The sequence below is a fragment of the Thamnophis elegans genome, chromosome 7 (genome assembly GCF_009769535.1).
Source record: "Thamnophis elegans isolate rThaEle1 chromosome 7, rThaEle1.pri, whole genome shotgun sequence".
Lineage (NCBI taxonomy): Eukaryota > Metazoa > Chordata > Lepidosauria > Squamata > Colubridae > Thamnophis > Thamnophis elegans.
Window position 1 is genome coordinate 70827676 of NC_045547.1, and position 288358 is coordinate 71116033.

The 288358-nt window shown below is 40.3% G+C and overlaps 7 protein-coding genes across 20 annotated transcripts in view; 1 reads left to right on the forward strand and 6 right to left on the reverse strand.

The window, feature by feature from the left end:
- Positions 1 to 589: 589 nt before the first annotated feature.
- KIF21A (kinesin family member 21A) lies at positions 590 to 94310 on the reverse strand. Of its 7 annotated transcripts, XM_032220957.1 has the most exons (37): positions 94117 to 94310; positions 93617 to 93715; positions 67201 to 67423; positions 66469 to 66651; positions 65441 to 65590; positions 64013 to 64147; positions 61724 to 61891; positions 60371 to 60486; positions 57241 to 57436; positions 55053 to 55242; positions 53668 to 53731; positions 52601 to 52804; positions 47487 to 47525; positions 41868 to 41955; positions 41366 to 41480; positions 39980 to 40168; positions 37338 to 37537; positions 32975 to 33082; positions 32234 to 32302; positions 31946 to 32145; positions 29844 to 29997; positions 29404 to 29601; positions 28267 to 28368; positions 26428 to 26593; positions 21799 to 21859; positions 20170 to 20224; positions 18688 to 18905; positions 16628 to 16741; positions 15899 to 16027; positions 14490 to 14528; positions 11153 to 11286; positions 10066 to 10246; positions 8409 to 8573; positions 6123 to 6240; positions 5268 to 5438; positions 3766 to 3965; positions 590 to 2036 (listed from the first exon to the last, which is right to left on the reverse strand). In XM_032220957.1, the coding sequence occupies exons 2-37, from the start codon at positions 93658 to 93660 to the stop codon at positions 1943 to 1945; spliced, it is 4980 nt and encodes a 1659-aa protein (XP_032076848.1). In that variant the 5' UTR covers positions 93661 to 93715; positions 94117 to 94310; the 3' UTR covers positions 590 to 1942. The 7 variants fall into 7 exon arrangements, with proteins under 7 accessions (XP_032076848.1, XP_032076847.1, XP_032076849.1 ...); XM_032220956.1 differs by having other exon boundaries at positions 93617 to 94310; XM_032220958.1 differs by lacking the exon at positions 47487 to 47525 and having other exon boundaries at positions 93617 to 94310.
- Positions 94311 to 102106: 7796 nt separating this feature from the next.
- Positions 102107 to 137508, reverse strand: ARFGAP3 (ADP ribosylation factor GTPase activating protein 3). Of its 5 annotated transcripts, none has more exons than XM_032220851.1 (17): positions 137270 to 137508; positions 132760 to 132878; positions 130209 to 130281; positions 127714 to 127845; positions 126066 to 126149; positions 122856 to 122937; positions 122343 to 122399; positions 121596 to 121640; positions 118830 to 118876; positions 117304 to 117434; positions 112863 to 112988; positions 110755 to 110877; positions 108920 to 109060; positions 107162 to 107285; positions 106276 to 106366; positions 103718 to 103839; positions 102107 to 102807 (listed from the first exon to the last, which is right to left on the reverse strand). In XM_032220851.1, exons 1-17 carry the CDS (start codon positions 137336 to 137338, stop codon positions 102790 to 102792), a joined length of 1584 nt encoding a protein of 527 aa, XP_032076742.1. In that variant the 5' UTR covers positions 137339 to 137508; the 3' UTR covers positions 102107 to 102789. The 5 variants fall into 5 exon arrangements, with proteins under 5 accessions (XP_032076742.1, XP_032076740.1, XP_032076744.1 ...); XM_032220849.1 differs by having other exon boundaries at positions 122343 to 122402; XM_032220853.1 differs by lacking the exon at positions 121596 to 121640.
- Positions 137509 to 140645: 3137 nt separating this feature from the next.
- On the reverse strand, positions 140646 to 203507 carry PACSIN2 (protein kinase C and casein kinase substrate in neurons 2). 3 transcript variants are annotated; one of them, XM_032220884.1, is made up of 11 exons: positions 203371 to 203507; positions 172227 to 172332; positions 170642 to 170798; positions 168353 to 168588; positions 166633 to 166788; positions 163835 to 164010; positions 161110 to 161230; positions 154740 to 154861; positions 150296 to 150412; positions 149545 to 149741; positions 140646 to 142683 (listed from the first exon to the last, which is right to left on the reverse strand). In XM_032220884.1, the coding sequence occupies exons 2-11, from the start codon at positions 172278 to 172280 to the stop codon at positions 142571 to 142573; spliced, it is 1449 nt and encodes a 482-aa protein (XP_032076775.1). In that variant the 5' UTR covers positions 172281 to 172332; positions 203371 to 203507; the 3' UTR covers positions 140646 to 142570. The 3 variants fall into 3 exon arrangements, with proteins under 3 accessions (XP_032076775.1, XP_032076777.1, XP_032076776.1); XM_032220886.1 differs by lacking the exon at positions 172227 to 172332; XM_032220885.1 differs by lacking the exon at positions 150296 to 150412.
- A 2847-nt stretch (positions 203508 to 206354) lies between these two features.
- On the reverse strand, positions 206355 to 225167 carry TTLL1 (tubulin tyrosine ligase like 1). Of its 2 annotated transcripts, XM_032221734.1 has the most exons (11): positions 225088 to 225167; positions 222396 to 222498; positions 221420 to 221536; positions 218064 to 218272; positions 214992 to 215172; positions 213057 to 213191; positions 212451 to 212559; positions 210971 to 211114; positions 209830 to 209916; positions 208508 to 208671; positions 206355 to 206939 (listed from the first exon to the last, which is right to left on the reverse strand). In XM_032221734.1, exons 3-11 carry the CDS (start codon positions 221530 to 221532, stop codon positions 206816 to 206818), a joined length of 1266 nt encoding a protein of 421 aa, XP_032077625.1. In that variant the 5' UTR covers positions 221533 to 221536; positions 222396 to 222498; positions 225088 to 225167; the 3' UTR covers positions 206355 to 206815. The 2 variants fall into 2 exon arrangements, with proteins under 2 accessions (XP_032077625.1, XP_032077626.1); XM_032221735.1 differs by lacking the exon at positions 222396 to 222498 and having other exon boundaries at positions 225088 to 225166.
- An 18658-nt stretch (positions 225168 to 243825) lies between these two features.
- Positions 243826 to 250995, reverse strand: MCAT (malonyl-CoA-acyl carrier protein transacylase). Its single transcript, XM_032221378.1, has 4 exons — positions 250418 to 250995; positions 248295 to 248382; positions 245609 to 245826; positions 243826 to 245002 (listed from the first exon to the last, which is right to left on the reverse strand). The coding sequence occupies exons 1-4, from the start codon at positions 250910 to 250912 to the stop codon at positions 244580 to 244582; spliced, it is 1224 nt and encodes a 407-aa protein (XP_032077269.1). The 5' UTR covers positions 250913 to 250995; the 3' UTR covers positions 243826 to 244579.
- TSPO (translocator protein) lies at positions 249182 to 269243 on the forward strand. Its single transcript, XM_032221379.1, has 4 exons — positions 249182 to 249354; positions 264700 to 264892; positions 267232 to 267370; positions 268922 to 269243. Exons 2-4 carry the CDS (start codon positions 264708 to 264710, stop codon positions 269099 to 269101), a joined length of 504 nt encoding a protein of 167 aa, XP_032077270.1. The 5' UTR covers positions 249182 to 249354; positions 264700 to 264707; the 3' UTR covers positions 269102 to 269243.
- A 1970-nt stretch (positions 269244 to 271213) lies between these two features.
- TTLL12 (tubulin tyrosine ligase like 12) overlaps positions 271214 to 288358 on the reverse strand; it is a 31599-nt gene continuing 14454 nt past the window's right edge. Inside the window, exons 4-14 of the mRNA XM_032221561.1 lie at positions 287438 to 287597; positions 284926 to 285059; positions 283349 to 283425; positions 280622 to 280738; positions 280322 to 280516; positions 278655 to 278766; positions 276865 to 277016; positions 276684 to 276765; positions 275491 to 275559; positions 273202 to 273340; positions 271214 to 271903 (exon numbers count right to left, since the gene is read on the reverse strand). Of these exons, the coding sequence (XP_032077452.1) occupies positions 271752 to 271903; positions 273202 to 273340; positions 275491 to 275559; positions 276684 to 276765; positions 276865 to 277016; positions 278655 to 278766; positions 280322 to 280516; positions 280622 to 280738; positions 283349 to 283425; positions 284926 to 285059; positions 287438 to 287597 (1389 nt within the window). The 3' untranslated portion in view covers positions 271214 to 271751. The remainder of the gene's footprint in view (positions 271904 to 273201; positions 273341 to 275490; positions 275560 to 276683; positions 276766 to 276864; positions 277017 to 278654; positions 278767 to 280321; positions 280517 to 280621; positions 280739 to 283348; positions 283426 to 284925; positions 285060 to 287437; positions 287598 to 288358) is intronic.

Below are 288358 nucleotides of genomic sequence, written 5' to 3' on the forward strand. Positions count from 1 at the left end.
CTGCAATTGATAAGTTAGTTAACTAATAAATTAGAGCCTCAGTGGCGCAGTGGTTAGAGTGCAGTACTGCAGGCTACTTCTGTTGACTGCTGGCTGACTGCAATTTGGCAATTGAAATCCCACCAGGCTCAAGGTTGACTCAGCTTTCCATCTTTCCAAGGTCGGTAAAATGAGGAGCCAGATTGTTGGGGGGCAACATGCAGACTCTGTTAAACCACTTAGAGAGGCCTGTAAAAGCAAAGAGGAGCAATATTGCAGTGCTAAGTGCTGTTGCTAACTGGTTGTTAAGTGAATCTGGCTTCCCCATTGTTTTCTTTTTCTCAGAAGGTCGCAAAAGGGGATCACATGACCCTGGGACACAACAAAGGTCATAAATATGAACCCGTTGCCAAGCATCTGGATTTTGATCACATGATCATGGGGATGCTGCAACGGCCGTTAAGTGTGAAAAACAGTCATAAGTCACATTGTTTCAGTGCCTTTGAACGGCCACTAAATGATCTCTTGTAAGTCAAGGACTATTTGTATGTAAAAGTATCTCTTTTGGGAGGAGGGGAGTACAATAAACAAAAACCAATGACAAATAGTGTGCATTCCGTTATGTGGTGTTTTTTAATTTAAGCAATGGACTATCTCAAGCTATACATTTATAAGCTCATCTTCTCCATCATTATACCCAATAAAACAGTAAAACATTTTACTTGAAAATTATTCTAAACTTTTAAAAATAGCTGAATTTACAAATTAAATCCCGAACATTTGGATAAATTATACATATCTTCCAATCTGCACTCACTACAGCATTTTTAAAATTCACTCAGGAACCCAGTGTCTCTCTTTATAACTCACCTATTTACAGTCTCTCTTGATACCGTTGTTACAATTCTCTTACGTAGCTTTCAAGGTTCACAGACATATTTCAAATGTATTTAGCAGCATTATCAAATTAGATTAAAAAGAAAGGAAACCTTTAGAACATGAGATGAAAAGCACTCCATGTGGAAAAAAAACCAAAAACAAGGTCTTTCTCTATGAATACTGCGGTAGGCCGAAGCCCTAATAAAATGTTAATTAGATAGCATTTTAGTTTTTAGTCCTGAGCACAGAGTAGACATAAGCTGCGCTACTTTGGTCAATAAAAGTACAGGGTTATGTAACATTCATTGTTAGCAGATTATAGGATGCTTCCAGAGTTTTATTATGCAACTTTCTCCTGCCTCAACAATTTACCAAGATGAAATCCAGACACTGGATTCCTAGATTTTGAATTTCCAGTCATCCCACATTTTCCCACCATGACTGCCATCTTTTTCTTTTGAATGGAAAATAAAGTTAAGGAAGATTTATTAGTTGCACGATTTCTTTTGACTTATGTCAGTTTGGAAACAGTGACCGTCAAAAGCAAGTAATCTCTTCCAGTTTATTGACACTCCAGTCTCAATATTTCATACAGCAGCAAAATTCAAGTAAACGTTATTAGGAGCCCCCTCCATTCCCTTCTGTTAAAGGCTTTGGAAATGAGATAAAATATACCGGTATATTTTTGGATAACTGTGAAGTTTCATTCCACAGAAGGGTCAATGTGAGGTACAATGTAGGACAACTTCACATTCCAGGTTACAGTTTTTCAGACCACCATTCAAGGTCACAGATATCCAGTTTGATTTTGCCAAGTCTTATTGGTACACACACATTAAGCCATTATAGGTTAGAACAAGCAATCACACAACCCCAGACAAAGATATATAAAACCAACATTTGGAACGCAGTATACATAAGGCAGCTCTTAAGGGCAGCAGTTTTTAGCAGAATACGAATGCCTAAGAGTAGAACAATTAACAATTCTTTCAGGTACTACCATTTGCCTATAAATGCAGAGCAACTTCAGTGAGGGCAAAGCTTATCATCAGAGCTTGAGATGTTCTAGTGATGCAACTCTTTTTCAGTTACTGGCAATATCTTCACTTGTATCACCTGGATCAGAGAGCTGTCCATCTAGACTGCTGGGAACTTTCCAGATTTTCACCGTTCGATCACTGTAAAACATGATTAACATTTAAAGGGGATGAAAACGAAACATGAATGAACTGTTCAATTAAATGAAGCTGACCTCTGATTGGGAGAGATTATTGTTCTTTATAAAGTAATTACTCATACAGTACAACTCTTCTCCATTGGAATAACTTTTTCCTTAATGAGATGTTTTTATAGAGAAGGAACCATCTTAGCAAGTGTCAATTTATAAATGGGCACAAATGGGAGTGAATACTGTTTTGGCTTCCATGGTTTGTTTTCCAAAAGTGGAGGATTATTAAGCCATATTAGTGTTGTGGCCCGCCAGCAGAGCTGGCAGCAGATTCAAACAGTGAGGAGGTTGGGGAGGAACACGTACCAGTCCTGGAGTCTGGGGAAGACTGTGATGAGGGCTCTGTGTTGGAGGCAGAGATGGGGCCACAGCCGTATGCCAGTTACCAGCTGCCTTTAGAGGCAGACATCAGTGAGGCAGATGAACAGCTGGAGCCTGTTCCCAGTGTGCGCATGCACAGAATTGCCAGACAAAGGCAACAGCTAAAGAACAGGGGTCGACTTGGGAGTAAGGCCACAGGTGGACGATGAATGGCCCTCCCAGAGGAAATAAAAGAGGAGCGAAAGGGGAGTGGAGTTTGCAGGAGACAATTAGTTCACTTAATTGGTTTGTGACTCTCTGAGACTCCTTGCCAAGTTTTGCAGATATCGGCCTGTCAGCTCTCCAAGCCAGATAAGGTCTGTGACTGTAAATCCTCCCTTGAAATACTTTGCTGAATGTGAATGAGCAAGATTCACAGTAAATGAATAAAAGGGTTTTTTATTGGGACAAGGAGTTTGCTTCATGCTCTTGGGAAGCCAAGGTCAGAACATCAAATATGCAGACAAATTTCTAAATTTTGGATTTATTGAAAAAGCTGTAAGACCCATACTGAGTAAGTATGTTTATATTTTGTATAATTATCTGTATCGTCACTTCATACAGGAGTGTATATAATCAGAATACTAGGCAATTTATTATGCTTATTATTTTATTTCTTTGTTAAAATGTATTGTAAAAAAAGGCTCATGCTTCACCTCAATGATAATACTTTGAATTAATTCCAGAAATAAAGCATAGGTAGTCTTCAACTTACAACTATAATTGGGACCACGATTTCCACTGCTAATTGATGTGACTGTCAAGGCCACCACAATCCCTTTGATCTGAGTTTCCATCAATGAACTTCTTGCTAGCTTCCCATAATCTAAGTCAGCTGGCAAGAAGTTGCAGGTCCCAGGCCGGTAGGTAGGTAAAAGACTGCTACTGAGTGATGAAAGGAAGTGAGGGGAATCAGGAGGGTGCATGAGGGTATAAAGGTGCACAACAGGCAGGGATCAGAAAGGGTGCAAATGGAGTAGCTAGGGAAAGTGCAGAGATGCGGGAGACTTACCTCAGCAATTTGCAACCTCCCCTGCTGTCTTCCCCACTGACTTTCTGGGAAAGACGAAAGGGAAGGTTACGAATGGCGATTGTGGGTATTTGGGGTGCTCAGCAACCAGTCATTAGGGGCAAATGGATTGCCAAGCATCCACATCACAATCCTGTAACTATGGGGATGCTAGAATGGCTGTAACTCCAAGAACAAGTTGTAACCCCCATTCATTCAACGCCATTGTAATTTGAACAGTTGCTGAATGAATGGCCATAAGTTGAGGTCTACCCATATAACTACAGAACATAAAAAAAAAATAACTCACTCAGATGCAGTAAAAATCTGGCTGGAATTGGAGCAGATGGCATTAATAGGACTATCGTGTCCTTTTAGTTCACTGATTGGGGCAAATGTGTCTCCATTCCAGAGCTTCAGAATGCCTCCTCGGCAGCCGCTCAACAGCACGGAGGAATCAGGAACAACACCAAGAGCGCAAACCCAATCCTTGTGAGCATTAGGAACTTGCTGAAAAGAAAACCACAAGTTGAGGCAGAAAAATGTCAATACCTGTAACTAGGGACAAAACCGTTTCAGAAAATATGAACTGGACGATAATTAGATGTGTAAATCAAAATAATGTGCATTCTATTACAGATATTCCTCAATATATGAGCACAACTGAGACCAGAACTTCTGTTGTTAAACAACGCAGTTGTTAAGTAAGTTGTGCACAATTTTATGACCCTTTTTACCATGGTTGTTATGCTAATCACCACAGTCAATTGAATCATGTGGTCATTAAGTGAACCTGGTTTCCCCCATTGACTTCCCCAGTGTTCAAGTCTATCAAGATCCTTCTGAATCTTGAGCCTATCTTTTAAACTGTTGACTATTCCCCCCAAGTTGGTGTTGTCTGCAGATTTGATGAATTTCTCTTCTATCCCTTTATCTTCACTTTCTAGTTATCTCAACCTTCCTAATGCCGCGACCCTTTAATACAGTTCCTCATGTTGTGGTGACCCCCAACCATAAAATTATTTTATGTTTTCCGTATTTTTTTTGAAAATATGCGTTTCCCAATGGTCTTAGGCAACCCTTGTGAAAGGGTCGTTCGACCCCCAAAGGTGTCCTGACCCACAGGTTGAGAACCACTGATCTAGATCATTTATGAACCTTGGGTTACCCACCTGCATGCATGCTTCCTCCTTGCAGAGGTGGTTCCACTGAGGGCTACATGTTGAATGTAGCTGGTCAACCAATAATGGTCTGGTGGTAGTGGTGGCTTCCAGATCCCATTGCAACTGGTACAGTGCAACGGGGCCGGGCATCCATCACATGCATGCACGCAACATGTGCGCATGTGTACTTACCATCCACGATGCTCCAGCTGCACGGCAGAGCATTGCACAGGCACCGTACCCTCCATGCGCGTAAGCCCCGATTGGCTCAAATACAGGTAAGGAGGGCAGGCGGGCCCTCCGGAGCACCGTATTGGAATAGTACCTGGTACACCCAGCAGGCACCGGTATGCCCATACTGGGGCGTACTGGTCGTATCCCACCACTATCTGGTGGATAGTACTGTCTATCCCACATTGTTTTGTGTTACCAAGAAATAGGTTGTGGTCTACTTTGTCAAATGTCTTACTAAAGCATACATAAACTATATTCATACCTAAACTACTAATGAAGTTATTTTGTCAAAGAATGCAATAAGGTGTGTCTGGCATGATCTTTTTTTGACAAACCCATGTTTAGTTATAATTTTTCTAATAACAATTGTGACAATAGTTCTTATATCATAATGCCTTTTGTGTTTTAATATTACCTGAATTAGATCTTTTTGAGCCAAGTCCCATTTTTTAATTCCATTATCTCTGGATCCACTAAAAAGGTTGTCACCCATAATAGTAAGTGCTTCAATGCCATCATAATGAGGAGGTTCAAAGTTGTGTGTAGGGCTTACAGTTCCAAGAGCTCCTTCAGTTATATCGAACATCTGGAATAGAAGAAAACACTTTTATATCTGCAGAATTGTTTTGGCTAGCAATTAAGCAAACATGTATGAGGAAATGCATCCCTCCACACATTGCGTTTTCACTCTCCCCGACCCCCCAAAACACTCTGCAGGCCAAAAACGGGCACATTTTTGGCAAAAACAGGGTGCGCAGGGCACTGCAGAGTGCTTCTAGAGGCCTGGGAGAGCAAAAACGTGACATGCAGTGACACACGGAGGTCAAAATTTTTTTTTTTCTTGTTTTCCTCCTGTAAATTTAGGTGCATCTTACAGTCCGAAAAATATGGTGTGTGTGCGTGTGTGTGTGGATAGATTGATGGATGGATACACACACACACACACACACACACACGCAATGGATTGCTATATAAATTTGAAGAATGAATGAATGAGAGAATCTATCTGAAGATTTTTCAATGCAAATAAGGAATTCCTACTTTTCATTCATAAATGTTCTCAGAAAATGTCAGCTTGGCCAACCTTTCAACTGTAAAAGACAGATTAATAATACATTCCACTCCACTGAATTCCATAAACTGGTGTTTAAATAGTTTCATACAGGACTGAAGTGTCTCTACAAAACTTGTAAGGAGAGAAATAAGAGAAAGTTCATTCCTGAAGTTTACTTTCATACTGATTGTTGTTAAAAAATGCATGAGAGATTACCTTTATATAATGGTCCTTGGAGCCAGTAATGATGAGATCTTGTCCATTAGAAATGCGATCTACTGTGAGACACATAACTGGGCCCAAGTGACCAGTTAGTTTTCCTGTAGACTGAAATCTAGAAGAATAGCAAAAGATAATACTTCAGAGACTTAAAGTAGCTTAATTATTTCAAAATCAAACAAATTACCTGAACTAATTTCTTTTTCAAACTATACTAATATTAGGCCGGTGTAAATCATCGAACAAGTGTAACATCATCTGGATCGACAGTATTTGTTGAAGATGAGTACACTTCTCATGACCTGCTTTGAGAAATTCCTGGCCTTCCCCTGAGTATCTGCAGGCACCAAATATATTTCCACAAGAATAGCTGGTAAAGCTTTTTATATATTTACTTGGAGGTAAAGCTGGGTTCCTACCAGTTCGCACCTATTCAGTAGAACCCGTTCAAATCTACCGAACTGGTTAGAAGAGGTTCCACCAGTGGACCCGGAAAGCAGGCCACACCTACAGAAGAGGTTCTAAACTTTTTTGAAATCACCACTGGTCCTTGGATATGATTATTCTACATTATCATGCTCATATTTATAAAACTTAGTGCCTCTGTGAAAGGTAAGGATGACTACTGCATTTGTAGTGCAATCAGAACATTCCGTGTGTTGAAGTTGTTTTAACGCAAACCAAAGATGCCTTTTAAAAAACAAGTTTACATAATATTCTTATGCATGCCAGTGCTGTGTGTGAGGTAATTTAAGGTGGTTCTGACAAGTGTTGCCGGCATCTTCATATCCGGTCACATGGGCGGCAAGCCACTCCCATCCGGTCACATGGGCAGCAAGCCACTCCCACAAAGGAGGCCACACCCACAGAGTAGGTTCAAACAATTTTTGAAACCCACCACTGAGGTAAAGGTACAGTTGGTAGACTTGGCCCACCTCAGCAGATACTTTTTGGGTATCACTATGAAGGAATGGTGGTTTTGAGAAAAAAACCAAGCATTTTAACTCATGTATATAGTGTCTACACAAACTCTATTTTAAAGGACTGTTCTTTACTTCAGAAAGTTGTTTCTTAGATTTATTTTTCGAAAATCCACTTCTGTACTTTATTTGTGTGAAAAAAATGGAAACGGAATTGTCTTTCTAAAATAAATTCCCTTAGATTTATTTTTGAAAAATTCACTTCTGTACTTTATTCATGTGAAAAAAAATGGAAAAGGAATTTGTCTTTCTAAAATAAATTTAAATATTCTGTTTTTTACATAATTTTATCAGACTATGCATCTTTCTTGGCTTTGAATTTTCCCCTTTGTAAAAGGACACACTTTTCTCTTTGTAAAGAAAAAGAAAGGACAAACCATACCCTTACATATAGTCACCATACTCGTACATTGTCACTATAGTCATACATTGCGCATGCATTTGCAATTTAGTGCTTGTGCTGTGAGAAGAAATGATGATATATCAGGGTATCTACTACAAATATTTAATGAACCCTGATAGTGACTAGTCCTTGCTAGTTTTTTTGGCCTGCCGGTGGCCAGTGGAGTTGGTAGAGGAGTTGGACAGTGTGGAGGTTGGGAAGGAACATGGGCCAGTCCTGGGGGCTGAGGAAAGCTCAGATGAGGGCTCTGCGTCAGAGGCAGAGAGGGAGCTAGACAGCAGTGAGGCAGAAGAACAGCTGGAGCCTGTTCCCAATGTGTGCATAAGCAGAGCTGCCAGAAGACAAGAACTACTAAGAAGGTAGGGTCAACTTAAGAGTAAAGCCACAACTTGGAGGTGATTATCCCCTCCTCAGAGGAAACAAAAGAGGAACAAATGGGGAGTGGGATTTTGCAGGAAACCATTCATTCGGTCTGGAAAGTTCTGTTTGGGATTATAAGAGAGCAAAAGTTTTGCTTTGCCCTGTGTTTGGAAACTAGTTATCTGGCAGTGCTCTAAATGAGATAAGGTTCGTGTTGATAAACATTCCTCTGAAAGACTGTATGCTAAAGCAGTGTTTCTCAACCTTGTCAACTTGAAGATGTCTGGACTTCAAGTTGACAAGGTTGAGAAACACTGTGCTAAAGCCTTGCTGACTGTGAATGAAAGAGATTCACAGTCATGTAAATAAAAGAGGTTTTGTCGGGACCGAGACTTTGCTTCTTGCTTTCTAAGGAAACCTGGGTCAGAACACTGGCTTCCAAACTGAAAAAAATCGAGTGCAGATTACAATTGCCAATTCATTTGGGCACCAAGAACTGCAATGCTCCAGCATGGTCAGTAAATAATTTGGAAACATTACCTCTTCAGGTCCCACATTCTGACCACGTTTCCTGCAGCTGCATATAGAAAAGTGCCTGTTGGATTTAAGGCAATCTGATTGATCTGGTTCTCACCAGCTGGAATTGTAACAGTTCTATTGGTATTTCCAGAGCAAGCATCCCCTGGCATTGTCTGGCCTGAAGATCTTCATTTTATAAGGGAAAAAAACAAAACAAGACAAGATTGGATTAGATTTTTTTTTTAAAAGAAAAGAATGAGTTCTAATGTTATCTGTCCATTGCTGAACACAATAAAACGATGGGTAGATGCACATTGTTTCAAAATGGAAGGCTTACAATTTATTTATTTAATTAACACATTTATGTAGCTGCCTATGTCACTAAAAGTGACTTTGGAAAGTATACAAGCAATAATGAAAGCAATATCACAACTACCCCAGAAGTGTTCTGTGTGAGATTTGGGTGCATTCTCCCATGATCTTATTTTATATTTTATATTAATTGTTTTAAGGATTATTTAAGATTTGTTTTATTGCATGCCACCTAGTGCACCAATGAGAGAGCAGCTATATACATTTGATTAAAAAATATGAAAAATAAAATATATTTATCACACATCTTGCTAACGTTGAGTGTTCTAATCAGGCAGGCATTGAGGCCCAATTTAATGTGAATGGATTCTCTTTTCCCTTTGAGATAAGGTAAAGGTTCCCCTTGCACATATGTGCTAGTTGTTTCTGACTCTAGGAGGTGGTGCTCATCTCCGTTTCAAAGCCGAAGAGCCAGCACTGTCCAAAGACATCTCCGTGGTCATGTGACTGGCATGACTAAATGCTGAAGGCACATGGAATGCTGTTACCTTCCCAACAAAGGTGGTTCCTATTTTTCTACTTGCATTTTTACATGCTTTCGAACTGCTAGGTTGGCAGAAGCTGGGACAAGTAATGGGAGCTCACTCCATTACGCGGCACTAGGGATTCGAACCGCCGATCTTTCTGATCAACAAGCTCAGTGTCTTAGCCACTGAGCCACCGCGTTCCTTTGAGATAGAAGAGGACTAATTTAGTGGTTTCCGCCATGATCTGTGATGCCCTGAACTCTCTAGTTTAAAAGATGAGCAATGTTTCAGGCAGAACCAAGACCAGCTCCCTTGGCTTTGAGAAGACTTTCAAAATGTACTTGAATTCAGAGGCTGATGCAGTATAAGGAAAATCAGAAGACAAAATTACACGCTTCTCTTTTTACAACTTAAATCAATTTGTCACCTTTGTTTAAAGTGGTTGATTTAGAGCTCCTTGCCAATAAAAATTTGGTTTTGTTTTCTCATACTGCATCATGGCTTTATTTTTCCTTAGACTGCATATACCTTACAAGTAATTTTTCAATTTGCCAGCTTAGCGGGATTTACCCAAAGGTTAAAGAAAACAAAATAGTTATTTTGGAGCCTGTATATTCTGCATAATTATAATTGCCTTGGCACTTACTGCAAAATCTATTAATGTTGTGTCAGGTTTCCGAAAAATGCTCTCATTAACTTATGAGATCCAAACCTGGCCAAAGGTATGTGTGGAATGTGCTCCCCCCCCCTTCCGCCCATGGCAACTCAATAACAGGCGTGGAAGTGCTTTGCAAGTTGGTAGTAAGATTATGGTTTTGCTTTTTAGAGTCTCAACTTACGTCAGTGTTCGGATACATTTAGCAGAATCGCGGATGTCCCACACCTTAATATAAGATGTTGAGACTGTGAACACCAAACTAGTATAATTACAGTATTTTACAGATACAACATTGTTAGGGTGACCACTCAGAGACATGATTTCCTGTCCGGTAACCAAATTCCATACTTTACAAGTGCGATCTAAAAAGAAAGAAAAACAACAACAAATAAAACATGCTAGATTATTTTGCACAATATAGGCATTCATGCCTTCGGTTTATTTGTTGCTTCATAATGAATTGCTAGTTTCACAAATTGCATAAATATAGGTAAAAGATGCAAATCAATGTCTAAAAATTATCAACAATTATTATACTAACAAGTTGCTCAAAGAGTCAACTAATACTAAGCAAAGGAACAGACACATAGGCAGCAAAAATTCTATGTAAAGAAACATTGAGAGCAGGCAATAATATTTTCAATTTTAAAAAAAACAGAAAGCAGAATACTTTCCTTGGCTACAGTAGTGATATAGTGATATTCTTACAAAGCAAATCTGTATTCCATATCTTATAACTTATTGTTAGGTTATTGTAGCGTGGTGCATGTGAAATTCCTTTTGAAATAAATAGAAACTTCAGTGGCTGTAAAATATAATTATACGATGTTGCAATTAAAATATCCTTTTGACATGGCTTTGCGTGCCACTTTAGGCGACACTTGCCATTGGTTGGCTATCACGGGTATAGAGTTTATAGATACAGTCCTCTAAAAGTTTTATTATCCCTGCTATTGTTATCTTGTCCTGCCAAAAACTTAGGCCGATATTTTGATGATGCTTCCCATTATACCTCGCAGCTATTTTTTTCCCAGCCAAATTTCACATTGCTCCAAATTGAATCAGTTTGCCCTTGAATCTTGAGTTGCGAACTTTCGTGCCTCCTTGATTTGACTTTCAAATCTTCCATTAAAATGTAATAAATGGATTCACACAGGCTTAAAATGTAACCTGTTATTCTTAGAACATTTCATGATCCATTGGTAACCCCATCAATATTGAAAGCAGGCTTCAGAAAGCTACATAAGCCCCATGGAAAGCCATCAAACCTTTTGATCCAGTGAAGAGAAGATCATCGGTAGAATCAACACAAAGCACAGCCTTCATGTGACCTTCAGCAATATAGATACACTGAACTGGGGAGGGTCGGATACATTTTGAAGTAACTGGGTTGATTATGCCTCTAAATGGTAAAAAGAAGCATATATTAGTCATGGTGTCAAGTAATTTTTAATCTGATTTTACTATTCCAGCCACCTAGCCCTGCATTAGCGGAAATCTTTCAGAAAGATTTAGATTAAGAATACGAGCCATGGTGGCCCAGTGGTTACAATGCAGTACTGCACGCTATTTCTGCTGGCTGTCTGCAATTTGGCAGTTCAAAAGCACCACCAGGCTCAAGGTTGACTCAGCCCTCCATTCTTCTGACGTTGGTAAAATGAGGACCCAGATTGTTGGGGGCAATAGGCTGACTCTGTAAACCGCTTAGAGAGGGCTGTAAAGCACTGGGAAGCGGTATATAAGTCTAAGTGCTATTGCTATCTATGAATTTATACTCTGCTGTGGCTATGTAACAGGCCATGCTCTTTGATCAAGTGAATGTTTCCCAACCCGTGCTTCTTGGCCAAGAGAACAGCAATGGAAAAGATTAGCTTGATCATGGACCAAAGAGTTCTGAGCAGCACACATATTTACAGATACTATCTTCCAGCACCACGGACAGGTCCAATTACTGTCCTTAGTTAATTGCTGTTGCTTCATTAAAGAGACAGATTAAAAATATATATATGGCCAAATCAGAGTTTGAATTGCACCAAACAAGGCAGCATACTTTCTATATCCAGTCTATTTACTTATCGAAATCCATATTCTACGCTAAGGAAAATTAAATTATTCCCCAAAAACATTTACTAGCATTTTTAATTATTTAAAATAATGAAGAGGAGAGGGCAAACATATTACTTCCTCATGGTGCCCTTTATCTAATCATAGCTTTTATTATGTGTGAGTACACATATGGTCATACATACATTTACACATACTTTGCCAGTTTCATTCATGATTGTACACACATATTTGGTAATGATACTAACAAAATAATCTGCAAAGCTCCTGAATGATCTTTGGATGATTTCCCAAACAATTGATGAAATATTTTAATTTCTTCCATTGAGTTTACAGGCAGAAGGTTCTTGGAACAAAACTTTATTGGAAAGAGGCATGATTTAAAAGATTCTTCAACTTCCTATAGCCTTACAAACACTCAACTCTGACCCAGAAATCCAGAAAACGGCAATGGAAGCGCAGCAAGGGAATTTCGAAGAAAATTACTCTATAAGCTCCTGGATCAAAGAAGCTTTTTCAGCAGAGCGATACCACATCTACACTTGCACGAACCTCATAACAAAGGAAGCAGCATTAGGTTCGGTTAGTACTTGGATTAAAGAGTGTGAAGAAATCCCAGGGCTCTAGTTTAGTGTAGAAAGCTGAAGGCAATGGCAAACCACTTCTCCACTGACACTAAGAAAATACCATGGACTTTTTCCATGTCAAATTTGACTCAAGGAGATCAGAGGTTTATAAACCTCTGTAGACAAGGAGACAACATTTAAAGGTTGGATTCAGGGAAAATGAGTAAGTTTAATGATGTATCAGATACATACTTCTAATCTCATATCGATCAGCAAATCACTATCCCTGAGATTATATTAAAGCAGAGCCAATACTACATTTTCAAGATGTGAAATCTGAAATCTAAATTATAAAGCGAAGAAGTACAGAAGTCGACATTCCTATACTCTGTAGACCCGCTAAGAATATAACTATAGGAGATCTGAAAGAACTTATTTATTAAAATGCTAATGTATAATATATAGATAATAAAAGAAAAGAGTTATGTAGATTAAATTAAGTCTTAGGAAATATGAAAAATCTTTCTGCTGTATAAGTTATAGATTAGAAGACTGGAATATAATTGAAGCATGTATAGTTTTATACCTGCTTAAGGAATGTAACTATAATTGTTGTACCAAGAAAAAGGCAATAAAGACCATAGGAAAAAACTTAAAGTGTTAATAAGAGCCTTCAAGCTCTTCTATTTCTAAAAAAAAAATGGATGTTTAAATAATAAATGGTTTAGACTTTTTGTATCTTTCAAATATAGGCGCTTTATGTGTGAATAAAAATTTGCAGGCTATATATATATGTATGTATGTATATATATATGTATGTATGTGTGTGTGTATGTATGTATATATATATATATATAATGTGCCTGCAAATTTTTATTTACACACAAAACATATATCTGATGTATATATATATATGATGTGTGTATATATATTTATTTTAAGATAACTAGAAAGTGAAGAGTGAAAACAGGCATTAAAGACAGAATGAAGTCAGTCAGTAAAAGTTGGATTGCAAGCAAGGAAGATAGAAACTATTTAAGAAAAAAACTTTTATGTTGTATCAGAAATCTCCAATAAAATAAAAACAAGCTTAACTGATACTCATTCCATTTTTTTAAAAAAGGAATTAAATGTGCCAGGAATTTGTCCAAATGGGCTAAAGATATATAGAAATAGAGGTCTATGTACCAAAAGATGCAGACACACTCAGTAACAATAAATGAAGAAACAATTAGAATACGTTCTAAGTATTCAATAGTGTTCTATTACCTGAAAAATATTACTTGTTACTTCATTCTATAAATGAAAGCACAATTTAAATACCGGGCAGTTAAAGAAAATCCTTATACATAATTTATAATTTGCAACATGTTGATTCAGAAATTCCTTGATTTTTAGTTATATCCTAGTCTCCTGTATTGAGAATTGGTTGCAGGGATTATTTTTGTCCTAAGCTGAAGGTTTGAGATTAACAAATGCTTGTGTGATTATTGATAATTTCTATTCCCTTTACTTTGATGGGCACAGATTTCCCTTAGAGATGGACTGCTTTTATAGCACCTTTAAGATTTAAGAACGGTTGTGAATGTATGTGAATCTAAAATGAAAATGTGTCTTTCCTACCTAGTTTATTACAGCCTGTCACTTTCAACAAAGCAAATTGAGAGTGTTTGCCATGGGTTTATTAAAAGATGAAGAGAAAGACATAAGGAAAAACAGGCACACCACCCGGACACGATTTCCAAAGAGAAATTAGTGCACATGCTAGAGATATATTGTTTTAAAAACCAAACAGAATAAGAATGCTTCAGAAAAAAAATGATCCAAGAGACATATGAACATTTTGAGGAGCATGGGATTTTTTTTTTTTTAATCATGCAAAAATGTTTAGTTAGTTAATTTAGGAACTGCAAGTAAAAAATATTAAGCGTAACACTAAGAGTCCAGAAGATGGAAAGGAGGAATACAAAAGTACCTGTGTACCTCCGACAGAGAAGAATCACTTTCATCAGACCTACAATAAACAGTAGTAAGATTATGAAGAAAGATTATAGAAATCATCAGAATAAAGAAAGGAGGGTGGGGGAAACAGCATTGTTACGAAAAGGTAGAAAAAACAACGTGTAAACTAACACCTAAACAGGCCTAGCCAGGTTTGATAACGATGGAAGAATATGCAGAAAACTCTTTTTCACCGGGGAAAATGGAGCTTCTATCAAACAGATTTTCTACAAACCATCTCCAGCTTCCTTGATTCTTTCTTTTAAAAAGCTGGGGGACAGAACTTTTGATAAAATGACTGAATTTAATAGGTAGCTTTCTGCCTTTTTGTTCATTTATACATGCATCGGGCGGGGATTGACAAGGATCAGTTTTGCAATTGCAGTCAAAATCGTAATTGCTGTTAAGAAATTAACCCTTTGTGCTTTCTTCTTTTGAACTGAGGCAGTTATATGCTTGTAATCCTTTAAAAATAGCCCAATGTTAAAGAATATATCAATATATTTTTAACAGTTGAAGATACTTGCATTCCTCAACACAATCGATCAGTTGATGTCGGAGTAACGATTATGAAAGCTCAAAACAGATCAATAGTTCTTGTATACCCTTATGTCCAATTGCAATAATTAACACTATATAGAGAATAGCTATTTCTTTTCGCTAGTATAAAATCATTCCAAGCATAGGCTAAAAGATCTCAGTGGATTATAACAACTGTTAGAAACATGTATAGCGAATCACAGATTTGGGAGGGGGGGAGACATTAATTAAAGATAAAGCATAGGAAGACCAGACAAGAAATAAAGGAAAAAAATACTACTGCTAAAAACATAAAAATTAAACACTATATTAGCTGCAAAAGTGCAGCACGCTTGCAATAAAGAATCTGGATGAATTCAAATGACTACCACTGGAAAAAAAAAATACTGCACAAAGCAAGTACTGAAATTTCCTCTAGTTGATATTTCTAGTTCTTTCTTTACCCTCAAAGTGTGGTTTCTGAAAGTGCAGATTGCATTATATTGCAATGCAATAATTATATGAATGCTGGCCTCTGCATCATTCAACAGTACAGAAACTCACAGAGTATTCCCATGCCTGAAAAACGTTTAAATGAAAAAACTGGCTCTTTGGAGATCACAGGAAAAAATATTTTCACACAGGCATAAGTATAAATTTATGTATATTTCAGCAGGAAATGTTTAGGTAATTAGGAATGTTTTATAATATTTTAAAGAGCGTGGAAGCAACAAATGAGCTTTTTTTTTTTTTTAGCTCTTAGCATGAGATGGCCATAGCCAAAGCATTCTGAAGCTCTGTTGAAGGCTCACATGCGCTTTGGGTACCATCACTGCTGTGGGGAGGTGGATCCTTGTGACTTACTTATCCTTCTGAACTGATGGGCTTCCCTGAGAAACAGTAAGACGGTTAAAAACATTCAGTTCATTACGGGGCCGGCTTGGTGGGGAAGGAGGAGGTGAGAGACTAGCCTCTGAAGTTCCAGAATCTGAGCTACAAGAAAAAAATTAAACATTAAAAACCAATTGCAAATAATAAATAAAATAAATAAAAAATAAAAGCAAATGAAATAAAGAGCTTAAAACAGTGTTTCTCAACCTTGGCAACTTGAAGATGTCTGGACTTCAACTCCCAGAATTCCCCTGGCTGGGGAATTCTGGGAGTTGAAGTCCAGACATCTTCAAGTTGCCAAGGTTGAGAAACACTGGCTTAAAATTAAGAATGTATGCCAGGGACTAGGTCACTGATGCCTTTCATTTAGTAATGTTTACTGCAAGCTCCTCTGGTAGAACGTAAAGATTATAAAACAAACCACCACAAGATGGCAGTATAACAACTTAAAACGAAGCCTATGCATAGGGGAAAAATGTAAATAAGAGAGCTTTACAATGGAAAACATTGGTTCAAGATTGAGAACCCTCAATAAGAAGTAGTCAACATTAATGAAGTTTACACACCACTTTTCGGTGGGCCATTAAGCGAGGTGCAGAAGGAGAGTTACCAAGTCAGCTTTCTTCAACAAAGCAAAATCACTCTCAATTTCTCAACGACACTAAAGTCAATAAAATCAACCTTTAAAGTAAAGCATCTTACTGTTTTTGTTCTTTTGACTTTGTCTTATCTACAGATTTATCATAGTTTTTTCTCTTTGATCCAGGTGAAGGTTCTGGTATTTTTTTGTCTGTTGGAGATGATAATTGTTTGGACCTATCAGAAAAAGAAAAAGAAAACTTGGGTAGACAATCGTAATTCAGTGGCTGCTATTATCAGTAAGAGTTTTGCTGAAGTTAGTTGACAAAGCGTCACCGGATTTGTAAAAAAATATTTTCAGTAATTGCAAGATACGTATTTTTTTATATACTACCGTATTTCCCTGAAAAGAAAACCCAGTCTTATTTTCTTTTGACCCCCGAAAAATAGCTAGGGCTTCTTTTCGGGGGGGTCTAATTATTGACTCACCTCATGGCAGTGGTACTAACAGCCCCGCCCACTTCTTCTGCGGCCACTTGCCGCCATTCACATGCACCACCCCCAACCTCTGTTTTGCCGTCAGAGCCTTCCAGAAAGTCCTCTGCAGCTGAGAAATGGGCTCTGGATTGATGCATGCAGTGCCCCCTGGCTTCCGTTTTGCCTTCAGAGGCCTTCCAAAAAGCCCCTGCAGTCGATAACAGAGCTCCGGCTTCTTTTTGGGGTGGGTTATATTTTGGGGGAAACACGGTATTATAAGACACTCAGAATGGGATAGGCAGCTTAACTCAACTGTAAGCAGGTAGATAAGTATAAACAGTTTCCAAGGGTGAATGTACTTGAATGCAAACACCTAGGTTATTCTTAAAGGTATCATATCAAGGCAGTGGGTAAATTTAACGTTTTTTGCCACCGGTTTGTGGGCGTGGCTTGTTGGTGGTGGGGGTCATGTGACTGGGTGGGCGTGGCCAACTGTTTTCATTTTATAAAGCATTTTTTTCCTGCTGGTTTGGGCGAATAGGCAGGAAAAAACGCTTTAAAAAGTGGAGGGCGGGGGTGGGAGCTTCCGAGGATTGTGTGTCTCACAGCTGAGCCGTCAGCAGCTCTTTTTTTCGCTTTTTAAAGCATTTTTTTTCCTGCCTATTTGCCCAAACTGGCAGGGAAAAAATGCTTTAAAAGCAGAAAAAGAGCTTCCGACGATCGCGCTGCTCCCAGCTGAGCCGCGCGATCGTCGGTAGCTTTGTTTTTTACTACTGGTTCGCAGAACCAACGACAATTGTCCCTATGGGTTTGGCTGAACCAGGCCGATTTCACCCCTGTATCAAGGATTTTTGGATCAGGGTTTCCAAAACAGTGAGATGTACTTTCTTTGGAGAAGCACAGACAGAGTCCAGGACAGGTACGAAGAACCTTTTAGTTGTACGTTGTTATAATAAATCCGACTTTCCCCAAGTTTCATTGTGTTGCTTTCATTGTTCATTTGTGTTCATTCTGGCATTTGGATTTTTTTAGGAGAGGTGTGAAAATTAAGATTACGCTCAAGAGAGGTAAGATAGCAAAAAAGTTTAGGGACCCGTGCTGGAGATGGATTTGGATTTCTTAATCCACATGGGCCGTTACTACACGGGCTGCAACTTATAGGAGTTGTAGTTCCAATATATTAATCAGGGCTGCAAGTTAAGAGTAGCTCCTTCAAAGAAATTTCGAGAGGAACCCTTTTATAGAGAGGATTCTCGCTATGCAAAAAAAAAACCAGGTATCCTTTACCAATATTGTTAACCATCGTTGAACTTTATATACTGTGTTTCCCCCAAAATAAGACCCTGTCTTATTTATCTTTGCCACCAAAAAGGCACCAAGTCTTATTTTCGGGGAATATCATCCACAGCCCATTCCTGGCTGGCCCCACCCAGATGGTCCCTCTCCCAGGAGTCCCCATGTGGCCTGTTTTGAATGCAGGTATGTGCAGGAGTGTGTGGAAGCTTGGGGAGGGCGAAAAATGGGCCTACCAGACGTTCGGAAAGAGGGCCTCCAGAACCCGGGGAAGGCAAAAACACACACACCGTGGTGTAGGCCAACTAGGGCACGTCCCATTATGGCCATGCCCACACAACAACTAGGCAGAGAACCCCTTGCTTAAAATTTTAACGAGCCAACAGGGAATTGGTGCACTGTACATATCTTACATGCTGGCAGCCTTAGAAGACAAGGGTGACTGCAACAGAAGGGCCTCTCTGTCTCTGGCAGAAGGTTCTTTCGTGTCCGAATCCATGCCACTTTCTTGAGCTTCTGCAACCAATGTAAGGGGACTCGACACAGCCGACTCTCCAGCACTGACATCTGATGTTAAATCACCACTATCAGCATAAAGCAGTTCCATCTGGGTTGTTGTCCGACGGCGTGCCTGAAACAGATTGGAAAAGAAAGAACAATACAGTGTTGGCGAACCTTTTCGGGACCAAGTGCCGAAATGGGAGCGTGCACACGCCGGAAACCAGAAGATCAGCCGCCCGGTGCACATGCACGTACGGTGCATTTGCTCTTCTGGTTTCCGGAATGCGCATGTGCACCGGCTACCTAGTCCTCCGGTTCCTGGTGAGCATGCACGCGTGAAGACCAGCTGGCCGGTGCACCAGAACCCGAAAGAGCAAAGGGCGACAGCTCACATGCCCAAAGAGATGGCTCTGTGTGCCACTTCTGGTACGTCTGCCATAGATTCGCCCTCATGGCAGTAACACAATCTATTCTTTTTCAGGACTTACAGAATGGTCTGAAATGAAGATAGAATAATATCATTTACTTGGTCCTAAAATAAAATTATTCCTACTTATCTATGCTGACAAAAGCAGCTACTGTCTGTAACTAGTACAATTATGTAACTAGTTCCATTCATGTTTTGCTGATCGCTAGTAGGGATAATGGGCTATAATTCTGCGAAGGTAAGGTTATTCTTACATTCTTCTGATCCCAATGTCAACCTAGAAAGCACAAAGACAAAAACACTCTCATTTTCTTCCAAGTTTTAGTCAATCAATGAAAAAACTAGAAAAACCTGGAAGAAAACTTGTAAGAAAAAACTAGAAAAACTTGCCATCAAAAAGAGATCATCTCTCCCCTTCTAGCATTCTGAATCTGAGCAGTTTCAAAGGCTGGAAATGAGCTGAAGGCACCCTGTTTGTACAGAATGATGGCACTGCTATCTCAAATTTTGCCATACTATTGACTGCAGCAGGAGCCAGAAACTAATTGATCTTGATGGACTTTTAAAAACTTAAGCAAAATTGATTCTGGATATGATCGGGAAATCCCTAAAGCATAGCCTAGATGGGAAACACCCCCGCCCCTCCAAGTGGTCGGATTCACTTACCTTCCCTCCCGGTTCGCAAATGTAAGTGCACATGCTGCATCTGCGCATGTGCACCGCCTTCTGCACATGCGCAATGCTCATGCATTACGTAGGGGCGGGTGGGCGAGGCCACCTGCAGCCGCTGCTACCGGTTCGCCTGAACCGGAGAGAACCAGCTGAATACCACCTCTGACACCCCTCCCCCCAGCCAAATATAGTATCAAGCCATTTCTCTATTGTTGCCAAAAACCAGGTTTTGACATTACAAGTTTAATTTAATATGAGTTCTTTAACCTTTATCATGCTATTGGTCATAGCTTACCTTATTTTTAGGCTTGACTTCACTACAAAGTTTCATAAGATCTGAAGATAAAGAACTGCAAATAAAAACATACATTTAGTGCTAAGATCTCATGATACCCCACCTCCTATTATAAATTTGAAACTTATGTAGCCATTCATCTTTTGTGCCATACCATAACTTTGGATGGTCCACAATAATAACAATAATAATATAGAAACAATAAAAAATACCATTCAAAAAGCCAATTCACATTGTCCTAAAGCAACACTCTCCAGCCTCGTTCAATCCCAATGCACTGTGGGAAAAGCCCACTTTTAAAATCTTCTGGAAGGCTGGATGTCAGATCTGACATATATGCTCATCCTTCGACTATTATCCCATAAACATGTTCTTACTCTAATATAGTTTTTCTTCCCGTCATTACTTGTGTGATAGGATATACAGATATTCAACACATGAAAGGCTCCCCCCACAAAAGTTATGACTGAATGTGTGTTATGATTCAAAATGTTGTATTTATCTACATTTTTGTAATAGCACTTAAGCTCATATACCGCTTCAAAGTGCTTTACAGTTCTCTCTAAGCAGTTTATAGAGTCAGCATATTGTCCCCAACCATCTGGGTCCCCACACGGACTAACAAGGAGAAAATTAGCCCTAAGTGCCAATTCTGGATTTATAATTTGTTTTCATCCAGATATCTGAGTGACTGAGATGTATCCAGATCTCACATGTATTGATATACATACAGGAGTGAGATTCAGCCGGTTCAAACTGGTTTGGGAGAATCAGATGCTAATTTTACATCTGGTTCGCTGAACCGCTAGTTGCAAGGACTGGCTGGCCCCTCCCATCCCACCCCCACTCTCCCAGGAGTCTCCCCATTTTGGATGCCAGGTAAGTGTAGGGCCCGCGCAGAGGCTCTGGGAGCGCGAAAAATGGGCCTCCCGGAAGTTCAGAAACGGGCCTGTTTCTGGCCTCTGGGGGGCCTCCAGAACCCAGGAGAGGCTGTTTTCGCCCTCCCAAGGCTCAAGGAAGCTTCCGGAGCCTGGGGAGGGTGAAAATTTCCCCTCCCCCACCACCATGGTGCAGCAGGCTGAGTAGGCCACGCCCACCCAGCAACCGGGCAGAGAAACAGTTGCTAAAATCTTTGAATCCCATCCCTGTTTACATACATACATATATGCATATGTGTATGTGTGACAATGTGTATATAAAAGTAGATCCTCAAGAACTCAAGTAAGCTATATGTAAATGAAGACTCAATCATCCAGACCAAAAATATCTATTTTTCATTTTGGGGAGAAACCCCCTGCAATCTGTATAGCAAGAGTTGGTTCAGTCCAAAGACTCTCTGACTCCCTGTCTACCCAAATGTTCATTTTGACTGAAGAAGTTACTTGGATGAATAAGGAAACACCTCCATTTCAAGAACATTTGGTCCGGTTGCCATGATTTTTAGATACAAACTAAGCCATGTTCTTACATTTAAAGAAAAAGTTCATGGAAATGTATGGGCTAACAATCTATAACAACAGCTTTGTTGTTCCCCTTTGCTTACTATTTATTTTCTATAGAATCTGTTCAAGAACATACTGAGAAAGGTTATATTAAAAATACAATGAGCATAGTTTCCACTGATCTCACCTTCCTTCAGCCCCGGGGCTATTCAAAGGAGCATCTTCATCAGTACTGTCTTCCACATTTTCTAAAAAAATTTCAAAATCATTATGTTTGTTAGTCAATTTCAAATCAACAAAAAATATATATGTTGTAAGGACTTTTCATGCTATCTAAAGATCAGAGGGAGAAAAATTAGTATTGTATAATATTCTAATAATGCTTTTTACTTAAAATAACATTTAATTGAACTGACCCAGTTTTCCATAATACCCATAAACAGAAGCCCTTATATTCACTTTTTAAAGTTTTCTCAATCAGTAGGGAATAGCTTATATTTTGTCACTATCTATCATCCATATGCAGAAGAAAATTGTAAAGACACCATCAAGAAAGTGGAGATCACACATAACAGTGGCATAGCGTCCCAGCACTTACTCCACCATATACTTACTGCTTAGAATAATTATTCTGATTTGCATTAATAAAACATAAACTCATAAAATTGTGGCTATAACAATTTGCTTAAGAGAAACACTTGCTTGAGAGCTCCGTGGAACGAATGCCAAATAGGGCTCCCGTTTTATTGCAGGACATAAATTCAACATTAATATTCACAAGAACATTAGTAGCTGGAAGGAAACCATTTCAAGATATTGAAACAGTAATTTCTGTCATCCAACATTTATTTTCATCTAGTGCCAGCTGAAGCTGTGTAAAAACCTTTCTGAAGATCACTATGTGAATCAAGGACCAAAAGAAAACTTTAAAAACATTAACAGTAGTAGTTGTTCAAAACTCTAAGTAGATATCAAATAGAGATTAAAAAACAATTTGAGATCAAAATACCAAAAGGGAGGACAAAAAACCCATCTGACACCTCTATTTCACAGTTGGGATAGCCTGTTTTGAAGGAGGCTTCCTGTAGTTTAGAAATAACCTATTCCAAAATCAAAAGTAAACTTCCAAAGTTATGCCAATGAATCAAGTGAAATCGTGCCACCTTCAATTCTGCTTGAGAGTTAGCAAACAGACTATTTAATTTAACCAAAAGGACAAAGACATAATTTGGGGTGAAATATAATTTGCCAGAATGCTTCATTCTCAACCGCATAGACCTATCTAAAGATATTGTTGTGTAAGAACAATATAAACGGTATATAATAACAGTATTATAAACAGTATAATTTTGTAATGAAGGAAAGAAAATCAGGAAAAGAGCTATACATTTATCTATAAGTTGATTTTGGATATTGGCTTCCAAAGTATATATCTGAAGGGAATGCTAGTTGTATATAAATTGTCTGCTTTAGCTCCCTGAGGGAAGTAAATGAAGGCTATGGAGAGGACTTTGAAATCCAATTTGATCATGTGAATAATTTTAGGGATCAAAAATTATACAAACTAATGATTTAACAGACTAATGAGGGGAAGGTCTGTTCATTAAAGCAGAATGTTAAATCCGTATAAAGTTTTGCGTATCTACACTGTACACATGTATAAAATGGGAATGGAATCTAACTATATATTTTTCGTATTGTATAAAAATGGCATGTATAAAATGGCAAATGGAATTTTATGGAACACATGGAAGCAAGCAGTATAAGCAGATGTGGTCTACCCTTATGAAGTCTGCTAAACAATACTCTTTTTTAACTGGAAAAGATGGGCCTGGAAGGAAAAGCCACTGTTATGTCCATTTATTCATGTGAAACAGTGCTAAATATTGGTGATTATGAATGTGTCATATCTTCCATGAAAATAGCTTGAAAGTCCATAAAATGGCATTTATATGAAACATTTCACATTTGAAACTTTAAGTCAAGGTAGGAAAATTGATGGGGGGGAGAGAGAGAGAGAGGGAGGGAGGGAGGGAGGGAGGGAGGGAGGGAGGGAGGGAGAGGGGGGGCACCCAAATATAAGCTGATTCCACAGGGAGCAGCAAACAGGAGAAGAGATCAAACAGAGGAAATTTCACGACAGGACAAAACCTTGCATGGGATGTACCATCAAGAGATACGTTGAGGTGGCAGACTGGGAAATTCTAAGTGGTTGGAAAGGGCCGTACTAAAGGACAGCATTGTGCCATTGAACCCCAGATCCACAGCAGCAGGAGTCTAGATAGGACCCAAGGTGCAGACTATGCAGAGAGATCTCCAAGACAGTCCAACACATCACACAGTGGCAGGGTGTAAGATGCAAGCAAGAATCAGCAGTCACTGAATGGCATAAACATGTTGCTGGCATCGTGTAAAGGAGCATCTGCATAGAATATGGACTAAACCCTCCCAAGTCTAGCTGCAAGATTCCACAGAAGGTAGTGGAGAAGAACAGGATCCTGTGGGACTTCCAGATCCGGACAGAAAGGCAGGTACTGGCCAATCAACCAGACACTATGGTAGTAAACAAGGACTAAAAGACAGTGGTAATGATAGATGTAGCACTGCTACATCAGGAAGGAGGAGTATGAGAAGCTGGAGGAGTAACAAGACCTGAAGGAGGAACCAGAGAAGAACTGGAAAGTAAAAGCCAAGGGGGTCCCAATGGTGGTAGGAGAACTTGGAACTGTGATTCCTAAGCTGGGAAAGTGGCACCAATAGATCCCAGGAACAACAGAGCTCTCCAGAAGAGTGCAATAGTTGGAACAGTTAAGGTACTATTCTACTGCAGGAATCTTCAAACTCCCAGGCCTCTGGTAGAGGGCTTGAGATTGAGGAAGACACGTATCTTCCTCATCGGGGGGAAGGAAATTTTGTTTTTGCCTTCTTGACTCCTGATGACTCCTTGCACTTTCCTTGGCAAGATTTCAGAAATCCTTCCTTCCTAGGACTGAGAGAGTGTAACTGACCCAAGATCACCCGAGTGGCTTGGTGTCTAAGGTGGGATTAGAACTCATGGTCTCCTGGTTTCTAATTCCTGCTTTAAATACTACACCAAGTTGGCTCTCTATATAATATAACAGCTAGTACAATTCAGTTATAGCAACTAGTAACTGGGCAACAGCTCCTCGTCGCCAGTTTTAAGTAGGCAGACGCTGAGGTAACGTTTTAACCAGTCCTTTATTGAACGACAACAGCAACTGAGCTTCAGAACGCGCGCAGAAGGACAGCACCCGCCTGACAGCTTTTTTATACTGATGGCTGTCAGGTGGGGAGCCAATCGGGCGACAGCTTTTCTCCCGCCAACCGGCAGCCGCACCAGAGCCAATCAGATCTTCTCTGGCTAGGCTGCGGCTGTGCCGGCCGGACGCAACACTTATATGTACTGACATCACACATCAGAGGTGGTATTCAGCAGATTCTGACCAGTTCTGGAGAACCGGTAGCTGAAATGTTGAGTAGTTTGGAGAATCGGTAAATACCACCTCTGACTGGCCACGGCCCCATCTATTCTCTGCCTCCCGAGTCCCAGCTGATCGGGAGGGAATGGAGATTTTGCAATAACCTTCCCCTGCCACGCCCACCAAGTCAAGCCCACAGAACTGGCAGTAAAAAAATTTTGAATCCCACCACTGCCACACATATAATAAAGTCTCTCATTTCAATTCAAATTCATTCTTGGCGCATTAACACAATGGCATGTACTACCACTGACTCTGATTATCTACGCAATGTGCATTGAAATAGCCATCATGTTTGTAACAAAACTTTTTAAGCTAAGCATTCAGTTCGCCATAAAGAAGAAAAAGGAGCTACTAAAATGTGTTAAAATTATGTTTTTAACTAAAAAAAATTGTTACACATATTATAGTAAGAACACAGCTGTATCAGGAACAGCCTAGTAGCTACAGCATCCAAATGAACAAAAACATAAGCTTTTAAGTACATTCACAATGGTTGCGTTCATGCCTCTTTCGGTTATCATCCAACTAGTAATTTTTGGTAACAAAAAGAAACTTCTAAATAAAAACAACTCCGTAAGCGTATAACAATAAGCATTATCTGCATGGGTGTCTGCAAGAGGGAAGCAAGGGGGAAACAAATAAATTATAATTTGCTGCGTGATGACATCATGACACCAATGTACACTTCCCAGCTAGTACATGCAAACTTTATGGACATTCACACTCGATGATGTGCCAGTTAGTGTACACATATAATTATTAGTATCTCATGCAGCTATGCAGGACAGAAAGAGCTACACATACTTACCCAATGGTATGCTATCTAGGTCTGTGTAAAACAACAGTAAGGAGGAAACAAAAATCAACACGCCAATCAAAACCCATAAATTAGCAGAATGGCAAATCAAAGTGCCCTACATTGCATTATAAATGGATTAAGACTACCGGAACTATCAGAATAGATGCCATAGATGACACAAAACTAGCTTTTCTAGAACTAAATTTAAATGCTGAGAATTTTATTTTAAGCTAAGTTCAATTTAACTCTGTAGATAAAGTTACTTGGTAATTGAATTCATGGTCTAAGACCAATTAATTAGATTTCACCACCACCCCGGTATTTCCTTGGTGAAGAACAGATTATTTGCAGTAAGAACCAAACCCCTTTAACATGCACTAACTTTGAGTCATATTTTATCGTATAATTTAAGTACAGCATCTATTCGTAAAACACTAAGGAAAAGACATTCCATACACCATGCTTCATAATTCAGCAGGCAATATAATTACGTTTTGTAGAACATTCAAGTTACCTTGTAATGCGTGGCCCAGTAAAGCATCTAGTTCAGGATTTAATTCTGCTTTCTCTTTCAACATGTGAAATAAGAGTTGGTTTTGGGTAGTAGTGGTGATTTCCGTTTGCTTAAGGCGTCCTTCAAGAACTTTGATCTGCGCCTCTTTTTGAGCTGCTTGGAGACCCTAGTGAAGATTTTTAAAAACTGCCTTATTCTACTTCTTTTTGAAAAGCCTCAATATGGGCAGCTACTTTACATAACAAATAGCAATAGCACTTAAGACTTATACAGTATATCGCTTCTTAATGCTTTCACAGCCCTCTCTGAGCGGTTTACAGAGTCAGCATATTGTCCCCAACAATCTGGGTTCTCATTTTACTGATCTCGGAAGGATGGAAGGCTGAGTCAAGATTGAGCCATTCAGAATTGAACTGCTGGCAGTCAGCAGAATTAACCTACAGCACTGCATTTTAACCACTGTGCCACCATGGCAAATGAATGCATTTTGTTACCGTGTTTCCACGAAAATACGACCTGTCCCGAAATTAATGCCTTGCCACATTTTTCGCATGGGCAAAAATATAAGCCCACCCCCGAAAATAACCCCCCTGGACAACCACCCCTTGCCCGGCCAGGCAGAACACTGCTCACCGACCTAGCAGTATCCCAAAGGCGTCAAGCCGCGGGAGCCGGGAGAGGGGGGAAGGCGCTCATGTTGCTTGCCGCCTTCAGGATACGGCTAGGTTGGGGAGTGGTGTTCTGCCTGGCGGGAGGGGGGAGTTGCCAGGTGGCTGCTCCCTTGCGAGCAGGCTCCCAAAGAGCCGGGCACAGCCTCAGGGGCAAGCAGCCATGAGATGACCATGTTCACGAGCAGCCGCCCAGCAAATCCCCTCTCCAGCCGGGCAGAGCACATGCACTGACCTAGGGGGTATCACTAAGGCGCCAAGCCACAGGGCTCTCTGCCCGCTGCCCAGTTCCCGCAGCTTGGCACATTCGGGATACCCCTAGGTCAGTGCATGGAGCTCTGTCCAGCTGGAGAGGGGGGTTGTGTGAGTGCCTGTTCTGCCCCAGCCTCACCAAGCCCTTGCACAGCTCTCCCAGGGCACCACCGCCGCTGCCCGCCGCCGCCACGCTCCGAGCATAACTTTCAAACTCCAAAACTCCCCTGCTGAGTCTTCCAGCATTGGCCGCTCTAGGAGTGCTCTCTAAGGTGGGCCAGCTGCTGGAGAACACTCCTAGAGCGGCCAATGCTGGAAGACTCAGCAGCAGAGTTTTGGAGTTTGGAAGTTATGCTCGGAGTGTGGTGGTGGCGGGCAGCGCGGCAATGCCCTGGGAGAGCTGGGGGCGGAACAGGCGCTCACGCAACCCCCCCTATCCAGCCGGGCAGAGCTCCATGCACTGACCTAGGGGGTGTCCCAAATGTGCCAAGCCGCGGGAGCTGGGCAGCGGGCAGAGAGCCACGTGGCTTGGCGCCTTAGTGATACCCCCTAGGTCAGTGAACGGCACTTTGCCTGGCTGGAAAGGGGCGGCTGCTCGTGAGCGTGGTTACCTCATGGCTGCCTCGCCTCTGAGGCTGTGCCCGGCTCTTCGGGAGTCTGCTCGCAACGGAACAGCTGCCCAGCAACCCCAAAACAATAAGCCCTCCCTGATAATAAGCCCAAGGCATTTCGTGGGGCAAAAGAAAATAAGACTCTGTCATATTTTCAGGGAAACATGGTAGGTATGGGAGCCCACCTAAAAGCCAGTAAAATAATCACTGAATGCTGAATGTGAAATAAATATATCCACTGCCTCGTAGTCAAACAATAGTTTCACTATCATTAATTCCAGAAAAATTCACTCTTCACTGTTAATTACCTTATTAATGCCCATAGTAAGGAAATGATCAAGTAAATAACGAGCTTCAGTCAGAGTACAGGCGTTAATAACAGCTGTAACATCTAAAGTGTCTCCTTCCTCCTGTACCAAAAACAGAAAATAGTCAGAAATTAATCCACAGGCAATACAACGTATGTGCTAGTCATTCCCACTCTAGAGAGCGGTGCTCATCTCAATTTCAAAGCCAAAGAGCCAGCACTGTCCAAAGACGTCTCCGTGGTCATGTGGCTGGCATAACTAAGTGCTAAAGGCACACAGAACACTGTTACCTTCCCACCAAAGGTGGTCCCTATTTTTCTACTTGCATTTTTACATGCTTTCAAACTGCTGGGTTGGCAGAAGCTGGGACTAGTAATGGGAGCTCACGCCATTACATGGCGCTAGGGATTTGAACTGCCAGCCTTCTGTAGACAAGCTCAGTGTCTTAGCCACTGAGCCACCCTGTCCCTACATGCAATATAGAGACCTAAATTAGACACTTTTGAAATTGGAATTTTATTTTATTAATAAAAAAATTGTCAGAGACAATAAAGTTGAAGTTGTATTAATCAAAGGAGTAGTTGTAATTCCAACACAAGCAATTATGTATACTTTTGCACAAGATATGAGAATATTCACAATATATTATAAATATGTATATTGAAGTTTAATATCTAATGAAGCAAAATTGCTCTTGTAAGCAAGAAATGTTTTCAAGGAAAGATATAAAAATGTTACCAATGGAACTAAAATCATACTTCTATCTATATGTGAAATATAAATCAAATCATTTTTAATTTCAGTCATAAACCAGCATAAATTACAATCAGGAAAAACTATACCTGTTTTAATAAAATCCAGGTAGTCCTCAATTTACAATCCAAAATTGAGATCAGAATTTCTATTAAACTTTAATATTGTGAAGATCAATACCAACACCTTAAATGATCTCTACCAATCCAGATTGTTCTGTTTAGTCATCACATAATCCCTATATTTTACATGAGGTAGCAGCTTAAAATATTTTAAAAATCAGCCCTACATAAAGTTAATTTCACAGGAAGTAAAAGGATCAAAAAGATATTACAGTATCTATTGAAACTTAATACTTTTTAAAAATAGGTGGGGGTGGCTTACCTTAGCTTCTTCCATTTGCATGATATTTGCTTGGCAGTCAGAAATACTATCGTTGATGTAATCTATATTGGCCATTAGCGACTCCATCTCTTCATTGATATTATGGATGGTTTTATCAGTATCTGGGATACCCTCTTTGATTATTCTCTCCCTTCTTCTGGAAACCTTTTCTTTCCTTTTGGTAAGTTCTTCACGTTGCTAAAATTCAAAAGTGTACAGAATATATCAGCTGGGAAATGCAGCTAATCCAATATTTTATGGTGAAAAAGAAAGTACATTAAATATGTTCACTGTATTTTTGAGAGAAAGAAACAAACATGCAGCATCTAGAATGCAAAAGTGGTTCATCTTTAAAATCTTTAGAGTTTGCATCACATTTATATTTATATTACTAGGGGGACAATGCAAAAAAAAGGAAACTTGTCTGCAAAATTCTGTACCTTCAATAATCTATTCATATCGCTTTCCATATTAGATATGGTCATCTTCTGCATAATAATCTCTGTTAATCTCCGTTCAAGTAACTGCCATTTCATTCTTGCATTCTTGGAAGTGTAAACTCTTGAAGTCATAGCTTTCCTTTGATATTTGCTCCTATAAACAATTCAGAAATGTATACGTTTAAATGATATAGCGTTAACAGTTGGGTTACATTTTGAGCCAGTAGCAGTAAGAGAAATCACCAGTTTTAACATTTAAACCTTTGGCAAGGAGGAAAGTAGTATTAATTTTCAAAAAATATAAAGATTGATTCGAGATACGTGCTCACTACCATTGCATCAGCTTTTTCGTTTTACAAAAGTTTAAATCAAATAGTTCCCAACATTCCAAAATTATATCTCTAGCAGAAATGTATTATCATCAGATATGAAACCTGGAGATGTTCAATAATTTAAAAAATAGATTTTATTTGCATTTATATATGAAAACTGGAGAGGTTCAATAATTAAAAAGATATTGTTTTTCCTATTCGCATTTATATGCAAGCAATAAATAAGCCAAGTTTAGTGTGTGTAAAAGATGGTCAGAACTGATATGTGATACATTTGTGAAAAATAATGCTACCCTGTTTCCCTGAAAATAAGACCTCCCCAGATAATAAGCCCAATCAGGCTTTTGAGCACATGCACTAAAATAAACCCTCCCCTGAAAATAAGCCCTCCCTGAAAATATTGCAACACAGAAGCAGCCATGAGGTGACCAAGCTCACCACCTCCTGCACCTCAAAAATAATAAGACCTCCCGGAAAATAAGCCCAAGTGCTTATTTCGAGGGTCAAAAGAAAATAAGACCCTATCTTACTTTCAGGGAAACACGGTATATATATTTGTCTATATTTACATGTACAGTAATTTATACAGATATGTAAAAATAAATTATGAAACCTCAATAAATGTTGGGGTTTCTAATGCCTAAGCTTGGAATAAAAAGTCTCCTCAAACAATCATTGCTAGTTTTCACTTGCTCTTCTATTATTAATTCATCCGCTATTTACAAGCATCAACCAGCTAGGGCAGAAAATAAAAAGTTTTCAGAGGATGTTTTCCAGCAGATGGAAAGCTCTTACAATATAAAGGACACCTGCTTTCCATGCAGAAGATCAAAGGTCCAATCTTACGTTTCTCCCAGTAGAAACAGAACTCTTGTCTGTTATCCGGAAGAACTGATGTCCATAATGAAGACAATATGAAGCTGGAGAAACAACCATTTCTGTTTGCAGCTTCCTGCCTCCTCCACTATAAACCCTTGAGAACTGCCTACACTAGGAAGAAAATGGAATAATCTAACAGATCTACCCTGTTCTAGTTTATCCCCATGGTTTAAGTATCTGAGAAAGGTGAGGAATGAGAGTCCTTTGGATCCTCAGGTCGTTCCAGATTGTCCTTCCCCCCCCCCCAAAAAAAAACCTTCACGTTTTTCTCAATATCAATTTCTGTTGTTGGGATCAATAAGCTTCTGAAGCCTAGAATTGGAGAGAGAAAAATCCGGAGGATTTATCTTGAGAAAGAGGCCTGAGTAATCTTATAGTCCAGGGTGTCAAACTCCCAGGCTGCGGGCCGGATGTGTCACGTGCTGGCCATGCCCATACCCGGTTTAGCGAAGGGGGGAAAAGTCCTGTTATGTCACATGATAATGCCATGACGTGAGTTTGACACCCCTGTTATAGCAATAGCAATAGCAGTTAGACTTATATACCGCTTCACAGGGCTTTCAGCCCTCTCTAAGCGGTTTACAAAGTCGGCATATCGCCCCGAACAATCTGGGTCCTCATTTCACCCACCTCGGAAGGATGGAAGGCTGAGTCAACCCTGAGCCGGTGAGATTTGAACCGCCGAGCTGCAGAACTAGCCGTCAGCTGAAGTGGCTGCAGTACTGCACCCTAACCACTGCGCCACCTCTAATGCTTTAGTCTCTAAAGCATTGTCCAACCCATCATAGAGTAAGAATGTTCTTATTAAATTGTGCTGTTCATCTGACAGGCAAAAGTACCAGAGTATTTACTCATTTTAATATATACAAAATAGCATTTGCATAGCATTACTTGGTTCCATTGGTTGCTGGCAATGCCTGGACTCTTGCTACTGGTATTCTCATCTTCTGTTGCGGGATCCCTTTTGACCCATCACTGTCTACTGAGGATGAAGCTTCTTGATTTGAGTGCTCAGGTAGACTCAGCTTCCGACTCACTCTCCCGGACACTTTATCAGATATAGGTTTGGCTTGTCTACGAAGAGCTGTAACCTAAAATAGACAGCCATTTTAATGACTTAAAAGCTAGATAATATATCATAATTTACATATAAATGGCAGAACTGAAATAATCTGGTACCTCTTCAGTTCTGCGGCGTAAAATAATTTCCTGATTCCTCTTTTGGGATTCCAGAAGTTTTAGCTGATGCTGTAAAGAAGAACAATCATAATAAACCAAAAGTGCAATTCTTTCAATGTTATAATCACAATAGAAAATATTTCAATATGGGATAGGATGGGCAATTTCTGAGGAACCAAGGTTCACAACTCACCTTTCCTGTCTTTTGGGGTCAGAGAAGCACTATGGCATCATTAGAAGGAAATAATCCAAAAACTTTGCTACCTCTCAACTGTTTTCATTTCCCCCTTCTTTCTCTTTTCTTTTTCACTCTGTTTTAGTTGGTATTAGTCTTAAAATTCTTGTGTTTACAATTTTCAATAAAATTATATTTAAAAAAAAATAAAAATAGGTGGGACCATCTGTCTACCTTACATTTATATTCAGTGCCACCTGCACTAAACATGGTTTGTCCCCCTCACTTTCAATTCCAGATCACTTACAATTTTTTAAAACAATAGTCCCAAGAAAAAAAATCTTGGGAAACCAAACCATGGCTCATTCGTTGCCCAATTCCACAAAACTCCTATTTAGAGAATCAAACCAGTTTTTTCTTTATTCTCAAGATGTAAACCAAATTCCCCACAGCTGTGACACTAAATCCTAATACTACGGCTTGCTCCATTTCAATTGAAACTTTAAATATATTTACTTTTATCTCACGAGAATGCAATAGATACATTTTGCCAATTGATTAGTCACCTCTCGTTTCCTCTGTTCTTTTTTAAGCTGTGCAATCTCTTTGTTTCTCCTAGATTCATTCATCCTGGCTTTCTCTTGTTCTTCTTTCATTTGTTTCATCAAACGAACCTGTATAAAACATTATTTAAGCATCTTTAAAATATTTTCTCATCACAAAACACAGTGAAAATCCTTTGCATTACATCTTTTTGCTGTAAATAACAACTACGTATTATTCACGGTGCTAGACAGCTTATAATAACCTCCGGGCAGTTTCTGAGGATTACAATAGGCAGGACAAAAAATTACTGAGCAGAAATCAGCTTGGTCACTGCTTATCACATTGTAAGTTACTGAAGTAGGTGAATCTCTGTGCGATTTACACAGGGAATAGAGCAAAGACCTCTGTTGTGGCCCTGCAGGAGCCGTTGGAGCTGCCACCAGACTCTGACAGCGAGGGGCCCTATGAGTCGGCTCTGGAGGACCCTGGACAGGGTTCCGACTCCGAGCAGGGCGCAGGGGGACTGGTTGGCCACCAGGTGGCGCCTGAGCCTTGGATCAGTGGGGAAGAGACAAGGGAGAGTGATCCAGAAGCCAGCAGTGAGTTGTTCCTGGATGCCCGGAATTGAAGAGCTAATAGACATCAGGAACAGTTACGCAAGTACCGGAGGTAATTGCACTCAGCTGGTGGTCATTAGGCTCCTCTCTAGACTATAAAAAGATTGTTGTGCACACGCCCCTCTTGCAGAAGTCAACGCATTGACTAAGGATAACTTTTGTAACTAACTTGGCAGGCTGGATTGCTGCCAAGGTTTGTCTGAGTTGCTGCTAAGGTCCTTATCCGTTTTTTATGCTTGGCTTTCAGCCACCGAGGTTTTGGTTTCTTGCTATTAAAGTACATTCCAGTTAAGCTTGTCTCAGCTTTCGTTACTGGACAGAGGAGGGGGTCAGAACAGATCTCTATAGCATCAGCACCGAAAAATTTGTATTGAAGAAGAAATATACAAGGGAACTCCAAAAGGTGCTTTTTCAGGAGGCAACTGGACTTTGGTTTTTTCTTTTGAAGACATTTTGCTTCTCATCCAAGAAGCTTCTTCAGTAATAGCTGAAGCATAGCCGTACAATTTTGGATGAACACCCACTAATTATACAATTTGGGATGAACATCCTTTGAATGGCGTGGGAGTGGAAATGGATTTCTAGAGGAAAAAATTGCAGACCATGGGAACCATTTGCACTACTCAGGTGACCCTGAGGACACAGATAAATTTCCAAGTGCTTGAATGACCTTCTAAAAGGATGCGAATCACCAGCTGTCTGCAAGGAATATAAATCCTTCCATTCCCCACTATCCTGTCAGAGCCAAAGAAGCTTCTTGGACGAGGCTAGACTACTGAGGCTAGACTTCCGGAGGCCAAACCCCCACCGTAGGGAGGAGGAACCGACCAGATGGTTCCGCCCCAAGCGACTGATGGACCCTGTTAGGTTCCAGACGGAGCTTGGGGTTATTCCAGATACTCTCGCCCACAGTTCGGTGGAGACCCTTGTCGCTGCCTGGCACTCGGCAGCTTCAGGGTCTCTAAACCGGATTGCGCCACTACGGCCCCTCCGGGTCAGCGGCCCCCGGAGGCCTCCTTGGTTCACCGAGGAGCTCCGGGAGATAAAGCGCCGGAGGAGACGCCTAGAGCACTTGTGGAGATCAGACAGGTCCGAATTGAACCGGGCACGTGTAACAGCATGCACCAAGGAGTATACTCGAGCTTTAAGATCGGCAAAAAGAACACACATTGCCTCCTTGGTAGCGTCCGCCGAGTCCCACCCAGCCGCCCTGTTTAGGATAACCCGCTCCCTCCTAAATAGGAGGGAGACGGGGGACCCCTTACAGGGTAAGGCTGAGGAGTATGTTCAGTTCTTGGCGGACAAAGTTGCCCGGTTTCGAGCTGACCTGGACTCCACTCTTGCAGAGCCAGCTGAGACACAGGGGAAAGACTTGGCAAACCATCTCTGGGTTGAGTTTCAGGAAGTTGCCTCTGGGGATGTGGACAAGGCTATGCGAGCTGTGAGTACCTCCACTTGTGTACTGGACCCGTGTCCCTCCTGGCTGGTTGCCAACAGCAGTGAGGTGACACGAGGCTGGATCCAAGCGGTTGTTGTTGCATCTCTTCGGGAGGGGCACTTCCCCACCGAGCTTAAGGCAGCGGTGGTGAGACCCCTTCTGAAGAAACCGTCTTTGGATCCAGCTATTCTTAATAACTACCGTCCAGTCTCCAACCTTCCCTTTGTGGGGAAGGTTGTTGAGAAAGTGGTTGCTCTCCAGCTTCAGCGTACCTTGGAGGAAGCAAACTATCTTGACCCCTTCCAGTCCGGCTTCAGACCAGGTTACAGCACAGAAACCGCTTTGGTCGCATTGACCGATGATCTCTGGAGAGCTAGGGATGGAGGCTTTGCGTCCATCCTAGTTCTCCTTGACCTCTCAGCGGCTTTCGATACCATCGACCATGGTATCCTTCTGCGACGACTGCGGGAGGTGGGAGTGGGCGGCACTGTCTTGCAGTGGTTCTCCTCCTACCTCTCGGACAGGTCGCAGTCGGTGTTGGTGGGTGGGCAGAGATCGTCCCCGAGGCCCCTAACATATGGGGTGCCACAGGGGTCGGTCTTGTCCCCCCTCCTATTTAACATATACATGAAACCGCTGGGCGAGATCATTCGGAGGCACGGGATAAAGTATCACCAATATGCGGACGATACACAATTGTATCTGTCCGCCCCGTGCCAACTCAATGAAGCGGTGGACGTGATGAACCAGGGTCTGGAAGCTGTTAAAGACTGGATGAGAGCAAACAAACTGGTGCTCAACCCAGACAAGACCGAGTGGCTGTTGTGTTTTCCTCCCAATAATTTGACCACCGTACCATCAATCAGGCTGGGGGGACAAATTTTACACCCCTCAGACAGGGCCCGCAACTTGGGAGTCCTCCTGGATCCACAGCTGAGTTTTGATCACCATCTATCAGCTGTGACCAGGGGGGCATTTGCCCAGGTTCGCCTGGTGCGCCAGTTGCGGCCCTACCTGAATCGGGAGGCTCTCACGACAGTCACTCGAGCCCTTGTGATCTCTAAGCTGGAATACTGCAATGTGCTCTACATGGGGCTGCCCTTGAAGAGCACCCGGAGACTTCAGCTAGTACAGAACGCGGCCGCGCGAGTGATCGTGGGCGCACCTCGGTTCGCCCACATAACACCTATCCTCCGCGAGCTGCGCTGGCTGCCTGTGGATCTCCGGGTGCAATTCAAGGTCTTACTTACCACCCATAAAGCGCTCCATGGTAGTGGATCTGACTATCTGAGAGACCGCCTTCTGCCAATAACCTCCCTGCGTCCCATCAGATCGCATAGAGCGGGCCTCCTCCGTATTCCATCCGCCAGTCAGTGCCGACTGGCGACCACCCGGAGGAGAGCCTTCTCAGTTGCTGCTCCGACGCTATGGAACAATCTCCCCGTGGAGATTCGTACCCTGACCACAGTCCAGGCCTTCCGTACAGCACTCAAGATCTGGCTAGCCCGTCAGGCCTGGGGATAAATTTTATTGCCCCTCCCGAATGCTGAGTGAATGTTGTGTTTTAGTACTTTTTAGTTATCTCACATTTTTTTTTTCTCTGTAATTTGTCTTTCACCCCCTTTCCCTTACTATTGTAAGCCGCCCTGAGTCCCCTCAGGGAAAAGGGCGGCCTATAAATGCTAAATAAATACGAAATACGAAAATACGAGAAGTGAAACATCTTCAAAAGAAAAAAAAACACCTTTGGGACAACCATGATCGGGAAGACTGAGAATCTTTTTCCACACTTTAAGACAGGGACAGTTGTGAAACCGCCATAACATATGAATGGAAATGCAGGTTACAAACATTATTAAGTGGCCTTTTTCATTTATGAGCAATGGGTACAATTCAGGGGTGGGTTTCTCGCCCCGTTCCAACCGATTCGGTTGGAACGGGGCCAGCGGTGTCCTTGTGCAGGCACGCGGTGCACGCATGCGTACTAGAGTCTGCGCGACGCTCCAGCTGCTCCTGGAGGATCGCGCAGGCGCTGTATGCGTCCTGCGCATGCGTAGAAGCGCAGAACTCGTCAAAACCGGGTAAGGACCGCGGGCGGGCGCGCCCTTCGCCGTTCCCAGAAGTTACTTACTTCCGGGTTCGCCGACCAACCGGTTCGCAGGGACCGCCGCGAACCGGTTGAAACCCACCCCTGGTACAATTGCAGCCTTGATCAAATCATTCAAATAGTTTCAAGCAGCAAAATGAAAAAGAGTAACCCAGCTGGAGTAACACAGCTGATCATTCATGCACACACTATTAAAGAGTTTGTGAGGTGAGGTGGAATACCTTTGTTTTCTTCATTTCTGTCACATCCTGTTGCAATTTTTTCAGTTGCTTTTCATACTGTGACTGATTCTTAAGTAATCGTGCATGCTCCTTCTGGGCTGCCTGAAGCCTCTGCAGTTCTTTATTCATGGACTGAAGCTTCTTTTCATATTCACTTTTAATCTTTTTTGCTTTTTCTTCTGAGCAGGTCTCCACTGAACCTAACAATGTTAATAGATTTCTCAGCACATCAATTATGATCACACACATTCTAGGCTTAAATTAAGTCCCAATGCTAAGTTGGGCCACTTTTCAATTTTTGCTAGAAAACTATGCCCCTACTTACCATATTTTTTGGACTATAAGACACACTGGTGTATAAGATGCACTAAGATTTTGAAGAGGTAAGTAAGAAAAAAAAGTTTTTGTCCTCCCTGGCCCCCAGCAGCACTCACTCTGCAGGCTTCAGCAGGGCTGGGGGAAGGCAAAAACGCCCCCGTTTTTTTCAAAAAACGAGCAGAAAACAAGACTTTTTTTGCAAAACCAAGGGCATTTTTGCCTTCCCCCAGCCCTGCTGAAGCCTGAAGAGTGCTGCTGGAGGCTGGGGGAAGGCAAAAACGCCTCCATTTTTGCGGAAAAGGGTCTGGTTTTCATCCATTTTTCGCAAAAATGGGATTTGTGGGTGGGGCTTCAGGAGGCCACAAATTGCTGTATTCGGTGTATAAGACGCACCAACATTTCCACGCACTTTTTTTGGGGGGGAGGTGCGTTTTATACCCCGAAAAATATGGTACTTTCTTTACTAGATTTTTTTTATAAGGGGGGGAGGAAAAGCAAGAGACCTTTGTACCTCTTGTATCATGGGCCTCCATTTTGATAAACCATTTGGCTGACATAGTAGGAGAAGAGCATGAGAATTTTTTTCTCATCTGTCCCCAGTATTATGTTGATCATTGCAACAAGGCTTTCAGCTAGAGCTCATAAGAAGAATCTTTACATTATTAACAATTATTTAGCTGGCCAAGTAATTTGAGCCCAATGCAACATAAGAGAAAGCACATCATTATTCACCAACTCTAAAAAGCAACTCTTGATCCAGGAACAGAATAATAAATAATGCACATTTAACAAATTTAAAGGAATATCACATGCCACCTGTGCCACAAACATGGAGCAGTTTTACTATTGCTGCTATTGACAAAGGGAAATTTAAGAGTTGGTGTGTTGCCACTAAAAAAAGAATGTCTTTCTGCAAAATCTTGGTAAAATATTTCAGATGCACAGCAACAATGATTGTGCAAAACAACTGGTTAGGAAAAATCATGCAAGTTAGGAGTTGGTTTTCAGTACTGGCTGCCTTTTTAAAATATTCCAAATTTCTATCTGCCCATGAAAACTTGGGGAGGCAATGATAGCAATAGCAATAGCAATAGCACTTAGACGTACATACCGCTTTACAGCCCTCTCTAAGTGGTTTACAGAATCAGCCTGTTGCCCCCAACAACTTGGGTCCTCATTTTACCCACCTCAGAAGGATGGAAGGCTGAGTCAACCTTGAGCCTGGTGGGATCTGAACTACCAAACTGCAGGCAGCCAACAGGCAGTAGAAATAGCCTGCAGTACTGCACTCTAACCACTGCACCACCAAGGCTAAATGATGGATCATTAGGGGGTGAAAACCCAAATGTTGCTTGTTATTTGTCTGTTGGTTACAGACAAAATGGTTACTGGATCTCTGGCATATTATATATTGATTATGACTGTAATTATTCCTAATTATTTAGGTTGTGGGTTTTTAAATTTTTATTTAATGTTACCGACCTACAATAGCAAGATGAGTGGCCATATCAATTGTTGAAGGAATAAGCAAACTTCCAGCTTTTGCTACAGGTTTTCCTCCCTAAAGTAGAATGTCTCTTGTTGCTCAGATGTGCAAAAGGAGGTGGTAATCCCTCCCAATGATTGCAGCTCATCATGAATACTTATCCCACTCCTGTAGAGAAGTACAGAAATGGCCCTGAATCTATCTACTGCATGAGCACCAACTAAGCATGGGAAAGCAGGAAAGAGTGAGAAAGAAACCCAAGATTGCACCACCTCAATTCTATTTGGTACCAGCTGATAACCCGGCATTGCCCGGGTATGTACTTGTCCCAATCCTGTATTAGAGGGAGCTCCCTTGTGGTGTACTGTGAAGGTGTTACCATGGCAACTCCACTGTGCTGTACAGTAGAAGCCATTTTAAGGCACAACAGGCTGAATCTGAACCGAACTTGAATCCAAAATGCACACTATCATTGTCAAAGGTACTGTGACTTGACACTATAAATATAATTCAGTTCTTTCATTTCAGCGGCCCAGGCATTCCAGAGTTATGCAGGAACATACACACATGGATACACACACACAGCCATTTATATATATATAGATAGGAGTGAGAGAGAGAGATCATTTATATAAGGCTTTCAAGACTCTGTTATTAACAACAAAATCAGTTCCAGTAGTTTTTAGAATGTCTGTTTCATGAGCTGGTCTCCACAAATATGACAACCACATTGGATATTTTTATGTAGACCTCTTATGTTGCTGCTTTCACCAACAATAAACTTTAAAAAATTAATACTCTCCTAATCCAATTATTTGGTGAGTGGAAATTGTCTTACCCATATTCTGAAGCACCTGGTCTCTTTCAAGCTGTGTATCTCGAATTTTATGCTGCAACATCATTAGCTTTTCTTCATACTGCCTTTTCAAAGTCTGAAGCCTTCGTTGGCTATTTTCTAGTTCGTCAATGAGCTTCTGTTTTATGGCAATTTCACATGTAATATTTGCTAAATCTGCCTGATAATTCACTATAATTAAGGAAATTATTAATTATTATTAAGGTCATAAGTAGCTAAGTATAAATAAATAAAAGAATTGTACATAAAAATGGATAACGAATAAGGAGATTATGAACGCACGATAGAAATGTATAGAAGGAAAAACACTAACTGCAAAGAAACCGATTCGGAACTGTTGTATGATATACGATGGAACTTATTGTTCCTATGTTGTTTTTAAGTCATGTGTTTGTTTCTGTTAATGTGCTTATGTGTTTAAAATAAAAATTAATACAGAAAAAAAGGAAATTAAAAGCAATAAAAAGATGTGAGGCATTATGGTACTCAAAAGCTAGCTATTTAAGTAGAACCTTGATCTGAAATTCAGATTTGTTTGGTGCCCCAAACTGTTGGTATATCTACATTAAATATTTCGAATATATTTACATTACCTTCTTTTTCCTCAATAAGACTATCCACATTATAGTCTTTTAATAGAAGAACTGATGGCTCTTGCATTAAAGCTTGATTTCTAGTAATAGCCCTTGTTACTTATTCATTAGCAAAATTTATTTTTAGTATACATTTTTAATAATAAAGCTACAATTAAAGTTCATGCTCACAACTAAGAAATCTTCATCTGGGGGCACAACTTATGAATGACCTACTGCTTAAAAATAAGCCAATCGTTTTAAACTTGAATGTTCGTTCTTTTCAAAATACATTAATTTTTTTATATTCGTATTATAAATCTGAAATCCAAAAGTAAACTGATGGTTAATAAAAGCAGAAAACCTACCATGTTTTCCTGAAAATAACACAGGATCTTATTTTCTTTTGACCCCCGAAATAAGCGGTTGGACTTATTTTTAGGGAGGTCTTATTATTTTTGAGGTGCAGGAGGCGATGAGCGGGATCATGTCGTGGCTGCTGCTGTGTTGCAATATTTTTGGGGAGGGCTTATTTTAACACATGCGCTAAAAACCCGATTGGGCTTATTATCCAGGGAGGTCTTATTTTCAGGGAAACATGATATTTAAAAAACTTCCAATGTCTCATTGAAATCTTTATAACCATAGGGATTTATTGGTCATAATATATCATCTAATCATGAACTCTTCATGAAATACATATTAAGTGTGATCTCTTAATTTTGCTTGTCTTAATTTTAAAATACCTATTTAGGCCAAAGGAGATAACAACACATTAAGTAGCTCTCTGGCTTACCTTTTTCATCAGAATCAGAATCTGATTCATCTGAACTTTCAACCACCTCCAAATCTTCATCATCATCATCTTCTTCTTCGTCATCCTCATTATCGCTATGTTCATGCCCATCTTCCTATAAGAATAAAAAAGAACCAAAAACAGGAACTCCTTCACTGTTTCCTCATTTTAAGTATAATTTTAATTTAATCCCAGAACAAATTATATGCACAGATTATATGCCCTAACCCTAACCTTCACTGTTTCATCATTTTAAGTATAACTTTAATTTGATCCCAGAACAATATAATAGCCCAGCCTCTCAATATTAAACTAAAGTATGAAGAAAATAATACGTCTCACAGTCCTTTATTTACATGTATGTCCTTTCTCTTACTCATTTCTGTTAAAAACATGATTACAAGATAGAAATTGTATTTTCTTTGTCTGCTTTAATACAGGCTCCTAGAGACAACAAGCCTCATTATTAATACATGACAAGATGTATTACCACAATACTTACTGCTTCTAGGTCATTGTTTTCTCTTTCAGAAATGCCCTTTTCATCTTTTTTCTCCTGCTCATTATCTGTGTTTTCTTCTTTAATAGAACTGTGAGGGGAAAAAATCAAACGGGAGGGGGCATATAACAATTGGAGGCATATGTTTCCTCCCCACCCTTTAAGTCAAATAACTTTGCTAAAGAATAACAATTTAAACATTGCACCAACATTTTGCAAGATCAAAAATCATAAAAAATGAACACCAGACTCAACTTTGCATTCCATGCACAACACAGTATTCTGGGTGGGGGGATTCAGAAAGAAAGTTAGCACAGTAACCCAGAAACGAGAGATGGGACTGCATAGCCAAACCTTTATAGAAATATAGATAAAGATCCATTAGAAAGTCTGCAGAGTGAGTCTGCCTACAATTGCATGCCAGAGCAGTGTAAGGTAAGCTGGGTGTAAAGCTAGAACCACAGGGGGGAAAAAAACCCAGAAGAAACCCATATATTTATGTACATATAATAATCATGTACGATCATAATGTTAACAGCTTAAAAAGCAGAAGAAAAAAATGCACAAAAATCTGAAACTGCCTCCAAGACCAAACCTAAGTTTGAAAGAAAGTAATTGCAAAGTAAGTGAAAATAAAAAAAGTAAAAGAATGCAGGGATTGCAGTTACTGTAATGCATGAAAAAAACCTTAATAAATCCCACTGTGTTAAATGGAGTTCAACTCCTAGAAATGAAATTTAAAACTGCACCCTTAATATCCCTCAATAATGGATCTGCATTTTTTAAAAAAAACACTATGTTTTAGATAAGCTGCCTGAAATACATTCCCTGTTATGATTTCCCATCTCTGAAAGTGTTGTAGTGCTCCTTGAAATTAGAATGACTGTAATAAAAGATTGCCCATGTATTTAAATGTATTATATACTTGATATGGCTGTGCATAAGTTTGTTTTATCAATTTGTTTCAAAATACATTTAGTTGAATCTACATTCAAATAAGACTTTTCATATGAAATCATTCGCCTCCGACTAGATTTGATCATTCAGTAAAAACTTTGTGCTGTGCAACATATTTTCTAAAAACCAGTCTCAAAAATCAATCAATCCAACCATGTTAGATTAATCCAAATTGAACTGGACAGATGGACCAAATCAATTGTGCACATTTTCATCTGCCTAGCATAGTATGCAGCTGGATATGAAATGCTTATCCTTTGTTCCTTGCAAAATAGCTTACTAATGCAAAAGTATGACTGTTTCTTTTATTTCAACCTTTGTCTTATTCCAACTAATACCTCCAGCAAAGAAAATCTTAGGGATCAGATGAAAATTATCCAATTATCCATTGTATTCAGTGATGGCTTCTTCAAGAACAGATTGATGAATATACTATTCAAAGTAGGTGTTCTGACCTAGCTTTCACAAAATCATGAAGCAGACTCCTTATTCCGACAAAACCCCTTTTTATTAAGCTAATGTGAATTCCTCTCATTCACATCCAGCAAAGTTCCATCAAACAGTCTTTCAAGGGTGAATTTACAACTACAGACCTTATCAGGCTTGAGAAGCTGCCAGGCTGATATCTTCCAAACGCAACGCTGTACAAGAAAATACTTTGCAAGGAGTCTCTGAGAGTCATGAACAAATCTTCACACTAGTTAAACGAAAAAATTGTCTCCTGCAAACTCCACTCCCTTTCGGACTTTATTCCCTATGGGAGGGTCCATTCACCACCCACCTGTGCCTTTACTCCCAAGTCGGCCATTGTTCCTTAACTATTCCCTTCTCCTGGCAGCTCTGTGCATGTGCACATTGGGAACAGACTCCAACTGTTCTTCTCCCTCATTGCGCTCCAACTCCGAAGGCAGCTAGTAACTGTCGGACAGCCTTGGCCCCATCTTTGCCTCTGATGCAGAGCACTCGTCAGAGCCTTCCTCAGACTCCAGGACTGGTCCATACTCCTCCCCACCTCCTCACTGTCTGAGTCTGCCACCAGCGCCGCTGAAGGGCCACAATAGTAGGCAGCACCACCATCTCCCACAAGATGCTTTAACTACTGCATGGGCCAAACATGTGTCACCTCCTAGGAGGCTTTAACAAATCATAAAGGACAAGAATCTAAAACATAGGAGCTGCAGACACAGCTTCAAAGACCTTTGATCATCTGGACCAATAAGTTCAATTTCTTTCCAGATAACCAAGCAAATCAATCCTTCAGGCAACTCCTCAGGATCTATACAAACAGAATTCCAAGCAACTTTATTCAGCAGATGTTTAGAATAATTCCCACAGCAAACCTTTAAATGTTGCCATGGACTATCCTTACCTGTAAGAAGGGGATACAATAACATACCTTTGCCTGCATGAAATAGGAATCCACTTGCTGATGAAAGCTGCATATTACAATGCAATGAATGGTGACAATGAAAGAAAAATAGGGTTTAATGGGAAATTGTGCCATTTTGAACAAAGGGAATCCAGAGGAAAACCTATTCTGTTGGGTGTCATGAATGGATATGTAGAAAAAACATAGAACATAGAATAATAAGAGTTGGAAGAGACCTTGGAGGTCTTCTGGTGGAACCCGCTGCTCAAGCAGGGGACCCCACACCATTTCAGACAAATGGTTGTCCACTTTCCTTTTGAAAGCCTCCAGTAATGGAGTACCCACAACGTCTGAATACAAGCTAGTCCTTTGGTTGATTGCTCTCACCGTTAGGAAATTTCTCCTTAGTTCTAGCTTGTTTCCAACTATTGTTTCTTGTCTTGTCTTTTGATGCTTTGGAAAATAGATTGACCCATCGACTTTGTAGGAGCTTCTCAAATATTGGGACAGTACAATCATGTCCTACTAGTACTTCATTAGACTAGACCAGGCCTGTCAAACTGGTGGCCCATGGGCCAGATACAGCATGTGCAGGCCACACCCACCCAGCTCCACAAAAGCAAAAAAGACACAATATAGCCTGAGATGCAAGTGGGTTTGACACCCCTGGACTAAACAAACCTAATTCCAGCAACTGTTTTAGCTTCCAGCTCCCTAATCCTTTTTGTTGTTCTCCTCTGCACTCTTTCCAGAGCCTCAACATCTGTTTTTATATTGTGGTGACCAGAACTGGATGCAGTATTTCAAGCGTGGTCTTGCCAATGCCTTCTAACCACTGTGCCACCACAGCTCCTGAATGAAAGTGCATGACTTGATTTAATTGCTTATGATGAAAGAATAAGAGAGCTGGCAATAGCTACAAGAGACTTTGAATATGGACGAACCATTATTTGATAGTGTCAACAGTAATCCTGAGAAAAATGGACATGAGAGAGAAAAGAATATATGTAAAAGAAACTATAGAAAACTTAGAATGATAGCAGGAAGTTTATAGTATGAGTCCTGTATTATTAAATCAGTGTTGGATGGGGATATGATATTATATTGTTGGTGGAAAACCTGAATTACTGCAGACAAGAGAAGAAAGATAATATGACAAATGAGTTTACAAACAAAAAAAAATGAATTATGATGCTTTACATAAATGAAAAACTAGACTAAATGGATGAGTTGTACAGCTTTGTAGAATGTTTACTAAAGATGGGGAAAGGGCTAAACAAATTTGAAGATATGCAGATATTTCTAGAACAACAGCGAGCAGTATGTGGTCTGTTGCAAGGAATGTTTGTCAAAAGAAGAACGATGTACAACAGGAATGTGCATGAGCCATATGAAAGAGCCATGCTGAAGTGGTTTAATCAGACAGAGAATTTTCTTCTACTAGATACAGAGAATAAATGAGGACACAATTGCAAAATAGATGAAAAAACATTGAATGGGTCAAGAGAAAGGAGGAGACTGAGAAGGTGTATAGAGGTCAAACCAAATTTTGAAAAATAATTCCACAGTCCAAGACAGCAGTTGGAAAATAGATGTAACACAGGTCGTATCCTAAATACTATCCAGACCTCTATACAAATATGAAATTTAGAAGATAAAATCTTCTCAACCAAGAAAATAGGTAATTCATGTTTCTTGCTGTCTCCCCTTCCCTTGGTCTTTCAAGTTTTTATGCTTTTATACCTAGGTAACACACAGAAATTCATTACCACTAGCTACTAGTTTCTTGCTTCAAAAAGTAGGAAGTTTTAGAATGGTAGAATAGAAGAAAGTTGATACAACACTGCTCTTTGTAAGATTTCTTCCTGGGTTCTCAGTTTATTACTGAAATAACAGAAAATAAGCAAAATTATGGGGGCAAAATTATTGTGATTTGTGATCTCAAAGTGATTCTACCCTATAGTCCAAATCCCATGATATTCTTAGGAGTCCAAGAGTAGATTGATAAGAAAACAGGGGACTGCAATGAGTAAGAAGTCGCATCCTGTTGTGTGAATACAGTTCAACTTGTTATATTCTGGATCCAAGCCAATTTTACTTGTAGTTTAGAAATGTCTATGGAGATTCTCAGTCATCCAGGTCATGGTTATCCCAAAGGTGCTTTTTCAAGAGGCAACTGGACTTTCTGATTTTTTTCTTTGAAGACATTTCCCTTCTCATCCATGAAGCTTCTTCAGCTCTGACTGGATGGAAGGGAATGGAAGGATTTATACTCTTTGCAGACAGCTAGTCACTTGCATTCTTTTAACAAGTTTATTAAGGCCAGGCCATAATGATTTGCTAAAAGAATGCATATGACCAGCTGTCTGCAAGGAGTATAAATCCTTCCATTTCCCTCCATTCAGTCAGAGCTGAAGAAGCTTCTTGGATGGGAAGGAAAATGTCTTCAAAGAAAAAACGAAGTCTAGTTGCCTCTTGAAAAAGCACCTTTGGGACTATAGAAAGTTAAGTTCTCATGTAAATGAAAACATAGGATTCCAACTTAATCTAGGTCATACTGAAAATGGTTATTTGCTAAGGAACTTAAATATTTATGAAAGAGTACTTCATTTTTAAATTTTAACTTCAGGATTTCATTTGTGGTAAGCCCTCAAGCAAAAAAAAATCTGTTAACGACAGTCACATTATGTTATAGCATTATGTTTGCAATCTGCTGCACCTATTGAAATGGGTTTTAGTTTACACCCAGCCTGCTAACTGCTCTGGTTAACTTTAATCCCAGATGTACACTTATTTTGGGGGAGGGGGGGTGGAAGTAGTAATTTAATAACAAGGAAAAGGATTAGTCCAGCAAAAAAAATTCATATGATGAAACTTCTTTGCTAGATCTATGTAGAATTATATACCTTTTTTCATCTCCATAAGATACACCTGATCATAAGACGCAACCAGGTTTAGAGGAGGAAAACAAGAAAAAAAAATTCTGAACGGAGCCTGTGAGGACCCCAAATAGGTGTCCTCTCGTGTGCCAGCACTGCCTATTGACTCCTGCACTGCAGAAAAGAGACAGAAGAGGCGGGCAATCACAAAGACAGAAGAAGCGGGGTTTAGCACTGTAAAAGAACCCCACCGCCACCGCGGCCCAGCTATTCATCAATGGACGGCCAAAAAAGAAGTGCGTCTTATTGGGGTGGGGGTGGGGAGTGTGTCTTATGGAGCGAAAAATATGGTATGGTTACATGTGATCCAAACATTAGTTTTCAAATGACAATCAAAAACCTGGGAAACATTCCAACCTTCGTTCTTCTTGACTGCTTTCCTCAAGTTTCTGCAGCCTTCAAAAGCACCAGGTACAGTATTGGAAGACCAAGCCAATGAAGGACAAACCAGACAGTGAAAGCGAGAGCAACAAGAAGGTAAAAAAAAAAAAATGACATATGAGGTCATGGAGTTCAATGTATTTTTTTTTAAGATGATAAAAAGAACCATAAATAGTAAGAAAAGAAAAGGCAATTCATTCATTACAAAATAATAGCAGCCATGCTGGGAGTAATGAGAATTGCACTTCAATACATCTGCACTTCAACGTCCATCCTGGGAAGATCTCCCACACTTTTATCACTGCAGTTGTATGGAAGCAGATAAGCTTTCTAACGTGTCAAATTCAGTTCAATCACTTTTAATTTATTCAAGCTTAAATTAACTCCCACTTATTTTCCATGTAAGTTTGTAGTTAGTTTTTTTTTTCAAAATTAAAAGAACAGGAAGCAACTCATTTTCTAAGATCATATCTTTTGCAAATAGCTTTATCCAGGTTATGCTTTTGAATGTTACTTCAATATTCTGGTGTGTACTTTCTCTACATTTTTGCAAGCATCTAAAAAAAAAGTAGATTACAATTCCTGAACTGGATTGGAAATGCAGAGAAGATGAATATGTTTCTTTCCTGTTCCTACTCTTTCTAACCATTTGTTTTCCACAGATCAGCAAATAATTTTAACAAGAGTCAGGGCCTTTTTTAAAACCTTATCATCAGGCTGCATGGACATACTACTAAAATGATGGCTTACCGTTTTAGCAGTACAAGAAACACCCTATTAGAAGACAGGTGTTAAGAGAAAAGTTGTAAAATTTGTTTTTAACGTGCTCTGAATGCAATGTTTCCTTTTGCTCCTTGCAGAAATGCTTACTTAATTATATAATTCCATTATATTAATAAAGAAGAAACAAAAGTATATCTAGGAGAAAATCTCCAGAAAAGCTTGAGCCTCTAAACCAGGAGTGTCACACTGAAGGCCCGGGGGGCGGCTCTGGCCCGCAGGGGCTTAGATATGGCCCATGGGGCTGCCTTGGAAATAGCGAAGGACCAGCCCGCAGTGCCTCTGCCAGCAAAAATGGAGTTCTGTTTTCATTGGCAGAGGGTTGCAGAAGGCTGTCGCAGCAGAAAATGGAGCTAAGAAGCCTGTTTCCGCTGGTAGAGCGCTCGGGCCACTACAGGCACCCCCCCTGACACAAATGACATCATACTGACCACACCCACCCTGGCCATGTCTCCCTACCCCCAGGTCAAACAGAACCCTAATATAGCCCTCAATGAAATAGTTTGACACCTCTGCTCTAAATGAAACACAACATATTTTTAAAATATATTCCATAAGAAAATCAACTGTTTATATTTTGCCATAGTAAAATGTTTTATAATTCAGTATGTCAATTATTCCTTGTCTGAAAGAAAAATTTCAGAAGAAAAAAAGAAAAGAGAGAGAGAGAGAGAGAAATGAGGAATGATTAGAAATGATTGCAGAATATGGTTTATGCTGAAATATGGCACTGAGATGAAGATGTTACTGAAATACACAGTAGGGCAACTCCCAAATTATGTTAACTTAGTGGAATAAGAATTTGGTAACTAATTTGCCAAATCCATAAACCATACATTTTAATATATAAGATAATTATTTCACTGAAGAAACATAAAAGCCTTGTTTTATTTGTGGGTAAATATTGCTTAAAAGCCTTTTGCTTTTCATCACCTACTCCAGTTTGGCTGATCTTAAGAATCTATGACACACGTGTCAAACTCACCGTGTCACATTGCTGTCATGTGATGTTTCGTGATGTGAGTTCTAGTCCCACCTTAGGCATAGAGCCAGCTGGGTGTCCTTTGACTAATCCCTTTGTCACAGCCTTAGGAAGGAGGCTATGGCAAACCATATCTGAAAAACCTTGCTGAGAAAACTGCATGGTCTTGAGAATCAAAAATAACCAGACACAACTAAATGGAAGAGAATCAGAGTCAATTACATTTACTGTAAATGGAAGGATGACCATAAGACCAGAGAAAAAGTGACTGGCATCTTAAAGTACTATATGCCCTTGAATTTTCCAAAAATTGCTATCAAAATTGGAAGTACTAAATATATAATTAGACAGAAGGGATGCAAAAAACTAATTACAGGAAGTTTCAGAGGAATAGAATATTCCCATTTTGGGAACAGTTGGTTTCAGAGAACAGTGCTAGATGGTAATCCTATTAATTTATTATCATGACAGTTGCATTTAGCTATGGTTTCCTCCTAGCTACTTGCATATCTAGGCAAAATCCCCCCAAAATGTGTTAGCTTAATTTTTATGAAAACAATCTGGAAGTAGAGCATAGTTTAGCTTCTCACTGGAAGTGTTCCCCACTAGGTGGAAAGAAAGGATAGCTCCAGATGCTGAGATGGCAGCAGAAGTATAGTCTTAAATTATCAGAAGAACTATGGGGAATGAGTAATGGGAAGAGATAGGACAGAGGTGTAATGGTTGAGACAAATATTATCTAGACCAGTGATGGCTAACCTTTTCCGGGCCAAGTGCCCAAAGTGCATGTGTGTGAATACGTGTGTGTGTACCCAAATCCCCAAAATGCAATGTGCATGCGGTCCCCCACATGCGCCCCACCCTGTGCATGCATGTACGGGCCCCCTCACATGCACCCATATGCACACCATGCATTCGCAGCAGAGAACTGAAAACTATTTCGCGGGGGGCATGTGCACATGCATAGTGGAGCTGAGCTGGGGCGACGGTACCCCCAGAGAGGGTGCTGCGTGCCATCTCTGGCACTCATGGCATAGGTTCGCCATCACGGCTCTAGAGAACTCCAGCTACTGAAGATGTATGGTTTTGATAACTAAAGGTGTGAGCTCATAAGCCTGAATTGTATTGGCACTGTTTATCCTTCTGAATATTCATTAGTTTGAAGGCAAACCTGGAGGAGACGGCCAAAGAGTTTTGGGGCATGGTCCAGAGAAGTGTTCTGAAAATTCAAAGAGCATCATAAGATGTAGTCTACACTGTGCAGATGATTCCCCAAAGAATGAAAGAGGATTAAAGGTTTTATCCACTTAGAAATAAGCAAGCAGGCAGCCTGACTGGCAGACAGCAAATTGCCATCAATATATTCAAGGACCTTTTAAAATTCTAAATAAGGAAGTTGATAGAATCAAGATATAGAGGAACGGACAGATGCATTATGCTAACATTATACAGCACATAAATATCTGGGTAAAAAACAGGCTATAAAATATTAACCAGAAAAAAAATGCATCCATTATTGACTCAGAATGGGGAGAATACATAATATATTCTGTAATAGTCATGTTACAGAATATAGCTGGAATATCAAAACTAAAGGCTAAACAAATATTTGTTTTTAACATCTCATTGTTTGAATAAAGGGGGAAAAATCTGCAACAGTGTTCTGTGTTGAGCTTCTACCAAATCCTGAGAGCCCAGAGAAAGTCCGAGTCACATTTAATTAACTATGGGTGTAAATAAAATTAAATCAAGTTTAGTGTTTGTCCTAGGGCCACTTTTGAAAAAGAAGCCTCTTCAAGTATAATTCAAAAGCTAAGAGTGGCTCTCAGTTTATAAGGAAAAATTATGTACTCTTGATAAATCTGTATTTATGTATACCATATTTTATGGAGTATAAGACGCACCAGAGTATAAGACACACAAAGATTTTGAAGAGACAAATTTTTTAAAAAAGTTTTTGCACTCTGCAGACCTTCCCAAAACGGCCTGTTTTTCGTGAAAACAGGCTAGTTTTTTGTAAAAAAAAGGGCATGAATAGCCTTTAGGAGGCTTACAGAGTGCTCCTGGGGGGGCAAAAACAAGCACAAAACGGTCTGTTTATCGTGAAAATGGGCCCATTTTTTGTCAAAAAAAGGGCATGCATCGCCTTTAGGAGGCTTATAGTGTGTTCTTGGGGGGCCCAAAACAAGCAAAAAAACCGGCCCATTTTTCACTCATTTTTGCCATCCCCAGCCCCCAGGAGCACTCTGGAAGTCTCCCAAAGGCTATGCATGGCCATTTTGATGAAGGGGCGGGGTTTTGGGAGGCCAAAAATGCTGTATTCAGTATATAAGACGCACCCTTGATTATATAATTATTCAGTATAAGATCATTTGTTTTTAAGATGTTATGGAATGGCAAAATAATAAAAACATAAAGTAGTATGAAATGAAGACAGCAAGACAGATGTAAGCTGAATATGAAAATAAAAATAAAAATATCCCTCTCTCAACATTAAAGAAAACTCTTAATAGGTACCCAAATCAGTATGTAAATCTAGCATGCAAGTTATGTTGTGATTCCATGAGAAATTACAGTACTCCATGATAAAGGTAAAAATTCTCTTCGCACATATGTGCTAGTCATTCCCAACTCTAGGTGGCGGTGGCCATCTCCGTTTCAAAGTCGAACAGCCAGCACTGTCCGAAGACATTTCCATGATCATGTAATTGGCATGACACAACGCCGAAGGCACGTGGAGCGCTGTTACCTTCCCACCAAAGGTGGTTCCTATTTTTCTACTTGCACTTTTATGTGCTTTCGAACTGCTAGGTTGGCAGAAGCTGGATCAAATAACTGGAGCTAACTCCATTACGCGGTGCTAGGGATTTGAACCACCAAACTACCGACCTTTCTAATCGACAAGCTTAGTGTCTTCGCCACTGAGCCACCCTTTACTCCATGATGTACTTAACAACTATTAACCGAATTACCCCAACTGCCTGGGTTCACAAGACTCAACCATAAACTAACTATACTGCATGGGTTCCCATGATACATTTCACTACAAACCAGGTAAGCATCCTATGCAAATTTAGCCTGTGCAGTGTTATGTATTTTATTTTCAAATTTAAATTGAAAGGAGTTGTCCTGATTTAAATGTAACTTCAAGAATGTTATTCGCCATTGTCTTATAAATAAGAATTGTGCACCAGACTCATTGTATTACTCATCATAAAGTAAAGCCCTTGCTTGTTTGCAAGATGGATGGCAGGATCCATATATTCAATAATCCAAGTAAAGATGACAGCTAGTTAAGAAACACTCAATGTTCAGCTTTGACTTCTACCTCTTTTTCTTCTTCTTTTCTTTCTTCTTCAGTTTTTCTAAATCTTTTTTAGCCATATCCAGGATTTCAATCGTCTCCTTATCAGAGGGAAGCATCGAAGCAGAAAATGCTGAGGTTCCACCATAGAATGTTGACCTTGTTGAAGCTCTTGACAAGTTGCGCCGAAGGTTTTCATTCACTGCTTCGCTTTCGAGTAGCTTAGCTCTTGAAGAAGAAAAATATATTGAGAAGGCGGCAGAAGAAAAACTCAAATATAAAACTAACTAACTAAGAATGCAATGGCTTATTCAAAATTCTAAGCAATTTGTTCACATAAATGCAAAAAGCGGCACACGGAATTGCAAACAATAGCCACAATAATATTTTCATCATTATATAACATTTTTAACAAAGCAGTTTTCTTTTTCATACCATATTCTTGTAAGAATATGGACAAGCCAATTGTATAGTGTTTGTAAACTTTTTGTTCATCAGGATGAGAAAATTAGGTTAGTGGATAAAGTTTTTTAGAAGAGTAAACCATAATGCAAAACTATTTTTTCCCTGGATTACTGACTGCAATCTTGGCATGTTGCACTTCCCTGTTTATTCCTGATTTGATTTTGCACTCCGAGAAAGAGAAGCAAATCAGAAATAATTCAGCAACATGACTAATGTATTGAACTTATAAAAGCTGGCTCAAACAAGCAATGGCTTGGTGAGATATGAGAATTCCAGTAATTTATTTTATTTTATTTTAATTTAGTTATATGGAAGAGATGGAAAAATTGAATCAACTACTGTTTAATGTTACAATATATACTACATCTTACTAACATCTTACTAACCACAGATTGTTAAATAAATCAGCCTACTTCATAAACAAGAGTTGAGACTGCCACAATTTGTCTGGGTTCAAATATTATGCCCTCCCAATGAAAAAGAAGCCATACTGGCTGTGAACTCTGGAACTTGTCATCCAGGAGCTGGAGTCATTGAAGACACTGTCTCGAGAATAAAAATTAGCTACAATCCTTTATATTCTAATCATACACAACCAAGCCAAAATTATAACAATAGCAGAATACCTGAGATCCTCAATTTCCTTGATGTAGTTATGAATCATATTACTGATTTCTTCATTACCCTCTCCTGTAAGAACAAGATTGAGTTAAATTGAATATTAGATGGACACAAACTACATGGTTTTTAAATGTACTGTACTTGCACAAGGATATCAAAACATTTAAATAAACCAGTCTGAAGTTTCACAGAATCACTGGGTTTGAAGGGACCTTGGAGGTCTTCCAGTTCAACCCCAGCTCAAGGCAGCATCCTTACGCCATCCCAGTCAAATGGTTGTCCAATCTATTTTTGAAAACCTCCAGTGACTGAGCACCCACAATTCTGGGAAGAAAATTATTCCTTTGATTAATTATTCTCATTGTCAGAAAATACTTCTTACTTCTAGGTTGGATCTCTCTTTAGCAAGCTTCCACCCATTACTTCCTCTGGTGCTTTGGAAAATAAGTCACTCTCCCCTTCACTGTGACAGCCCCTCAAGTACTGGAAGACAATTATCACATACCCCTTAATCCTTCTGTTTGATATTTGATAAATAACTCCCTCAACTATCCATCATATAATTTAGCCACCAGGGTCCTTATCATTTCTGTTGCTCTTCTCTGTACCCTTTCTAGGGTCTCAACATACCACAATAACCAGAATTGGATGTGGCATTCCAAGTGTGGCCTCACCAGTGCAGTATAAAGTAGTTGTGAAGGTTCCAAATAGCATCCAAAAGTAAATCAGAGTCCAAGGCAAAGTATTGGTTAAAGTTTCAATTTATTAAAGAGAGCCACGTCGGCACATCTGTGGAAACCCGAATCTGAAAGCTTCCCTGTTTTTCCCACCTAGTTGAAAGTTCAAGATCTTGCCCCCACACCCACAAGTCCATCACATGGCCCAGTCTCCCACTGCCATGCTGGCAGTTACACCCATCCAGTTCCGGCCACGTGCAGAGGTGCAAAGACAAAGGATGACCTTGGCTTTCTAGAAAGGAATTTTGTTTTGGCTAGATAGTATGTGGCTCCTTACAATCCCCCCTCCCATTTTTCCACAATAGAAAATGCATAGCAGAATAATAGAAAGTGTGGCAGGCCAAAGACCCAAAAGAAAAGATGGCTGCAGGCCTGACAGTAGTATTATCACTTGACATGATCTATCCCTCTGTAGATGCAGACCAGGTCAGCATTGGCTCTTTTGGTAGCTGCAACATACTGCTGGCTCATACTTAGTTAAGGGTCCACTAGGACATTTAGTTCCCTATCACAGTTACTAGGTCTTGAGCCAGGTACCGCCTATTCTGTACCTGTGCATTTGGATCTATTTTTTTTCCTTTTTCTAGCAAACCGCCAGAACTTCTTACAGACCTTAATTCGTACAGCAATTTAAATGATAAAGTACACATTACCTGCTCTTGCAAGGACCTGGTTGGCCTGATCACTGGCAAGCTGTGTGATTCGAGCGCTCAAAGCCTCTATAGTCTCTTGCATTGCCTTTATCCTAACTCGCAGATTGTTGTTCTCTGTTTGCAGCATGGCGTTTTCATGAAACATGTCGTTAATACTTTCCGCACCTTCCTCATCAATGATCTTTTTACCCTTTAAAAAAAAAAAGAAAGAAAGCAATGTCTTTGCCCTAATCTTAACAAATCTTCTAATCTTTTGAAAAACAGGAACACTGTCAATGTGGCATCTTAGCTAGTTCTGAACACTGAATTATAGTTTGTCTGGAATAAAATTATATTGAAGTGTTTCATATATGCTTCAAATGCGCTCAAATACCCTTACGTGATATGGAAAGATCTCACTTAACAATAGTAATTGGTATCGGAATTTCCATTCACTAAGCTATGCAAGTATAAAGCACAACATCGTATGACTGCATTGCTTAGCAAATGGCAATTTTGGCCGTCCTGTTTCCATCCTTGAGTAAGAATTTTGGGTTGTTAAGTGAGGATCTCACATGACTACAATATGCAATTTCCTGCCAAGCAAGTTGCAATACGTCACATGACAATGTGTCGATGCGAGTTTGACACCCATTTTAGATGATACTATTCTAAAGAGAAAAGAACATGTATATTTCAGGATTGAAATGTGGAATCTTTGTTGCTCTTTGGATTTGACTGTTTGCGAAGTCTACAACTAACCAACCAACCAAGTTCAAAGTACACCAAGGATTCCACAGATTATATTAACTTTGACTGGATATATTCAAAAATTAAATCACAAGTGTCTTAATCTTGAAAGCTTTCAAGATTCATCACTACAGCCAGTGGTGGGCTGCTGGGGGTTCACAGAGGTTTGGGAGAACCTCTAGCTACGTTTCTGTGCAGTTCGGAGAACCCCCAAATCCCACTCCTGGCTTGCCCCACCCACCCCGTTCCTCCCCCCACCCCCCGAGACCCCATGTGGCCCGTTTTGGATGCAGCTTGGGCACGTGTGAAGGCTCGGGGAGGGCAAAAAACAGGCCTACCGGAAGTTCAGGAAGCCTGGGTAGGCCGGAGCCTGGGGAGGCTGTTTTCACCCTCCCGGAGGCTTGAGGAAAAATACCCCCCCCCCTTGGTGCAGGCGGCCGACTAGGCCACTCCCACCATGGCCACGCCCACCCAGCAACGGGGCAGAGAACCTGTCGATTTCCGGATGCGCTTCAAGGTGCTGTTAATCACCCATAAAGCCCTACATGGTAGTGGATCTGGATACTTGAGAGACCGCCTTCTGCCAATCACCTCCCTGCGACCAATAAGATCACACAGATTGGGCCTCCTCCGTATTCCATCGGCCAGCCAGTGTCGGCTGGCAACTACAAGGAGGAGGGCCTTCTCAGTAGTCGCCCCGACCCTTTGGAACGAACTCCCCGTGGAGATTCGTACCCTCACCACCGTCCAGGCCTTCCGCATAGCCTTGAAGAACTGGCTAGCCCGTCAGGCCTGGGGATGAAGATAGTTGCCCCTCCCGAATGATGAATGCATGTTGGTTACTGTTTTTATTATATGTGTCTTTGTTATTGTCTGCATTTCCCCTTCCCTGATTTTATGTGAGCCGCCCTGAGTCCCCTCAGGGAAAAGGGCGGCCTACAAATGTCAATAAAATCTCAAAAATCTCAAATCTCAAAATCTTGCTAAAAATTTTGAAGCCCACCCCTGGCTACAGCCTAGTGTTTTTCAGCCCTGGCAACTTTAAAATATGTCATTTAAAAATTTAAAAAATGTCAACCAAAATGTCAAGCAAATGCAAGCAAACAGCCTCTAAACAAAGAAGCTGCTAAACATGGACTATCTCTGCTTTTTTTCCCACTAGCTGTGAATTGTAAACGTTTTTTCCTTCCTTGCAACCTGGGCCTTTTAACAGATAGGAACACGGACAAATTAGAATTATAAAGAAGATGACCCTGGATTCAAAGGTAAAAGGTGCAATAGAATGTACTGGGTAAACCTGTCTGCCAGTCTTAAAGCAACTCACTCTGGCACTTGAGGCAGAGGGAGGGGGACAAGTCAGGCGTTTCAAAGGGCAATTATTCATATTGCATTACAGCAAAGGTAATTATAATAAACTTGCTTTAAAAAAAAAAAGGGAACAGATCCCAATAAAAATTACCGTTTTATATTCCATGAGTTCCAACTGCAATCGAGTTATCTCACTCCGCAGAGCATTGATCTGCTGACTAGCCCTGTCCTGATTAACCATCACTTTATTCTTGATATTTCTTGCTCGGTTGGCATACTTTAAGGTGTTCAACGTTTCCATGAAGTCTCTGTCGGAAGGGCTTATACAAGCTATCATGACTGTTTGGCTGGAGGTGAAAAAGAGCAGCCATTCATCATTTCGAAACAACTGTTAAAGTAATTAAAAACACATTGCTTGGCAAGCATTAATAAACAAAAGCTTAATTACAAGACCTTGACAGGAGAGATCAAATCTTGACTGAAATCTCTGCCATTTTGTAACTAGGCTACCGTACAAAGTGATAATAATTACATATTTCAGAATTGATGACAAATCAGGAATAACACATTCCAGTAAGTTTAGATTTCATATATAAACAAAATCATGGATGCATTTTCTCAACAAAATGTAAAAAGTATTTGAGTGCCAAAAGCCAAGGTGTAGAATTTCTAGAGAATTCCCCTTTCCAGAATTTTGTTATTTGTTGGCATTTTAAATAGCCATGTTAAAAGGGCAGAATAACCGATTTACGTTCACATGCAGAGATGTAGTGCTCATAAAAACACAATTATCAGCTGGATAGCCTCACAGCTAGAACGGCCAATATTACATTCACTCAAATAGTTCAAAGGTAATTTTTGTGCAAGAAACTTAGAACACAGAACATAGAATAGACCTTGGAAGTCTTTTAGCCCAACCCCCTGCCCTAATAAAGCAGGAATCTCTATACTATTCCAGACAAATAGCAGTCTAGTCTCTTCTTGGAAACTTCCCATGATGGTGCGCCACAATTCCAGGAGAACCCTTCCCCTAAGTCACGGGTATCAAACTCGATTTCGTTGAGGGCCGTTTCTGAGTTGTGTTTGGCCTTGGGGGCCTGGGTAGGCATGGCCAGCATTATGTCACTTGTGTCAGGGATGAGCCCGAGCACTCTGCCAGTGAAAACGGGTTCCCAAGCTCCGTTTCCGCTGCGATGGCCTCCTGCAAACATCTGCCAGTGAAAACCCCCCTTCGCTAAACCAGGGGTGGGAGCGGCTAGCATGCGACTCATGTGGCCCGCGGGCCGCCAGTTTGACACCCGAGCTCCGGTTTCACTGGCAGAGGCACGATGGCCAGTCCTTCGCTATTTCCAGGGTGGCTGCACAGACCAGCCCTAAGCACCCAGTGGGCTGGATCCAGCCCTTGGGCCTTGAGTTTGAAACCCTTGCCCTAGGTGTTCTCACTGTCAGAAAATTTCTCCTTAGTTCTAGGTTGGCTCTCTCTTCAATGTTTTTCTCTCCATTTCTTCTCGTCCTTACCTCTGGGGCTTTATAGCAACAGTCTCCAGCCTTTCTGGTTTCATGGACCGGCAGGGTCTGGTTTCATATGTGCTACCTAATCCTGCACATACACAAATAAAGTTTTGTGTGTTTGCCTGCTGCTTGTACAGGCTGGTTCCCAACAGGCCGTGGACTGGTACCGGTGCACGGACCGGGGATGGAGACCCCTTCTTTAGAGAATAGGTCAACCCTCTCTTTTCTATAACCCAAGTACTGGAAGACAGTTACCATGTCCCTCTAGTCTTTCTCTTTGTTAGACTAGACATGCTTAGTTCCCTCAATGGTTCATCGCACAGTTTAACCTTCAGAGCCCTTATCATGCTTGTTGCTCTTCTCTATACTCTTTCTAGGGTCTCAATATGCTTTTGGTATCATGGTGACCAGAACTGTGGTATTCCAGGTGTGGTCTCACCAGTGCAGCATAATCATATGATGTTGAAACTATTGATGCAATATCGAACTGCAATTGCTTTTTTCACAACAGCAGCACACTGCTGGCTTATACTTAAGTGGTGATTCACTAAGACGCCTAGATATATCTGACTGTTGCTACTGTTGAGCAGGTAGCACATATTTTATACCTGTAAATTTGGTATTCCCTGCCTATGTGTAAAGCCTTACATTTCTCACCACTGAATTTCATTCTGTTGGATGGGGCCCAGTGTTCAAGTCTGTCAAGATCCTTCTGAATCTTGAGTGTATCTTCTAAAGTGTTGGCTGTTCCCCGCAGCTTGGCGTCAGCTGCAAATTTGACAAGTTATCCTTCTATCCCCTCATCTAGCTCATTTATGTTGAAGAGTACTCGGCCCAAGACAGAATCTTCAGGTACCCCACTGCATGTTTCCCTCCAGGTAGATGTAGTTCCATTGAAGACTATAGGTTGATTGCTGTTGAGCAGCAGAGGAAACATTATTATATTAAAATCAAATAACCAATGGTGAGATGAATTTGCATGTGATAACCTGTAATTATTGAATGTTAACTTAAATGCAATTGCTAATTAGTGAAAATTCACATTGATAATTATATGTGGAAATTAATACCCTATGTCCTTAATCACAATATGACTCAAGCTTTTTATTTTTCTATTTTACATTTCCTCTTGCTATTATAACACTAAAAAAATACAATTAGGAGAATGGTCAGAAGGGATTTTTCTAAAATAAAAAGCAGGACAGTTGAAATAAAAAGCAGGACAGTTGAACTCTGGGAACAGTAATAGAAAACAAGGTGTTGTAAGAGATTGAGAAAGACAAATCTTAATGTTTTTCTGGCCCTACTTTAATTTTCAAATGTAATGGAATTAAACATTAGGCATCTGCCCATCTATCTACCTTTGCCCATGTTAAATAAAAATGCTAAGGTATTGGAAGCTTTCAAAAAGAAACTGGACAATGATTTGTCTGAAATGGCATAGAGTCTCTTGCTTGAGCAGGGGGTTCAACTAGAAGACCTCCAAGGTCCCTTCCAACTCTATTATTCTATGTTCATTGGAAGATGTAATTTTTTTTTAAAAGAAAATAATTTATTTGTGTTCTATAAAACCAGATTTATTTCTGCTTATTCTTAAAAATAAATGGCCATATAATGTATGATTTGCAAGGTCATAAAAACAATTCTGCCATTTAACATTTCTTTAAAGTACAAAAAATATTTAAATGCAGATATACAACAGCAAGTCAACCAAAGTTTTTCATTCTTGCTTTCAAACAAGATATATTTAATTAAATACTTGCTCATACCTATTCCCTCCAAGGGAATCTTGCAACAGTCGTGTTAATTTTGAATCTCTGTATGGTACATGAGTCACCCTCTTGCTCTTATCTCCCAGTGCACTTATTACATTGCCCAATGCCAGCTGAAAATATAAAAATCACATTGGTCAGGTCAAAATAAACAAATGAAATCAAAGCATCACTGACAAAAATCAAGTAGCTCAAGAACTGGGGGGGGGGGGTGTCTCTTCCCATACACAACAGCTCTGCAAATTTCAGAGCAGCCTATTTTGTTTCATGGGCAGGAAGCTTTCTGTGAATTGAATACTTTAGTTTCAGCTGATCCTGCATTCTGTTTACTGTTTAAAGGAGAAAGGCAGCATGACAAATCGACAAGATCCTTCAATAAAGTGCTTCAGGGTTTTTTAAAAAATAGGAAATAGCAATAGCACTTAGATCTATATACCTCTTCACAGTGCTTTACAGCCCTCTCTAAGCGGTTTACAGAGTCAGCATATATTGTTCCCAACAATCTGGGTCCTCATTTTACCCACCTCGGAAGGATGGAAGGCTGAGTCAACCTTGAGCCGGTGAGAATCAAACTCTGGCGGTGAGCAGTGAGTTAGCCTGCAATACCACATTCTAACCACTGTACCATCATGGCTCTAAGTTCTAGATCTGCTGTTCTGACCCAGCTCCCCAAACACGGCAAACCCTCTGTATTTAAATCAATGATTTATTGATTCATTAGGCGCGCCAGCAACTCCGGCAAAGTGTTTCTCTCTCAACACAGGCTAACAAGTCTGTCCAGCAGGGAGATGAATAGTTGTCTGCCATGCCTACTCATCTCCGCTCCCTGCCTTTTACCCCCAGAGTTAGGGTTGGGCTTTGCTAGAAGAGGTGGCTCTTCCATACCAAGGATCAGCCCATAGGTTTCCACTGCTCTCCTCTCCTCTGCCTTCTGTGCATCTGTGCATCAGGCACTGGGCCCAACTGTTCCTCCTCTTCCTCATCAGCCACCTACAGACCTGAGGGCTGTTGAATCTCCATCTGAGGGCTGACAGATGTCCCAGTCTCTGCCCCCTCCCTCTCTCTCCCTCCCTCCCTCCCCCCCCCCCCTCTCTCTGACAGCTCCATTTCCTCTACCCCTTTGGAGATCTCAGGTTGCCTTGATGCTGGCCCTGATTCACACGCCTTCTCCTCCTCTGATTCGGCTGTTGGAGGGGCCAGTGGCCCATAGGCCACAACACCTGCCTTAGGCATTAAAGCCAGCAGGGTGACTTTAGCAAAAAAAAAAGTCTCATTCTCTATATTAAAGATTTCTGCATCATCTTATGTGAATGTGATTACTGACAAGGCAGAACAGGAATTTAAACTTACAAGTCCACAATTGATAGATATGCCTTCTTTGGCTCGCTCTCCAGTTGCCCCTGTACGTTTTAATCGTTCTGATCCCGCCAGATCCACAAAATGAAACTTAGCGGTAAGAGTTTCAAACTCATTCAGCTGAGGGTTCTCCATTATTATTCTGTTGTCTGTCACATTGTCCTACAATAAGAAACAGAAACATTTATACTGAGGAAAAAAAAGAATTATATCAAATTATAGTAAAACCATGCTGTACAAAGTACCAACAGAGAGATCACATAAGTATACGTCATTTTTTTTAAAAAAATCACAGATGATTATATTTCTGCATGTGGAGTGATAATCTTTAAGACAACAAAAGACAAAAAGCAGCTGAAAAGGTGCTTTTGGAATACTTCAAATCAGTGGTGGGTTCCTACCAGTTCGGATCGGTTCTGCTGAACCGGTAGTAGCTTGGCGGCCTGGGTCACTGGAACCGGCAGTGACCCAGGCCTGCCATACCCCTGAACCAGCTTACGGTGCCGCCATCTCTACCTAAGAGCCGAGGTGGCGCAGTGGTTAGGGTGCAGTACTGCAGGCCACTTCAGCTGACTGTTATTTGCAGTTCAGCGGTTCTAATCTCACGGGCTCAAGGTTGACTCAGCCTTCCATCCTTCCGAGGGGGGTGAAATGAGGACCCAGACTGTAGGGGCGATATGCTGACTCTGTAAACCGCTTAGAGAGGTCTGAAAGCCCTATGAAGCGGTATATAAGTCTAACTACTATTGCTATTTTGCTTCTGCGTATGTGCAGAGCAATTTTAGTTGTACTGCGAATGCGCACACAGCGCACATCAAGGGTACTCTCATGCACAGCGCGTCCCTGAGCAAACCGGTATTAGTCTCTGCCAGAACCCAACCCTGCTTTAAATAACCCATACATGGGCTTTGTCAGAGACAAAGTCATAGTATGATAGGGCTGAAATAGACCCTTATTCAAGGCAGGAAACTTTATACCATTCTGGACAATGGTTTGAGTCTATTCTTGAAAACCTCCAGCAATGGAGCAGCCACAAATCCATGGGGCAATTTGTCCCATTGATTAATTGTTCTTACTGTGGGGAAATGTCTCCTTAATTTCAGATTGGATCTCTCTTTAACAGGCTTCAGCCATTGCTTCTCATCCTGCCTTTAAAGGATGAGGTGCTTTGAAGAACAGTTCAATCCACTCTTCTCTGTCACTACCCCTCTAATACTGGAAAACAGCTATCGTGAACTAGGCTACACATACCTAGTTCCCTTAACTATTCATCACACAGTTTAATCTCTAGACCCTATTATCTTTGTTTTACTTTATTTATATTTATTTAAATTCCCTTGTTCTAAACCAGTGTTTGTCAACCTTGGCAACTTGAAGATGTCCGGACTTCAACTCCCAGAATTCCCCAGCCAGCGAATTCACTGGCTGGGGAATTCTGGGAGTTGAAGTCCGGACATCTTCAAGTTGCCAAGGTTGACAAACACTGTTCTAAACCTTCCATCTTCGTCAGAAAGCTCCTTTTTTGCTCCTCTCTCTTTCTATAATCTCAGCATCCTTTTTGTAACGTGGTGACCAGAACTGGACACAGTGATTGGTTGCATGTGATTGGAAGAAAAGAAATAAAAATGTTTCATCTTGGTGTTTTTTTTAAATGATTGTAAGCTAGAGCCACCTCTGTACGAGATAGAAAGTGTAATAAAATAAAATAATTCCAAGCAAGTTTCTTATTAAATATGTGCTATACAATGAATAACTCTCTTATTCATTAAATTTGGATGCCAAGATATTCCTAGAATTAAGACTCCACTAAAGCAGACGTAAAGTGAGATTTGGACATTAAGTGTGAAACCTACTGGGTCAGGCTGGGCAGCCTCTTAGAGCCCCTTTACTTCTATATTAAAGCCACATAGGCAGAGTTTCAACTTGCAAAAGAACAGGAAGCCAGTGCCTAACCACAAGATGTCCCTATGTTAAAAGTCCAAGGTTCAATTAAAGTTTGTTAATGACACGTACTCCATAAACAAAACAGGAAGTAAGACCCCATCTCCTTATAAGGTTTTCTTCTCAAGGTAACCACTAAGAAATGTATTAAGTATTTCCGTGTTGCAATGCTTTTAAGAATGTATAAGAATGCGTGCTTCGATAATGAAGGTTGTTCAGAACTTGCAATGCTAAGCCATGGGCTAGCTTTCTGCACCTGGCTGCCAAATAAACTTTTCCTGTATCCTGAGAAGTCGAAAGCCTGTCATTTTCTGCAACAACAACACTTCCTTAGATACCTACAGCATCAAGTGGCGGACAAACTCTAGTCTGGCATAAGTGGATAGTGAAAATGGCATGTGAACGTGAGCTCTGGACATTCATCTGTGTGCTGGCAGTAGTTCGAGATAAAGCCCCCAGCTTCAAGCACTGCATCATCTGTAACAAACAGGCAGGAAAAGAGTCACTGATTAACATTTTTAAAGGTATAAGCACCCATCAGAACCAATTAGGTTTAGCAAGGTGAAATTGTTAAAAACTTACTATTTTTATGTTGATTTTTCCAGATTCTTAGGAACAATGTTTTTAATTTCGCATCCTTCCAAACCATTGCTATTTCCCATAATTTACTAAAGTAGGGATATCAAACTTATGGCCCGCAGGCCAGATGTATCACAAGCTGGCCATGCGCACGCCTGGTTTAGCAAAGGGGGGGAGGAGTCCTGATATGTCACGTGATGCTGCCACGACAGCATGAGTTTGATATCCCTGTGCTAAAGCAAACCTTAGATAACTCCTTGAAATGATGTAATGGAAATTGTTGTAACCTATTTGTCAGGCCTGCCGCCATCTTTTCTTTTGGATCTTTGGCCTGCCACACTTTCTATTAGTTTACTTTTGGATGCTATTTGGAACCCTGACATTATTCACTTGCTTCCATTCTATTCCCAAACTTTCAGAAGGTCCATGCCTGCAAAGTGAAAAGTAGTGTGACCTTTCCTATATTCTCAGCAGATATCGAAAGAACCGTATAATTAATTATCAGGGATCTATAAAGAAGGCTCCCCCACCAAAAAATGCATCACAGAACATACTGGAAATCTCAGGAGTGCAAAAATAGATCAGTTTCCAGTGAATAGAAGGCTACCTTATGTTGTTATAGTAACTCCAAGTATGCTAACAATGTCCCCTTGTAGTGCCTCTCTCTCACTCTCTGTTCCCTGTAACTGTGCTTTGAATATTTAATGTAACTTCAGCAACAGCCTGGGAACCAGAAAAGAGCTAAAGTAAATAAGGGTACAATCCGCCTCAGTCCTCACATGCTCAGAAGAGATTGTCACAGCAAGCTATCATCGTATTTTACTTTGTTCTGCATTTCTCCATAGCAGCAGAAATAACAGAACTTGGGTTTGGTACTTCTGGAGTAAAATTGGAAAAAGCTAATTAATGTATCCAAAACAGAAGAGAATATATACTTGAAAAACACATATATTACTAAGACTGCTTTGGGCTGCAGACCAATATAACTAAGTGCTGGACTTAGGGCTAAAAGTTATGAAACTCCCTTGGTGACGTTAAGCCAATTCTCACTCTAAAGTGAGTACATAAGGATAAAAATGAAAGCAATCTTGTGTGCTTGACTTAATTTTCTGGAGGGAAAAATAATGAAATATAAATAAATTAAATATTTTGGTTGTTTTCAAGAAATAGTGTTATTTTGCACAAGGGCACCTCTGATTCTGCGTTCACAGTCCGTGTTGTGACTCCCACTGTATATATTCCTCCTGCTGAATCTTCATGGATTTTGATATTTGACTTTTTGTTCTTTGAATCAATATCACGTGTTGAATCGAACAGGTCAAGTACTTCTTCATTGTAAAGCTAAATCAATAGGGGGAAATGATGTCAGTAAGAGTAAAAAGCTGTTTAACAGAATTCAACAATTAACAAACTAAATGCATCATTCATAATATGCCTCCTAAGAAGATTACTCTGTGAAGTATAGGTTAGCCTAAGAAAGGTATTGCTTTTAATATTTAATTATATAATTATATTTAATTTGAATTAATTGAAATGACAGAAAAGCCTTATTGTTATGCAAAAAATACCCTTTAAGTTAAAGAAGACTAAGAATGATTTAGAGAAAAGTTTTAAAATTCAAAGACAAGGGCCTTGGTATCAAACTATGTAAACTAACCATCAAACTCAGTTTGTGTTGCATGTATACATGTTCAGATACACACACACACACTCCAATTGCTACTTTGACAAAAAAAGTGAGAATCCTATGTCTGAAGCTGTATAAGTTTAGACAACTGTAATTTGAACTTTCTGCATATCAATTCTGAACTCTATATTTAGAGGCATTTAAAAAGGAAACACCCTTCAAAACTGCACGTGTTCAAGACAAGACAAATCTTGTTTTATTTCTTTGGCCTATAAAGAGAGGAGACATCTTACTGATCAATATTGCAAAGGTTTTTCTTGGCTTTAAATTATACTTTACTAAACTTATATGATTTATTGGAATGGGAAGTTTGGACACTGTGTAATTTGTGTTTACTGCAGTATAATTTTAGACTGTTCCAGAAGGCAGAGATTCCCAATATGAACCAAATTTCAATGCCCTTCCTATTTTCCCAACTAAAATAAATAAAAGTATTAATCTAATTTATTTCCTTACACACACGGCAACAGGGAGCTCTGTGATAATGATTACAAACAAATACTTAAGTATCGATTCTATTATAAAGAATTACCTCTAAGAATTGAGCATTGACTTTAAATTCTGGAGGTGGAAGCCCTTGCTGAATAGCTGAACGCTTTTTCTCTTCAATGCACTTGTACAGATGTTTTACAGCTCGCGATATAATACCCTGTTCCTCTTCCATTATATTGACATCAAATCCTGTGCCCATTGTATAAGTCTTACCAGCTCCTGTCTAAAGTTAAAAAGACTAAACATTATAATTATGGAAGCACAACCGAGGCCAGAATTTCAACATTAAAAACATAAATGCTATTAAAAATTATGGGTTAAACAAAGTTTTACTGTAAGTAACATAACTGAAATATTTTATATGTGTAAACTTTGAGAAACTTTTTTTTCAAGATGCAGAAATACAATAGAAATAGCTGTGGATTTTCAAGAAGCAAAAATGATAGATACATATAAACACACAAATGTATATACCTCTATCTATCTATCTATCTATCTATCTATCTATCTATCTATCTATCTATCTATCTATCTATCTACATCTATCCATACACACACGTACATGTATGTGTATGTATATATGTGTGTTGTGTGTGTGTAGATATGTGTGTGTGTATGTACACACACACACATATTTTCTGTATATTGTTAACTTCTTATAAATTAAAATCTGTAATTCTAACCTCTAGAAAAATCTGAATATGTCTGAATGTACCCTTTCCCCCCTTTTTAATGCACAGAACATTTTATCAGAAAATTACTCAATTCTTACCTGGCCATAAGCAAATACAGTAGCATTATATCCTTCAAAGCAGCCTTCAATCAGTTTTTCTATGCATTGTAAGTAGATGTCCTCTTGCTGGGATTCAATATCAAATACATAATCGAAAGTGAAGGCCTTATCTTTTCCTAGAAACACCTGAGGTTCACCAGGTGTGACCAATGTGCAAATGTGACATCCTTCTATCTTCTCTTTGGCTAACTGAGGCCTGATTCTGTTTGTTGGGAGGAAAGATAAAAACAAAAAATATATCTGCATTAAACTACATATTAAAAAAACCTTTTATAATTGATTATTAAAATGTCAAACTTGGTAGGAAACACATGAATATTCATTGCTTCTTTGCAGCAAATAAAAGGAAGCCTGGGACATTCTGAATTGGTAATTACTTTTCGCAGGGGAGTTAGAAACAAAACAATGCTGCATTATGCAATGTAAAACATTATATATAGAAGGGCAATATTATGACCTTTATACAAACATTGTTTAAAAAAACCTCAAAAAGTATTAAGGAGTCTTTTAATATCTTCTTGTCAAGGAACACTGCATCTCCATTCATTCTCGTTAAAAGTACACACACAATCTTCTGGTACCATACATGCAGATGGTACAGCTCTAACAGAGTCAATTATTTACTACTAGCTGCTAATCCGGTGTTGCCTGGGTATTTATTTATAGGGGGAAAATGTCCGGACCAAACGTAATTTCTAATGTTGGATTTTCCCCCTTACCCCTTGTGGAGTACCATGAAACTTTTGCCATGGTAATTCTACTGTGCTGTACAGTAGAAGCCATTTTATGGCAATACAGTAGAAGCCATTTGACACACAACAGGCTGTATCTTAACATAACACATACCCCCGAGGGGTGTTAGGGGGGCCTTACCACAACAGTATTTGTTTCCAGAGAGTAAGTCATCTGTGTACCAAGTTTGGTTGAAATTGCTCAAGGCATTCCAGAGTTATGCTGGAAAACACACACACAAACACAAGAAGTGTGTGTGTGTGTGTAGATTAAAATTATGTAGGTAAAAAAGCAATGCAACTCTAGGCTGCATTAACAGGGGGATAGAATCAAGGTCATGTGTTACTACCATTTTATAATACTTTGATAAGATCTAGTTTTGGTCGCCACAACATAAAAAACTTGTTGAGATTATGGAAAGTTCCAAAAAGAACAACAAAGATGATTAGGGGGCTGGAGGCTAAAAGATATGAAGAATGGTTGCAGGAATTGGGTATGTCTAGTCCAGCAATGGCGAACCTTTTTTGGCTCACGTGCCATAAGCGTGGGGACCTCAGGGGGGTTGTGTGCAGGCGTGCCACACCCATAATCCAATGCGCAATCCCCAGCATGCATGCGCCCATGACAGGCGCTCCCCCCATTTTTTGCATGATTTTTTCACCCTCCCCAGGCTCCAGAGGCTTTATAGGAGCCTGGGGAGGGCGAAAACAGCCCCCTGCCCCTCCCGGAGGCCCTCTGGAGGCTTCAGGAGCTTCCCTGAAGCCTCCAGAGTGCAAAAAAACCGGCCCTACAGGCAAACCGGAAGTTCGGCAACGGACTTCTGGTTTGCTCGTAGGGCTGGTTTAAGCTCTCCGGAGTCTTCAGGGACCTTCAGGCGGCTTCCCTGAAGGCTCAGGAGGACTAAAAACAGCCCTTCAAGCAAACCGGAAGTCACTTCCAGTTTGTCCGTTAGGTCGCTTTAATTATTTCTGAATCAGGAATTAGATATTTGAAACTTCAAGCAAGTATTTTTCTGATGGTTAGTAAAAATATATATATAAATACGCTATGTTAACTTGAACAAAGCCAACTGATTAAAAGCTACAAACTCAATGGCAAAAAAAACCCCCTTATACTCCCTACATGACAAAACAAACAATAGTTGTAAGTAATGTATAATTCCTATTGCCAATTAATCCCTTTTAGGTGACTCAAGCAAAGCAAATGTCTGCATTTGTCCCAAACATAAACGAGAAAACTGGAAAAATCATTTATGTCAATTCTTGAACAATTTTTTCAAATCACAAAAAATACTGACAACCTGCCCATTAAAAAAACAAATTTAAATTATGGAAGCCAAATATAAACATGAGGATAATCTTAAAGCTGCAAGTGACATCTCTATTCTACAAATCTCTTCCACGAAACATAGTCACTATTTGTACTACCAGCAAGCTGGGAGTGTTTTCTTTAAAAACTGTTCTAAGAAAAATCCCATATCCTGTTACACAGCTACATATTTGGTGTGGTAGACACTTGTCATATAGACAACAAAGTTTGGCTTCTGGAAGCAGAAGCTGTCTGTATTACACTCCTACCAGGCCCAAGGTAAATATAAGCTGACTTCTGACATCCCTCCTTTACTTAGAATAACATTCTGACTATGAATAGCTACCACCTCATTTAAGAGAGTTAACCCAGTCGTCACTTAGGCGCTATTTGAAATGTGACAGATTACTTTATTTGCTGTAAGAACATACACTACAAATTTAAAGCTGTACATTCTATTATATCTAAATGTGTCACTCATGAAAATAATGTTTAAATGATCCAAGGGAGAAAAGGATATATAAAAACACAATGCTAGGTTTCAAACTGTGATATCTGCTGATGTTATTTTATTTAGTTTGTCAAACATAGCAATAGCAATAGCAGTTAGACTTATATACCGCTTCATAGGGCTTTCAGGCCTCTCTAAGCGGTTTACAGAGTCAGCATATCGCCCCCACAATCTGGGTCCTCATTTTACCCACCTCGGAAGGATGGAAGGCTGAGTCAACCCTGAGCCAGTGAGATTTGAACCGCTGAACTGCTGAACTAGCAGTCAGCTGAAGTGGCCTGCAGTACGGCACTCTACCCACTGCGCCACCTCGGCTCCCACCATGTAAAAGATAACAGGTATAAGTATAAACCTAAATATGAACACAGTAAATGGACATGAATAAATGGAGACAGTAGGACAGGGATGGTAGGCACCCTGGTGTGCTTATGCACACTCCTTACAGACCTCTTTGCAATGGGATGAGGTCAACAGTAGACAGTCTTAGGTTAAAATTATGGGGGTTTGGGGATGTAACAACAGAGTTAAGTAGTGCATTCCAGGCATTGATAGACTCTGTTGCTGAAGTCGTATTTTCTGCAATGCGTTTGGAGCGGTTTACCTTGTTTATTGTTTGCTTGTGTATTATTGTGGTTGAAGCTGAAGTAGTCATTTGTCTTGTTGAAATGCTAAAGAATATAATAAGTGATTGCCAATAGAAGCAAAATAATTTTGTGGTGTAGAGCAGGAGTCCCCAACCCCTGGGCTGCGGCCCACTTACATAAGTTCATGCACAAAGCTCCCTTTGCGCAAACGGTGGGCGAACACACCCATCACTTGTGCAAATGGACCTGCACATACTCATGAATTTGCCTGCCACATGCACACAACTTTCCCCACTCGCCAGGCCACCAAGCTGGAAAGGTTGGAGACCACTGGTATAGAGGAGATCTCAAATTATACTATTAAAATTTAATTTTTGAGGGAAGTGAAAAGCATTTTTCTAGAAACATTCAACCAAGTTTTGACCAATAAGCAGATACGTTATTTATTTATTCACATTTATTTATCAATTTTTATGTACCCATGTCATTACCCAGGTGACTCTGGAATACAGAATATAGAACATTAAAAATAACAGGGATTTTTAACCTCAACACCACAGTGATTTGCTAAGAAGTGCAACAAAAAAGGTGATAAAATCCACCATTTAACTACATTACTTAGCAATGGAAGATCTGGTCCCAAGTTGTTGGTCAAGGACTATGTGTATCTAACATCCTGCACTGGACCACGGTGGCGGATTATAGCCTGACTTTTAGAGAACAAACTTCACCCTTCAGGGGATTTATTTGGGCTTATATAGAAAATGATAAATGCTCTAATGCACACCAAAGCCAATGATTTCAATAATTTAACCAAAGGCTAGGCCATCTAGTATACAACTATAATTTAAACAAAGTCAAGGAGAAGTAAGAAAAGAAGAATTTATAAACTAACCCGTCTAAATGGCAAATAAGAGAGAGATAAATAATGATGGCAATGTAATTTAATTAAGAAAAAATATGGCTGTGAAATAATTGGATTTGTCTGGCAACAATTCACTTATGTTACTCTGATGGCTTGGCCTTAACAAGATTTATTCTCTTTCTTTTGGATCTCTAACTGGGATGGGTTTTTCTACCCATTAATTGTGTTCATAACATTCATATTTATTCCACTGCACCAGTTCTCTGGATGAATGTATTATTCTCTTTTACAGCTTGGAGTTCATTGTTTTTTTGGATCTCGGATTTTCATTACTAGACACTTGCTAACATTACTTGAAAAATAATGAAACTATGATTTTTCTATTATCGTCTTCCCACGTAATTCCTTGGCTATTTTATCCCAGTCCACCAGCTCAATACAGATGGCATCCACTTAAGTCTGACAAGATCTTTTGTTTGTTTGCCAAAGGGGAAAAAAAAGAGAAGAAATGGGAAATTATGTGGCTTGGCTTTCAACTAAATAGATCTCTTTTTTCAAAAAGCCACCCAACATTTTCTTCGAAACCCCAAAATGCATTAAATGCAAAAGCTTTGTTTAATATTTCTAAGTGAATATCTATCACTCTATTATCTACCATGTTTCCCAAAAAATAAGACAGGGTTTTATTTTCTTTTGTCCCCCGTAATAAGCGCTTGGCCTTATTTTCAGGGAGGTCTTATTATTTTTGGGGTGCAGGAAGTGGCGAGCATGGTCACCTCAGAGATGCTTCTGTGTTGCAATATTTTTGAGGAGGGCTTATTTTCAGGGAAAGGCTTATTTTAGCGCATGCGCTCAAAAACCCGATTGGGCTTATTATCCAGGAAGGTCTTATTTTCAGGGAAACAGGGTAATTCTTTTATTTTTGCTTATATGAACGTATTTTATAATAATATTAATATAACACACAGACCGTTGTGTGTGTTTTTCCCATAGAGCATGCTTTATGTTATTTCCCTTTTCTGTAAGAGTTATCGTGAAAACCACATACAAGTTTGGCCAACATCAACTCATGTTTCTCAATATTGGCTCTAGATTTCAGTAGACATTAAATGAGGTTTTATTTATTTAGCATAGGGCATTAAATGTGGCATTTCCCTTCTATAAAACCTAAAGGGATGCGGTGGCTCAGTAGCTAAGGTGCTGAGCTTGTCGATCAGAAAGGTCAGCAGTTCGAATCCCTAGCGCTGCATAACAGAGTAAGCTCCTGTTACTTGTCCCAGTTTCTGCCAACCTAGCAGTTGGAAAGCATGTAAAAAGTGCAAGTAGAAAAATAGGGGCCACCTTTGGTGGGAAGGTAACAGCGTTCCATGCGCCTTTGGCATTTAGTCATGCCGACCACATGGTCAGGGAGACATCTTTGGACAGCGCTGGCTCTTTGGCTTGGAAATGGAGATGAGCACTGCCCCCCTAGAGTCGGGAACGACTAGCACATATGTGCAAGGGGGACATTTTTCTTTATACAACCCCATTATTTCAGTTGACACCAGTGCTTTTTAAAACTTAAAAAGTGGCATTTAACACACAGCAGATCAGGAATGGGAAACTCCAGTCACTCAGTTCTTCATCATTCTTCACCATATACCTCCCACGCAGGTGGGAGTTATAGTGCCAAATAGGATGGTCTTCTGACCTTTCACCCAATTTATCCTATCAAAAAAAAATTCTCCACCTTTGCTTTGCTTCAGGGCTTCCGTTTCATAACTAGATGAGTCTGAGTCACTTGAAAAACCTGTATTAATGCTTCAGTGTTAACAGGAACATTAGAACACATCAATTAGACCGCATCAGCTAATATCCAAGTTTGTGCATCAATTTATGAAGCTTATTTGATAATTTAGAAATCTATGTCTCTCATGTTTTGTCTTTAAAAAAAAAAATCACTGATCTACCAGCTCCCTTTAAGGCCTCGTATCAATCTAGGAAACTGGTGCAAAGATTCATTTTTTAACTCCTAGGAGCTTGGCCTTGGGAGGTGCCCCAAGTTCTTTCAAGTTAGAACAGAAGCCAACAATCTCTGTTCCATTCTCCTCCTTGCTTTTACAATTGCTTACAAAAACTGATAGGCCAGAAATTAGTTTCGAATAAATCCTGCAAAAGAAGATAAACCCATGCTATTGTTGTTTTAAAGGAAATCTTACCATAAACATTCTGAAAACTTTTTATTTGCCTTTAGAACTTTCTGTTTACCCACGCCTTAAGTGGTAGAGAGGTAGATCCTGAGGGCTTGATTGTCTTTTAACAGCTGTTCTTTTTTGGGGTGTTTGAGGCAGTAGTGCAATTCAGCCAGTTCTATTCGGTTCGGGCGAACCAGTAGAGATGGTGGCGGGAGGGGTGTTTGGAAACCAATACAGGTTTATGACTGTTGCACAGTCCCATAGTCACCATTCGTTGACTTTCCCAGCCAGCTTCCAATAAGTCAATGGGGGAGGCTAACAGGAAGCCACAGGTTGTGGTCATGCGATATTAAAATATTTAAACCCACATGGTTTCCTTAATGACTGCGGCAGATCTGACACTGTAAGTCAGGCACAGTCATGCATTTTACTTTACGACCGTGTCACTTAGTGACAGAGTTGCTGATTACAATTATGGTCTGTAAATGAGGATTATCTGTATAATTTTGAAGTACTTAGAAGCACGCTGGTTGGTTAGTCCTTCATTTTATATTTCAGTCTCAATTTACCTTACAAGTAATAGATCCAAAAATCCTACTTTGAATGCATAGATTAGCATTCTAGGATGTTGGTTTGTTTCTGTGATAAATATATATATCAAAAATGACCCTTTGGGCTATTCTGAACTACAAAAGTTTATGCCAGGCTGTCCTATCCAACAAATAAAGATACTGTGTAAATGTTATCAATTATTATATCTCATGCTACTGAGAAATACTTTTGCATAATTTCTGGGAACAATTATTTGCTTACACATACACACACACACACACTGCTCTGACAGTCTCACCCTACTCCAGTTCATCATTCAAAGTGGTGACACTGATCTCATCTATCTAATGTTTTACTGCTGCTCCTTGGGGGCAGTGAAAAGTCCATTCCAGGCTGATACTAATAAAGACAAAAATAATTTTATTGGGTCAAAAGCAAGTAGGTTTATAACTTTTAGAAAAGAGAGAGAAGGGTTCAAAATGAAAATCTTTCACATTTTCTGCCAGCAGAAAATTACTAAATGCAAATTACTTTTGGTCACTACATATTAATCTCCATAGAAATAAAAGAAATGGGAAAGAAAGAATGCCCCTTAACATAAACACAGAAGTTTGACTAATACAATAATACAATAATAATACAATAGCAGAGTTGGAAGGGACCTTGGAGGTCTTCTAGTCCAACCGCCTGCCTAGGCAGGAAACCCTATACCAATGATGGCTAACCTTTTTGCCATCGTGTGCCAAAAGTGGGGGGAGTGCAGGGGTTTGTGCATGCACGTGCCCACAACCATGATTCTATGCACCCAAATCCTGCACATGTGTACGCGCCCCTCACGCTCCCCCCACTTTTGGCATGCGATGGCACGGTGGACCTGTTTTTTGCTTTCCCCAGGATCCAGAGCATTTCTAGGAGCCTGGGGAGGGCAAAAACGGCCTCCCCCCACCCCCCGAGGCCAGAAACAGCTCATTTGTCGACTTCCGGTGGACCCAGCAGGCTAGAAAATCAGTAGGTACACACCGGAGCTCAGTGTCCACCGAGATGGCTCCATGTGCCACCTATGGCACACGTGCCATAGGTTCGCCATTACGGCCCTATATCATTTCAGACAAATGGCTATCCAACATCTTTTATTTTATCAATTAAATCAATTGACTTTAATTCTAACCTGTTCTCATATTTCTCAGTCATTTCAGTACTAGTATCAACAACACATATTTTTTTAGTCTTGTTCCACCCACAAATTGGTTAATACTTTCAACTCAGTGATCTTTAGCTTTAGCTCACATATTTGTATGATGCATGTATGAATAAGCTTACAAGAAAACAGGGAAGGAGAAAAAGAACAACATGGGAAGAAAAAGCTGCAAGACATATTCACTTCGTGTATTTTTAACAATGAGCCATTGAAGTCATTTGAATGTTTATTTTATTAATGTTATTTCTATTCCTCCTTTACTACTTTTACAAATTATTCAAGGTGGCAAACATGTTCAATACACCTTCTCCTATTGTCCCTACTACAACAACCCTGTGAGGTAGGCTTTCATGACTAAGACAGGACTAGAATTCCCGGTCTCTCACTTTCTAGTCTGGTGCCTTAACCACTAGACGAAACTAGCTAAAATGTTTTGCAAAAGTTTTTAAAAAAGGGATGGTAAGAAACAATGAGGCTATGGTTTTCCCAGTTGCACTATATGGCTGTGAAAGTTGGACCATAAGGCTGAGCGCCAAAGAATTGAGGCCTTTGAACTATGGTGCAGGAGAAGATTCCTACGAGTCCCTTGGACTGCAAGGCAATCAAACCGGTCAGTCCTAGAGATCAACTCTGACCACTCTTTAGAAGACCAGATCCTGAAGATGAAATGCAAATACTTTGGCCACCTAATGAGAAGGACTCACTGGAGAAGCCTAATGCTGGGAAAGACTGAGGGCAAAAGAAGAATGGGACAAGAGAGAATGAGGTGGCTGGATGGAGTCATTGAAGCAGTAGGCGTGAGCTTAAATGGACTCCTGAGGATGGTGGAGGACAGGAAGGCCTGGAGGAATGTTGTCCATAGGGTCGCGATGGGTCGGACACAACTTTGCAACTAACAACAAAAAAGAATTACAGGTGTCTCACTTTCTACCCTGGTGCCTTAACCACTAGATGAATGGCTAAAATGTTTTGCAAAAGTTTTAAAAACAGTAATGGTAAGTATCTCCAATATATTTTGGCATTTTGAATACAAGAAACTTTTTAGCACTGGACCTGACTCTTACAAAGCTACTTTATACCACTGATTTAAACTATGGTCATCTTTTCTGATTAGCACCAACTTTATCTATAAAATATTTAGACTGTTTTTCAGCAAAACTCAACTCAAATTGGCTTACCAACAAAAAAGCCATATATAATGATAAATGACGAAACAATGCACTCGTTGCGGGGGAAAAAATCAACTAATAGATTTTCAGTTGAAAAGATAACAAGACTCAATGTCAAATGTGACTGATCTTTAGAAGCTATCCATTACAGCTCTTAGCCATTGTAAGAATTGCATTTTAGCATCAACTACAGTCATCCCAGGCATAAGGCAACTATATTTTAATTGCCAATTATAGGAGCAATGTCTGAGATACTGTATGTATGCTATCCTGTGCTATTGTCATGATACTAAAAAAAGATGGTGGCTGTAACCTCGGGGCAGTTTATCAAAAACTCATAGAATATAATATGCAGTGACTATAATGAATGTACAGTGGACATTAAATGACTACACCACCGTGTTAAAATGCCAGGTTTTTTAGTTGTAAAAAAACCCAGATAAATCACTTCAGAATTTTTTCCACCTTTTGTATAAAACATAAGCTATACAATTCAATTGAGAAAACAAACTGAAATGTTTTGGGGGTGGGAAATAACAATAAAAGGTTGAAAAAAAGTAAAAGTTTCATGAAATGAGTTTCTTTTATAGTTATTATTTATTTAATGTACAAACAAGGAACTTTCATTATTCCAAACTAGCACAATTTCTTACATTGCAGAGTTAAGACTGTCTACTGTATATGTGAAATTTTATGCTGAAGTATAACATGTAAGTTGATATTTTTAAGATCTATGTGCTATAAAGCTATAATAACCACCATATTAAGACCTCAGAAACTGGTTTATGAGCTTACAACAACACTGTCTATCATTTAGACACTATTGTAATGATGTTGTTTACACACTGAATTACTGCATTTATCAATAAGATATTATAATTCGGTATCTTGGAATCATTTACAGTACCGTGAAACTTGGCCAAGAATGTCAAGACACATGTAGTTCCATTAAATCAATACAATGTCATGGAGATGAAGTGCCACAGGCATTTGAGAAGTTTGAATAGATGAAATCAGGGCAAGGCATAATAAGTGAATTAGGAAATAGCTTTTTTTCCAATTCCTTCCACACTAAAAATATGTTACCATATTTTTTGGAATATAAGACACACCTTTTTCCCTCAAAAAAGAGGGTGAAAATCTGGCTGCGTCTTATACACTGAATACAGCATTTTTGGCCTCCTGAAACTCTGCCTCCTTTGCAAAAATGGCCGTACATAGCCTTTAGGAGGCTCCAGAGTGTCCCTGGGGGCTGGCAGGGGCAAAAATCAGAGAAAAACAGGCTGTTTTTTTGCTCATTTTTGCCTCCTCAGCCGCCAGGAGCATTCCATAAGCTTCCTAAAGGCTAAGCATGCCCTTTTTTTGACAAAAAATGGGCCTGTTTTCGCAAAAAAAAAGAGTCCTTTTTGCTTGTCTCCCCCCCCCTCCCCGGAGCACTCTACAAGTCTCCTAAAGGCTATGCATGCCCTTTTTTGTCAAAAAAACATTTTTGGGAGATCTACAGAGTGCAAAAACTTTTTTTAAAATTTGCCTCTTCAAAATCTTGGTGCGTCTTATACTCCAGTGCGCATTATACTCCGAAAAATACGGTATGCCCCTTAACTTTTAGACTCCATAAGCTAGTTCTCCTTCAAGGAATCAGCCCTTTGAGCAGCATTCTCTCAGACAGGTTTTGAATACCCGGCTTTTTCCTCAGTTTCTAGTCCAGAGTGGAGTGTGAGCTTCCTGTGAGAGGTTTGGTAAGTTTTTAGTGGATGCTAAAAACTTATCCACCAGAATGATCTTTATTTTTCCTTTTCTCTTTGTGCTTGTTATTTGTTACTTGTGTTTATAATGTTGCACACCAACCAGAATTGTTAACAAGGTGGGTGGCTTTCCTCCCCCTTCCTCTCAATTGTACCCAATTCTCAAATATTGCCTAAACAAGTCCCTGAAGTTTTCTTGGCAAAGTTTTTCAGGAATTGTTTGCCATTGCCTCCCCCGTAGGGCTGAAAGTAAGTGACTAGTCCAAGGTCACCCAGCTGGCTTTGTATCTAAGGCAGGAGTAGAATAGTTTCTACACCAGGGGCCGGCAACCTTAAACACTCAAACAACCACAAAGGTCCTAACTGAAAGCCCCCCTTTTAATTCTGGAGCCGACCGGAAGGAAGTCCAGTTCCCCCACCACTGAGTCTCCTCCTAGCGTGGCGTTCTTTTTCTTCTGTCGACCAGAAGTCCGGTTCCCCCACTGTAGAGTCTCCTCCTAGTGCACTGTACTTTTTCCTCTACCTATCCTAACCCAAAGCCCTATAAATTGTGGATCCGACTGGCAACAGGGAGCCGCAGCAGAGGGATGAAAGAGCCACATGCGGCTCCAGAACTGCAGGTTGCTGACCCCTGTTCTAGACTAATGCCTTAACTACTACACCAAACTGGTTCTATTGGTGGTTTTACAAACAAACAAACAAACACTATTGAAGCTGTGCATACAGTTTTAATTTTTGAGAAAGGGGTACGGGCCCTCTTTGGTATGTGTCAATTTACCGAATAACTGTCGTCAGAATATAATCAAAGCAAAGTATTCTGATAAACATGTACAATCTGCTCCCTCTCAAATCCATCCTCCATGATATTTTCTACTATTCCTGCTTATCTTTATCCTTTTTGTCGACAGATGGGATACTGTACTCCCAATTACATATTTAAGCTTTCTAAAGAGTCATTCTTGGAAATACGGTTAATGCCAGAGAATATCAGTCTGCTTTGCTGAGAGTCAGCTTCCATTTTGGAAACCAAAGAAATTGTCTAGGATCAAACTTCCCAAGCACCACATGTAAACTGGCACAACAATGACTGCCTTTAAGCCAATATTGATCTATAATTTCTTAAGGGTGAATCTTAACAGATGAAACAACTACAGGTAATTTGTTTCAACTTTCCTAACAATGGATGGAAAGCAATCAAGGAGAGAAACAACCTGAATTAAAGAGAAATTTCCTAATGGTGAGAACAATTAACCAGTGGAACTTGTGGGTGCCTAATCACTGGAGGCTTTTAATAAATTGGACAACCACTGGTCTGAAATGGTATAGGGTCTCTTGCTCGAGAAAGGGGTTGGATTAGAAGACCTCCAAAGTCCCTTCCAACAATGTTATTCCATGTTGTATGTTCTAAACCCGTGGAGAAACTAAATGTGGCATAGAAAAACAAGAATACAATTTTCAGTGGAAAGCCATACATAGACTTATGGCTCATTCCCCCACCCCCTTTTTGTTTAAAAACTGCAGAGATAGAAACGTGTTTGAATTACAGAATGAATGTAATATAGACAGGTCATTTCACAGATCCAGGCTATGAATATTGGTTTCTCTTGTGTCAAGAAAGGAAATTATATCCCACATAGCATTGAAGGGTTTTTCCAATCAAGCTCATTAAAAAAAAACTTTTATTGATCAATTTTTGTTTCTCTTAGCATCTATCTGGACCAAGCAAAGGTCTTATTCTCACACTCACATAGGAAATGCTAAGGTCCACCCATATAAGAATTTTAGACTTCATTCAATTCCCTACTGCCATTTTTTTAGTCCCATAAGGTAAGAGTAAAGGTTCCCCTCGCACATATGTGCTAGTCGTTCCTGACTCTAGGAGGTGGTGCTCATCTCCGTTGGAAAGCCAAAGACCCAGCGCTGTCCGAAGACATCTCTGTGGTCATGTGGCTGGCATGACTAAACACTGAAGACGCACGGAACGTTGCTACCTTCCCACCACGGTGGTCCCTGTTTTTCTACTTGCATTTTTACATACTTTAGAACTGCTAGGTTGGGAGAAGTTGGGACAAGTAACGGGGGCTCACTCAGTTACATAGCACTAGGGATTCGAATCGCCAAACTGCCAACAAGCTTTCTGATCGACAAGCTCAGCCACCGAGCCACCATGTCTTAGTCCCATGCCTCCTATCAAATGAGTTTGGAGTAGACCAGTTCTAGGTGTTCAACTACCGTATCAGCTTAAACTAACTTTTGCCTCTGGATATTTACCATATGTAACGTTACGAAGCAATTCCTCTCCCAACAAAACTTCAATTACACGTAAGCTGCATCACTGCAAGTTTACTAACCAAAATTTCTGGATATCAGAGAAGACTAATTTGTCTTTCTGAGAACCTGATTATTATGAGTTCTAAAAAGATCACAATGCAATTTCTATTCATGCTAGGGAGTGATCTCGCCTTTCCTCTTACATGCAATTATGAAATTGCAGAAGAACCTTTATTCTGGCTCATTAATTGCCATGTTATCAGCATTACTTGAGGGGGAATACTGGGACACTACCAGGTGTGCCAACGCCCAAGGGTATGAAGCAGGTGAGACTAAAACAATTGGTTATATGTGCCTATAGTCTCCATTCTGTTATAATGTGTATAATGTGCTTATCAGATTAAGGGTGGAGAAGGGCAAAGGAGGCTTGTGTGATTGGCCTATTGGCAGGGAGCCAGCCTCTACAATGCCAGTTTGTGAATGGTAATCCAGTAAGTGCTAGCAGCATTCATATTTATATATAATTTTTATTTTAACCATATGTTATATTTTGTTTTCTTGTGGCTCATCACAGTAACACAACTGTAATTTTATCACTGCAATCTCCACTACCTGGAATGTTCTGTAAGACTGTCGCTTTTAAAATGTTGATCTTAAAGAGAAAAATATTTTTTAAATTAAAAATATAAATTAAAAATATAATCTAAGAAAAGAAAATGACATCTTATATTGTAAACTTATCGATAGTCGCTAGTTCACTAATGAATTCCCTGGTATAACATGAATACAAATTTTGTTGTAAGATGTTTAACAGTTAAATATGTTCCTATAAAAGTGTGTGTGTGTGTGTGTGTTTACTATTTCCCAGGGGGCAAAGGGGCAACAAAGTTTGGAAAGTCTAGTAGCAGGGAGAAGGTTAAGACAGGCCCACCCTAGCAATTCACAGATTATATCTATATCAGTGCTGGCGAACCTTTTCGGCATCAAGTGCCGAAACGGAAGCGTGCTGGAAACCAGAAAACAGCCACCTGGTGCACATCTTCCTGTTTCCAGCGTGCGCATGCGCACCAGCCACCTGGTCTTCTGATTTCTGGTAAGCATCTGTGTGCAATGACCAGTTGGCTGGGGTGCATGTTCTTGCTGGGAAGATGGTGTTCTGGTTTCCAGCGCATGCATGCGCACCGGCCAGCTGGTCTTTGCATGCACGTGAGTTCCAGAAACCAGACGACCAGGTGGCCAGTGCACATGCACACACCAGAAACCAGAAGAGCAGTAACCCAGCATGCACATGTGCACCGGGCTGCTCCTCTTTCAGTTTCCAGTGCTCCCATATGTGTGAAGACCAGCTGGCCGGCGGGCGGGAACTCGGAAGAGCAACGGGTGACGACTTGCATGCACAGAGAGATGGCTCTCCATGCCACTTCCAGCATGATCTATATAGTTATGCAGCAGATAGTTGTGTTAACTTAGGAAGATTACGTCTATGAATGAACAACAATAAACTACTAAGAAGTAACTCTGTATCATATTCTTGTGGCCTGAAAGCGTATCATATGGGTCAGTGAGTCATTCCAGCATCGAAAATCTGATGTCCCTTCTTTCAAACACATTAATTGGTGAATCCAATATACCCTAAATACGATTTTTTGATGAATCAACCTTTAATTGCGGTTCTGTCAAAATCAGTTAAACATTTTAAAGGATAGAAATCCATTGATGGAACTTTATGGGAGATTCCACGTTTGAAATATTCTAGAAATGTTAGCTTTAGAAATATTCTTGACCTTTTGACAAAGACCTATGTTTTTATTCTATCATGGTTAACTCATTTATTTACTGTATTAACATTGCATGATCAAATTTAATTCTCAAATATCAATTATTTATAAATGATTTTAAAAATGAGCACTTTATATTCTCCTTCTATCTTCCCCTCTTACAGATCTGGCAGTAGAAGTTCGTAACTATGAGATTATCCATGTTTAAATTCTCATGACACATTCTTCTATGAAAGACAGCAGTAAACAGAAAATAGGACTTCATTTTCATGTCTGTCATTTTGTGTAAAAGTGATGTTAATAGCACATACAAATGACAACAATATAGGACCAGGAAAATATATGTCTCTTAATTCTATTTCCTATTAGGAAATTAGACTGCATATTATCTTTAATCTGTAATGCTTTAAACTTGTTCTATAACAAAGTAGAATTACAAGTTTGCCTGCAGTCATGTTGCAAAGCGTGGGAATAGTATGCAAAACAATACAGCGAACCCTTTTTACCTAACAATCTAGTACTACCCAGGCTTAGTTTCACCATCAGCTGTTAATACGACAGAGATAAAAGTCACAAGATGTTTAAAAATGTTTAGTAGAGTCTAGAAAGTCAAGGGCACTAACCATGAAAACAACAGCAGTCTTTAGATTTTGATCTTTTCTGTCCCAAATTTTTTTTTTGATTAGTATAATATGCTATCGAGCAAGGGTTTAAAATAAGCACTCCAGAATTAAGAAATTAATTCAGCTCTAATTTGGTTTTAGCACATTGGGCAAAGAGTAAAGTACCCAACATATTACTTTCAACTCAATAACAGCCACAGAGTCCATTTCTTCTTGGAATGGGACAACTCGTCACAGCCAATTTGCCACGGGACAACTCATTGCGGGACAATTCAATTCAATTATTTAAAATAACTTTTAAAATACTTTTAATTTTTGTCATTCACATTTCATTTTGTCTCTCCTTTCTTTAATTATTCTATTCCATTATTCCTTTGATATTAGTGTAACTCTTGTCCCATGGCGATGCTTCATCACTGGAGGTTTTAAAGAAGAGACTAGGCAGTCACTTGTCTGAAACAGTATAGGGTGACCTACTTGAGCAGGGGGCTGGAGTAGAAGACTTCCAAGGTCCCTTCCAGCTCTATTCTGGTTAATTGATTGATTGACTTGGCCATGGCGAGTTGTCCCTTGGAGAATTGGCCGCAGTGAGTCGGCCACACCAAATTGGCTGTGTCAACTTGGCTGTGGCGAGTCGTGGTAGACTTTTCCTTCTTGGTGTGTAACATTTGAAATGAACAAAAAATGGGTAGGGACTATATTCTTTCATCATGATTATGCTTTCTGCATGTTGATTCTCCTTGTGCCTCCCTGGCAAATATCACAGCTCTATTTTAATGCCCTCCAGATGTCTAAATTGGAGTTTATGAAAATTATACCCCAATATAGTGTTGGGACTCTAAGATGGGAAAGACGGAAATTATGTTTTTGTCTGAACAGTTCTAGACCAAGAATCCTTACATGATTACATATTAACTGTGAAATACTACAAAAAAATTGCTTAGTCTGTTCAAATACTGTCATTGCCATAGTGTCATTCTTGAAATCTTGATTCCGCAATTATTCATAAAATAGTAACTCGGTTTCATTCAACAGATCTGTATCAACGTCTGGAAGAAGACTAATGTTCAAGGATCAATCATGATTGTTTTAAGTACCTGATTTTAAAAGGACATGTTTTAATAAATATATTAATTAGTCAACTAATCATCTTTTCATTAAACAATATCACTTGTATACAAAAGTATACACAGATATACATCAACCAACACACTTTTAATCAGGGTAGATAAAAACAGGTTTTTTTTTAAAAAAATAGATTTTTTAAATTTGAATCCTATTTTTTATTTTTTATCACATTTATTTTAATAAAATGCTTTGGAGTAAAAATCTATCTAAAGATAGCTTTCTATTTAAGATGTATTAATAATTCAGTTTATTCAGCATGAAATGGAGCTTAGTTATGTAGCATGAGAGGCTGTATATTCTGCAATATTGGGACTGTCGGTGAGTCAACAGCAGGTCAGAGGAAGAGCCGCTGCGGGACAGAGATAACAGTTGCTCTTCAAAAACTATAATTTAAATTGAGTTGATTTAAATCAAATCAATTAATGTCACTATATATTTCTCCGTAAATACATTGTACATATAAGGGAGAATCACATTTCCTTGTTTCACTTCCTTTGGGATGTTGAGTCAGTTGCTAAACGTTCCATTTCTTTACATGCATGATTTGTAGGCAGGTTTGTCTACAATTCTGGACTTTTCTGGGAAAAGGGACATTCACTTTAAAGAATCTGGGACAGTTCATGCCCATGTTCTCCAAGCACACTTTGCCATCAAGTGTTGGCATCAAGGCCTATGAGCAATCTACCTACAGTGCAGCCTTTGTAAGATATAAAGTTTCCTTTAACTCAGGGAGGCATTCCTAAAATGTTTTCTAATTATTCTGTTCAGCCAACTCCAATTTAATACAGGCAGTCCTCAACATACAACCACAATTCAGCCCAGTATTTATATTGCTAAGTGAGAAATTTGTTAAGTGAGTTTTGCCCCATTTTATGACTTTTCTTGCCAAGGTTGTTAAGTAAACCACTGCAGTTGTTAAATTAGTAATACACTTGTTAAGTGACTCCGATTTCCCCATTGGTTTTGCGTTTCAGAAGGTTGCAAAAGGTGATCTCATGAACCCTGCAACACCGCAACCATCATAAATGTGAGTCAATTGTCAAGCAACTGAAAGTAAATCACATGACCACGGGGATGCTGCAGACAATAAGTGTGAAAAATGGTCATAACTCACTTTTTTCAGTGCCATTGTAACTTCAAACCAGTGGTGGGTTCTGGACCCGTTCCAACCGGTACGGTAGGAAGGGGCCAGGCTTCATCCACATGGACACGGGCAGCACGCGCATGCGTCTTACCACCTCCGTGACACTCCAGCTGCTCAGCAGAGCATCGTGCAGGCACTGTACATGCCGTGCACATGCGTCAAAGACTTAAAAGACTGGTAAGGAGCTCGGACGGGCGGGCCCACCAGAGCACTGTACCGCAATGGTGTCCGGTGCTCCGGCCAGGCTCCGATATGCCCATATCAGGGTGTATCACCTGCAACCCACCACTGCTCCAAATGGTCACTAAGCAAACTGCTGTAAGTCGAGGACAACCTGTAGTTAGAATGCTTCTACCCATGAATGGTAGGCCAGCCCTTTGCCCTCTAGGGCAATAGCTCCCAACCTTTTGGGCACCAAGGACCAGTTTGTGGAGAGGTTTTTCCGAGGATCGGAGGGATTGTGTGTTTCACATGCTGCCTGCATCCCGCAAATGGAGCTTTGTTTGTTTGCGCAGACCAATTTCTGGCATGCCACGGACCGGTGTGGTCCATGCACCAGGGATTGGAGACCCCTCTTCTAGGGTACCAGAGTTCTTCCTATATCTGCAGTTATAAGTATTCCTTGCTTACTGATTGACTTGTGCAGTGATCATTTGATATTACAACAAGAAAGGCCCTTGTTGCTCTCTGAGTTTGATTGTTTTCTTGCAGACATTTCAAAGGTGGGTTACTACCGGTTTGCACTGGTTCGGGCGAACCGGTAGTGGAACTGGCCATGCCCCAGAACTGGTCGCACATGCCGTTGCCATATTTTTTACGTCTTTTTTAATGTTCTGTATCTGTACATGCGCAGAACAATTATTTGGCAACTGCGTACATGCGCGCAGCGAACCAGCAGTAATGCCACGAGCAACCACTCCTGAGATATTTCATTACCCAAATTAGATAACATCATCAGTGTTAGTCTGTATTATCTAGTTTGGGTAATGAAACATCTGCAAGAAAACCACCAAGCTCAGAGAGCATCAAGGACCCCTCACTTTGAACTTGAGCTACAAATATTCTCCTTTATCGAAGTTACAACAGTTTTTTTTAAAATTGCAATGAATCCTCGCATTTACAGTTGTCACAGCATCCTCCAGTTACATTTGTGCACTTCTCAACCAGCTTGTAACAAGCAATGTTAGTGGAGAAGGCAGAAGTAAAATCTTAAATTGCAATCATTTTTTGGGGGGCTTAGTAATTGTGGTTTCCTTAATGATCCAAGGGCAAGATGCATAGATGGTAAACCCATTGCAGTCATGTGATTTTCCTTTTAGCAACAGTGCCATTTAACAATCAAGTTGTTGGTCCCAATTATGGTCACTGATCAAGGACTATTTGTATAGCTTTTCATGATATTTATTCCCATTTATTAATCTAGTCAAAACAAGGAAAGGAAAAGACAATTAAACTTCAAAAATCCTCGAAACAAATGTAAAGGAAGAGGAAATGAACAGAAATTGTGGCAAAAAGTTCCACCCAAGATCATAATTACAGTGCTCTTTTAATATTAAATTACTGAGTCATTCAATTTCTACTGAAAAAAATTACATTGTCTTTAAATAAATTACATTGACGTTTTCATTCTCTAATATAACTTGGTTTGTTGTGACAAGAGTTTAAATAAGGCTGGGAGAAACCTGGTTTTCTACTTCTATGAATCAATGAAACAGTAACAATAACCTATTATTCTACAATATATACTAATCAGCTGAAAAATGCTCAGTGTGTGTCACATGAGTAGACCCTTCATTTATACTGTAAACTATATATACTATATGGTGTTTATAGTGTAGGTACAAGATAACAATGGTAAAGGCTGAAGTGGTAGAAAAATTGATTTTAATCAAACACTCATGTTTGCCTGCATAACATTAAAAACTAGAGTGGGATAATCCAAATTACGATTTGTGTCCTAATGTCAAAAAACTATTAGTAAATGCAATAAAATGCCCTTCTTTGTAAGTTAAAATTCAAGTAGTATTACAAATATGGACTAATTATCAAATAATATGTATTTCTTTTTCTTAAAACGTTTGTTGCAAAAATTAAACTAGCAACTTTTCACTCATGTGAGTGAAATCCTCATTATTACTGAATGTCTAAATCTTTATTGTAGAATTTACAATATATTGTTGGGTGACTGAAGCCTAAATCCTACACAAAGTTACCAAGATACAGACAGATACAGACAGAGATATATAATCTTTTATATCTGCTAGAAACTTGTCATAATAAAAAGTAAGTGGAACTTAGGAACTTGTCTGGATGCCAACACTTGCATCTTTACAAAAGGTGATTGAAAAATTACTGAATTATCTGCAGCCCACTTATAATTGCAATATATAAAAAGCAAAATTAATTTTTAAAACTATGAAGTTTTAAAAATAATTATCAGTTAATAGATAATATTATAATTATCAGTTAGGAAATGAATTCAAATTGTAACAAAGCAATGTAATGCAAACTATAGGATAAGAGTAGGAAGCAGATAAATAATAAATGGAAATTGTATGAATGTTGAGAAATCATTTCATACACAAATGGATGAAAATGTGATTAATGTGATAAGTAGTCAGAAAGATGGGCAGTATAAATATCCCAAAACAAATGAAATATTTGAACTGGAAAAAAAAACTGAAAACAATTACAATGTTAACAAAAGTCTCTTGTTTCATAAAGGACACATGATACCAGATGTAGCTTTTTTGTAATCAAACTCACAAAAGTGACCTTGTCTATCATTTTTTCAGTTAGAAAAATGAAATGTTTTGATATGTAGGAGTGTGGCACTAAATATAAAGCTAAATATTTCATCTTAGAGTTTATTCAACATGCAGATGCACTTCTACTTATTTCCCCTTCCCCGAGATCTCTTTTCATTGGACAAAAGAGGAAGCCATTAATAAAGCATTTCATTGATTCATTGATAAGACTGGTCAGTTATAAAATTCTTCAAATTTTTTTTCTGTATTAATAAAGAGTACTAAGAAGAATAAATAAAATAATAAAGAATAAAAAACTGTATTAATAAAGAGCTATCTGGAAGAAATACCAGCAGTACCTTTGAGTCAGTGGTGGGATTCAATTTTTTTTACTACCAGTTCTGTGGGCATGACTTGGTGGGCTTTGCTGGGAAAGGATACTATAAAATCCCCATTCCCTCCCGATCAGCTGGGACTCGGGAGGCAGAGAATAGATGGGGGCGGGGCCAGTCATAGGTGGTATTTACCGGTTCTCTGAACTACTTAAAATTTCCACTACTGGTTTTCCAGAACTGGTCAGAACCTTCTGAACACCACCTCTGCTTTGAGTATAATTGTAGTTCTATTTGTTTCTCCATATTTGCAAGTATTTAAATGTCAGTAAATATTTTCCCAAAACGCTGACTGTCACACTTGCTATGCTATCTTGGCATATTGTACATAATGATGAGCTAATGTACCAGATATTCCTGTTGAAGAAATTGTGAAAACTCCAATAAGCCTTTAGCAAATACTCTGCGCACCCAATGTCCAAATAACAGAAATTGACTTGTCTTTGCATAATTAAGAAATTTGAAATTATCATTTGTTTCAGCTAAAATATTTACCATTTCCTCCCTGCTTAATTAAATGTTGATTTCAGGTGCTCTTTTTAGTTACCTTTAGTAAAGAAGTTATTTTGGTATAATAACTGTTAGTTTGAAGTGAAAATAAAAATAATTATAAAGAAAGTTGCAGAGCCATTTTAAAAAAATATGAATGTTATGCCCCCTTCCTCTTTATGTACATACAAAGCAAGTTTTCGTACTAACACAGTCATACATGTGTGATGTGTAAATTTAACATTGAAACATTTTAGGCAACCCATTGTACTCCCTCATTTGTTCATTATCACCCTTAACACCCTTAAAAATGAAGTTGCAAAGTTTCAAAACTTATTGCAGTATAGACCAGAAGCTGTTTTTTAAATTTTATTGATTTACTTCCACATCCAAAGAATCAGACCCATCTAATGAATTTATTTGGATCATAGCCTAGATACTGCTCCAATTCTAGCAGCAAGAAACGAAAGGTCATTAAAAGTAGCTTATGTCATGGACTTATCACAGTTACCCTGCTACAGCCCCATTTTACATTAAGAATGCTGGATTCTGCTGGTTAATAATTGCAATATAGGCTTTCATATTTGAAGAATGCTGGATTATTATTTTGGTCTTATTTCTTACAATAGTCATGTGCATCAGAATTAGCCAGTAGGGGGGAAAAAATCTAAGCAAATGATAGATATAACCCCTTTTAAACCAAAAGGCATTGGTTGTTACATCAGCCTTAAAAAAATTATGTGTCTTCTACATGAAGTTCCCATTGACATCCCATTGTTTTAGAAGGCTGTGATGTGGCTGCAATGATTAAAGATCCTTCGTAGTGAGAGGAATGGGGGAGACAAGTAAAAATAAATAAATAAAAGCACAGCAATTAAAGTATCGAAGTGGGCAAGAGACTATGGGTAGAGGATTTCTTTTTCCTTCTGGCTTGCTTTTCACTCCACTCCTCTTTTTTTTTTAAAGCATGGCAATTAAAGAATAATGCGGGCAAGAGAGGATGGAAGGATGATTCCTGCTCATGGTTGATATGTTGAACTATCTGCCCCTATCCCTCCCTCTTTAAAAAAAGAGCCGAGGTGGCGCAGTGGTTAGGGTGCAGTACTGCAGGCCACTTCAGCTGACTGCTAGTTCCGCAGTTCTGCGGTTCAAATCTCACCGGCTCAGGGTTGACTCAGCCTTCCATCCTTCGAGGTGGGTAAAATGAGGACCCGGATTGTTGTTGGGGGCAATATGCTGACTCTGTAAACCACTTAGAGAGGGCTGAAAGCCCTATGAAGCAGTATATAAGTCTAATTGCTATTGCTATTTATTCTCTTTCTTTTTTCTTTCTCTTCCTGTAGGCAGATGATAGGATTAGAAGTCAGACAGGAAAGAAAGAAAAAAACTTTTTAATATAGGGTGATATGATTAAAAGCTAGAGTAAGAGATTGAAAAAAAGGGAATGTTAATGTATTGCATTTTTAGTTGATAAAATGGAAGTAATAAATGAGAAATAGGTGGAATAATAATGATAGATTGTAACTTAATATAGATGTGTATTATTAATGGGAATTTCACAAGTTGATTGAATGTAATAATGATTCTCAATTTGATTAGTTTTCTTTGCGTTGAATGTTTGGCACCCGGATGCCACACTGTTCACGCATTGATTTGATATTTTTATTTTAAAATAATAATAATTTTTTTTTAAAAAAAGATCCTACTTAGAACTGTATGTAGGTTTTGCCCATTTTTGTCTGCTTTTGCTGCTTTATTATATCGCTTTGTCATATTTTTTTCCTGGATTTTTATTTTGTGAATTATTAAAGCTGCTGGAAGTCAATGGTACACAAATTTTATTATTATTAACAACATGCATGCTTGATTATAGACAAAAAAGCAAAAAAAGTCTTCTGGAATGAACAAACTGGTTACACGCTTCAATGAATGCTAGTCATATCAAATGTAAAAGAAATACTCTGCAATATTTCATATACATGAACACTGATGTACTGTTTCTTACAGCCTCCACACTTGAGCTTTGGCAGTGACAATATAATCCTCTTTGGAACATTTCAAATGCAATCACTCTAAGGATAAAAATCTATCATCCCGTATCAAGATTATGTATTTCCTTTAGCATCCTACCTAGTTACAGAATGAGTAATATCTTTTGTGGGCCCTCAGATAAATGCACGTGAGCTCAGTGCCAAGATAAACGTGACACTGTCACATCACTTTGGGAAAAAATAAAGGCTTAAGCATTCTCCGAGTTTCATTTCACAGTTCACTGGGCGTTGCCCTTTCATGCAGAAGAAATGCTGCCAAACTCCTTTGCAATAAAAGCATTATCAAAAGTCAGTAGTGTTATCATGATAATTCTGCAACATCCATCACACCCCACTTTTAGGCAATCCTATGGATGTTTGGAGATGATACCACAATGAAAATTAAATCTGTGACTTGGAGCAGGATGACTCTATTGTGGTAACAAATCCACCCCAACAACTCATTTTAACTCATGTTTTGATTATTATTCCACATGATAAAAATATAGATAGAAGGGTTGTGTCGTAAACAATTTATTACTTCTACACAGATTACACTAAAACTACAAGTGCTTAAGATGTATGTACTGTAATGCAAAAAGGAATGAATCAGGTCAGGCAATGCTATGCAAGCATTTGGGAACAACACCGTGGCTATAAAAATGGCATGGCACTACAAAAGTCTTGATAAAAAAACATTTGCTGCAATGCCCTGAAAACTTTTTGCATTCAATATATTTATTCTGCTCTCAGTTCATTTACTTGTCCTCCTCAACTAATATTTTCATATATAGAATGAAGCAGAATGATATGTTTGGGCTAATATCCATCCAACCTCAAATCTTGCAAATCTGAAATAAAAAAAATGGTGTAATACAGAGGTGTCAAACTCAAGGGTGCTTAGATCTAGCACATGGGGCTGCCCTGGAAACAGAGAAGGATCGGCTCGTGGTGCCTTTTCCAGCAAAAATGTAGCTCAGGAGGGCCACATTCAGCCCTTGCGAGCTCCATTTTCGCTGGCAGAGGATTGCAGGAGGCTGTCGCAGCCGAAAACAGAACTCTGGAGCCCATTTTCACTGGCAGAGCGCTCAGGCCACCACAGAAGCCCCCCCGCCCCGATATGAGTGATGTCGAGCTGGCCACGCCCACTCCGGCCCCGCTGAGTTCAAACACAACCCTGATGCAGCCCTCAATGAAATTGAGTTTGACACCCCTGGTGTAATACCTCCCTTCAGAAATAAACCACTCAACTTGAATGCATCTGACAACCACCAAGGGAGGGAATAAATCTGAACCTTGTGCCCTATTGAATTTCCTAACAGGTACCAGTCAACATTATATCCAGATGTAATTGAAGAACCTACAATTAAATATTCCACCATTTCACTTGTTAAAAATCAAACAATGAGTTCTTAGCAAAAAAAAGAGAGAGCTGTTTAGTTTTTGGAATGTAGGTACCGTAATTGTTGGCATAAGTCTACTTGATGGGCAAGCTTTACTATAAACACGCCATTAATTTTTAGTGCAGATGAATGATGTTGCAATTTTCCATCATGAATAAAAATACTCACATGCTCCTCCCTGGTGTTTTTTGCAACTACAACTACCAATCCAGTTAAAGCCAATTTACTAGCACAGGCCTGTAAGAACAATCACATCACTAGAGCTTCAAAGTCCCTTGAATGCAATTCAGTGCAGTGTACAATATACACTGTACATGATGAGAGCAACATGGAGTGGAACAGTGAGTGTTAGAATACCCCTTTGTTTGCATTTCTGCAGACAAGGCCCCAAATTTAAGTTCCTCCCTTTTCCCTAGCGGCACACACCTCCCTGTGGAGCAAACCTAAAGTACCCCTCCCCAAATTCCTTCAGACACAGCAAATACACTTTCTAACCCCAAATGCACAATTGATAAAGGAAACTAAACGCCTTCATAGTAAGGTTACAGACCTGGCTTATAAATATCCAGACAATCACTAGAAGGCAGGAAAAACAGACTCCAATTTTCTACAGTCCTCTCCAAAATGTCTGGATTTTTTTTTAACAGCCTTGATAACTACCTTAATCTTAATAATAAGCATAATAATTCTTTATTGCCAGTGCACCTAGAAGAAAAGCCACAATTTGGAGAAATGGGGGCAGCTTTCCTTGAGATACAAGCCCTTCCTTGCAGCATCCTAGTTCTCGGTTGTTGTTGTTGTTATTGTTTTTTTAACCAAGGGCGCGACTTCCACGACTTTGGATTGAAATGTTTTCAACTCTCCTCAGGTCGTCTTGCAAAATGGTCTCTTCTTCTTCTTACCTATCTTCCCTTGCCAGGCCGTTAGGTAAGCCAAGGAGCATCTCGCCAGACAAAGGTAAAACTTCATGGGCACCAGCATGGAAAATTCAACACCTTAAACCAGAGTTCTCCACCTCCCTTGCAGGCCTGCCTCCCCCAAAAGCCCAACTCCCACTTTGCCCACCCGGGACCCCAATTCAGCTTTTACATACATAACATACATGCATACATACAAATACATACATACAAATACATACATACATGCAGTATATCACAGGAGTACACTCCCTCACATTTTGTAAATACTGAAGTATATCTTTTCATGTGACAACACTTGAAGAAATGACACTTGGCTACAATGTAAAGTAGTGAGTATACAAGTTGTATAACAATGTAAATGTGCTGTCCCCTGACAATAATGCAACACACAGCCCTTAATGTCTAAACTGCTGGCAAGGTATACTTAAAATATTTACAAACTGTGAGGGGGTGCACTCACTTCTGTGACATACTCTACATACATACATCATACATATATCATATATACATACATACATGTGTATGCACACACACACACACCTTATTTTTTGCAAACTCCCGCTGCTAAGACCCTTTGCAAGGTAAAAAACCCGAGAGGACCCGAGCCCTTCCAGCCCGCGCGCGGCTCTCACCTGACGGCGACACGGACGGAGCTCTCGTCTGGGCCGGCCGACATGGTTCAAAAAGGCTGAAGCAAGCAAAGGCTCGGAGGGGCATTCAGTCCAAACAGGCTTTGTAGGGGTGGATGGGTGGGGGGGAAAAAAGACCCGTAAATCCAATGTCTTGTAACGTGCACACACACCCGCCCCCCAAAAAAGACCGCCCCGCGCGCCTCTAAAAAAGAAGAAGCGCTTTTAAGGAGGGGGGTTTGGTTTTTGCTGCTACTGCAGCAGCGACGGTGGCGGCTGCCTCCGCTTCACCGCCTCCTCCTCCTCCCCTGCTGCCACCGCCACCACCTTCGGCTCTCTCCAGCCATTTTAGGTGAATGAATAGGTGCAGCGGCGGCCGCGAGAGCTTCTCGTACTCCGCCCACTCCGGCGCTTTGCAGCGCTTGGACTAGGAGGCGAGCAGCCGGGTTTTCTGCAAAGCCGCCGCCGCCGAGGAGGAGGAGGAGGAGGAGGAGGATGCGCACCGGGGACGGGAGCAGCCGCAGCGCCAGGGAACTGCGAGCGGCCGGCGGCTCTCGCTCTGCTTCCCTCCAGCAGCCGCAGTGCGAAACGAGGCCCCTCCTCTTGCCGCCTCGGTCTGTTCGCTTTGCGGCGCCCCGGCGAGCTTTGCCATCACCGTCGACGCCGCCGCCGCTTGCTCCTCCTGGCAGGGCGGAGTCCCGCGCTGCCCTTTCCGCGCCGGCGCTGCGGGCGGAGTCGCGGCCGAGCTGGCAGGTTCGGCTGGAGCGGCTCTCTTGATTTTGGGGGCGCGGTGCGGCCTCCTCCTCTTTGTGGCGAGGTTGCTGCTGATTTCTAACCCTTTCCCCCCCACTCTCTTTTTTTCCCCCATTGGAGACCACGACCTCATTTACTACTGTAGTAGTACTTGTTGCAACAGGTGGCAGCACCTACCTGAGGTTGGTTTGTCTAGGAAACAAAAACTAAAGGGAGCCACAGCTGGCTAAGAGTAGAAGGGAAAAACCACAGGGAGTCAAACAACATAGCAATAGCAATAGCAGTTAGACTTATATACTGTTTCATAGGACTTTCAGCCCTCTAAGCTGTTTACAGAGTCAGCATATTGCCCCCAACAACAATCCGGGTCCTCATTTTACCCACCTCGGAAGGATGGAAGGCTGAGTCAACCCTGAGCCGGTGAGATTTGAACAGCCAAACTGCAGAACTGCAGTCAGCTGAAGTAGCCTGCAGTGCTGCATTTAACCACTGCGCCACCTAGGTAAGGCCACACTTGGAATTCTACATCCAGTTTTAGTCACCAGGATGTAAAAAAGATGTGGAGACTCTAGAAAGAGTGCAGAGAAGAGCAACAAAGATGATTAGGGGACTGGAGGCTAAAACATATGAAGAACGGCTGCAGGAACTGGGTATGTCTAGTTTAATGAAAAGAAGGACTAGGGGAGACATGATAGCAGTCTTCCAATATCTCACGGGTTGCCACAAAGAAGAGGGAGACAAGCTATTTTCCAAGGCACCTGAGCGTAGGACAAGAAGCAATGGGTGGAAACTAATCAAGGAGAGATGCAACTTAGAACGAAGGCAAAATTTCCTGACAATGAGGACAATTAATCGGTGGAACTACTTGCCTTCAGTGAATGCTCCAACACTGTTTTAAAGAAAAGATTGGATAACCATTTGCCTGAAGTGGTGTAGAGTTTCCTGCCTAAGCAGGTGGTTGCATTAGAACAGTGTTTTTCAACCACTGTGCCGCGGCACACTAGTGTGCCGTGACATAGTATAAGGTGTGCCGTGGGAGAATTACTTTATATATAGTCAATATAGGCACAGAGTTAAAAAAAAATTTAAATTTTCTAATAGTGGTGTGCCTCGTGATTTTTTTCATGAAAAAAGTGTGCCTTTGCACAAAAAAGGTTGAAAAACACTGCATTAGAAGACCTCCAATGTCCCTTCCCACTCTGTTAGTCTATTCTAATATCCTGGAAGAAATGAACAAGTGACTTCGCTAATGTTACTAAGAAAGCTGCATGTGTTCACAATGAGTAGGCTCGGGGATGTATGTCCTTTTACGGGTAGTCCTCGACTTGCAACACTTCATATGTTCGGAGTTACAATGTATTGATGAAAGAAATGTCCTTCTGGGTTCGGCTGCAAGTGAGGAAAAAGACACTGGAGACATGGAGGCTGCTTGGAAAGATGGTTTATTGCTGGACAGGATCACATGGCTTGAGCCCTGAACAGAAAAGGTGATCACATGCTTCAATGTTGGTGGAGAAAAGAGAAGGACGGACTGAGATGCGGACTGAGAGTCCCTGGTTTTATGCCCTCTCTGGCCTTTGATCTTGATCATGTATTCTGATTGGTTGTCAGATTCCCATGGGGCCATCTCTCTAGGCTGCGTTTTGAATCCAGGTTTGGTTGAGCTCTCAGATACCATGTGGCGAGTTGGGAATTAATGTCTTAATCCCATCCCCCTGGAGCTGAAGTGGAGAACTATTTATTATGTAAAGAGACTAGCTTGGCTTTCTTAATGGCCCATTGACAAAAAGGGGAGGGGGAGGCAGGAAGCTGCAGGAAGTTTCTCTTTAAACTGTTTCTCCCTTTCACATCCAGGGAAATATAATATTCTGCCTTTTCAACATTTCCTAGGATATTTCATTTCTCTGAGAGTGGGCTGGGTGATAACTTTCCACAGTATGACCATTTTTCACACTCATGACTGCCTGAAGCGTTCCCCATAGTAATGTGATGCTTGGCAATTGGTTCATACTTATGACGGTTGCAGTGTCCTAGAGTCATGTAGTCTCCTTTTGTGACCTGGCAATGGGGAAACCAAATTTACTAATTTAAGAACTGCAGCGATTCACTTAACAAATGTGGTGAGAAAAGTTGTTTAAATGGGACAAAACTCACTTAACAAATTTCAGGTTTCAGGTTTCGTTTTATTTATATGCCGCCCTATTCCCAGCGGGACTCAGGGCGGCTCACAAACCCAAGAGGGGAAGGGAAACACAAGAACTACAAATACAAGCATTTAAAATAACCAACAGACACACAATCGAGAGGGGAAGGGAACTCATCAACCCCAGGCCTGCCGACACAGCCAGGTTTTAACGGCTTTTCAGAAGGCCTGGAGAGAGGTGAGGGTCCGAATCTCGGCGGGGAGTTCATTCCAAAGGGCCGGCGCTGCCACAGAGAAGGCCCTCCCCCGGGTAGTAGCCAGATGGCATTGGCTGGTAGACAGAACCCGGAGGAGGCCAACCCTGTGTGATCTAATGGGTCTTTGGGAGGTAATTGGCAGAAGGCGGTCTCTCAAGTACCCAGGTCCAATACCATGAAGGGCTTTATAAGTGACGACTAGTACCTTGAAGCGTATCCGGAGACCAATCGGTAACCAGTGCAGCTCATGGAGGATAGGTGTAACGTGGGTGTACCGAGGTGCACCCACAATCGCTGACGCGGCTGCATTCTGGACGAGCTGAAGTCTCCAAATGTTCTTCAAGGGCTGCCCCATGTAGAGCGCATTGCAGTAGTCCAGTCTTGAGGTCTCACTTAACAATATAAATTTTGGGCTCAGTTGTGGCCGTATGTTGAGGACCTGTACTTCTCTGTACAACAGAGAAGTACAGCAGATCAAATATCTGGCTTTTTTATTACTCTATCTTGTTTGTTTTTAAATTGGACTATGTTCACAACAGTCATTCAAGCTTTCATGTATTATGATCTTGTCAATTGCAGCTTCTTCCCCCACCCCCATCCAGAGACTCAACTGCCCTAGATTACTTCCTGATTCCAGGCATCAGCTTTAATTGAGCCCTTCACATCTATAATGACTTATCACACATTCCCAGAGAGAAATGGAAAAACTACCTGAAAAACTAGCTTCTTCAGCTGAAGAAGCGAAAGTTCTTCAAAGAAAAACCAGAAAATCCAGTTGCCTCTTGAAAAAGAAGCTTTGGGGCAACTGTGACCTGGATGACTGAGAATCTCCATAGACAATGAAAGAAAAGATAATTCAGAGCAAATGCTCTTGAAATCAGACAACTTGATTAAATTAATTTAAAATGTATGCATATTTAGTTGGAAGTCTGTTTACCTCATGAGACCTAGTAACCTTCTGTTAGGTCATTCCTACAAGAACCACTCTAAGGGAATACTTTCAATTAATGGAGATGGCCCAGAATATGATGGTTGATAGTGTCAAAACACATTGAAATGCCAAGGATCAATAGTGTCACACTCATTCACACCAACCAGGAGACAAAAGCAACTTCACTGATCTGACTTTGCTAATTTGTGACAGATTTTAAATCTCTTTGAGCCAATACTGGTTTTGTGGTGTTCAGGTCTAAAAGGATTATGTTGAGTCACTGAATGTTTATGGTTAGTATGACTAATTTACATGGCATAAAAATGCTGTTTTGGTAATTAATAAGCAGGACAGATTTTTTTTAATTCCTTTGCTATTTTGATCCCCTTCTACTCTTTCCATACTGACAGTTCCATTCTTTCCACTGATAATTCCATGTCGGTTCCCAAAGATTTCCTCAAATTGATTATATTCCACTGGATCCTCCTGACAAAGTGATTTTAAATATTCTGGCAATTTCAACTAGAGAAGCTATCTATCACAGCCTCACTGTAACCTGTATAAACAGACGTTCACAAGTAGCATTCATGAGAAAGTATCATGCTTACAACCATCTTCCTGAATTTGGTATCCTCCAAATATTTTGTAATTATAACTCCCAAGTTTATAACTGTAAACAAAACAGGTCCAGGGGTGGATCGCCTGCAACTACAATTAGTTGTTTCTGAGAAAAAGAAAAAGCTCTTTGCCCTTTGCAAAAAAGCAGCAACACATCTAGGTCAGCAAAATTCTACAAATAGAAAGTAAAAGCTTTTTGAGAGAACCTACGAAATGTTTGGTATAATCTCTGCCATGTGAAAGGAAGTATAAATTCAGTTGCATTGCATCTGGAAAGCAGCTTAAATGTGCAAACTGGTTTAAGATCACATTTTCCACTTTTTAAAAATGAAGCATTATAGCAAATTGCCAGCGCCTCAGTCCTTCTCACTCAAGTGATAAAAACCAGTAAGATAAATATTAAAGGTGCTCAAGAAGTAATGTTATTAACAATTAATCAGAGGAATAGTTTGGCCTTCAGAAGGTGTGGGTGCTCTGTTACAGGTTTTCAAGAAGAGATTGGACAGCTATTTGAGATGAAATAAGGTGGTCTACTTGAGCAGGGGATTGGACTAGAGGACCTCCAAGGTCCCTTCCAATTCTGTTATTTGATTTAAAGATCTCTTCCCTAGTGAGTGAATGAGTATGAGTGAGTGCCCTTGTGTAAATACACAACCTCATTGAGAATTGTAGTTCAAGGCCTGGGTTCCTGTTTTACAATGTAAATGAGTACCAAAAAATAAAATTGCAGCACTAGATATATCAAATCACCTCAGTGTGCATTTTTTTTGATGAACCACATCAAATTTATATTTCATAGATTTAAAAAAATAAGTGGGTACCATTTTTTTTTAGAAGTGGTGTGTCTCAATAGAAACCCCTCCCCAAAGATGCCTGATTACATTAGTCTTATAAAATCAAGATTTTTTTCCCCCAGGCATATTTTCATTATGATTTAGAATGGATCTGTTTTGTTGCTGCTTTAGTGTCATTTAATGCTTTACTTATTGCCATTATTATTGGTATTGGTATTTTATTATTTGTATGCCGCCCTTCTCCGGGAGGACTCAGGGCGGCGAACAATTCAAAGGGGAAAAAAAGGGGGAACATAAAAGACAAAATACAATAATAAAAGTAGACAACAGTCGCACAACCATACATGTCGAGAAGGGAGGGAACTCATCACCCCCAGGCCTGCCGGCAAAGCCAGGTTTTGACGGCTTTTTGGAAGGCCTGGAGAGAGGTTATTACTGGTTCTGATTTTTATTTCACCTATTTAACTATGATTGTCTTTGGACTGCATTCTTTGTTATTTACTTTTTATGGTAGATCCAGAATGTCCCATGTATTCATTGTATGCCTACATATTCCCCCTCCATTATTTGTCCTAACCAGAAATTTGAAAAAATTAAGATGATTCCAATAGCAAAAGAAAATAGGGTGTTCAACTAGAGGAATTTAAAAGGAATGGCAGACACAAATATATATGCAGGAGTGGGCTGCTGTGGGTTCACACAGGTTCAAGCAATCCTCTAACTAGGATTCTGCTCAGTTTGGCGAACCCCCAAATGCCACCCCTGGCTGGTCATGCCTACCCCATCCATCCCACACCGCCTGTCCCAGGAGTCTCCACATGGCCAGTCCATCATGCCAGGTTAAGTGTAGGGCCTGCACGAAAGCTCGGCAAGAGGGAGAAACAGGCCTATTAGAAGTTCCGGAAGTCCAGAAACAGGGCTGTTTCTGGCCTCTGGAGCTCCGGGGGGGGGGGGGAGCAGTTTTCACCCTCCCAGAGGCTCAAGTAAAGTCTCCAGAGGCTGGGGAGGGTGAAAAATGCCCCCCCCCCCCCCCGGTGCAGGAGGCTGACTAGGCCACGCCCACCATGGCCATGCCCACCCAGCAATGGGGAAGCAAACCTGTTCCTGCAATTTTTGAAGCCCACCCCTGCATATATATATGTATATTTTCATTTTAAGCATATTGCCCCCAGATTCCAGAGCAAATCATAAAGATACCTGCAGATTTCTCACCATCCACAGATTACCCAAAGTCCTCATTCTTTGCATGGAGCTTTTTGTACAATCTCCAACACAGAATATACAGTATATGAATAGCAGGTTTTTTTAGTAAGCCTGTTGCAATTCAAGTAATTAAAAACTATTAATGATTAAACAGGGCTTCATGTGCATCAACCTTGACCTTGACGTTCCTGTTTTAATATATATTGTAATTATAATTTATTGAATTACATTTTATTTAAATCTAAAATGAGAATGACACTTCACAGTGTCTCTGAAGATTTACTCAATAAGGTCAGAGGGACGTATCTGGAAGCTATAATTTTCAACATATGTCAAATTATACCATATGACGACTGTAGCAGCATATTTTTCCCTAATGGCAAATGAATGCATAGGGCAGAGGGTAAAACATTATTACTTTTATAGAGAAGTTCAATGTTAAAGAGGGTGCAGATTGCCATAATTTCTATTTTTAACCATATACACGAGAACCATCAGTAGCTGGAAGGTATTGCCATGTATTTCCAAATAATGAAAAACCAACTTATGTTTGCATAACAGTGTGTTACCTTTTTAAGTGTAGCCTGAAAGAGTATAAAATTGGTTTAGGAATATAAATTGAAATATGTGATTTCTGGTAATCTTTAATGGACTTTTACTGATCAAAACTGAAACAATGAGGTTTTAAAGATTTGTTTATAGATAAGAGATGAGCTATTGGTAGACTATTCACTGTATTTTAAAAGAAAGTGATGTTACTAAAGTTGTTGTTTATACTTGTGATGAAGAGGGAAGTCATTTCTTTATACATTTCTTTTTCTTTGTTTTCTATTCTTCCTTTCTGCATTGTGTTTTCTTTTTATTCTTTGTATTAGCTTTGATCTTTGCAATTGTAATTTTTAATAAAACTACTATTAAAAGAGAGAAAGATGAGTTGAAGATCCTGGGGCACAAATGGTTTTCCAGTGCCTTTTTTCTAGGATGTTTTCTTATCTTCAAGTCTATTTTCTGGTGGTTTCCCATCCAAAGATTAATCAGGTTTAATCTTGCAGCCATATTTGAAACAATATGAATTATGTTCTAAATAAGAAATAGGCAAAAAAAAAAATCTTCTGTATTTCTTCTACAGAATTGGCAAGTCAAATTCACAAAAATTGATACCTTATCAAATTTAAGAATTGATCAAAATCCAAGACACAAGTTGTAAAATCAAAATTTATTTTGATTTTTACATTGAAATGCCTGCTGTTCAAGGAAAAAAAATAAAATTTCTGACTCCATATTAAACATTTTAAATTCATTGTTTTAAATAACTGAGGTTCCTGGTTGTCTAAAACACAGCCACAGCCGGAAAAGTTTTTTTATGCACAGACAAAAGGTAAGAACTCTTTGTTATTTAAACATTCTATCAGTCTATGTCAGAGGTGTCAAACTTGCAGCCCGCAGGCCGGATATGTCATGCAGTGGCCACGCCCACCCATTTTAGCGAAGGGGTGAAAAGTCGTGATACATCACATGACGAGATGATGTGAGTTTGACACCCCTGGTCTATGTGATTAGATTCAGAGAGCATGTCTCCTTATTACTTTACATATACCTACAATTTATTCTTTATTTCAGACACCATATTGATTGCAATTAAGCACTTATGGAACCAAATTAAATGTGATGAATAAATATGTCAAACTTATGCTATATTAAATAAAGGAGATGTGTCTCATCTTCAGGAAACAAACTTAAATGGAAAACTAATTCAACAAAACCTATTCCAATTTTCTATTGCATCTACTTTCAGTTATCTGTTATGTGCACATCTATTTACTATTTATTATTTACTGAACACAATCTGACACAAAATTATAGACCTTATTTTTGTGCTGAAGAGACCCCACCATTATCTCTCACATAAGAATTTGCATATCTTATAGGCTTCTGCATTCCTTAAACCTTCTTATTTTTTTATATTTGTATCTTTCAACAATTACCTGTATCCCCATAGAGTGAAATATCTTAGTAGGATTAATGTCCCCCCCCCTGCCCCTAAAATAGGCACTTTTCAAGGAATTAACCGCCACTCTCCTTTTCAGAGAGACAATGAAAAGTAATTTTAAATGACCACTTATCCTCAGATTTATAAAATTGAATTAATTCTTAGCCTAGTAGTATTCTGGGAAAGTAAATAGGATTCCATATTGCTTTTTGCTCTGTTTTAGAAGCAAATTCAATGTAGCCAATTAACTTGTAGTACAATAAGGCGGGGAGGGGAGAGAAAAAGACAACAGAAATAATAAATGAATATTATGAGGAGCCAAAAAAAAAAAAAAGACTCCCATTAAAAATATACAAGTGCCAGAAATTAGGATTATATATTTTGCAGATTAAAGGGAACTTCATGTTCGTCTGCAATATAATTATTGGTAGGCATAGAAATGTTTTTTTTAAATCTTCTAGATATCCAGTCACATAAACCATAATGGTTAAGAACCATAGCGATCCTAGGGAAAGATAAAAAGAAATGAACAGGTTACATTTCTCATAAGCAAACTTGCCATATTTACATACTGAGTTTTCGTTAACTTTGCCACAAAATGAGATCTCAACTGATGTTATTTTGTATCCCTAAATTCCGAATTTACAAAACAATTTTTCAATCCTTGGAAAATTAAGGTATATTTGTTTCTGAAAACTCTACAGGCATAATTATTGGTTACCATATTTTTCGAACTATAAGACGCAACGGACTATAAGATGCGGCTAGATTTAGAGGAAAAAAAAGAAGAAAAAATAGTTTTCGGCCTCCACGCGTCGCGTTTTCACCCTCCCTGGCCCCCAGAAACATTTGGCAGGCCGAAAACAGGCCCATTTTTAGCCTGAACTTTCTGTCCATCCCATTTTTGCCAAAAACAGGCACATTTTGGCCTTCAGAGTACTTCTGGGGACCAAGGGTAAAAACATGACGTGCAGAAGGTTAGGGAGCCAAAAACGAGCCTGTTTTTGCCAAAAATGGGCCATATGGAGAGCTCAGGAGCCCGAAAACAGGCCCGTATCCAGTCTATAAGATGCACCAAAATTTGTACCCACTTTTTTTTTGGGGGGGGGGCATCTTATACTCTGAAAAAGATGGTAATTAGCTTGGTTCATAGGCAACTTAATGAAGTAACCTGAAAAAGTGTAAGAACATTTTGTGTTCATTTATTTCACAAGTGTGAAATAATCACAACAAAAAGAGTCTTTCCTTATTTTTTTTAGCTACGCAACAATCCTTCTGTGGCTCTGCATATATTCTCATTGTCAGGTTCACAGTTCTTCATCCCTTCATACCAAATGACAGGACTAAACAGTGAGGAAGATAGCATATGGGACCATTTCATTTGGGAAATATTCCAAATTCGTAAGTTTATTAACCTGAATGGAGGTCATGACTCCGTTTGCCAGGACGGAAAGCTTTCCGGCCACAGACTTCACTCCTTGTTTAAACTGAGTCATATCAGGAGCAGCAGGCAAGACATTTGAAATATTGTAATTGCCTAAAAGACAGAGAGAGATTTAAAAAAAGAAAGGTTTTGGCACGTAGCTCCAAAAAAAACCATTTGAAAGAAATAAACTCAACATGACAAATTGAATAAAGTTGATTCGTATCTAAAAGATTGTTTTATCTTTGAACAAATAGCCAGCTTCTTATGTAGTTTTTGGTCAGTACTCCTTCCACACAATAAAGCCTTTCCTTTTAAACAACCGAAGATAATATAAAATCAGAGAAATAAAGCTTGTAATAAGTCCCACAAACTGAAACATGGGGAGCAAGAGAGAGACTTTGCCTACATCGTTCCCAGGCTACAGGATGGATTCCTTCAAAGTGATCACTTTCTCTACCTTTAGATAACCCATAAAGCTTACCCCTCTTTAGCTGGGCTTTTAATGGTTAACATTTTCCTTATTTGTGTTCCAAATAATTTGCTACTGCTTTTTCTAAATTTTGCATATCTGTGCTTTAAATTCAAAGCCACCTTTGTAGTTTTCTTTGCAAAAATGGGGAAGTGGTGTATCACTTTCTTCAAAGATACTGCAACGTTCTGACTTCTCAGTGCAGTTTGCAAGTAGCCCTTGAGTAATGCCCATTCAGTCAGCAACTGTTCAAAATTACGATTGTGCTAAACAGGGAGGATTTAAGACCTGTCCATTTCTGGCTATTGCAATTACCCCACAGATTCAGGCGCTCGGATGCTTGTGATTATGATGTAATGAGCCATGATCATGTGTTTGCAATTTACAATCTTTGCATCTCAGCATTTCCTGCTGACCTCCACAAGGAAAGTCAATGGGGAAGCCAGTAGGATGTCAAAAAATGAGCCCAGCCACTTTTTTGTCTGCCTATGATCCATAGCAACTGCCCGTAATCCTAACTGCCTTCTGCAAACCCACCTGCGCTCCCTAGGCCCTGCCTGCAGCAATTGCCTCTCTATGCACCTTCCTACAGCAACTCTGCATTCTCTTCTTGCACACTCATCCCTGCTCTTTTGTGGCATCTACCCCTGCCCACAGCACCCACACACTTCCCTGCTGGCCTGGGACTTCCCTATCTTTCTGCTTCATCATCTGTGAGATCTCGGGGTTACAACAGCCATCAAGACAGCCCGAATCGCCTTTGCTGAGCAGTGCAGTCACATGACATCTCTCTTTAATGACCATTTTGCTTAGTGATGGCAATTCCAGTCCTAATCGCTGTTGTAACCCAGGGACTATCTGTACAGCCCTGAAATGTCCAGATGATTTCCCCATTCAAGTACTAATCAGATATTTTCTGCCTCCTAATCAGAAGTAAATAAATAATAAAATAAAGAGGGAGGCTATTTCATTGGAAAGTACGTTTCAGAGTTTAGAGCAGCGTTCCCCAAAGTTTGTGACATGGCATCCAGAGATGAGGGGGAATAACCCAGGCTGCACAGGAAACCCAGTTTCAAAGTTACAGCCACCGTACAGTTCGGGAGAGAAAGAAATAAAGAGTGAAATCTGATCACAGGAAGGAAAGAAAGAATGAGTGGAGGTGGCAGCCCAAAGAGCTCGCAAACAAAGAGGCAGCAAGGTAACATGAGCAACACAAAGCAACATTCTCTATTACCTTGCCATCCCACCCTCTCTTTGCAAGCTGACAGTCTAAAGGGCTTTTATTTGGCATTTTATTCAGTCAAATAGTATACACTACAGTTCCTCTTCCCATTTTCCCCACAACCAGAACTTTGTGAGATGGGCTGGGTTGGGTTGAGAGAGTGAGCTTTGTGGCTGAGGTTGGATATGAACCCGAATCTATTCAGTGCCAGTTCAATACCTTAATTGCAACCCCATATTGGGTTTTTGTATAAAAGTAAAGGCTCCCCTCACACATATGTGCTAGCCATTCCTGACTCTAGGGGGCAGTGTTCATCTCCATTTCAAACCCGAAGAGCCAGCGCTGTCCGAAGACGTCTCCGTAGTCATTTGGCCGGCCTGACCCAACGCCAAAGGGGCATGGAACGCTGTTGCCTTCCCACCAAAGGTGGTTCCTATTTTTTCTACTTGCATTTTTTATGTGCTTTCAAACTGCTAGATTGGCAGAAGCTGGGACAAGTAACGGGAGCTCACCTTGTTATGCAGCAGTAGGGATTCAAACCGCCGAAATGTTAACCTTTCAATCGACAACCTCAGCGCTTTAGCCACTGAGCCACCATGTCCATGTATATGAACACCACTAATTTAAATTCTTTTAAGTGACAATGGTGGAATGCTGCCTTGCCACTTGACTTGTGTATAGGCACAAAAGTCTTCACAGAAGTACTAAGTACTAACACCCTTAAACAAATTTATCCAGAAATGCACTGTACCTTATTTATTTCCAAATAAATACTTAGTACATTATAGTTAATAAGAATAGCAGGTTGCTTTATAAAACTGGCAATATCTGAAACTCAAGCTTTTTCCTTCCATACCTGATGGCTGTTTCTTTTGTTCTTCAAACAAATCCGCTGAGCTTATGGCAGCATTCCCAGAAAGCCTTTCTAACCGAACTCTAGCTTCATACTATAGAGAGTGAAGGAGATTTCAGTCAAAAAGAATATGTCCATCTTTCCCATCTAGAGAGTGATTTCCAAAATGTCAATCAAATCAAGCATGCAGATGTCTAATTCTCCAACATTCATAAAAAAATAGAAAAATATAGTCCATTATAGTAACCTACAAAACCTACAGGAGCTATCCACAAGGAGTATTAATCCTTCCATTCCCGACCATCCAGTCAGAGCTGAAGAAGCTTCTTGGATGAGAAGCGAAATGTCTTCAAAGAAAAACTAGAAAGTCCGGTTGCCTCTTGAAAAAAGCACCTTTGGGACTACAAAATTAATCCGTATATTGCAAAATTTAGATAACCACAAAACAGATGTAAAATAAATCCTACTCCTCTGAACAGACTTCTTTTTGGTTCTATATCTAATGAAACAATACTTACATGGGCTGCATTGAAATATTTATAGCACTGAACTTTTTCCCTGAATAAATTAATCCTTCCAAATACAGTTTAAATTCCTTATTCTGTCAAGTTGACATTGAAATCATTTTCCCCTGGATCCTTCCTCTTGATTTTTCTTACTGTTTTTCCCCTTGAAAAATTTAGATAGTAACTGAAGAAAATATAAAACATAATGATGTTTGTGTAATTCCATGGTAATGCTCAGTAAATCTCAGGAGGTCTCTAACCTTAGGAGTAGAGATGGGAAGGCCCATTCCATATCTTTTCTTATTCGGCCAATTGTATTGCAATGGGATGACATTCTGAAACCATAACCGGTGAATAATTTCAGAATGTTTGGCTATACTTACTTCAGCATGGTCTTGCTTTCCAAAATACATATCTGATGAAATAGCTTTTGCGTTGCCAAATTTCTTTTGTGCTTCATCTGTGCTTGCAGAGTTTTCATGCTCTAGTTTCCTACGAGACGATGACCTGCAAAATGTTTTAACATGGTTATATCTCAGATCAAGGTGGATCAAAATCGATGATTTTTTTAAAAAAATAAAATAAAAAATCAGATGTTTTAAATTTGATTTTTTTAAAAATCAATTTTATTTTAATAAAATGCCTTTGGAGTAAAAAAAATCTATGTAGTTTTCTATTTAAGATACATTAATAATTTAGCTTATTCAGCATGAAATGGAGCTTGGTTATGTAGCATGAGAGGCTGTTTGTTCTGCAATATTGGGACTGTCAGTGAGTCAACAGCAGGTCAGAGGAGGAGCTGCTGCGGGACAGATGACAGCTGCTCCTCAAAAATTATGATTTAAATAGAGTTGATTTAAATCAAGACTTTTTATTAGTGTTTTAAATCGTGATTTCAATTGACTTGATTTAAATCAAATCCACCCTGTCTCAGATCAACAAAGAAATTTGTATTTTACAAATATCCTTAATACAGGTAGACTTCAACTTATAATGGCTCATTTAGAAACTATTTGAAGTTAGGATGGACTTCCTAAAAGGGACTATGATCTGGTTCTGAAGGCCACCCCTTACAGTCATGTGACTGCATTTTGGGTGCTAAACAGCTGGCCTGAATTAATGGCTCTTTCCAGTATCCCATAATCACATGACTGTGATTTATATTTTGTCTGAAAACTGGCGTTTGCTCCTCTGGTTTGCTCCTCACAGCAAACCATGGTTTCACTTAATGAGCATGCCAAAAAACGGTTATAAAATCAGATAAGTCGTTCAGGTGACCTGTTTTACAACCATCATGACTTAGGACTTAATGGGCAAACTCTATTATGGCTGTAAATAGAGGACTACATTAATTGTGAATGCTATCTTCAGTGTGACAGATTCATAAAGAAAACTACTTGTTATCTAATTTTTATATTACTAATGATTATATACAAAAATTACAATTGTAAAAATTTTATGTTCAGATTGTCCTCCTCACTATGGAATCATTTATGATCAGTAATGAAAACTGAAAATAAGTGTGCAGTATTTATTATTTAAGGAATTTGGAGCTTTATATTCCCTTGATGTTCTTTCACAATCATGAATATAATCCGGTAAAACTGGAAAGCAAGGCATTTTCAATTCTGCTATAAAATCTACCCTCTGGATCAGGGATCTCTAACCTTGCCAACTTTTAAGACCTGTGGATTTCAACTCCCAGAATTCTGGAAATTGGAGTCCACAAGTCTTAAAGTTGCCAAGGTTGGAGACCCCTGCTCTGGATTGTGCATGCATTCCACTGGCCACTTCCTCATTAGAATGTTTTCCAGAGATTTCCGATTCCTATCTGCTTTGTCAAAGTATTTTGTCATATACTCATGCAATTTTCTGAAGCCACCAGAAAGCCAAATGTTTTTAGACTCTTGACTCTAAATCCTACACCCCCATTCTCATTTGCAGAGACACTAATATAACATTCAGATTTCAAATAGGTAGGTTTCTTTGTTATGTAAATTTTCATCCAAATTCTGGAATTTGAATATTCAAATTCACTCTTATTTTGCAAAGATGATTTAAAAGTGGCAGGTCAGCAAGCAAAGTAATTGACTTCATGTTTATGTTATTATAAGTGTTGATGTTTTGTAAAGAAAAGTTACCTCTCTGAATAGCTTGTAGGCTTGGAAGACAAAATCATATCAATGTCCCTGCTGGTGCTGCTTTCTTTCTTCCAGAAAGAATCAGAATTGTCATCCCATTTAGGAAAAGCACTACTTCTCAAGTCAGGTGTATCAAAATATCTGAACAATCAGGGAAAACATTTCATTGACATTTGAAGTCTACGGGAGTAAAATAGGTTATCTTTGAATCCATTCCTCTATAAGGGCATGGACTGTTGTTTTACTAGAAAGCACTGTGCTTTTAATTAGCATCCAAAGGCCTGCTTGAACAATCTAGTTTTCTCCTATTTGCTTACCCCAATTAGCTCATTATTTCTTGCCTGTACCTTAAATACTTGCCCAATACATGCATGTAGCTAATCCCCATTTCATATGTAACCTTACTGTAAGCTGCCCAGAGTCGCTGGTTGAGAAATTGAATGAATGACTTTCTCTCTGCAATTATTTCCTGATCTTAGATTCCCAAAGCAATCTAAGAGCTGCGGTGGCACAGTGGTTAGAATACAGTACTGCAGGCTACTTCTGCTGACTGCGGGCTGCCTGCAATTTGGCAGATCGTATCTCACCAGCCTCAAGGTTGACTCAGCCTTCCATCCTTCTGAGGTGGGTAAAATGAGGACCCAGATTGCTGGGGACAAAATGTTGACTCTGTAAACTGCTTAGAGAGGGCTGTAAAAGCAGTATGAAGTGGTATATAAGTCTAAGTGCTATTGCTATTGCTAAGCAACCCCAGAAGGGAGAGAGGTTGAAGGACTATAAAACTTGGCTAACAACAGCAGTCCTTTGTGGGAGATTTGCCATGGTATGCCCTCCTTGTTGCTCTCCACTGCAGCAGGTAAATGGAAATTTCCTCTATAAGGTTCTAAAATTATTCATTTTTTTATTTCTTTTATTCTGTCATTCTTTTGTTTCTGTCATTCAATCATCTTTGGTAGATTTGCAGCCATTTGAGCTGATAACACTTGCCTCATTGATGTAATGTATGCTTAAAATTTGGTCTCATTTATACTTTGTTCATAGTGCAATAAAAAGAAATAAACATAACTAAAAACAAAATTTTCTTTTTCTGCACATTTAGGACTCCATAGTGTTACTTGGCATATATGGACAACCCACCATTCCTAGCAGCCTTCCTGCTAACTACTGCAACCGCAGTATCCTTTCTGGAGACATTTTTGGGGAAAATTTAAGAGCCAAAGTGGATGTGTGGAGTAAGCTTCACAATGCTTTAAGACAAAAAAAAAACTAATTTTCCTGCTTGGGCATATTTCAGTGAATACCTTAAACCTTGAAGAACTTAAACGATTCCTTTTGCGCTTTAGTATTCAGCCAGTGGTGTGGGGAAAAAATTGCCATCACTTACACCAGAAAACACCGTCTCCTAAATTCTCCAATCCTACGTAACAAATCTACTCTAAGGAAGATGGAGCTAGGACCATTTAAGTGATTTTATGCCCAGCAGCTGAGTAACAGATCAGCGAAGTGTCAAATACACTAAGCATTTCCAGGACACCTAGGAAAAAGGACACACAACTTTTGAGTCAAGCTTGCACCTTGGTGCTATTCTACTATTTGTTTTTCCTCAAAGTGTTCATCTTCCCAATCTAGGCTAAAATCCTGAGATTTCCTGGTGGTCTTCCACCCCGGCTCTTAAACAGGGTTGACCTTTTAAATATTAGAGCCCAGGCAGTATTGCTGTTATTTGCTGAAACTCTGTATCATTAGAAAAGAAAATCTTTATTTATCTACCTTAAAATGCGGTAATGGATGCACATGTATGTTAACAATTATTTTCAAGATTTTTAAATGATTACCTTGAATTGGTACAAGCAAAATAGAAATCATCTTCATCGTTATACTTTTTTCTCGATTTTGAACTTGTTGGTGTTTCTTGCTGTATGATCTGCATATCTGAACTTACCGAATGGGAAATACCACTGGAGGGAGAAATTTAAATTTAAAATGTTATCTTTAAAAAGAGGAAAAACAAATTCAGATTCTGTTGGAATCCATCATTGGGGGTGTGTGCAGGGCAGTTTCGGCTGCCTGGAGCACACACACACACAGGGATGGAGAAACATCGTACCAGGAACTTTCCGGCCTAACGGTCAGGACTCACTATGCAAGCTCATGTAACATGAACTATGTGGGCAAGCTACGCCCACACCTGCCCCTTCTCCCCCCTCTCCCCACCCCATGCCATGCTGTAACTTTCTATTTGCTGGTTTGTAGAATGCTGTAACTTTCTATTGGTTTATTTGTAGAATGCTGTGACTTTGTATTAGTTTATTTGTACCATGTGTGATTATATATGCTTTTTGATACGCTCCTTTTGATGACGCTGTAACTAACTTTCTTAATAAAAGAGGCCCTCGAAGTACATTCGCGGCCCCTCATCCCGAGGAGTTCAGGCTGGTGTTTTCCTTTCCATTCGGCCGAGAAACATGAGCGGCCCGCCAGTGTGGTGACGCCGCAGATTCAAAAGATGCTTGATGCGCTATAATGGCAGCCAACAGAGTCCAGAACAACAAAGGAAATTTTGCAGCACAAATTCTATTTCAGACCTACTGCAATCTGCAGTATGACCCACAGAACTCCCACTGTGGTTGCTGCAGTGTGAAAAATAGTGTAAACCTAAAAATCAAGGTTAAAAAAAAAACCTATGAAAAAATATTCAACCTATTGCCCTGATGTATGATGTGCCCCTCCTATTTCTTTGGCCTTATTGTATATTGTGTCCTTTAATCACAAAAAGATTGCCAGAAAGTCCTATCTTACTCTGTGACACTAATCTTAAAGCATCCTTAAAAGTACTTTTTAAAGTTTTCCCAAGAACGTGTTGCTTGGGGCACTGTTCTAAACCTTTGATGCCTGACAAGAAGTTTAGACAGAGGGGGAGCACCCAACTCACCCTGAAGGAGTGGTGAAGGTGCTGGACTTGGAGCAAGAAGATCCAAGTACTGTACCAGTGCCCCTCTCAGCAAGGGAGCCGAGGTGGCACAGTGGTTAGGGTGCAGTACTGCAGGCCACTTCAGCTGACTGTTATCTGCAGTTCAGCGGTTCTAATCTCACCGGCTCAAGGTTGACTCAGCCTTCCATCCTTCCGAGGTGGGTGAAATGAGGACCCAGACTGTGGGGGCAATATGCTGACTCTGTAAACCGCTTAGAGAGGGCTGAAAGCCATATGAAGCGTTATATAAGTCTAACTGCTATTGCTATTGCTAAGGGAGGCTTCCTAAGGGACTCTAGGCCAGCACCTTTCCTCTCATCCCAAGAGCCAGGAGTAAAGGTGTTAAGCCAGGTGTGAAGAGACACAGATTCTAGACCTCCTTCAGCCATGAAAGCTCCCTGGGGGATTTTGGCCCAGCATAGAGTAATACTAGTTTATTTGTTTGTTTATTTAACATATGGGGATGCTACATTAGCCAGGAGACTACAATGCTAATACAGAGTAGTACAGCAGTGTCAAATTGGATTTTTCTGAGGGCCGGATAAGCATTGTAGTCTCTGTGGACCGGCTGAGGGGTGGAGACTGGACAGACGCCTCCTGCAGCACTCTGTTGACCAAAATGGGGCACGGGGACATGCATGAGTCCCCTTGGGCCCTGTTTTTTGTCTGGATGTCCTCCTGCATCCCCCGGCTGGCCAAAGTTCGTCGCGGGGGCTGTAGCCAGTCCCTTGGGATCATGTGATCACCTTTTGCGACCTTCTGACAAACAAAGACAATGGGAAATCCAGATTCACTTAACAACCGTTAATAATTTAACAACTGCAGTGATTCACTTAATAATTGTGGAAAGGTGTAAAACAGGGCAAAATTTACGTAACGATGTCTCACTTCACAGCAAAAATTTTGTGCCTCAATTGTGGCAATAAATCGAGGATTACCTGTGTTAACAGATGTCCAATGAAAAGTGCATACCTTCTACTATTACTGAATCCCATGCCAAGTCTTTCTATCTCTGTTTTCTTTTTACCAGGCACATTTAATTTTTCATCCTTCATCTGAATTTCAAGATCTTTGTAGGCCAGTCGTAAAGATGATACCCTAAAAAAGAAAAGCCCACATATAACTTATTTATCTTGCCAGAAATTTTTCTTCATAATAGTACAAAGTAATATTTTTCAATGCATAAACAGAAGTACAGGACTTAATTGAATAAAATTCCTTTCCCTATACTTCTAAAATCATAGAGTTCTACCTTTATAAGGTAAAGGTTCCCCTCGTACATATGTGCTAGTCATACCCTACTCTAGGGGGCAGTGCTCATCTCAGCGTTTCAAAGCCGACGAGCCAGTGCTGTCCAAAGACGTCTCCGTGGTCCTGTGGCCGGCATGACTAAATGCCGAAAGCTCACGGAACACTGTTACCTTCCCACTTCCTAATTTTTCTACTTGCATTTTTACATGCTTTCGAACTGCTAGGTTGGCAGAAGGTGGGACAAATAATGAGAGCTCACTCCGTTATGCGATGCTAGGGTTCGAACTGCCAAACTGCCAACCTTTCTGATCAACAAGCTCAGCGTCTTAGCCACTGAGCCACCCCCATCCTTTACCTACCTTTATAGGAGGATTCAAATTTAATCAGACTTTGTAATGAGCATTGTGTATTATTTTGCTTCTAATGGATTAGTGGTAAAGGAATAATAAAGAGCATAACAATGGAAAAACCTAATTGAAAAGCGCCACAGGGTCAAGGAGAAACAGAATGTATGGTGAAAAGCAGAATTTGAGATAATTTAAAGCTGTAGTAAGAAAGAGAGTTTCTGAACTCAAACTCCAGGGAACGGGACACATCCACAGTCCAAAAGTCAATCAGGAAAAAATCGTGGCTATATTTGTAATATTGCACAACAGAAGCAGTTTTTCTTGAAGTGGTATTTATGTTATGGCTGCCAATTCTCTTTTCTAAAATAGAGGAGAATACATGTAGCTCAGAGTAGAACTGTGGAGTCCTTGGTGCTAAGCTTGGTGTTAAATCCCCACTTATCTAGGTGCTGAAAAGGATATATTCTGGTCTTTTTGTTTTCTTCTTGATTTTTATTCTCTGTTTTGATTGGTGTGTACATTTTATCTCAATAAACCTAAAAGATAAACCACATTTTTAAAAATCTCTGTAAACCAGTGGTGGGATTCAGCGAGTCCGCACCTATTCGGGAGAAGCGGTTGTTAACTTTCTAAGCAGTTTGGAGAACTGTTGTTGTTGAAAGAAATCTCATTTTGCTTTTTTCCCACTTTACAGGCTAATCCTGTAAGGAAGGCAGGAAGGAAACATTCTGGAGTTGTTTCTAGCTTAATTTTTATTGCCCTCCTTACAGAAACTGCCTCTCCAGTTAACCCTTAATACATTGTAACAGCTAAATCGAAGCACCCATCGACCTGAGTGACCTTGAGTTGGCCACGCCCACCCAGTCACATGACATCTGAGCCCTGCCTACACAGCTGGTCATTAGGGCAGAGAACCGGTTGTTAAATTATTTGAATCCCACCACTGCTGTAAACCTAAAAAGAGAAATCCCATCTATGCATTTACACAAATGTAAAGATACATATTTTTATCTAGTTGTACCCTGCCTTTATTACATTTACAAACAATTCAAGGCAGCGAACATATCCAAGGCACCTTCCTCTTCCTACTTTCCCCACATCAACAATCATGTAAGGTGGGTTGGGCTGGGAGACAGTGGCTTCCACAAAGTCACCCTGCTGGCTTTCATGGTTGGGGCTGGACTTCAACTCCCTTGTCTCCCGCTTTCTAGCCTAGTGCCTTAACCACTTGACTAAACTGTCTCTTATATACAAATATGGGAAAGCCAAGGGAAACCATCAAAACCATTTAAAAAAATGAAAGTTAGAATATTTTGGACATGTGATGCGACACCCAGAAAAATATGGCATACCATATTTTTTGGAGTATAAGACGCACCGGAGTATAAGACACACCAAGGTTTTGAAGAGGCAAATTTTTTTAAAAAGTAGGTACGTAGATAGAGGGATAGAGAGGGAGAAAAAGAGAGAGAAATACAGTAGGTAGGAAGGGAGAGAGAGTGTGTAGATAAGTAGGTAGAGGGATAGAGAGAGAGAAATATAAAGAGAGAGAGAAATACAGTAGATAGGTAGGTAGGGAGAGAGAGAGAGTAGGTAGGTAGGTAGGTAGAGGGATAGAGAGAACAGAAAGAGAGAGAGAGAAATACAGTAGATAGGTAGGGAGGGGGGAGAGAGAGAGATACAGTAGATAGGTAGGGAGAGAGAGAGAAATACAGTAGGTAGGTAGGTTTAGAGTTAAACTGTTCCTGCACCTAACTATGGTTAGTTGAAACGAATGTAGTTTTACATTTGCTTGCTTCTGCTAATCATAGTTAATAGTAATGTTTTATTCTAATTTAGCTATGCTGCTAAACTTAGTCTAAAATGGAAATGAACTTCTTTTTCTTAACTGTTTAGGTGGCAGGAATATATACATAGTGGATTTAATGATCATTTAAATTAATCCCTACTAACAAACACTCCCTCCCCATATTATTGCCCCTCTCAATAAGTAAAATATAATGCCAATTTAGAAGACACAGTGAATAAAAATAATCCTGAATGTTTCTTAGTATTGGAGCATCTTCAATCTGAGGGCAGCTGCTGCAAGTTATAAACAAGTAGAACTCTACACAAATCATAACAGTTGAATAGTGCAGTGTATGAAGACATACATATTAGGAAAATAATATGAATCAATTATATCTGATTTTCATAACAAATTACTAGTTTAGCATTTACTCCTGGTATATTTAATGAATCCTTTGTAATGGTGTGGAATAGAAATGAAGATGTATAAAAATGATCTAATAGGAAAGTATCTTAGATTACCAGATATTTTGTTAAAGGTATTAAAGAAATAACAGGTAAATGGAAATTAATGGATTACTAATTAAACAAATGACAGCTAACTGAAGAAATCAATTGACTATGAAGTTCTGTGGTATTAATTCCTATCTTGAAAGCCATGCAAATGTGCTATAAAAGCTTTCAATAAATATTGTTTTGAGTTTTCATTTACAAGACAAAAATCACACTTACTGTTATTTCTGTCTGACAGCATTAACAAAATCAAAAATATCAGAACATAGTTCTTCAAAGAAAGATGCAATAATTTTTTCCGACCTAACTTTTAGCAGAATTTTAGCAAATTGCAACACAAGCATTTAATCAATGTAACAAAGAAGAAAAGTAAAGTCATTAAGAATAGCTTGGCATCCCATTTTGATAGCTTAGTAAATTTTTGTAGACATAAAACCTGGATAAACATTTCTACAATTGATCAAGAAAAGTGTGTGCTATTTAGAGGAATATTTCCAAATGGCAGCTCTGTTTATTTAAATGCAATGGCTATTCTATCCTTGAAAGTAATGGAAAAGATATATAGGATGTAAATAATATACAATGTAAACGTTTGCTCCATTTTCTCCTTGCAATCTAAAATAATTAAAAGCATATTCATGTTTTAATGGAATTTTATTATAACTCTGTTCAGTCTCAACTGATTATGAAGTGAATTCAGATTTATTCAGAAATAGACCCATACAGTGCATACTTAGGTGGTAAAAGCAGCCTATTAAGTTCTAAGGTATTGGATCATGTTTTGAAAAATGATGACATACTATTATTTAGTTCCAGGAAGGAAAAGCATTTTATTCCGCAACTCATTTCCGACTACAGGGGCCGGCGTTCATCTACGTTTCGAGCCCATGAGCCACCAAAGACATTTCCGTGGTCATGTGGCCAGCATGATGTCGTGGAGCACTATTTTCTCTCCACTGAGGTGGTATCTATTTATCTACTCGCATTTGCATGCTTTCGAATTGCTAGGTGGGCAGGAGCTAGGCAAAGTCTTGAACCCGGGCTGTCAGCTTTCCAGCTTACAAGCCCAGCATCTTAACTGTGGAACCATCACGCTGCCTTAGTTCCAGGGCCTATACCAGGGGTGTCAAACTCTACGGCCGCAAACCGGATGTGGTCTGCAGGGTGCTTAAATCTGGCCTGCGGGGTTGGCCTGGAAATAATAAAGGCTGGCCCGCAGTGCCTCTGGCCAAAACAGGGCACGAAGGGGTGCATATGGCCCCCCTCGCCCCCGTTTTGGCTAGTAGGGTGCTGTCCCATCTCCCCCCCCTCCCACCAGCCAGCCCATGGAGAACTACAATGCTGATCAAGCCCTCAAAACAATCCAGTTTGACACCCCTGGCCTATATCAAAGTAAAGTAGGCATCATCCCTAAAGTTCCTTGTATCAGAGGGTATTCAAACATTTGTCACTTCAAATACCCATTTAAGTCTGTACAGAGAGAATCTAACAGGTGCCAAGCCAAGTCTACTTACAATGGTTCTTCCTTCTCTGTTGCTTTGCCAGCTTCCTTCAGTTTATCTACTGCCTGTGCTTGTTTTTCTATCTCGTTAAAACTCTTGCTGCTCAGTTTCTGGGCCCCCAAACCACATTTCTTAGCTCCAACCTTTAGAAAGAAAAATGAAAAAAAAAACATTATTACAATATAAGAATGCATGTTATTTCATGTTTTCTTTCTTTAAGAGCAAAATGGAAAAGAAACAGCTTCTAGTAAAGGCAAGGGAAGCCATTCCAGTAACGTCTGGCTTCAGCATTCGTGACGCTTTGCAATTCCTAGGGTAGCCTCACTGTTCCTGATTTGTGAGCTGTAATTTGTGAGCGATGGGCCACTATTACATTTTGATTGTTGGATGAGGCAAATCTACGATTAGTAGTTGATCACAGTATTAAAAAAAGGGTTGCCAATTCTGCTTTGAAAGCAGTTAATGAACAATTCAGATGTCAAATTTGGTAAAGCAACGTTGTAAAGATGAATACAAAAAATGCATTCTAATTGCACCCGCTTATGTGGCTAGATATAAATCACATGAAATACAGTTTACCATATTTTTTGGACTATAAGATGCACCCGAGTATAAGATGCACCACGATTTTGAAGAGGTAATTTTTTAAAAAAGTTTTTGCATTCTGCAGGCCTTCCAAACCCTCTGCATGCCTCGTTTTTCACCAAAGAAAAGAGAGAGGGACTTTGGGAGGCTTGTAGAGTGTTCCGGGGAGAGGGGAGCAAAAACGAGCATAAAATGACCCATTTTTTGCATGCAGGGCCAATTTAAGAGCAGTGGGTAAGAATGCCACAAGGAAGGTTCAATCCTCCCCCCCCCCCCAATCCCTGCCTTCCTTCAACGACCGTATGTTTCGGAGTATAAGACGCACCAAGGTTTTGAAGAGACAAATAAAAAACAAGTTTCTGCATTCTGCAGACCTCCCCAAAACGGACAGTTTTCAAAAAAACGGGCCCATTTCTTTTTAAAGGCATGAATAGTCTTTAGGAAGCTTGTAGAGTGCTCCGAGGGTGGGGGATGAGCAAAAACCAGCCTGTTTTTTGTCAAAAAAATTACATGAATAGCCTTTAGGAGGCTTATAGAGTGCTCCTCGGGGCTGCAAAATTGACCAAAAAATGGACCATTTTGCGCTCATTTCTGCCCTCCCCAGTCCCCAGGAGCACTCTGAAAGCTTCCTACAGGCTCTGCATGGCCATTTTGGTGGAGGGGAGGCAAAAAATGCTGTATTCAGTGTATAAAACGCACCCAGATTTTGACTCTCTTTTTTGAGGGAAAAAGGTGTGTCTTATAGTCCGAAAAATATTGTAGTTAATAATAGGATGTCACTTTTTAGGAGAGGATGACCTGCATATAGGCCTAACTACTGAGGACTAATTTGATTAAATTCAGAGCTATAGAACTCTTTATATAGTAACTTTCACAACCACATAAAAAAGAGCATGAATCTCTTGAGCAGCCCATTAAAAGAGAGTCTTGAAAATATCAGTCTAAATACTTACTCCCTTTTTTACTTGATTTGGTTTCTTCTTCATCATACAACTGAGTTCTGTAAGAAAAATACACAGCCTATGAATTATATACAAGATGAAATTATCATTAACAATGATATCTGTAAAAGTATAAAACACCAAAATTGCCCATTTAACTTACAAGAATTAGGAAAAGCAATGCAATATAATATGGAATTAGTTTTCAACATTTAAAAATAATATATAATCATCCAGAGAAAGGAATTCTAGGCACCTGCATATAAATCAATGCATTTCTAAAGTTCTGTATTTTTCAAGAAAAGAATTTAGTATAAAAGGGGAAATATGTTTCTCGAGAATGTCTAACAATTTTTTCTTAGGGGAAACTAAGATGATATTTTAAATGGAATAAAATAACTAAATATTTGTTTGCAAGTAAATCAATTAAGTCCCTAAACAGTTTACCAACTGACACATTAAATAAATTGCAGTTTTTCAGAATTAGAAATCTGTCCCAACAGACTTTCCTCCAGTATGGTAAATCTCACCAAAAAGTTATCTTCATAAAGCCGAGATTGAGTAATATCATATATCTTGGAGGTGAGTATTGTTATGAGGATGCTTCAACTGATGGCAGTGCCTGGCCAGTCCTTACTGATCTCAGAAGACAAGTAGGAGTGACCTGACAACAGAAACCCCTGGAATATGGATGAGATTGGAAATCCCCCATTTTAAATGAACAAAAAAAAAAAAAAAAAATCTGGAAGGAGGCAAGCTGAGCTGGTAGCCTTGCCAAGAAAATTACATAGATGCAGTCCTTAGGCACTGAGTTTAATTTGGAAATGTCAGTCTTTATAAGTACCAGCAATTCCTGTGTCACTAAGGTCAGAGGAATTAACTTTTGCATTAATGTTTATATGGAACTACGCAGGCCAAAATAAGATACTTGTTTTTCAAAGGAAACAATGACATTAGGACTAGAATAGTGGTGTCCCACTCTCTTTTAGCAAAGGGGGGGGGGAGTAGCAATACGTCATGTGATGACAACCAGGGGTGAAGTTCAGCAGGTTCTGACAGGTTCTGGAGAACCGGTAGCGGAAACTTTGAGTCGTTTGGAGAACCGGCAAATACCACCTCTGGCTGGCCCCAGAGTGGGATGGGAATGGAGATTTTGCAATATCTTTCTTCCAGGAGTGGGATGGGAATGGAGATTTTGCAGTATCCTTCCCCTACCACGCCCACCAAACCACATCCACAGAACCAGTAGTAAAAAAAATTGAATTTCACCACTGATGACAACGTATTGTCACAAGTTTGACAACCATGAACTAAACTAAAGGGTACAAAGCATATTATTAGCTGATAGCTAATGCAGTTAGAATGCAGTACTGCCGGCTGCCAGCAGTTTGGCAGTTCAATTCTCACCAGCTCAGCCTTCCATCCTTCCAAAGTCAGTAAAATGAGGACCCAGATTGTTGGGGCAATATGCTGATTCTATAAACCGCTTAGCGGGGTCTATAAAGCACTGTGAAGCAGTATATAAGTCTAAGTGCTATTGCTATTAATATTACAGCAAACAAAATACATATTTATTACTACCAGTTCTGTATATGTGGTTGATCGCCTTTTTAAGGCACTTGGACAGAATAAGTAGAAATGATAATAGAACGGTTAGGGTGTGTGTGTGATTAAAAACAATGGAATGCTGAACTAGTAGAATGTCACTATAGAGTAACCAGTTAATTTCATATGAGACAATGGATGGAAAAGCTAAGAGGGAGCAAAAGGCAGTTGACAAAAGTAAAAGGAATAAGAAGAAAAAGAAGAAGAGATAGTTAATACATAGAAAAAATACAACCCTTGCACAAAACCAGGTAGTGATTCTGTAAATCATGAAATTTTGTGCCTCTAAACATCAACTTAGTATAATACTGTTTTAACTGCTTATGAACAGTTCTCCAAATAAATGAAAGCCAGAACATAATACTTCCCTACATCTAAGACACAACTGTCAGGAAAACATCTGACAAAAGAGAACAACAGGAATATCAATATGGGAACCTTGACTATTTTGAGCGTTGCCAAAGTAAACTTAGAAGAAATTATGCCATTTCTCACCAAGTAAATCCACTTTTGCTACAAGATTCAACTATTAATGTTATCCACAACTACGACTGCTGACCCAGTCAATGGATCAGATTAAGAATTAGATTCTGTATGCCACTCTAAACTGCAGAAAGAAAGAAAAAATAAGAAAGCAGTGAACATGTAGTGCTTTGTTCTATGTAAATAGTGAGAACAAATTATGGCATCACTTCTAGCTCCTTCACTGCAGGAGAAACGTGAAACCCCATGTAACAGAATAGAATAAGATTCTTTCTTGAAGTCAAAGACCAGTAACCTGAATGGCCTACAAGCAATAAACTGTTCAGAAAATGTAACAGATATCAACACAATAAAACAGATAACAGAGCATTCATCATCTGTTGCCAGTTCTCTGTCTTGTCACCTGCATGGAAACTAGTTTTGGATCTCCATATGAAAGACACCTCAAAGATGTAATATGTTAACTATGGGGCTACTGAATAAATCTCATTGCTCTTTAGTTACATCAAGAAAAATAGTAAAAAAAAGTAGGTTCAGAAGCAAGAGAAAATTTTAAAAGAAATTAGAAGCATGTAGATATATTTGCTGGAAGTGCTAAACACAAACTAAGTAAATTAATATAATGCTCTATTCCACAGCAGTATGTGGAAATTGAAGCAGCAAAACAGGGTAACTAAAACATCCAGTCACCTTTGTTAGGTGCGGTGCCTGAAGTATCTACCTTCTCCAAGTTGGCTAAAATAAGAGATAAAAAATATGTATCACTAACTAAATAAACATATGCATTTATACAAGAATGCAGCTGCATTTGATTCTAAGAGCCAATTTACCAAATCCCCCCTCACCCCCACCCCAAGAAATAGCATATGGTTCCTATGTTTGGGAGTTGCGCCATTTCAGAATGAAGGAAGAAACAATTTAAATTTCTCCATCTTGCCAGAACGTTAGCATATTTCTGATCTCCTAAAAGAAAGTGTGGTTGTATTCTGTCTGTTCATTTAAATTTTATATAGCTTAAACATGGATGCAGTATGTCAGCTGAAAAGCAAACACCAGGAATGAAGACTCAGAATACTCTAAGTGGAAAGATATTTCTGACTCAACTGCAAACATGCTAAAGAGAACATCCAGAATCGTGGCTCTATTATATGATGCTAATCATTACATCCTCAAATAAAAACAGCTACAAGTAAACCAGGAGCTATCGGAAGAAAATCGTGTTCTAAAACATGCCTCAGTAATGTATGTGTAGCAATAATGTGTAATTCTGACTCATGCCATCTTCCGAACTCTAGTAATAGTTAGCTGTTGAGGGCTAGGATAATTATTACTATGAAACTGCTGACAAGTCAACAAACACAATGTAAGATTTGTACTGTTTTGTCCATTCCGCTACATCTGTAGACATTCAGAGATATTTTCTTCTGTACTGTTTACCTAAATTAGCTTCAGGCGATACACTAAGGTAATCAACACTTGGCCCATATTCTGGATCTTCTAGAAATATAAAAACAAACAAACCAGCAAGCATATAAATGTTAAAGATTAGTACAGTTCTAAATCCTTGATCCACATACAGTCAATTCAGCTTCCTGTTTTCCCAGTCAGTCAACTTCTGTTCTTACCTATTTGAATTAAAGGCAGTCGCAGTATGCTGAAAATTTATCTTGATCTGAACTGATTACAATAGGCAAATTTAACGTATATTTTATCAGAACCAGTCATATTTCTAGAACTTTTCATGTGTGACAATAACTGGCATGGGTTATAAAGCAGCAAAACTCACTTAGTTTTGTGTAAGTAGTTTTGTATATGTTTTTAAAAGCACTACAATTGATAAAAGCTATTTATCCAACAATCTTATAAAAACACAATCAACAGGATTTAGGAATTTTTACATATTTGCTACCTTTTGTCACACATTTTAGAAATGAAGTTGATAAACTATACCATCTTTGCTTTCTGAATTATTTTCTGAAGAATTCTGCTGTGGATTAATTTTTTCCTGTGGTGATGATTCCAGGTTACTAACCTACAAAAAAGAAAAAAGAAAACAAAACAAGTTATTAGCAGTGTTGAAGTCCAAAGAATTAAAATTAAGCTCATCAGAATTAGTTTAGGTACAGACTAATTTTCATGTATATAAGATATTAAGATATTACACGTTAAGAAGTTCTTCTGACATCTCATTCAGAAATACAGCTGAAAAATCCTATCGGATATGAATAATGAGGAAGTTTTAGTTTGAAGTCCCAGGTAGTGAGTGTAGTGAAATATTTTACTATCAATTTGCTTGTACAAAAAATGCATTTACCAGTGGTGGGTTGCTGGAGGTTCGCAGGGGTTCGGAGAACCTCTAGATAAGATTCTGTGCAATTCGGAGAACCCCCAAATCCCACTGCCCACCCAGCCCTGCGCCTCCCAGGAATTGCCATGTGGCCCGTTTTGGATGAAGGTAAGTGCAGGCGCGCGCAGAGGCTTGGGGAGGGTGAAAAAGGGCCTACTGGAAATTTAGGATGGCTGGAAACAGGCCCACTTCTGGCCTCCGGAGCCTGGGGAGGCCGTTTTCGCCCTCCCAGAGGCTCAAAGAAAGCCTCCTGCGCCCAGGGAGGGCAAAAACATGCCCCCACTGTGGTGCAGGAGGCAGAATAGGCCATGCCCACCATGGCCACGTCCACCCAGCAACCGGGCAGAGAACCTCTTGCTAAAATATTTGAAGCCCACCCCTGATTCAGCCTGTAAGATTTCTTCTAACCCAAATTAAATGGATTTGTATTTGATCAGAATTATATTGGTTTTAGTGAGCATGTGAAGAGAGATCGAGCAAGGGCTTGAAGGGAATTCAACTGAGACGAAACAGGACAAGGAGAGAGAGCCAGGAAGGTGGAAGGGCTGCTGACTGCTCAGCGTGTGAGAGATATTGCTTGTTGCTGACTTAGTTGTGAAATAGGTTCAGGGGACAAATAAAGCAGCCAACGTTTCAATGAGCAAGAGTAAACAAACAGGATCTTTTTTTGCATGAAGACAAACAGAATTTCTTTTTATGACCTGCAGAGAATGTGTCATGTTTGCTTTCCTTCCACAGACAGAATTTATACATGTTATAAATGGCCAGCTGCTCTCCTGGAAGAGGAGGTAAAGCACCCTGAGGCAAAGCAGTTCGTCTTCTATTTTATCAGGGGAAATGATGAACTCTTGAATCAGATATAGGAAGCCCTTGAAGAGGGGAAAATGGCATCAAGAAACTTCCCAGGACAAAGAAGGTAGTCAAAAAAAAAAGAATGCAGAAGAGGTGTGTGTGTCTGTATGAGTCTATGTGTATATATGGATTAGAGAACAAACGAAAGTATACAATATCCTCAAGAGAGTAAAATAATGGAAATGGAAATGGATGGTAGGTGGACCAAAGCAGTCATAGAACAGATCCCACTTGATAAAAAAGTGTCCACAAAAGAGATCTAAAACAAGATGGATCAACGGCATCAGCAAGTATTGTGGGCCCAATTGGCATGATGATGATGAGGAGGAGGAGGATAATGAGGATGAGGATGATAAAGATGATAGGCATTTAGAAAATAACTTCTTGGATTTAGTACGGATTTGTCAAAAATAAATTTGGCCAGCGAATATCATATGACGACGGGATTGTGATGGATCTAGCATATTTTGATTTCGGCGATCTGATGAATTCCCCATTAGGTTCTACCCGAGAAGCTGACAACATGTAAATTAGAACATGACTATCTCTAGATGAAAACGAGATGACTGAACAACTGTAACCAATGGATTAAGCTGGAAGGCATTGGACTGCTTATCACAGGACTTTGTTCTAGGCCAGAGATAGGAAACTATGGCTGGCTCATGAATAGTGGGAGTTGAAGTCCACAAGTCATAAAAAGGCCATAATTCCCCACCTCTCTTCTAGCCTTTGTGCTACTCAACACAAGATTTCAGGGGTTCCACCACAAATCCGCGGTAGACTAAAGCGTGCTCGACGAAAGCGCGTACGTGACGTCATCACAGCGCGACGAAAATGGCACACTGTGAGCGGTAAATTTAAAATTAACGCAAAAACCTTACCCTAACCCTCCCAAACCTAACCCTAAAACTAACCCTAACCCTTAACCTAACGCTAAACCTAACGCGAACCCTTAACCTAACCCTAAACCTAACCCTAACGCTTAACGTAACCCTAAACCTAACCCTAACCTAACCCTAACCCTAACCCTTACCTTTATGTGAATCGGCTTGCTGTAATTTTATTTTAATTTTAATTTATTTTTAATTTTATTTGTCGCGCTGCTGATGACGTCATGTACGCGCTTTGATCGGGCGCGCTTTAGTGGACCGCGGTTTTGACGGGTCACGGATTTCAGGAGGGTCTGGAAATCAGCATAAAGAATTTTAGCACGGTCTATGTCACTTCAACAGGAAAAATCAAACGGAGAAGCGTAGGATGAGAAGCAGTACTTACTGTTCCTTTTTATTCACCATTGATCAGAATGTAGCTAGATCAGTGATGGCTAACTTTTTTGTTGTCGCGTGCCAAAAGCACATGCATGCATACGGAAGCACGCCCCTCGCACCCTTAATGCAATAAGTGTGCAAACCCCCCCCTGCCTCCCTGCATGTGCGTGATCCCCCCGTGCAGCCTCCTGGGAGCAAAAACAGGCTGCGAGGAAGGTGCGCCGTATCCCCCACCCCCGTGCATGCACGCATACACACACCCTGTGCATGCACACACATCTCCAGCATGCGTCGTCCCTCGCGCATGCGTGACAGAGCCTTAAAATCAGCTGGCCAGCGCAAGACGCACACATGGTGGAGCTGAACTGGAGTGACAGCTCCTGTGCCCACAGAAAGGGCTCTGGATGCCACCCGTGGCACGCATACCAAAACCCGTCCAAGATGACTGAGAGACTAAAAAGAAGAACATAAGAAGAACTGCTTGAGGCATTGATTTACTTAACTTGGAGAAGACTTTGGGGAGACCTGATCAACTTTCAGCAGTTTACTGTGACATACGGGAATGTGACAGGGGTGAACCAATATTTTGGTTGCCGCTGAGACATCTCTAATGATGTCCACGCTATCTTACCTCCCATTGTTCACATATAGATAAAATTCCATAAAATGAAAAACTTTTCAGTTATTCTATACCCGAGTAGAGACGTGAGAGGCAAAGAAGTCTTCTTCTTTCTCTTGAGGTGATAAAGGAGGGGCTCCGGAGCCATCTATCCATAACTAAAATCCACAATAACATAAACATAAGTGAGACATTTGTCAGGATTCTTTGCTTTTCTGTTTGTTTAAAGTGCTTGCGCTACCTTTTCTTCTGTTTCCTAATGTAGAAAAACTGTTCAACCAGTTTTTCTGAAAACCATTACACAATACTGGACAAATTGGCTGTGAACAAGATGAAATTGCGGATGCTTGTAATTATAAAGCTTTTGGGATCAAATTCAGAAAGGGTATTCTGGAGTGTATCCATTACAGCAGTGTTTCTCAACTTTGGCAACTTTAAGTCCTGTGGACTTCAACTCCCAGAATCTCCCAGCCAACACAGCTGGCTGGGGAATTCTGGGAATTGAAGTCCACAGGACTTAAAGTCGCCATGGTTGAGAAACACTGCATTACAGGAAATCCTTGACTTACAACCATCCATTTAAGGATTGTTCAAAGTTACAGCAGTGAAAAAAAAGTGACTTATGGCTATTTTTCCCACATATGACTGTTGCAGCATCCCCGTGGCCATGTGATCAAAATTTGGACGCCTTGCAACTGACATGTATTTATGATGGTTGCAATGTCCTGGTTCATGTGACAAGACAAGCACAGTCAATGGGACAGTCAGACGCACTTAACAACTATTTTCCTAACTTAACAACTGCAGTGATTCACTTAACAACTGTGGCAAGAAAGGCTGTAAAATGGGGCAAAACCAGGGGCGGGCTGCTGGGGATTCAAAGAGGTTCAGGAGAGCCTCTAGCTAAGATTCTGTGCAGTTCGGAGAACCCCCAAATCCCACTCCTGGCTGGCCCCACCCACCCCACCCAGGATTCTCCATGAGGCCCATTTTGGATGCAGGTAAGTGCAGGGCACGCACAGATGCTCAGGGAGGGCGAAAAATGGGCCTACTGGAAGTTTGGGAAGGCCAGAAATGGGCCCGTCTCCAGCCTCCAGACGGCCTGGGGAGGCAGTTTTCGCCCTCCCAGAGGCTGGAGGAAAGCTTCCTGACCCCGGGGAGGGCAAACCCCCACTCCCGTGGTGCAGGAGGCCGACACATGGCCATGCCCACCCAGCAACCAGGTAGAGAACCCCTCGCTAAAATCTTTGAAGCCCACTCCTGGGCAAAACTCATTTAACTATCTTGCTTAGTAACAGATATTTGGGGCTTAATTGTGGTTGTATATCAAGAACTATCTGTATAGTTCTTTAAAGCAGATGGACTTCTGCCCAGGTTCTCAGCCCCAGCAATTAGGCTCAATCATTTCAGTCAAACACAACCGTTTTTGCAAATTAATTGTAGGGATCCAACCAGTTGTATGAACACTGCCCTACAACAAGAACAGCATGGTGTATTTTATCTTTGCATATGAACTGGTTATAATAAGCAGAAAAGCAAAGCTTAAAGACAATAGTACTGATATTAAAAATACAATATTGCTTTCTCTTTTCAAATAACCTGCAACATTTTGACATATATGAATACCATGATGCCAATACCATATCATGTTAGCTTTATAAACTTTCAGGTGGCCGAACAAGACAAAATCAGTAAGCACTGTAAAATATGTACATGACTTACATCTGTGCCATATTTCCGTGTTGCCTGAGCTGCAAGAACTCTAATCTTGTCCCGGTAGAGCTGTGCAGTACGACTGCCATACTTGGCATTGGTGTCATTTGTGGTGCAACCATGCTGATGAAAGAATGCAGACTAAAAAGAAAAACATCGAGAAGATGCGCTTTTAAAAAAATATTTTAAAATCCTCTTGATTATATACAAAATAAATATGGGACTAAGAAATTCCAGATAGCCTATGCTTAAGATCAGGAATGATTTAAACTGTTTAAAGTTGGCTTAGCAAGGAGGAGCTAAGTTCAACGTAAAGATGTTATTAATTTTTTATTTTTTTTAATCAATATATTTTAGACTGTGTTTGTTAAAAATCTATACCGTGTACGGGTTCTGGGAAGTCGGAGGGGTAGGTTATGGGGGGTCGGGGGGTCGGGTGGGGGGGGAGGGATATATACCAGGTTAGACAAGATGTGTTAGATTTCAATGTAATTTGACTCCACATGTATACTGTTTTTTTTTCTCTTTCTTTTTACTTTTTCTTTAAAAATAGGATAGGCCAAGTATATTGACATGTAGCGGAAATACACCAAGGAGAGGAGGAGTGGGAAAGAAGAAAGGGGGGTAGAGAAGGATAGGAGAGAGGGTGGGGGGGAAGATGAGAAGGATGGGGGGGAGTGGATTGTGGAGAGAGGAGTGGTAGAGGGGGAGGGGAAGTAGAGTAGAGGGGGATGTTGGAGGGAAGATAGAAAGTTGGAGGGTGGTGGAAGAAAGAGGTGTATGGAGAGCGGAAGAGTTACATTGGGTTTCTATTTTCTGGGGCACTGTTGACAAGCGGAACTGATGTAATTATTGTTTAATGCAGTATGGTGTTGGTTATGTATAGTATACATGTGAGTGTGCGTTATGAAAATGAAAATGGAAATTATATATATATATATATATATATATATATATATATATATATTGATTTAAAAAATTATTTTAAAATCCTCAATGTCATTGCTGACTAGTTCATTTTTTTCAGAAGGTTGAAGAATACATAACAGCAGAGTTGGGAGGGATCTTGGAGGTCTTTTGGTCCAACCCCCCCTCCTGCTCCCTCTCACAGTTTTTGCACCAGGTACCACCTATGCTATGCCTGTGCATTTGGTTTTTCTTGCCCAAGTACAAAGTCTTACTTTTCTCAGCACTGAATTGCTGTTTGTTGGATAGGGTCCAGTGTTCAAGTCTGTCAAGATCCTTTTGGGTCTGGAGCCTGTCTTCTAAAATTTTGGCTACTCCCCCCTCAGTTTGGTGTCATCTGCAAACTTGATGCATTCCAATTTTCTCCCTTCATCTCAACCATTTATGAAGATATTGAAGAGTAGTGGGCCTAAGAAAAGAACTCTTACTGCATCCTTCCATCCATGTCAATGTAGTTCCATTGAGGATTACACCTCCAGCTGGTGGTGATGCTGTCGATACCAGGAGTCTCCAACCTTGGCAATTTTAAGACTTGTGGACTTCAACTCCCAGAGTTCCTCAGCCAAAGCTGCCATGTTCACTATCCATACTTCTTTGTTTTCCTTATAGACAATGATTAAGTTTGGTGTTTATTCGCTTTCTTTGGCTGTTGCTACACACTGGGGGCTGATATTCAAGTGACCATCCACTAGCATTCCAAGATTCCTCTCAGTTGCTGCTTTTGAGCCAAGTTTTGCCTAATCTGTACTTGTACCTTTGGTTTTTCCTGCCTCGGTGTAAAACCTTGCTTTTCTTAACTGTCTTACAACAGTAGTTCTAATTGCAATTGTTAGGTGAACGCTGCATGGTTGTTAAGAGGTGACATCATATGATTGCCATTTGTGATCTGCCAGCTTGCCGGCTCACTTTGCTTATTTATCGAAAGCCAGTAGTGAAGGTTGCAAATGGCAATTAGGTAACCCTAGGATTGTAATTGCAGGCCTGATTGCCAAGGTCCCAAATTGCAACAATGGGACCGCAGGGATGCTGTAATAACTGCAGCTGTTACGTGTCTTCATTCACCACCATCGAAATTTCAGTTGCTGAATGAATGATTGTTTGCCATCAAAGCTTATTCCATAATAGAATTGTGTGCATCAAGAGAATTGATGATGTGCCATGAAGTGGAGATCGACTCTTAATGACCAAACAGATGGACCTTTTCCAGGATGATCTGGCCTCTTTTAGCTCTCCCAATAGTGCACAGATTCCCGCTGTGAGATTGAATCCATCCATTTTGCTGCTAGAATAAGGCTGAGCCTGAGGGCGGGGTCAAATGCATCATAGGTTTGGAGTCCCCCTCCTTCCCCTTGGCAGAAGCTGGGACAAGTAACGGGAGCTCACTCCATTACGCTAGGGATTTGAACCACCAAACTGCTGAGACTTTCTGATTGACAAGCTCAGCCTCTTAGCCACTGAACCACCGTGTGACCCTTAAATCAGTTAATTACGGATTCCTAGAAACCAGGAAAAAACCAAGCAAGTTTTAATGTACTTACAGCATTTGCATTTCCTCCAACTTGCATGCACCTCAACTGAAACCATGACCAGTTTGAGTCTAATTCTGTGGATCTAAAACCAAAAAAATAGAAGTAATTTCTGAAGAACCATTTAATACCAATAGCAGGCTTATATACCTCTTCATCGTGTTTTATAGCCTTCTCTAAACAATTTACAGAGTCAGTATATTGTCCCCCCCACAAACAATCTGGGTCCTCCTTTTACTGATTTCAAAAGGATGGAAGGCTGAGTTAACCTTGAGCTGGTGAGACTTGAACTGCCGAACTGCTGACAGTCGGCAGTCAGGAGAATTATCCTACAATACTGCATTCTAACCACTGCGTCACCATGGCTCTTTTTAAAAAACGACAACAAAGTAGTATATCTTTTGAAGCAACAAGGAGGCCTGGGGGCATATTAAAAATAAAACAAAAGCCAAAGAAGATACAGACCCATTGAAAAAACAAGGTAGTTATTCTTCATCCTAAAAGGAACCTATATGGAATGTCTTAAGTCAACATTTTAGCAATGTTTTAGATGAGAGGGTTATGAAGGAAGGATGATACAAAATTAGGAAAGGCAAATTGCTTAGATGAATATAATGAAATATGGTTATTCTTTATTGAAACCATTGTAGAGATGCAATGTAGATGTTTGAAAACCACCCAGAGACACTTAGGCGAGATGGGTGATGTAAAAATTTAATTAAAGAAACAAACAAATAAATAAATAAAATAGAACTATATATACACATACACACAAGGAAAATTTATATCATTATTTTGTTCTCCTTTTTTCTATCATTTTTCCTTATTCCGTTTAGTTAAAAAGCCACGAAACAAGATTGAAGAAGGTGTCGAGTGGCTTGAAGTATGGAGTGAAAGGAGTAGAATGGAATTTGACATAGAGAATATAAAGTTCAATATCTTTGATAGGAAAAATGTATCATATTTTGGAGTATAAGACTCACTGGAATATAAGATGCACCAAGATTTTGAAGAGGTAAATTTTAAAAAAAGTTTTTGCACTCTGCAGGCCTCCCAAACCCTCTGCACGCCTCATTTTTTGTGAAAAATGGGGCATCAGAGAGTTTGAGTGGCCTGCAAAATACTCCCGGGGTTTGGGGGGGGGAGATTTAAAAACAGCCCATTTTTTGCTCGTTTTTTGCCCTCCCCAGCCCCCAGGAGCACTTTGCAGGCCTCCCAAAGCCTCTGCATGCAGGGATGGGGTTTTGGGAGGCCAAAAATGCTGTATTCAATGTATAAGACACACCCAGATTTTCTCCCTCTTTTGGGGGGAAAAAGGTGCGTCTTATACTCCAAAAAATACAGTAAGCTCTGGGTATCCTTGTCAACACAAAGTTAACATTAATTCAGTGTAGTGTGATGCTGTCTTGGCATGTATTATCAAAAATATAAGTTCATATTATAGAAAAAAATGTTTCCAATCCATTTTGCTTTGGTCAGATTTTACAGTTACAGATTAGAACAAGTTCAGAAGCGGATTTCCCAGATGGTGAACAGCCTGGAAATCAAGCTCTATATGGAATGGTTAAGGATTTGAGAAGAAAGTTATGATAGTCTTTTTTATTATCCCAGATGTAATACAAGAAGCAGATTTTTTCACCACAATTTAATTAATTAAACGGAATTGAGGAGAGCAACAGGTTGGTAATCTCTTTCATACTTTACATTGAAAAGGTTTATAAGGAATTAAGCATCTCCTTCTGAATGTTTGCTGCATGGTTTTTGAAAATGCTGCGAACGGGACAAGAAGAGCCGGGAAAGAGATAAATATGCAAAAGCATTATTGGCATATGAAACAAATGAAATAATATTCAACTTGATGGAGAGCCAATGAATTACTGAAAATATTTTAAAAGCTAAATAGTCAATTGCAGAACAATTGCCCAATCAGTATGTGAGTATTCAACTTTACAGGAGTTGGATTGTCAAACAAAAATAGCCAATCTTGGGGAAAGCTACTGCTACATTTGGTACATAAACTTCACCCATTTTAGTTGGAAATGACGAGTATAGGATTGTTCTTTATCAGATCTGCAAAACAATACTCACAGTAAAGTTGACGATATTTTAATTTATGGAGAGAACTGCAACTTACTATTCAAAGGAGTTAAAGCATAAAGTCCCAAGACATAATAGAAGAGTTGCAATTGATATTTGATACTAGTACAGCTAGCAAATCATGCAAACACTTTAAAAACAAACAAAAGATATGGGAAACATATATGCCAGAGTGACAAAAATCAGCGTAAATATTAACCAAAGCTTAGCTTGTAAATGAATTTTTCATCTGATACTCTATATTTTGAAATTCATGTAAGATACACCTTAATGAAAGGTGTGCCAGACTATTTCTATTTATTTTATATCGGTGCACCATAAAGACAGCCAACAGAAACAAGAGTGTTTCGAACCAAGAAGCATCTTTTCTACAAGATGAAGAAATATATATGTACATATAGACACAAAAACTGAGGAAAATATCCCCTATGAATGAACCGCATGCATTGCTAAATGAATTGCTTACCGAACGAAACTCAAGTGAACGCCAAGTGAGCGATGAGTCCCAGAGCAGTCAATACAGAGGAAAACTCCATATGTTATGCTTGCCCAGCTTGGATTTTTTGCTCCACAGTCAAAACATAACTAGAAAACAGTCACAATTTAATTGTTATTACGCAGCATACTTTTGTCTCCTAAATAAGTATGATCTGCTGATTAAACCTACCTGCAAGTTTCTGTGGCACAATGGGGTAAGGGAAGTAACAGAAATACTAAAATCTGACATCCAACATATTGACATTTAAAATCTGACATTTAAAATATTTTTAACTTAACCAAACATATACGGGTAGCTCTTGTTTAATGATTGCCTTGTTTAGTGACCATTTGAAGCTATGATAGTGATAAAAAAAATAACATTAAGACCAATCTTCAAATTTGCAACCTTCTGTGAAAGTCTGCAAAGCAAAGGAAAGCTGAAATCAGGTGTTAAACACAGTCACAGTTTCAATTAATGAAACAAAGCCTTCAAATACAATTCAAGTGGCATGTATATTTCTGTTGTTGCACCTCTTGGAAATTCCTAAGGAGTGCACAGATAGATGAATGGATGGATGGATACAGATTCAGACATAAATATTTGCAAATCAATAAATACAATAAGAAACTTATCATATCCATATGTTGTCTGCAAGAGAGAGAATTCTAAAATATTCAAACAATGGCTTGAAATTACAGGGAAGGCAATAAGTTAATTAACCACCCTGATTAACTGCAAAGTTTCTCCAATAAATTATGTATCTCTCTGATAATTAGGCTGTAGGTCAGAAAAAATGAAAAGTATACCCAAAATTATTTGTTTTGCTAACAAAGTTAGCAAAGTTAGTTCCTGCTAACTTATAATGGATATAATGACTATAGTAGTACAGGTAGTCCTCGATTTATGATCATAATCGAGCCCAAAATTTCTGTTGCTAAGTGAAACATCTGTTAAGTGAATTTTGCCCATTTTATGACCTTTCTGGCCACAGTTAAGTGACTCACTGCAATTATTAAATTAAACATGGTTGTTAAGTGAATCTGGCTTCCCCATTGACTTTGCTTGTCAGAAGGTCACAAAAGTGGAATCACAGAACCCCAGGACACGGCAGCTGTCATAAATAATCAGTTGCTAAGTGCCTGGATTTTTATCACATGCCTATGGGGCTGCTGCAATAGTCTTAAGTATGAAAAACAGTCATAAGTCACTTTTTTCAGTGCTGTTGTAATGTTGAACAGTCACTAAATGAACTGTGGTAAATCGAGGACTACCTGAACATACGCAAAGGACATTATGATTTGGTAAAACAACATATTGACTTAGATATACTGCTGCATCACGCTAGCTGTTCTTACTGTCCAACAACTGCATATGAACATGTGTTTTAGCCAACATTAAAATGGCACAAATAGGAAGACTTTACAGACCTTGGATTACTTCCAAAAGCAAAGCAGGATAAGCCTGATTAAATCCTGGACACAAGACCATCACAGATCTCAAGGCTGTAAGCTAATGGGAAGTTAGAATAATTCTTGAAATAGTACTGCGGCCCAGATAATTACATGTAATAGATCCACTAGGAACTGCGTTTGATTTTAAGAAGATACTACTTTTATATAAGATACTATTTAAAGAACCTAATCAAAGTATCTCCCATAAAATAAGCATGTTTTCCTATTTCTTAGCTCTTCATAGGCAGCTGATTGATCACTGTGAACTTAGAAGACAAAAAGATCTCAGAGGTTTTTGATTTGATCCTGCATACTTCACCAGTCTTCAAGATAACTTGCTGGCATTTCTTTGAGAGCAACAATGAACATATGAAACCCAAATATTCCCTTTTACTGTAGCCCCCACACCTTTTCCGAAACCAACTTGGTCTCAGAATCTAATGTATCCACGTTATGGACACAAATAATTGCACTGAAATTCTTAATGCTTAATTAAGAACTCATTCAACTAAATAAATTGGCTTGCTCTGATCGATGCTGCCCTTTATTTCTTCATCTTAAAGATGGCATTATATTCATGTAAACTTAATTCATATACACCATTAAGTTCCTTGCTTAATTATTGGAAAAAAATTCTGAAACACTCAAAATGAGCATGTTGCTTTAAAGTTATTTTCACAGAATGCAAGGGGATAGAATTACTTGATACTTTATTAATCTAATAAAATAATTTCGGTCTAAATATTCAAAAGCAAACAAATACCTTAAGATAAACTGGCATTTTGCAATGCAATTGAAGCTTGCATTGCAAAAACAATTGTTTCTTTTGATACACATGGACATTTTCAGTTAACTCATCAATTTCTAGCTTAACTTTAAAGACTGCATTCCACAGTGATGTAAACATATGCTACTGGGATCGAAAAAGGGAACTTTGAACTTGGATTCCAGCACAGAGGAAGTGAACATTAATGTTATTTTAAAATGATATGGCTAGTAAGGATTTAAATATGCCATAGAAAATATTCTCACAAAGTACCAACAATAAAAAAATATTTTGGCCTTGGATTAACATTATAGTATCTTCAAGCCAGGGAAAGATCAGGAAAAACAGCATGTTATCATGAGTAAATAATTACATTAAGTGATTGCTTGCAAATGAACACTGGCTAGAATGTGAGACTGTCAAATGATAGCAACATCCCACAATATACACTGGGGCCAGGAATTAATAGGATTGGAGTTTAGGTGCAACATTTTTGAGTGAGAAAACAAGACATCTATGCCAGGAAGTCTCTGGTGTTTGCTTTTTTACTATTATTCAATATTGAAAGTGTGTAATCTATTCTGGAAAGTGCATAAGATTTAGTAACTTTGGGAAAACCACTATGACACAATAGTCGAGTCTTCTTCTAGAAGTAGCCATACAGATTCAAATCCATTCTCTTGCACAAGCTGGCTGACTTGGGCCAGTTTGCTACTGTGATTTTATTGCAATATTTTCTTCACACAGCTGAGTAAAATTTCACTTTAGATGCAGCTGAAATAACAGGCATGATCCAAGTCTCAGTATTATTGTTATACAACGTGTTTTTTTCTCTTGGAGGACTTGAGTGGGGATGGCACCAGTATCTTCATGCCACCACCCTGCAAGATGCAGAGACTGGCTTTAAAGTCTTCTACCTGAACGGGGTCTTGACCTTGCCTCTCCCAAGTTCAACACCCAAACCTGTACCTTTATTAGCAGAAAAGCAATCTAATGATATTGAAGGCTTTGTGGATACATACCTATCTAGTCTAGTCTAGTGAATAAATAGAGAATAGAATAGAGTAGAATAGAATTCTTTATTGGCCAAGTGTGATTGGACACACAAGGAATTTGTCTTTGGTGCATGCAGTGGACATAAAGAAACTAAAATAGAATACATTCATCAAGAAGCATAAGAAACAACACTTAGCGATAGTCATAGGTTGCTAACAAGCAATCAAATCATATTAGGGAACAAAAAAACCCAATACAAATTGTAAAGATACAAGCAACGTGGTTACAGTCGTAAGTGGGAAGAGATAGGTACTAGGAAGGATGAGAAGAATAACAGTAATAGTCTTGTAAATAGTTTGACATGTCAAGGGAATTATTTGTTTAGCAGAGTGATGGCATTCGGGGGAAAACTCCTTGTGTCTAGTTGTTCTGGTGCGCAGTGCCCTATAGCGTCATTTTGAGGGCAGAAGTTGAAACAATTTATGTCCAGGATGCGAGGGGTCTGTAGATATTTTCACAGCCCTCTTTTTGACCCGTACAGTTTACAGGTCCTCAATGGAAGGCAGGTTAGTAGCAAATCGATTGTTTATTGCTTATTGTACCTATGACTCTCACAAAGTGTTTTTTTATTCTTGATGAATGCATTTTATTCTCCTTATGTACACTGAAAGCATCTGTACCAAAGACAAATTCCTTGTATGTCCAATGAAACTTGGCCAATAGAGCATTCTATTCTATTCTATATATTCTATTATATTCCATTCTATGTTCTGTTCTATTCTGTGTTCTATTCTATATTCTATTTTATTCTATATTCTATTCTATTATATATTCTGTTCTATTATATTGTATTCAATATTCTATTCTATTTTCTATTCTATTCTAAATGATAGTGCTGGAGAAATGCTTAGCCCCAATGCTTCCCCAGACGGTTCATTTTTCCCCGATTTCCAAGTCAATGATTTCCTACAGCCCCATCCAAATATGAATTCTATTTATAAACTCCCTCCCCGCCCCCCATAAAGCAGTAAATCCTGTAAAATGGATGAACCCATCCAGGTAATGAATGATCCTTCTGGGAACAAGCTGCCTTCTTCGGGGATGTCGCTCAGCAATCTCCCCACCTTCAGGGTTTCCTGAGGGTCTCCTCCCCACCCCCCAAACCTCAGGATAAACACGCTTGGGCTTCCCGGCTCCCCCACACGCAACTCCCACTCGCTCCGCCTCTCGCCGCCTTGCAACGTGTCACTCGGAAGCCCGACGCTTCGCTTCCTCTGCCTACCTTGTTGGTGGCGACGGCGCGGAGCCGCTTGAAGACAGTCGCCAAATCGTGCTTGCTAGGTTCGCACATCCCTCCGCGGAGCCCCTATTTTGGGGGGTCTCGCTGCCGTTTCAAACGGTGCCGCCGCTCCTCCTTCTGACGGTGCTGCTTTCGCCGCTGCTGCCAGACCGGCGGAAACAGGAGACGGTGACGCAGGCGCGTTGAAGCACCAGGAACGAAGCCGCTTTCGTCCCACTACGCCCGCGTCCCGCCCACCAAGGGGCGGGGCCCCGGCGCGCTCTGCCCCCCCCCCCCCCCCAATGTCGCGGAGAAAAGCGACCTAGAGAGCCCAGGCGTGCGCGACGGGTCCCTGCCGCTGATTTGTCCGCCGCGGATTGGAGGGCGTCCCTCGGACGACCCCGCCCACCCTTCTTTCCCTCTCCTTCTCCTCCCACGTGATACAACGGGACGTTGCTAGGAGAGCTTGGAGAACGGAGGGCCGGAGGCCTCGCGGATGACGTCATCTGGGCTGGCCTTTATTCGGTGGGCGGGGCCTAAGAGCATTGAAAGACGTCTGAAGAGACTTCGGCTTGTCTTGTCTTAGCTTGAACGTTGACAGCTGGATGGATCGATTTAGGGTGGGGAAGACCGGCAGAATAGCTCCCGGGCCAGTAGGGAATTTCGACAAGATCCGGAAAGAGGGGAAAGCCGGTTGTTCCCAGGCGAAGCATGCGTTCAACGGTCGAATTCGGCTTGGGAAGGGGCTTCCGTTCGCCCCTTCGAGTACTTTCTCCCCCTCCTCTGCCGAGAATGCCAGCAGACAGCTGGAGGGGCTCCTGGATTACCTGGAAAATCCTCTGCCCTGAAAGGAAAACGGGGGTTTGATCTTTTGCGGGGGTTGGAACTTAAGATTGAGTGGGTACAGGTAGTCCTCGAGGTACAACGGTTTGCTTAGTGACTAAAGTTACAACGGCACTGAAAAAAAGGGACTTACGATCATGGTTCACACTTATGACCGCTGCAGCATTCCACATGATTTACATTCGGATGCTTGACAACTAAGAGGTTTATGATAGTTGCAGTGTCCTGGGGTCATGTGATCCTCTTTTACGACCTTCTGACAAACAACGTCAATGGGGGAGCCAGATTCACTTAACATCCGTGGTGCCCATTTAACAACGGCAGGGATGCACTTAACAAATGTGGCCAGAAGAGATCTTAAAATGGGACAAATCTCGCTTAACAAATTGCTCACTTAGCAGCAGAAATTATGGTCGTAAGTTGAGGACTGCTTGTACTGTTTATGTTGTCATAGGCTGGAGGAAGACAATAACAAATGACTTCTCAATTGTTGTCAAGAGTGTTCTTGAAATCACCAGGAGTTAAGCTTGGTATTGTTAACTAAAACGAAGAAACTGTTTGCAAACGATGTTTTAATTACTGCTCTTCTGAGCAGAATAGAAGTCAAATCATGGAATGATAAAATGAACAATGATCTTCTTGGGTTGTCAACAAACATGCATTATTTATTTAGTTGTTTATATTTAGAGGCTGCCAATCTCCCTCATAGAATGACTTTCTATCCAATCTTTATTATTTTTATGCATAGTTCAAGGCTTTATTTTTTCCAGTGAGTTGTAGAAGAATATACTTTTTTTTTATTTTAAATTAAGTAAACAGCCACCAGCTTCAGTTATTCTTTAGAGGATAACTAACTTTGCTCTTGTTTAATGAAGTAGAAACAAGCAACATACAATAAAGCTTTCCCTAGAGGTTTTCTGATAAAACAAGAAACTTTTCTTTTAAAAAAAAAAACATTATTAGCTAAGTATAGAGATAAATATTTCTGTAGGACTAGGGGAGGTATGATAGCAGTGTCCCAATATTTGAGGGGCTGTCAGAAGGACAGGCGAGTCAAACTATTTTCCAAAGCACCAGAAGGCAAAACAAGAACCAATGGATGGAAACTAATCAAGGAGAGAAGCAACCAAGAACTGAGGCAAAATTTCCTAACAGTGAGAACAATCAGCCAGCTGGAATGCCTTACATTCATAAGTTATATGTGCTGCATCACTGGAGGCTTTCAAGAAGAGGCTGGACAGCCATTTGTCTGAAATGGTATAGACTCTCCTGCTTGTGCAGGGAGTTGGGCTAGATGACCTTCAATGTTAGACATGGTATAGCAACTGTATTACTTATTCTAATGGATGGATTTATTTGGGCTCATGACTTTTGTTGCAATCTGGATGAGGGGACTGCCCCCCCAATGTACACCTGGTCGTTTCAGACCTCTTAGTAGTCTTTGATAGCATCAGTCATAGGGTTCTTGTCCCATATAGGATGGTTAGGAATTGGGAATACCTCTCTTATAGTGGTTTCACACCTTCCTGAGTAGACGAGCTTAGGCAATTGTGAGAGGAGTTAATTGTGAGTAGGATACCTTAGGGTTCATATTTGCCCTGTTCTTCATCATTTGCAAGAAATCACTAGGAAAGTTTATCATCAGGATGCTAATAATATCTAGATTTACATTTTCATACCAATCCAATCTAGTGACATTGGGAAAACCTTGATTTGGCATCTGGAAGCTATGAGGAAGTGGATGGGAAGTAAAAGCTCAATTTAAATCCTAGAATGTTGAAGGTGCTGTTTTCCCAGAAACAATCTGGCTTTCTACTATTTCCAGCTATGATGCTTTCCAAAAGGAACAGTCACAACAGGAATTATTTGTGGTTTTGCTTGAGAATCAGTTGGCGCTGTAGTGGGGCAAGTGTTACCTAGCTTTGGTTGGTAGATCAGGAATTCCTGCTATAACTCTTTGTGTCACTTCTAGAATATACTAATACTATAGCAATGCTACACATTAGCAGTACTTCATATATATTCTATGGCAAGGGTGTCAAACTCAATTTCATTGAGGGCCGCATCAGGGCTGTGGTTGACCTTGGAGGGCCAGGTGGGCGTGGCCAACTGGATGAGAGTGGCCAGCTTAACGAAAATCATTGGGCGTAGCTGGCTTGGGTGGGTGTGGCCAGCTTTATGCCACTCCCCAAACTGCTGCCGTGTTTCCTCTTCGCATTGGGTAGATCAGGCTGAAGCCATGCAGGCCGGCCCCTTACAATTTCCAGGATGGCCCCGCGGGCCTGATCTGACCACCTCATAGGCAGGATTTGGCCCACGGGACTTGTGTTTGACACCCCTGTTCTACGGGAATTTGTATTTAAGTGAAGGCACCTTTTCCCACATTAGCTATTATGTTTGGTGCTTACTCAGACTAGTCATTATGCATCCATTACCTTGAATAAATAGGTTTAATTTCTCTCAGGCTATAACCAAAAGAATATACAAATACAGTGCTTATGGTTAAAATAATATAGACCTTATGTGATACTAAAAATTTGTTCAATTTTTTATTTTTAAAATACTGTACTGTCAAAAATATTGTGGACTAATTGTTGACCATTTATTCAACATTTCCATTTCTGAACAATTATGCCGAAATACCAACATGACAGAGATCGAATAGCCACTTAATATAATTAATCTTCAATATCAATAAATATGTAAATTTCCACAGACAAATGGAATAATCAGGAAGCATTTACAGTATTTTCAGCTTCAACTATCATTTCAATTACAGTGTGATTCCCTAAGACATCTTTCTACCGATAACTTCTAAATTTTCTATAAAGCAACATTTTAAACAAGTTCACAACTTTGCTGTTTAAATTGCCTGCAAATCTATAGAGTCTGACACTTCTACAGCTGATCTGCAAACCAACCAAGTTTGTACAGTGTTTTGCTACAATAATCTACAGCGGATTAATGTTAACTTTGGAATCACATTTTAATCAACAATTATAGGTCTTTAGAATAAAACCCCAATATTATCATTTAACGACTTAGATCACAGTATACTTTTGTTCTTTTTTAGTGTGCTTTGGATGCATTTCCTGTCAAAAGAGTCAAAAGGTACACAATGAACTCTAATCCCTCTGGTCCCAGTGTCAATTACAAAGCTGTAACAAAGGGAGGACAAACTCACATTCTTGCAAGAGTGGATGTGACACTGTTCATGCAAACACTTGGGGGTAGGCACAGATGGAATGATAACTACAGTTGATTATAATATAATATGGAAGGGAAAACTGAGTTGTTACACCTTAAGAGGAAGGCTACATTCACAGTAGACAGGATGGAGCACAGCTAAGTCTTTTACCTTATACCTAAATGTGTATTTATGAAACAGCAAATTTAAATATGCCTGCATTTTAAGTTGCTTTGCTTACTTTAAAAGCTGCTGTTAACTTCCCACTGAAGTTAATAAAACATTGATATTCTGGTGTCAGATTCAATCTGAAAACTAATGCATATACAATAGATTTTCTAATTAACACATGCTCCCTAATTTTAATATCAAATTATATTTACATATATAGACAACTTAAAGAGCATATCAGTAAAAAGGCAGTACATTTTAGTCTCTGGCTTGAAAAAATAAACCCACATTTAACTTTCCAAATCACATAAAATCAGTAACTTACAGAACGTAAGTTTTATAATTGTATATTGTTTTTATAACGACATTCTTAAAATATGGGGAAATCTTTAAAATTTACATGATGTCCTTTAGGAAATCGAGATTTCAAGTGTCAAAATAATATTCATCAAGAAAAAACGAATCCTTAATATTTGCAGATAATTCTACTGGAATCTTTGCAATAGATACTGTAGTATATATGGCATTTTACACTATTAAGCCATGCTGACAGCATGAAAAAAATAAGAGTACAGGATTGAGAGGACAATACTTCTGAGTCATTATTCATGTAACAGCTAATGAAGTAGTAGACCATGCATGAAAAATGAAGTGCTACATAACTTTAAGTTTTAAAAATGCATTTTTCACAGATTGCTAACAAATGCAGCGTTGCAATAAAAAAAAATCTAAATTTCAAATGACGAAGATCAAGTTGCCACTGATTGAACGAAACCGGACTTAAGGCAACATCCCAAAAAAAAAAAGGAAATGAGGCACTGATTTTAGCAAATTATGGAGCAAAATTTAAAAAGCCATCGTAAAATATGATAAAAATGAAAGCTGTCACTTTTTTGCTGGCTTTCTGCTATCTTTAAGATGTCAACCTTTTCCTAGGTTTCAGCCTGAAGCATTGGAGATTGCTGAAGGAACATAGGAACCAATCAATTTAATTGCATTAAAAGATATATAGATAGATCAATAGATATATTTCAGTTCCTTTTATACTGAACCACAGGCATCATGTTGATTGATCGTTATTATATCATGTTCAGGATTATTCATCACTGGATTGGTTCTACATAATTTGCAGGATACAGCCCAACTTGTCCATTGTCCAGACGACCTTTGCACCATCCTTGTTCATCTTCATCTTCTATTTTAGTTAGTTCTTCTCCTACGGGAGAGAAAAAAAGTAGTCTGATAACCCATCTATATGAGAGAATGTGAATAAATGTTGTCCTTCTATAGCAGTTACGGTCTTCACTATTTCTACTAGTAAATTATAAGAAAATTAGACTAATCCCTTACTTTCCCCGTGCTCTATTCAAGAACCAGATTAGCAAGTCAAAAAAAAAATCGAACACAAATTATTATTGGGTTGTTATTAACCACAATGGACATTAATAGCGATTGGGATGAGACAATGATTTTAAAATAGAGTCACTCTTGAGCTGATATTTAAAACCCCATTTTCCACTTTTTAAATCTGCCTTTTAAATATTAATCTTCTTTATTAGAAGTATTCAAATATTAGAAGTATTTCATTGTATTTAAATACAATGACAATAAAGATTATACTTATACAAGATTGATTTTGCGTAGGGTTAGGGGATTGTGCCTTTGAACCATTTTTATTATTTATTTATTTATTTATTTATTTATTTATTTATTTATTTATTTATTTATTTATTTGTCAACATGTACAAGGTAATAGATATTGGTACAGACATGGAGATTATCGCATGAAATTGGTACAAATAGATGGATATAAATAAGTATAACATGGCACTAAACACATAAAATGAGTACATATCAATTGGAGCAGTAGGACAGGGATGGTAGGCATGCTGGTGCGCTTATTCACATGCCCTTAGGGACCTCTTAAAAGACGTGTGAGGTCCGCGGTGGACAGTTTAAGGTTAAAGATATGGGGGTTTGAGGAACTAACAATGGAATCAGGTAGAGTGTTCCAGGCATTGATCACCCTATTGCTGAAGTTGTACTTTCTGCAATCGAGTTTGGAGCGGTTTACTTTTAGTTTGTATCTATTGTTTGCCCATGTATTATTGCGATTGAAGCTGAAGTAATTGTTTGCAGGTAGGACGTTATAGCAGATAAATTTGTGTACTATGCTTAGGTTGGAACGAAGGCGGCGTAGTTCGACGTTGTCCAGGTGTAAAATTTCAAGCCTGGTGGCCTAAGGTATTTTATTGCAAGCAGAGGAGTTAAGTACTCTTCTTGTGAAATACCTCTGGACCCTCTCTGTTGTATTAATGTCCCGATATACAGTGTGAATTCCAGGCAGGAATTTTTGGCAATTGCCTGGATAAATCTCTACAGTTTTCTTGTCAACGTTTTCAGAAGTGGTTTGCCCTGGACTTTTTCACAGGACAAGAGTGACTGACTCAAAGTCACCCAGCTGGCTTCATGCCTAAGACAGGACTAGAACTCATGATCTCCTGGTTTCTAGTTTGGTGTCTTAAACCAGCGGTACCCAAGCTTTCCAGTTTGGCAGCTCAGGGAGGAGAGTCGTGTGAGTGGTAGGCGCACAGCTTCATTTGTATGAATGGCGGGCACTTGCCCATCTCTCCCGCAGCCTGATTTTGAACAGGCCATTGTCCAGGCATTCAGGATCCATGTCTTAAATTACTATACCAACCTGGGTCTACCAGTTAATATTAACACTATAATATTCTCTTATTATTGAATATGCATTGGAAATGCTTTATGCTCATCAAAGTAAGCACAAGCAGGAAATCCTTTTGATTACTTCAAAACAGAACTATATTTCTCTTCTACTTCTATTGTCCCAAAGATGCTTTTTCCAAGAGGCAAGTGGACTTTTGGGGTTTTCTTTGAAGACGTTTTGCTTCTCATCCAAGAAACTTCTTCAGTTCTGACTGGATGGTGGGGAAAGGAAGAATGCAAATGACCAGCTGTCTGCAAGGAATATAAATCCTTCCATTCCCTACTATCTAGTCAGAAGGAATTAAATTGGGAATTACCTCTACTGATATTATTTAAAAACAGTAACTGAAAAATTTTATACTAAAAAGTGAGGCTAGGTTGAAGTGCCCTTGGAGGCAATGCTGTGACATCTGCAGACTGAGATTGAGATGTTTGTGTGATTTAGACTAAGTTTGATTTAAGAGGAAGCTGTTAATAGCAAACTGGGTCATAAGAGAAGCCTAAACATTTTCATTATTCTGCTTTGCTGCACCTGAAAAAAAAGTTGAGTGCCATCGTTTTCCAAAATAAAACTACGAGAACGGTGAGCTATCACCATATTATGTCTTATGGCACACTTCCAGAATGTGCAGAATCTGCCTGTTAATCATTTAGCTCTTTTTAATTATCAAAGAGAAAGAATAAATGGGCTCTTAGATTTTTGAAATATGCTTTCTTTTCCCAAAAAAAGAATTGGAATGCCTATCCCAGTTTAGTTGGAAAGAGAAAAATTCAGTGAAGAAAAATGGACAGGTGCCTGACAAAGCGAATAGTAGTTATTTTGAATAAACACATGCCTGGTTCAAAAGAGAATTAATCAGTAGGTAGTCTTAATTTTAAAGTAATTAGTTCATTATTTTATTTTACTAAGACAATCAAAAGCTTTTAAAAAGACAAGGGTAAATTATTCCTGAAATTCTTGCCAAGAAAATTCTTGCCCCCAGGAGATAAGGCTGGCTCGAAGCTAATAGTAATTATTCATATTCATTTTTTTACAAACGGTAAAGCCATATTACTTTTTACAACCACAATAATGATCATATGGTAAATGTATACATTGCTACTTAGTGTGTGCAAACATCTTACAGAGAAGAGCAACTAAGATGATTAGGGGACTAGAGACTAAAACATAGGAAGAACGGTTGCAGGAACTAGATATGTAGTTTAATGAAAAGATTGACTAAGGGAGACGTGATAGCAGTATTCCAATATCTCAGGGGCTGCCACAAAGAAGAGGGAGTCAAACTATTCTCCAAGGCACCTGACGGTAGAACAAGAAGCAATGGGTGGAAACTAATCAAGGAGAGAAGCAACTTAGGAGAAATTTCCTGACAGTTAGAACAATTAATCAGTGGAACAGCTTGCCTCCAGAAGTTGTGAATGCCCCAACACTGGGAAGTCTTTAAAAAGATGTTGGATAGGACTTCCTGGGAGGAGCCTGCTGGTGGTGGCAGCAAAAAAATCAGCTGCCTCCGAATTCCTGGCTACGTACCTGTTTAGAGGATCTTCCATCTGACGTCTTATCAGGTTTTCTTATCCTTCAGGCAAGAAGGAAAGAAGAAATTGTTTTGCTGGCAAATGCTCTTCGATTTTTGCAGCTTTTGTGCTTGCAGGGAAAGGGGGGCTAGCCCAAGGCAGAACAGCTGTCCGTGCTGGGAATTTCAAACTGCCTTGTGCAGGACAAAGTAGGTCTCCCCCACTCTGTTCAAAGTTTTGTTTGATTTAATCTTATCACGAGCTGAATCCATTTCCGTGCACAATAATTGTTTATCAACATTTTAGCTTCTTTTCTTTTTCTCCTCCGAAAAATTATTTACTTAGAGGCTTTTAAAATGGCGCCGAGCAGGCTGGTTTCTCCGGTAATAATGAACACTTTTTGTTAATCCTCACAAGAATTCACAAGAATTCAAAACAAAAGAGACTGCTTATCATATGTTTTGGTTTCACAATAGGCCAGCAGAAGCTTTTTAATTAGTTATATTTCTACAAGAATTTCACTCCTTCATTAACTTTGCTTATCTGGAAGTTAAATGGTGATGAATCTGCTGAACGGTCTTGTTACAATGTTTACTCACTGAAAGTTTTGCCAAGCCTTAACTTCAAAATAAAAGGGGAACTCAGCCTCTTTACTTAAAGCTGCATATTCAGGCAATAGAGTTTTATTAACTGCAGGCAGATAAATTTTGAAATGGCTTCAAAACCAAATACTAACTTGAAGTTGTAAATTTTTTTCTTATTACTATTCAAAATACCAGCTTCAATTTTGTAAAAGGCTTTCTTATCCAGCTGCGTTACAAAATGGCGATTTTATAGCTTCTGCGTTTGATATATGACACACTCAATCAGCTCTATTCTCCTGAAGACTTCTCCTTATTAACTGTTAAAAGTCTATAAATAGTATCCCATTTAAAACCGAGGGGAGCAGAGACTTTGTTTGTTTGTGCATTTTTTTATAATGGCTCCCAAATCGAAGCAGTCTAAGCGTTTCCTTAATAATACATCTCAAGAAATTGTTACCAAATCGCTGCCCTTGCCTCCCACGCCCTCTACTGGAGATCTCTTAACGCAAGAATTTCTTTTTGAAACCCTTAAAGAGTTCAGACAGGAAATTAAACAACTTTTATCGGACTTATATGATAAACTGGACGCCAAGATTGCTCAAACAAGGGAAGATACGATCAGAGTTATGACTGTTATGACAGACTATGTTTCTGAAATGGAGGACAAATTGGAACTTTTGGAAAAAACTAATTCTAATTTGACATCTAAAATTCAAACGTTACAACAGGAAGTTGAAAATGCTCAAAAACAACTCGTTATGATAAATTGCAATAAGACTGCGTTTGCAATAAGAATCAGAGGATTGCGTGAAAAGGAACAGGAGAATTTGAAACAGACCTTTTTTGAAGCTTTCAGACGTTCGGTGGGAAGTCCTGGATTTAACTTTGATTGGCAGATTCAAAAAATTTATCGCCAGAACTCGTGTGTAGCAAAACAACGACAGCTTCCGAGGGACATAATTATATATTTCACCACAAGAGAATCCAGAAATGCGATAATACAGAAGTTCTACAATAACAGGCTGCGAATCGATGGACAGGACTTGATTGTTTTTAAAGAAATACCATCTCAAATATTAAGAGCAAGGAGAGACTACACTTTCTTAACTGAAAAACTCAGATTCTCAGATACAATATAAATGGGAAGTGCCATCTGGTATCACAGTCACATTTGAGAACCAAAAATATCGTCTCAATTCTGTTTGCGAAGCCCGAGATTTTTACTACAAAACTCTGAAGGCGGGACTTCCTGATTCACCCGGACTTGGAGAAAGACAAGGAGAAGGAGAAGATAAGCAGCGGGACACGTGGCTACAAGGCGGAGGGTGTTGCTTTCCCTTTCCAGAAGGGCAGAAGAGTAAAGAATAAAGATCCAGCTATGCCTTTAAAATACTTCTTAAATTTTTAATTTGAATAAAATTTCAGGACTCCAGTCTGGTATAAAATGACAAAGCTGAAGAGATATTGAGACTGAAAGAAGCGGTGCTGAATTTGGACATATATTGTATGGGACTTATATAAGACTTGTTTGAATCTTAATTTAAACTGCGCATGATCTATTCTTTGGGGCGAGGAGAGCGGAGATCGTAGTTTTCTTGGATTGTGGTTTGGGATGAATGGAGTCGGGTGGCGTGGGGTAGATGGAAGGGTAGTGAAAGTTCAATTAGATTACCTTGATCCAGAATGTAAGCTGATTTTTGTATAAATTGTTATTTGAATACAAGGTTAAGAAAGATTATCTGGAGAGTCTACACGAGGGTGGAGTAAATATGAGAGGAGCAATGGATGAGGATAAAATATATATGCAGACACGGGTAAAGGCAGGATGGGAGGTATAGAATTTATATGCGGAAGCAGGTAAAGACATTGTTTAAGATTTTAAAAATAATGAGAAGTTGAGTTTAATGTTAGAGAGTATATTGACTTCCCTTTCTTGGGGGGGTTCCCCCCCCCTTTTTTTCTTTTTATTATTCTTTTCTTTTTTGTTCTTTATTTTTTATTATTTTTTATTATTTTGTAACTTCTAATCTATTTGGTTTCAATATACTCCAGACTTTGCTTGATAAAGAACAATGCCGGGAATGGGACCTGGGAAGTCGGAAGGGGGGCAGGGAGGGGGGTTCAGGGGGTGGGTGGGGGGGAGGGTGGAAGTATAGACTCAATTTTCAGAACAATGAATGCACTTGGATACTGTTGCTTTTTTTTTCCTTTTCTTCTTTCTTCTCCTTTTATTTTTCTTTTGTTTTAGTACAAAACAAATAGACCAATGAATACTAGAAATACACCGAAGTGAGGTGTAGAGGGAAAGAAGAGGGGGGAATTAAGAGGGAGTGAGAAGGGAATGTAAGGAGGGTGAGATGGTGGGAAGGGGAGAAAGGAATGGCTGAGGGGGAGGGGAAGTAGAAGAGGGGATTGTTGGAAGGGAGAAATGAAAGTTGGAGGGGTAGAAGGAAGGGTGTATGTAGGATAGAAGTGTTATGAGTTGTTTATTGCTTCTTTTTTTTTAACTGCACAGTATTTAAGTGATTGTATAAAGGAAAATGAAAATGTAATAAAAGAATCTTTGATATAGAAAAAAAAAAAGATGTTGGATAGCCATTTGTTTGAAATGGTATACGGTTTCCTGCCTAGGCAGGGGGACTAGAAGACCTCCAAGGTTCCTTCCAACTCTGCTTGTATTGTATTGTATTGTATTGTATTGTATTGTATTGTATTGTATATATTAAATGAAGTGTGCTCAGATGCTGAAATACACCATGTAAATTAATTAGAGAGAGTGGAAAGGAAAGGAAGAGGTAAGAAGAAAAAGGAGACAGGAGAGAGGGAAATAGAAAGTCGAGGAGGGGGAAGTAGGAGAGAAAGAAGGAGTGGAAAGAGGAGAGAGAAGGCAAGAGGAAGGGGAAGTAGAGAAGAGAGGGATGGTAGAGGAAAGAAAGGAGGTAGAGAGGAGGAGAGAGGGAGAGGAGTTAGGATGGCGGTGAAATAGGGTATAATATGGTGTATTGAAAGCAGAAGAGCAAATAATAGCTGTTCTGAGTTGAGGGAATGATATAATAATGGACAATACATTTTTTTTTGTTCAGATGTAATGATATACTTATAGTTATATATAGGGAATTAAAATTAAAAACTTTTTCAAAAAAATAAAAAGCACCACAAATCTTTTGAAAAACAGACACATCATAGACCTGAATTTTCTTGCATTCCCTATGGTATAAAAATATGTAATGCAACCAGACAAGACATACCAGTCTTAAAGCTCAATTCATCATGCTCTTGGCCTTCATAATCATAGAGGGCTCGTACTCTCACTTCCACCGCAGGGGAAACATCGTCATCAAATGGATTCGATTCTCCTTGGGCGTCATTGGATGAAAACGGATTGCTGGTTTCTTCATCAGACCATTCGGCCCCCAAACTCTGGTTTTTCTCATAGCTGCTAACACTAAACACAAAGAACACATTATTTTAGCTTGGCTTAGCTGAACGAATGGGCAAGAGCGGTAAATATACCACTATGGCGGCCCACAAGGGCTCCTATTTAATCATGAGATGTTTTGTTATGTCAAACAACCAGAGAAAAGTCAGTATTAACAGTGCACGGAGAAGCATATGTAGAGTACGTGTATAAGCTATGAACCAGTAGTTCAACACCAACACTGGAAAGATAATTCGTTTAAGGAAAAATGTTAGGTGATAAAAGAGAGATTCCTAAGGGAACATATCCAAATGAATACAGCCAGTGGTAAAAATTCCAGTAATGGTTTCAAAGCACACTACCAAAGACCATGTCTGTGGAATCAGTGAAGGAAAAAACCAATCCAAAAACAAAACAGGAAGAGAGCACTGGTGGGTTAGTCAAGTCTGCAAAAGGTATGTAACCTCTGAGCAAGAACTTCATGCACACAATGGTTTTGAAGAAGCCCAGAGTTGGAAACCCTGGATAGAGAAGTGTAAGCAAGAAAAAAAACAACAAGTTGAGAACAGTCTTTCACCAACTTTTTGATCTTATTGTCCTCCTTTTCACTGACAGTACTTCCAGAATCTTCTTCGTCTTCAAAGGGATTGTAACTTGACTGTACTGATTGCACTGTGTTACTCGGGACACTAAGGTTGCTATTTGGGAGGGAAAAAAAGGGTTAAGGTGACCCTATCATTTCAGGGAGCCAACACACACATAGGTATAAACAGGTAACAACAGAAATATAAGTTCGTTTATTTGTTGCATTTTATTTTTTAAAAAATCTTTAAAGAGAAAAGTTAGCATGTCTCCATCTTCCTCCTAAGATGGACGTTTTTAATTCATTTCTCTTCAGAAACAGTTTTTCTCAGTTACAATGGTTAATTAAAAAGTACCATATTTTTTGGAGTATAAGACGCACTGGAGTATAAGACGCACCAAGATTTTGAAGAGGCAAATTTAAAAAAAAGGTTTTTGCACTCTGCAGACCTCCCAAAAATGGCCTGTTTTTCGTGGAAACGGGTTCGTTTTTTGTTTTTTTAAAAAGGGAATGCCTAGCCTTTAAGAGGCTTATAGAGTACTCCTGGGGGCTGGGGGGGGCAAAAACGAGCAAAAAAAGGCCCGTTTTCCCCTCATTTCTGTCCTCTCCAGCCCCCAGGAGCACTCTGGAAGCCTCCTAAAGGCTATGCGTGGTCATTTTGGTGAAGGGGACGTCTTATACACTGAATAAATGCTGTATTCAGTGTATAAGACACACCCAGATTTTCACCCTTTTTTGAGGGAAAAAGGTGCATCTTATACTCCGAAAAATATGGTGAATCGAATTCAGTTTATACACTGGAAGACAGTGAACAATGAACTGTAATACCTAACATACAAATAAATTTGCTAAGCAATAAAAATGGAGAGATGCTTCAGAGTTTGTGGGTATAAGTACAATTGACAGCAACCTGAAAAGGCCTATGCTTCAGGCCTTATTTATAATGTAAATGGAGCCAGCTACTTGGCTAATTTCATGCCAAGAAGGACTGTTACTAAATTTAGCATTATGATAATACCTTTTGGATCTTTTGAAAACAAGTATTTGAAAGCATTTAAAAGTAGCTTCATAATGTAGCACTCATTTTGCAAAGTTTCTATTGATTTAATGGGTCTTAACTCCCGAGGAAAGCAGCAGTGTATCTCCAAGGAAGCATGGAGTTAAGAGAGAAAAGCATTGAGCAGTTCAACACCTATCATAATACAATCATAAAACTGGAAGGAACTTTGGAAGTCTTCAGGGGTCTTCAACCTTGGCAACTTTAAGCCTGGAGGACTTCAACTCCCAGAACTCCTCAGCCAACTTCGTTGGAACTCTGGGAATTGAAGCCCATAAGTCTTAAAAGTTTCCAAGGTTGGAGACCACTGGACTAGTCTGTTCTGCCAAAGGCAAGAGACCTTATATCAGTCTGGACAAACAATCTTTTCTTGAAAACCTCCAGCGATGGAGCAGTCACAACTCCAGGAGGCAATGCCATTGGTTAATTGCACTCACTGTCAGGAAATTTCTCCTTAGTTGATGGTAGGATCTCTCTTTAATGAGCTTCCAACTTTCATTCTTATCATAAGAGAATAAAAAGAAATTGAAGAAACCAGACTTTAAGGAGAATTTTATATGGACGAAACACTGCTTGTTAAATACGTTGTTCATATATCAGGATAGTTTTCAGTGTACAGGAATATATGCTGATGTACTGAAGGACAGCACTAAATCGCAAGTCATTAACAAACCTTTGAGGCCCTGTATGGTACAAGGCATTTATATCAGAAACACATTGTGTTATGAAAGTTAAGCAATCACTTAAACTTTAATGAGCCACAAATTAATTGGAAAAAACTTATTCACCAGAGATATCATTAAATTATGCTTAGCCAGCCCTCTAAACTCTAACATGTTAAGTGGGATACTCCTGGCATAATTTCTACATACTGGCAATATCTGGAATAACAACAGGAGTTACAGAAATCTCTGTGGTTGCACTTATATGACTGCAGGGCAGCCCCTCATAGAAAAGTGATTTAGGACATATGGTCCAATTCCCAAGCCCCAGAGAGACCTTAATATTAACACACTAGAGGTAGTCCTTGACTTATGACCACAATTGAACCCAAGATTTCTGTTCTTAAGTGAGACATTTGTTGAGTTTTGCCCCATTTTATGATCTTTCTTGCCCTAGTTGTTAAGTGAATCACTGCACTTGTTAAGTTAGTAACATGGTTGTTAAGTGAATGTGGCTTCCCCAGATGACCACTTCCCCTTAGAACAGTGTTTCTCAACCTTGGCAACTTGAAGATGTCTGGACTTCAAATCCCAGAATTCCCCAGCCAGCGAATGCTGGCTGGGGAATTCTGGGAGTTGAAGTCCAGACATCTTCAAGTTGCCAAGGTTGAGAAACACTGCCTTAGAAGGTCACAGAAGGTGATCACATGACCCTGGGACACTGCAACCGTCATAAATACGAACCAGTTGTCAAGCATCTGGTTTCCGATCACAGGACACGGAGATGCTGCAATAGTTGTCAGTGTGAAAAACAGTCGTAAGTCATTTGTTTTTCTATGCCATTGTAACTTTCAACAATCACTAAATTAATTGTTGTAAGACAAGGACTACCTGAATTAAAATACTCAGTTCTATTTATTAATATACGTATGCACTGACTAATAGTCCTTTTGAATTCATGAAGCTAGATAATTGAATGTAAGTCTATTCCTTGTTTATGAAATGTTAATAAAAGGAAACCAAAAACACCTTGAAAAAGAACACACACGCACACACATTGTCAACTCGTAAAGTTGCCATAGTGAGGAAAGGAGGGTGTGTGTGTCGCATTCCACACGTACTTTTGGCTAGAGTCGGATCTCAGATTACCGCAGCAGACTTGGGAGGGGTGCACCTCATTGGGGAATGTGATTTATGACACAGACTGACGGGAGGGAAAAGGGGGTAAAGTTCAGCTGCAAATCAAAATAAGGCTAAGATCTGACTTCACAAACAAGGCATTGCCAAAATGCTCCTAATGAATGACTGATTTTCTTTTGAAATTTGACTTGAGACTCATGAATCAATTAGGGCATATTTTGGAAACCTGACACATATATTAGGAGCTGGGGGGAAATTCTTGCAAAAGTCTTTCTTAGCAGCTTAGCTTTCTATACACTAAGCCCCCTTCAGGGAAAGAAAAACTGGTGTAGTGCTCTAGTACAACAGTCCGTTTAGTGACTGTTCAAACTCACAATGGCACTAAAAATGTGACGTACAGCTGTCTTTCATAGTTATGTTTGCAGTATCCTCATGATCACGTAACCAAAATTCAGAAGCTTGGCTCATATTTATGACACTTGCAGCCTCTTAGGGGGTCATCACGATCAAGTTTGGTGACCTTCTGACAAGCAAAGTCAATGGGGAAGCCGGATTCACTTAACAACAAAGTTACCACCTCATCAACTTGCAGTGATTCACTCAACAACTGTGGCAAGAAAAGTCATAAAACGGGGCAAAACTCACTTAACAAATGTCTCACTTAACAACAGAAAGGTTGGACTTTGCTATGGTTGTAAGCCAAGGACTAGCTGAATAAGTGCTGCTGAGCAATATTTTTGGTCTAGGGGCTTACAGTTTGTATGGTCATTGCACAGGGGCCACAGCACCAGAAAGGAGGGGGAATGTCATTTTGGGGGGGGGAAGGTGAAATTTTAAAATTATGATGTCTGCAACATTTGGGGCATACATTTCACCTTTTAAAATCCTTTCCAGGGTCATCAGAAATATGTTACTCTGTAACTCTGCTGTTACCCTCTCCTAACCACGATCGTAATTTTTAAAAGTGTGTAAATTGGGGATTAAATTGGGAATTCCCAAAATTCCCAAACTTGCTTTACAGTATCGTAAAGAGACTTTACATGCTCTTCCATTATTTTATTTTATTTTATTTGTTTTGCTTGTACATAGTGGTACATGAGAATGATGGCCCTTGAATTTCCCTTACAGAAGTCTATCATTTGACACAAATGGACATAATATTAGAACAAATAATAATTAACTAATGTAGAAGACTCAAGCATTCCCCAAAAAATTGAATCTGGAGCTACAAAGCTTGGGATAAAAGCTCTGTTGGGCAAGATATAGTGTGCTACTATTCATCCACCACTATTATCTGGCAGACTACAGAAACCATTTTCCTTTGTTACAGTTAGACCCAATTACTGTCCTGTACACCTGTTGTCTCTTTTGTACATTCTTGGCTACAAATCATACTTTGACTATTATCATCAAGTTTAACACAAGGATGTCCATGTAATCTTAAAATTATTTCTCATTTTTCCTTGAGATAGTGGAACTTAAAACCCAAATTCTTCCAATTGACCCAGTTTTAAAATATCCCAAATATTTGCAAACCCCGATTTGAAACTTGAGTAAATAAAAATCTTTTAAAAATCATCTACCTGCTATTTTTTTGCGGCGATTGCTGATCCCCTGTTTGGTTAATATTGGTCAAAGTCACACCATCCGTTGCCTTTTTTTTCTCCCTTCTACTCAGAGAACGATTCAGATCAGCTGACCAGTCCTATTGCAAAGAACCACAAAAACGTTTGAAGAAATTTGCTACCAGAGAACATCAGCCACCATGGCTTGGAGGTCTCCGTTATATTCAAAAACAACATGGTAATTTCTATACAGCTGGGACAAAATCCCTTCTTAATTCCAAGCCTGCTCTTCCCTAAAGATGAATGTCCTCTACTGTGAGAGAGATCCTAAAGAGAAGCAATTTATTAACATTAGAAGGCAACAAAACGAGTTTGAAATATTACACAGGTCAAAATTACATCCACCCAGTAGAAAAGATCCTGTTTGCTAGGATTATCACAGACGAAAGATGTAACATATTTTGCCTCTTTAAGCAGTAGTTCAATTAAAGTACTCATCTCAATTGTGCCTGTTTTCAGTTTCCACATTTCTAGCCTACTGAAATTAATGGTTTGTCAACTGAGACACATTATATTAAGGATCCATGTCTATGGTTTAGAACGGGGGTGTCAAACTCAAGGCCCGTGGGCTGAATCCAGCCCGTAGGGTGCTTAAATCTGGCCCATGGGGCCGGTCTGTAAATAACAAAGGACCGGCCCACAGTGCCTCTGGCAGCCAAAACGAGGCATGGAGGGGCAAGCGTGGCCCCCTTGTGCCCCGTTTTCAGCCTGGATGGCCTTCAGCAGCAGTTTGCCGGCCAACATGGGGCACGGTGTGGTCACACACAGCCTCCCTATGCTGTTTTGCCAAGCAAAGTGTTGCAGGAGGTCATCCAGGCCGAAAATGGGGTACAGGGAGGGTCGTGCATGCCCCCCCCCCCACACGCTCCGTTTTGGCTGCTAGAGGCACTGTGGCCCGGTCTTTTGCTTACTACCAGTTTGCAACCCGTGCGCATGCACTGTTCAATGTAAATTGTTCTTCGCGCATGTGCAGAATAATTTACAGTGAACTGTGCATGGGCAGTCACTAAAAACTAAAATGGCGGCAGCCCAGCGGCAGCGAGGGAACCAGTTCAGGGTCATGGCAGGCCTGGGTCACTGCTGGTTGTGTGACCCCAGACCTGAATTCCACTATCGGTTCGTCCGAACCAGGAGCAACCCACGTCTGGTGGAGTGGAACTACAATGCTAATCCGGCCTTCGAAGTAATCCAGTTTGACGCCTCTGGTTTAGAATAACAAATGAAAGCACTGCTTTGCCCCAGTGCTTTTCTACATTTCTTTCTCATTACCCCATCCTGTACTTCAAATTTTCTCATACAAAACATGAAAGAAATAGTATGCCCTTAACACACCTGATATACCCTGAATCATATAAGCCAGTGGTTCTCAACCTGTGGGTCGGGACCACTTTGGGGGTCGAATGACGCTTTCACAGGGGTCACCTAAGAACATAGTAAAACACATATTTTTGATGGTCTTAGGAACCAAGACACCAATTTTATGGTTGGGGGTCACCACAACATGAGGAACTGTATTAAAGGGTCGCGACATTGGGAAGGTTGAGAACCACTGATATAAGCAGAACCAAGGATTCAAGGTTCAAAATGATCTCTGGCATTTAGTATAATTTAAGGTTAGGCATATAAAATGTTTATTTCTACATCCTTTGACCTGACATGACTGTATCACAGCTTCTTCTTCAAAGAATTTTTCAAAGGATACTGGCAGAAAGTTTGTTCCCATCTGTTTCCTTTAGTGGGCAGATGGCTGATTTTGGTCCTTAATGTCTTAATCATAAGGCAATCTTATGATTTGGAAAGCCTGCATCTAAACTTAAATAAGTAACTGTATTTTGAAATAAACCATAATAGAAGGAAGTTGAAAAAGTATACCTAAAATGGAATATGATGCAATGGGTTTTGATGATGATTTATGAAGTTTAAATAAGAAAATTAAAATATTGTTCTACATAAAGTTAACACTTACTTCATCCTTGTTGCATGAAAAGCAAATAAAATGATTGTTAGGAAAAATGATATTTTATTCTAACTCATTTTAAAACTTTTATCTGTTTGTTTTTTCAAAAGCTTGCTGTTTATGTCATTTGAAATAAATACACAGATTAAAAAGTACACATGAGATTAAAAGCTACATTATCCCACTTGAAACAAATGCAATAGTCTATTAATACTTCACAATTAGATGAAACACAAAACATTTATTTATTTACAATGTATCATATGTCTACTAATTAAAATTAAAAATTAGCACTATATGCTGGATTTTACCATTAATCAACAATTAACATGATACCCAATTTCTTTTGCATATTATTTTACCAATATCCTCTGCTCAAATGTATCTCCTCAATCAAATTCTAGATAATTTCATAGCTTTCCCATAACATCCATATAATTTAATGCTGCAGCCTAATTTTATAGAGGTCATCAAGCAGACTACAACCAATCTCGTTGTATTTAAGTACAATGACAATAAAGATTATACTTATACTACTCTAGAAAAAACACTATATTTTTCTGTCAAAGTGCTCCAGAATTTAAGACAATCTTCTCACCCCAAAAGCAGCATTAGACAAACAAACCTTTAAATACTAACAGTTATCTTGTTCTGTACACCCTGGGTGATCCTTTCTGTTCCCCAAAATAATTATGTGCTTATCTATCTATCTATCTATCTATCTATCTATCTATCTATCTATCTATCTATCTATCTATCTATCTATCTATCTATCTATTTATCTCTCTCTCGCTCTCTCTCTTTCTATCTATCATCTATCTATCTATCTATCTATCTATCTATCTATCTATCTGTCATCTATCTATCGATCTATCTATCTATCTTTATCTCTCTATCATATATATATATATATATATATATATATATATATATATATATATATATATATATATATATATATATATATATTAGTTTTTTTACAACCCCTGGTAAGCCCCAATTATGGGAGGAAGCTAACTGCTTCCATCATCTGTCCTTCGGCTCGTCACAAGAGTCCATCACGACAGAAACCCAATATTTTTACTGTTGCCTTTGTTATATTTGTGTTTTGTTTTTTTATTTGTGCTGATAAATAAAGGGAGACTAGTATAGATCTATTTCAAGCTATTTAGCTCTCATCAGCTAGCCATACCCTTACTGGGATTTGAACCTGGGCTATATTGCACACTAGGCATACTAGGCAGAGATCTTAGCCAATAGGCCACAGGCTCTTATCCGTTTATCAGCGAAGCCAGGGTGAAAGGTATCTATTAGATTTTTTACAACCCCTGGTAAGCCCCAATTATGGGAGGAAGCTAACTAAATATAGCCCAGGTTCAAATCCCAGTAAGGGTATGGCTAGCTGATGAGAGCTAAATAGCTTGAAATAGATCTATACTAGTCTCCCTTTATTTATTTATCAGCACAAATAAAAATAAAAAAAAAACACAAATATAACAAAGGCAACAGTAAAAATATTGGGTTTCTGTCGTGATGGACTCTTGTGACGAGCCGAAGGACAGATGATGGAAGCAGTTAGCTTCCTCCCATAATTGGGGCTTACCAGGGGTTGTAAAAAATCTAATAGATACCTTTCACCCTGGCTTCGCTGATAAACGGATAAGAGCCTGTGGCCTATTGGCTAAGATCTCTGCCTAGTATGCCTAGTGTGCAATATAACCCAGGTTCAAATCCCAGTAAGGGTATGTGGCTAGCTGATGAGAGCTAAATAGCTTGAAATAGATCTATACTAGTCTCCCTTTATTTATTTATCAGCACAAATAAAAAAAACCACAAATATAACAAAGGCAACAGTAAAAATATTGGGTTTCTGTCGTGATGGACTCTTGTGACGAGCCGAAGGACAGATGATGGAAGCAGTTAGCTTCCTCCCATAATTGGGGCTTACCAGGGGTTGTAAAAAATCTAATAGATACCTTTCACCCTGGCTTCGCTGATAAACGGATAAGAGCCTGTGGCCTATTGGCTAAGATCTCTGCCTAGTATGCCTAGTGTGCAATATAACCCAGGTTCAAATCCCAGTAAGGGTATGTGGCTAGCTGATGAGAGCTAAATAGCTTGAAATAGATCTATACTAGTCTCCCTTTATTTATTTATCAGCACAAATAAAAAAAACCACAAATATAACAAAGGCAACAGTAAAAATATTGGGTTTCTGTCGTGATGGACTCTTGTGACGAGCCGAAGGACAGATGATGGAAGCAGTTAGCTTCCTCCCATAATTGGGGCTTACCAGGGGTTGTAAAAAATCTAATAGATACCTTTCACCCTGGCTTCGCTGATAAACGGATAAGAGCCTGTGGCCTATTGGCTAAGATCTCTGCCTAGTATGCCTAGTGTGCAATATAGCCCAGGTTCAAATCCCAGTAAGGGTATGGCTAGCTGATGAGAGCTAAATAGCTTGAAATAGATCTATACTAGTCTCCCTTTATTTATTTATCAGCACAAATAAAAAAAAACATATATATATATATATATATATATATATATATATATATATATATATATATATATATATATATATATGTTGTATTTGTGCTGATAAATATTTATATATATATATATAAATGGCTGTCTGTGTGTTTGTGTGTTCCAGCATAATTGGTACACAGATGACTTACACTCTAGAGAAAAATACTGTGGGGGTAAGACGCCCCTAACACCCCTCGGGGTGTGTGTTCTGTTAAGATACAGCCTGTTTTGCCGTATTGCCGTACTGGCTTCAACTGTACAGCGCAGTGAAGTTGCAAAGGTAACAGCTTCACGGTACTCCACAAGGGAACTCCCTCTGGTAAGGGGAAAAATCCAACATTAGAAATTATGTTTGGTCCGGGCAACGCCTTGTTATCAGCTAGTACTATATAAAATAATACGTGTAAAGTATCATTCATATTAACTTTGAATCCAGGGAACTTCAAGGCTAAATTTTGTCCTATGCATTTATGTATTTTAGATTTGTTGAGGCCACTCCATTCCAAAAAGAATCTGGCCAGCTTACTGTCATTGTATCTAGTATAGGTATGTAGTCCTCTACTTATGATGCCAATAGGAACAGGAATCACTGTCACTAAGCAACACTGTCATAAAATGCAACACCATGTGATTGCGCTGCTCACAGCGATCATCTTTGATTGTATGATTCTATTCTATGATTCTGACTCCACTACCGCCTGGCGTGATATTTTTTTGATTTCCAAACCTATACCATGAAGTTTCATAAAAGTCTCCCATTCTAGAATTAACCAGGATGAATGCTGCTTATATTTTCAAGTTCAATCAAAGTACATTTACCAACACTTTAATTAAAAGCCGTCTCCCTATTTTGCTTCCTAGATTTGTGGTACTGGGGAAGATATGTGTTCTCCCATCATGTCTATGGAGATTTTTAGTCCTCAAGGTCAGCCGAAAGGTGCTTTTTTTTTCAAGAGGCAACTGGATTTTCTGTTTTTTTTCTTTGAAGACATTTCTCTTCTCATCCAAGGAGCTTCTCGGAGCTGAAGAAGCTTCTTGAATGAGAAGCGAAACATCTTCGAAGAAAAAACAGAAAATCCAGTTGCCTCTTGAAAAAAAAGCACCTTTGGGTTATTCTCCCTAAAGTTAGGTGTTGTGGCCCAGCAGGAGCCGTTGGAGCTGCCACCAGATTCTGACAGCGCGGGGCCCTATGAGTCGGCTCTGGAGGAGGTGGAGGACCCTGGACAGGGTTCTGACTCCGAGCAGGGCGCAGAGAGATTGGTTGGCCACCAGGTGGCGCCTGAGCCTTGGACCAGTGGGGAGGAGACAAGGGAGAGTGATCCAGAAGCCAGCAGTGAGTTGTTCCTGGATGCACGTCATCGAAGAGCTACTAGGCGTCAGGAACAATTACGCAATTACAGGAGGTGATTGTACTCAGCTGGTGGTCATTAGGCTCCTCTCCAGACTATAAAAGCTACTTGTCCACATGGCCCTCTTTGTAGAAATCAACACAGGAATTGAATTTTGGAGGACAGTTCTGTGAGCTTGGCAGGCTGGATTGCTGCCAAGTCTTATCTGTGTTTATTGCTGCCTGAGTTTGTCTGAGTTGCTGCCAAGGTCCTTATCTGTTTGTTATGCTTGGCTTTCAGCCACCGAGGTTTTGTTGTTTTGCTAATTAAAGTACATTCCAGTTAAGCTCGTCTCGGCATGCGTTACTGGACGGAGGAGGGGAACAGAACAATTAGGCATACCTATGCTATTCTTCTAAGAACCAAAAGAATATATTTCTTCTCTTATAAGCTTTACAAAAGAAGCTTCAAGCAATTGCAAGAAGGACCACAAACTAAGTAAAACCTTTACCTCAAACTGGGGCCAGTTCATAGACATGCCAGGTCCATGGTTAGCCCTGAACCACCTTAGATCTTCAACCGCATCCGCTGCTTTAATGCTCTGCTCCATGTCACGATAAATATTTTTATAGCTGCAAGAAGAACATTTTTACAAATCATTACAAATCTCCAATTAGAAGAACAGGGCAATCCTTACTTTGCCTAAAGATCATTTGAGAATTTTCATATGAATATCTACGAATGAGGAAATCTCTCTATTTTTTTTTCTCCTAATACCAGATAACTTCAATTTATATGAAAAGAAAAATTGAACCAACATGCCAAGCCAAAAATAAAATACATCTAATTAAAATGTTATTGGAAGCATCAGAAAAAAGTACATTATTTTGGTTCAATTTATGTAGCAAAATTACAATTTTAAAGTTTTACCAAAGTTTACACAGGTCATTCATAAGTATTGACAATAGGATTATGCAAATTTATACAGCCACTGACAAGAGAGTTAACCCAAGGGAATCTGGTTCAGCAGCCCTTTTTCAATTCTTGTCTTTCAGTTACTTTTGTGACCTCAATTGATCTTTCACATTCAAAATAAAAAGTTAAACAGAACTTCTTTAAAGCAGATGTCACAATGACATTCATGGAAATTAGATATATAGAACACACTACTCCTGATTCTGAGCCGAGGTGGCGCAGTGGTTAGAGTGCAGTACTGCAGGCTACTTCAGCTGACTGCAGTTGGCTGTTCAAATCTCACCGGCTCAGGGTTGACTCAGCCTCCCATCCTTCCGAGGTGGGTAAAATGAGGACCCGGATTGTTGGGGGCAATATGCTGACTCTGTAAACCGCTTAGAGAGGGCTGAAAGCCCTATGAAGTGGTATATAAGTCTAACTGCTATTGCTATTGCTATTCTCAAAACTCAATTGTCTATGCATTGCTAAAGATATATACCTGTTATATACCAGTATGCATTACAACAATGATGGCAAAACTTTTCAGCACCGAGTACCGAGATGGTCATGTGGAAATGTTGCGCGAGTATGCGCATGCCTGATCATCAGGACCACGCTCTGGAGAAGCCAAACTCCCGGGTTCTAGCACGCATGCACACCTGATGATCAGCTGGCTGGCACGCATGCCCAGGCCGGTTTTTGGCACTGCCACGCACATAAAGGTCAGCTGATCATCACATGTGCACCAGAAACCTGGAAGACAAACAGGCAAGGCTGTGCGTGCCAGGCGACATGGCTTAGTGTGCATTTTGAGCACGCGTGTCATAGGCTCTCCATCACGGCCTTACAATGTATGAACATAAAGAATTCCATTTTGTGACATGCTGGACTAATCCCATGTTTCACATGATTTGAGTTTTACTCTCTGCTATGTGAAAGTTAAGAGTAATTGATCATTTCCAGATTCTTTTTACCGAGACCAAGGAAAAGCCTTTTCAGTTTTTCTTTCGCATATTTTTTTTAACCTTTTACCTCTCTTCAGGAGAATGACTATAAATTAGCAAATTTATACAAACTTAAGCCATTATTCCTTTAGAACAGGTGACAGTTCTAATCATTAACGCATTGGTAATCTTACAGATTACTTTTTTAAAAAATTAAAAAAAAACAATAGGTTTTAATAAAGATTAGAACTGACGGCTAAGTTACTTAGTCTTATATTTTCTTACAAAGTTAAGAACAGCAATGTAGTTTTTAAAATATGTTTATATTGATTTTGATATGTTTACAAAGTAAAATGGTAAGCAGTACCATTTGCACAAGCAGTGCAAATATTTTATTACTAATATATAGCAGCTCTAGAACTAGGCATTTAAAATTCCCTTTAAGTTTTCATGGTCCATTGAAATAAAGCCAGCAGGCAGTCTTACCAAAGGCCCACTCTGGGATTGCCAGCACATGGATTTTCTCAATGGGTGCCTAAGCAGGGCGCCTGTTCTGACCCAGGCTTCCCAAGAGCATGAAACAAACTCCATGTCACAACAAAAAACCCTTTTATTAATTTACTGGGAATTCTGCTCATTCACAGCCGGCAAAGTCTTTCGAGGGAGGATTTACGGTCACAGACCTTATCTGGCTTGGAGAGCTGCCTGGCCAATTTCTTCAGAACTTGGCAAGGAGTCTCAGAGAGTCACGAACCAATTAAGCGAACTAATTGTCTCTGCAAACTCACTTTCGCTCCTCTTTTATTTCCTCTGGGAGGGGCCAATCATCATAGTGGCCTTACTCCCAAGTCAACGCTTGTTCTTTAGCTATTCCCTTCATCTGGCAGCTCTGCCCATGCGCACACCGGGAACAGGCTCTAGCTGTTCGTCTGCCTCACTGATGTCTGACTCTGAAGGCAGCTGATAACTGGCATATGGCTCTGACCCCATCTCTGCCTCTGACACAGAGCCCTCATCAGAGCCTTCCCCAGACTCCAGGACTGGCCCATGTTCCTCCCCAACCTCCTCACTGTCTGGGCCACAACAGCCCCTGATCTCATTTTAGAAGCCAGGCAGTTTGATAGAGCAGGGTAGGTGATCCAGCAAAACTACACTTTGGGACTTTAAAAACAAAGGGTTGCTCAGAAGCACAGCAGGTACCAAATATACAGTGCATTCTTGACAAAGTATTGTAAATGTGCAGCTGCATTTCGGGAGGAAAAAAAAACAGGTGCTTCAAAAACATTTTTAAAAAGAATGCTATTTCTATCATACAGCATCCTCCCCCTTAATTCTTACCTTGAAACAGTAGACAAGTCAAGATGTTTCTGAACTTCTAGCAACACTTCCCGGAAGAAACACAGGCGTTTTTCCTCAAACTGCTGGCACTGTTCAAATACCTGCTCCATGTTTTCCATATACTGAGGGGTGGCACTGTCCAGCTCTTTAAGAGACTTTTCATACTTTTCTTTCGTCTTTAAAAGTTAAGTGTATCAAGTTATCAATATGAAATATATAATTTTCCAATGGCTACACAATTAGACAACGGTATTTTCGTTATTCAAATCATGCTGCTCTCTGTCTCTCTCTTACCGAAATTTTCCTTTAGAGGGGGACCGTTTGTAGTCGTTTTGGAAATAAAGAAGGACCTGTATTTCAGATTTATTTGTTAAATTTATTTATTTATTTGTTAAATTTATTTATTTATTTGTTTGTTTGTTTGTTTGTTTGTTAAATTTATAGGCCGCCCAATCCCAGAGGATTCCGGGCGGCTTACAAAGAAAGAAAAAAGGGAAAAAAAGAAAAGCAAAATAAAAGAATAATTTAAAATTCCCAACACGCATACATTTCTGATCGGGGCTGGACCTTAACAATAAGGTCAACAGCCCCAGGCCTGCCGGAACAGCCAGGTTTTAACAGCTTTTCTGAAGGTCATGAGAGTGGGTAAGGTCCGGACCTCTGGGGGTAGCTGGTTCCACAGGGTCGGAGCAGCCACAGAGAAGGCTCTCCTCCGGGGGCCCGCCAGCCGACAGATCCTGTGGGATCTTATCAGCCGTTGGGAGATGACAGATCAAAATACAGGTAGTCCTCACTTAACAGCAGCAGCAGTTGGGACTGGAATTTCCATCACTTAAGCTACGCGGTTGCAAAGGGCGACATCACAGAACTGCATCACTTAGCAACGGCAATCCTGGGCATTGCTGTTATTAAACGAGGATTGCAGGTCGTTAGGTTAGGATCTCACATGACCATGACGGGTGAGTGGCTTCCAACAAGCAAAGTCAATGGGGAAGTCAGCAGGAAGTTGCTAGTCCTGTGTGGCTCACAAGCAGGACAACAGGTAGGTGAGTGCTAGGGAAAGCGGGAAGGAAAAGGGGTGCCGGGGCACCCTGCAAATGGGTGAGGGGGGGGCAACGTGGTGTAAGTGGGCAGGAAGGAAATAATGCAAAGTGCAGGAGGCTGCACAAGTGGCTGCTTTGGTGCGAGAGTAGCTGGCAGGTGGCTGCCGTGGAGTATGGGAGGATATTGTCAGGATTCCACCGGAGCCTGGTTCGGAGGAGGAGGAGTTGAACCAGGACCATCCAACAGGGATGGCACATTTCTCTTGACATGTTTAGAGAGGCCAGGGGCTGAGGACGATGCTGTCTCAGGCTCAGAGGTGGGTTCCTACCAGTTTGCACCTATTCGGTAGAACCGGTTCGTCAAATCTACCGAACCGGTTAGAAGAGGTTCCACCAGTGGACCCGGAAAGCAGGCCACACCTACAGAAGAGGTTCCCAAAAATTTTGAAACCCACCACTGCCACACACACACACACACTCACACACACACAGATTGACACAGAGAGAGAGAGAGAAAGAGAAAGAAAGGAAGGAAGGAAGGAAGGAAGGAAGGAAAAAGAAAGAAAAAGAGTGAGAGAGAGAGATGAAAGAAAAAAAGAAAAAAGGGACAGAGACAAAAGGAAGGAAAGAGAGAGAGAGAGAGAGAGAGAGAGAGAGAGAGAGAGAGAAAATACATGGCCGGCAAGCCACTCCCACCAGTTCACATGGCCAGCAAGCCACTCCCACAAAGGAGGCACACCCTCAGAGTAGGTTCCAAAAATTTTTGAAACCCACCACTGTACAGGCTCCTCAGGCATCGGGAGAGATGGTTGAGCTGCCTGCCTTCACAGACCCAGGGGAAGATCAGTGACTCACTTAACAAATGTGGCAAGAAAGTTCGTAAAATGGGGGGCCATAATTCACTTAACAAATATTTCACTTAGCAACAAAATTTTGGGACTAAACTGTGATCGTAAGTCGAGGACTACCTGTATATAACACTTCACTGCATCTTCAAATTGTAACAAGTTTGCATTCTGTTTGCAACAATTAATGCTTCATACCGTTCAGTTTAAATCATCTACTGTTCCCGCTCTCTCTCTCTCTCTCTCCTCACATGACTGTGCAAACACCCATCAAATATACGGTAACCGAACATGCAACAGCATTAAGATAAATAAAATACGGTCCTTTTTCTTTCCCTGGGATTCATTCACATCTTTATTTATGAATCAAAGGTGAGGCACATTTACTATAAAAGGCTTACAGATTCAGCACGACCGAAGTAACATACAGTTCTCATTAGAAGCAAAGTATCAGGCCTGCAGTTATATTCCTTTTAGGATGTTTGGCCTGCCACACTTTCTCTTATTTCATTATGCTGTTTCATTAGTGTAGTAGATGGGAGCGGGGAATAGAAAGGAGTAGAATTGTGGAATGTGTTGTGGTCATTCTTTTCTAGAAGCCCAAGGTCATCTTTTGTCTCCGCACCTCTGCACCTGACCGGACCCAACTGGGTGGAGATGCCAGTGTGGAAGAAGAAGATTGGACCATGTGATGGATTTGTGGGCGTGGGGACAAGATCATGAACTTTCAACTGGGTGGGAATCCGATGTAACTTCCAGAATTGGGATTCCACAGACGGTTGCCAACGTGTCTGTCTTATTAAATTGGAACTTTAAGGATAGTTTTGCCTTGGACTCTGATTTAATTCTGCATGATACTTGGAATGCTGACACAAAGATTGTGATGTTTTCAAGAATTCATACGATTTACCTTAAGCACATCCTGTTTGCTTTTATCAATTTTGTCCTGCAATTTTTTCAGTTGTTCTGGATTCAGCGCTGGGTCCGCTTTGCTATTAGCCTCTCTGGAGACGGCAATTTTTTCTTCCTTGCACGCTGTATGATGTGCCTTCTTAGAAGCTTCCACCTATGGAAGATGCCTTTTAACAAATGTAAAATCACAATTCCCACCACCACCACCTACCCACCCATAGCAAGCTTGAAGATGAATATTATTACAATTAATAGGAAATGTATCTTGAAAACAATTACAGTGTTTTAGAATGTGTGGATCCTAAAGTCATAGCCTCGAGAAAATGATGCTGATGATGAGGAAATTTAGAAGTCACAGAATCTCTGTCTGACTTGGATCACTTCTTCTCACTCGGGAGCAAAGCTTTTCAGGCAACCTGTGCAAGACCGTCTCCCCATCGCTCCAGATTTGCTATACTGGTATCTTAAAGAAGACTCTGTGGAGCAGGGGTGTAAAACTCAATTTGATTGAGGGATGCATCAGGGTTGTGTTTGACCACAGGGGGCTGAGGTGGGCCACCTTGACATCACTTGTGTCAAGGAGGCCTTTGGCAGCCCGAATGCGCTGCCAGAGAAAACGGGTTCCCAAGCTCTATTTTCGGCTGGGATGGCCTCTTGCAACCCTCTGCCAGTGAAAACGGAGCTTGGGACGGCTCTCCTGAGCTCTGTTTTCACTGGCAGAGGCACTGCAGGCTGGGTCCTTTACTGTTTTCAGGGTGGCCCCACAGGCCAGATCTAAGCAACCTGTGGGCCATTTGACACCCCTGCTGTAGAGGAAAAATTTCTATAGAATAACTAAGTAGTGTTACTGACTTTATATTAACATATAAATTCAAAGCTTCCTTGGTTTAATGTGTTTTCCCAAAAATAAGACAGGGTCTTATTTTCCTTTGAAACCCCCCCTGCCCAAATAAGCGCTTGGCCTTATTTTCGGGGAGGTCTTATTATTTTTGAGGTGCAGGATGCCCTTAACCTCGGCCTGCAACCTGCGGATCAGCAGATCCAGAGAGGGCCAGAAGTTCTGTCTCTGTTTCTGGCACACTCTTGCCAGCCCTAGCATCCCTGGGCCTGCTACTCTTTTTGAAGCCGCCACTAAGAGAAGGGGCACAGTAGCTAGGGTTTGCCGGAGTGGCCTCTCCGTGAGGCCATTCCGCGTGGATGGCAGGTGCATGCGGGATGCGTGGAACATGTCCCCACTCCCAGGAAATGGCGGCGACTGGCTGCGCATGTGTTTAAATATTTTAGGGGCGGGCTTATTTTGGGGGAGGGCTTATTTTAGCGCATGCGCTCAAAAGCCCAATTGGGCTTATTGTCCGGGGAGGGCTTATTTTCGGGAAAACAAGGTATTAATCCTGATTTTATTAATATGTTGTATGGTAAGATGCCATATTTTGTCTACGGGGATTGTCAGTCATCCAGCTCTCAAAGGTACTTTTTGTTTTTCTTCAAAACGCAACTGGACTGGTTTCTTTTGAGGAAGAAGATGTTTCGCTATTTTTTTAAATAAATAGTTCCTGTCCAAAAGCAGACCAACAGCTTCTACACTGGAATCAGTTCAGCCCCGCTTGTTTGAGTAGAAAGCAAACAAACCATACTTGGAGGCAGCCCAGGACACCCAAAAAGCAGAAAAACAAGGATACGGTTAAGGTGACGGGGAAACGCAGTTTTAGATTACTCACCTCTTTTAATTTTTTAGCCCATGGTTTCTGAGCCTTCCTAAACCCGTCTTCTGCTTCCTTAGTTTCCTTAAATCCACCTATCATTTGCTTGTGAAAGGAGTCCTTCTGCCAGTTCTTTATCTTTTCGAAATCCTCGTTCATTAGAGCACTTTTTACTTCTAGGTGTAATTCGCTTACTTTTTCCGCTTCAGACATAAATGCATGCCAAGCTCTTTCAACGGTCCCATACTGTGGCCCTGAGTGGAATGGAAAAAATGATCTATCTGCAAAATACACACACACACACAAATACACACACACACTAGAAAAACATGTTACTGTTCTTACTATCCCCAAATTACCTCAGGTTGGACAGGAAAGGGAATGGCCAAATGATTTAAGGGTTTTGTTCTTTTGACAGAAGCAGGGTGAGGAAGTAGTGCCACAATGTGCGCTATTATATAATGATTATATCATGACTATATAAAGATAAAAAGGGACGCAGTGGCTTAGTGGCTAAGATGCTGAGCTTGTCGATCAGAAAGGTCGGCAGTTCGGCGGTTCGAATCCCTAGCACTGTGTAACGGAGTGAGCTCCCATTACTTGTCCCAGCAAGAAAGCACGTAAAAATGCAAGTAGAAAAATAGGAACCACCTTTGGTGGGAAAGTAACAGCGTTCCGTGCGCCTTCAGCGTTTAGTCATGCCGGCCACATGACCACGGAGATGTCTTTGGACAGCGCTGGCTCTTCAGCTTTGAAATGGAAATGAGCACTGCCCCCTAGAGTTGGGAATGACTAGCACATATGTGCGAGGGAAACCTTTACCTTTACATAAAGATTATATAAAGACTATGACCAATTGTAAATATCCTAATCTCAAAGTGAGATATTGCTCTGCAAATTTAGGTATCTTAGATGAAACTTTATCTGAATCCATTTCCTTGTGGCTTCCATATGTAACCTGCTTTGTTTGCATTGATTGGTGAACCAGAAAGATTATGACCATATGCAGGATTCAGAAGACCAGTTTGTCTTCTCAATGTACTGGGCTGATGACGTATTGCAACAGTACTATGCTTATCATAAAATTCTGAGCTAGATCAGACAGCAAAATATGGAAGTCTCAATATGCTGAAGGTGACTATCTCACAGAGATAGAGAACTTACTAGACAGAAGGTGGCCCAACACCAAAACGTAGTTCAGTTCACAGAACATGTTAACTATGATTTGTTGAACAAGCCACAGATATATTAGAAGCAAAACACTACAGCTGTGATGGCTAACCTATGGCACGCGTGCCCAAAGTGGCACGTGGAGCATGTTGACTGGCACGTGTGGCATCACCCGTTCTGCTTCCGGGTTTCTGGCGTACATGTGCATGTGACGATCAGCTGGCTATCGTGCATGTGGCAGTTCTGGAAACTGGAAGAGCTGATCTTCCATTTTCCCATGTGAGCATGTGCACTGGCCAGCTGATTGTCACGCATGCATGCACGCCAGTAACCGGAAGACTAGCTGGTTGGTGCACATGTGCATGCTGGAAACTGGAAGTTCATTTTCCCGCGTGCATATGGCCCCTGGGCAGTTCCTTTTCCTGGTCGCAGCCACAACACGTGCATGCGCTTCCTTTTCGGCCCTCGGTGCCATCACTGCACTAGAGAGTCAGCCACACTCCACCAGGAATTATCCAAAACCAAAGACAAGATACAGAAGGATGAAAGAAACAATGTAATCCTCAAAATCAACTGTAACCATTGCAACCAATTCTACGTGGGACAAATATATCACGTCAACTAAAAACCAGGATCCTCAAACACTGGCTGGCAGTCAAATGCCACCATCCCAAATCTTCAATCTCTACCCACACTGACACAAAACAGCAGCAGTTTGATTGGAGCAAGACAAAAAATCATCCGCGGAAGCAGTAAGCTCCGTCCCATAACACCAGGATGTCCTGACAAAAAGTATTTCCCCTGGCATAGCCAACAAAGGAAGGAGAGCCTGTGGCTTAGAGGTTAATACATCTATCTAATATGCAAGTAGCCCAGGTTCAAATCCCAGAAGGGTATGGGCTGGCTGATGAGAGCTAAATAGCTTGAAATAGATCTATATTAGCCTCCCTTTATTTCTTTGTCTGTAAAACATAAATTTAGCCATTTTGATCTAAGAAGGAAGTGTTCTTGTGGTCTTTCAACCTTTCTGGAAATGTTCCAAAGTGGAAACAAACTGTTTTAAAATTTAAAATACCCCCAGTTTGATAAAACAGGCCTGGAGGTCCAAAACGTATGCATAAGTATGATCATGTTTACCTTTTTCTACAAGTTGCCTCCATCGTTTTGCCCATTCGGTTAACTGTTGAGCGTAAACCTTCTCTATTCTTGCACGCTCATGAATACAGTTCATAAGATCGCCACAAAGTCTGTATCCATCATCGATGCGCTTCACTGTCCGCTTGTAATTTCCAACCTGTCAAAAGGATAAAACATTTACAAATGCAGCTTGCAACGTCAAAACTAGTTTCCAATTTGGTGAGAACCGACTGAACACATGTAAGATGGAATCAAATTGTCTGCGTTTTCTTTAACATACATTACTGAACCTCCAGTAAAAAAACTAAACTTGTAAGCTTGATTACCAGTTTCTGATTATCTGAATACCTGCTTTGGCTGCAGTCAAATAAAGCTCATTTCTGATCTAAAATGCTATCCAATGTTAGTCAGGTTAAGGCATCTGGCCAGAAACCCAGGAGAATAGCAATAGTACTTAGCAATAGCAATAGCAGTTAGACTTATATACCGCTTCATAGGGCTTTCAGCCCTCTCTAAGCGGTTTACAGAGTCAGCATATTGCCCCCACAGTCTGGGTCCTCATTTCACCCACCTCGGAAGGATGGAAGGCTGAGTCAACCTTGAGCCGGTGAGATTAGAACCGCTGAACTGCAGATAGCAGTCAGCTGAAGTGGCCTGAAGTGAAGTGCGCCACCTCGGCTCTTAGACTTATATATAACTACACAGCCCTCTCTAAATGGTTTACAGAGCCAGCATATTGTCCCCAACAATCTGGGTCCTCATTTTACCTCAGAAGGACAGAAGGCTGAGTCAACCTTGAGCCTAGTGAGATTTGAACTGCCAAATTGGAGCCAGCCAGCAGTCAGCAGAAGGAGCCTACAGTTCTGCACTCTAACCACTGCACCACTTTGACTCATCCTGCCTTAGGCATGAAAGCCAGTGAGGAAAAGCTGGCTGAGTGACTTTGGCCCCGTAACTCTCAGCCGAATTCTACTTGAGCTGTAAAACTCTCTTTTTGAAGTAGTTGTAATTTCAATCGATCATTAAATGATTAGTCATAAGTCAGAAACTATCTTTAGCAGCAGTTATTTTTTTTAATCTCATTTCTGATAAGACGCATACCCTCCATCATGAAATTTATCTTAAAGACTCCTTTTGGATAAATTTAAAGAGTCCCTTGGACTGCAAGGCAATTAAACCGGTCAGTCCTAGAGGAGATCAACCCTGACCGCTCTTTAGAAGGCCAGATCCTGAAGATGAAACTCAAATACTTTGGCAACCTAATGAGAAGGAAGGACTCACTGGAGAAGAACCTAATGCTGGGAAAGACTGAGGGCAAGAGAAGAATGTGATGACAGAGAATGAGGTGGCTGGGTGGAGTCACTGAAGCAGTAGGCATGAGCTTAAATGGACTCCGGAGGATGGTAGAGGACAGGAAAGTTGTCCATGGGGTCGCAATAAGTCGGACACAACTTCACAACTAACAACAGCAGCTGGGTTCCTGTTTCAAGTTCAGAACACTGAAAACATTTTGAGCTCATCATGTTTTAGACAAGCCACCAGTCAACATTCTGTTTCAGACACACTTAAACAAAATTAGAATTACCTCCCAAAAGCTATCACTAAAAACCTCAACAGAATCCTCATAGGAGCCAGACATCTCAAGCCACCTTGTCTCAATGCAGGGTCCGTAAAACCTGGTTCTTCAAATTCTGCAAATTAAAAAACAAAACATGGTTTAATAAGAAACACATTTTCTCTCTTTCTTTTTTTTAATAAAAAAATTACAATTTGCTGTCCCTTTTATTCTGCCAAACATGGCCTTAAAAAATCCTGGTGACAGCTAACACCAATAAAATATTAAGGACCACTATACATTTAATATGGGATACAGTGGCTCAGTGGCTAAGGCGTTGAGCTTGTTGATCAAAAAAAAGGTCGGCAATTCAGCAGTTCGAATCCCTAGTGCCACGTAACGGAGTGAGCTCCCGTTACTTGTCTCAGCTTCTGCCAACCTAGCAGTTCGAAAACATGTAAAACTGCAAGTAGAAAAATAGGGACCACCTTTGGTGGGAAGGTAACAGCATTCCGTGCGCCTTTGGCATTTAGTCACATGATCACGGAAACATCTTCTGACAGTGCTGGCTCTTTGGCTTTGATACAGAGATGAGCACTGCCCCCTAGAGTCAAGAATGACTAGCACAGCGATGGCGAACCTTTTTGGTTTGTGTGTTGTAAGCGGGGGGAGCGCAGGCGGGGCGTGCACGGGCGTGCTGCACCCATAATGCAATGCGTGACACCCCCCCAGCCACATGCACACATAACAGGTGCAACAACCCCCCCCCCCCATTTTCTGCATGCTTTTTTTGCCCTCCACAGGCTCCAGAGGCTTTATAGCAGCCTGGGGGAGAGTGAAAACAGCCCCCCCCGCAGGCCCTCCAGAGGCTTCAGGAGTTCCCTGAAGCCTCCGGCGCGCAAAAAACCAGAAGTGCAAACCGGAGGTTCAGGAACAGACTTCTAGTTTGCTGATAGGGATGATTTAAGCCCTCTGGAGCCTTCTCTGAGGGCTCTGGAGGACTAAAAATGACCCTACGAGCAAACCTGGTTCTTGAAGCCTCCGGATGGCCTCCGGGAGGGGGGGAGGGGGAGGCTGTTTTTGCCCTACCCAGACTCTTATAAAGCCTCTGGAGTCTGGGGAGGGCAAAAAATGGCCTCAAAAAAAGGCTAAAGTCACTGGCCAGCTGACAGGGCAACGCCTCACATGCCCAGACAAATGGCGCCACGTGCCACCTGTGGCACGCGTGCCATAGGTTCACCATCCTGGGACTAGCACATATGTGCGAGGGGAACCTTTACCTTATGCATTTAATGTTAAAACTGAGAAACAATGGTCAAAGTCATGTTGTATCAGAATAGCAGCAGAGCTCTTGATGAGATCTTACAGTATAGCAGCTGACGACGGTAGAAGTGAATTTTTTTCAGATAGAGCCACTTAAATCTCTCTGAATGGCACAAGTTACGACAAAGCCTGGGCACAACTGGTGCTTTCTTGAATATTTGTCAGTGGACATGAACTGTGAGACTCTGCCCCAAGAATCCATTCCCACAATGTCATTCTTGAGAAATGAGGAGAGACTAATTGAAACAACAATTACGTCTCAGAAAACTGCAGAGGAATCAAGAGCTGCAATGTATACGTGTTCCTTCCACGACATAAAATTGCACTCTGAGATCTGCTGATACATACAAATGTCTACTTAGCTTCCAAATTAACATAAAGCTGACTAATCACTCCAGAGCTTCAGCAGGATTTGAAAAAAAAGCTTAATCTTGAAGTTGCAAAATAAACAATCACTTTTTTTGACTCTTCATCCCTTATTTCTGCCTTGAAATACAGTTTTTGTTGATTGTATCTAAAAATCCAATAGCTAAGATTCATCAGAAATTTCTTGCCCATTCCAACCTTCATACTATTACAATTTATGTCCAATACTGAACATACTCCTTAGTAATCTTGTTTTTAGGCTATACAATGGTCTCTATAGGCATGAATTGAATTTCTATTTTGATTATCTGAGCATATTTGAGAGGGAGGCAGTGGCTCAGTAGCTAAGACGCTGAGCTTGTTGATCAGAAAGGTCGGCAGTTCAGCGGTTCGAATCCCTAGCGCCGCGTAATGGAGTGAGCTCCCATTACTCGTCCCAACTTCTGCAAACCTAGCAGGTTGAAAGCACGTAAAAAATGCAAGTAGAAAAATAGGAGCCACCTTTGGTGGGAAGGTAACAGCATTCCGTGCACCTTTGGCGTTTAATCATGCCGGCCACATGACCACAGAGACGTCTTTGGACAGCGCTGGCTCTTCGGCCTTTGAAACGGAGATGAGCACCACCCCCTAGAGTCAGGAACGACTAGTACATATGTGCGAGGGGAACCTTTACCTTTAGACTAGGCTGGACATCTGGCTCAATAGTAGTAATTGTAAGAGGGGGTTCTGGGAGTCTCAGCAGACAAGCACTTAAGTTAAGATAAGTCAACAGGGTGCTGCAGGTGCCAAAAAAGCCAAAACAATCCTCAACTGAATCAACAAAGGAATAATATCAAGATCACATGAAGTGATAATATTGCTATATATTGCCTTGATAAGACCATACTTGGAATATTGTGTCCAGTTATACAGTATCACCATGATACAAAAAAAATGTTGAAACTTTAGAGGGTAGAGAAGACCAAAAAGATGTTTAGGGGTTTGGAGGCTAAAACATTTGATGAACAGTTGCAGGAACTGGCTATGTCTAATCCAGGGATCAGCAACCTGTGGCTCTGGAGCCGCATGTGGTTCTTTCATCCCTCTGCTGTGGCTCCCTGTTGCTAGTCAGCACAACATTTTGAGAGGAGCTTCCGGTTTTTTGGGGGGGCGGAAGCAGGGCACGCCAGGAGGAGACTCTATGGCAAGGGGCGGGTTTTTCGGTCAGCTCCACAATTGATAGGGCTTTTGGTTAGGACAGGTAGAGGAAAAAGGACACCATGCTAGGAGGAGACTCTATGGTGGGGAAACAGGACTTCCAGTCGGCTTCAGGATTGAATGAGGGGCTTCCGGTTAGGACCTTTTTGGCTCTTTGAGTATTTAAGGTTCCCAACCCCTGGTCCTAGTGGAGCATCTGGATTTTGATCACACAATCATGGGGATGCTGCAACAGTCATAAGTTTAAAAAATGGTCATAAGTCATTTTTAGTAACTTCAAATGGTCACTAAATGAACTGTTGTAAGTTGTGGTCTCCCTCTGCAAGATAACAGAGTTGGAAGGGACTTCTTGGGAGGTCTTCTACTTCAACTCGCTGCCAATTTGTCTGGAATCATATAGGGACTTGGGAGTCCCTGTTTGATTCCAGACAAATGGCTGTCCAGTCTCTTCTTAATAACCTCCAGTGATGGAGCATTCACAACTTCTGAAGGCAAGTTGTTCCACTAATTAATTGTTCTTGCTGTCAGGAAATTTCTCCGTAGTTTTCCAGAGTGAGTTTGCAGGATGGTGCAGAGATGGTATTATCACAGCCAATTGGCCTTGAGACTGGGTTGAAGCTGAAGCCACGCCTCTGGGCTCCCCTCCTCTGACTCCAGTTTCAATCCAGTCTGGCCAAAGAGAGGTTGAGGACTACCTGGATTCTTTATCTTTGGTTATAGAACAAGACAGCCTTGTAGATATTAATTGCAAAGTCATTGCCAATGAAATACTGTACTGAAGCTGTTCAGTAGGATAGGTACACCAAGTGATATGCTAACAGATCAGGCTACAAACTTCTCTGCATTGCTGAAGCACTTTGATATGGTAAAGGAAAGATAGACCAAGAAAGATGCAGATCCAGAGAATTTCACTACTTTGTCATGCCAAGGAAAAATATGCAAGATCTGAAGTCCTCCACAATACTGCAAAAGAAGATGAAGGTGATATGAGACGAATAAAATCACCAATATGCTATTAAGGCCAAGAAGAAATCCCAGCAATATTTTCAATCCATTATTTAAATAAGCTGGAAGTGGCAAAGATAAAATTGAAAATTGCAAACAAAATGGTTGAAAACGGAAATAAATGAAAGAATCCAAAAGATTGGGAGAGTTTTAATCCTATATGTATTTAAACATATCTTAAAATCCATCATATCATATTTAAAATTATAATTACACAAATCATTTAAAGCTGTTTGATTTACTTGTACATTAATGATAAAAACATACACATTTTTCAAACAGATACGTCAAAGCATTTCTATTAATAAACCACTTTCTCATGGACTAAGAATAAATTAATCCTAAAACCTGTTCCCAGCACTAATGCTATGCAATGACAAAATAAAAATAAGCATATTTAGGAAAATATTATGAAGTCATGGCAACACTATTCCACAACAATTTCTGCAGATTTTTAACAAGCAGATAATGACGCATCAACATTAAACTAGTAATGACTCACTTCAGTTTCTTCAAACACGGTAACTGATTAAAAGAAAAACTTTATTCTAACCAGGATTTAATTTCAGGATTTCGCTTCATGTTTTCTCACAGTAAAATGCAATGTATTTCATTTGTGATACAGTAAAAAGGTGATATTAAAGAGCACAAACAATGCCAAGGTTTTAAAAGTACCATTTCTACAAAGTAAAATGGACAAGAAGACAGATTCAGCTTTTCCGCTAAACTATTTAGTTTTTTAAAATGTGCATCGTTACAAATACAAATCAGATTACTTTTAAGAATTACTCATTTAGTAACTGCTCCGAATACTAAAGAAGAAATGAATCAAGTAAAAATTAGAATAGATGGAGCAATTCATGTTGTTTTGTTAATTATGCAGAAATAGTTTGCTATAGTTTCTGAAGTGTTTTTGCAACTTGCCAATTCATCCTTTGCAGTTGGGATTTTCTGCTCACTGAAGATCTTCTGATCTGTGGAAATACAGCTCAGGTTCCAAAGATCCAAGATCTATTACTACAGCCCACCAAATAGTTTCTTTCCATGCCTTGAGGAGAGCAAGCTCCTCTAGCAAGATGCAGAGTGTGGCTCTCTGATCCCAAAGTTCTCCATTCCTGCACCTCACTGGAACAATTCCTGTCACCCAGCACAGTGGAGTTGAACTTTTCCATTAGGATGCAGAAGCGGAATTTAGATTTCAAAGATCTGTTTGCCTCGAGAAATAATGGGTGCTCCATCACAGGAGGCTTTTAAGAGATTGGACAGCCACTTGTCTGGAAGAGTATAGGCCTCCTGCTTGAGCAGGGATCGACTGGACTTTGGAGACCTCCAAGATCCCATCCAATTCTGTTATTCTGTTATTTCTATCAATGCCAGTTACATTATTGTGATGATTCTAATAAGTCTTATCCATTCCTCACCGTTCCAACAGTGGTGAAGCCAACTCACATTCTCCCCCAACTCTCATCCAACTGAGGTCAAAGGAGACAAGCCAAATTCCCCCATTCAGTAGATCAGGGGTCAGCAATTCCTGTTGGTACCACAATTTTGAGAGGAGCTTCCATTTAGGTGGGGGAAAGCATGACATGCCAGGAGGAGACTCTATGGCAAGGGGTGGGTTTTGCGGTCGGCTCCACAATTGATAGGGCTTTCAGTTAGGACAGGTAGAGGAAAAAGGACATCATGCTAGGAGGAGACTCTATGGTGGGGAAACCAGACTTCCTGTTGGCTCCAGAATTGAAGGGGGGGCTTCCGGTTAGGACCTTTGTGGCTCTTTGAGTGTTTAAGGTTGCCGACCCCCGCCCTAGATGAACTGTGGGAAATTACCCCATAATTGGCTGGGTGAAATTAGCTGGGATCAATAGGATAGGATAGAATATCTCAATATCTATCTGGATCAAAAGGATCCCAGTGAACATTTGCCAAGAGCCATATGGAAAAAACAGTCCTGGGAAAGCTTTAGATAAGGAAGCCGAATTCATTTCGAGTGTCTATGTGAATAGCAATACACAGATACACACAGAGATGAGAGGCCTCTATTATCTGAGATATAAACACACAGAATTAGCCTTGCATCCTTTTGTCGCCTCGTGTAACAAATCAGTCATTCCCATATGCCTAATGTAGCTTACAATTCCATACCTCCTCATTTCCCCTTATCAAAAAGTACCTTTTGTCCCTCCTCCCTGCCTTTCTGCCAGAATGTGTAATCAAGAAGTGATTTGTAACATACTGTGAGATTCTTTGTTTGTATTAAACTGCTGACTAGCTTTCTTTGAACTTTCCTAATAAAAAGTGTTCTGGTTTAACCAGAAACCACCATTTTCACCCAGTCTGCAGTGCGCATGTGTCTCATTGCCAAAGCAGCCTAGGAATTAGAGATTCGTGAAGTGGTCCATCGGATTGTGAGAATGCTTGTATCATCAATGCAAGCTCACTCTCACAAGTGGTGACCTCCGACGTGATCCATTTCACAACGCCAGGAATCAGTCGAGGTGCGACGCAGGGAGGCCCGGACAGGTCGGACGGACTCATCGCGTGCCCAACACCCCCATCTCTTACCCAGGCCAATCCGTAAGTATGGGGACAGATTTATCTAAAGAACAGGTGGTTCGCCTTAAGGAAATTGGACATTTGTCTAAAGAGCAGATCGCTCACCTTAAGGAAATTAGACAAATAGTTGGAGCTCACAAAATTATATTAAAGAATAGAGGTAAACTTCCTACAAAAAAAGGGGTTCAGGAATTATTGAAATATATTTGGCAAAACTGTCCATTATATCCCCCATATGGATTATTGGATATTAAAACATGGACAGGTATAGGTTCTTATTTATATGAGGAGCCTAGAGCACCTCCATCCATATTGATAAATTGGAAGACTGTTTTCACTGCCCTTTGTTTGCATCATGGTGAAGAGGTAGCAACAGAGGTTATAGAAAAATTGCAAAAAGTAATAAATAGGGAAATTAGTAACGCATTAGCCAGAAAAGAACTAATGATATCAGTTGCCTATCAGACGCAACTGGTGGCTGATGCGCTAGTAATTAGCCAAAATAATCAAAAACCTAAAGGCCCTAGAAAGGGAAATTGTTTTAATTGTGGAAAAACTGGACATTTTAAAAATCAATGTAGAGCCCCGGGAGCAAAAACTCCTTGTCCAAAATGTGGGCAACTCCCTTAATCATGTATCCCCACAGGGATCTTATATCTCGTAAGATTTTGGCTTCACCCTTTTTTAGAAGACGCTTCTGCCTGCTTTCCAACCTGACTCATAGTCGGGGGCATTTAGCCAGCCTCACACAAAAGACTGCTTCTTATCTTTCTTTTTATTTCAATCTCTTGGCAAGTGAATCTGCCTGGCTCTTCCTATTTTCTTCCGGTGATCCCGGCTACCTTTCTTCCATTACCCCCCACGATGTCCCTCTTGCAATGTCTCTCCTAGTCTTTCCTCATCTAATTTCATGTCTCAAGGAGTTCTTGCTTACTGATTCTTCTGATTTCTCTTCTGATTGCTTTAAGCACATTTTTCTGCCTGAGCACCTGAAACTTTTTCACAGATGTTTCATTTCTCAGAAACCTGCACTCTTTGCAGCTCTAATTACAAAAGCCTGTGTCAGATCTGAATTGGAATGAAAAAAAAAATAAAAAATGTTTTTATGCATGCATGAATGTGTGCCTAAGTTTTTGTGCACCCTCAAGGTAATTGTAGATAAGATGTTTTCAATCCAAAAGACAGGGAATTTAAAGTGTTCAATTTTGTAACAAATTTGCTGACTTTCTGGCCACCATCAGATGAAAATTGTTGCAGCTGTAATAGTTGTCTTTTAAAAGAAAAGTAGAGCTCGAGCCCCACCCAGATGCAAATGATGTGTTTAAGGAGATAGAATGGGCATAACTTCGAGCAAAAGTAAGAAATTTAGTAAGTAATGAGGTAAAGCCTGACTGAATGGGAAGACCTAGGTAATTGGACTTGATTACTTTGATGTAATGTCTGTTAAAACAATTCTTAGGTGTCCATCCCAGGTTCTGTGATTAAGGCACGTATCCGACCGGTTATTTTAAAATTGCATGTTAATTTGTGGGGGAGAGATTTGTTGTCTCAGTTTGGGGCAACCCTGACTTTGGAATAAGGTAGAGAAAGAGTGATAAAAGAGTGAGAGAGAGGTAGAGAGAAAAAAGAAAGTGAATAGAGGTAAAGAGAAAGAGGAGAATTGACTAAAATTGATGTTTGAAGTTTGTAAATGGGCTTTGGCTTGAAGCCGGGAGAGTGAGAAGAGTAGTTAGGATTTAAACTGCTCTCTGAAATTCCTCGCTGTTTGAAGAATGCATGACAAAGGATTTTGCATGTGAAGTTAATTTACACAAGCAGTTTGATTGCAGTGTTAATATATGTTAAATGGTAAAAGTTGGAATGCACGTACTTTGATTTCTTTCATATAAAGAAACAGTAAGTTGCAAAGTTGTTTAATGGGATGTGTGTATGCCTTTGTATTATCATTTCCAAATTTGTTGAGAGAAAGCATGTTTTAAAGAGCAGGATAGCCGTTTGTAGAATTGTTCAGCCCTGAGCTAACTTAAAGTGATTGCATGCGTGAGTTCCACCCCCCCCCCTTTTCCCCCTGAGCCTTTCCTTGGAAGGAAACAGGAGAAGGGGGGAGAGAGAGACGTGTGTGTGTAACTGCTTTCAGACCTAGAGGGAGAGAGACAGTAAGAAAATAGAGCTCATTGGCTTACATATAGCTCTTTGAACTGATGGTAATGAATGTTTTGTATTAAGAATAAATGAAATGGACCCTTTAATGAAACTTACATTAAAAAACAATGACCCAATTTGGATTGAACAGTGGCCCCTCCCTATTGTTAAATTAGAAGCCTTAAAAGAAATTGTGCAACAGTTGTTATTAGATAAAAAAAATAGAATTGTCAAATAGCCCTTATAATACTCCTGTATTTTTAATTAAGAAAAAATCAGGGAAGTGGAGAATGCTTCAAGATTTAAGAAAGATAAATGAAGTGATTTGTCCCATGGGACCCCTGCAATGCGGATTACCAAATCCTAATATCATTCCTCAAAATTATGCTTTAACAGTTATTGATTTAAAAGATGCCTTCTTCTCAATACCTTTACATAAAAAGGACAGAGTATTATTTGCATTTACAATTTCTGTACTAAATTATAGTGAGCCAACAGTAAGGTATCAGTGGAAAGTTTTACCCCAGGGAATGCTAAATAGCCCAACGCTTTGTCAATATTATATTAATAATATTTTAAAACATTTTAGAGCCAAGTATAAAGGTATCCTATTCTACCACTACATGGATGATATCTTGCTAGCAATAGAAAAGAATGCACAGGATGCACATTCACAAGTATTTAATGATAAAGGATTTAAAATTGCTTCAGAAAAAATTCAAACTATGCCACCATATTTATATTTGGGACATAGAATCATGACATCTCATGCCTCACCAGTAATTCCAAAACTACCTGAAATGGATAAATGTAGTTTGGTGCAGTTACAACAATATTTGGGTTCAATTAACTGGGCACGTCCCTACATGGGATTAACTACGAGTCAATTACAACCCTTATTTGCATTGCTGGCAGGAGGAAAGGAGCCTGCTGCTATACTAACCATAGGGGACAAAGAAAAAGAGTGTATCAGGTGATTGAGGCAGCCCTAACAAAGACTTGGGTGGACAGGATGGTTTCACACGTTCCTATCTCAGCTGCTATTTTCAATACCAAAAACTTGCCCACAGGGTGTTTGTTGCAAACACAACAGAACAAAGTGTTAGTGATTGAATGGATACACTTAGCAAACAGCCCGGGGAGAACAGTTTCAACAAAACCTCTATTGTTATCCCAGATAATTATAAAGTTAAGAGAGAGAGCTCGAGCTACACTGGGAACGGATCCAGAAACTTTTTACGGATCCAGAAACTTTTTACATTCCATATCCACTACCTTGGTGGGAAAAATATTTTCAAATATCAGATGCACTTCAATTGGCCTTAAGTGACTATTTAGGGACAATTAAATACCACTATCCCACAGATTATAGGTTTTTGTTACTGAATCTACAACATTTACAATTGACTTCCTTACAAAGTAAACTGCCAATTAAAAATGCAGTTACAGTTTTTGCTGACGGAACTAAGAACAGGGGTGCATGTGTGTATCAAATCTCAGGACAGTGGATAACTTACCACACGCACCCTCAGAGTTCAGCACAGCGTTCTGAGTTGGCTGCATCCATATTAGCATTTGAGAAATTAAAAGACCAAACATTTAATTTAATTGTGGATTCATTGTATGTTTACCAAGTGATTAATAACTTGTTTGATGCCTATCTTTCACCAGCCTTAGATAAGCAATTGTTAGATATGTTTTTACAGTTATAGCAATTAATTATGGATAGAAAATTTCAATATTTTGTGGCTCATATTAGGAGTCACCAGTCACTTCCTGGAATACTAACAGAGGGAAATGATTATGCAGACAAAGCCGCTAGGGAAAGTTTTATTGGATTTGCAACTCCATGGGAAAGCCATGAGTATTTTCATCAAAATGCAAAAGCCTTAGTGAAGATGTTTGGAATTTCAAAAACTGAGGCTGTAGCAATCATCCAGCAGTGCTCAACCTGTAGCAGGCAAGGTAACGCAATTCCTATGGGAGTTAACCCCCGAGGAATTAAACGATGTGAGATATGGCAAATGGATATCACACAATACCCTTCTTTCGCACCCTGGAAATATATTCATGTCACAGTGGATACCTTTTCAGGTTTTATTTTTGCAAGCCCACAGCGGGGGGAAGCAACCAAACAAGTGATCAACCATTGTATGCGCTCTTTTTCAGTCTTAGGAAGCCCCCTGGAGATTAAAACAGATAATGGACCCGCATACAGTAGCGCTGCATTTGCTACCTTTTGTGATCAATGGAAAATTGTCCATAAATTTGGCATCCCATACAATTCCCAAGGACAAGGAATTGTAAAAAGAGCAAATTTAACACTAAAAATGATGCTTGATAAACAGCAAGGCCCCTTTAAGATAGGGCTGCCTGAAATCCAAAACCGTTTGAGTAAAGCCTTATACACACAGAATTTTTTAAATCTTACAGGCTCACCCATAGCTTCCACAGCTGGGGAAAGACATTTTCAGCATAGCGTAGTTTCTCCCCACCCTCTTGTTTATTACAGACAATTACCAGACCCTCAGTGGAAGGGCCCAGTGGAGCTCGTTACCTGGGGACGTGGATACGCTGCTGTGCAACTCCCGGACAGAGTGTTGTGGGTTCCTGGAAGATGCGTACGACCGTTTCATGAGAGACCAGTGAAGACAGATGATAAAAAGGATCCCGAAGCAAGCCTATCCCTTTTGTTTCAAACAACAGACGACTAGAATTGCTGCTGCTCCCACTGTTATTCCTGTGAGCTGTGCGTTGACTGCAGGATCCCGTGTGACATTGTGATAATTGAACAGTATCTTGAGGAAAATTTTTCCTATACCAATCCTTCTCACACTGAACTTCGTATCACACCAACAGTACAACAAGCTATTGACAATCCTTTTTATAACCATTATCACCAAGGATCTCTTGACCCCTCTTTTGATATCTAGTACTCAAGATGAAAATCCGTCCGGAACAGGTCGTTGGCCGGTCACATGTTCCCAGAGTACGTCAGCCCCGATGCCCATTTTTCAGAGGACCTTCGCCTGGACAGGAAATGGGTTTTTGGGATTTTTGGGCTCCTCCGATGTCTTGTAAGCATTTTCTGTTACACCTTCTGGTAATGATGTTGGGAATGGGAATTGTGCTTTTAATTGTATGGGGGGCATGTGAATATGAACGCAAAAATAAGAAGGGAATAGTGGAGGATATTCAAGAAATTCCTTTCACACACAACCACTCAAAAAGAGCGATCATTCCATACTCCAATGGGGAAAACTGCAATTCTCAAGGGATATGCATCTACCCTCACAATACATACGGAGAAGCCAATACACAAGTTACCTTAACTTGTTATTTGAAAAATCCAGCTGCAGCGTGTTTAATTACATGGCAATTTTTGCCTGCAAAATTCAAAAAGGCAATCCAAAATGTGAGAGGTATTTCACACCCGAAAGAGAACGGCTGTTTATCACACATTAAAGTAAAAATCACAGAAAATTCTATAGGTTGGTATCAATGCACACAATACCAAAAAGGGTTACCTAATAAAATAATAAAAACAGAAGTAACCTCAAGAGCAAGTATAAAATTTCCCCCAGTTAGTGAGTGGTTCTTAACATTATTGAGTTATCAACAAGAGATGGGAGGAGACAACTCTCACCACCTAACAAAAAGAGAGATAAAAGAGGACATTTGCACAGCCTGTTTACAAAAAACCAAACAAGGCAAAACAATTTCCATGACCTTAATATATTATACTATGAAACCTGAATGCAATGGAACTTTAATACCACCATGCACACATAACAATACACAATACAATCAATGCTATACACCAAATGGGATACAATGTTATGAACCAAAAGCGGTAGGACCTATAACAAGTAGCATCTATGTTTATGGCTATAAAGGAGGATCTAGTTTAAAACATCAATTTCTTACAGCACAAAGATTATCAGGATACATAGCCCATAATGTTTCAAAGGGAATGGCACCCATTACTGTTTGTTTTGATACATGTTTAGCAATTGCTATAGGGCAAGGAACAGGATCCACAGGGGTAACCTGTGGAGGACAGTCGTGGGAACAATCATATATCCAAAACCACAGATATTTATTCACTCGCTCAACACTCTCAGCACATGGAGGCTATACCCAACCGAGTGTATATTGGTATACAAGTGGCTATGGACCTAACAATTTCGATCTTTCTATTACTCCAGTCACTACTGATTGTCAATCCCATCACTGCACACCACTCTGCCTTTCTGCGCAGGTAGCAGGTACTTTAGGTACCCGATACTATCATTATGGTATTGGTATAGATAAAGCAGGAAAGGATCCTTATGGATATATTATTGTAAAGACTGAAGCAACAAAATTGACAAATCAACCTGTAAAGTTTTTTTGGAGTTATGAGCAGGAGATTGCTAAACTTAACGATCTACCTACACCTCCAAAAGCAAAAAATATGTTTATTAATTTGGCTCAAGAAGTTGCTACAGAACTTATGTTAAAAAATTGTTTTGTATGTGGAGGAACCACTATGGGAGATCGCTGGCCATGGCATGTACAAGAAGCAAACTATACTGAAATAGCTCAATGGAAAGGGAACTTCACCTTTAACAACAACTTCAATGAAACCTGGCAAGTTACCTCTCATATAATAGGTCACATATGTTATACCAGAAATAAAAATAATCAGACTAAAAGAAATAAACCTATGGGATTTTTAAAATGTTCTAATGAGTGGGAAAATAACACTTGGGTTTCACAAACTAATATGACCAAACCTGAAAACTCATTGCTGGAAGTAACTAAGTTACGAGGACTTTCAGACCCTGAAAATGATACTATTGTGTGGAATTCACCTGATGGGTTATATTGGATATGTGGTAATTTTGCCTATAATATGTTACCCGCGGGGTGGTATGGGTCATGCATCTTGGGAGCGATTCAACCTTCATTCTTCCTAATGCCTATAGAGAAAAAACAAAAATTGGGAGTCCCTGTATATGATACTCTTGAAAGACGTAAACGTACAATAGATCTTGCTAAAGGGATAAAAATAGGTAACTGGAAGGATGATGAGTGGCCCCCTGAGAGAATTATTGCATATTATGATCCTGCGACGTGGGCACAAGACGGTTCGTGGGGATATAGAACGCCGATATATATGATAAATCGCATTATTAGATTACAAGCTGTATTAGAAATAATTACAAATGAAACTGCATTGGCATTAACTAAGCTTGCAAAAGAAAGTGTATTGTCAAGAACTTATATTATGCAAAATCGTTTAGCCTTAGACTATTTGCTCGCTGCCGAAGGCGGAGTGTGTGATAAATTTAATCTTAGTAATTGTTGTATACAAATTGATGATTCTGGAATTGTGATAGAAAAAATAACTCGAACTATGATACAAACTGCACATGTTCCTGTACAAACTTGGAAAGGCATATTGGACACTGACGGTTGGCTTGGAGGTATTTTTAACAATTGGAAGCAAGGTTTATTTTTTATTGGGATGATATTTTTGGGATTAACTATGTTGCCATGCATAATACCATTATTGAGATCCACTATGCAGAGTATTGCGGACGCGACTATCCAGAAGCATCACGCATTATTAATAAGTGTCAATACATCAGAATTAATAATCCCTGGATATCCAATGGAAGGGGGATTTGTGAGAAAGAAACAACCCATGGCAATTGCTTCCATTTAAAAAATAAAAAAGGAGGAGATGTGGGAAATTACCCCATAATTGGCTGGGTGAAATTAGCTGGGATCAATAGGATAGGATAGAATATCTCAATATCTATCTGGATCAAAAGGATCCCAGTGAACATTTGCCAAGAGCCATATGGAAAAAACAGTCCTGGGAAAGCTTTAGATAAGGAAGCCGAATTCATTTCGAGTGTCTATGTGAATAGCAATACACAGATACACACAGAGATGAGAGGCCTCTATTATCTGAGATATAAACACACAGAATTAGCCTTGCATCCTTTTGTCGCCTCGTGTAACAAATCAGTCATTCCCATATGCCTAATGTAGCTTACAATTCCATACCTCCTCATTTCCCCTTATCAAAAAGTACCTTTTGTCCCTCCTCCCTGCCTTTCTGCCAGAATGTGTAATCAAGAAGTGATTTGTAACATACTGTGAGATTCTTTGTTTGTATTAAACTGCTGACTAGCTTTCTTTGAACTTTCCTAATAAAAAGTGTTCTGGTTTAACCAGAAACCACCATTTTCACCCAGTCTGCAGTGCGCGTGTGTCTCATTGCCAAAGCAGCCTAGGAATTAGAGATTCGTGAAGTGGTCCATCGGATTGTGAGAATGCTTGTATCATCAATGCAAGCTCACTCTTACAATGAACAAAACATGAGCTTTTAAAATAGCTGCAAATATTTTGGTTACTTGAATAATCAAAAGTATTTTAAGCTGATTACTGGCCAAATGAGCCTCAGATGTCTGTTGGCCTGCTGTCTCTCAGCTAGCAACCAGTGGTGGGATTCAAATAATTTAACAACCGATTCTCTGCCCTAATGATTTCTTCCAACAACCAGTTCAACTAACTGCTCAGAAAATTAGCAACCGGTTCTCGCGAAGTGGTGCGAACTGGCTGAATCCCACCACTGCTAGCAACTTACCTGATTTGTGTCCTGCATTTAATTTGTACATAAGCCCCCCTCCTCCTATTTTCTCCACACAATAACAACTCTGTGAGGTGGGGTGGTTAAGGGAGTGGGTTCTACAAAGGGCAGATACCATCAAGAAACCATTTTAAATGTATAAAAAATTATTGACACTCCCATTGAAAACCAAGCATCCACATCCTGAGAAATCATGTTGTTGTTTTCAAATTGGAGGTAAGTCAAAGTTGTCCTTGACTTATGACCATAACTGAGCCCAACATTTCTGTTGCTAAGTGAGGCAGATGTAAAGTGAGTTTTGTCCCATTTTACAGCTATTTTTGCCACAGTTGTTAAGTGAATCACTGCACTGGTTAAATGAATCATGCAGTCAATAAGGAAATGGCTCCCGTCGTGGACTTTGCTTGTCAGAAACTGGTTGGGAAGGTTAGAAATGGTGATCACGTAACCCCAGGACAGTGAAGCCGTCATAAGTACATACCAGTTGTCAAGCCCCTGAATTTTGATCAGGTGACTATGGAAATGCTGCAATAGCACTTAAACTTATATACTGCTTCATAGTGCTTTTACAGCCCTCTTTAAGCGGTTTACAGCGTCACATATTGTCCCCAACAATCTGGGTCCTCATTTTACTCACTTCAGAAGGATGGAAAGCTGTGTCAACCTTGAGCCTGGTCAGATTCAAACTGCCAAATTGCAGGAAGCTGGCAATCAGCAGAAGTAGCCTGCAGTACTCTAACCACTGCCCCATCAAGGCTCTTGTCACTAAACGAATGGTTATAAACCAAAGACTACCTGTGTTGCCTCCAATTTTTTTTAAAGAATTCTATTTTCCAAGAGGTGGATGCTTGGTTTTTAATGGGAGCATTAATAATTTGTTATACATTCAAGGAGATATAAATCAAGAAGAGAAGCAACTTAGAATCAAGGAGAGAAGCAACCTAGGAGAAATTTCCTGACAGTTAGAACAATTAATCAGTGGAACAACTTGCCTCCAGAAATTATGAGTGCTCCAACACTGGAAGATTTTAAGATGTTGGATAACCATTTGTCTGAAGTGGTGTAGGGTTTGCAGCCTAAGCAGGGGGTTTGACTAGAAGACCTCCAAGGGCCCTTCCAACTCTGTTATTCTATTCTATTTAAAAAGGTTTCTTTATGGTGCAGTATTTCACTTATACCAATGATTCAAAGCTGAATTCTCTTTGCACATTTGGTAATTTCTTGTTGACGGCTTAAAATCCCGGTGGCTCAAAATGAAGTCATTCTTTCTGCAGCACGCAATCATTTTTTCTCCTCCTCTTTAACTATTCATAATGCTTACGTACTGTACTATGTATCCTAACCCTCCCTTTTCTAAATATTTTTCGTGAAATATTTCTAAAAATAGTATCCTCAGTCTTTGATCAAAGATTATTAGAGATTTAGAGATTTATTAATATTTGTAGGCCGCCCTTTTCATTTACTTGTTTCCTCTTTCTCCCAAAAATAAAATATACCCACTTTTGGAAAGATGGTTCAAATCCCTGAAAACTGTTTTTCGCAGAGATTTGATTTTTATTTCTATTTAATGAACATAAAAATATCATTCATCTGGCTTATAGTCTATTGGGAAGTCAAAGAAATTAGAGCCAATTGTTTTCACTCATTAACAATTGATTAGATTTTAATTTATGTGAGCAACTGGAATGTAAGTAATTAGGTAATTAAAAGAAATATTTCACTAGAACAAATATCCTACAGCACTGCCTGAAGAAAACAAGGTAAGCACTATCTCAAGGTTATGCAAACATTCCAAAGATAATTTTGTAGCTCCAACAGCTTTAATCCATTGGAATTAAGAGAAATGACTCATTGATCAAATATATCTTAAATATGCCAAGGACATTTCTCCTCCTCAGGTATGAAATATTCATAACAGTGTGGTTACAAACTTCTCCGTTGCACTGCACTCCACTGTGAATAGTGCAAATGGAGATCGGATGATCACAGGATTCTGCAACAGTCATAAACGCTCATTGATTGGAAGAGCTTGAGAGTCATCTGTATGAGCACAGGAATGCTGCCGTTGTAAATGTGAGGACTGGTCACAAATTTACACATAAATAAACACATGCATATATATATGACACTTTGAGCCTAAAACCCAGCCTGAAGATGGCGAGTGAGACCTCGCTGAAACGTTGCCAAGACAATCTCAATCTTACATGGGAAAAGACCAGCATACCTATACCCGTGAAAATCTTTTCACAGGTGTACTGGTCTTTTTCCATGTAAGATTGAGATTGTCTTGGCAACGTTTCGGCGAGGTCCCACTCGTCATCTTCAGGCTGGTGTTTTCGGCTTCGTGCTTGTGCGAGTAAGGTGTGGCCGGAGCTGTCGTCTTTCTATAAATCTTGGTGGGGGTGTGTGGAGTGCTGGCTTTATTGCTGTAAGTGGGTTGATTGGCTGTGTAGTTGCATCCTGATTGATAGATGGAGTTGATGTTTGTAGATTGGTCGGCTGTTTCGTATCATCCTGTGTGGCTGAGGTGCTGGCTGTGTGTCTGCTGTTCTTTTGTGTTGTAATAACCTGGGTGGTGGGTGGGTTTCGTTTGTTGACTAGAGCTGGTTTCCAGATGTCTGGTAGGTGGGAGGTATCATTACATTTATTCATGTTGTGGGCGTGTTTCTCTATTTTGATGGCTTCCATAATTATTCTCTTGTTGAAGAGTTCTGTTTTGGAGATTAATTTGGTTCCTTCAAAATCAATTTCATGTCCTGTTGCTTTAAGGTGCTGGAAAAGGGAGGAAGTTTTTTCTTCTTTTCTGACTGCGTTCTTGTGTTCTGCAATGCGTGCGATGGAGAATAAATGCACTAATGCAATGGCCCATTTATCAAGAAACATAGCCAAAGCAAGAGAGTAACTATGTCTACCTTCCGAATATGCTCATTTAATGTAATGTAATTTGGATGAGGGACAATGGTCTACAAATGAACCCGGGCATGACTTGAGTGATTTTGAGTGCATGGAGCCTCAGGTTCCAAGTGTTTGTCATTCTTTCTTCTGGGTTGCACTACCCTGTTTAGACCCAGTTTACAACCAAGAGGTTTTCTGGACTTAAAGAGCAGGTGGTGGACAAAACCACATCTAAAATACTGCATTCAGTTTTGGTCACTACAAAGATGTGGAGACTCTAGAAAGAGTGCAGAGAAGGGCAACAAAGATGATTAGGGGACTGGAAACTAAAACATAGGAAGAACAGTTGCAGGAATTGGGTATGTGTAGTTTAATGAAAAGAAGGACCAGGGGAGACATGATAGCAATGTTCCAATATTTGAGGGGCTGCCACAGAGAGGAGGAGGGTCAACTTATTTTCCAAAGCACTCAAAGGTCAGACAAGGAATAATGGATGGAAACTGACCAAGGAGAGATTCAACCTGGAAATAAGGAGAAATTTTCTGACAGCGAGAACAATCAACCCATGGATCAGAAGTTGCCTTCAGAAGTTGTAGGAGCTTCATCACTGGAAGCTTTCAAGAAGAGACTGGACTGCCATCTGTCAGAAATGGTGTAGGGCAGTGAGGGCTAACCTTTTCGTTGTTGGGTGCCAAAAATGCGAGTGTGCATGCACAATAGCATGTGTATGTGCTAGCACCCCTAACGCAAAGCACCCCCTCACTTGCACATGCGCACACAACATACCTCCCACGCTCCCCCCACACATGTACCACACTGCTCGCCTCCAACTCTTGGTATTTCCTCTGGGGGCCGGGGTAGGCCGAAAATCAGCTGGCTGGCGTGAATATGCGTACTGGAGCTGACGGCTCTTGTGCCAACAGATATGACTCTGTGTGCCACCTGTGTGTAGGGTTGGACTAGATGACCTACAAGGTCCCTTCCAACTCTATTAATCTGAGGGTGTGTGAAGATTAGGAGAGCGCTCCGTTTTGTGCACCAGCTGTGACCTTTCCTGGATCGTGACTCCCTGAGCTAGACAAGAGTAGCCTAGATATCTCTCGTCCTGACTACCGCAATACCGTGACCCGTCAAAACCGCACTCGACTAAACCGCGCCCGATTAAACCGCGTCGCTGACATCATCAACAGGGCGACAACAGCCAGCGCGGAGAAAGAAGGGCGCTTTAAATAGCGCTTTGAAAGCAAGCCGATTCAACTTAAGGTAAGGTTTAGGTTTAGGGTTAGCTTTAGGGTTAGCTTTAGGGTTAGGTTAAGGGTTAGGGTTAGGTTTACGGTTAGGTTAAGGGTTAGGGTTAGGTTTAGGGTTAGGTTAAGGGTTAGGATTAGGTTTAGGGTTAGGTTAAGGGTTAGGTTTGGGGGGGTTAGGTTTAGGTTTAGGAGTTAATTTTAGGTTTAGGGCTTACAGTGTGCTTCTGTCTCCGCGCTGTTGTCGCCCTGTTGATGACGTCAGCTATGCGGTTTAGTCGGACGCGGTTTAGTCGAGCACGGTTTTGTGGTGGAACCCCGCAATACACTCTGCATTGAAATCCATTTGGAAGCTTCAGTTAGTGCAACTGGCTTGTCTTGTTTATGCTCTTTTCGTTTCTTCCTTTTTATTCTTGTAAACTGCCTAGCCTTGCAGCGAGATAGATGGCAAATACATTTAATAAACACATACATACACAAACAAAAAAATAAACAAAGTAAACAAATGTGTGTTGTAATTCAGCTCATTGAATTATGAGAGCAAGCCAATTTTCTACATATCTCCAGCAAATACTCCTATTCATGAAAAAAGTAAACAAAAAGAACAGTAATTTAGTGATAATTTATATTCTCCAAAGTCTGAGCATTTAAAAATCAGCAGTTTTGACTAGCCCAAAATCCCACTAAAGTAACCAGTCAGCCAGCTTTTTATGTCAGTGGTTAGATCCTTCATTGTGGAGATGCAAATATCAAAGTGTGTCAGCAACACTAGATTTGGAAAACAGTCTGATTACCATCTCAAAGATATAAATTCAAGTGATGCTCAGGGAAAAAAAAACTTAGTAAAATCCACAAGGGATTAATCAAAACTAAATTAGAAAATATACAGAGAGTCAACCCACTTTATTATCTTTTATTGCAAGCTCCATTTATTTTTCCTATATATGTATATGTAAGTGTGCAATCTTGATTTGCAAGAGTCTTACAATCAATCTTTTTCCATTCTGCCTTCATTTTATTCATATTCTACGTCTGGAAGTTTGGCTTAGGTTGAGCGATTGGTAAATCCATACTGGCTACCAGCCCATTTTATATCTAGGCAGTCCAAATGAGTTAATTTGAATGCTAATCATTATGTTAATGTAATTTAAGGCTGTGAATTATTAGTTTATTAGTGATACAGTTAAGGCACACTTAATACTTAGATGGTACAGATTTTTATTTCACTGTTTTAATTTCATATTACTAATACATTCTTAGGTTGCATAATTTTTCAGATTAAAAAAAAACTATGCTAGGCATTGTTTCCATACAACAGCTGTCCTGCTTAAGCCGGGGGCTGGACTGGAGGATCTCCAAAGTCCCTTCCAGCTTATTCTATTCTATTCTATTCTATTCTATCATTGTTTTCACAAAGACTATGGCAGAATTATTGCAGGATCTACCAGAATAGTTGGAGATAAGTTTTAACTTAACTAAACATTAAGGCCATAGGCCTGTGATGGTGAACCTGTGGCACTCGGAGCCATTTCTGAGGGCACATGAGACATTGCTCTGTCAGCTCCAATGCGCACATGGCCAGCTGATTTCGGCCTTGATTTTTAGCTCTTTTCCAGAGGCTTCCCTGAAGGGCGAAAAACAATCCAACTTCCAGTTTATGCATTGGGCTGTTTTTCGCCCTCTGGCAACTTCAGGAGGCTTCCCTGAAGCCTCAGGACGGGAAAAAACGGCCCAATGGGTGACCCGGAAGTCCATTCCCAAACTTCCGGTTTGCACCTTGGGCCATTTTTCACCCTCTGGAAACTTCGGAAGGCTTCCCTGAAGCCTCTGAAGGGCGAAAAATAACCGAACGCGCAAACTGGAAGTCAGAAAATGGGCTGTTTCTGTCCTCCAGAGGGGCGAGGGAGGCTGTTTTTGCCCTCCCCAGGCTCCCAGAAAGCCGTGCGCGCATGCACGGGGCGGGGGGGGTTCATGTGTGCATGCGCAGGGGTATGGCATGGGGGGCATTAAAGTATGAGGGTGGGAATGCAAGTGCTTTTGGCACCCAAAGAGAAAAAGGTCAGAGGCTTTAAATCTCAAAGATACAGGAACATGCTAACCTGCCTTTCCAGTTGGACTAAAAACTGTTCTTACACAAGATTAAGGTATTTTCCTAGACATTCTTTAGTTCATAGTCAGGCATTAATTTCAGTCTTTCTGAGGAGCATAATAAATCTGCTTGGTTTTCTTCTGAGAATAGAATAAACCTTTTATATATGTTTTCGTAGATTTTCATGGGTGCAGGTATGCTGGTCTTGTTGTATTCGGGTCTTTTCCCATGTAAGATTGAGATTGTCTTGGCAACGTTTTGGCGAGGTCTCACTCCCAAGACAATCTCAATCTTACATGGGAAAAGACCCGAATACAACAAGACCAGCATATACCGTGTTTCCCCGAAAATACGACATGTCCTCATAATACAGCAATGCCACATTTTTCCGGTGGGCAAAAATATAAGCCCCCCCCTGCATATAATCCCCCTGGACAACCCCCCACCTCCGGCCAGGCAGCGCGCCACTCACCAACCTAGCAGTATCCTGAAGGTGCCAAGCCGCGGGAACCTGGGGGGGGGGGCAAAGGTGATCACGTTGCTTGGCGCCTCCAGGATACCATTAGTTGGTGAGCAACGCTGTGCCCAGCTGAAGAGGGGGGTTGCCGGGTGGCTGCTCGTGAGCGTGGTCGCTTCATGGCTGTTGTGTTGAGCTGCTGCGACCGCAACACAGCGATTCGCCCATGAGGCTGTGCCCGGCTCTTTGGGAGCCCGCTCACAAGAGAGCAGCTGCCCAGCAACCCCAAAACAATAAACCCTCCCCCCATAATAAAGCTCAAGCCATATTTTGTAAGTAAAAGAAGATATATATATATATATATATATATAGATAGATAGATAGATAGAGAGAGAGAGAGAGAGAGAGAGAGAGAGAGAGAGAGAGAGAGAGAGAGAGAGAGAGACACACACATAGCAAGATTTTATAACTGCCAACGGTAACTGCTTATATCAAAGTAGAGCAGAATATCATGCAAAACACTTGGTAAATTAGTTACAACTGCTTAAAAATTCTACAGTCTGTCAAACTATTAAACTGTAATGTCTCCCTGGACTTTCAACTCAATTATGAAATAGAGTTGCATCACACATTAAGATACTACTGTTGTGGCCCAGGTCGCTTCCTTAGCAGAAGCAGCAATCAATAGAGTTCTTTATTGCTTTGATTAAAGGCCACACCAAATAACCCTACCACAGCTGGTAAGGCGCTACCCCACGCTAATCTGAAGGCAGCCACCCTCAGTCCCCCAAACAAAAGCCCGTAAACAATAAAGTCCAAAGAAAAGGTGCGAGGTCCAGAGTCAAGGCCAAAGACAAGCCCACAAGCCCGAAGGCAAACCACAGGCAGGAGCCACCAGTCAAAGTATAGGGTTTCCTGCCTAGGCAGGGGGTTGGAATAGAAGACCTCCAAGGTCCCTTCCAACTCTGCTATTGTATTGTATTGTAAAGCCGGGGGAGTGTAAGTCAAAACAAACAATTGTTCCTGACAAAGACAACTCCCCCCTCCCCACAGCTTCTCCTTAAGTCAACCTACACTAGGTGTTCTATATGAGGAGGTGCAGGGTGCCTCCCAAGTAGCCTTGCAGTCCTTCTCTGGCCTTGCCTAAGCTCCACTCTTCGTGTCCTTGGATCAAGTGGAGGACGCAGCTGTTCTTCATCAGAGGGGATCTGCTGCCTATCAACACCGCTGCCTGTCAGCAGCCCATCCTCCTCCGTGTCTGTGAGGGCAGGCGGCTCTCTGTTCGGTTGACCACCTCCCCCAATGCCTAAGGGGCCTAGGACATTATTGTCCTCGGCCCTTGGCCTCTCCAAGCATTCCAAGGGACACACGCCATTCCCCATCCGAGGGTCCCGGTTCCCACTCCCAACCGGGCTCCGATGATGTCATGGCAACTACGGTATTTTACAGGATGTTACCAAAAGATACACCATTTCTAAATATGCTAATATTCGGATGTATGGAATCTTGTGAGAAGGTAAAATCCTCCATATCTTCTAGCTAGTCCACATGCTAACCTCGTCCATGCCTGACCCCAGGAAACTCCGAGTCACAAAACAAAGAACCAACTTGAGCCTTTCGACCGAGTTTGACACTTTGGATGAAACTGATAGGAAGTCGGCAGATATCAGTAAGTCAATAAGGAGCCGAGGTGGCGCAGTGGTTAGGGTGGAGTACTGCAGGCCACTTTAGCTGACTGTGATCTGCAGTTCAGCGGTTCAAATCTCACCGGCTCAAGGTCGACTCAGCCTTCCATCCTTCCGAGGTGGGCGAAATGAGGACCCGGACTGTGGGAGCAAGTTGCTGACTCAATTTGCTAAAAAATTTGTAAACTGCTTAGAGAGGGCTGAAAGCCCTATGAAGCGGTAAATAAGTCTAATAAATAAATAAATAAATAAATAAATAAATAAATAAATAAATAAATAAATAAATAAGAACCATCAGAAATTCCCCCAGGATATGAAAATCCTTTACTTTCTCTCTCTCTCTCTCTCACACACACACACACATTTTCCCCAAACATGGACGCATCACCCAAGGTCAATACCAAGGCACATAAAGAGGATGAAAATGGACAAATGTGACTGCCATTCAAGTAAACATTTCTTTCAGGATATAGAGATTACACCAATTAATAAATTAAAGACCCCTTTTTTTTCTGACAGCTACCTTCAAAATCTACAGGGGGGATGCTTGACCATCCCGTTTTGGGCCATTAATTACAATTTCCAATAATTCCTAATTGGCAAGCTCTGTTGCTCAGAGGAATATATATATATATATATATATATATATATATATATACATACACACACACATACATACATACATACATACATACATATATACATATATACATATATATACATATATATACATATATATATATATATATATATATATATATATATATATATATATATATAAATGTAACGTGGGTAGCCAGCTTTCGACCCCTATACTGCACGTTATGCTGTTGAAATAAACTTTGCTCCAAATAATCTATGAAGGACTTGGTCTGGAGTCGAACTCAGAATTTTCTTCTAATACTAGCCTATCTTTCCAGAAGGCCTTATGAATGCACTGTTTGAAATCCTACCATTTTGTGCAATGTCTCTAGAAAGAAAATGTTATGTGCAATAATAATATACAGCATGTCTGGCCTTCCTCCTGAGCAGTTTCCCAATACATTCGTGACTGGGATTTCCTGTAAAAAATTGCAGTGTTCTGATTACACAATAGGAGGATAAGAAATGTAGTGCAAGTAATTAATATATATATATATATATATATATATATGTATGTATGTATGTATGTATGTATGTATGTATGTATGTATGTATGTATGTATGTATATTATTCCCAGTGCAAAATGAAAATGTAAAGGCAATATCACTAAATTTAGGCTATGCAATGTCATTCACTAGACCGCTCCAGGTCTTTCCGTCCTTGCAAACACTGTAGCTTCAATCATATCTAGTATATATCAATAAAACTATCTCTCCCTCTCATCAGTTTGATCAGGTCTTTCTAGATCTTCCACCATCTTTCAACATACTGCTTTGAATGTGTGTGTGTGTGTGTGTGTGTGTGTGTGTGTACCATATTTTTCAGACTATAAGACACTCTGGATTATAAGACATATATTAACTTTAGAGGAGAAAAACAAGAAAAAAAAATCTGCCTCTGCCTCCGCAACCCGTTTGCTGCCGCCATGGCCCATTCACCACTGCCACCGTCTGTTTTCCACAGCCCATTCGCCGCCACCACCCATTCACCTCCTAGAACAGCTGATCAGCGCCACATCAACCCTCCTTCGCCATAATATTCGAGATATAAGATGCACAGACATTTCCACTCACATTTGGGGGGGATGGGAAGTGCGTCTTATAGTCCAAAAATACAGTATGTATGTACGTACTGTATGTATGTAATTTACTCACTGATTGCTCTTCATTTAATCAATCTACCAACCTACTTTCTCCCCCAAATGAAAATAATCGGATACTTGTGACATTTTGCCTGTGTCACCTTGTTCATGAAATTCCTTTTCCAGAGATAGTTTAGATTGGGTGTTTTGTACATATTAAGGCTCAATCAAGAGCTTATAATAATCAATAATGTTCTTAGAATTATTATTGTCCTTTGCTTTTACTGTACATTCATTCATAGGTCATACAGTTTCCTTTTTGGGCTAAACAATATTATGAAAAGCCCAGAAAAAGAGTAAAAATAGTCAGCTAAAGAATTTGAAGACATGAGATAAAAAAAACAGTAAAGGAAATACAACTAAACCTAAACCTCAATATACAAGCAAAGTTTGCATGCAAAAGCAAACACAAGACAAAGATCAATAGCACAATAAAAGTAATTTTAAAACTGCAAGAAAATTTCAATACCATTAATAATTAATAACATAAGGGAGGAATCAGATGATTTCTAAGAGCTATAGTTAGCGATATTTTTGTGTGTGTGACTTTCTTAGATGTTTCTGAAGAGGGATCAGCCAAAAAAAAAAGGGTAAAGACCTCCTGGTCACAATGGCCATTAAAGATGCTAACAATAACACCTCTTTATACATTGTAAAGGGAGGCGGTGGCCCAGTGGCTAAGAAACTGAGGTTGTTTATCAGAAGGCTGTCAGCAATTCAGCCGTTGGAATCCCTAGCGCCATATAATGGAGTGAGCTCCCGTTACTTGTCCCAGCTTCTGCCAACCTAGCAGTTCGAAAACATGTAAAAATGCAAGTAGAAAAATAGGGACCACCTTGATGGGAAGGTAACAGCATTTTGTGTGCCTTCGGCATTTAGTCATGCCGGCCACATGACCACGGAGACGTCTTTGGACAGCGCTGGCTCTTCTGCTTTGAAAAGGAGATGAGCACCGCCCCCTAGAGTCGGGAACGACTAGCACATGTGTGCGAGGGGGACCTTTACCTTTACTTTATACACTGCAAACTGTTCTCATTTCTACCAAGTTGCTTCATATCTCAACTTTTTTTCTGTTAAACTTCTCATCAGTTCCAACCAATTGCTTTTTCTCATTTCTCCACCCATCCATTCATTTCATCCTCATTCGTTCTCTTTATTCATTTGACAATTAATTGTCAAGCTGTCATTTGTGATTTGACCGGGAAGATATCAAAGGGATGGATAGCTTCTGCCTTTTAGGCTCAACCTTCAACAACAAGCGAAAAAGCAACCCAAAAATATGCACAAGCCAGGGATGGATAGAACAGCCATAAAAAAGCCCTTGGAAAAGTTATTCAAATGCTGTGGTCAGCACTGCACCAAAATCATGCAAGCTGCAGAATTCTCGGTGATATTATGGAAGTAAAAGTTGGACTTTGGCCAGCCAAGGAAACAAACCGAAGGATTATCAAACAAATCTACCCAGAGTTTTCACTCAAGGCACAAATCATCAGGGTCAAATTATCCTACTTTGGACACATCCTTCACAGCTTCATCTCTCTGGAAAAGATCAAAGGAAAGAAGAGGACAACCAGCAGCAAGGCAGATGGACTCAGATACGAAGGCAATGAGTGTCCCACTGGGAGGCTTGAAAGAACAGGTTAGGAATGAATCATCATGGAGAAGATCTCTCTATGCAGTTGCTAGGAGTCAAAAATGATTTAATGGCACATACACAATCTATCTCTTTCTACGAGAAAAAACTCCACAACATACTTCCTTGCCACTGGTTAACTCACCAACATTTGTATTTAATCCTCAACCGTTCAGGCAATTTTTGCGCAGATTCATCTTGTACAACAACTGTGTCTTTTCGGGGAGTGGCAGACCATTCTCTCAATAATTCATCATGCCTTAGCTATCTCTTATTTGGACTAAAGTCTTTAAATAGACTGCCCTTAAATGCAGCGTTATCTAGTCCAGAACGAAGCCATGCAAATGTTACACTGGCGCTCTTCAATGTGTTTATTAGATGGCTCCGCATTGTTAACTAGTTACCAACTGGTTTTTGGGAGCAATTCAAAGTGCTGCAGATCCATCTTTATAAGCCATTCAAGACCCAGCCCTGAATATTTAGGGATTGCTCATCTCCAATCATTTCTGTCCACCCTATAAGATCAGATAGGGTTCCTGTACTCTGGGTTCTATAAAACAAAACTGTATCATTCTTATTAGAGCCTACAGCAGTCGTGCCAAACCTATGGCACACGTGCCAGAGGTGGCACATACAGCCCTCTCTGTGGGCATGCACGCCGTCACCCCAGCTCCGCTTCGGGTCTTTGTTGCGCATGCGCACGCACTTCCCACCAGCCAGCTGGTCTTTGGGTTTCTGCTGTGAATGTGTGGGGCGCGCATGTGAGGGGCGCGCATGCACACCTTGTGGTTTTATCGGGACATGGGTGCATGCGCCCATACCTTGCAGTTTGGGTGCATACGTGCACTTTGGGCAATCGGTGTCTAAAAGGTTCACCATCTCTGGCTTAGGGACATGCCTTATCTATTGTTGAACCTGTTCTCTGGTATTTCCTCTGGTCTGTTTTTCTCTGACCCAGCTGACCTTCAAGAAAACTGTAAAAAGCCCGGTTTTTCCAAGAGGCCCAGGCTATAATATGAATATGTTCTTTTCAATTTCTGCATTCCTTCCGTAATATAATGCTATTATATTACAGTGCTTATTCCTCTATAGTTTGCTACCTTGCTTCTAATCAGACAGGTTTTACACAAAAGTCAAAAAAATTGTTTGTCTAGCTCAGGGGAGCCCATAGTAGAGCCTCACACACCAAAAAGGGACAATATATTGGATATTCTGGCCAAAAGTCATTTAAGAAAAAGCTTGTACACCAAATTGTAGCCAAAACAGGACAGAAGCTCATGCAAGATTCTATGCACAAGTGATAGTAATTTGGCAACAATACCCATACTTCCAAACAGTATGAGGAAGTATAAGGTTCACATGTTACACATAAATATAACAGAATTTAATCAATGTTGTTTTAGCAGAATTTGGGAAGATTCAACTGTCATCATTACTGGGGGAGGGATTTAAGAGAATCTCAAAACAGCATAACTGATTATTTCATAACAGTTATATTTCTATTTCCAATTTGATCCATTTGCTGCCGTTCAAGCGGGATCTTCCAACTTATCAGGATTAAGCCTCAGTTTATTCATTCATATTTAATCCTTCGCGGAGCTCATTTAACACTTCGTAGCATATGTTAGAATTTATAATCTACAAACTCGGTCGAGATATAAAAAAGCACGAAAGACCACAGAACTTTCAGGATTTCAGATTGCTATTGAACAAAAGTTTGGGGTTTTTTTTTGGGGGGGGGGGAACACTCAATATCACTACCTATAGATAACCCTGCAAGAATTTGTCTCCACTTTCCACATTGGTCAAATCTCCCAGATGGATCCCATGGTTGATGGCATGAAATATAGAGCATTCAGTAGGAGCACACTCCCCTTACTATTATTACTAACCCTAAAAAAATTTGAAGACTGAGTCACTATGTTAATATAAAATGAACAATTATGGTCAGCAAAATCAAGATAGCTTACTGCTCTGTATGTCTATTTTTTTTCCCTATTTGCCGTACCTTGAATAATATCATACTTTTTTTTTCTTTTCCATGGTTTGGATCTCATCAAATCAAGGGTGTTTTTCCACCAAATATCTAAACATTACTTGGTATCCTGGACCTAAAGGGTTAATTTTGGATCTAGGTGGTTTCTCTTCTAAAATTGTAAATGTGTCTCATTCCATATATATATAATTACTACTGTATTTATCGCCACATCTACAACTTTGGCTGGCAAACTATTTTTTTTTCCTATTTAACCATCCTAATTCTCAGACTGCCTGGACAGGTCTCTGCAGTTTTCTTGAAAAGGTTCTTCAGAAGTTGTTTGCCATTTCCTCCTTCCTAGGGTTGAGGCAAAGTGACTGGCTCAAGGACACCCAAGTGGCTGTGTGCCTAAGTCAAGACTAGAACTCACAGTCTCCTGGTTTCTAGCATGGTGCTTTCATAATTAAAAGCCAAATCCAAAACAAGGTTTACAAGGAAAAGGTGAAAGATAAGCTAACTAAAGAACTTTTTCATTAACTGAATGCCAATCCAGATTGACAGATTCAGTGTTAGCACATTATTCTAATGTTCATACTATTGAATCATATTCTAAGCTACAAGATGTATGCATGCAGCCTCTGGTTTGTTAACATTTGGTATATCATGCAAACCCAGATAATTTTATAATTAATTAACCATGGTTAAGGTAACCAGAGGTGTGATTAAAGAACGAGCAGTGAGCAAGTGCTTCAATTCCAAAGCAACCATCAGGCTGCAAGGTAGAATATATTTGTCTAATATATTCCATGTAAGAAGGAAAATATTATGAAATCAATGAATACTAATTTATCTTTCTAACCAAGCCAGACTACAAGTAGTCCTCAATTTACAATCATAATTGAGCCCAAAATTTATTGCTAAGTGAGAAATTTATTAAGTCAGTTTTGCCCCATTTTATGACTTTGCCTGCCACATTTGTTAAGCGAATCTTAAATTAATAACACAGTTGTTAAATGAATCTGGTTTCCCCATTGATTTTGCTAGTCAGGAGATCACTAAAGGGGATCCTATGATCCCAGGACACTACAACAGCCATAAATGTCAGTTGTCAGGTCAGTTATCAGGCATCCAAATGTAAATCACATGACCATGGGGATCTGCAACAGTCATAAATGTGAAAAATGGTCATGTGTTACTTTTTTCCAGTGCTGTTGTAACTTTGAATGGTCCACTAAATGAACTGCTGTAAGCTGAGGACTACCTGTACCGCCAATCTTTATTGTTACATTCTCATTAGCCCTGGTGGCACAGTGGTTAGAGTGCAGTAGTGCAGGCTATTTCTGTTGACTGCTTGCAATTTGGCAGTTCGAATCTCACCAGGCTCAAGGTTGACTCAGCCTTCCATCCTTCCCAGGTAAGTAAAAAGAGAACCCAGATTGTTGGGGGCAATACGCTGATTCTGTAAACCTCTTAGAGAGGGCTGTAAAGCAGTATATAAGTCTAAGTGCTATTGGTCATTCGTTTTTACTAATAACATTTTTTTAAAGGAGACTTGTCCATTCGTCTCTTAGATGCCAGAAGACTCCTGGTCTTTTAAGCTTTCTCCTTTTCATCCTTTTATTACCACCGATCTTCTCCTGAAGGAGTTTTTTTCCCCCTTCATTTTAAATCACTCCGTGAGAAACTAGTTTTGACTCAAAAGTCGTCCAGGCAATTTTGCATGGCTGGAGATGCACAGACACACACACAGACACAACCTCGACCCGTTCCCACAAACGGAGGGCTGGGTCAGCCACCACTCCCACTCCTCCTGCCGGAGGATGGTCTTATAGGAGGAATTCCACCCGCGAGGCAAAGCTGGATCCTCGATCCGCCCTCCCCAGCCTTGGGCGAGGCTCATTGGCCGATGACCTTGAACCAATCGACTTCTTCTTCGACCTACTCAGGGGGCAACGAGCTCCTTCAAAAAAGGGGACCAAAAGGTGATCACAGGAGGATCGCGAGTGGGAAAAGTCCACTTTCAGACTTTTCGCACGACCGGCAGCCTCCACCACCCTGCCAGATCCCCCCCTCCCCCCGGGATCCATCCCGCTAGCCTGCGACCCATCTTCGCTATAGGCTGAATGAGAAAACTCTCTCGACAGGAAGCCGATCTCCCTTCTTCGCTTACTTACTGGTCCACTAAGATCCCCGGCTCCAAGCGGCGAAGAGGAGGGTCCGCCTCAGCCCTTCGCCTCCACGGCGGCTTCCCCGGGGCAGCTCGAATGGCCAAGCAACTCCGATCCCAGCCCCCGCCCCCCTCCCTCCCTCCCTTCCTTCTCGTCGCCTGTCTCAGTTCGGAGGCAAAGGACTCCTTTCACGGCCTCCGCCGTTCTCTCCTGGGCTCTCATTGGCCGCCTCGAGAAGCGGCCCCTCCCGATTGGATGGCGGCGAAAACTGCAGGATATCCGCATCCGCCCCGCTTTTAAGCCGCTCCCTTCGCTTCTGGTGTGGCTTTTTTTTTTTTAAACGAAGGGACCCATCCCGTTGGTTCTCCTCGCGAACCAATCGGCTTCAACTTCCTACTTCGACGGCGGAGAAGTAGGACGCATGCGCGGAGCGAACCTGGAAACCGGGCTGATAACCGTTTTCCAAGGCTTGGATTTGGTGGGATGGAAGATCCTTTTCCAAGGTGGTTCTCGGTGATCTCTGAACTTGGTGGTTGGCTTGTGCGCACATTTTGTTACCCGGTAAGGTAACCAAGCGCCTCCAAGCTAGGCAGGACCAAGGAGTCCACACTCCGACCCTGATCTATAGCGATTTTCTTCTAATTGGATCCCTTCTAATCTTGTAAACGATCCCGTCTCCGTTTAGCCAATCAGAGTCGTGCTTTTTTTCCCAGCTGCTAATCGACGTTACATTTCTAAATTTATTTAGTTTTTCTCCCCAAGAGATTGTGCAACTTTGCTTGTGATCCGAGTTGTTGAAGGAGAGGATTGTGGAAGCAGCATCAAAGTATGGCTATGACTTGATTTCTTTACTCTCCTCCACCCTTAGCTTTAATTCAGGTAGGAGGAATGACGAATAGTTATACCGTAAATCAGCTCACAAGAAATCGGACTAGTTTCAATAACAACAGCCAGCCAATCAAACCATCCGAAATCAGACCATGACTCAGAAGTATCTGAACAAACAACATTCAGACTAAATTGCATCACATAAAAAAGGTATTTAAAAACTTGAGTTCTGACAGATGAGCACAATTCAAAGTGCACTGATGAGGTCTCCTGGAATGGTGACGAAACGCAACCAGAGCTCGAACCAAGAGCCCCAACCAACAATGCATAGATTCGAACCTCGGCCTTTGGGACCAGCAGACATCCCTGGGTCTCGGGAGCTCAGCAGGACCAGTCCTGATTAGATGAGAAGATTCCGGGAATTTCAGCGCTAGAATTTTGGCTGAGAAAATGAAAATCCGGAAAGAAGGCAAACGTTAAGCCAGTCTCTTCTTGTTGCTGAATAATTTGTATGAACATACTACCAGGAGTCACACTTTAAAGCTTATAGGCTCTAGTCTGGAACATCAAAGCCATTCTAGGAAGTTACAGAAAAGCCAAGAGAGTGGATTTCAGTGTAAAATGAAACGTTCGACCCAGGCTTACTTTTCAGGAGGCACCCTTATCCAGAAAGAAAAAGAAGCTGGTATGATACAGATAATTCCTAACCAATTGCACTTTCCTAAATTTTATTAACAGTCACACAAGGTTTGGTTACCTCCTGAGTGTATTACTGAAACATACTGTATATAGGGGGCCTTAAAGAGCATCCAGAATATCTTGTTCAACAGCTATTTGTTAAAGTCAGCTCTCTTAAAGTCCAAAACACTAGTCTGACTAGTTATCTGTGGTTGCATTATGGTGAATTCAAGTATAACATTGACACTTTTCCTCAAAGTTCCTATAACTTCTCCGTCAACCATTTCATCCCTATTGGTAAAATTAAGTCCAGTATAACTGTCCCTCTTGTTCCCTCCTGTTATCTTTTGCATGTCAATGTTGTTAGCTAGCCATGAATTTGCAGGATCCAGTCTGGGTCAGTTACCAGGACCAGAGGTTTAGTGTTCTGAGCTTTCAGCAATGCTGGAACCCATCCTCGAGGAATTCAAGTTCCCTGAAGATGGGTTCCAGCACAAGTCCTAAAGCTTGGAAGACTAAATCTCTGGGCGTGGTGTGTGACCCAGGTTGGATCCTGCGACATTATCCTGGGACATGTATATGTGCCTTTATTCATGTCAGGAACTTGTTTGATCTCACATTCCCTGCAGAGTTAATGTCAGAGTAGTTAAAATTCCCCACTACTACAGTGACTAATCAGCTGTACACCTCAGCTAACTCATTAGCAAAGAGCTCATCTATTTCCTCAAATTGGATTTCAGTGAGAGAACAGTTCCTGAGGGGCAATATGATACTTCTAAGTAAAAATAATAGTGTGGATAAAACCCATGTTTTAAGAGGTACAATATTTATTTGTCAAATCTGCTGCAACATGTCAGCATTTGGGTGTATCTGCCAGATTATCCATTGAAGAATTATTTTTAAAGTTCAACTGTAGTTTTTAGCCAGTAGAAGCAATGCAGCAAATTGTGGGGAAAGAGTTGTGTGTTTGAGGCCTACATGCAGATCAATCTATGTGATATACCCGTGATGGCAAACCTATGGCAGAGCCCTCTGTGGGCACATGAGCCGTCACCCCAACGCGGCTCCACCATGCATGTGGCACACCTCCCACTAACCACCTGATTTTCGGGTTTCTGCCATGCATGCATGGGCAGCAGAGCGTAAAAATGTGTGTGCATCTATAGGGGGAGCGCCCCGTTTTTGATGCCAGGAGGCTTCAGGGAGGCCTGCTAGGCCTAAAATAGGCCACGGGGGTACGGCGCCCCCTTCGCGCCCCATTTTTGGTACCAGGCTTTAGGAAGGCCTGCTAGGCCCAAAACAGGCCACGGAGGGATCGCATGCGCGGGGGGTGTTGCGCACGCATTGCATTATGGGGGTGGGCATGTGTGCGCACGCTGCCGGCGCGCGAGGAGAGAAAGGTTAGCCACTACTGTGATATACCATCACAATTAACCTCATAGCATTCCCAATAGAAAGTTTAAGATACCTTTTCACCCAAGCATATGTTATTTTTTAAATTTTATTTATATTTAATTTTGAAGAGAACAACAGCATGCCTTATAAAGGAATAAAATTTCTAATATATTGATATTGGTTTGCAATAAATACTTAGGCTTTGAACAGTTTGCTTTAGAATTCTAGAACAATTCAGAAAAAAAAATACTAATCTTGGAATGCATATTTCTGTTGCAGTGCTTGAGATAGCAGTTGTTGCTTCAAAGAAAGTAGTTTGACTTGGGAACTATTTTGTTTCCATTAATTCATTGCATTTTGTACTATAACATGCAGCATAATAATCTTGCATTAATAGTAAGTTTGCAGTAACATTACAGTGGATCTAATGATCAACATGCCTCTATCCTGAGCAATATTCTTTTCTCTGGACTAGTATTTAGCAAATAAAATAAAATAAAAGATATCCACACAGAATTTCCAAAAAAAATAATAATCTCAATTTATTCTGCTACTTCCAAGTCCCTGTTTTTCCAGGATCTCTGGCTCGGTTTCCCTTAAGTCCAACAGACTGTCCAGAGCGGCTTCGCAAATCCCGATCTGACATTTCACTTTGTGCCATCTCTTCATCATATCTAAAGGGAAGAGAGATAACAATCAAAGTCTGATTTGGATCAAAAGGGTGGATTTTTTCTCTCGAGTTGAATTGCAACAGCTGCCGGATGAAGAAATTGTAGACAATTATAGAGTGCTCCACCATGTATTAGGCAGGAGAAATCTCCTCAATACAGAACACCAGATGAGGAAAACAGCTTGTTCTTTTATTTTCTTTATGTAAAGTACGTAAAGTTTAAATGTATACCCTTGAGGATATTTCAAAAATAATGAATCCATATAATATAATCAATAAACTCTAAACTTTGGGAAAAACACTGACTGCTATTCACAAAGTTAAGGAATAATCTATATACACAGCTGACACTCTTTTATGTATACAGATCAGTGGTGGGTTCCGGATTCTGTTCCAACCGGTATGGTTGAAATGGCCCCGGCGTCCGCAAGCCTCCAAGACACTCCAGCTCCTCAGTGGAGTATTGCGCATGTGCTGTACGTGTCATGCACGTGCACAGAAGCGCCAAAGGTTTAAAGGACAGGTAAGGAGCTCGGGCGGGTAGGCCCTCCGGAGCAGGCTCCGGTATGCACGTACCGGGCATACCGCCTGCAACCCACCACTGATACAGATAGACCTCAACTTACAACCATTTGTTTAATAACCATTCCAAGTTACAACAGCACTGAAAAAAGTGATGTATGATCTTTTTTCATACTTACAATCATTGCAGCATCCCTGTGGTCACGTGATTAACATTGGGGTGATTGGCAACTGGCATATATTTATGACAGTTGAACTCTTCTGGGATCATGTGATCACCATTTGTAATCTTCCCAACGGCCTCCAACAAGCAAACTCAATGAAGGAAGCCAAATCCACTGTACAACTCATTTAACAACTGCACTGATCTGCTTAAAAATTATGGGACAAGGTTGTAAAATGAGACAACCCACTTAACAACCACTTTGGTTAGCAACAAAAATGCTGGTGATTATCATAAGTCGAGGACTACCTGTACACACAAATAACACACACATAAAAGTAAAGGTTCCCCTCGCACATATGTGCTAGTCGATCCCGACTCTAGGGGGCGGTGCTCATCTCCGTTTCAAAGCCGAAGAGTCAGTGCTGTCTGAAGACGTCTGCGTGATTTTGTGGCCGGCATGACTAAACGCCGAGGGCTCATGGAACACTGTTACCTTCCCACCAAAGGTGGTTCCTATTTTTCTACTTGCATTTTTTACGTGCTTTCGAACTGCTAGGTTGGCAAAAGCCGGAACAAGAAATGGGAGCTCACTCTGTTATGCGGCGCTAGGGATTCGAACCGCCAAACTGCCGACCTTTCTGATCGACAAGCTCAAGTGTCTTAACACACACACACAACCAAGCAAAATAAGGAAAAATATCGTCTTCCTTCAAGAAAAAGGATTAAGTATGTATTCTAAATAGCAATGCAATAATGGTTAAGACATGAATTATACTTCTCTTGACTTACAATTAACATGGATTCATTGTGAAACCTTCATAGATAAGTAAGATATTGGCCCAACAGAACTCTAGACATTTGTATCTCTATTCTTAAACACTTACAAAATTTCATAATTCCCAAGAACTTCTTTGGGGGGCGGTTTATTCCATTTGCAATCAGGAATTTCTCCATTGGGCACAGCAATATTAAGCGTGTCATTTATCAGATTGTACTTGAGTATACGGTCATTTGCAGTACTGGAAGTAAGAGATGGGGAAGCATTAACCTATGGAGAAAGCAAGAAAGAGAAAACAGATACCGTATTTTTCAGAGTATAAGATGCACCAAGGTTTTGAAGAGGCAAATTTTTTTAAAAAGTTTTTGGTCTCTGCAGAAATTCCCAGCCCGGAATTTTTTTGTTTGTTTGTTTAAAAGGGCACAAATAGCCTTTAGGAGACTTGTAGAGTGCTTGGGGGGGGGGGGGGGGCACGAGCAAAAACTGGCCTGTTTTTTTGTGAAAACGGGCCCATTTTTTGTCAAAAAAAAAGGGGCACGCATAGCCTTTAGGAGGCTTATAGAGTGCTCCTGGGGGTGCAAAATTGAGCAAAAAACGGCCCATTTTTTGCTCATTTCTGCCCTCCCCATCCTCCAGGAGCACTCTGCAAGGTTCCTAAAGACTATGCACAGCCATTTTGGTGAAGGGGGCAGGGTTTCGGGAGGCAAAAAATGCTGTATTCAGTATAAAAGATGCACCCAGATTTTCAGCCTCTTTTTTGAGGGAAAAAGGTACGTCTTATACTCTGAAAAATTCATGGTCCCCATTTGCTAAATAAATAACAGCTTATGAAATAAAGTCACACCAAAATTTCTACTTCAGATAAAATAGGGAGTGATCTGGTAGCACTGTTTTTCTGATTAGCAGATCTGCAGCTTACCGAATCTTCTATCTTCTAATAACACCTGTTAGTTGAAAAAGTGCTACCGAAGTCTTCTGATTTTTTGTTACCATGGACTAATATGTGTCTCTTCCTACTAAGTATACAGTAATTTAGGTTTCTACACTGAGCTTGGAATTTGAAATAAATAGCCCCTTCCAATCTTTGGATTCTAAGTGTGCAGATTTCTATCAGTAGTAATTCAGTGATTTAACACCTTCCTTACTGATTCAATAAGGCCAATTACGTGAAGCACTTAGAAAAGATTCTGAGTTAATTAAGAAAACATTAAATTGAAGAACTGAAATTGCTTGGGAAGTTATTTTTTATGATTTATGAGTTTTCTCAAATAAGTACAAAAGTGTTGGAATTTCCTTTACAGATTTTGTACTTGATTGATTTTGCTTTCTATGCCTTTCTAAACTGTCTTTCAACAATTTAAAAAAAAGTAATTCCTTTTTCTACAGTTCTGCAAAACAGCACTTTAAAGACAATGTAAGTTTGTTTACCTCAATAAGCCAAGGCTTAAGCTTGTCATCAATAATGATGTCATATCCGTAGCATTCAAAGCAATGTTTATCATTGTTCATCACAGGCTGTAAGTAAATGAATGATGAAAGAAAGTAAACAAGAAGAAGGATGTGTGATCAGATCTTCTTCACAGTGTATTGAAGACTATTTAAAATAATGGATAGAAGACATTTCAAATATAATCTGGACATTTACAAAGAAGTTGTGCAAGTTTATCGATCATACAGTTGGTAACAATACAAATCCTTAAATATAAAAAGGAAGAATATGAAGTCAAACAAAAGATACAGAATTTGTTTGTGGACAAATAAATAAAATGAAGACCTACAATTCCAGAAGGCAGATTGTTCTACTGCTTAATATTTTTGCAGTCATGAAACTCCTCCTTTTTTGCTCTTAGTAGAATACTCTTGATTGAATGTCTTATCTTTTCCTTATTTAAACATTCTCAGGAAGGCTATCAAGTTTTATGTAGCATTTGTATTTTGAAGGCTAATACACTTGTCATTCCTAATACAGAAAGCTATATTGATAGCTTTCTCCCATAATCTAATGATAAGATGGTTTAGATTCAATAAATCATTCACCTTGAGCTATTTTTTAAGAATTCGTATTTGTAGCTGTACATCCTTTTGTAAGGTTGCTAAATGTCGTATTTTTCCAGATTTTATTTTTGTTTATAAAGATCAGTGGAATGCATACCATAAAAATATTGTCCTATATGTATTTATCTGAGCATATTTCTGCTTAAATACCTCCACCATCTAGCCTATGAATTTTACATTCTTTTTTTAAAGTCAGAGACCAGTACATGTAAGAGAGGAGGAGGAGGAGGAGGAGGAAATATTTTTGGTTTTTTTTACTGGTTTTAAATATGTATTGTACTTTTATATCACACAGCTCCCCTTACATTTGACATTCGACATGCCAGAATAGCAGAAAATGTAAAATAGTGGATCACAAAATATAAGGAACAAAAAAATATGTCAAACATTTACTATGATACTTCGTCAAGTTTCAGGAACAAATATACCTTGTATAAGTAACCACTGGAAAAAATCTGAATGGTCTTTTGTATTACTTAACTTTCCTTCATCATAAACTTGTTTTTCTACTCACTGCAACTGCTTTCAATGATTGTACAATTATCCAATGTATTTCATCAAACAGCTTGTTTGTGACATCTTTCCCTCGAGTGCTTTCTAAATACAAACGCAAATTATTGACTGTCCATTTGCCACCATGGATGTGGTTGTAATCATCCTACAAAGATACATCAAATTATCATTTTTACTTTCAAAAGACTTTTCAGAACCAGACGTCTTCATTAAATTGGATTGTGCACAAAAAGATCAACAAAAAAGTATAGACTTTAGGTAGACTTTAATAAATTTTTATCCTTCCAGGACACATCCTAAAGCCGCTTTTTAATATTAATTTAAGGACAAAATTGAGAAATTCCACACCTAATAAACAGAATAATTAAAAGATGATTTCAATCTAGGTGGGTTAAAAATTTTATGTTGCAGGAGAGCAAAGGTCTATGTCAACTGTTCATTGGCTACTTGTTTAAAAAAAAAGAGCACTATAGTTGGAAAATGGATTGTTAGTTAAAATCAGAGGTGGGTTCCTACCAGTTCGCACCTATTCGATAGAACCGGTTCGTCAAATCTACCGAACCAGTTAGAAGAGGTCCCACCAGTGGACCCAGAAAGCAGGCCACACCTACAGAAGAGGTTCCAAAAATTTTTGAAACCCACCACTGACACACACACACACACACACACACAGAGAGACTGACACAGAGAGAGAAAGAGAAAGAAAGAAAGAAAGAAAGAAAGAAAGAAAGAAAGAAAGAAAAAGAGTGAGAGAGAGATGAAAGAAAAAAAGAAAAAAGGGACAGAGAGACAAAAGGAAGGAGAGAGAGAGAGAGAGAACACATGGCTGGCAAGCCACTCCCACCAGATCACATGGCCGGCAAACCACTCCCACAAAGGAGGCCACACCCACAGCGTAAGTTCCAAAAATTTTTGAAATCCACCACTGGTTAAAATGTACAATAAAAAACTAAAATAGAATATATTTCAAATAAAAATAAGACAAAGGAATAGCCAGTAACAAAACAGTCATGAGAATACAAAAATGTTTCATCTCCATGATGATAATTTTGGCATTTAGAAATCTGTTTTGTACATGCCTTCAGGCAGCAGTTGGAAGCAATTGACTAAGGGATGAAGCATTTTGTAGTTTAGGGTTCACATGATAAGATTTAATCCTTCGTATTCTAGAATATCGCTTTATGGGTTTTGTGGCCTAAATTCCCAGGAGGCAGCTGCATATAAAATATTACAAATAAATAAATATAGAAAATAATATAATATTTTTTAATATTATCTCCGGTGCCTCAAGATTTTGTTGCCAACAGCAGCCTTGGTGAAATGCTCTCTAGTAGTTTTGATGTTTTTTAATATTTTTCATGACTCATTGTGAATTACATACACAAGGGATGATATTCTGAATATAAGTGAGCAACTTTATTTTTGTTGCACGTTTTAATTAATTCCAAATAATTTAGATCTGCATTATGAAAGGATCTTACCCCATGTTTCTGAATGGCAACATTCGTAAGATGGACAAACATGTTATCCAATTCGCTTGTACTTGGGGTATATTTTACTGTGCAAAATCGGCAAAACCCAAGTTTATACCTTAAATACAAAGAAAAGATATATAATAATTTAAATATTCTTAAAGAGACAGCTTCTTTGACAGCAGTTACTGTGATCTTTCTTTTATTCCCTATTTAATACGAGTTTGTAACATGTTTAACTTCATGTGGTGCTCATCTCCGTTTCAAAGTCAAAGAGCCAGTGCTGTTCGAAGACATCTTGGTGGTCATGTGGCCGGCATGACTAAACGCCAAAGGTGCACCGAATGCTGTTACTTTCCCACCAAAGGTGATCCCTATTTTTCTACTTGCATTTTTTAAGTGCTTTCGAACTGCTAGGTTGGCAGAAGCTGGGACAAGTAACAGGAGCTCACTCCGTTACGGGGCGCCTTCTGATCGACAAGCTCAGCATCTTAGCCACTAAGCCACCACATCCCTTTCAACTGTACAATTCTACAATTCCCCACCTCCACCCAGCAGATAGAACGGCATATAAATGCAATAAATTCAATTCAATTCAACAAAAACGGAACTTACATATAGCACCTCAAAGGACGGTACGTAGATACTAATACATACAAGCGTAGATCAAATTTCTTCCCACCAATCAGAAGTGGATTGCTGATATACAGGGAAATCACGTAGGCTTCTTTGGTGGACTGAGATACAAACCTAAAGATATTTATATTTCATTATTTCAATTTATTAAATTAGTTTTCTTCTTTTAAATGTAATCAAGGCAAAAGCCATGTACATGTAGTTTTCTTTTTCTGCTAGAGCCATGACGGTTTTCAACCTCGGGCAAAATCGTACGTAAGCCTCCATATGTAAGTTTGCTGCTAGCTTGCTGCCTTACTGCATTGTAAAGTGCTTTCCTTTTTCTCAAGATAGCATGGAAACGCAGCACACTGACAACATGGGGAATGAGTCATCTTTTCATCCATCCCCATCTCCCCTCCAATCTTATTAAAAAGAAAATAAATTTCTTTCAGGAAAGAAAAGGATGCCACAAATTAATTGATTTCTTTCATTACTGAATCTTTGTGTTTTGGATATTTAATGGTAGTTTTGTTATAGTTTCTCTTTTTTTCTGGGAGGGTAACAACTGCTTCCCCCAGGTTCTGGAGGCCCTCTGGGCCCTGTTTCCAGCCTTTTGGGAGGCCCGTTTTTCCCCCTCCCCGAACAGTGGTGGGATCCTGTTGCAATCGGTATGCTGCAACGGGGCCTGGCATCCACCACGTGCACATGTGCGGCACACGTATGCGTACTTACTGCCCATGACGCTCCAGCTGCTTGGCGGAGCATCACGTAGGCACTGTACGCTCCATGCATGCGCGAAAGCCCCGATTGGATCAAATACAGGTGAGGAGGGCGGGCGGGCCCTCCAGAGCACCATACCGGAACGGTACCTGTTGCTCTCAGCAGGCACTGGTCCACCCGTACCGGGCGTACCAGGCGTATCCCACTATCCCCAAGCCTCCGCGTGGGCCCTGCACTTACCTCGCATCCAAAACAGGCCGCGTGGAGACTCCTGGAAGGGAAGGGGGTGGGGCGGGGCCAGACAGGGGTGGGATTTGGAGGTTCTCCGAACCAGCTGTAATGTTAGCTACTGGTTCTCCTGAACCTGGGCGAACCCGTAGCAGCCCATCCCTGCCTGGGACTAACAGGCTTCTGATTGAAAACAGGAGGCAGGGCTATGGTGTGAAAACTCAGAAAGTTTTGGGAAACTAGGTTTTGAGACCTCCAGGATTCTATAGTAAACCTTTTTGCTATGATTGTGCATTATAAATTTCAAACACATTTCTCAATCTATGTATTTGTTCCTAAATATGTCCTAAGTAGCAATCAGTTTCAAGTGCCATGAATACAGAGAACTGCCCTTCAAGCATGGGAATATTTATCTGCATCTGGCAAAAGAATATACATTTAATAATTTTTCCCCATATGTTTTAATTTAATGTTTCCTAAGCAAATTTCCTATTTAGCAATAGTACTTATATACCACTTTATAGTGCTTTTACAGCCCTCTCTAAGCGGTTTGCAACAATCTGGGTCCTCATTTTACCAACCTCGGAAGGATGGAAGGCTGAATCAACCTTGAGCCGGTGAGATTTGAACTGCCGAACTACAGCTATCAGTCAGCTGAAGTAGAGTACAGTACTGCACTCTAACCACTGCACCACCTCAGCTCTTTTTCCTTTGCAGAAAGTCTTCCTTTTTTAAAACCAAGTCTTTACGACAAACTAATTAAATTAAGACAAACTCAATGCCGCAACATAAGCGTAAAGTGTAAATTTATTTTAGGTTTAATATATAAAAGTGTCTGAAAATTTTTACCATAAAACTTTATCAGGTTTTTAAAGAAGTTATAAATTATGAAGGCTAAATCTGGAATAGAACTTATTTAATCAAATGTGGTACAATGAGGCACAATATCAGCCGAAAATATTCCCCCCACCCCCCGAAACTTACGTAGATGTTTTGCTGTCTCGAGACCATTTTTTAATTTGGGAAAGCTTATTGATGAGAAAAATTCCTTTCCCTTGAGCTTTTCCACAAGGTTTCATAATCCATGTACTGGAAGGGTTTTTTCGGAATTCTTCAACAAATAAATTATAATCAGCCGGAAGCATAAAAGTGACAGGAACGAAGTCTAAAAAGGATACAAGAGAGTTTAAAATAGAATATTAAATTAAATAAGGAGACTGACAGATGGTAGAGGATGAGCCTTCTGTTCAATTATTTACCCATTTCATTCTTTTTTAATTTAAGATAGGATGAAAATGAGCATTAGAGCTCTCGCTAACTTTCCAGTTTAAAATAAAAATAAACACAAGTGGAGGTAACTCAGTTTAATTCCATTAACAAATTACATAAAATGTTGTATGTCAATCACTTTTTTAATCTTAAAAGCTTCACGTGAATCTAAGAATATGCATAAATTTTTCCATGTTTCATCTTTTACTGATAACAGCCATCGTGTTTTAATTCTGTCTGAGAAATTCTAATGAACAATTATTACCTTTTTTTGCCTTTCTTAATTTATAGAATTCAAAACATGAAAATATTCGGTCAGATTCTACGATTCTGTGCGAAAAAGAGAACAATCCTAGGAATATGGTGCTAAGTTAATTAATTGGTTGTCACTGAGTTGGGTGTGATTGACTGAATTTATATAGCTACTCATCTCGCTACTATGTCACTCTTGGCGACAGACAGAGTTAAAATAAAAGCTAAGAAATCATTATAATTTCACTTGTTAAAACAATTTAAAAACCAAACCATGATAACAAAAAGACAAAGCATAGTCAGTTTATACCGACCATTTAATGGGATCCACCCTTCCATGAGATCCCACGGCCTGATGGCAAGACCAAGTGTTTAATCTGCAAGGGCATTCCAATAATTAATTGATTGATTGATTGATTAATTGATTGATTGATTAATTAATTAATTAATTTCTCTTTCCTTCCTTCCATCCATCCATCCATCACACAAAGGTAAAGGTTCCCCTCGCACATATGTGCTAGTCGTTCCCGACTCTAGGGGGCAGTGCTCATCTCCGTTTCAAGACCAAAGAGCTTTGTCCGAAGATGTCTCCATGGTCATGTGGCCGGCATGACTAAACGCCGAGGGCTCACAGAACACTGTTACCTTCCCACCAAAGGTGGTTCCTATTTTTCTACTTGCATTTCTACATGCTTTCGAACTGCTAGGTTGGCAGAAGCTGGGACAAGTAACGGGAGCTCACTCCATTACGCGGCGCTAGGGATTCGAACCGCCAAACTGCCAACCTTTCTGATCGACAAGCTCAGCGTCTTCTTAGCCACTGAGCCACCGTGTCCCTACATCAGTTACATATGGAACTTTAAATTCCACTTGGTTGGGAGGAGGTTTATTGGAGCAATCTTAATGGAATTTAAAGAATTTAGAACGACCTTGGGAACATTCTAAGAAATCTGTTAAGGGAGAAAGCTGTTTAGAGGGGTCTTGGAAAAGTGATTGCATAGATGCAGATATGAGATGTATTTTTTGCAATACTGTAATGGTGTAGCAGTAAAGATAGTTAACTACAGGTGCAGGCAGTGGTGGGATTCAAATAATTTAACAACCAGTTCTCTGCCCTAATGATCAGCTGGGTAGGCATGGCTCAGTGGTCATGTGACTTGGTGGGTGTGGCCAACTCAACGTCACTCATGCAGATGGGCGCTTTGCCTTAGCTGTTACAATGTAATAAGGGTTAACCGGAGAGGCAGTTTCTGTTAAGCAGGGCAATCAAGATTAGGCCAGAAACAACACCAGGATGTTTCCTTCCTGCCTTCCTTACAGGATTAGATCTGTAAAGTGGAAAAAAACAAAGTAAGATTTCTTCCAACAACCGGTTCTCTGAACCTCTTAGAAAGTTAAGAACCGGTTCTCCCGAATAGGTGCGAACTGGCTAAATCCCACCTCTGGATGCAGGCAACCATGCCTCCTCCGCAGCTGAAAAAACTATCTACCAAACCGGTTCCTGGTGCCCAAAAGGTTGGGGGCCACTGCTATAAACCACATAAAGCAATGATATTGACCTTCCCGCACTATAGCTTGACTATACGGCCGTGTCACCCTCCCCACTTTTTCTGTGGTGTTAAGCTACCCATCAGTTTCCGCCAAGTCCCAGCATCCTATACCCCTGCCGCCAATGGAATCCAACAGACGCAATGCCATTTCTCCCCACTAAATCTGTGCTAGTATTTTTCACACATTGCTTCCTTGGTCTTCTGTTTCTGCCTTGTTAATTCTCAGTTGGTTTGTAAGGTTTTTTGACTGCCATGACTGTGTGCTCCTGTTGCTTCCCGCTAATTGCAGCAGTACCTGTGGCCGAAGTCCGTTTTGTAATTAGGGAGTGGGTGCAATTGCAATTAAGAAAGGCGTTCGAAAGACAGGAGTGGCTGCTGCCAGAAGTCTGCCCAAATAATGCTAATACGGAGGCATCCAACAATGTTTCATTCTGTCTCCTAAATGCAAGGAGTATTGTTAGAGAGTCTGATGGCAGATACTGTGGTTTCCAAGAATGAGACAACTGATATGCAAGTTGTGAGTCCCCTCGGGGAATAGGGCGGCATACAAGTTCAATAAAAGCTAAAGCTAAGTTACAATAAAAGCAGGCTGAAACAGCTGGGAAAACAACATGGAAGTGTTCATGAAGTCACTACAAGTCAAACTTTTACATCTGCACCAGCAAATTATGGCTAATCTTTGCCCTGAAAATAGGATTACAAATCAGGTTCTGATCATGACTTCCTGATTTCCAGGAAAAGGAAAACTGTATTTTGCCCAGAAGGGACATCATGAGGGACCAAAGTCTTAAGCTGGACCATAAAGGCAGCAATGGAAAACAATTTCTCCTCTGTTGCCAAAAGGTTGCTCCATAAAAGTGTGTCCATGAAGTCGAGTTGTGTAAAAACCTAAAGAAAACTTTTAAGCAGATGTAAGGATGCAGCCTTAGCATACCTGGTATTCAAAGTTATACGTAAATAATTCTAATTATCTAAACCAACTCACCTAAATAAAGGTATTTTCCATTTTCATCCTTCTCTGCAAGAGGACTACCTTCTTTTTCCAGTTCTTTTCTGTACCTTTTAATATTTTTCACCATTAAGTCCTTCCGGGTCAGCTCGTAATGGTTAGGGAAATGATTGACAATCTGGTCATCAGAGAGACGATAACCAGTTTCTACACTGAAAACATTCCGAATAGTCTGTACGCTCATCCTGTAAAGACAAGTTTATTACTCAGGATGCTTCCAAACGCTGATTCAATTTAGTTAGGCATCTAGGGTTTTATTACCTCTTTTTCATCCTTAAAAAAATTGCAACAATAAAAGAAATCTAGTCCCAGCGAAAAATTAAAACTACTGTACAAATATCTTGACTAATATGCAAGTAACATAAGTCATGAAACAACTTGGATCATCACGAAACAACTAAATCTGCAATAGAAATAAAGATCATGGGTTCAATATGTTTAGCAAAAGAAACTGAAAAAAATTTAAAGGCATAAAAGAAAACTGTTTCAACCCTTCCCTGCAACCACACCTCCGATAATCTTTCGCATTTCTTTTGATTATAGCACAAGTACTGGCATTATTAGCTATTTGGCTGTAATTCTACCTCTGAGGAATCGGGGACACAAAGCACTTGGTACAATGTTATCTTTGAAGCACAGAGAGCGTAGGAAACCAGAAGGGAGTTTTAGAAATGTAACTTGATTTTCCAAGTACGATCAATTGTGGGGGGAAATAGTGTTTGTCAATAAAATGGGTGATTCATAAAATTTAATAAAAAAGGACTTTTATTGAATGGAATAAAATAAATTAAAATAAATGAAATAAATAAGGGTTAACGTACTTATCAAAGCATCAAAAGGCAGAACAAAAAGCAACGAATGGAAAACAATCAAGCAGAGAAGCAACTTAGAACTAAGGAAAAATTTCCTGACGGTTAGAACAATTAACCAATGGAATGGTTTGCCTTCAGAAACGGTGAGTACTTTTATCACTGGAGGTTTTTAAGAAGAGACCGGACAGCCATTTCTCCATAAAGTATAGGGTATTCTGCTTGTGCAAGGGGTTGGACTAGAAGACCTCCAAGGTCCCTTCCAACTCTGTTATTCTGTTATATTCAGGGAGTATAAATGATTGATGCACTAAATCCACTGAGCCATTCCTATATGCTTAAGTATACAGCAATCTAATAAATTGAAATTTGCTTTTTTCAGTTTAAAAAAAAATAAAAATTGAAAAAAACATAATTTATTTTCTTTCAATTTTTAGAAATTTTTAAATTTTTAATGAACGAAAGGGGGGGGGCAAAGCCACAGAAAGAGACTGACACTTCACAACAGGGAAGATAGTGATGAATTTTCAAGACAAAGAAGAGAGGGCCAAGAACTTTTGTAAACTTAATTTTTTAAATTTTCACACTTATTAAATTTTACAATTTTTTATATTTTTCTTATTTTTTTTAAAAAAGAAACAAAACAAGAATAGCCATTTAATTTTTAGATTTTTTTTTAACAAACTAATTCAAAAAAACCCATCACTAAGTCATGGAAAGAGAGTGACATTATGATGACTTGCAAAATGTCATGTTACAGCTTATGCCCACCGAAAAACCAAACTATGTATGTACCAAATGTAGATTATATGAATTACTAGAAGAAAAATAAAGGGTCTGAAGGGAACTCTAGCCACTCTGAAACTCAACCAACGAAGTAAAAAACCCCAGCCTACACAAAAATTAAACACAATAGGGAACAAACAGCATCTTTAAAAAATGACCCCATATATGAACCTAAAGAAGAAAAATGATACACCCAAATTGAACATGATAGGGAACAAATACCGGTAGCTTCCATAAAAATCGACCCTATATACCAGTGATGGCTAACTTTTTCCCGACTGACTGTCCAAAGCGTACGGGCATGCACCCAAACCCCCAAAATGCAATGCATGCGTTCTCCCCATGCATGCGCCCTGGCCCCTGCGCATGCACCCCTGCGCATGCACCCCTGCACGCGCCCCCTGCATGCATGCACAGAGATGGTGGGATTCAAATAATTTACCAACCAGTTCTCTGCCCTAATGACCAGCTGGGTAGGCGGGGCTCGGTGGTCATGTGATCATGTGTGCGTGGCCAAGTCAATGTCACTCAGGTCAATGGGCGCTTCGCCTGAGTTGTTACAATGGTAATAAGGGTTAACTGGAGAGGCAGTTTCTGTAAGCAGGGCAATAAAGATTAGGCTAGAAACAACACCAGAATGTTTCCTTCCTGCCTTCCTTACAGGATTAGCCCTGTGAAGTGGGGAAAAAACAAAAGATTTCTTCCAACAACTGGTTCTCCGAACTGCTTAGAAAGTTACCAACCGGTTCTCCGAAACAGGTGTGAACTGGCTGAATCCCACCACTGACGCACAGCCACTTGCACATGCCCCGCCCACGCAGGCCCCCCCCCCCGCAATGCACACATACCCCCTACACCCTTCCCCCCACATACACAACAGAGACCCAAAGACAAGCTAGCTGGTGGGAGGCACGTGCCCCTGTGCAGCAGAGCTGAATTGGAACAACGGCTCATGTGCCATCAGGAAGGGCTCTGATGCATGCCACAGGTTTGCCATCATGGCTATATACAAACTTAAAGAGGAAGACCAATGGAAACATTACACTTTTAGAAGAACAAGAGCAAAGCCCCTACTGTTTACCCAAGCCCATTCCAATGAAGCCTTCTGGAACTGAGCAATCATTTTCATGGAGAAAAGTAAGGTTTTACACTTAGATAGGAAAAACCAAATATACAAGTACAGATTAGGTGAAACCTGGCTCAAAAGGAGTAACTTATGAGAGGGCTCTTGGTGTCCTAGAAGACAATTACTTAAATATGAACCAACAATACAGCAGCAGCCAAAGAAGCCAATGCATCCCCAGGCTGCATTAACAGAAGGATAGAATCAAGGTCACGTGAAGTTTTAGTACCACTTCACAAAGCCTTGGTAAGACCACCCTTGGAATACTATCAGAATTACTACCATTGAAATTAATTAACGGATAAAGTGTTAGCAAAACGTATGATTTTGGAACCGTTTTCCTAAATACTGGGAGAAGGGAGACTAATTGCATTTCCTTCAACACTGCAAACAGGTGTGTTGCGCACCCATAATGTGACCACATGACCACAGGGGAGCCCTGGCCATTGGAACTTTGAATCGGACTTGTAAGTAGTCCTGAAGAGCTCCATCATAACTTCAAACAGTTGCTAAGCGACTAGTTGTAAGTCAAGGACTATCTGCCATTAATCAATCATCTTTAAGAGCTGTGTACTTAATACTCCATGATATATATATTAAAAAATGTTGCTTACCAATAGAAGTTCCAGTCTTCGTTTTCAGCCACTGGGACCCACCCTCGCTTTTCAAAATTGTTTATTAATACAGATTTCTCGATGTCCGTCACCCATTTTACTTTTCCTGCCATTATCCTAAAAAAAGCCATCAATACACCCCAATCAATATCTAAAAACCACATACAACAGGCACTATAAATACCACACAGAACAGCACACACTCTGCTAGAGAGAAGTTTGTTTCTTTGTTTGTTTATTAGATTTATATGCCGCCCTTCTCCCAAAGGACTCAGGGCCGCGTACAACATTAAAAAAAACACATATTACGAAAGTTTAAAAAAACTATATTAGATAGAGTATCCAAAAAAGAAACCCAATTAAGATTAACAATAACATTTTAAAAATTAGATTAAAATTAACAATAATCAATCATTTATTTTATTTTGTTCAGGCCAAGCCGGCTTGCTGGAAAAGCCAACTTTTTAGGGCGCGTCGAAAGGACCGGAGGTCGGGGATTATATGAAGCTCCAGGGGCAGCTCATTCCAGAGGGAAGGCACTCCCACAGAGAAGGCTCTCCCCCTGGGGGCCACTAGCCGACACTGTCTGGCTGACGGCACCCTGAGGAGGCCAACTCTGTGGGATCGTACTGGACGGTGGGAGGCTACCGGTGGCAGTAGGTGGTCTCGCAGGTATCCTGGACCTAAGAGGTTCCCTGAAGATGGACTCCAGCAAGAGTCCAAAAGCTCAGACGACAAAACATCTGGTCCTGGTGACCAACCCCGATTGAATCCTGCAGCATTATCCTTGGACATGAATATTTGCTTTTCATTCGCATAAATCTCTCCGCTGGACAGAGACAGAGGGCTTCTTGAAACTAATAGCCCTTAACTATTATCACTTTGACAAAGTAGACTACAGCAAACTTCTTGGTAAGACAGAACAATGTGGGTTAGACAATGACGGATATGCGGTTGGCTGACCAGCCACACTTACTGTGTAGTCTTCGATGGAACTACATCTATCTGGAGGGAAGTATCCAGTGAGGTACCACAAGGTTGTCGGGGGCCCAGTATTCTTCACCATTTTCATAAATGATCTAGATGAGGAGAGCGAAGGGAACTCATCAGATTTCCAGATGACACCAAGCTGTTGGGGGATTGCTAACACTTTTGTAAGAATGACTCAAGATTCAGAAGGATCTTACAGACTTGGATGCTGGGCCCTATCCAACAAAATGCCATTCAGTGGTGAGGAAGGTAGGGTCCTGCACTTAGGCAAGAAAAACCAAATGCACAGATATAGAATAAGTGGTACCTGGCTTAACAATAGTACCGTATTTTTCAGACTATAAGATGCATAGGTGTATAAGACTCACCAAGGTTTTGAAGAGGTAACTTTTTTAAAAAAACGTTTTTGCACTCTGCAGGCCTCCCAAACCCCCTGCAAGCCTCATTTTTTGTGAAAAATGGGGCATGCAGAGAGTTTGAGAGGCCTGCAAAGTGCTCCTGGGGGCTGAGGGGGGCAAGCAAAAAACTGCCCATTTTTCACTCGTTTTTGCCCTCCCCAGCCCCTAGGAGCACTTTGCATGCCTCCCAAACCCTCTCCACGTCCATTTTTTTTTAAGAGGGCAGGGTTTTGGAAGGCCAGAAATGCTGTATTCAGTCTATAAGACGCACCCAGATTTTTACCCTCTTTCTTGGGGGGGAAATATGCGTCTTATACTCTGAAAAATACAGTAATTGTGAGAGGATGTAAGTGACCTAGTAGACCACCATTAAGTATGAGCCAGCAATGTGCTGAAGGAGCCAAAAAGTCAATGTAGTGCTAGGCTGCATCAACAAAAGGATAGTAGTAAGATCATGAGAAATGATGGTGCTCCTTTATAATGTATTAGTGAGGCCACACTTGGAATACTGCATCAAGTTCTGGTTACTATGATACAAAAAAGATGCTTGAGACCCTACAAAGCGTGCCGAGAAGGACAATAAAGATGATGAAGAGTCTAGATTCTAGAAGCTATACTATACAAAGGATGGTTGCAGAAACTAGGTATGTCTAGTCTAACGAAGAGAAGGTCTACAGGTGACATAGCTGTCTTCCAATATTTGAGGTGCTCCCAGAGCGAAGAGTGGGGTCAATTTATTCTCCAAAGTACCTGAGAGCAAGACGAGGAGTAACAGGTTGAAGATTGCTAAAGAGAGATCCAACCAATTCAGTTTTCTGTCAGTGAGAACAATTAAACAGTGGAACTGCTGTCCACCAGATGTTGTGATACTCCAACACTAGATGTTTTTAAGAAGACACTGGACAGCCATTTGTCTGGAATGGAATAGGATCTCCTGTTTGAAAAGAGGACTAGGACACCTGCAAAGTCCCTTCCCTGCAGAGAAGAGCAGCAAAGATGATGAGGGGACTGGAGGCTAAAATATATGAAGAACAGTTGCAGGAACTGGGGATGTCTAGTTTAATAGAAAGAAGGACTAGGGGAGACATGATAGCAATGTTCCAATATCTCAGGGTTTTGCCATAAAAAAAGAGTGAGTCAAGCTATTCTCCAAGGAACCTGAGGGTAGAACAAGAAGCAATGGGTGGAAACTAATCAAGGAGAGAAGCAACTTAGAACTGAGGAGAAATTTCCTGACAGTTAGAACAATTAATCAGTGGAACAGAAGTTGCCTCCAGAAGTTGTGATGCTCCAACACTGGAAGTCTTTGAGATGTTGGATAGCCACTTGTCTGAAACAGTATTCTATTTATTCTAGTTATGATTCTATTCTCTTCAAAATGGTATAGGCCTTCCCACCTGAGCAGGGGGTTGGACTAGAAGACCTCTAAGGTACCTTCCAACTCTATTATCCTGTATTGTTATTCTATTTGTAAAATGCCAGAACTGGAAGACTGAAGTGCTGGAACCTCTTCTAAATGACCCCGTGGCTTTCGGCAGTGGGAACCCCAAGAAAAATGTTCTATATGTGTGTGTGTCTGTGTGTTTATATATATATATATACACGTGTATATGTATGTGCATGTTCCATATGTATGTGCATGTGTGTATGTATGTGTATATATGTATGTGTGTGTGCACGGGTGTGTATAATATATATGTATATGTATGTGTATGTATATGTGTGTATATATACACATATGTATATGTTTATGTATGTATATATGTATACATAAGCCGAGGTGGCGCAGTGGTTAAATGCAGCACTGCAGGCTACTTCAGCTGACTGCAGTTCTGCAGTTTGGCTGTTCAAATCTCACCGGCTCAGGGTTGACTCAGCCTTCCATCCTTCCGAGGTGGGTAAAATGAGGACCCGGATTGTTGTTGGGGGCAATATGCTGACTCTGTAAACCGCTTAGAGAGGGCTGAAAGCCCTATGAAGTGGTATATAAGTCTAACTGCTATTGCTATTGCTATATATACATGTATGTATATACACATGTGTATGTGTATGTATGTATATGTGTATGTATGTGTGTGTATGATTGTGTATATACGTGTGAATATACACGCACGGATTTACACGCACGGATTTGCTTTTACTGTATACACGGAGCCCTGTTTCGTTATGACTTTCATCGCTTTGAGCTAAACTAGGGAAATCCTCCCCATCCGCGCTCCAAGTCGGCCTCCACCCCTCACCCCAACCCAAAACAACCTCGGGAAATGGGCTCCCGCTCACCGTCCCTAACGGAGAAGCGACGCCGCGTTCTTTATCTTCGCCATCTCGGCTCCTCCCGTTTCGGGCAGCGCTTCCGGAACGTTACTAGACAACCGGGACGCCGCGCGAGTTCCGGCTCTGGGAGCGCCCCCTGCCGGGCCGAGCGAGAGGATGCAAGAAACGGCCCTCTGTTGGAGGCTCAGCGAGTCTCGCGTTTCTCGTTTGGTGCAAAAGGGGGCGAAGCTTAAGCCTCCCCGTACAATTGTGTGGGAGATCCAACCAAATACAAGACCCAATCAAATGCGAGCAATACTTTTTATTAGTATAATTTTTTATTAAGCTTTAGTTAAATTTTTACTACAACTATAAAATACAAGTGAAAATAAGATAGTGGAAGAGTGGAGAAGAGTGAAAAGGGGGAGAGAAATGTAAGGTAAAAGGGGAAAACATTATTTATGTCTCTTCACTGCACTAGAATAAAAATACAGTATAACATTATAGCCTCAACATTTACTTTTGCATAGTTAACATTTATTAGCTATTTTTATAGCAACAAACTAATCAGCAAATCAATATTTCATTTTTTTTAAGCTCAAGTGCAAAAACTAGAAAGGTATCCAAATAGAAACAAAGTTTGATGTAATTTTTTCTTTGATGTAAAGGGTTTAATTTAGCCATCTCGGCTAATTCCATCAGTTTTTCAGCCGTTCTTCCATGATGGGAATTAATGTATCTTTCCATTTTTGTCCATAGAGCACTCTTGTTGCTGTCAACATGTATAACAAGAAAATTCCCTCCTTTTTTTCCCAAGTTCCATTAAATCTGAAGAAAAGTCTCTGGCTTGATGCTTATATTCATTTTGAGAATCTTTTGTATTAAAAAATGAATCTTACCCCAGTATTTCTTTGCTTTGTGTTAAGCAGATTGGAAAAAAGATCTTTCTTTATAGTAACAGTTCCAACACGTTTGTAAATCTTTGACAATTTATCAGGTGTTAAATATCAACGGTATATCATTTTATAATGTTTTCTTTTAGATTATAATTCAGCGTAAATCTCAAACCCTTCATCCACATTTTTTGCATTGTTCAAACATTATATGATACCCAAAGTTCTCTGTTAGTTGAAACATGCATTATTACACATGTTCATTTTCCAAATTCAATTTCAGTAACAATTTATAAATGATGTGTCCATCATTACCACACAAATATGATTTAAAATTCATTTTTTACAAAGTCAAACCTATTTTTGTCTGGTTTAAATCTTTCTTTCAATTGTAAATATGAAAGCACCTAAAGCAATACTTAAGAGAAAACCCCACTGTTACTTCTTTACAAAAAACACTTGTCTGGGGCATCAAATAAAACATATAATTTTTCCCAGAGTTAGGGAAGTTGCTTTAATTTTAAGTAACACCATCAACCTGCAAAATGTTGAGATTCTCCAATGCTCAGGTTTACATTTATTGCCTAATAAAAAACACACAGACTTTAATTGTATTGCAGAGACTGTTAGATAAAAATATGTCCCAAAATGCACTCTGCAGACAAAAACATAATTCTTTAATGAGGTTTTCACTCCATTTTCTCTAATTGATGTCTGAAAGAAAATGAATTCAATAGCTATATATTATACATATTATTCCCCAAAATCCAAGATATATTCTAGGAATAGATTATATATTTCTGATTCTTTAAATTTATCAGTTATTTCAGTTACTTGTGGGTTTGTTGGCCTATTTGATCATGCCCCATTATCCAGGATGGACATACAAAACAGGGAATTTAATCCATTCAATTTAGATAAAACTGATGCAGTGAACAGAGTTAAAAAGCCATCTCATAATCTTATCATCAAGTGACAATTGAAACACTGCTAAGCAATTACTATATTGTGGGGGGGGGGAGCTACTATGAGAGGAGTTTGCATTAAAGAATATTCCTTATTTAAAAAGAAAAATGAAGAATATATGGTACATTTTCTCATCAAATTCAAGAGTTAGAATCAACTCACAAAGAACAAGATTCAGGCTATATATTGAAATAAAAATTCCATTTAAAAAGGTAATAATTTCAAGCAGTGGATTGTCAGAAGATAGTTGTTAATTTAGTCTACACTAAACATAAATTTTCAGATCATGGGAACAAAACTGAAAATTAATGGAAATAAAGCAACAGCAAAACAGAATTAGAGATGCTAGCAGCACTAGAATAGTAGGCAAGAAATCTGTTATTTTTAAAATTCTATTTACTGCCAACTATATGAATAATGAAATGTAGCAATTATTTGTTGTGTAGCTGTGACATCTTACTACTTTTTATATTGCACTAAATCAGGGGTCCTCAAACTACGCCCCCTGGGCCAGATACGTGCAATGAACATTTGTGTTGCTGCAGAGAGGCTCCCCTTTGGGGTCTTTTTGTGTGAGTCGGAGGGGGGCAGAAATTCTGACTTGGGGTCTGCTTCAGCCTCCTGGTGTGGGGCTTTGGGCGAAGACTGGAGGGAAGCGCCACTGGTGGCAAAGAGCTGGAAGGCCTTGTTCCAGTGGGACTGCATCATGGCCTGGAACTGGCTGACCATCTCAGCCCACTGAGCCTCCAGGTGTCAGTACCTGGCATTGCACTCCCACAGGTCTTCCCTCTGCTTGGAAAGCCTATGCTCGTAGTCCTCAGTGAGGTGCTTCTGTTGAGCATCATTCTCGGTCAGATCCAATTTGAACTGAGCCAGCTGTTTTGCCAACTCTTTCTCATGGTGGCTGCTTAGCTCCAACAACTGCTTCCTGTTGGGATCCTAAGGAGCCCAAGCAGGGAGGTGAAGAGTGGCTGGGTGGGGAGGGGCGAGCAGAGACTGGCGAGGTGCCCCTTGACATGAGTGACATCGAGTTGGCCACACCCGCCCAATAGCAATAGCAATAGCAGTTAGACTTATATACCGCTTCATAGGGCTTTCAGCCCCCTCTAAGCGGTTTACCGAGTCAGCATATTGCCCCCAACAATCCGGGTCCTCATTTTACCCACCTCGGAAGGATGGAAGGCTGAGTCAACCTTGAGCCGGTGAGATTAGAACCACTGAACTGCAGATAACAGTCAGCTGAAGTGGCCTGCAATACTGCACCCTAACCACTGCGCCACCTCAGCTCTATCGCCCAGTCACATGTCCACCTAGCCACGCCCATCCGGTTATTAGGCAGATCATATTAGTGTTCTGCAGGATTTAAAATTATGAATTTAGTGGTCCCTGGGGTCTGCCCTAGAGGCCTTAGGCCTGCTTCCAACCCTATTGGGTCCCACCCCCTCTTCCCCCATCACCAATCAGTCACTTAACTTTTAACTGTAGATACCATTCTGGACAGCAGGCTGCTCCATCTCTTGACCTCCTCGCAGGTCACATGGCTGCATCCTGGAAGCATGTGCTATTTGGGGAGTGGCTGCCCTGGCATTATCTTCACTTTGCAAATTGAACTTTGCACATGTAATAAAATATTTAAAATGAAAATCAGGAAATGGGTAAATGTAAAGTTATCATGGCTGGAATGAATTACAGCCACTAAAACAGTACTCCCTTAATTATTATTTTTATTTCACGCTTTGCCAGTGCATTTAATTTCATTAAAACTTTTGACGACAACAATAATATTTATTGATTTTATACTTTCTGGGAAAAGATTTGAGGCTTTGTAAAAAGAAGTGTTATATTTAAAAAATAAAAGGGGTTAGAATTCCAAACTTATCTTTTTATTACAAGGCTTTCCAGTTACAGAATGCCACATGGTTATTAGCAGAGGTAATCTGAGTTGAAATGGAAGCCACGGAAAGCATTACTGGGATAATAATTTTATTTTATTTTTATTTCATTTTACTTATTTCATCAAGCATGAATTAGGTAACATGTATAAGTATAAACATGATTATGAATACATGAAATGAATACGAATACAAGGGAACGGTTAACAGCGTTACTTAAAATTAAAGCAACTCCACAGCCTTGGAAAATCCTCTGGGAAAAATTATCTTTTTTATTTGATGCCCCAGACAAGTGTTTTTTTTTAAATAAAGAAATAACAGTGGGGTTTTCTCTCTATTGTTTATTTGGTTTTCATTTTATATGCAGGATGGAACAAGCCACAATTGCTTGTAAATTATGAATTACTGTATGGGTGAACCACCTGTTGTTTAGGGTTAGAACGGTAGTGAAATTCAAATTTTTTTTTTACTACCGGTTCTGTGGTCATGGCAGGGAAAGGATACTGAAAAATCTCCATTCCCTCTCCACTCCAGGGAAAGGATTGGCAAAATCCCCTGGATGTTGCAAAATCTCCATGCCCACCCTGCTCTGGGGCCAGCCAGAGGTGGTATTTGCTGGTTCTCTGAACTACTCAAAATTTCTGCTACCCCAGAACCGGCAGAATTTCACCCCTGGGTTAGAGTCACTTTTTAGGGTGTGTTTTTTCATGGTTAGCATGTCATACTTTCCCTGTTTGTAATCTGGATAGGAAACAGTTGATCCCAAGCCCAAGAAGCTTAGATAGCCTTTATTAGAAAGAAGGTTAAGAATACAGTACAAGAACTCCAGTGAATGATCTCAGATGGGGAAAAAAACCCACCACAATATACTATTAGAAGTTAAGACATTCATTTCCAAACTAGGCTACAATAGACAGCAGTGACATTTGTGGATCAGGAACTGGTTTATAGCAAATCAGTAGGCTGACATGGTGGATTACCACATTGGGACCATTCCTTGTCACTCTGTTATAGATCTCTAATTCAAAAGCTTGAGCCAATCATTAACCATGAAGGTGTGAGGCATTAGCCTATAGCCGTGATGGCGAACCTATAGCACACGTGCCACAGGGGGCACACGGAGCCATTTGTTAGGGCACACAAGGCTTTGCCCTGTCAGCTCCAGCACACATGCAGCACTGGCCAGTTGAATTCGGCCTTCATTTTCGGCTGTTTTTCACCTTCCGGAGGCTTCCCTGAAGCTTCTCTTTGGAAGGCAAAAAACGGATCCATCGCACGGCAAAAACAGGAGGACGGCGGGGGTCGGCACGCATGCATGCGGGTGGTCGCCCACATAGAATTATGGGTGTGGGCATGCCTGTGCATGACCCCCCCTCCCCTGCGCTTTTGGCACACAATGGGGAAAAGGTTAGCCATTACTGGTCTATAGCATACACTACTCCCCTCACCTGTTGCCTGTTTTATGAGCATACCTCATGTTCCATTGCCCTCCCCTCGTACCTGTAGCTAAGACACAGCACCTGCACTAGACCACAATAGCAATAGCAATAGCAGTAGACTTATATACCGCTTCATAGGGCTTTCAGCCCACTCTAAGCGGTTTACAGAGAGTCAGCATATTGCCCCCAACAATCTGGGTCCTCATTTTACCCACCTCGGAAGGATGGAAGGCTGAGTCAACCCTGAGCCGGTGAGATTTGAACCACTGAACTGCTGATCTAGCAGTAGCCTGCAGTGCTGCATTTAACCACTGCGCCACCTTGGCTCTTAACACGTCTTTCATCTTTGTTTCACACACATTTTGTGATGTGCTCGTTTCACCCATGGCAGACCTAGCTGTTCCTAGCAAAATGCCCACATCTTACTGGCTAACATCTTACTGGCTAACATTCTGATGAAAGAAATGTCCTTCTGGGTTCAGCTCCAAGTGGGGAAGGAGATATTGGAGACATGGAGGCTGCTTGGAAAGATGGTTTAATGCTGGACAGGGCCACATGCCTTGAGTCCTGAATAGAAAAGGTGATCACATGTTTCAATGTTGGTGGAGAAGAAGAGAAGGGCTGAAGGAGGGGCTTGCTAGGCTTTTAATACCCTGTTTAGTCCCACCTCTCTGTTTTCTGTTCCTGTGTAAGAAATGTATTCTGATTGATTGTCAGACTCCCATGGGGCTGTGCAGGGGCTACTCTCTAGGCTGTGATGAGTTCTCAGATGCCTTGTGGTCAGTTGAGTAAAGTTCCAACATTTTCGTGTCTTTACTCCCATCCCCCGCTGGGGCTGCAGTGGAGAAGTCTTTATTATGTAAAGTGGCTAGCCTGGCCCTCTCAATGGCCCATTGACAAAGTGGGGATGGGCAGGAAGCTACAGGCAACTATTCTGTCTCTTAAAACATGTTTCTTTCTTTTCACATCCAGAGAAATATTCTGCCTTTTCAATATTTCATTTTTCTGAGAGAGGGCTGGATGATAACTTCCCACAATTCTATTATGTTATAATGCAACAAGTTAATAGTTTGTTTGTTTACAATAAACTATGGTGGCCAAATCTGTCTGCTTCCTTGTGCTTTTGGAGGACAAAGGATAGAGTTCTGTGTGTATGCGTACGTGCGTACATGTGTGTGTGTGTGAAGCTTGCACACTATATAAAGCATCTCTCATCCCTCTTTTGCTAAGGCATCCTGCAAGTACAAAAATGAACTTTGTTACATGCAAATTCTGTAATAGGAGGAAATTTAGGCCATTTGTCTTGCTGGTAGTAAGAGAATATATTCAGCCACCATAGTTTCTTGTAAACAACTAAACTATTACCGTCTTGCATTATAACGCAATAAAATATAAAGTTATTTCTCTAGGAAGCATTTTCTTTTATCCAGTGGTAGATAATCCGCCAAGGGAACATGGAGCTTCATAGCCAGAAACTGAAGGAGAGCCTGGGCTCAGGCGGGGACACCCAGCCTGGATCGGGGTAGGAGGGCCGGGCCAAGTGGGGCGAGGCGGCCGCTGGCTAAGCGACGTGCGGTAAACCCCGCGCCCGGCTTCGCTCGGCCCTCCCTCCTTGGGTTTCAATCGCCGCAACGTGATTCAGCGACGATGTTGTCGCCTGCTTCCGTCGGCCTCTCCCAGTCCTCCGTTGCGTCTGGCGCGGCTGCAGGACGGCTGGCGCTCGGCGGTGTGGAGGGGAGAGGAGGCCCAGGTGAGACGCGCGGCTGCCGGTTGGATGGGACCTGGGGAGGAGGCAGTCCCGGCGGGGCGCAGAGGGGGTCGGTGGGACTGAAAACGGAGCGCTGGAGTAGTTGAGGATTCTGTTTTCTTCCTTCCTTCTCTTCCTCGCTCTCTCCCTCCTTCCTCCCCCCCCTTTATTCCTTCCTCCTCCCTCCCTCCCTTGCTTCCTTCCTCCTTTCTTTCCTATCTTTCTTTCCCTCCTTTTCCTCCCTCTTCTACCCTTTTCCTCCCTTGCTTTCTTCCCTCTTTTTCTTTCCCATTCCCTTCCTCTTCTACCCCCTTTTTCCTCCCTCCCTCCCTTTTCCTTCCTTCCTTCCTCCCCTTTTCTTCCTTTTACTTCCTCCCCTACCCCTTCCTTCCTTCCTTTCTTCCTCCCTCCCCTACCCCTTTCTTCCTTCCTTCCTCCCTTGCTTTCTTCCTCCTTTCTTTCCTCTCTTTCTTTCCCATTCCCTTCCTCTTCTATCCCTTTTTCCTCCCTCCCTTTTCCTTCCTTCCTTCCTCCCTCCCCTACCCCTTCCTTTTCTTCCTTTCTTACTTCCTCACCTACCCCTTCCTTCCTTCCTTTTCCTTCCTTTCTTCCTCCCTCCCCTACCCCTTTCTTTCTTCCTTCCTTTTCCTTCCTTTTTTCCTCCATCCCCTACTCCTTCCTTCCCTTTCCTTCTTTACTTTTCCTTCCTTCCTTCCTTCCTTACCCTACCCTTTCCTTCCTTCCTTCCTACGTCTGAACAATTTCAACCTGTGGAGGTTTGTGCAGGTTGCGAAGAGCCTCCACCCTAGTGATGGGGAGGGGAGGACTCTCCAGGTTCTGAAAACATCGCACGTATAAGATGCCCAGGTGCAGGAATATAAATATTGTGTAAGACATTAACCTAGGGATCTGCAGCATCGACTTGACTCATTCCTTTGAGGGAAGAAAACTTTTGGTTAGAGAAGGTTGATCCTTTGGGAAAAAATTTTAAAAGACCCGTTTTAATGCAGTCGTTTTGGGCGAACCAAAATGCTTCAGGCTATTTGACAGGTGCCATCTTAAACATCGCATTCCTCTTTTCCTCCAGCATAGAAGGAAATGCTTTTTACAGGATGTCTGCTGCGAGAGGTGCTTGTGTGTTTGCATCCCGCAAAAGCAGAGGAAAGAAAACTTTTTTTCCCAATAGAGATTTTTGTAGAGTTAACTAGATTAACAGAGAGATAGTTCTTTTGCTGAGGTTGGTGCTAGTGAAAGGAAAAAGGCAGAGAGACTCCATTTTGAGATCATTTGGCCCATCAGGTGCCAAAAGGGGCATTCTGCCCCAGGGAGTCATTGAGGAAGGCTGTCCTGTTTATATTGCACCTGTTGATGGAAAACAGGAAGAAAAATAGCTGTGGTCATGTGAAAAACACCTACGAATTATGCCTCCACCCTAAGGCTCATCTAATTTCACTTCATTTTGCAATATGTTTTCCAGTCAACGGGGGTAAATCATGCCCCGTCTTTTTCTGATATATATATATATATATATATATATATATATATATATATATATATATATATTATATATATATATATATATATATATATTGTTACCTGAGAGATTGGCAACATGACTTTTTAAATATAACATTATCGTGCCAGCTTAAATGTATTTTTTTTCCACTGAAAAAAGGATTGCAAAGCCATTGCACAATTTTCAAAAGCAGATTTTCTATGCTTTTGTATTCTTTTTTTTTAAAAGAAGTTTGGAAATCAACATAATACCTGTTCAGTTTGCATGCTCTCTACATCTTTGTTCACATAAACAAAAGACCTTAAAATAAGTTAGATGTTATAAAGTCCCAGTCAGACAAGCCACTTCAAAGAATATCCTGTAGAGAAATAAAAGTACACAAATTACCCGGGGGGGGGGGGGCCTTTTTTTGGCATTGTTAGGTATTCCCATTTGGATTCTCTTCCTTGGGTCTTCCTTGTGTTCACTTCGCAGTCTGAAATGCAAATACCTAATTTTATATTCTGGAGGGAGATTTATTTTTTTATCGTGGACTGTAGATCAAAGAAAAGGAGACGTAAAGAAAAGGAGATGTCAGATCTTTTTCAGCATGAGAAATAGAGAGCCATTATCTGTTCTTTGTTTTTTTAGAAGAACTTGTGAACAGTTTTGAAAGGTGTGCAAATGCCTTTATTGGGAAGGGTCTGTTGTGTGAATGCAAAATGAGACTCGCTTGCTGGGGAGGGGTGGAAATTAAATTAAAAAAAACCTTGAGGGTTGGTTTCCTCCAGCCTGCTCTGATCCCCCACCCCACCCCAGTCCAAACCACACAGCGCAGCACCTCGCCACGGCCAGTCAGCCTCACCACCTACCCTCGGAAGCTTCTCTCCTCTCCCCCACGCTAAAATCCCAGCTGAGCCCCGGAGCAAAGCAAACCTTCCAGAGGCCCCCCCCCCCCATTCTCTGCCTGCCAGCTGGGGAGGGTCTTCCTAAGCTGGCCACTGGGGGAGCAACCAAGGCAACAGCAGCCATTGGGATGGCGCATAAAGACACAACAAGGCTGAGTGCAATTAAAGCAGCCAGCTAGGACAGTTGCAAGCAGAGGCAGGCAGACAGACAGGCATCTGTCTGGCTCAGCTGGCAGCTGCCTTTCCTCCCCGGTGACCCCACCTGCCACTGAATCAAGCCTTGGACCCCCAAGACTACAACTGATACCAAATCTAGGTCGCTGCATGCCTTGCCATCCTACACCATTGCTGCCGGCTGGGTGAGTTGGGGGGCTACTGGCTTTCATCTCCCCTCCTGACTTTGTTCACCTGCCCGAAGCCTTGCTGGCTTGCCCAGGCTTGTAGAAGATGGGTGAGAGCAACAAGGCACTGGGAACCCAGGGGGGGGATGTGTCAGAGGCGTGGCCAGGGTTTGGGGGTCCTGGAGAAAAGGGGTCTGTGAACGATCCAAAGCCAAACACTTTCTAAGCTCTTTCACCCTTCAGAACTCCATTTGCAGCAATCGGCAGAGGCAGCCTGAGGGACCCATCACCCCACCTGCCCTTACACTGTCCCAAGTCTTTCACCTGCTTCAGGTACTCACCCTCTTTCCATACACCTCCGCTGCTTCAAGCGGAATTCCAAAGGGCGAAAGAGCTTCAATGGGGACAATTAAAGCGATGGCTGTGCATCTTCCCACTCCCGGCCCATCCATACCTGCCTGCCACAGGTTCCCACAGCCCCCTGCCTGAGACCCGTTTCTTGGTCATGAGCACAGAGTCCTCCCATCCCAATTCTCCACAACGTTTTCTCCCTCCCCATGCCCCCACTCCATCCCCACACTGGAGGAGGAGCCTGGAGATTTTCCAGCAAGGTGAAGGAAGTCTCTCATTCAGCCTCATCTGTCGTCTTCTTCTTGTGCCATATCCGGCGATCATGTTGGCAATCCTATTTTTGTCAACAGCCGCATGAAAAAGTGCTGCTGAGTTTTGTCCAAATCAGTCCCTTAGGTTTTGAAGCCACGATGTTCTTCTTCTGCTTGGACCTCGTTTGCCTTCAGTTTTTCCCTGAAGGATTAAGTGAAGGATGCTGTATTTTTTGGGGTGTCACATCACGTGTCCAAAACACTCTAACTTTCACTTTCTAATGGCTTTGATGATTTCCCTTGGCTTTCCTAGACAGTTTTTCACCACCTCATTTGTGATTTTGTCAACCCAGCTTATACGTAACCGCTGAATGTAAATCCACATTTCAAATGCTTCTAGTTTCATCAAGTGGTTTTCTGTCAAAGTCCAACTCTCTACTCCATTAGAGCAGAATAGAAAAGATGTAACATGTGACCAGCCTGATTTTCAGTCTTAGGGTTATGTCGTGACTGCAGAAGACTTTTTTCATTTTGAATAATGCTGTTTGAGGTTTCTCTATCCTTGTCTTTACTTCCCTGATCATGTCCAAGCTTTCATGTAAATTAAAATCGAGGTACAGGGGTGAAATCCAACAGGTTCTGACAGATTCTGGAGAACCGGTAGCAGAAAATTTGAGTAGTTCAGAGAACCGGAAATGCCACCTCTGGCTGGCCCCAGAGTGGGATGGGAATGGAGATTTTACAGTATCCTTCAGTGGGGTGGGAATGGAGATTTTGCAGTATCCTTCCCCCAGGAGTGGGGTGGGAATGGAGATTTTGCAGTATCCTTCCCCTGGAGTGGGGTGGGAATGGAGATTTTGCAGTATCCTTCCCCTGGAGTGGGGTGAGAATGGAGATTTTGCAGTATCCTTCCCCTGGAGTGGGGTGGGAATGGAGATTTTACAGTATCCTTCCCCCAGGAGTGGGGTGGGAATGGAGATTTTGCAGTATCCTTCTCCTGGAGTGAAGAGGGAATGGAGATTTTGCAGTATCCTTCCCCTGCACTGCTAATTCTCCTGCACTGAGAAATGGCTGGGGAAAAATGACCCTGGGCAAATCACCTGGGACAAGGCTGTGTGGAAGGAATGTGAGTGAAGAATGTGGTGGGGGGGAGGAGCGCCAGAGGAGGGGCAGCGAAGAATGAATGGCTGTGGTGGGCCAGCAGTGGTATGGTGGCAGGGTGAAGTGAGTACAATCATGTCGCTGTGACCAATTGTCCCATTCCGTCTATCAGGCAGTTTCACAAGTATTAAAAGGGAAAATGAGGGTCCAAAGTGGTTTTTGAGACTCATGTTGCATTTTAAAACTTTCCACACTCAATTTTTTGGCCCCATTCAGTTGACAAAAGGCTCTGAAGACTATCAAAAAGATTTGAATGGCGCACATGGCCAGGCTCCACATTTTATGCCTCTTCTTTATCCAGTAGCCAAGACGATTTGCATTGCAAAAATTAGGGAGTAGGAGAAAAAAAAACTACCATAGGAGAATGGGCTAACTTGGAAATGCATAAATGTTCATTGCAGGGGAAAATGTGTTTTAAAGTTAAATTCAATCTTTGTTGGGAATTGTTTGAAATATAAACAATGACTCAAGGTCACTAACTTTGGCATTGTCACAGGAAATAACACATGGAGGGATGAGAAGACAAGTTGGGAAATTTTCTGGGAAATAAGCAACAGAAAATAGGGGTTTTTAATTGATATGATTGAGAAAATAATGATTTCCTTCCAATACAGAGTACGTTTAGTATTTGCAAAGGTGTGACGGTATCATTTTAAAATAATTATTTACACTTCAGGGGAATATATACATATTTCTTCAGTAGCATGTTGTATTATTTAATTATTTAGCCAGGATTGTGTGTCCAGACAGCCTAGCAAGCTTACCTGTGGAAGATTCAGTTGCTTGCTTTACCCATGAGATAGCTTTTTGCCTTTTAATGTTATATGTGAATGTAATGATTACATAGGTATACCTATTTGGTATTTTATTTATTGCTTCTTGAAATGCAGTAAAACTCTGGAAGATTTGTGCTCTTGAACCTTATTGTTTTCACTCCACATTATGAAATATTCTATCATCTTGGCCCACCAACCTAACTCATCACAAAAGCAAAAGGAAGTGAAGCCAGTCCATGACTTTGTTGTGGCTATATTTTATTATTTTACTTTATAAAGTAAAGTGCTAGTTTTACTTTACTTTATATTTCTTTCATTTGTTTCATTTGTTTCACAAGAAACATGTATGTATGTATGTATGTATGTATGTATGTATGTATGTATGTATGTATGTATGTATGTATTTAGTGTCACAACCCCTGGTATGCCCAAATATGGGAGGAAGCATACTGCTTCCTTTCTCTGTCTATCGGCTCATCACAAGAGACCATCCAGACAGAAAGTCATTTTTTTTTACTGTTGCCTTTGTTACATTTGTGTTGCAATTTGTGCTGATATTGCAATTTGTGCAATAAATTTATTTATCAGCACAAATTGCAACACACACACACACACATATATATACATATACATACATACATACATACATACATACATACAGACAGACAGACAGACAGACAGAGAAGCATTCAGTTCTGTAACTAAGCAATGAAAATAAATCAGCACTTGTCAATTGTTTTTCCCCTATTTCTACTACAGAGGGTTTATTCTGTAGTAAAAACAGGAATTTTGTTAATAGAATAGAATAGAATAGAAGGAAACAAAAAGGATAGGATAGGAACCTTGGAGGACTCCTCCTCAGGGAAGGAACCCTATACCCGTAATGGCAAATCTATGGCACACATGCCACAGGTGGCATACACAGCCCTCTCTGCAGGTGTGCAGAGCCGTCGCCCCAGCTGAGTTCCATCGTGCATGCGCCTCCCACCAGCCAGCCAGTTTTCAGGTCTCTGCCATACATGCACAGGGGGAGGGGCGCCTGCGGGAGGGATGCACGCATGTGCCGGGGTGGGGAAATGCAGGGGGTCATGTGCGCATGTGCAGGGTGCATATATTGCATTATGGGTGCACGCACGCGCACACTTTTGGCACCCAGCAACGAAAAGGTTAGCCATCACTGCCCTATACCATTTCAGACAAGATGAACATACTTACTTTGATTTTCTTGTGTTTTCTTCAGGCAGATGTAACTATGGCCCAAACAGGACAGATCTCTAGGCACTTTCTTCTCTCCACCTTTGAAGACATGAATGCAGTTCTGGAAGAGGAGCCGCCCAAAAGATCTGTGTTCATAACAGACTTTGCAGAGCAAGTGGAAATGAATATCAGGTATTGCATATTTTGGGTGACTAGGCACCCCAGTTTTGTAAGGCATCCATCCTAGACACTGGGTAAAACAGTACAAAGCAGAACCATCTCCTAATTTCTAGGCGCCTATGTCAGCTGGCTGGTAGCACCAGGGTGAGTAGCAGGAAGTTATTGTCGTGGCAGCCACAGCACAGAAACAGCTTCTGTGTTTGCTGCTCATTGTTCATGTGTGAACATAGAATCATAGGGCTGGAAGGGCCCTCAGAGGTCTTCTAGTCCAACCCCTGCTTAAGGCAGGAGCTCTAATACCTTTGCAGACTTGGAAGGCTTCAAAATGTTCCTTTCTTAGCACTCACATGCACGTGCTCAGTAGATTTCAGAGGATTACACCACTGCTTTGTTCAAATTGGTTTTGGGGCATTTGATCTTTATGTGTATTCATTTTTCAGATCTATAATCCAAGTTGGTCACCAGCTTGCAGTAATTGGAGATGAATGTAACAGCAGATACAGTGGAAAATTGAAGGATCCATTATTTCAACTTGCTAAAAGGTAATATTCAATATTCTAATTCTTACGTGTTTAGGAATATAGTTAGAATATGAATGGGAGATTATTTTTGAATGGTCTCTTTTTAAAAAAAACCAATCTTGCATTTACAAACCTTGACACTTAAAAATATTTATCATTAATTTTAGGTTGCTGGGGACAGAAATGTTCTGTATCAGTTAATTCTCTGTCCCCGCTGTTCAGTTTAAATGTTTATCCAGAAAATCTGTAAATTTAATGCCAAGTAACTCAGTCCCTTTCTTGGGTGGGTGCAAACCATCTCTTTTGTAGTTTTTCATTGGACCAGCTGCAGACATCATGACTAATAAAACCAAAGCCTTCCCTTTTACACCACTCCTTTAGCCACACATTAAACTCCGCTACACTCTGGCCAGAAGTTGTGAATGCTCCAACACTGGAAGTTTTTAAGAAGATGTTGGATAACCATTTGTCTGAAGTGATGTAGAGTTTCCTGCCTAGGCAGGGCGTTGGACCAGAAGACCTCCAAGGCCCCTTCCAACTCCTATTCTATTCTATTCTATTCTATATATGCCCAGTTGCCTATCTCACATGAAAGTAATGTTTTGGTAAGATAAGGAAAGAATTTACACACCTTAGATGGCCTGGAGTTCCACATAGCATTCCCTTTTAAAATTGTGGCTAGTACTGCTGAATTTTGACACATTTTTACCATGATGCCACAAGTGCATGTTTGTATGGCATGTCTGTGAAAAGTAGGATATCTAATTTAGACACTATTTACATCCTGTTACACATACAGTATGTAATGTGCAGACAGAAGTAAACTTTTAATAAATGATAGAGCCACCATAATTAACAGCATCACAATAAACTAAGAGAGCCAGTGTAACAATTTTTGCCTCATGTAGCATTCCTTTGAAGATTTGGTATTTTGTTTTTAGTCATGCGTTTTGGGCTATAATATGTCTTGGTATCAAAAACCTGAAATATTTGGGACAAATAATAAAACAGAGTGCAAGATTGAAAAAGGGGGCCTGTGCTTAGTTCCCTTTTTAAAAAAATAATAATTTTATTTTATTAAAAAGAAAGTTAAAATACAAAACTCCAAAAAAGTATAAAATAAAAAACCCCATAAACAATCAAGACATTTAAAAAAAGTTCATTGAAAAGAACAGAAAACCAACTAAGGACCTTGCTATCACACCAGATGTTTGTTTTAGTAAAAGCTATTTATTGCTTGCTTACTGCTTATAAGAACCATTATATTTTAATAATGAATGTTTTGTTTCCTTTTAAATAGAATAGTGGCCTGTGTTTTCCAAACTCGGTTTAAGGATATGAAAACCGTTGGGAGTTCTTTGGACAAGAGCTGGAGAAAGAAGATTATTGACTATGTCTGGGTAAATTTCATTTATTTTTATTATTGCAGTCATAATTATACTGTTAAACAGTGAGACAGCTCAATTAGCAAAAGAGTTTTTGTTTCTTATAATTCTGTTTGTTCTGTTCTTCATTGCTTGGTGTGGAAAGAAATGGATAGCTGTTGATGAAGGTGCAAAAACTTCCCATATTCTGGGTGATAATACGCTGCCTTCCACTTGATGGTAGATAAATTAGATAATCTATACATTACTAAAATGTCCCTACCTTTTAAATGGGTGAAATGGTGCAGCCTAGGACAAAATGTTTTGGACCAAGGTACTTCAAAAGGGCTAACTTACAGAATGCACCCAAAATCTGGGACCCATGATTCCCGTGGAATTGAAATTTGGCAAATTTTACAAAATATTTATGACATAAAATTATAATAAAGCATTTATGGCATAATATAGCTTAAAACATTTGCTACAGTCAGCTCCTGATGTTTGACTTTCAAGACAGATAGATCTTTTGAATACCGGTAGTCCTTGACTTACGACCATAGTTGAGACCAACATTTATATTGCTAAGTGAGAAATTTGTTAAGTGAGTTTGGCCCCATTTTACGACTTTTCTTGCCATATTTGTTGACTGAATCACTGCAGCTGTTAAATTAGTCACACGGTCGTTAAGTGAGTCTGGTTTCCCCATTGACTTTGGTTGTCAAGCGGTTGCAGAAGGGGATCTCATGATCCCGGGATATTGCAATGGTCATTAATATGAGTCAGTTGTCCAGCATCCAAATATAAATTTCGTGACCATGGGGATGCTGCGATGGTCGTAAGCGTGAAAAATGGTCACAAATCCCTTTTCCCAGTGCCGTTGCAATGCTGTAAGGTCACTAAATGAAAGGTTGTAAGCCGAGGACTACTGTATCCCTGAATTTTAAAGAACTTTTGAAATACATGAGAAATTCAGCCACTGTTGAATATATTGAGATATCTGGTAAGAAAATATATTTGAAATGGTGACCCAGTGTCATGGGTTGCCTAGTAATAAGATACCGTATTTTTCAGAATATAAAACGCACCCTTTTTCCTAAAAAAAAAAAAAAGCTGAAAATCTGGGTGTGTCATACACTGAATACAGCATTTTTTGCCTCCCGAAACCCCGCTCCCTTTGCAAAAATGGCTGTGCATAGCCTTATGGAGGCTTTCATAGAGCTCCTGGGGCTGAGGGGGGCAGAAATGAGCAAAAAAAACAGGCCATTTTTTTTGCTCAATTTTGCCCTCCCTCCAGCCCCAGGAGCACTCTATAAGCCTCCATAAGGCTATGCATGCAATTTTTTTTTGACAAAAAACGGGTTTTTTGGGGGGGCACCCCCTAAGAGTACTCTGCAAGCCTCCCCCCAAGGCTATTCATGCCTTTTTTTTTAAGGGCCCGTTTTTGCAAAAAACAGGCCATTTTTGGGAGGTTTGCAGAGTGCAAAAAAAAAATTTTCCTTTTGGAAAGCTCTTTAACTGATTGATGAGAATTACATTGATCAAGTGCTGTGCCAGCAGAAACAAAGTCTTAGTGCTGCAGATTGTCAGCGATCTCCGGCACATGGATAAATACACCTGGAAACATCTACCTACCTACCTACCTACTCTCTCTCTCTCCTCCTATCTATCTACTGTATTTCTCTTTTTCTCTATCCCTCTACCTACTAACCTACCTACTCTCTCTCTATTTCTCTCTCTATCCCCCTACCTACCTACCTACCCTCTCTCTCTCCCTATCTACTGTATTTCTTTCGCTCCCTCTCTATCCCTCTATCTACCTACCTACCTACCTAAAAAAATTGCCTCTTCAAAACCTTGGTACGTCTTATACTCCAGAGCTTCTTATACTCTGAAAAATACGGTAATAGTTGGAGGTGTAAATTCCTAAAAGCCAAATTAAAGTTTTATACCTCATTATTATTTAAAAAGCGAGACTGATTTAGAAGGCTTTGTGGCCTGAGGGAAGAACCTTCCTGCTTTTGTATGCTTGTAAAAATTTAAATTTTCCTTCCCACATGCTCTTCCACTAAAACTCATAAACAGAATATGCTGTACTGATTATCATTCCCCTTTCGTTTGTAACTTTTAACAATTCTTAAATCATATTTTTTTTATTCTCCCCACAAACAGCTTGTTTGGATTCCCCTGAATTGCGCATTCCAGAAATGGGGGCCGGGCCTCCTGATGGCAGCTTTTGCCTGGTGGCTGCTTGAGCTGCAGAACTGACACTGAATTTCCATAGATGGTCATTGCTGGACATTGACCAGTCTGCGACTCACCCTGGAGGTGGCATTGACTTTGTTTGCATTCTTAAAGTTGCCTATGAAAAGCTGTTTTTTTTCTATTTAAAGTGTAGGGTAGTGCTGGGTCACTGCTATTTTTCATACTTTTAAAAACAGAATTATTAATATGGGTTTGTTGCTGGGTAACTACCTGAGTTTCTTGTTTTAATATATGCCTGTAGAGTTAATTCATATCTGTCTTTTATACATTTATAAGATGTCTATTTCATGGAGGGATTTTATGTATTAGAAAGATAATGGGAGGAATGCTGGCCATCCTTTTAAATTGTATTTGCAGTATAAAATATCTAAAGCAATTTGTAATCTTACCAACTTAAAAATAAAGCTAATGTTCCATTTATAATGCTTAGATGTATTGGCTGTTTTCTGTGTCTTTTGTGCTCTAGGCCAGTGTTTCTCAACCTTGGCAACTTGAAGATATCTGGACTTCAACTCCCAGAATTCCCCAGCCAGCATTCGCTGGCTGGGGAATTCTGGGAGTTGAAGTCCGGACATCTTCAAGTTACCAAGGTTGAGAAACACTGCTCTAGGCAATATTGCAGAAAGGGAATTTTCATCCTTGAGCTGTGTTTTCAACCAGGAATATAGTGATTATTTTCCTTTTTTTGTTGCTATAGTCAGAGAGATCAATGCTGCATCACTTCAAGGAGGAATGCTTGTTTCTATGATACTTGGATATAAATTCCACAAATAGTTCAAAATTAGGACTCCAAAACAAGGCAAACACAGCACACAAAACCATGTTTAACTGGGCTTCATTCAGAAAGTACCAGTGGCTGGCATACCATATATGTAAACACTGGTCAAACATGCTTACTTAAATGTGTGAAGAACAACACACTGATGGTTCTGCCCTTTTGATATAATCAGACGCTTCCACTTATAAGTTGCTTTCTCTTGGCTGCATTTTCCCCAGCCTGACATAAAGTACATCAGTGATGTAATCGGGACTAAATTATTTATTGCCCGACATCGTTAAAGATAATGGCCCTGATAGGCACACGTGAGCATTTAATCTGTTCCAGTACAGCTGATCAAATAGGTTTCCATGTTATTGAAATCATCATAAAAATATAAGCATACTTACAGCAGGGAAAATATCCAACCAATGAGCAATGGTGAGCGCTTCATTCAATCTGCCTTTAGAAAGAGCTTAAGAACATTACTGCTGATGTACCCTGGAAAACTGGTAAGCTAAAGAATACCCCAAAGAAATCATTATGTGCTTCACTGATTATAGAAATGTCTTTTTATTGTGTCAATCTGTGGAATATACTCAGAAATGCCAGAATACTTCATTATCCTCATAAAACATACAGGTCAGGAAGCCACACACTAGACAATCTTGTGGAACTGGTTCTGGGTTGGCAAAGAATCCAACCAGACTAGCTCTACATACCAGGGTTGTCATATAAGCTTACATTTTACTCAGGTGGAAGAAAACGCTCCATAAGGTCAGGCAGACTGCAAATGTAGTTTTTACCCTTCACTTGTGTCACCGGGACAACTAGGTGAAGGGGATTAGGCCTGCTAAATAGGTACGTATCAAATATATGTAAGGCACTCGCAGCCAAATATGTTAATTTGACGAAAGGTTCAGAAATTCCATGGAGAATACTTTCACTCCAGGCGTGACAATAAACCTGTGCAAAGTTAAGCAGGCAGCAAATGACTTTCCATCTCTTGCAAGGATCTCTACGTTTCTTCATTTGTTTCATCTTCAGAAACATCAATATTACTATAATATTTTGAAGCCTTTAAATTGCAACCTCTTAGAATTGCACCTAACTGTTTTCCAGGTCCCACTTCATATGTATAAGGAAACATTTTTCCTTTATTCCTTTCATAAATTGTGTGCATTATTTGCTCCCATTTTACTGGTGAAACCAATTGTTCCACTAAACAACGCTGAATCTGTTCCGGTTGCCTGTATTTTTTGCTATCCACATTTGAATAGACAGGGATGAGTGGTGGTTGGAAGCTGATTGATTCAAGAGCTTCGGCTAAAGGTTGCGTTGCTGATTTCATTAGGCGGGTATGAAAAGCACCACTCACGGGTAGCATTTTTACACGTGCAAATGAGAATTTCCTTGAATTTTTCTGTAGAAATTCCAAAGCCTAAGATTAAAAAATAAAAAAAGAATTATTTCACTCATCTAGAACTGCTTTAGTATACTTCACTTTTTAAAGAATTCTGAATAAACAGCAAACTATTGTAAGTTGAGGACTATCTGAATATATACACGTATATTACAATGGTGAGTTCCAGCCAGTACGGCCTGGTACAGCCATACCAGTAGTACTCTGGAGCAGCAGCGGCCACCATACCGGTACGGTGGTTCATTTGGCTCACCCGCGTTCCATTTCTGTTTTTGAAGCAACTGGCCCAACTGCACATGCGCGCACAGCGTGCGTCTCCTGCGCGACCTCCGACAACCAGCTGGATATCGCAGGGGCAGTGGAGTGCGCATTCGTGCACAGTGCACGTCAGGCACGTGCACAGCACATGTCCGACACATGCACAAACAGACAACAAGCAGCGTACTGGTAGTGATGGTAGGACCAACCCACTACTGGTATACTATATTACTATTATCATTGCAGTATTCATTAATATTTCAATTAGTAATTAATTAATGCAATTAGAGCAGCTCAAGCTGAGGAAGATGACTTGTTCTCCGAGTCATCTTTACACCGTCACCTCCAATTGCTTTTTAATAATACCTGTAAGTGTCCTGCAATGACCCTGCTGTCTGGAAACAAGTAGTTTGAAACTTCACATACAGGGTCTTCTATGCCCACCGTCTTGCAGTATTCACGAGCTTCCGAACAAGCAGTTTTATAATCGGAATCTCTTCGGCCAACAACCGAGAGCATCCCACTTGGTATGACTTCGGAGGCCTCTTGCATGGCTTCAGCCCGTATCTTGACAGCATACAGGGCTGCGGAAAAGAAAAAAATATCTCTAGAGCAGCTTACCCAAGTTTAAGATTGTTGCTACAGAGCAAACATGGCTGTAGCAGTAGAAAACCTAAAACATATTCACACAGTCACAACTACAAGGATCCATCACTGTGGTCATTGGAAGAAAAAAGCAGATGATATAATCTTATGTATTTCTTCTATATTGTATTCATAGTTATGCTATGGTTCCCCAAAAATGTATGTCATATATTGTGAATTTAAATAGTGATGCTTTTTACAGCCTCAGTATAAAACAAGTCTCTCTTATATATTTCTGGCACAAAGAACAGGGTATTTAAAAATGGGTGTTTTTAAAATTGACATCAATATATTGTTAAAAATTGCCTCTTTATATGATAGTGGGGGAGAAAAATCTTGATAACAATGTATTGGTTCTTATAAAGAAAAGTGCTGGAAATTACCAACTTTAAAATCTCCAGGGAATTGTTTTCATGTCACATTTGGCTACCACAGAATTCTCATGCAGAAGATATGGGATTAGAGAGCCTTCTCTGCGGGCACACCAGCCGTCGCCCCAACTCAGCTTCATCGTGCATGTGCCGTGCAGGCGCCTTCCCCTGGCCAACTGGTCTCCAGGTCTCTGCTGCGCATGCATGGGGAGTGGGATACATGCAGGGGACACTTGTGCATAAGCGCGGGAAGATGGGATGCATGCATGGGGGAACTCGGATTCCTTTTGGGGGTTCATGCTGCACCCCATTTTGGGCCTGGAAGGCCTCCTGTACCAACCTGGAAGCCAAAAATGAGCAGGGGGTGGGGTGCATGCGCGGGGGACATGCATGCATGTGTGTGGACATGTGTGTGGGGGACACTCACATTGCTTTTTGGATGCATGTGCATGTGCTTTGGGCACTCGGCACCAAAAAGGTTTGTCACCACTGTCGTATATTTCAGACAAGTGACTGTCCAGTCTCTTCTTTAAAAATCTCCAGGGATGAAGCACTCACAACTTCTGTAGGCAAGCTGCTCCACTGTTCAATATAAGTAAAGGGTCTCCCTTCCCAAAATCATAGTAGGTGGGGAATGTAAAGAATCTTAAAGACCTTCTAATCCAACTCCCTAACACAGGAAATATGTTTTGTTTCAGTTCTTTCAGTACCATATTTCCCTCCCTCACACTTTCACTTTGGTTATCATTTGCTGCAGATGTGCAAAGCAGCTCCAGGATATTTTACAAAAAAAATGCTGGCACAACCAAAGCATTTTTCTTCAAAGCCCAGAGGAAGTCGTTCTGGAAGGATACTCAGCCTATTGCACTGGCAGCCCCAACATAAATGTCACCCAAATACCCCCATGCACATGGAGACCACTTGAGAAAACCAAATCATGGTAAAGGAAGTTGAAATGACATTATTTGAAATAATGTCTGCTTGCTTAAGTTACAATTTTCTACTCATCTATTTAGAATTTGACAAATAAACACAGGAATCCTAAGGAGGCTTTGCAGGCATAATTTGACCGAGCAAAACAGACAGTGAAACAAATGTATCTACACTTCAAAATGCAACTGAATTTTGGAGACAATCAAGCCAAGTGAGAGAAGACATGAAGCAAAAGGAGGTGAATAGCTTTACTATTTAAAAGCTTACATCATGGATTATTGTAGACCAAAATTAAATAGAATATCCCACTGAATTACTTTTTACGAAGAACCCTGCACTAAAAATTTCACTTGATTCTTTAAATTTAAAATTTCACAAGAATTGCTTTTCAAGATTAATGTTTTAAGTATACTAACACAATATATATTCATTTTTTTTGGCAAATCCATAACTGTATTGAAAATGAATGCATATATAACATATTTCAAGTGTACCAAATGGATGCAAAGTTCCAAAGAGGTACTACTACATCTGCTTTTTTCATTGAAACAAACTCTGCAATAAGTTTCATATTTCAACAAAAGTAAATCATGAGCAACTTTTCTTACTTAACTTTAGTAAATAAAAATTTCCCTTTTGACATTCTTGGAAAAAGTAAAATCAGGATTTTGTATTTCATCAATTTGTAAAACGAACAAACAGAAGTATGTGAATCAACAAATATATCAGATATATATTAAACAATAGATTATAGAATGCAACATGTACAATAGAATGTAACCTGGCAAGATATATGGGAGTCCCAGTACTCTCTTGATACTGTTGCATAAGGGTATAATTCATACTATTGTTACCACCTCCCTCATTCTGCCACCTCGTTTTATTTTTGCTAATCAAGAATTTTTTTAGTCACACATTTTTGTATTTTAGGAGAATTATAATGATTTTTTTTATTCCTCATGTGCATTCCTTTAATGCACATATTTATTTCAGTGCCAAAATGTTGTTCAGGCTGGGCCCTAAACTGAACAAAAATTGTGTATCCCAATGTTACAAAAAGAGAAAGTAAAATATTTCTGTATATTGATACTTGCTTTATATACCTTCTGCATAATCTATGGCTCCTGCAAAAACAAGAGCAGCATATTCTCCAATGCTGAATCCAGCAGCCGCAACACAGCTCTCTACAACCTGTAAAAAAAAAATTTAATCACTTTTGAAAATATGTTTAGAAGTGCACTGATGACATCATGTTGTTTATAAGGAAACATCTGCAAGAAAAGTACCAAGCTCAGAGAGCACCTAGGATCTTATGTATTCAGAAAAATAAACTGTACAATTTATATAAAGTTCTAAACTTAAAACAATCAATCTGACTTTTTGCCTAATCTTAAAACACTAAGGAATGAATGCTTTGCTCTTACAAAGAGAATTTTCAGGTATTTCTTTTATGTGTTAACATCTTTAGCATAACACAATTCCAAGAATCAATATTTACATGAAAGTCGCCAGTGCCCAGAAGCATCTTTGCCTCCCCATTAGTCTCAGATAGATGAAAATGATAATGATAAAACATCTTCTGTAACTATCTTTAGTAGAGTTTTCTAATTTCCATTTTCAACTCCGAACTCAAAAGATTCTCAGATTGAATATTGTCTCAATTAAGCACTGTCTGGTAATATATGTGTTTGAGCCTAGTATTTCTCCCCACCCCCACATTACAGATGTATACATATTACAAACCAGCAGATAAATAAATAGACTGAGATAAACCCAAATAATCATCACTCTTCTGCAAGTAGGTGTAAATCGGTTGATCATATACAGATAGCCATCACTTAACAATTATAATTGTGAGTTGCAACTTTCACTGATCAACACAGTTGTAAAGTGTGACTCTCCCAGAGTCACAGCAGTGTCCCACAGCCCGGTTGTTATCGATCTCCAGCCAGCTTCCTCATTTACATTTCCCCACAAACGGGCAATCACAATCACGTGACTGTGGACGTGACTGTGGATACTGCATTGTAATTGCAAGTTGTTTTTCACCCGCTGGGTTACAACCACATGATCCTGGGAGCGTTTTGGCAGGAACTACAAGGAAGTGCCCCTCATTCAGGACTGGGGAAACTGAATGGTCGCTCAGCAAACGGTGCAAGAACTGTAAGTCATTCAGCTTTTATGTTGCAATTTTAAGAAATCAGGGGTTGCCATACAGTTTTGAAAAGTTTTAAAAATCCTGATTTTTTTTTAGCACCTTTTAAAGAATAAATATTCTCCAGCAACATGAGTTAAGTTTAGTTAACTTTTTCAGGCTGACCTTCCGTAATATGTTATGTGTCTGTTTCCAGAGAGAAACTGCTTGCTCAGATCTCTCAACAACTTTACCTGGCTATTTTCCAAATACTACAGCTTCTCTCTGGATGGCGAGATCGACTTTAGCCTTTTTAAATCATTTTGATCGATATTGCCCCCGTCAAACAGCTCGGATCAAAATAATTCTAATCTGCCTCTTCAGAGTTTACCAGTTTACCCTAAAACAGAATTAACCCTGAAGCCAGTGGTTCCCAATGTGGGACCCACACCCTACAGGGTGGAGGAAGGGCAATTTGATTTTTAATGGCGGCAATTTGAACCTTGTTTAAGCCAAGTTAATGGCCTTTTTAGGCTTCCTCTGCATGAGTAGAGTTTGCTTTTTGAATAAAGTAAGAATTATATGTCACAGGGGGAGCGGGGGAGGCATCGGGATTTTAAAGATGCTTTGGTGGGGCAAAAAAAAAAAAAAAAAGGTTGGGAACCATTGCCTTAAGGAATTTCTCACCCTTGCAAGGGAGGCTCCCGATTTTAGGCAAGAACATAATGTGCTAAGAGATCTTAACGTGCCCAAGCTTAATTGTTACCTTCCACAGAAAAAAATAATTTGGGTTCCCTACTTTTAAGTGGTAACCGCTGCAGGGGTGGATTTTGGGAGAACACTCCCTGAATCCCGAAAAACATCACTTTAAAAAAACCTCCATCAAACAGCTTGGATGTCTTCTGCCGCGGGAAACAGCTCAGCGTCCTAGAACTGGAAGGGACCTTGGGAGGTCATCTAGTCCAGCCTCCTGCCCGCAAGCAACGGGCTGTTGGAAAAGCTCCAGGAACGGGGTCCCCCACCCGCCAAAAAAACACCCCTTTTCGCTCCTGGCCTTCGGGGGTCTCCCCCACCCAGAGGCCCCTTCCTCACCCAGGGCTGCTGATGGTGCAGCTTCTCCACGGCAGCCAAAGAGCAGACGAAGACGGCGGGCTGGCTGTGGACGGTGCGGTGCAGCCGGGCGTCGGGCCCGTCCCGGCAGAGGCTCCACAGGTCGTAGCCGAGCACGGCTTCGGCCACGCGGAAAAGCTCCCGCACGTTCGGGTAGCGCAGCAGCCCGCGGCCCATTCCCACGAATTGGCTGCCCTGGCCGGGGAAGAGCAGCACGGAGGTTTCCTCGGGGGCGGCACGCTGCGTCTTCCGCGGCTGCTCGTCCGCCTCGACGGTGGCGTTTTGCAGCAGCTCTTGCACGTCGGCCACCCCTTCGCCTCCGGGAGGCTGAGGGAACGGTTGCCGACCGAGCCAGCGCCGCGGAGCCAGCCGCAGCGCCATGCTAGGCCCGCGCAAGCGCATCCCGGCGGTTGCCACGGCAACTCTTCCTTCCCGGACTAGGCCTCGTTTTAAAAAAAACGTCCCCAAAAAGATCATGAAAAAAGCTTCCCGCTTGGCCGGGAACGGAAGTTCCGCGGCTCACAAAAAAGCGTGACGTCACTCCGGGCGCAAGCGCAATGTCGGCCCCTTCCTGGTTAAGCCTCTCTAGGAAGGTCTTGGGGGCACAGGCAATTCGCCACAGGACAACTCCACGCGGGACAATTCAGCAATTGAATTTAATTATTTGAAATAACTTTCAAAAAATATTTTACTTTCTGTCATTTACATTTTATTTAGTCCCTCCTTTGGCACCCTTTCTTCCAGAATAGAACAGAACAGAATAGAATTAGGAATAAGATTAAGAATGGAATAGAATTAGGAATAGGATTAAGAATGGAATAGAATGAATGGAATAGAGTAGAATTAGGAATAGGATATGGAATGGAATAGAACAGAATTAGGAATAGGATTAAGAATGGAGTGGAATAGAATTAAGAATTTAATGAAATAGAATTAGGAATATGATTAAGAATGGAATAGAATTAATAGGATTAAGAATGGAATAGAATAGAATTAGGAATAGGATTAAGAATGGAGTGGAATAGAATTAAGAATTTAATGAAATAGAATTAGGAATAGGATTAAGAATGGAATAGGATTAATAGGATTAAGAATGGAATAGAATAGAATTAGGAATAGGATTAAGATGGAGTGAATAGAATTAAGATTTAATGAATAGAATTAGGAATAGGATTAAGAATGGAATAGAATAGAATTAGGAATAGGATTAGGAATGGAGTGGAATAGAATTAAGAATTTAATGAAATAGAATTAGGAATAGGATTAAGAATGGAATAGAATAGAATTAGGAATAGGATTAGGAATGGAGTGGAATAGAATTAAGAATTTAATGAAATAGAATTAGGAATAGGATTAAGAATGGAATAGAATAGAATTAGGAATAGGATTAAGAATGGAGTGGAATAGAATTAAGAATTTAATGAAATAGAATTAGGAATAGGATTAAGAATGGAATAGAATAGAATTAGGAATAGGATTAGGAATGGAGTGGAATAGAATTAAGAATTTAATGAAATAGAATTAGGAATAGGATTAAGAATGGAATAGAATTAATAGGATTAAGAATGGAATAGAATAGAATTAGGAATAGGATTAAGAATGGAGTGGAATAGAATTAAGAATTTAATGAAATAAAATTAGGAATAGAATTAAGAATGGAATAGAATTAATAGGATTAAGAATGGAATAGAATAGAATAGAATGGAATTCTTTATTGGCCAAGTATGATTGGCCGCACAAGGAATTTGTCTTTGGTGCAGATGCTCTCAGTGTACATAAGGAGAATAAAATACATTCATCAAGAATAAAAAGATAACACTTAGTGATAGTCAAGGTTACTAATAAACTATCAAATCATACTAGGAAACAATACAAAGAATATAAATTGAAAGATACAAGCGACATGGTTATAGTCGTAAGTGGGGAGAGATATTTCTTCAATATTAGTATAACTCTTAACCAGCAGCAAGTTGTCCCACAATGTGTTGCCTTGTAGCACTGGGGTCTCCAACCTTGGCAACTTTTAACTCCCAGAATTCCTCAGCCAAAGCTGGCTGAGGAATTCTGGGAATTGGAAGTCCACAAGTCATAAAGTTGCCAAGCTTGGAGACCCCTGCTGTAGCGAGTTGGTTGTGGCGAGTTGGCCATGATGGATTGACGGCGACAAGTTGATTGCAGCAAGTTGTCATAGACTTCCCCAGGAAGATGTGGGAGGAATAGGTTGCTCTGAAGCACTGAAGGGCTTGAGCATTTGTTCACAGGGATGGGGCATCGTTGCTTGGCTTTGCCCTTGAAGTTCTTTCTCTCAGATCCTGGCGTGTGGTAAAGCCAACTCAAGACAGGGCAAATTGGATTTGCTGGAGTTTGAGTGATGGGAGAATTCTGGCTTTCAGGAGTAATAATTCTCTGTTCCTTCTTCTGTCATGCCTTGTGCTTCAAACTTCTTCCATTGGCCTTGATAACATAAAAGATGTCATGTGCATGACCAGCTATTGAAGTAAACTGAGGCAGAGGAACAATGTGATGGTAGCAGGATTGGTGGAGGCTTCAGATTACGTTACTGCTACTATTATTATTTTATCATATTTCAACTCAAGGTGGTGGACACACAGATAGTCCTTGACTCACTACCACAAGTGAGCCCAAAAGTTCTGTTGTGAAGTGAGATATTTGTTAAGTGAGTGTTGTCCCCATTTTACAACCTTTCTTGCCACAGTTGTGAAGTGAATCACTGCAGTTGTTAAGTTTGCCACTTAAGGCTGTTAAGTGAATCTGGCTTCCCCATTGACTTTGCTTGTTGTAAAAGGAGATATCACATGACTTTGGGACACGGCAATAGTCATAAACCCGTTGTAAACCCATTGCCAAGCATCTGAATTTTGATCACGTGATCATGGGGATGCTACATAGTTGTAAGACTGAAAAATGGTTATTATAAATCACTTTTTTGCAGTGATATAACTTTGAACAATCACTAAATGGATCGTTGTAAGCCAAGGATATGTTGTGGCCCGCCAGCAGAGCTGGCGGCAGATTCGGACAGTGAGGAGGTTGGGGAGGAACATGGGCCAGTCCTTGAGTCTGGGGAAGGCTCTGATGAGGGCTCTGTGTCGGAGGCAGAGAGGGGGCCAGAGCCGTATGCCAGTTATCAGCTGCCTTCAGAGTCAGACATCAGTGAGGCAGACAATAGCTGGAGCCTGTTCTGAGTTGCACATGCGCAGAGTTGCCAGACGAAGGGAACAGCTAAAGAACAGGGGTCGACTTAGGAGTAAGGCCATAGGCCCCTCCCAAAGGAAATAAAAGAAGAGCAAAAGGGGAGTGGAGTTTGCAGGAGACAATTAGTTTGCTTAATTGGTTTGCGACTCTCCGAGACTCCTTGCCAAATTTGGCAGATATCAGCCTGTCAGCTCCCCAAGCCAGATAAGGTCTATGACTATAAATCCCCCCCCTTGAAAGACTTTACTGGATGTGAATGAGCAGAATTCACAGTAAATTAATAAAATGGGTTTTTTGTCGGGACAAGGAGTTTGCTTCACACTCTCGGGAAGCCTCAGTCAGAACAGAGTACTGGTACTGACCTCCTGCTTCCTCTCCCCCCCCACACACACAAAACCAACCTGTGAGGTACATTGAGCTGATGGAGGGACCGGCTGTAAGCCATTAAGCTGACTTTCACGATGAAGGAGGGAATAAAGAATGCAACCTTTGGAGGTGCAATCAAGGAAAGATTGGCTGCTCTCTTGAAACAAGTAGAAACGTATACTTTGGGCACACAAGCAAGCAATTGATAGATTAGAAAAATGCCAATGATTGGCAAGTTGAAGAAAGTGGAGGTCTGTTGAACCAGATAAATTACTGGAATGTTCTTGAAAGAGCTGCAGACGGGCAAAGAACAAGAAAAGATAGAAACCATTCATCCATTTGGTCACCACGATAGGATGCAAGTTGATGGAATTGAACTAAAGAAAAAAAAATCTTATCAAGTGAAACTTGCTTCCATGTGTTATATGTACGAATTGTATAACCATGTTATACAACCATGTTATACAAACCGTGCAGCTGTTTGTGAGGATATGGTTTAATTTCCTAATCTAGCCTACAGCTCTGGGAATTCCTGGCAATCTGATCAAAATTCAGATCATCCTTGAAAACGTGTCTCTATATTTTTCCTGATAGCAATGCAGAAGATCTAAAGTCATTCACATGGCCTTCTGAGTTGTTTTATTTTTTAAAAAAAAAAACCATACAAGTTTCTATAGTTACAAAGCAATTTGATTTGCAAGTGTTAAGAGATAAGTAAATAAAAAAATTAGAGGTTCCTATAATGTATTGCCTAGACAATGGGGAGGGTGTTTTAACTTCTTTAATGTGCCAGTTGATCTTCATCTATGACTTATACATTACAGCAAATATTTAGTGACTTAACCTTACACAGTAATATTTAGAATCTATTGGACTTCATTAAATTTGATTTAAAAAAAGAACGTCATAATGGCAGCACCGCCCCAGTGCAAGGGTGTAGCTTCTAGCAACCGGCCCCCAGTATATATGTGTGGCAATCCAAGCCGCACCCCAATTTTCCCGAACTGCCGGTAGGAGAGGCATTCATCTCCTTCAGCCGTGACTTGGAGGAGGGTGGCAGCGATGAAAGGTAAGCTATTTTCCTCCTGGTGGTCTCCAATCTCTGACTCTTGCTGCGAAAGGTGTGCCTGCCTACATGTTTTTTAAACCCCTCAATCAAAAAAGACTTCAAAAGTTTGGCCAACTAAAAGAAGTGGGGAGAGGTCCGCTTTCAGTCTGCCACAGATCTTCCCAAGCATCCTGGAGTTGTTCCTTCAATTGCTTCCAATGGGCTGTGTAGCTACATTTGCTGTGTATTTTAGGAAGTGCTTACAGTCTTCTGCAAAAACTCCTTGTAAAGTCCTCTAGCAGAGTCTCCTGGCCCAGAAAAGATACACTTATCTGTATGATGTACCCAGAAGGCAATTAGCTGAGAAATACTCTAGATTAGAAGTTTTAGCTTGTAACACAAAAGGCAATGGGGGTGAAGAAAAGGGATCCTTCCACCAGTGGCTTTTTTGGGGAGACAAACCTCACTTCTTTTAGGGAGGCTTCCAGGTACTGAAACACATCAAAGGTAGTTTTGCCTAGCCACCTGTCAAGCTCTCGACAGCCAAATAGCAATAGATTATTATATATGTCATAACCATGTGTCTCATAGAGGCTTCTATAACCAGATTGATTAGAACAGGGGTAGTCAACCTTTTTATACCTACCACCCACTTTTGTATTTCTGGTAGAATTAAAATTTTCTAACTGCCCACCAGTTCCACAGTAATGGTGATTTATAAAGTAGGGAAGTAACTTTACTTTATAAAATTTATAAAGCAGAGTTACAGCAAATCCCTACCGCCCACCATGAAAGCTGGAACGCCCACTGGTGGGCGGTAGGGACCAGGTTGACTACCACTGGATTAGAAGGTAAGGAATTATAATATGTGGCAGAAATTGCCGGCTGAATACTTCCACTTTTCACTAGAGCCTCATGTAAGCCTCTTAAAGAGGGTGTATTTCATTCTCTTGGTTCGAAAAAAGAGAGAAGTGTGCTGAGATTCTGAATTTGCAGTGTTTTCCAAAGGCCCGTACTTTTTCCTGGGCACTGAAAAGACCATAACCTCAGCCTCAGTTGTTCTCAAATACACTAAGCAAGATGAAACCTGCCTAGTGCTGGGATGGGAGATCACCTCTCCGAGGACTAAATTGAGAAGTTGAAAAAAAAAACGTCAGAAAGAAGGCACTGGCAAATCTTTTCTTCACGGTTGCCAAGAAAACTACAGGAGCTTGTCCATGAAGTCACCAAGAGGTTGACTCAAGATAGTCTTTTAAAAACTGAATACTGTATGTTGTTCATTCGTATCTAGATGGGAGACCACCAGGAAAAAATATAATGGCATATAATTTCCATCAGTACGTGAACAATACTATATAAAAGCAACGTAGGAGATTTTATACATATTCTAACTGATCTCCAAATGGAGATTGGCTGACTGGCAAACGTTATAAACATTTTTATTATTGTAATGATTAATCCTTGGCTATCTGAACAGAAGCAAAGAGCTGGATTGTTCTGTTCTTTTTTTTTTTAAGTGTTTTATGCTGAATTCTAAATCTCTCGCTTTCTCTGGATGGGTTAACATAAAACGTTTGAATATGGTTGATTTAAAATACTCTTAAGGCTTAATTGTTCGAAAACTGAAGTTTTGGGGAAATCTTTAAAAATTTCTCTAGGCCCTGTTCAATTAGGAGGTCAGTGGCCTAAGTCAGGGGTCAGCAAACTTAAACACTCAAAGAGCCATTTGGACCCGTTTCCCACAGTAAAGAAAACACCGGGAGCCACAAAGGTCCTAACTGGAAACCCCCTGTTCAATTCTGGAGCTGACCAGAAGTTCAGTTCCCCCACCATAGAGTTGTCTCCTAGCGCGGTATACTTTTTCCTCTATCTGTCATAACCGAAAGCCCTATTAATTGTGGAGACAACTGGAAAACCCTCCCTTTTCCATAGAGTCTTCTCCTGGCGCACTGCGCTTCTCCCCCCCCCCCCAGGAAATGCCTCTCAAAATTGTGGTGCCGACCGGTGATGGAGTCGCAGCAGAGGGAGGAAAGAGCCACATGTGGCTCCAGAGCCGCAGTTTGCTGACCCCTGGCCTAGGTTATCCAGAGAAAACAGTGGCTTTCTTTTTTTTTTTTTAAAGTTTTTTATTGTTTTTATTAAACAAAAACACAGAAAAACATCATCTTTAATTACATCTTGTAGAAAGCATGTCAATTGGTTACAGATATATTTCGTGCGTTTTTTCCACAATCATTACATATATTTCATTCAGGCTGAGTTGTACATTTTAGAATTTATGTATTTTACTATCACTGTACCACAATTTTCATTTGATTACAGTTACTTAACCGTGTTCCCCCCCCCCCCCTAAGATTATTTATATTTGAAGACACAACCACCTACTGGCATACTTTCACAATCTCAATGAATCTGTCATAACTTTACATCTTTATAACATATTCTAAAAGAAAGTCAGTTAAAAGGATATCTAACATTCCCTCTCCTTTCCCCCACCCCAAACTCACAAATTAACGCTTCTGTCCATTTTACTTTTGCTAGTACAACACACCTGTATGCATCATTAAATATTATTCATTAACATTTCTTTGTTATTATTGTAGCTAACTAAAAAGTATTTACTATTTATCTCACTCTCCTCTCCACAGGCCCAAAAGAGACTGTACCTTTATAACCATCTCTAAACAGAAATTTATTAATACGTTTTATAGGTCTTTTCCCTAGGTCCCAGATTAGTTAATTACATGTTAACGAAATAAACATTTAAAATCTAAGACAATCTAAGAGATGTTAACATTTCTACTTAATAATCACCAAAAGTATGCATTAACATTTCCTTCTTATTATAGTTAAAAGGAAAAAAAAACCAATTGTTTGCTATTCATAACACGTCTCCTCTCTTCTGACCCAAATTATTTATACCTTCATAACAAGATCTAAACAAAAATTGTAAGATTTATAAGTCTTTTCACCAGCTCCCAATTTACAATTTATGGTTATTTCTCCTAATTAAGGTTATCATTTCATTATTAATATCATAGTAAATTATATGTTAACGAATAAACATTCAATGATAATCTAAATCAGTCTAAAAATACTAAAATCCCTAATTAATCATCAAAAATTAGCTAACTTTTTATCATCAACTAGCATTATCAACCAGTGTCTTTCCAGTAGCAAAATGGTCCTTTCTCTCTCGCCAGCTGTTGTGTCAATTCTCTTTTCAGCACCTTTCCAGAGTTTAGAACTTCTCTCCGCACTTTGTAGCTTGGAAGATCTCTCATGTAGTTTCGTTGCCCTTGAATTGTTATTAACATAAGCTTAACTTTGGTGATCAAACTTATTTCTGGATGGATTTGTCTTCTTAACTCCATCCTTTTTGCTGTTTTTTTTCTCCTGCATCTTGGAATTTGGGATAAAGCTCCAAATTGTCAAAGTCACTTTTCCAGCTTCCCTTCTTTCCGCTTTCACTCACATTTACTCCATTAATGAGTTCATCTAACATCTTGTTTTTGTTTTCTGTATTTTCATTCTCTTCTTTAATTTCTGGGGCTCCAACCCCATCTTTTTTTGCTATGATACCCCATAGACTGTCTGATTTCTTGTCAAATCTCTCAAATCTTTCTAAAATGTTTTGAAGTCCAGCCAGAATGTTTTGGATTATTAAGTTTTCTTCATCTGAATATTGATCCATTTTTCAAAATAAGAAGAAATGTAAAGAAAAAGAAAAAGAGGAATCTGATAATTCCTGCCACTCTAGCCTGTCAATTTTTTTTGAAGAATATATCTATATTTATTTTAAATCTTAAGCACAAGTTCTTCTGAGGTTTTCAAAGTAGAAGGGTTCTTGTCTTTTTCTTTCCTTTTCCTTCTCTTGCCAAAATATTTTCTAAGAGCACCTGCAAAACACTGTGCCCTTGAGTCTTTATTAGGTTTTAGAAACAAGTTCCAAACCCTTCCATTACAAAGTCAGTGGAGTCAAATAGGAATGAACAAAGGATACATTGTTTCAAAAAAACCTTCAGACTCGGGCTTCCAAATGGCAGATTCAACTATTTTTTATACTTTTTCCTTAAGTATCTTTAATATAATTTTATAACAAATAGGAGAAATTTGTTAAAATAAAAAAAGTTTTAGTTTAAGCCAAAAAAGAAATTAAGGTAGTAAAAAAAAATAGAGGAAAAAAGATCAGTCCATTCACTTCAAGTGGAGAAACAGGAAACGTTGCAATCACTTCAATCCACAAAATGTCGTTACAAGTAAGACTCGGACTGTCGAGTCCGCACAATATATCGTTGCGATGTTGGCTCCTTCCCTCCAGAAAACAGTGGCTTTCATGAGGCTGCCTCTGCCAGGCATAGGGAGTAGAAATTTGCTTGTTGAATTTCTGGTAGTGGCTAAAGACCAGACTTCTTAAAGTAACTGAAATGTGGTGTTGGAATTCCCACGCTACCAGGAAACTTTTTAAAATTAGATAATTACCATGGCTGGATCAATTTGTATTGGGATTTGTAGAAAAATCTAGGACTACATTTCATACAGTCTTAAATGAGTTGTGAAGCACATAGTGCAGACATTTTGACAAACAGTTAATCTACGTCAAGTTGTCTCATCCCGATTCTTACCTCTGCACCAGTGTTTGTAAAGCATAAAATCACCAGCGATATAAAGAGGAACGCCAATGCTTTCAGCAAGTTACTCACAGAAAGAGGGTGACATTATAATGAGAAATGAGAGTAGTAGTCATTTTCCTTGTTTAGTGGGTTGCTGCTGAGAGCCACAAATTAATAGACAGGAATTTCTCTGTTACATTTTGGGAAATAAAAGGCAGGACCAGATCCTTTAAACTAAAAAGAGGGGAAATTATTTGTCGTAGTTCAATGGAGAATAAGATCAACCATCGTTTGCACTGTGTTCAGTTCTGTAGAACAGAGAGTGCCTTGTTATGTACTTTAACATATATAGAAGGGCTGAACTAATCAATTCAAGTAGGATTAATGGATTAATCAATTCCATTGATTAAAAGTCAGGAAATGTCTCCTTGCTTACAGATTGGATCTCTTTAACAAGTTTTTACCATTTGCTTCTTGTCTTGCCCTCTGGTGCTTCGGAGTTGAACCCCTTTCCTCTATGATAGCTTTCAAGCACTTGAAGATATTTCATCCCTAATCCTTCTCTTGGTTAGACTAGACATACTCACTTAATTAGTTAAGGGTTAGTTTCCCTAATGGTTCATTATACAGTTTAACCTTATCATCTTTATTCCTCTTGCTGTTTGCACTTTTTCTAAAGCCTCAGCATCTTCTTGTATCATGGTGTTCTAATTAAACTAGTTGCATTATAGAGTGGTTCTTGTGATCTAGAGGCTATCTCTCTCTTTTGACGCAGTCTAGCACTGCACCGAGTTTTTTGGCAGCTGCAGCACACTGCTAGCTCATACTTAAGTGATGGTTGACTCCCAGATCCGTCTCACAGTCACTACTGTTGAGCCATGTGCTCCCTATTCTATACCTGTGTGGCGGGGTTCACCGACAAATGCGCGCTTGACAAAAGCGTGCCGACGAAACCGCGGCAAGAAAACCGTGAGTTCTAAATCGCACCGACGAATGAGCGCAGAAGCGTGCCGACAACAGCGCGCCGACAACAGCGCGCCTTCAACGAACAAGTAATAACTGCGAGTTCTAAACCTAACCCTGAATCTAACCCTAAACCTAACCCTAAACCTAACCCTAAACCTAACCCTCAACCTAACCCTCAACCTAACTTAACTTAAATTGCGCTTCCCTTACCTTAATTTAAATCGCGCTTCCCTTACCTTAACTTAAATCGCACTTCTGTCGGCGCCCTGTTGTGGGTGTGTTGATGACGTCGCGGTTTTCTCACCGCGGTTTCGCTGGCGCACTTTTGTTATGCGCGCATTTGTCAGGTCAGGGTGTGGCGGTTATTTTTTCCTGCCTAAGTGTAGAACCTTAATTTTCTCTTTCTCTTCTCCCACCTCCAATAGCCTTGGGAGGAAATGTTGAAGATACTCATACACTGTACTGCCGTCCTTCAATCCTCCTCCCTCTCTTTGCTTAGAAAAAGTGGCAGGCTCCACAGGGCTGGGGTGGCATTCGGGGTGCAAGTGACAAGGAAGATGGTAGCTGGGAGATAAGGGATGTGGTGGCTCGGTAACTAAGATGCTGAGCTTGTCAATCAGAAAGTTCAGCAGTTTGAATCCCTACATCTGCTCCCAATCATGATATCTTTAGCCATGTTCTCTAAAATTTGCAATTTACCAATCACATTTCATTTCTCAATACTTAAAGCTTCACTTCCTAATTTCTGGCAGGCACACAGTGGTCCTCCCATTTCTTTTTGGGTTCTGAAACAAAAGTCTATTTCACGATCTGTAGAATCCTTTTTTTCTAGGCTTGCTGAACCTTGGTGATCATCCTTTTGTAGGTTGATTCCTGGAAAGAAGTGTGGTACCTGAAGGTTGAATTTCTGCTGCCATCTCGAAGTTCCACTTGAGTTGGAAATTATATATACATTCACTATATGTCATTTAGGTACAGTTTAATACTGTCCCAAAGAACAATTACACATACAAAAATGCTTTGTAAACCTATATAATCATTCTGCAGAATTTACATTATGAAGCAAGTCAGAACAATTCAATATGAGGATGAAACTATCATTTACAGTATTTATTATAGCCCTCCAATCAGACCTCTGATTTGGAAATTAGTTTCTGTTCTTGTTAGACAGATTACATGAATCTTACAAAGATTTAGATAAACTCTCCCTATTTTATATTATAATCAAGATTCATATTACAGTAAAGAAAGCTAATTCTCTTTATAGGCTAATTAATTTTTAAGAAACGTGGATAACGTAATAGTTCCCCCTAGAAGTAAGGGATGTTGTTGTTAGTTGCGAAGTCATGTCCAACCCATGGACAACGTTCCTCCAGGCCTTCCTGTCCTCTACCATCCTCTGGAGTCCATTTAAGCTCACGCCTACTGCTTCAGTGACTCCATCCAGCCACCTCATTCTCTGCCATCCCATTCTTCTTTTGCCCTCAGTCTTTCCCAGCATTAGGCTCTTCTCCTGTGAGTCCTTCTCATTAGGTGGCCAAAGTACTTGAGTTTCATCTTCAGGATCTGGCCTTCCAAAGAGCAGTCAGGATTGATCTCCTCTAGGACTGACCGGTTTGATCGCCTTGCAGTCCAAGGGACTCGCAAGAGTCTTCTCCAGCACCAGAGTTCAAAGGCCTCCATTCTTTGTCGGTCAGCCTTTCTTATGGTCCAACCTTCACAGTCATACATTGCAACTGGGAAAACCATAGCCTTGACTATACACACTTTTGTTGGCAGGGTGATGTCTCTGCTTTCTAATATGCTGTCTAGATTTGCCATAGCTTTCCTCCCCAGGAGCAAGCCTCTTTTAATTTCTTGGGCTGTAAGTAATATATAAGGATATCAGTAAGGAATATACCACTTTAATAAAGCAAAACATGGCTCTTCATTCCAGCATTTAATGAAACGTCCTCAAGGGCAACTGGGACCTTAATAAAAGTAATATGTTAGGCACACCCTGGTTGTCAGAACCTCCTTCTAACAACTAGAACACACATTGCCCAGGTGCAACTGCAACAATTCCAGATACCTCTAGGTAATCCTGAACATTTATTCCTGTCAATGACTGGGTTCATCTAGCATATTAAATCATCTTCTTTTTCAGGAAGCTATTCTCTTGAGCTCAGGTGAAGAACTAGGACATAAACCTTGGCCTTCTCCTGGGATGTTTTTTCAATGTCCTGGTCTAACCTAGAACCTGGTGATTTCCCTACTTGTTTGAAACCAGCCAAGTTACTCTACACCAGAGTTCCCCAACCTTTCAAGGTTGGCAGCCTGGAGCAGGGATGGGGGGATAGTTTTGTGGGAGAGGCAGGTGCACATGCATACGAGAGAACCCATTGCTCACACGAGTGAGGCCCCAAGTGCCCACCACACTCATGTGAGTGGAACCATGAGTTCCCGTTATGCTCACACGAGTGGGGTTATGTGCGCACTCACATGGCTCAGTTGTGAACAGGCCACGGCCCGGTAGTTGGCCACAGCTCACAGGTTGGGGACGGGACCTTTGCTCTACACAACTCGTGAAGTAAAATGAAGCCGTGCCTGGTTTGGTTGGGCCTACTCAGTGCAAAGATGCAATTTGTATAATTTTACAAATTTGAGCTATTGGTCCAGAGGTGGTATTCAGCAGATTCTGACCAGTTCTGGAGAACTGGTACCAGGATTTTTGAGTAGTTCGGAGAACTGGTAAATACATCTGACTGGCCCTGCCCCCATCTATTCTCTGCCTCCCAAGTCCCGGCTGGTTGGGAGGAAATGGGGGTTTTGCAGTATCCTTCCCCTGGAATGAGGAGGAAATGGAGATTTTACAGTATACTTCCTGTTAGATTGGGTGAATGGATGAGACAGGACTCAGGCTTCAGAGACAAACAACAGCTCTTTATTAGACAACTACTGTATTTTTCGGAGTATAAGAAAGAGGCTGAAAATCTGAGTGCATCTTATACACTGAATGCAGCATTTTTTGCCTCCTTCACCAAAATGGCCATGCATAGCCTTATGGAGGCTTTCAGAGAGCTCCTGGGGCCTGGGGAGGGCAGAAATGAGTGAAAAACGAGCCATTTTTTGCTCAATTTTGCCCTCCCAGCCCCCAGGAGCACTCTATAAGCCTCCATAAGGCTATCCATGCCTTTTTGACAAAAAAATGGGCCCGTTTTTGCAAAAACAGGCCATTTTTTGCTCGTTCTCCCCCCTCCCCCCTGAGCACTCTACAAGCCTCCTAAGGGCTATTCATGCCCTTTTTTTGAGGAAAAAAAGGTCAATTTTCACGAAAAACAGGCTGTTTTTTGGGAGGTTTGCAAAGTGCAAAACCTTTTTTAAAAAAAGTTTGCCACTTCAAAACCCTGCTGCGTCTTATACTCTAAAAAATACTGTATTTACAAATCCAGCACTGTCCCGTCTGACAGCTAGCCCTTTTATAGGGAGGCGTCAGACGGCTTGGCCGATTGGCTTTGATTATTTTCCCGCTGGAATGAAGGACCTTGGTGGAGCCTATTTCTTGGCTGTCAGTATGTAACGCTTCCCCTGGAGTGGGGAGGGGATGGAGATTTTACAGTATCCTTCCCCTGCCATGCCCACCAAGCCATGCTCGCCAAGTCATGCCACGCCCACCAAACCACCCCCACGGAAGCGGTAAAAAATTTGGATCCCACCCCTGTATTGGTGTAATAAACGAGAATACAATAATTTCTTTTAAAAGCCATTTTAAAGATGTAGAGAAATTAAGTGCAATTAGATTATTAGAAAGCTTTATTTCTTATATATAAATTTATACACACACAAATATGAGAAGATAAAAAAGAGGAAAACGGAGCCTGCAGATTTTACTCCGCTAGTTGTTGTAGAGCAGTACAAAAATTGTGTATTGGTGTGTCTCTAGACAGATCCTGCTGGCCCAGGGTTCAGGCAATGATTCTAAGTCTTCCTTTAATGTGCTGTTTTCCTGGCTTTTCTTGGAATTGTACATTTTGCAAAATCTATTTTCATTCAGTTTCTATGTGGTTTTATTTCAGGAGGCATAATGGAAGTGCTTTCAACCTGGATCCCAGGTATTGGCTTTACGATCTTGCCTAATATAGCGGGTTTTTTCACAGCCCCAATAGTCAAGAGGGCAATGACGTGGTATAGATCCTTGAAACTGCCACCCTGGCGTCCACCAAACTGGGTGTTTGGACCTGTGTGGGGAATTTTATATACATCAATGGGGTAAGCATTCTCTTTATTTGGTTAATTACCGAGCAATTTGTCTGTTCTGGCGAATCTCTAAAAATTATGTCCATGCGGTTAGCTGGTGTCAGCCCAGGGAGTAAAAACAGCCAGCTTTTAACTGACGTCAGTTGAAGCTGCTGCCCTCCATTTAATTACTCAATTAAACAAATTTGTAGGTCAGCCTAGTTACTCTAGGAGACTCACTAAGCGCTAAATTAACACTCAAGGAGAAAACAAGTAATTACAAGCGACAATACTAAATTCTCACATTGGGGAATTGTGGCATCCTGAATAGTTTGGAGTCAGATCATTGTCGGTAACTTTTCCTCCCATGTTTTCTTGCCCAGATGCTCAGGAGACCCAAATGATAGGTTGTTTGGGTTACTTCATCCAAGAAGGACTCACTTTGAACTTCTTTTCAGTCCCAGCTTCTGCCAACCTAGCAGTTCGGAAGCATGTAAAAATGCAAGTGGAAAAATAGGGACCACCTTTGGTGGGAAGGTAACAGCATTCTGTGCGCCCTCAGTGTTTAGTCATGCCGGCCACATGACCCCGGAGACGTCTTCGGACAGCTCTGGCTCTTCGGCTTTGAAATGGAGATGAGCACCACCCCATAGAGTTGGGAATGACTAGCAGATATATGTGAGGGGAGCCTTTACCTTCACCTAAGTTATTTGCATTATTATTGCTTCCTGTTGCCTCTTTATTTCGATTTTAATTTTCAAATTTTAAGGATTGTTACTATGTGTTGTTTCATTTTTTTTCACTTTAGTTTTGGGGTAAGCCCTGTCACAGGTCCTTCCTTTAACTCACATGCAAATTATTTCCCTACTGTGTAAAAAAAAGTCAAGTCCCCTTTGAGATAAACTCAACTCTTGCTAATTTAATGGATATATCTAAGTTGCTTGCTTGGATGTTTTGTGGCAGTATACTCTAAAGTCCTGGGATTTCCTAATATAGTAATCTCCCATTCAAGTATTAACCAACAACCCCTGAATGCTAGGAGTTTCAAGAAGGGTTTTTGTTTTTTTTTTGGTCAATCCTACTTAAAAATTTTAGGGTTTGAAATTAAAAGGAAGGAAATGTTTCTTCATTTCTTAAAGTGGCTGCTTCTGTCTTAGAATGCATCTTTCAGCACCATCTGAAGGGGAAAAAAAAACCTGAAATGGTGTCATCTAAAAGATAATTAATTTCATTCTTTTTTAGATAGGCGATCTCCCTTTACTGTATGTCTAGATTAATTCCATGTCAACATCTAATAAAGGATTAAATGTATGCATCAAGGCCACATTTTAAGGGACATCCCAGCTCAAAATGCTCTATTTTTCAGTTTCTATATTTAGCTGAAATCATAATGCGCTTCTCACCCTACCCAATCCTGGCTCAGCTGACAGCATCTAGCTGATTTAGGCTGATCCCAAAAATCTTAAGAAGGGTTAGTCTTATTTAATATTGGATGGAAAACTACTAAGCTAGACTGGGAGGTTGTGGGAAATGAGTTTCCTATGGCTGCCTGGACAGGTTTCTACAAAGACCAGTTGAGTTTGATTTCAGGGTGCCTTTGATCTTAGCTAATCTTGAAAAAATAATCATGGTGGAGCTTAATTAATGGTTCACTGGAAAATCAAAGAAATTCCAGGGCTCAGACTCCATAGAGAGCCCCAGGAAAATGCCATGTCCTTGATTAACTTGGTTATTATTACGCAAATTGCAACACTACCGCATATGCAGAAACAGAATTGAGTTTGGAGATTGTGATTGTGGAGAAGAAATATGATACCAGCATTTTTCTAATGAGTTGTAGAAAAAAGAATGAAAATATCTCTTTGACGTATATTCCAAATGATTTCAGTATTGTAAATACATAGATTTAAACTGCAAGTTTGTTATCTATCTATATCTATGCATAAATGGCTCTGTTTGTGTGTGTGTGTGTGTATGTTCCAGCATAACTCTGGAACACCTTGAGCAATTTCAACCAAACTTGGTACATAGATGACTTACTCTCTGGAAACAAATACTGTAGGGGTAAGACACCCCAACACCCCTTGGTGTGTGTGTTCTGTTAAGATACAGCCTGTTGTGCCTTAAAATGGCTTCTACTGTACAGCACAGTGGAGTTGTCATGGTAATGGCTTCAGAGTAGTCTACAAGGGGGTTCCCTCTGGTAAGGGGGAAAATCAAACATTATAAATTACATTTGGTCCGGATATTTGTGAATTTCTAATACAGGATTGGGATAAACAAATACCTGAGCAACGCCGAGTTAACAGCTAGTTGGTCTTAAAAATCCGTATATGTGGTTTATTTTCTGACTGTATCTTCCATCCTTATAGATATGCATCTTACCTGGTATGGAGGGACTTGGGAGGTTTCAATAAAAAGTCCTTTGCTCCACTGGGACTGTATGTGGGGCAATTAGCCTTAAACTGGTCATGGACTCCCATCTTCTTTGGACAACGCAAAATAGGACTGGTAACTATATGCACCCTGTACATGTCATTTCGCTCATTGGAGCCTTGAGTTGTGTATGTGGGGAGGGGTTCAGGACAATACAACGTAAAACAATTTATGTGCCACAATACTATTTATTGCAGAGCTTGGGAAAACCGAGTATCCTTTTATAAACAAACAAACAAACCTACCTACCTTCTGGCCCGTCAACTCAATTTTTTCAAATACTGCTAATAATGAAAAATATGTTCTGTTTAGTAAGGAATGGTTATGGAAAACCCAACTTTTAAAATATCATATTTTTCAGAGTATAAAACGTACTTCTCCACCCCACGCCCCAAAAGTGAGTGAAAATTTCGGTGCATCTTATAGACAGAATAAGGGCCTGTTTTGGGGTTCCCAAATCTTTCGCATGTCATGTTTTTGCCCTCTCCAGCCCTCAGAAGCTCTCTGCAATGCTCCCCATGTCCCATTTTTGCTAAAAAAACGGAGAGAAGCAACCTGGAATTAAAGAGAAATTTCCTGACAGGGGGAACAATTAACCAGCGGAATACCTTGCCTTCAAAAGTCAATGGAGACTGGACCACCACTTGTCTATAATGATATTGGGTCTCCTGCTTGAGCAGGGTTTTTTACTAAAAGACTTCCAAGGTCCCTTCCAATTCTATTATTCCATGTTGCATGTTCTAAAGGGCATGGCAATTTTAATGTAGCAATAGCAGTTAGACTTATATACCGCTTCATAGGGCTTTCAGCCCTCTCTAAGCGGTTTACAGAGTCAGCATATCGCCCCCAACAATCTGGGTCCTCATTTTACCCACCTCGGAAGGATGGAAGGCTGAGTCAACCCTGAGCCAGTGAGATTTGAACAGCCGAACTGCAGCTAACAGTCAGTTCAAGTAGCCAGAATGCTGCATTCTAACCACTGCGCCACCTCGGCTCTCTTATTATTTCCCAAAGCACCTTTTCCATATACACACAGCAGGGAAATGCACACACCCGAAGTTTACTAAGGCTTGTGAGATTGTACACGTCATTTCTGGGGAAGTGGGAGTGAAGGGCCACCTGTTTGTAAAACAGGTGAGAAATCATTTTGGCACAAGCAGCGGTCTGCATTTGCTGACTCTATGCCCCTTGAGACTTTCCATCTAATGCGAAAGGCAGCCTCTATTCAATTCTTTGGTTCTTTCCAGGTGGCTTTCAATTTTACACCCTCTTGCCTCACTGATACATCTTTTGTGGGTCTCCAGGAGCTCAAAGCAGCACAGCCAGCACTGCCTCTTCCCACAACCATTCTGGGATTGAGTTGAGAGAAAATGAGTGAGGGACCAAAGTCCCCAAGCAGCCTCTCTGGGACCAGCCCAACTTCCTCGAAATCACCTCCCACTGGCCTTTACTTAAATTGGCTGCTGTCTCAGCTCCCTTTCTCCCAGCTCTGTCCATCCATTGGGGGACCCTGCAGTGATCAGTGCAATGCCACCTGCCAGGAGAGGATGGCGACAAAACAAATGTAGCACTGTTCTTTCTTACTTTTAATTCAAGAATAAATATATCTTCATTTTTCTATTTCAGGCGCTGGTCGTTCTGTTTCTTACTACAGGAGCAGCAACGGCTACAACGGTGTCTTGGTATCATGTGAACAAAGCTGCAGCATGTTTGATGTATCCATATTTAGCTTGGTTATCGTTTGCCTTTCTGCTCAATTTCCGCATCTGGAGGGATAATCCTGATAATCCTGATAAGAAAAACTAGGGTGCAGTTCTTTAACTATAGATTTTCCAGTTAAAGTTCCACCATCATTAACTGCAGTTATATAATCACACTATTCAATTGTTTGTCTTCGTAGATCATGTTAATAGAGGTTTGGGAAATGAAATAAAAAAGGGGAAACTGAGTCCGTGTCTGTAATCAAGTTGGCATTAAGCCCGCAGAGGCTTTTATACGAGCAGAAGCAAAGTGCTGCCAGAGACTGTCCAGGCCGAAAATGGAGTAGGGGGGGTGACAGTGGTGGGATTCAAAAATTTTTACTACTGGTTCTGTGGGCGTGGCAGGGGAAGGATACTGTAAAATCTCCATTCCCACCCCACTCCAGGGGAAGGTTACTGCAAAATCTCCATTCCCTCCCAATCATCTGGGACTCGGGAGGCAGAGAATAGATGCGGGCATGGCCAGCCAGAGGTGGTATTTACCAGTTCTCTGAACTACTCAAAATTTCCGCTACCGGTTCTCCAGAACTGCTCAGAACCTGCTCAATATCACTTGGGGGGGGAGGGATTTTGGCCAGCAAAGTGCTGCAGGAGGCATCTGTCCCGTCTCCCATCTCCCCCCTATCCCGGCCGGTCCACAGAGGACTACAGTGCTAATCCGGCCCATGAAGAAATCAAGTTTAACACCATTGCTCTAAGCAAACGTCCCCACGAGATCACTGACTATTTCTACAAGGAATTCTCCTTATGGGACAACTGTGTGCAAAACATGAGTTTTCTAAGGAGATGTAAACAATTCATCTGGTTTATCAAGACCACAAAATACAGAAGGTTCCATTTTAAGCATATGGGCTTCATGCAGTCTGATCCAAATGATGGATCCAGTCCAGGTTGTTTCGAACACCTAGGAAAGTTCAACAACAACACTCTCTTTGGTAAAGGTGCCCAATATATGCCAGCTGTCACAAACTGTTTTGAAGCCAAGATGTTGGCATGGCTCCTATAGGAACTCAGTTAAACCCAGACAACAATTATGATAAAATAATCAGAATCTAAACCAGTGGTAGTCAACCTGGTCCCTACCACCCACTAATGGGTGTTCCAGCTTTCATGGTGGGCGGTAGGGGTTTCCTGTAACTCTGCTTTATAAATTTTATAAAGTAAAGTTACTTTCCTACTTTATAAATCACCATTACTGTGGAACTGGTGGACGGTTAGAAAATTTTACTACTAACAGAGATGCAAAAGTGGGCGGTAGGTATAAAAAGGTTGACAACCCCTGATCTAAAACCATCTTCTTAGGAAAGATACTTCGAGTGGTGAAATGTGTGACCTGGACAGAAGAAAGAATTCTATGTTCAGGTTCTTTTAGCCCAAAAAATAAATAAAAAAAGATCCTAAAATAATCCAGAGTTTAAAGAATCTGTACTTTACCAATTGCAAAGCAGACCAAGCATGTTCACAGGTCTTTTTTTAACTCTCCAGAATGGTGGGTAAAGAACATGAAAAGAACCGGCTCTTACTGGCATTACCATATTTTTTGGACTATAAGACGCACCAAGGTTTTGAAGACGCAAATTTTTTTAAAAATGTTTTTGCACTCTGCAAACCTCCCAAAAATGGCCACGTTTTTTGCGAAAACGGGACAGTTTTCTTTTTCAAAAAAAAAAAAAAAGGGCATGAATAGCCCTTAGGAGGCTTATAAAGTGCTCCTGGAGGATGGGGGGAGGGGGGTGGAACAGCTCGGTTTTTGCTCATTTCTGCCCTCCCCAGCCCCCAGGAGCTCTCTGAAAGCCTCCTAAAAGCTATGCCTAGCCATTTTGGTGAAGGGGGTCTGGGTTTCGGGAGGCAAAAATTGCTCTATTCAGTGTATAAGACACACCCAGATTTTCAGCCTCTTTTTTGAGGGGGAAAAAGTGCATCTTATATGCTGAAAAATACGGTAATTAAAAGCTGATTGGTAGACGTATATATTTAATATTCCAAAATATATATATAAAAAGATTGGCAACTGAGCCTTTGTTTGAATCTTTCATCCTAATTAATGGAAACATCTCAAAGAAACGTCTGTGTTACAAAGAACCACCTTTGGCTTTTCCCACTGCATCTTTATCTTGAAATTCAAATGTTGGACGTGAGTGACCTCAAAGTCAAATTATTCATACTTTGCTGGTAATCCTTTATTTTTAAAAAATTGAAATATCATTGGTCATGTGAGCCAGCTGAAGCTTTTGAGATGATTGTTTCATATTATTATTATTATTTAAGCAAAGCATCTTAAAGGAAGTAGGTGAGAACATAATTCCATTGGATAAAATAATAGCTTCAATTACATCAAATGCAGTAAGAAAGTAAAGAAGCTGAAAAACGCTGTACATATATACTTCCACAGGAAAAGAAAAATAAAAACGCGCTAATTATAGCAAAAAAAAATAAAATGAAATCAGTTTGCAACTAAACTTCAGTGATCTTCAATATACGTATATAAAAGCATCCTTTGCGAAATTGACAAATTAAGCGGACTGATGCGAATATTTTCAACAGCAAACTACTTCTTGCATCTAAATTACGCATATTTTCTATATGACACAAGGGACATTTTGTTCTGGCCGAAAGTATAGGAAAAAAATATTTGCACAAGCAGCTCATAGAACTGAAATATACCATTCTTAACTACCAAATTATGCTAGGTGGACCTAAACAATAGAAGTCACGTGGCAGTTGTTGGGCTCATCCAAAAACAGAGTAGAGAAAACATCGTTGAAGAATGAAGGATGGTATTTGCATGCTCTGTCACAATCGGGGTTGAAATTCACCTCTAGTATCTGGGGTTGCATATGTTGCTTCCCTAGAAGACAGGTAAGTACAAAAATACCAGGTGAATTATATAAAAAAAGGAAAAGCAAGCAGAAACTGGTACTAATCAGAAATGGGCCAAACAGATGAAGCCTTCCTCTGTAATTCACTAAGGAAGAAGCCCCCCAATCAATTTTCCTCTTGTCACAGAGCTGCAGAAGGAATCCTTTCCCCTCCGTTCCACTTTTCCTGGAACAGAAAATGCCTTTCTCTAAATTGCAATAGCTCAAGTGTCAGGCCTGCAGCCATCTTTTCTTTTGAATCTTTGGCCTGCTACACTTTCTATTATTCTACTATGCATTTTATATCATGGGAAAATGAGAGGGGGGATTGTAAGGAGTTAGATGTCATGTAGCCATAACAAAATCCTTTCTAGAAAGCCAAGGTCATCCTTTGTCTTTGCACCTGACCGGAACTGGATGGATGAAAGTGCCAGCATGGCAGTGAGAGTTTGGAGCATGTGATGGACTTGCGGGGGTGGGGGCACAATCTTGAACTTTCAACTGGGTGGGGAAAACTGGGAAGATTTCAGGTCAGGGTTTTCCCAGATGTGCCAACATGGCTCTCTTAATAAATTGGAACTTTTGAGGACTCATTTGACTCGGACTCTGATTTACTTTTGGATGCTATTTGGAACCCTGACGTCATGGGTGTCAAACTTGCCATTATCATGTTGCCGTCACATGAAGTTTCACAACTTTTTTTCCATTTGTGGAGCTGGGGTGGGTGTGGTCTATGCGTGATGCATCTGGCCAGTTCGACATCCCTGCAATCGCCCTAATATTGGCTACTACCACAATGGCTACTTTTGTGATTTGTGTTACAGGTAGTCCTCGACTTACAACAGTGCTTTTAGTGACTGTTCAAAGTTATTTGGGGGGGGAGGGCTTATATTGGGCGCATGTATAAAAATCAAGCTATGACACTTTCTGAGTAGGATGTATTTTCAAGGAAACACGGTAATAACAGGAATAAAACTCCCTCCCAGATGGTTGGGATTATATTCCAGTTTCAGAGGTGGGTTCCTGCCGGTTCGGCTAAACCGGCAGTGGTATGCTGGCCTGGGTCGCAGAACCAGCAGCGACCCAGGCTGGCCACATCCCCGAACCAATTCCCGCCGTCGCCTTTTTTTGGAGTTCTGTATATGTGCAGAACAATTTTCAATGAACTGCACATACGCGCACAGCGTGCACAAAGCACGCGCATGAGCGAACCGGCAGTAACGCTGGCTAGAACCCACCCCTGTCCAGCTTTATTTATTTTTGACGCTTTGTTGAGTTCAAGACTCACCGTTACCAGATGATTCCCATTTCAGCATCAGGTCAATGGCATAGACAGCTCGTGAAGACGGATAATCACAGATGCCAAGGGGTGCCGGCTTGGCGCAAGCTGCTTGGAATAACTCAACAAATGCCTTAAAAATGTCTTCCTAAGGACAACAAGAAATGCAGAGGTTGATGCACCTGGGCACTTTTTCATGTTTAAAAATCAAGAGGGGTTAAAACACGACTTGAGATAGGATGAGTATCTATGCATTTCCTTTTGCAAAAGAACAAGCTGCCAACACTGACATGAACTTGACATGAACTTCTCCGACAAGAATTCCCGAGAGCTCCAACCAGCATGACTTCTCCCCATGCGAAGTGGGGATTAGGAGAGCTGGAACCCAAAACTTCTGCTAATGCTGATGTAGGGGGTATTTGAAGAAAGAAACAGACCATCCCGTGGTTTTGGTCAACCAAACTTGCTCCACAGATGACTTACTCTTTGGAGAAAAATAGTGTGGTGGTAAGACACTCCTAACAACCCTTGGGGTCTGTGTTCTGTTAAGATACAGCCTGTTGGGATTTAAAATGGCTTCTATTGTACAGTGCAGTGGAGTTGCCATGGTAACGGCTTCACAGTACTCCACAAGGGGGCTCCCTCTGGTAAGGGGGAAAACCCAACATTAGAAATTACATTTGGTCTGGACATTCCCCCCTATAAATAAATATCTGGGCGATGCTGGGTTATCAGCTAGTTTATTAATAAAACTGTTTTAGATTTAAAAAATAGTTTTCTTTAAAACAATACAGTGTAGGGTAGCAATAACATCTCCATTTGGGATGTCATCAAATCTATGAGATCCTGTAGATATGGAGCGAAACTTAGTGTGTATCATTACCCCAACTGTACAAAACAAAAGGGTGGATTTATTTTGGGCAATTCAGTTGGTCTTTTTACACACACGCACACAAACACACAACATGAATAGTATGTCATCTGGGTATCGATAGTTTTGATACGTAATAATAGTGGTAATATTGGTAATAGCAGTAGACTTATATACCGCTTCATAGGGCTTTCAGCCCTCTCTAAGCGGTGTACAGAGAGTCAGCATATTGCCCCCAACAATCTGGGTCCTCATTTTACCCACCTCGGAAGGATGGAAGGCTGAGTCAACCCTGAGCCGGTGAGATTTGAACCGCTGAACTGCTGATCTAGCAGTAGCCTGCAGTGCTGCATTTAACCACTGCGCCACCTCGGCTCTTAGTTACATTAATAATACTCATATAATTATATTATAAATATTAAAACTGACATTATTAACACGTTAGTGTTTGCTCCATCAATGTATATAATCCTACATCATTTAATTATTCAATATTTTAATACATAATACTAATAACAATAGTAATATTATTTAAGTATACATAGTAAAATCATCTTTCAACGTTTATCCTTTACACCTACATATTCTTTTTCAAATATTGTATAAGAATATGCATAAAAATATTTTCGCCCTTTCTAGTTTCTACCCCTATTCTAATTCTTAATAGAACAAATCTTATATTAGGAAGTATTCTATTTCGAACCATCACCTCTTGCCCGTTTTAGTATTTCAATTCTTGTGGATTTTTTGGCATGTCTCCCATACTCCTCCCTTGGGATTTTGTATCTCTATGCATCATTTGTATTTGATCTAAGGGCAATACAGATGGTCCTTGGTTTAATTGACCATTCGTTCAGCAACTATTCAAATTTATGACGGCACGGAATAAGTAGTACCCGTAGTCCTTGACTTATGACCATTCATTTAGCAATTGTTTGAAGTTCTGACTGGTCCTTGCGCTTGGGAGCATCACAGGGGCCACGATTCAGGTGCTTGGTAATCAGCATGTATTTGAGAGAGCTACAGCATCACTGAATCACATAAACACCTGCCAGCTGACTTTTGACAATTTTTTTTTTAAGACTATGTTTTTTCTTCTTGCAGTTTTAAGGTATGGCCTTATTTTTTAGCCTTTTCTCTAATTTTGTAGCCTTGGGATCCTTCTTTCTTTAAAGAGTACTTTTATATTAATTTTTTAAAGGATCTTTTCAATAGTGCATCATTTGGTTCCCTTCTTTTAAAATTAGACTTCCGCTCCCTCTTGTGGTTAAAGTTGAAATAATAATTAAAAGTTTACTTTTGCTTATTTTTAAATTACTTTTTAAACTTTTAAATTTAATTGTTTTTATTCAAATTAGATTGTAAGTCATTTATAACAGCAAATGGAAGCAAAGTGAGAAAAAAATATTAAATCAAGAGCAACTTACTTCAACAGTTTTCCAAGAATATTCTGAGTACTGCTTCTCAAAAAGAGGAATAAATTCATTATAATGGATCTGCAAATTTAAAAAAAAAAACAATTTGATTATATATTTTCTCCCTGGCTTTTATTCTAACCTTCTGAGGTGGAATTTCTTCTTTCCTCACTTGTTCTATAAAAATCTGAAAGACCTACGAAGAACAGCTAGCATTTCAAGCAATGAATCTCATGGCTGATTTTGAAATGCTTACTCAATGTTATTAATTTTGTCGGTTTGTCCAACGATTAAGGTAAAGAAACTCAGCTTGGTCAATCAGCCTTCCTTTCATCGTAACATTTGGCTGTCTCATTACAGATTAACTGTACTGTGCCTCAACAAGTTTTTTTTGGGAATGTATATTAAAACTTGTTTAGCATACTCAATTACTCAAACATCAATCCATACTATTGTGTTATGAGAAATAATACAAACTACAATTCCTGGAATGATATTTTTTAAAGTTTTGGTAGATATTTTACACCCGTGATGGTGAACCTATGGCATGCGTGCCCCAGGTGGCACACAGAGTCCTCTCTACAGGAACGCGAGCCGTCGCACAGCTCAGCTGCACCTTGCATGTGCGCCTCCCATCGGCCAGCCTCCCACCCACCAGCTGATCTTTGGGTCTCTTCTGTGCATGCATGAGGGAGGGGGTGCATGCATGCGCGGGGCATTGGAGGGGTCACGTTTTTAGTTTCAGGAGGCTTTAGGGAGGCTTGCTAGGCCCAAAATGGGCCACAATGGGATGGGGCTCCGGTCCCCCCTGCGACCCATTTTTACTCCCAGGCAGCTTCAGGGAGGCCGCAAGCATGTACAGGAGTCATGAAGGGGGACGGGGGGGGGGAGTGCCAGGGGGTTGTGCACGCATGCGCAGGGGGGCGGGGCGCATTGCATTGTGGGCATGTGATTTCAGCACGTGAGAACAAAAAGGTTAGCCATCACTTTTACACATTTGTATCTTTTAAGTAATAAAGGGAGCACTATGGATATTTCTGGACAATCTTTTAAAGTTAGATGTGCTTATCTTCCAAAGGGCTGCCCATAAGCAGTCCTGCCTGATCCAGTCCTATGGCTTCATCTTCAACCTAACATGCATCATGATATACTAATGTCGTCACAGTTTGAAGGTAACTACTCATTTTCCTTTATCATTTACTTACTTGCTTTAAAGGTATCTCAGGGGCATAATTCATAACAGTAAAATGCTTCTCATAATCGTCTAAATCGTCAAGTGAAAATGGCCTTAAAGAGAGGGGGGGAAAACCATACAGGGACACAAAGTTAGTTTATGAAATTCAGAAATCTCACAAGCTTAATACCGCTGTAGAAGATGATGATTACCTATTTGAGAACCGGAGCCAAAACACATCGTAAACATACAGTTTGAGTGGGTTAACTGATCTCAGCAGCACGATATAGCGAACGTCAAATTTAACCAGTCCCACATCTTCAAGATGAAACAAAACCGGATTTTCAATATATTTAGACACTACCTAAAAGAGCAGAAATTGGTTTTTTTTAAAGATAGAAATAAATTTTGCTTAGAATACAGCCAATCCTGGGCAGCCAAGATAGCTTATAATTCTGAACCAACTCTTCAAAACAAGATAGTGTCTACAGATTCTAAAGAAATTTAAAACGTGACATTTTGAAAGATGAGAAACTCGAAACCCTCTAAATAGGTGAACTTTGTCAACTTCCCAGAATAATTAAAAAAAAAACCAGTAGAATTTAGGAACATAAAGAAAAAAAATGAATGCAATCTACATAATACTTAGAGTCCTTGACTTACAATCATTCATTTAGTGACTTTTCAAAGTTTCACACTTACGTTGCAGCATCCCCTTGGCCACATAATCAAACATTTATTTAGGATGGTTGCAGTGTCCCAGGGTCATGTCACCTCCCCCCACTTTTGACCTTCTGACAAGCAAAATCAATGGGGAAGCCAGATTCAATTAACAACTGTGTTACTAACTTACCAACTGCAGTGATTCACTTAACAATTGTTGCAAAAAGATTGTAAAATGGGGGACAAAAATCACTTAACAACTGTCTTGCTTAGCAACAATTTTTTGGGGTTCAATGGTGGTGATAAGTCAAGGACTGCCTGTAGTAAACACTTTCCTGTAAGCTTTAATTGGGTGAAGTGATGATGTACCTTAGGGCAAAACATTTTCAAGCAAGCTACCTGAGATGGGCTAAGTTACAGAATGCGGCATCTTAATGAGTCATGTGTGGAATTTTGCAAATTTTACAAAACATGTTATGACGTCAGCATGATCAGTTTATGACATGATACAAAACGTCACAATGGATCTTGCCATTTGGGTTCTTTAGCAACTTTGAATCCATGGGTGGGCAGTACTGTAACAGAAGTGATGGCTATAAAAAATATATCCTTGCTTGCTCTAGGAACGTACTGCATTTTCTGCAAAGTAGGCAATTGTACTATATATTTAGAGCAGGAAGAATGAGATGGTGGGAAATGAGGAACTGAAAGTAAGAAATGGCCGAGAGCTTCAAATGTACACGGGTGTTTGCAGAAAGTGACGGTCAGTAAGAATGTAGGAAAGTACAAGGAAGTGAAACTATGGAATGCGTAAGGTAAAGGTTCCCCTTGCACATATGTGCTAGTCATTCCCGACTCTAGGGGGCGGTGCTCATCTCCGTTTCAAAGCCCAAGAGCCAGCGCTGTCTGAAGACGTCTCCGTGGTCATGTGGCTGGCATGATTAAAGGCCAAAGGCGCACGGAACGCTGTTACCTTCCCACCAAAGGCGGTTCCTATTTTTCTACTTGCATTTTTTACGTGCCTTTGAACTGGTAGGTTGGCAGAAGAATGCATAGATCAGTAAAAAAGAAGATATAAGAAATGTGACTTCAGATGAGAATGGGGTCCTCTGCCCAATAGCAGTCCTGGTAGGACCCGCTATCTGTCATTGGACCCCATTGCAATGGTTTAATAATAATGTAAGTTTTGTTGTGGACTTGCATTGCTAAGTTGGCTATTCATGTTCCAAATTGCTCATGAAATAAACCTCTGATCTTAAAGCAAGATTCATTGTTTGTGGTTTCCCTTTGTTTGTTGGTTTTATTGGAGTACCTTTACGATACCATCTTTTGTTCTGACCTTAGGGATGCTCTCTCTCTGTCTGATGATGTTGTTAAGATTCTTGGTGATGTGAGTGTCCAGACCTCTGGCCAGATTCCACGGTTTGCAGATCCAATGGTTGTCTTTTCCTCTAGATTAGAATCCACAGAAGAAAGGACATTGCGTTTAATGTTGGAAGGTAAGCGTCTTTTCCTCAGATCAAACTTTTTAATCATGGTGTCACAAGTTTAAAGTTTGTTTTATTTAATTCCAATCCTTTGATTAAGAAACCCACATTTATTCCTGTCGAGATATATGTAGAAAATCAGCATGGCACAAGGATTTAGGGTTAGGGTTAGACAGCTGGGGAGACAGGATCAAATCCATCCCTCAGCCATGGGGTCTCCCAAGGTGACTTTGAATTAGCCACTCTCTAGGTCCAATCTACCATTATGGGAAATTGGAGTGGGGAAAGCGGTTTTGAGCACCTGGAATAAAAGGCACAGTATAAATCTAAATACGTACCTTTAAACACAAATGCACTAGTCCCCGGTCAGCTAGTAATCATCATAATTACAAGATGAAGCGTCTGTAGCAGAAATACCTCTTTGCTATTTGAAAGCTTTCACAGGAACTGGATTCCTACTCATGTGGAAGCTTCAAGCCGTTTATGCCAACTCATGATTCTGCTGTGCCCATGAATTCCCATCAACTCATAGTAACATCAGCATAGCTGATCTAAAGGGAGAGGCCCACTCATGCTAGTCACATGTTCAACTGAAGATATGTGAAAAGGGCTATTGTCAGGGGTGTCATTCAAAAATGTTAGCAACCAGTTCTCTGCCTAGTAGCTGGGTGGGCGTGGCCATAATGGCCGTAGCCTCCTGCACCATGGCGGGGGTTTTGCTCTCCCCAAGCTCAGGTTTTTTTCAAGCCTCCGGGAGGGCAAAAATGGCCTCCGCCAGCTTTGGGAGGCCCGTTTCTGGACTCTCGTAACTTCCAGGAGTCCCATTTTTTGCCCTTTTCAGGATCTCGAGGCTTTCCCGAGCCTCCAGGAGGGCGAAAATGGTCTCCCTTGGGCTAGGGAGGCCCGTTTCTGGACTTCAGGAAGGCCAGTTTTTTGCCCTCCCAGAGCCTCCGCAGGGGCCCTGCACTTACCTGGCATCCAAAATGGGCCATGCGGAGACTCCTGTGAGGGGTGGGCCCAACCAGTGCTTGCAACTACCGGTTCAGTGAACCAGATGTAAAATTAGCATCCGATTCACCAGGACCAGACCAAAACGGCTGAATCTCACCCCTGGCTATTGTCTAATGTAAGGTAACGGAGCCTGAATCAATAAGAAACTTGAGTTCTAGTAAGTTTTGTAATGGACTTGTTTTCTATGTAGGCAACAATTAGCTTGGGTGTGTCCGTGTGCATGTCCGTGTGCGTGCGCGTGTGCAGGCAAGTAGGCAAACCAGCAGGGAGATAGATAAAATATGTCTATATCTAATTTTCTGTCCCTTTCTCTCTTCATGTTATAAAACTGGAGAACTTCAGAGGCATCACACAGAATGAGGCATTATCCCACCTCCCATCTCTAGGAAAAATGAGTATTCCTGGAGGTGTCATAAAGACTCCTTTTATTTCTCTCCATCTGACATCTGCAAAGTTAAGAATGAGCGTTAACATTAAAGGAAGATGAAAATGCATAGCTGCCCTGTACCTGCTTTCACACTGCTGAAAGAAACTGATGAACTGTGGCAGTTCTGTACAAAGATTGAAAGTATGAGGCAGCCATTTTGGCCCCTCCGAATCCCCAACTCTTCTTGAAATGGAGGCCAGGCAGTCCTTCACCGTGAGGAGATTTTCACACGGAAACTGATTCACCATCACGTGAGGTTTTTCTTCACTTAGTTTTCTGAAAGAGCAGGAAGGCATTTAGCACAGGAGACGCCTTAGTCAAATATACAGATACTGAATAGGTTAAAAATAATTGTTACTTGCAGGGAAATAGCTGTGTAACCTGTAATCTTTGAAGTGGGAGAAGATGTAGAGAATATCAGCCTCTTGCTCCAAGTCCGTAAACTCAAAACGGGGGTGACTCAGGAAATGACGCACCTGCTGGAGATCGGTGTAAACTCTAACAGAAAGATTGGGGAGGCAAACAGAGATGATGCAATTCGGAAGTGGTAACACACCTGATGCTCCTGAGAAATATTTCTATTCTACTGTGGAGAGTAATTTTGTATACCTCAAACCTTCTGAGTTGCTGTCAGCCAGCAGTCACCAACTGGTGATGTGAACAGTGGTGGGTTCCGGATCCCGTTCCAACCAGTACGGTTGGAACGGGCCCAGTGTCACCTATATGGACGCGCGCGCAAGCGTCGTACCTGCCTGCGACGCCTCCGCAAAGCTCCAGCTGCTCAGCAGAGTGTCACGCAGTCGCCATACGTGCCATGTGCGTGCGCGGAAGGGCCAAAGGTTTAAAGGACAGGTAAGGAGCTTGGGTGGGCGAGCCCTCCGGAGCACCATACCGAAACGGTACCCAGTGCTCCGGGCAGGCTTTGGTATGTCTGTACTGGGGAGTACCACCTGCAATCCACCACTGTCCGTGAACCACTGGTGGTCCGCAATAAAATTTTGGTGGTCGACAGAAAAATCTTTGCATATTTGTATTGCACTAAATCAGGGATCCTCCCGTATCCTGGGCTGGATACGGCATGCTGAAGCAATTACTCCCACTCACTGATGGGATGGGGTCCTTCAGGCACTTAGCTTGGCTACCTGTTTAGTAGCTCCAGCCCTTCCCTCCCTCCCTCCCTTGGAGTCCAGCCGCTTCAGTGAGCAGTGCGCAAAACTTTAGCCAAGCTCCTCAAAAGATAGAGTTTGCCGGGGCCTGATTTAGCACCTGGGCTGGCTACAAGACAAACATTCATTCTTGGCCATATCTGAAATTCCTAGCTGCAATGGAAAGCAAACCTATGGTTGACCCTGGGCGCTTCTCTCTTCTAGCAAACGGCCAAGCTAAGTGCCTGAAGGACCCCATTCCATTATTAATTCATATTAGTGATCCACAGGAATTAAAATTATGAATTTAGTGGTCCCTGAAATCCGAAAGGTTGGTGACCCGTGGTCTAAACCATGTAATATTAGTGGCTGGTCAGACATATGAGAATTTTTTTTCAATAATTTATGTCAGGCAATTTAAGTTAATAGCAGCAGTTCAAAATGGGCTTGAAAACTGACTGGAAGACAATACAAGTCACCCAAAAGTCATGTAAGAGTGTCACCTCTCGTGTTAGCGTGTCTATTTTTCACATTTTTGAACTGCTCATCTCCCTCAGACAGGGATTCCGGGAAGTACATACAAAAGGAGACAAGGGTGATCAAATACTATTAAAATTAGTTAAAGGGCAAAGGGGAGACTTTCAGGGCTAAAGGAAAGCTGCCGAGAGATCAAGAAGAGTAAGGATGGATGTACCACCTCTATTCTGCTCTTGCCAGAGATCATCCAGGAGTGTGACCAATGCTGAAACGTAACTGAAAAGGATCCAGATAATCTATTTCTCCGCAGGATCCTCTGAAGTTGCAATTCAAATGCCTTCTCAAACACCTTCCCCAAAAAGGGGAGGTGGGAGACTGGATGAAATTGTTTAGAATGGGAGGGTTCAGTGAACACAATCAAAGCCTCTTTTTTCTTTTGATTACTTTTTTCACAGTAGATATTTTCTATCTACTTCCATCATCTTTTCTTTGTGTGCTCCTGGACAAGTTCATTGTTGCAAAAGGTTTAAGAGTAACACTTCATTTCTGCCTCTCTGTGTCTTGTTGCATTAACCATTCTATAAGAACAAGGATTAATTAGAATTTACATCAGGGGTGTCAAACTCAAGGCCCGCGGCCGGATCCGATCCATGGGGTGTTTAGATCTGGCTCACAGGGCCGCCCTGGAAACAGTGAAGGACTGGCCCGCGGTGCTTCTGCCAGTGAAAACAGGGCTTTCGCTGGCAGAGGGCTGTAGGAGGCCATCCCAGCTGAAAACGGAGCTGGAGACAATGGATACTCCCAGGCCCACTCGGGCCACCACAGGTGACCCTGACACAAGTGACGTTGAGCTGGGCATGCCCATCCTGGCCACCCCAACCCCCCCCCCCCCGAGGTAAAACACAACCCTGATGCAGCCCTCAAATTGAGTTTTACACCCATGATCTATATCCAGTGGTGGGTTTCAAAAAATTTTGGAACCTACTCTGTGGGTGTGGCCTCCTTTGTGGGAGCGGCCATGTGACCTGGTGGGAGTGACTAGCCGGCCATGTGTTCCCCCCCCCTCTTTTTCCTTCCTTTTGTCTCTCTGTCCCTTTTTTCTTTTTTTTCTTTCATCTCTCACTCTTTTTCTTTCTTTTTTCTTTTTTTCTTCCTTTCTTTCTCTTTCTCTCTCTCTCTGTGTCAGTGTGTGTGTGTGTGTGTGTGTGTGTGTGTGTCAGTCAGTGGTGGGTTTCAAAAATTTTTGGAACCTCTTCTGTAGATGTGGCCTGCTTTCCGGGTCCACTGGTGGACCTAACCGGTTCGGTAGATTTGACGAACCGGTTCTACCGAATAGGTGCGAACTGGTAGGAACCCACCTCTGTCTATATCTTAGATCACCAAATAATTAGGCAAAATGGAATCTATCATTCTTTGAAAATTGTTTAAACCTAACCATGGCGGTTAGATGCTTATCTAGAAGGCAAAAAAAATTGGAAATACGTACTTGAAGATTTTGTTCTTCTCATAAATGGGAAGCTTTATTGAAGTAGGCAGTTTTTCTTTGTTTTCAGTTAATATAGCCTAAAATGCATACAAATATAGAAGAAGCCCATCAATTTTAATTTCATGTTATCCTTTGCAAGCAATCACTTCTGAACTTCAGCATGAACAAACTGTCTACTTTGTATCCTACTGGGCAAAAAATGGCGATGCAATCAGAAAAAAGAGCTAGCTACAATTAAAGCTACCCAATAAATAACCAAAGAACATGGCTTTGGTTAAAAAAAAACATTGTCCATAGTGTCTACACTAGATTTATCATGCTTGTTAAGAACAAGTTTCAGCCTCCAACACCATATCACCCAGAAAAGGACTTATACCCAGGTAAATGATTCTATCTCCTCATCTAGATCATTTATGAAGATGTTGAAGGCTGTTGGACCCAATACTGAACTTTGAGATATCCTGCTGCATTCTCCCCTCATGTAGATTAAGGTTTAGCAGAGACATTACTCTGCCAACAAAAGTGTGTATAGTCAAGGCTATGGTTTTCCCAGTTGCAATGCATGGCTGTGAAAGTTGGACCATAAGGAAGGCTGAGTGCCAAAGAATTGAGGTGCTGGAGAAGACTTCTGTGAGTCCTTTGGAGTCTGCAAGGTGATCAAACTGGTCAGTCCTAGAGCAACCCTGATTGCTCTTTAGAAGGCCAGATCCTGAAGATGAGACTCAAGTACTTTGGCCACCTAATGAGGAGGAAGGACTCCTTGGAGACGTGTCTAATGCTGGGGAAGACTGAGGGCAAAAGAAGAAGGGGACAACAGAGAATGAGGTGGCTGGATGGAGTCACCAAAGCAGTAGGCGTGAGCTTAAATGGACTCCAGATGATGGCCGAGGACAGGAAGGCCTGGAGGAACATTGTCCATGGGGCCATGATGGACAAGACATCACAACTAACAACAACAAAATACTGAGTGTGGTTAATCAGCCAACTGTGAATCCATCTGGTGGTGGTACTGTCTATCCCACATAGTTCTATTTTACCAAGAAGTAGTCTATTTTTATCACATGCCTTACTGAAGTCTACGTATATTATATTCACAATATTTTCCTGATACACAAATTTAGGCCTCTGCGCATTGCGTTTTAGGCTTCCACATACCCTGCTTTTGGCCTCTTTGCGTCATGTTTTCAGGCTGCGATCGGCGGCAGTGTGCTTTGGCGATCCCCCACAGACTTGAACGGGTTTCAAACAGAGCATTGGAGCTGAAAACATGAGGCACGGAGCCCAAAATGGCAACCCAGAACAGCTGCTGCCTTGTCTTACCACCTCCCCGGATAATCAGCCCAATTGGACTTTTGAGCGCATGCGCTAAAATGAGCCCTCCCCCCCCAAAATATTGCAAGACAGCAGCAGCCCTGAGGTGACCACGCTCGCCGCCTACTGCAGCTCAAAAATAATAAGGCCAAGCGCTTATTTCGGGAGGTCAAAAAAAAAAATAAGACCCTGTCTTATTTTGGGGGGAAGACAGTAGGTAAATGAGATGAATTATTAACTAGCTTTTCTTATTAAAAAAAATGTACCTGATAGTGATCATCTGAGGGTTCAGTGATAAAACAGCTGATATTGAGCAGCTCACTGGATTTCCATGGCAGCAGCCGACATTTTCTCATTAAACTGTCAGTTTCCCCATAGGCGTAATCCCGGGTGACTTCTTCTGCAAAGAAAGAATTGGAAGAATTCAAAACTCTGCAGTGAACATAGAAGCAGACAAAAGAACAGACTTATAAGATTCTCCCCAAAACCTGGCTGATAGAATAGGCATCTATTTGAGGTTGCATAAGACTGAATGTGAAAAATTGTTGTGAATTCCAGAACTGAACTGAACTCACAATCCTTCGCTGCCAAATATGCATTCCTGCTGATGCATTCTGCATTTCAACAGAAATGCACTTTTTGGGATGGAGGTGAAGGAAATGGGGATATGTTGCTATTGCCCCTTTTTGAACAATTGAGACTTAAAATCACCCCAAATCTACCAGCAGAGCAAAATCTTATCACCTGTATCTTGGTTTAGTGGGGGATATTCTTTTCAGAGAAAAGAGCTGGAATTAAATGTTGCAGTTGGTAGAAAAAGAAATTGGTGGCTATCCAATTTGGGGAGATATGGTAACCAAGAGAGAGAGAGGGAGAGGGAGAGGGAGAGGGAGAGAGAGACTGAAAATACCTACAGACCCCTGACACACATCCTGGATATAAATTGTTTTTCACTTCTACCTTCAAAACGACGCTGTAGATTAGGGGTAGTCAACCTTTTTATACCTACTGCCCACTTTTGTATCTTTGTTAGTAGTAAAAGTTTCTAACCGCCCACCGGTTCCACAGTAATGGTGATTTATAAAGTAGGGAAGTAACTTTACTTTATAAAATTTATAAAGCAGAGTTACACCAAACCCCTACCGCGCACCATGAAAGCTGGAACACCCACTAGTGGGCGGTAGGGACCAGGTTGATTACCACTGCTGTAGAGCATTGCACACCAGAATAACTAGACACAAGGACAGTTTTTCCCTGAATGCCATCACTCTGTTAAACAACTAATTCCGACAACACTGTCAAATCATTTACTAAGACTGTATTACTATTCTTCTTCTCATCCTTCCTAGTACCTATGTCTTTCCTAATACCTATCTCTTTCCACTTATAATAACCATGTTGCTTGTATCTTTACAATTTATATTTTTTATTTGTTTCCTAGTATGATTTGATTGCTTATCAGTAACCTATGACTATTACTAAGTGTTGTATCCTATGATTCTTGATTAATGTATTCTACTCTGTTTCCCTGAAAATAAGACCTTCCTGGATAATAAGCCCAATGGGGCTTTTGAGCACATGCACTAAAATAAGCCCTCCCCAGAAAATATTGCAACACAGCAGCAGCCATGAGGTAACCACGAATATATGTACCAAAGACAAATTCCATGTGTGTCCAATCAAACTTGGCCAATAAAGAATTTAATTCAATTCAATTTAGGTCTAGTCTAGTCTAGCTGCACGAGACCTCTGGAATGGCCTCCCACTACACCTTAGCTTAGCTTGACTTTAGCCACCTTCTAGAAGCAGGTGAACTGAGACCTTCTAGAGTAGGGCTGTGAAATGTGCAGCACGTGGCCCAGAACGTCTCAATATGTCACATGATGCCGCGTATCTGACACCCCTGTTCTAGAGTATGTTTGGGATTTGATGCCAGGATTTTTTTTATTTTTATTTTTGTATATTTTTAAGAAAGTATGTGGTGCTGGATTGGGACTATAAACGCATACATACAAACACGATCTCCATTTTCCTTCCAATACAGATTTCAACGACAAAAGCAGTCCTTTGAAGGAAGGCCATAAAAATGCACCCCCTATCCAGAAAGTAGAGAAGGGAGGGAGGGAGAAAGGAAAGGGAAAGGAAAGGAAGATGGAAGGGAGAGAAAAGGAAGGAGAGAGGGTAGGAAGGGAAAGATGAAGAGTAGGAGCAAAGGAGAGGTAAGGGAAGAAGGAAGGGAAAGGAAAGGAGGAAGGAAGAAAGTAGAGAAGGGAGAGAGGGTGAAAAGAAAGAGGTAAGGAGAGGAGGATGGAAAGGAGAGAAAGAGGAGGAGAGAGGGTAGGAAGGGGATGAGGAAGAGCAAGAGTAGGAGAAAGGTACAGCAAGAAGGAAGGGAAAGGAGGAGGAAGGAAGAATGTAGAGAAGGGAGGAAGGGAGAAAAGAAAGGGAAAATAAGGTGGTGTTATAACAGGAGGGATGGTAAATAAAGCAACCCAAACTGTATATTATAACCTATTAAATGAAATAATAAATGTATAAGAATGATAAATGCTAAAACACTTGTAACCAAACGACATGCTATATGTGATGATAGTTTTTTTTTTCTGATTTGTTTTTTGTTTTTGTTTTTTTTCTTTTCATTGTTGTGGGCATGTGTTGTCTATGTAACAAAAAATAATAATAAATTTTTTTTTATTAAAAAAAAATGCACCCCCTATCCAGTTTTCGAAGAATCAATGTTGAATTGACAAGCAGTTGATATACTAAATACCTACTTACCACCATTCTCAAGGTCTCTTAAGGGCCAGAGAATAGTAAAAGCAATTTGTTGTGGCATGTAAAACAAAGGTGCTGTTGCAAAAGTGGGCTTGTCTGAATGCTGGATACGGGATCCAAATTCATCCATAATGTACCAAACTGGGACTTTCTCCTCAGCTGTCTATAAAAAAAAAAGCAAATAAAAAGAGAGGCAAAGATGCATCAATAGGAAGTCACCTTATATATTCAATACAATGTGAGGGAAATAGATTAAAATTATTACTTGTGGATAACTAAATGAAATTTTTACTACATAAAATTAAATGCGAGGATACATGTTATTAACAGGAAAACAGAATAATAGATGGAAATGATATGTTAAATTTGACTAATTTGGAGAGGCATATAATGATATTGTCTATATATTAAGAAGAAATTAAAATTAAGGGGGGGGGAAATATGGAATGAAAATAAGATGGCTGAAATGTAAAATGGAAATATGATATAAAATGTACTATGCATAATAGAAGATGTAAAGGGAGTGGAAACCAGGACAACACTTTGTTTATAAAAGAAGTTAGAATATCTAACTTTTTTTAAAAAAAAACTTTGTTTGAAAAAATAATGTTACCTTAATATATCATGGCAACACAATGTACGTCTATTACACTTCATTTGTTTAAAAATAATTCCTTTCCTAATCATCTCAACAATTTTTAAAACTACAATCAAGTCTCAAGATAAATGTGTTTTCTGATCACTTCATGATCATATAGCACGAGCACTTAAGACTTATATGCTTTGCAGTCCTCCCTAAGCCGTTTATAGAGTCAGCCTCCCCCCTCCAACAATCTGGGTCCTCATTTTACCCACCTAAGAAGGATGGAAGGCTGAGTCAACCTTGAGCCAGGTGAGATTCGATCTGCCAAATTTCAGGCAGCC

What these genes read in the sequence shown, in the direction of transcription:
- KIF21A (XM_032220957.1), bottom strand. Translation starts at nt 93,660, where the DNA reads ATGTCGGCCGGCCCAGACGAGAGCTCCGTCCGTGTCGCCGTCAG. An exon ending in GAAAAGAAGAAGAAAAAGAG is followed by an intron (nt 47,526 to 52,600) that starts GTAGAAGTCAAA and finishes GTGCTTTTGAAG; the next exon opens with GCTGCAGAAACTTGAGGAAA. An exon ending in AGCAGTCAAGAAGAACGAAG is followed by an intron (nt 41,956 to 47,486) that starts GTTGGAATGTTT and finishes TTCCCCTCACAG; the next exon opens with TTCTATTAAAGAAGAAAACA.
- ARFGAP3 (XM_032220849.1), bottom strand. Translation starts at nt 137,338, where the DNA reads ATGTGCGAACCTAGCAAGCACGATTTGGCGACTGTCTTCAAGCGGCTC. An exon ending in CACGGAAATATGGCACAGAT is followed by an intron (nt 126,150 to 127,713) that starts GTAAGTCATGTA and finishes TGTGGATTTTAG; the next exon opens with TTATGGATAGATGGCTCCGG. An exon ending in CCTACAAGCTATTCAGAGAG is followed by an intron (nt 107,286 to 108,919) that starts GTAACTTTTCTT and finishes AACATTTTGCAG; the next exon opens with GTCATCGTCTCGTAGGAAAC.
- PACSIN2 (XM_032220884.1), bottom strand. Translation starts at nt 172,280, where the DNA reads ATGTCTGGCTCCTATGAGGATTCTGTTGAGGTTTTTAGTGATAGCTTT. An exon ending in TGAACTGGCCCCAGTTTGAG is followed by an intron (nt 154,862 to 161,109) that starts GTAAAGGTTTTA and finishes TCTTTGCAATAG; the next exon opens with GACTGGTCAGCTGATCTGAA. An exon ending in TCGCCGCAAAAAAATAGCAG is followed by an intron (nt 150,413 to 154,739) that starts GTAGATGATTTT and finishes CCTCCCAAATAG; the next exon opens with CAACCTTAGTGTCCCGAGTA.
- TTLL1 (XM_032221734.1), bottom strand. Translation starts at nt 221,532, where the DNA reads ATGGCAGGAAAAGTAAAATGGGTGACGGACATCGAGAAATCTGTATTA. An exon ending in CGAGACAGCAAAACATCTAC is followed by an intron (nt 213,192 to 214,991) that starts GTAAGTTTCGGG and finishes AAATATCTTTAG; the next exon opens with GTTTGTATCTCAGTCCACCA. An exon ending in AATCATTGAAAGCAGTTGCA is followed by an intron (nt 209,917 to 210,970) that starts GTGAGTAGAAAA and finishes ATTTACTTACAG; the next exon opens with CCTGTGATGAACAATGATAA.
- MCAT (XM_032221378.1), bottom strand. Translation starts at nt 250,912, where the DNA reads ATGATCTTTTTGGGGACGTTTTTTTTAAAACGAGGCCTAGTCCGGGAA. An exon ending in TGCACCATCAGCAGCCCTGG is followed by an intron (nt 248,383 to 250,417) that starts GTGAGGAAGGGG and finishes TTTTTTTTACAG; the next exon opens with GTTGTAGAGAGCTGTGTTGC. An exon ending in TCATTGCAGGACACTTACAG is followed by an intron (nt 245,003 to 245,608) that starts GTATTATTAAAA and finishes TTTTAATCTTAG; the next exon opens with GCTTTGGAATTTCTACAGAA.
- TSPO (XM_032221379.1), top strand. Translation starts at nt 264,708, where the DNA reads ATGGAAGTGCTTTCAACCTGGATCCCAGGTATTGGCTTTACGATCTTG. An exon ending in ATTTTATATACATCAATGGG is followed by an intron (nt 264,893 to 267,231) that starts GTAAGCATTCTC and finishes CCATCCTTATAG; the next exon opens with ATATGCATCTTACCTGGTAT. An exon ending in GACAACGCAAAATAGGACTG is followed by an intron (nt 267,371 to 268,921) that starts GTAACTATATGC and finishes TTTCTATTTCAG; the next exon opens with GCGCTGGTCGTTCTGTTTCT.